The 288,358-nt window shown below is 39.0% G+C and overlaps 7 protein-coding genes across 21 annotated transcripts in view; 3 read left to right on the top strand and 4 right to left on the bottom strand.

Moving 5' to 3' along the window:
• oprd1b (opioid receptor, delta 1b) overlaps positions 1 to 1,109 on the top strand; it is a 17,842-nt gene extending 16,733 nt beyond the window's left edge. The window contains exon 3 of the mRNA XM_057835027.1: positions 1 to 1,109. This exon is cut by the window's left edge and continues 5,969 nt beyond it. The gene's annotated coding sequence lies outside the window, so the exon portion shown is untranslated.
• Positions 1,110 to 33,720: 32,611 nt separating this feature from the next.
• rcc1 (regulator of chromosome condensation 1) lies at positions 33,721 to 48,567 on the bottom strand. The gene is made up of 10 exons (XM_057833286.1): positions 48,454 to 48,567; positions 47,749 to 47,842; positions 45,507 to 45,694; positions 42,383 to 42,562; positions 36,165 to 36,261; positions 35,931 to 36,053; positions 35,706 to 35,846; positions 34,750 to 34,869; positions 34,525 to 34,677; positions 33,721 to 34,416 (listed from the first exon to the last, which is right to left on the bottom strand). The coding sequence occupies exons 2-10, from the start codon at positions 47,822 to 47,824 to the stop codon at positions 34,241 to 34,243; spliced, it is 1,254 nt and encodes a 417-aa protein (XP_057689269.1). The 5' UTR covers positions 47,825 to 47,842; positions 48,454 to 48,567; the 3' UTR covers positions 33,721 to 34,240.
• Positions 48,568 to 53,713: 5,146 nt separating this feature from the next.
• Positions 53,714 to 103,437, bottom strand: phactr4b (phosphatase and actin regulator 4b). 7 transcript variants are annotated; one of them, XM_057834319.1, is made up of 16 exons: positions 103,399 to 103,437; positions 84,555 to 84,661; positions 84,395 to 84,439; positions 73,303 to 73,473; positions 73,042 to 73,122; positions 68,391 to 68,888; positions 66,941 to 67,270; positions 63,629 to 63,760; positions 61,068 to 61,593; positions 60,308 to 60,603; positions 58,496 to 58,694; positions 58,263 to 58,318; positions 57,034 to 57,095; positions 56,809 to 56,946; positions 56,656 to 56,732; positions 53,719 to 55,288 (listed from the first exon to the last, which is right to left on the bottom strand). In XM_057834319.1, exons 3-16 carry the CDS (start codon positions 84,405 to 84,407, stop codon positions 55,273 to 55,275), a joined length of 2,595 nt encoding a protein of 864 aa, XP_057690302.1. In that variant the 5' UTR covers positions 84,408 to 84,439; positions 84,555 to 84,661; positions 103,399 to 103,437; the 3' UTR covers positions 53,719 to 55,272. The 7 variants fall into 7 exon arrangements, with proteins under 7 accessions (XP_057690297.1, XP_057690296.1, XP_057690302.1 ...); XM_057834316.1 differs by having other exon boundaries at positions 103,277 to 103,423; XM_057834318.1 differs by lacking the exon at positions 103,399 to 103,437 and adding an exon at positions 102,996 to 103,203.
• A 21,501-nt stretch (positions 103,438 to 124,938) lies between these two features.
• LOC130914404 (transcription factor HIVEP3) lies at positions 124,939 to 232,102 on the bottom strand. Of its 5 annotated transcripts, XM_057833562.1 has the most exons (10): positions 231,804 to 232,101; positions 178,789 to 178,834; positions 164,097 to 166,426; positions 162,781 to 163,070; positions 160,784 to 162,694; positions 159,295 to 159,434; positions 147,378 to 147,553; positions 147,103 to 147,204; positions 140,409 to 141,058; positions 124,939 to 128,461 (listed from the first exon to the last, which is right to left on the bottom strand). In XM_057833562.1, the coding sequence occupies exons 3-10, from the start codon at positions 166,084 to 166,086 to the stop codon at positions 127,835 to 127,837; spliced, it is 5,886 nt and encodes a 1,961-aa protein (XP_057689545.1). In that variant the 5' UTR covers positions 166,087 to 166,426; positions 178,789 to 178,834; positions 231,804 to 232,101; the 3' UTR covers positions 124,939 to 127,834. The 5 variants fall into 5 exon arrangements, with proteins under 5 accessions (XP_057689545.1, XP_057689544.1, XP_057689546.1 ...); XM_057833561.1 differs by lacking the exon at positions 178,789 to 178,834; XM_057833563.1 differs by lacking the exon at positions 178,789 to 178,834 and having other exon boundaries at positions 140,409 to 141,055.
• Positions 232,103 to 242,418: 10,316 nt separating this feature from the next.
• serinc2l (serine incorporator 2, like) lies at positions 242,419 to 270,419 on the bottom strand. 4 transcript variants are annotated; one of them, XM_057835090.1, is made up of 12 exons: positions 270,291 to 270,419; positions 269,321 to 269,429; positions 268,770 to 268,869; positions 250,389 to 250,550; positions 250,087 to 250,274; positions 249,829 to 249,908; positions 249,575 to 249,712; positions 249,311 to 249,480; positions 248,965 to 249,055; positions 248,020 to 248,170; positions 247,495 to 247,704; positions 242,419 to 244,155 (listed from the first exon to the last, which is right to left on the bottom strand). In XM_057835090.1, the coding sequence occupies exons 4-12, from the start codon at positions 250,422 to 250,424 to the stop codon at positions 244,017 to 244,019; spliced, it is 1,203 nt and encodes a 400-aa protein (XP_057691073.1). In that variant the 5' UTR covers positions 250,425 to 250,550; positions 268,770 to 268,869; positions 269,321 to 269,429; positions 270,291 to 270,419; the 3' UTR covers positions 242,419 to 244,016. The 4 variants fall into 4 exon arrangements, with proteins under 4 accessions (XP_057691073.1, XP_057691072.1, XP_057691074.1 ...); XM_057835089.1 differs by lacking the exon at positions 270,291 to 270,419 and having other exon boundaries at positions 269,321 to 269,450; XM_057835091.1 differs by lacking the exons at positions 268,770 to 268,869; positions 269,321 to 269,429; positions 270,291 to 270,419 and adding an exon at positions 261,722 to 261,858.
• Positions 262,524 to 266,958, top strand: stmn1b (stathmin 1b). Of its 2 annotated transcripts, none has more exons than XM_057835092.1 (5): positions 262,524 to 262,648; positions 263,359 to 263,398; positions 263,557 to 263,729; positions 266,306 to 266,497; positions 266,583 to 266,958. In XM_057835092.1, exons 2-5 carry the CDS (start codon positions 263,383 to 263,385, stop codon positions 266,619 to 266,621), a joined length of 420 nt encoding a protein of 139 aa, XP_057691075.1. In that variant the 5' UTR covers positions 262,524 to 262,648; positions 263,359 to 263,382; the 3' UTR covers positions 266,622 to 266,958. The 2 variants fall into 2 exon arrangements, with proteins under 2 accessions (XP_057691075.1, XP_057691076.1); XM_057835093.1 differs by having other exon boundaries at positions 262,526 to 262,648; positions 263,362 to 263,398.
• A 295-nt stretch (positions 270,420 to 270,714) lies between the features above and the next one.
• Positions 270,715 to 287,118, top strand: paqr7b (progestin and adipoQ receptor family member VII, b). The gene is made up of 2 exons (XM_057833114.1): positions 270,715 to 270,863; positions 283,838 to 287,118. The coding sequence occupies exon 2, from the start codon at positions 283,844 to 283,846 to the stop codon at positions 284,900 to 284,902; it is 1,059 nt and encodes a 352-aa protein (XP_057689097.1). The 5' UTR covers positions 270,715 to 270,863; positions 283,838 to 283,843; the 3' UTR covers positions 284,903 to 287,118.
• The last annotated feature ends 1,240 nt before the right edge of the window (positions 287,119 to 288,358 follow it).

Raw genomic sequence — 288,358 nt, 5'->3', positions numbered from 1 at the left:
CGGCTAGCCACTCACATTGTTTATTGCCACACCACAGGCTTAAGTCACATATGAAGTGCAGTGATAACACATAGGTCTTTTTTTTACGCATAGAGAATGGAGTCATGTTTCCATGCGTGACTTTAAGCGCAACACAATTAAAGGGAATGAGAGGAGTCGCTTTGAGTAGTGATGACTGACATCATCTGTAAACAGTCCCACAATGTCACAACACATTCCCCTCACAGATATGCCGGCCTGCGCCTGTCTTGAAAGTAAATTGGTTAGCCCTGCCTCTGGCACAGAGTTGAGCTACCCGTTATGTAGGATTTACACCGTTCACAAAAATAGAGCTGGAAGAGAAAATCTACAATTACTCATTGTTTCCACTCTTCTAGTGGTTGGGACACATTTGTCTTAGCATGACTTTAATATTCAGCCTACACTAAAACATGATGTTTTGAATGAGAAGGCGGCACAGTAAACTGAGTCATTGACTTCAAACTGTTTGGAGGAAAGTCATTAGCAAATCAAGGAGAGGCTTCCGATTCACATTACAATATGGAGAAATTATCCATTAGGGATGACTGGACATGGGCAAATGGACATTTTTCTCCAACATATTTTACATAAAAATGTGGAAATTATGCCAGTGATTGTGTCTATATTGGAAATGTAAATACAGCAACATATACAGTAGATATATTAGAGCAGAGGTGCCCAAGTTCGGTCCTTGAGAGTCCCTATCCAGCTTGTTTTCCATGTCTCCCTCCTTTAACACACCTGAAACAAACGATCAGCTCATCAGAAAACTCTGCAGGAGCCTGATAATGATCCTGATCAGAGGCGTAGCAAGGGTCCCCGGGGGCCCCAGGCAACAAGCAACACGGGGCCCTTCGAGCTTGTGCAAGTAAGGGGGACAGTTGGACTTGGAGCAATAGCATATTTAATAAAAGTATATGTCAAACGATTAAAATTTTTAATCGAGTTAATCACAATTTAAAAATTAATTAATAGTAATTATTCACAATTCAAACCATCTCTAAAATATGCCCTATTTTTTTGTAAATTATTGTTGGAATGGAAGGATAAGACAAGACGGATATATACAGTGCCTTGCAAAAGTATTCGGCCCCCTTGAACCTTGCAACCTTTCGCCACATTTCAGGCTTCAAACATAAAAATTTTAATTTTTGTCAAGAATCAACAACAAGTGGGACACAATCGTGAAGTGGAACAAAATTTATTGGATAATTTAAACTTTTTTAACAAATAAAAAACTGAAAAGTGGGGCGTGCAATATTATTCGGCCCCCTTGCGTTAATACTTTGTAGCGCCACCTTTTGCTCCAATTACAGCTGCAAGTCGCTTGGGGTATGTTTCTAGCAGTTTTGCACATCGAGAGACTGACATTCTTGCCCATTCTTCTTTGCAAAACAGCTCGAGCTCAGTGAGGTTGGATGGAGAGTGTTTGTGAACAGCAGTCTTCAGCTCTTTCCACAGATTCTCGATTGGATTCAGGTCTGGACTTTGACTTGGCCATTCTAACACCTGGATACGTTTATTTTTGAACCATTCCATTGTAGATTTGGCTTTATGTTTTGGATCATTGTCCTGTTGGAAGATAAATCTCCGTCCCAGTCTCAGGTCTTGTGCAGATACCAACAGGTTTTCTTCCAGAATGTTCCTGTATTTGGCTGCATCCATCTTCCCGTCAATTTTAACCATCTTCCCTGTCCCTGCTGAAGAAAAGCAGGCCCAAACCATGATGCTGCCACCACCATGTTTGACAGTGGGGATGGTGTGTTCAGGGTGATGAGCTGTGTTGCTTTTACGCCAAACATATCGTTTTGCATTGTGGCCCAAAAGTTCCATTTTGGTTTCATCTGACCAGAGCACCTTCTTCCACATGTTTGGTGTGTCTCCCAGGTGGCTTGTGGCAAACTTTAAACAAGACTTTTTATGGATATCTTTGAGAAATGGCTTTCTTCTTGCCACTCTTCCATAAAGGCCAGATTTGTGCAGTGTACGACTGATTGTTGTCCTATGGACAGACTCTCCCACCTCAGCTGTAGATCTCTGCAGTTCATCCAGAGTGATCATGGGCTTCTTGGCTGCATCTCTGATCAGTTTTCTCCTTGTTTGAGAAGAAAGTTTGGAAGGACGGCCGGGTCTTGGTAGATTTGCAGTGGTCTGATGCTCCTTCCATTTCAATATGATGGCTTGCACAGTTCTCCTTGAGATGTTTAAAGCTTGGGAAATCTTTTTGTATCCAAATCCGGCTTTAAACTTCTCCACAACAGTATCTCGGACCTGCCTGGTGTGTTCCTTGGTTTTCATAATGCTCTCTGCACTTTAAACGGAACCCTGAGACTATCACAGAGCAGGTGCATTTATATGGAGACTTGATTACACACAGGTGGATTCTATTTATCGTCATCGGTCATTTAGGACAACATTGGATCATTCAGAGATCCTCACTGAACTTCTGGAGTGAGTTTATAGTAATATTGCACGCCCCACTTTTCAGTTTTTTATTTGTTAAAAAAGTTTAAATTACCCAATAAATGTTGTTCCACTTCACGATTGTGTCCCACTTGTTGTTGATTCTAGACAAAAAAATTAAATTTCATATCTTTATGTTTGAGCCTGAAATGTGGCGAAAGGTTGCAAGATTCAAGGGGGCCGAATACTTTTGCAAGGCACTGTACGTTCAACATACTGTACATAAGTACTGTATTTTTTTATTATAACAATAAATCCACAAGATGGCATTAACATTATAAACATTCTTTCTGTGAAAGGGATCCACGGACAGAAAGACTTGTAATTCTTAAAAGATAAATGTGAGCACAAGTTATAGTAATTTTATATTAAAACCCCTCTGTATGTTTTTGTTTTAATAAAATTTGTGAAATTTTCAATCAAAAACTAAACTAATAGCTCACCATTGTGGAAGGTAGTGATTGAAATACACACCAAGGTGTCAAGGGCGAGTTTTAAATTAATTAGAGATCCAGCCAAGTTTTTCCCCTTCGACTGACGCCGTAGTTTCCGGGTTCATTATACCTTACGTTCATTTGAGTGTTGACTTTACAACGTACGAGACCTCTGATAGTTTGTATATTGTGACTAACTATTGCCATCTAGTGTATTTGTTGAGCTAAACGAAATGTTTGAATAGAGTTTGACCAAGGTCTGAGTAATATTTTGCATAGCTATTTTGATTGGGAATGCCAGTTCTCTTTGCATTGAGCGCTTTTCGTTTTGTGAACATTATTATTTTTTTGAGAGAGAGGAATATTATTTTTGTTGTGCTTTCAGTAAATGATACTGTAGCAACTTAACTGGTCCGCCCAAATGCATGATGGGAAGTTGGGCAGCCATGACTGTCAGTGGTGGTTGCAAATGGCATATCTTCTCTGCGTTGTGTTTAATACAGGGTGTTAAGAAGAGATTTTTGCCTGTCATCCAACCCCACGTCGCTCGCCACAATAGTTATAATTGTTGTGGAAGAGATGCCAAAGCTTATGCCAATAAATAGCGCGGCCCCAATAAATGCCTTGGTCCACTCCTCTCGCTTGTCACTGCCTCTTAGCTCTTAATATACATAAAATGGCGTCATTGTAGTCCGTTTGTGGTAATGCATGAGTGGGTCGTCCCGCGCATGCGTTAACTGCGTTAAATATTTTAACGTGATTAATTGTAAAAAATTAATTACTGCCCGTTAACGCGATAAATTTGACAGCCGTAATAATAACGCTTGTACTACATTAGGACATAAAACTACAGTAACATAGTACACTCACCGCTGTCTTGCTTGCTCTTCTGCTTTTTTTTTTCTTTCTTTTTTCACGTCCAGAAAGATAACTTCTCTTCATTTTGGATATACGCCAAAAAAAAAAAAAAAAAAAAAAGCCAAATCGCCGCTCACTCTTACTCTGAGTCACGCGAGGGGGGATGTAGAGCGAGTGAAGGGGCCCCTTCAGGGAACTCAGACACAAGGCTTTCACTGGCACTCGTTGCTGCGACAGTGCAGTAAAGCTGCGTGTGCTAAATCTGTTGGCCCTCTGGGGGCCCCTGCTGGCTGGGGGCCCTAGGCAATTGCCTGGTTTGCCTAGTGGGACGTGACGCCTCTGATCCTGATTATATGAGTCAGGTGGGTTAGGGGAGGAAGACATGGAAAACAAGCTGGATAAAGGCCCTCGACGACCGGACTTGGGTAACCCTGTGTTAGAGCATTAAATGATGACGCTTTTTTTTGTATTGTTTTATTTTTTGAACTAAACTGTTGTTGTTGTTGTAGAGGGCTTCAGCCAGCATATACACGTTATATTATAACTATGAAGATTTTCATAATCAGAATGTACCATCAGTATAAAACGAGGATTAGAGCCAAACTAGGCGGGAAAACAAATGTAAAATTCTGAAAATGGGAACGCCCCAAAAATGTGTTAGAAATAACCAAATGTTGATAAGATTCTCATTTGTAATAAAAATGTAATTATTTTTTAAAATATATTTCTAATCGCTTCAAATTATAGTTTTTTTTTCTCCTCTCAAAATACTGAGACTTTTTTCTTCTTAGAACAACTTTCCAACCATATATTGATATTGCAGTTTCTTTTGTAAAGCTGCAGTTGCAACTGCCATTTCTCCGAGTTATAGAACAAATCCTTTTCAGTGTGGCCCTAATACTCCTTCATAAATCAAAAGGAGGCTTATCGGGCCATAAATTTTCATTTAGTCCTCCTATTAAAGGATGCTTTCAATGTTTTCAGATCTGCAATGCTTTTAGCTTAATGGCAATGTGAACCATAATGCCTTAATCAGCATTAGGTTTTGTTCTTTGATATCAAGGCAAGTGTTTCGTGAGTGGGAGAGTGCTACACTTCATCATACACAGAGTACAGTGACCCTTTTTGTACAATCTCCTTTGGGAAGGATTAGCTTTATAGTCATTTGAGGCAGCATACATCGTCTTGTAAATTATCTTATTGACTTTTGTGAACTTTTTTTCTAGTGGTAGTTATCACAGATATTGTTGACAGGTATTCTTCTGTTTAAATGCCAGTTTGCATCACGGAGTAATGCATGTAATTAGTGAGTAGGAACTGGTATGCAAGCGAGGCTCTGTGACCTCAGAGGGCATCATAATGAACAAAAGAACTGTTGAGGCCTCTGTTGATTGCAGTGAATGTGTCACATCCAAAGAGGAAGTGTAAATATCACAAAACATTTGAAAGCACAATATGTCATTTGTCAGGGATACTTCTGGAGATGGCGGTGGCTGAATAGCCAATTAGTTTGGTTGATTTGTATTTTTTGAAGCCTGTTAACTGATCCTTAACATGTATAATTGTTTAGAGGATGCATGTTTGTTCATTTATTTACATAAATTGATCTGTTATTTTGCTCCAAACGAAGCAGGGAAGCAATTTTTATCATTTGTAGGTTGGCGGCGTTGACTCATAACCAACTATGGTTCCCATGGTAATAGCTAATAAAGGACAATTGAAATTGTGAGTGTCACTTGACATTTATTGAGATACACATCTTATTTTTGCAGACTCCCATTTAAATTGGATTGCAAGATTATTGAAGATACCATCTGGGCATTAGCCATTAATTCGACATGGCATTCATACCGTAGCTGCACAATCTTAGAACCGCATGCCCCAATGGGCTTGAATCTTTCCTATCCACACACGAGAGCTAAAAGATCAATCTGTTTAAAAAATGGGAATAACTACTCAGAGAATAATGAATTACCGCTCATCTGGATTGGTCTCGTGAATGTTTAAACTATTATTTCACTCCCGAATTTGAATGGAGGTGTCTGGCACAGAGAAAAAAAACTATACGGCATAATGTCACCATTATTCATTGGAGCTGAGGTTGGACCAGAGGTAATCATAAGGCTGAGGAGAAGGGGCGATTCCTTTTACCTGCCACAGTGGGGACGATAAATCAAGACTTTTAATGGATTATACAGTACATGGTTCAGTCTTGGCATTGTGAGCATAAGGAATAAAAATAATGCAGCCAAATTCATTATTCAATCAACATTTTTTCTTTGTGAAAATGGCAATGTGGTAATGTGTGTATGTAATTTTAAAACAATGTTTCACTTATTTCCACATAAGTGTTCAGGGAACCGCTTTTAACTCAAATCATCTTTCCAAATTAAAAAACTGCAAAAGCCATTCATATGCATAAGCCTTCCCCCAAAGAATGAGTCAAATGTTTGTACCGTAATTTTTACACTATAAGGCGCACCTGACTATAAGCCGCCACCCACCAAATTTGGCACAAAAACGGCATTTGTTCAACCATAAGCCGCACTGGAAGATAAGCCGCAGCTGTCCTCACTGTATTATTGGATATTTACACCAACAGATATTAACCGGTAACACTATTTGACAGCAGCATTTACAACTGTCATGAGAACAAATGAACCACCAAGAACACAGGTGTCAAACCGATTCCAGAAAGGGCCTAGTGGGTGCTGGATTTTGTTCCAACCGATAACGCGCAGAGGGTTTAACCAATGGACTTCCTGCTGAAACAAGCAGCACCTGACAAAGTTTAACTGATTACACATGTAAAAGATCTAATTGGTAAAAAGGTGTCCTCTTCATTGGTTGGAAAGCAAACCTGCACCCACTCGGCCCTTTCTGGAATCGGTTTGACACCTGTGACCAAGAAGCTTTGAACCAATGGCGTACCGCAAGAGACGCGTCACTTCCGCTCAATAATATTCATGAGGTTAGCTACTGTTGCTAAGGGGGGACACACGACCGTTTGTCCCCAATAGGAAATGAATGTAAATCGTGTAAGAAGGAGATGTTTACAGAGCTAAACCTACTAATTGTCTCTGAAAATGATGGCACTGGTGTCAAATTCACTGGCAAAGATGTGGAAAAACATAAAAATGTTCAGTTAAAGAGATGGCGTGAGTCTCGAGGGCTGAAAAAGACGGGAAAAAGAGCCGACCTGATCCAGAGGTAGCTTTTTTATAGACACCTTTTTCTGAAGCAACTGACAATGACATTCTCCTGTTTCAACAAGCTATCCTTTACCACCAGCCCTGTCTTTCTTAAATATTATATCCGCTGGTTGTCCTACGTCTCTGACTGTTCTTGAGGTAATTTATATTGTTTGTTTTGCTTAGCAATATCAAATGCTACTCAGTGACAGCCAATGAACACTTTTAATTTTTTCACCTTTTTCAACCTTTTTCAACCGTAATAACACATCTTAATTCTATAATTTATTTACACTTCCCCCTCCCTAAAGTTGTTTTTTTACAACAGAAAATGTAATAGTGGCAGTCAGATATCATTTTTAATTCTTTTCAGGTCATTCATTTTCAGACAGGAGCAGCACGGCACAACGTGACGCTAAAAAAAAAGTTAAAAATATCAAAATGGCCAACCCAACAAAATGTTTACTCCATAAATGTTTACTGCCGAGCTGGCGTTAAAAGTCCACGCAAGTTGATTATTTCTTCACATTTTTTCCTCCGAGTTTTTGGTTTCGGGAAGTATGAAGAAAACATCCTTCATATATCGTAATGTCTAGAGTCATTTCTTCAAGTTCCGAAAAAGCAATGTGTGATCGGCATGTTCGTTTTTGAAAGATTACCGGAGAAAAGTAGCATAATTAACATGATTTCTATGCGAGGGCGTGTCTATAATGTCCCACTTCTGTTTTACTTCCACTTTACCATGCGACGTCACTGTCTAAAAATAGCATTTGTGCAGTACGCCATAGGCTGCAAAGCTTAGTTGCTTCACGAAGCTTCATTTGGCCATCACTTTGGGGAAGACAGCCAACCTCTGCTGCCACCTGATGTTGTCCAACATGCCTCCTAGCATGCTTTGCAGTGCTCCAGATGTAAATAACAATCAAAATGTATGTTCTGTGCTAATTATTTCTTCAGTTACTGTTCGAGTTGTTTCATTAATTGCCAGTTATGGCTTTTGGTAACAATATATTTGACCGAGGTGTCAGAAGATTGTCATTAGACAATCATAATTATGACATGACACTGTCCACTCCTGAGCATTAATGAATGCTCATAACATATGTCATTTAGTGTTATCCGGCAAATTATCTCACTTGTGAATGGATAGAAAAGATCCAAAGATCCTGGACATAAATGGAGTTAGTGACATAATTTGCTGGACAACACTTAATGACATAAGCATTCAGTAATGCCCATGATAGTGTTTTATGGTGCTGCTGTCAAATAAACTGTTACCTATTTACCTAAATAAAATAATAAAAATAAGCCACACTGGACTATAGGCCGCAGGATTCAAAATGAAGGAAAAAAGTAGCAGTTTATGGTCCGAAAATTACGGTACTTCCAAGTTCTGTAACAATTGATGGGTCACCAAATGCAGACAACTTGTCTGCATTTGGTGACCCATCATTGCCTAGCTTGCTAGGCAGGAAAGTTAAAAGAAAACAACAACAACAAAAACCCTAACATGTTTATTTCCAAAAACACAAAAGGAAACAAGGAATAAGGGAAAGACAATGGCTACGTTTAGGTGGACACATTCATTCGGATTAAAAGCCTGATCGGACTCAAAATGTTTTATGTACACATCCCATTTGGAAAATTCTAACCCGATCAAGATTCTATTCCGAATGGGAGGGGTGGTTTATGTCGATTGATAATCCGATCGACGAGCATGAAAACTGTTCATTCCAAAATTTCAGAGCAATCCGTCTTTACCGCGCATATCTTTGACATCAGTATATGCGTTTCTGTTCTTCCTGGAAGCTAGTAGAATCAGAGCGAGTGGATTACAGGGCGGACGCATGACTAAACCGGCCTGCATACGAGATGAACATGTTGCTAGAGATATTAAAAGATTTTACAGTTTTTCTCAATTGGTTTTGTACATTTCTCAGATCAAAACATCTTCAATCCTCACAACATGTCGCACAAGTAGCAAAACATGGATTACCTGCAAAAGCCAGTTTTCTGGGCAAAATACTACGTCTATCGCTCAAACTTAAATTTCTGTGTCAATAAACATGTCAGTGCTGTCAGAATGACAGATCCTTGTTTCATTGTGTACAGACAAGACAGGCAAATTAATTAGTCATGCTCTCAATTGAACAGTTACTCTGGTGGAAGGCTCTGATGCTGAAGATGGTGTACGTAGATTTTGATGAAAATTGCAAGTTACACCTTTGTGCAGGGGTCGCGTTAACCGAATATTTTCCGTCATTGACCGTTTTTTTAAAACGGTGACGGAAAAAACTGAAGTCCATCTGTCATTTTGACAGGTTGCAATTCACACCCCAGACCACAGGGTGGCGAGTGAGCATATTAATTAGCTATTGTCTCTCTTGATGCATGACGTCGTTGGCCTTACTCAGAAAAATGTCAAGGCAACTGAGTGTCCGAAGTTTCTTCAAAAAGCCCCCAAAACGACGATGGTGTTGATAAAAGAGGTGAAAAAAGAGGGACTGGTGCAGTGGAGGATGAAGGATGACAACGAATCAAGTGAATCGCCGGTGTTCTGTCAAAATTTGCTCCCTTATAAAATTTTGCTCCCAAAGCTTTTGTGGCGCTGAAAAAAGCCCTCTTTTACATTCAATTGGACTGTCAATGTTATCCAAAGGTGCTAACTAAACTAGATACATCATAAACATACATGTGCAACACGAAAACGGCGTAAATTAATACTTAACGACGCGGCGAAGTCGTTAACAGTGAGAGCACGGGGTGCAGTTGCTGTGTGCAGCTAACATGGTAGGATGTGTTTGAGAACTTTTGTACATGTCTTTACATGATCAAACTTAAGTAAATATTCCTTTCTTTAAAGAAAGTTTGTAGTGTTTACTTTGGAATCGCTGCATTCGCGGCCATTTTTAACGTTACGCGCACGCGCAAAACCGCAACGTAGCAATTTTTGATGGGTTGCAAAATTTGTCAGAACACTTGTTCACTCCTCACTGCGGCGAGCAGTTGAAAACACCACCAATTTCTAAGAAGGGCAGAATTGGTAACACAGTGAAAGCGGCATAAAGCCAAAAAAGCGGACCAGACTAGCCAGAGCCTGAAATTATTTCAAGCAAAATATGGAGGGTGCCACCACTGTGTGTACTCTTTTTGCTAAGCTGAGCTCGCATACCACGGTAGCACGTCGGCTATGAACGAACACTTGACGCGCCGTCACCCAGGTGTATTTCGGAAGACAACAGGAAACAACAAGCTAACGGATTGTAAGTCCATACAACTTTCTAACGATTTAAAAAAAAAAATTGAAGTTGCCTTTATGTGCGTCGTATCAACATGCATTTTCATTTAGTAATCATAATACATTAAAATATATATATATAATGGAATTATATAATATTTTATTATTATTAAATGTATTAGGATCATGGAAGGTCCCACTTGGGGGGAAAAAATATATATATATATCCTGTATATACATAATATAATAAAAATATATATGGAAACACAGCACTGGCCTGCTTACTGTAATCCATGACTGCACTAATGTTAGTTACATTATATTATGCATCAAGATATAGTCATTTTAAAAATTTAAGTGACTGGTAAAAATAGATTATGACCAAATTTTTATGACCCTGTCAGTCAAAATGACAGACAACAAAAAAGTCTAGCACAACCTCTGCCTTTGTGTGTGGGAGATTGATTGCAAGAGACTGGACAAGATTCAGTTTACATTTTTACTGTTTTTACAACCTTCACAGACCATGTCAGTGCAATACAGAAAGCAAAAGACAGCACTGAGTATCACAAAGAAATATAACATAAAATCAAAATTAGAAATGTGAACATAAGATAAAAATCACTGACATTCACCCATCCCTGACTCACCACGGAGCTGCAGTTTCTGGGACTGACCCTGTTCCCTTTCATGTTCCTCTCATCAGCACCCTCTCCTCATTTACCCTTCCTTCAGTCCCGGCTATCTCTGACATCATCACCAAATCCAGACCCACTACCTGTCATCTTGATCCTCTTCCCACTGCCCTCATCAAAACCTGTCTTCCCTCAATTGTCCCCCTCATCACTACTATTATTCACTCCTCACTCACATACGGTACGGTTCCCCCATCTCTCAAAACTGCTTCCATCAGACCCATTCTGAAGAAACCCAACCTGGATCCCACCAATTTCAATAACCTCCGCCCCATCTCCAACCTACCTTTCATTTCCAAAATTCCTGAAAAAACCGTTGTATCCCAACTCCATAACCACCTAATTACCAATGACATTTATGAGCAGTTTCAATCCGGTTTTCGCCCCCTCCATAGCACTGCAACAGCCTTACTTAAAATTACAAACGACTTCCTCATAGCATCCGACTCTGGTTTATTATCAACGCTTGTCCTCCTCGATCTCACTGCCGCCTTCGACACCATTTCCCACATAATCCTTCTCGACCGACTCTCCTCCCTTGGTATTACCCACACACCCCTTTCCTGGTTCACTTCCTACCTGTCCGACCGCACACATTTTGTCAAATTCGGCCCCCATAAATCCAATAAACTCCTGTGTCCGCTTGCGGGCCCCAGGGTTCTGTCCTGGGGCAGCTCCTCTTTATCATTTACATTCTCCCCCTCGGTTCCATCTTCCGCAAACACAACATTCACGTCCACTGTTACGTGGATGACACCCAGCTCTACATCTCCTCAAAACCAACCGCCTCCCTCCCACCGTCCTCCCTCACCCTCTACTTAGATGACATTAACTCTTGGTTCTCCTTTAACTTCCTCCTACTCAACAGCTCAAAATCAGAAGTCCTCCTTTTTGGAACCACCGCAATGCTCTCTCATGTCCATAAATTCTCTATTACCATCAACAATGTATCGATCTCTCCTTCTACTCAGATTAAGAGTCAGGGTGTTATCCTCTACAGCACACTCTCCTTCCGGTCACATATCAACAGGATCACCAGATCAGCCTATTTCCACCCTCGCAACATTTCTCGTCTCTTCCCTTCTCTTACCCGCCATACCGCTTCCACCCTGGTCTGTAGTCTAATAACCTCACGGCTCGATTACTGCAACTCACTGCTCTTTGGTCTCCCTAACAAGTCCCTCCAAAAACTGCAGCTCCTCCAGAACTCAGCAGCACGCCTCATCACTCGGACCCTCGCCACACACCACATCACCCCCATCCGCCGTCAAATTCACTGGCTTCTTGTCAAACAAATAATCAATTACAAGATCCTGATCATCACCTTCAAAACACTCCATGGCCTAGCCACTCCCTACCTTTGCAATCTACTCTGTTTAAACAATCCACCCCATCCACTTCGCTCTTCCACTATCCGCCACCTTTCCGTCCCCTGTGTCCGCCTCTCCACCTTTGGTTCCAGAGCTTTAAGTCAGTGTGCCCCCCAGCTCTGGAACTCCCTACCCCCTGATCTTCGCAGTATATCTACCCTTTCACTTTTCAAATTCAGACTCAAAACACACCTGTTCACTCTTTCTTACCCACCATGAGCCTTAGCTCTGTTATAGCTTTACTTCTTTTTATTGCGATTTTAATCTTTTACCTTTTTAATCTTTTTATGATTGTTTTGATCGTACTGTGATTCCATCTCTCTTGTGAAGCGTCTTTGTGTGGCTTGAAAAGTGCTTTAGAAATAAAATGTATTATTATTATTATTATTGTTATTATTATAAGACAATCATCACAGCTAAACTTCAAATGCTGTCAGGATTATTCATCCATTCTTTCTACACATCTTGACGTTCCTCTCTGTTTGACCACAAATTTTCACCCACGTCACAACGTTCCTCTCTTGCAATACAGCGTGGAAAGAATCTTCTTGAATGCCTTACATGATGATGTCACTTCAAAAATGACCATAACAACGGAAAGGCATATAATGAATGTTTTAGGGGTATCATTTGATAACAGAATAGATGATAGCCCATGAGGGGATGTGGAAACATCATTATCCTATCCATGAACTGATCAAAATCTAAGATTTCAGGGAAGGTTAATTTCCTTACAATATTTTTTTATGATTTTGTAATCTGTTTCAGACAAAAATTTGACAACTGGAGTCCTAAAAATTCAATATTTTTTTATGTATATGCAGCAACACAAAATATATATTTGAGAATGTAAGTCAACAGAATTACATTTGACTTTTAACTTTTAATTTTTACGTGTATTGTTTAATCACAGTGATTTTTTTTTTTAATTTCAGTGTGGCAGGAAAAAGACTCAAGAGTTTGTATCGGTTGAACCTGTATGGATTGCAAAGATTTAAAAGTTCAGGTTTTGAAGCATTTCTAGTTCTTTTGACTTGGGTGAGTAGTCACTATTTACATCTGCCTGTAAATGTTCAGTTAAGCTTGTGTTGCATTCATGGCATCCAGGAAAGTTGTCACATTCTGCTGCTGGTTAGATTTTGTTTTGTTCCAGAGCCGGCTGTGTGGGCGTTCCTGACATCGCACTTGCAGCTAATTCAAGCTAATCACCATTAGTATATAACGCCGGCGATCCAAGACAACTGTGCCGAGATATGTGCTTGCTGATTGCCATTCGACTCATGTACTTTCAAGGCTCGTTGGGATTGCTAGTTTGTTCGTCAGCTGTTTTTTTATTTGGTGATTCCTCTACCTTGTGCAGGTATTGAGTGTGATTATTTTTGTTATCTTATTGGCTCGCTGCCCACCACCTAGTTTAGTGTTATTCGATCCCCGTCGACCTCTTGTCACTGACCCCTTTTGTTATTCTCCCTTTTTCCACGATTGCGTGTTTTTGTTTTGGTTGTATTAATAAACCCTTGTACTTTCCCCTCAGTTGTTGTCTGCACTCGGGTCCAATCTTGTATTCCACGTTCGCAGAGCGTGACAAAAGTCATCTGATTGTGAGTCTGGTGATCATACACTTGCCATCTCCATGTGGAGAAAAAATATTCTATGGGATTGAGGAATGGGTAGTATAGTGGTAGGAACTTCATTACCATTCCGTTGTTGGTTGCAAACCATTCCCTGATTAAGTTGGCGTGGTGGAAACTCACATTGTCCCAAACTATTACAAATTTTGGCAGGTTAAAATAAATTACGTAAAATAAGTAATGGAAATGCTCAGAAATAAGCACAAACATGTTTACATATTCTGACAACATGTTCATCCATTTTGCATGTAAAGACTTATGTAATGAAGTAATGACTAGATGTTGTGGGTGTCAAGACTATTCAATAGAGACCCATGATAATCCTTTTTGACGACCATCATGGCAGATGCAAATGATAATGTAGGAAATACCAGAGAATTGTGCAAAATCATTTGCATGGATGCACAAAAACTTCTGCAACTTGCTCAAAAGAATGAGAAACTGCATTTTTGATGTTCACTAGTGATGCGATGTTGTGAGGATTGAACAAGTGGTTTTGACAATTGCAAGTCTGATCTAAGAAACGTACCAAAGCAATTGAGAAAAACTAAAATTGTTGAAAGACCTGACGGTGGAAAAACAGGGAAAAAAGGGAAAATACGTAAAATAACGCTAACGTTTAAAGTATAAATGGAAGGAGCGATGCTTTGTTGACATAGAAGTCACTCGGCTTATTTTTCTAATTCCACTATTTCCAATATACTTGCTTATGACAAAAATGTATGGTCGAACGAAAGTGTGACACCTGAGTGCCAATGAAAGCAGTGCACCCGATCATAATTTTAATCCAAATTCCATGTATATGTAGACAGTGTGGAATACATGGGCAAGACACAGCTGGAGGAAACAGATTGGTAAACACAGGGGAAAAGCTGATAAGAACAGGCGAAAATGAAAACCTAATTGGGTTGTTTTTATTAAAGTCTCTGGATTGAAAGCTTATTTCCTGACTGGCCATTGAACATAAAGTATAAAGGAGTACACATGCACACAGCACATCAATGAGGCGCGTATAATTAATTGCATTTATAGTCGAACTTCGACTGCACTTGTTCCCTGGTGCTAATGAAGAGAAAGAGACTCTTGCTGATGCATTCTTAAAACTTTGTTCGCCTGTACTCTACTCATTTGTCAGGATCAAAAGCTCGCTCAAACCAACAGATGTGTGACGAGAATCTGCAAGACTCGTTAAGCGATTTGTAGAGCACAGCAGAAGAGATCAGTGAGTGAACTAAAGTACATGAGGTTCTTGTGAAAATCTGGCCTGATTAAACACATCTCTTTGAGTTCAGGATTAAACGGAGGCAGAGGTTGTACTCCAAAATGGTGCAGGAGCAAGGTGAAATAGTAATAATGCAGAGTTTTCTGGCAATGGATGTGACCTACTGTTTTGTGCATCTGCATGGCAGTTTGCATTAAACCAGAGAAGCAAATAGTTTCACTTTCATTGGGTTTAAACTCGAGTGGAGTCCCTGCTGGCTCAAAGCTTGAAAATGGGTGCTATTTGCCAGCTGGGAGCCACAAGAGCTTGCAAACTCACTTCTTTTAAAAAATCTAGTCAGCCTTTAGATATGGCTGGATGTTTACAACTTTGCTGCAGTTTTATTCATGTCACCACTCATTGTGAGCGAATGATCAAAGAATAAATATGACGGAGAAAGAGCTTATGCTAGCTAATTGAAGATTGCAGAGAGACAAACTAAATAGTATTCAAACGCACTCACCCACACACACTACTGTATAATTCAGCACAGACATGGAAATACCAGATGAGGACACTTGTCCATCTCACAAGCCTCTGCACAGCTGAGGGACTTGGCGGCAAGCCCCTTCGGTCCACATTATGAGGATCCCAATACATCGAGGACATCTGCAGTAATTACCAGTAGCCTATGGTCTGCAGGCGATTGGGAGCGAGCAGCTCAATACGCCGAGATATTTATTTGCTAATAATGCCCTCTTTAGTTTCCTTTGCACACACTCACGAAAGAACATGATGGCAGAGAGTTTAGCCTACACTCAACTTCACAAGCCATGGAAACAGACGAGCACTCAAAACATTTAGTACAAAACGTGTCATCTACTACACTGCTAACATGAATTTATTAATAGCCATAACTGCCACAACATCAATAGAGTCAACAGGAACAGTATGTCATCATATGAATCAGTTCTTTCTAAAATGCACAGTATTTACATACAGTGGAAGATAAGTTCATATGTATATATATTTCTCATCTTCGCCCTTCTCTCACCCCCCACACCACAGCCACTCTTGTCTACAGTCCAGTCACCTTCCGAATTGATTATTGTAATTCACTGCTCTTCGATCTCCCTATTAAATCCCTCTAGGAACTGCAGCTTCTCCAAAATTCAGCAGCACCTTTTATCACATGAACCCCCACCACATACCACATCACCCCCATCCTCTGTCAACTCCATTGGCTTTCGGTAAAACATAGACTTCATTACAAGATCCACCTCATCACCTTTAAAGCACTTCACGGCCTGGCCCCATCTTACATGGCTAACTTCTTTTTGATTAACAATCATCCCTGTCCACTTCTCTCCTCTTCTACCCTCCACCTTTCTGTCCCATGTTCCTGCCTTGCCACATTCGGTTCCAGAGCATTTAGTCACTCTGCCTCCCCAGCTCTGGAACTTCCTACCCCCTGACCTTTGCAATATAACTTCTTTCTAACCTTTCAAATACAGACTCAAAACACATCGAATCAAGGGCGTAAGTTTGGTCTCAATATTGGTAGGGACGTTATCACAGCACAACCTACATGTACACTTTTGCTGGGGACGGGACATTAATAAAACCAAACAGATTGGGTGAACGGGGGTCAGAACTACATTTCTCACGAATATGAATCTAATTGATAGGCTAAATGATCAATGCAAAATAAATATGTATCGTCTTTTACTAACCTTTACACTGCAAATTTATAACGTCTGAATCAGATTAGTTTACTTAAATGTAGTCGAGTACTTTACTCCATCTTGTTTTGAGTGTTAAAGACTAGGTAACAGAAGAATATGTCAGATTATTCCATTTAAGTAAATATTACATATTACTATTTTCTCTTATTAAGCCCATACATCTAAAAGTTGGTCATTTTTCACCTAAATCCTGAAAAAATACATTTGAAATAATGTTTTGAACAATAGCTATTCTTGAATTAAGAACATTTCTGACAAACAAGCTTTTTTAAAGATTAGACATACAAACATTTTGCTTAAAACGTCTGTTATTTTTAGCTAGCTATTTTTCAAGAACTCTGGGTAAAATTTACTTGAAGCACTGGCAGATCATTTGATACCCCGGAATAATCTACCCATCTCACTTATGGGCCGGGTAGCGAGAGTCAAGATGAAAATATTACCACAAATAAATCATTTGTTTTCAATGATCCCCTCTAAACTAGGGCTGTGAAACGATTAAAAATTTTAATCGAGTTAATCACAGCTTAAAAATTAATTAATCGTAATTAATCGCAATTCAAACCATCTATAAAATATGCCAGGGGTTCCCAACCTATTCCACTAAGGCACACTGTGGGTGCAGGATTTCATTCTTACCAAACAAGATGACAACACTTTTTCCCCAATCTGGTGTTTTACAAGTGCAATCAGTTGATTGCAGTCAGGTGTGGCTTGTTTTAGCAGAAGCCTCATTGGTTCAACTGTCTCTGCTGGATCGGCTGGAACAAAAACCAGGACCCACAGTGTGCCTTGAGGACTGGGTTGAAAACCCCTGAAATATGCCATATTTTTCTGTAAATTATTGTTGGAATGGAAAGATAAGACACAAGACGGAGATGTACATTCAACATACTGTACATACTGTAAGTACTGTATTTGTTTATTATAACAATAAATCAACAAGATGGCATTAACATTAACATTCTGTGAAAGCGATCCATGGATAGAAAGACTTGTTCTTATAAGATAAATGTTAGAACAAGTTATAGAAATTTTATATTAAAACCCCTCTTAATGTTTTCTTTTTAATAGAATTTGTAAAATTTTCAATAAAAAAATAAACTAGTAGCTCGCCATTGTTGTCAATAATTACACAAGTGCTGAAACCCATCAAATCAGCCGCAACCAAGCGCCAGCAGAGGGCGACAAAACAAGTGGACGTGACACTCACTGCTGTCATTTTAATCTGTTTGGGTGGGGCATGTGCGTTAATTGCGTCAAATATTTAACGTGATTAATTTTAAAAATTAATTACCGCCCGTTAACGCGATAATTTTGACAGCCCTACTTTAAACCCCCTCAAAAATGGTTTCAAGACCTAGACTCAGCTGTCACAAAATTCTACTTTAAGAACAAGAAAAACCGAATTAGCCTTGCCAACTTGCAAAGAAATAAACCAGAGGGGGGTTTAGGGGCTCCCAATTTCCAATACCATTATATAGCAAATCAAATACAATACCTTCTTAAGCGGTTACACCTTAACACTGAACAACAATCATGGCTAGAATTAGAGCAAACAGACTGCAATCAAATACAACTGGCAAACCTCTTCTTTATTAGTTCTAATATCTAGCACCATAACTGCTTCAAGAATCCAATGATAGCATGTACCTTGAAAGCCTGGTGGAGAGGAATGGAAATTACGCATTCACAATTAGCGCCGTGTAAATTTTCACCAATCTGGCTCAACCCAGACTTTGGAGTTGATAAAATTCCCATTTATTTTAGCACATGGGATGAAACGGGAATAAATTAGTTACAGCATTTGTTTAAAGATAATACATCCATATGAAAAAAATACTACAAGATTTCCAAATCAGAGGGGTCAATTTCCTTCAGTACAATAAAAGGGCAGCCATCAAAAGCCAATCACCATTACTAACGGGTACGTTAGATCCACCACCTTTCGTAAATAAAATAGTAAACATTCATCCTCAACAACAACACAAAAACACTTTCAAAAGTACATAAAGCCTTCTCATGTAACAACTCTACTTGTCTACCAATCGAAAAATGGAGTAACAACCTTACGGTAACATTAGATAAGAACTATTGGTCCCACATTTGTAAAAATGCATTCACAATGACAAAAAATAAGAACCTTCAACTTTTACAGTTCAGATGGCATATCACTCAATCTAAAATGCACAAAATGGGGTTCTCCAAATCTGATAAATGTACAAGCTGCAACGAAGACACTTCAGATACATACTTTCATGTTCTTTGGCAATGTAAACCAGTACAAGAGTTCTGGTCACAGGCAACGAAGAAACTATCTTCCCTTTTGAACTGCAGGATTCCATTGTCTCCAAATCTTGGTCTGCTTGGCGAGCTGAATACAGTGAATATCTCAAATCATCAAGCCCGTCCACTACTGGCAAGTTTAACGATAGCCTCCCCAAAAAAAACAATGTTGCTGAATTGGAAAAACAAACAAAATGTTAACATTAACCAATGGCTAAATCTAATCATTGAATATATAATATTAGAGAAATATCTGCCAAACAGACAAATAAAATGGAAAAATACGAACAACAGTGGGAAACAGTTGCTAGAATGATGAACATAGAATAAGAATTCTCTCTTGCCTGCGAAGTAATGCCACAACAATAATTAAAAATGTACACATAAATTGATACGTGGGGTCAGTGGTGCGTCCCCTATTCCCATCCCTGAAGACCGGTTGAGGGGGGCGCGGGTGGCCCGGGGGACAACCCTGGATCCCGGGGGGTGACGATGGCTCCTTTGCTGGGGTTCGGGAGGAGTGATGGGCTGCGCTTTCTGTTACTTTTATCCTGCTTTTAATCTGTGCTTATTAATTTTTCTTTGTATCTCTTGTACAGGGTTCTTTAGTTTTTAAAAGGTGCATCAAAATTAAAATGAATCAATTATTATTATTATTATTATTATTGTCATTAATACAGAATGAGACTCAGGTACAATTTTACGATTCTCCCTCCAGGGCCGGTTGTAGGCAGTCATGTAAGACAGGACAGTGAGAAATGTGTAGGGGCATTATATGTATGTACACATCATGCACCAGCACCCCACTTCCCCCAAGTGCTTATAGTAACAGCATTTCCCTCAATGAATTGGGTTGTTAGCGGTGCCCAACCCCATTTCACGGTTGTTGGGACTGAGAAAACGTAGCTGTTTCTTCAAAGTCTTCGCCCTCCGCGCCCGCGCTGAAATCTTACACCACATTGTCTGGTGATGTCTAGGCTCATTTACATACTAACAGTGATTGGATGTTAACTGGGGTTGTGTACTGTGCGCGCGCTGACCATCCTGTGATCAATACACACACAGCTGAGGGAAAGAGAGATGAGAGAGAACTGATACTATATCATCTTCGTGCCCCATTTTCGGTGGATTTTTTTCCACTGCCACAGATTAATCCGTCAACTTGTAATGTATTAATTTTGTGAGTGCATTACAAATGTGCTTTCTCAACTTCTAAAATTTTGGTGTGAGTGGGCACGACATCTATTTGAGGGAGCACTGCCCCGTCTTACCCATGCGTAGAGCTAGTGTCGCCTCCATCTCTTTTTCATCAACTTCAAGGATAGCTTCCAACTTGTCCTTCAAGGCAAGGTCTTCAATTTTGTCAGAAGGAAGTTTGCCAAATTATAAACTCGGCAAGCGCGACTCACCACACTGGTCTGAGTAGCCAACCAGTGTCGTTTTCAAGTAATAGTTTTCAAGTAGTGCATCAATTCCATTCAGTTTTTCTTGACAGTGACAATAATGTACTTGTAATTCTTGTTGGAATAAAATAATTGTTTTGTACAACAAAAGAAAAATGTGAGGTCTCACTTGGCTATAAGAGAGCAACAGCCTTGGAAATAGATGGTTCCCAACTCTTTTTGAGGGCTACAGCAAAAATAGAAAAAGGGCAGCTAAAGTGCTGAAGTGAGTACGTAGGTGGATTGAGTGATCAGCTACTGTTGGATCCACAGGAAAAATATCAGCATAAAAAGATGAAAGTGGCTCCAGGCACTCAGCCGTAAGCAAGGAGGATACATTGAAAAGCCTTTAGTACATAACAGTTAGCTACATGTTTTGAAATTAAAAAAAAAAAAAAAAAAAAAAAGGGTACCATGTCTTTGGCAATGTTCAGCACGACTGACTGTGATTGACCTTCATCCACAGAGCTTGTTTGCCATAAGGAAATCAATGTAAAAAATTTTTTACTCAAGTGTGTTGTATCAGATATTAAACTCGTGTATGGCTTTTGGGAAAAATATTCACTAAATATACTTTAATTTCTAAACTTCCTACTCTGTGTTTGCGGCCCTGTCAATGCAGGGTAGTTGGGGACAATGAATAAATCTGGTTGGGTTTCTTCCAATTTAACAAGTTTATCATCATATTGTTTCGGGGTGCAACATGGTTGTGGTACAGATTCTGACCAACGTGTTTTCTTTCGCTGTACGGTCCAAAAATGGGACCATAGCAGCATATTTTGGGTCCACTGTGTTTTATTTAGCACTTTTGTGTCTTGACCTGTCCTCAAATTACATGAGCATGAGTCGCGAACAAAGCCTTCAGCAGGCTGACCTCTGCTGGCTAATAATTCCATAGTTAATGACTCAACCATGATGCAAAAAATAAAAAATAATTGGGCTCAAGTATCAAAAGATACTGGCCCATGCCCAAAGGAGTAAAACTTCAAAGTTAGTGTTCACAAGAACAACAAAAACTTCAGCAGCTACTTGACAAGCCTTCAGTCTGTAATAAGAACAACAACCTGAGTGGCGACTTGACATGCCTTCAGCCTAAGAAAATGAATTTTTAACAGCAAAGAGATGCAACAATTGGTGAATTTTCTTAAGTTCTTACATCAGAATAAAATGCTGATAGAACACACAAAATAAAATACAAATAGCAAATAGAATACAATAGCACCGAATTTGATCTTGACTGAAAGTACTGTTACAGTTGATGTAATCAACATAGTAATCAGCATCAGCATCATAATAAATGTTTCATGCATCTTAATTACTCCTTTAAAAATTGTAGCAGGCGTGTCTGATTTCATAAATGTAGCTAGATTCACCAGAGGATTCAGACAGGTCATGACTCATGTGAAAACATGACCACCTAAGTTGCATAGCAACTGGAGGAGTAGAAGAAAAACACATCAAGTAGCAGTGACAATATAATAATAATGATAATTTTGCCTGTGCCATGTGTACAAAGAATCTACTTTGTCCACTGTACATTGTGTGAAACTAACAGCAGACTCAGTCATGCTCTACTGTGGCCTTATTAAATGTACCACAGAGCGTCTTTAACGTGCTTGTGTGAAATGGAATATCAAGAATATCCTGCAAATGGAAAATGAATGAATGAATGAATGAATGAATAGTTTACATAATTCTTTAGATCACAAGATTAAAACTATTCCTTATCTTTGCTGGCTAATTTCAGTACATCTTAATGATACTTCTGTCAGTTTCAAGTTAATTGAGTGATCAATTAGAATATTGTTGTCGTAGTTTAATTTTGACATCCACTTAATTGATAAGTCATAGACGATACAGTTGATCAGTTTGCTGGAATTATGTTGTTAAGTATTAATGTGAATGACTTATCTTAATAGTACTTCAAATATCCAAGTATGAGCAAAGCGGTCAAAGGATCCATTTATGATTTATTGCATTGTTTATTCAAAACACGCAACTCTGAATTGAACAGTGACCTTAGAGCTCTAGAACAAAACTGTAACGAAGTGTGCATAAAGAATTTAAAAATAGGATTTTTCTTTTTCAAAATAATGCGTCCCAGTAGCTTGAAATAAATGGAAAACAAAAACGCGTATCCCTCCTAACCTTTCCACCAGAAACTCTTGTGTTGTCGTGCATATGGTCCATCGCAGACAATACTCACTCACCCTCTGACTGACACACAATGCAATACCCTTTGGATAATGAACTATTCTTTTTTCTTGCTCAGATCAATCCACAGAATCCAATTGTACAACATTCTGCCAAAAGCTAATCCAGTTTTACTTTTTATGCTCTATATTAGACCCTTTGAAAGGAAACGTATTCCCCTGATTTTGTTGTTGCGCCTGATGTTAAGCCTAATTAATTTTGCTTTTCTCACTTACCTAGATGCCTGCTTGGACTATTAACAGCTAAATTCGTGCAACAATCAAATCAACTTATGATCTTTTGAATATTCATTGCTCGTCTTGCTAAATGCTAAAGAATGAGTATTTTTGTTGCTTAAAAATCCTACATTAAATATAAATGTAGTGTTTATATGAAAAAAAAAAAAAAAAACTCATCATACATAATAAACCCTACATTTAAGTTGAATGCCCTCCTAATGTCCTCACCACCGCCCCTTGGATGCCTCCCTGGTGAGGTGTTCCGGGCACGTCCCTCTGGGAGGAGGCCAGGGGGTCGACCCAAGACGCTAGGGATGGCTTGTCTGGGAACGCCTCAGGATCTCTTGCAGGAGCTGGATGAAGTTGCTGGGGTCAAGGTAGGTCTGGGCTTCTCTTCTGAAGCTGCTGCCCACTTGCCTGGCACGGCCAGACTGTTCTCCCTGTATTTTTCAAACACTGAAAGAAAAGTCTGGGAACCAGCCCATTAACGGCCTCTCGAGCAGGTACAAAATCAATCGACAAATCAGATTTGTTTATTTGCGTGACGTGTTCTTAACGAGCAACGCCACGCTTGCGCGTCGGAAGTCGTCTCCACAACAAGGCAAGGCAAGGCAAATTTATTTATATAGCACAATTCAACACAAGGCAATTCAAAGTGCTTTACATCACATGAAGATGATAAAAATCACATTTAAATCAATACAACTGTTACGGCAAGGTAGGCAAAGTTGATTTGGACCAAAATGCGAGCCGGAAACAGATGAAGTGTGAAGTGGTATTTATTGTACAAGGACAGAGTGTTGAGCAGCTGGTGGGTTGAATGGTCAATGGCTGTGGCTGCGAGGGCTTTGATGGGTGGGTGTCCTGATGACAAAAAACAGAATTAGTAAAAAGTTCAAAGACCAGAGTCACAAACTACAAGCTTAGTTGGCCGATGTACCAATGGTGACTGGCAGAATCATCTGGCACCTGCTTGCTGCCCAGGCCGCTCCTTAAAAGCAGAGTTGATTGTGATGAGCTGCAGGTGCACTCCCAGGTCTGCCAAGGTTGAGCTCATGCCACATAAAACAGGAAGTGTAACAACAATAAAAGCCAGTAGAGGGGAGTGTGGGCTAGGACCACCACAACAACGTAAAAACCAAGACAAAAGATCGCATTTAATCACAAATAGAATAAAAATAAATAAATAAAAAAATATATATATATATAACAAAAACTACTACTACTAATAATAATTGAAATCAGCAATGGAGATAAGCACAAGAGGAATAGAAAGCAGGTAGATTGAAATATATAGCCAGTTATGGATATGCAGTGCTAAACAAAAGCGTTTTTAGCCCTGATTTAAAAGAGCTAACAGTTAGAGCATACTTCAGACGTTCAGGTAACTTGTTCCAGAGGTGAGGAGCATAATAAATAAATGCTGCCTCACCCTGCTTGGTTCTTGTTCTTGGAATATGCAGAAGACCGGTTCCAGACGGCCTTAGGGGTCTAGATGTCTCATGGGAATCCAACAAGTCAAGCATGTATTTTGGTCCAAGGCCATTAAGTGTTTTGTAGACGAGCAGTAGTATTTTATAGTCTATCCTTTGACTCACTGGAAGCCAGTGTAGCGATTTCAAAACCGGTGTAATGTGGTCCAGCTTCCTTGTATTTGTGAGGACTCTGGCTGCAGCATTCTGTACTAGCTGCAGCTTCCTGACTGATTTTTTATCAAGACCCGTAAATATACCGTTGCAATAGTCCAATCTGCTGAAAATGAATGCATGCATAAGTTTTTCCATGTCTTGTTGAGTCAGAAGCCCCTTAATTCTGGTTATATTTTTTAGGTGGTAATAAGCGGATTTAGTGACGGACTTTAGATGGCTATCAAATTTTAGGTCTGAGTCAATAATTACGCCAAGGTTTATGACTTGATTTGTAGCTGTAAGTGACATTGTGCTAAGTTGCCTGCTTATCTTTGACCTTTCCTTTTTTGGCCCAAAAATGATCACCTCTGTCTTCTCCACATATAACTGGAGAAAATTCTGGCACATCCATTCATTGATTTGATGAATGCATTTACTCAGGGAGACTCAGGGACTATAATCATGTGGGGACACAGAAATGTACAGTTGTGTGTCATCTGCATAGGCGTGATAGGAGATGTCATACTGTTCCATTATCTGAGCTAACGGAAGCATATAGATGTTAAATAAGAGTGGTCGAAGAACAACACAGATGGTGAACAGGAGAGCCGAGAATACGTTCCAATCAGTTTTAAATGACCAAAAACACATCGACACGAGTCATTGACAACAATCTGTCTCGCGCTAGCCATGTTGAATAAACTCCGCCCTCCTCGTATGTTTACTTCCGCACGCAAGTCCCTCGTCCTGCCCTCGTCATTTTACTAACGTCACGTCTGACGTCTGCACGTTGCTGATTGGTCCACTCCGCTGTCTGTTTGCTGTGGCTTGCTCCACCCTGGAAATTGTATCCGCTGAGCGGTGGCCAGGCTCAACAGCTGCAACAGCGGTGAGTCTGGTGTACCAGGCAAGCTGCCCACATGATTCGACCAGATTAAGTGGTCGAAGATGCTATAGTAAATATATAGAATATCCCCCCCACCCCCATTTTTTTCCCTCTACAATGCATTGTTTCAATAATTACGGCCCCAAGATTATTACATCCTAGATAGAAGTAACATCTTTAAATATAACAAAAAAAACTGCTGTTCTTCAACATACGAACACATGAAAACAACAAATTATAAATAAACATATTGTTAAATTCAGTGTAAATACCACTCCGTATCAATCATTTGTCAATCATTTGAAAGTCAGAAAAGCTTAAATATTGGTTCATTTAAAAGGAAATTTTCCAGTAAAAAAAAAAAAAATGACAGTATGTTCATTAATTTTACTGCAACAATGAAGTGATGATGAAAGCAAAGCGCAACTCTCGTCGATTAACTTTAAATTTATTGATGTATGCATGCTTGCCAAAAGACACACGACGTAATTACAAGTCTAAAAAAAAAAAGTTAATTAAAATCACAGCAGGGTGTTTAAACTCGCACCTCAACTTGTCTTGTTAGGGAGGCCAAACTTGTAGAAACATTAATACTTGCAACCTGAAAAGCTCATTAAAGATGCACAGCGTAAAACAAAGACACAAGTCAACATGGTGCAAGTGAATGCATTTCAAAGGTTCAGTGAAGCAGCCAATTGCCGTAATTACTTTTTCTTGCTTTTATTATGTGACTGACAATGTGATTGTGCAGGTACATGAGACTTCCCACTGATTAAGGGAAGAAGATACATGAAAATCCACATGCGTTATGAAACCCTCTGTGTGAAACAACCTACTTGCGGCTGTTAATATACTGTACTAGTATATATTGATTCATCACAGCTTTGAAAGACTTACAAGAGAAAGGGAAGAAGACACTAGATGTTGAAAACAATTGCAACATCCAGGAAAGTGCCTGCAAGAAAATCAATGTTTTTAAATTCCTTTTCTAACATTTTCAATTCTCTGCAAGAGTCTAAGTAAGCCGTATAATCAATTTTTATATCCCGCTGCAGAACAAAACTTTAACTTCTGCAATTAATGTATCCTGCAGGAAATCCTCCAACTATAATTTTCTATGCCACACACCGCACAGAACGCACTGTAACGTGATTTCTGTTATATATTGCCACACTGTTGTTCCATTAACTCATTTGCTGCCATTGTCAGAGTTATGTGTCAATTCACTTGACAGTGATTGATCACTGCCAGAACTCTCAGTTTGAATGGATTTGATGTCTAGCACCGTTAAAGAAGCCTTTATGCAGCATAGTAAAGATATTAAAATTAAGGTAATTATAAATAGAGCATTTATTGGCACGTTACTATCGTGCCCAAAGCGCTTTACATGATTAAATACATTTAATAAACTAATGGTGTGGTGCTGTTGCCATGCCAGGCGCTGCCGAACCCACTGGGGGAAAATTAGGTTTTAGTGTCTTGCCCACTTTGACCATGAATAAATAGTTATCTGTTGAGAGGTTTTATGTAAACATAAATTAGATTAATTTGACCATGTCATTAAAATAATTACATTTACATGCGGCATTGCATTTACAATTACATTTTGAACATGGTACTGCCATTGACGGCAATAGACGTCCAATCCAGTTGAATTGAATTGGATGTCTATTGACACATACACTGTGAGTAATATATACACTTTATACCCACCCTGGCAGTGAATGAGTTAAGAGAATTCCCACAGATGAAAATTTTAGTTTACTTTTGAGTGATATTGTATCTAAATAAACAGACCAGTTCTTTGCGTACAAAATATTGATGTGGTTAATGTAAACTGTGAAATCAAAGGAGACAATCCATAGGTCTTAATATACTAATTCAAGAGCAGCTTAAATTTAAAAATGACACCAAATCTAACACATACAGTTGTATGAAAAAGTATCTGAACTGAACCTTTTGGAGTTTCTCACATTTCTGCATAAAATCACCATCAAATGTGATCTGATCTTTGTAAAAAATCACACAGATGAAAAAACACTGTCTGATTTAACGGAAAACCACCTAAATATTTATAGGTTTTCATATTTTAATGAGGATAGTATGCAAACAATGACAGAAGGGGGAAAAATAAGTAAAATATAAAATAAAACATTTTGCCAAAACTTCTGTGGAGTGTCCAAGTGCCTTTTTGCGAACATTAAACGAGCAACAATGTTTTTCTAGACAGCAGTGGCTTGCTCCGTTGAGTCCTACCATGAACACCATTCTCGGCCATGGTTTTTTTTTATATAGTTGATGCATGCACAGAGATATTGGACTGTGCCAGTGATTTCTGTAAGTCTTTAGCAGACATTCAAGGGTTGTTTTTTTTACCTCTCTGAGAATTCTGCGCTGAACTCTTGGCGTCTTCCTTGGTGGATTGCCACTCCTTGGGAGAGAAGCAACAGTGCCAAACTCTCTCCATTTGTAGACAACTTCTCTGACTCTTGATTGATGAACACCCTTACTTTTAGAGATGTTTTTTTATCCTTTCCCAGCTTTATACAAATCAACAATCCTTGATCGCATGTCTTCAGACAACTCTTTTGACCGAACCATGATGCACATCAGACAATGCTTGTCATCAAGACATCTCTTTCCAGGTGTGTGTTTTATAGTGGGCGGGGCAGCTTTAAAACACTCATCAGTGATTGGGCAAACACCTGACTTAAAGTGTTTGGTAAAAATTGGTTTCCATTGCTTTTGAAGTCTCCTTAGGAGGAGGGTTCACTTACTTATTTTTCACGTCTCTGTCAATGTGTGCATGCTATCCTCATTAAAATAAGAAAACCTTTAAATGTTTGGGTAGTTTTAGTTAAAGCAGACACTTTATTTTTCATCCGTTTGATTTTGACAAAGATCAGACCACAATTTATGGATATTTTGTGCAGAAATGTGAGAAATTCCAAAAGGTTCAGATACTTTTTCATACCACTGTATAAAATTCAAGCAAGCTTTAGTAACATCTTACTTTTATCAATTACAGTAAGCACTTTTTAAAATGCCTTTTTAATCTCTTGTTGATTCATTAGATTTCTAGAAGCCTTGTTCTTCAGGTCTAATTAGATAAGCAATGACCAAAACTTCAAATCCCCCCCCCCCACCCACAAAAAAAAAAAAAAAAAAAACATGCAGCTCAAATGTTTGTTTTTTGAGGCATCATTTGATTCACATTCGCTTAGAACATAATTTGCATTGATAGTAAGCAAATTTTAAAAGCAAACTGTAAAGCAAATGTTAAATCCAGCCTAACATTGTATCATGCACTAATAGTTTAATAGGACAGCACACAGAGATGATAACATCCAGCTATGGTAAACATTTAGATGGCTAACTAAATAAACAATGTTTTCTTCTTGTGCGCTAATTAGAAACCCAGATTAAAAAGAGCGAAGAGTTTCTCTCCCTCTTGGCGGAAACTGCAACGTAGCAAGAATAATCCACTCAACCGAGAAATGCGCTTAACAGTAAGAGGAAGGACCTTGAGTGAGGAACAAGATTTTACATGGATTCCACAACAGGTTTAAACCAAACTTTAAGGGCAATACGCCTATATTTCATATTTGTTATCATACTAATGCTGCAAATGATTTTTTAAACAAATTGATTAAATTCAATTAATTAAATTAAGTATTTTTTTCCGTAACATGATTATGTTTTGGTCCATAGCGTGTCAGAAAACGGGAAAATATTGAGAATGGTTTCCGAACCAAAGTTTGCAAATGTGATATTTTTCATTAATTACATATATAATCAATGGTTTCATAGAGGACTATAAAAATCAGATATATTTACTTATGTAAGGCTGAAGTAAAAGCATTTGCTCAGTTTTTCAGTTAGAAAATGATTTTAACTATGAATGGATTCATCATAACTGACTTTTTTTCCCATCGATTTGTTGTCAATATTCAATAAATTTTGACAGCCCACGTAGGAATGGAAACAAAGTTCTACACTGATGGTCTTTCTCTACTGTTTGTGAGATTTACAGCTCAAGTTATTTCTCTTCAACTGCATGAAACCTGGCTGGCAGTGATATAACTGTTGTTGCTATTCAACAGTAACAACTCAATTCCAATATTCAAAGTCCCATATTGAAAGTCCCATTAAAGCACAATTGCCAGCCTGTATTCATTTATACCTCAGAGTACGTTCCCCTTCAAACTGAACTGACACAGTACAATTTTTAAAATGTCACAAAAACATAGTCCCAGAATTGTGCTGGTCATTTTATTTCAGTAATAATAGCAGGGGTTAAATTCATTTTTGGAAACTTGGAAATTCATATGTGAAGATTTTGAGCAAGGTTGAGAAAAATGATAAAATAAATGGATAAAAAATTATGGAACAGTAGAGCACCAAAAAGAGCAATGTATTGTGTGTTGTGATAAGTGACATTGTTCCAGTTCGTAGCCGCAAACTCTACCTGTACTGTATTATTCCATGATTGTCATAGGAGTTACTTGAATTTCATTCTCAGAATCAGCAACTCCCAACTCCTTTGGCTGTAATGTGGCACTCTCCATTCAACAACATCTGTCTTTACGATACAGAAATAGGACGTAATGTCCTGTTTTCTTTTTGAATGCTGAGGCAATTGAGAGCTATACACAATGCAGCAACCCATTTTCAATACTAATAACCATCTATTACAACAGGCTGCTGGCTTGGTTTTGTGTTGTGGTAAGGTTAACAAACATTAGCTACAAGCAGATTGGAAATGCTGCAGCGACAGCCCCCGCCTATTTATAACTATTTATAAATGGTGTAGAACCACCACTGAATGTTCCCATGCTAGTCATGCAAAATGCTGTATAAAGATAATAAAAATATTGATAACACTTGATCAGAATACTTTGCATGTTCGTGCACTAGTTTGCAATCAGACAAATTAATGGACAGTCAAAAAGGAAGCTCCTTCCTTGATGTCAACATACTGTAATTTTCGGACTATAAGCCCCTACTTTTTTCATTCATTTTGAATCCTGCGGCTAATCGTCCAAATGCGGCTTATCTGTTGATTTGTTTGGGTTAATAGGTAACACTTTATTTGACAGCGGCATCATAAGACCGTCATAACTGTGACATGACACTATCATGGGCATTACTGAATGCTTATGACAGATGTCCTTAAGTGTCATCCGGCAAATTATGTCACTAAGTCCATTTATTTCCAGGTCAGATGTTTTACATCCATTCAAAAGTGAGATAATTTGCCGGATGACAAAAAATTACATCTGTCATGAGCGTTCATTAATGCTCATGGCAGTGTCATAATTATGATAGTCTTAGGGCGCCATCGTCAAATAAAGTGTTACCAAATACCATAACTAGCAATTAATGAAACAACTGTAACTGCTGTCTGGAATGTTATTTACATCAGTAGCGCTGCAATGCATGCTAGGAGGCATGTTGGACAACAACAGTGTTGACAGCAGGTGGCAGCAGAGGTTGGCTGTCTCCCCCAAGGTAGCAGTGACGGCCAAATGAAGCTTCTTGAAGCAATGAAGCTTTGCGGCCAATTGGTTCATGGTGGTTCATTTGGTATTATCTTATGACAGTCAAATGATGCCACTGTCAAATTAAGTGTTACCTGTTAATAGTATTTGGTATAAATTAGGGCTGTCAAAATTATCGCGTTAACGGGCGTTAATTAATTTTTTAAATTAATCCCGTTAAAATATTTGACGCAATTAACGCACTATGGCCGCTCAGACAGATTTAAATGTCAGTATAGTGAAAGGCCAACTTGTTAATTGTGTTTTATGGAGTTTTTCCGCCCTCTGCTGGCGCTTAGGTGTGACTTGCATATGTTATTTGGCGTAATGTCGCCCTCTGCTGGCGATTCAGTGCAGTGGATTATTTGGGTTTCGGCGCGCTTTTCTGACGTAATTATATGTCGACGTGAACTCACACTAATAGACAGTGCTATTCAGACCAGCTAACGTCCGCATCCAGTATTCAGTGGCAGTTCTCATAGCCCCATCACACTGTTTGTGTCTAATACATGCATCGCTTGTGAGTTATATTCCTCCTTTGTTTATATTCATGAGCATTAGATAGTTATTGATGATGTGTATTTGAATTTGTTCACATATATGGTGAAATGCAGTTACACTGTTAGATGCTTGTGAGCTAATTGGCTAGTGCTACTGCTCAAATGGACACGTGTGTGTACATTTTATGTTATTTTGTGATTTATGCAAGTTATTGACACATTGCCTTGTTATTTTCAGTTTTACAAAAATACAAGAAACGTGCTCCTGTCAAAAAGAGATGACTTCAGTAAAGCCCATGCAACTTTGCCACACCGTCTGATTTCTTTTTGGAACTTATGTTCGCTATCTGTCAATTTGTGTACTTACACACATTGAGGACAGAATAGGGCTACTAGTTTATTTTTTGATTGAAATTTTTACAAATTTTATTAAAACGAAAACATTAAGAGGCGTTTTAATGTAACATTTTATCCATGGATCACTTTAACAGAATGTTAATAATGTTAATGCCATCTTGTTGATTTATTATTATAATAAACAAATACAGTCCTTATGTACCGTATGTTGAAAATATATATCCATCTTGTCTTATCTTTCCATTCCAACAATAATTTACAGAAAAATATGGCATATTTTATAGATGGTTTGAATTGCGATTAATTGCGATTAATCACGATTAATTAATTTTTAAGCTGTAATTAACTCGATTAAAAATTTTAATCGTTTGACAGCCCTAGTATAAATATCCCATAATACAGTGAGGACAGCTGCGGCTTATAGTCCAGTGCGGCTTATCTGTGAACAAATGTCGATTTCGCGTCAAATTTGGTGGGTGGCGGCTTATGGTCAGGTGCGCCTTATCGTGCAAAAATTACGGTAGTTCCTTGGCAAGAAGAGGCCAAAAAACGGCGCCTAAGCAACACTTAGTAGACAGAGCTCAGGCCTGAGCACAGACGGTTAAATCGTGAGGGTTCAGAGATATACCATGATAGATTAACAAAAATAAATCCACAACAGGTGAAAGAGGGGTTCATCCAAAAACAGGTGAATTCACAAATAGTGTGGGATTCCTATACAGAGTTTACACGTTTACAGAATTCCATTCTCTTTTAAGTAACGACCTTTGTAACAGTACTTCTGTACATTATTTAGGGCACTATCAAATATGACATGACATCATGGCAGGTACTTGATGTCCCGCGGAGTGTTGGGAGAGCCCCATGGGCCTCGAACACACTTCAAAACACATTGGTCACGATAAGGTCTGTCAGAGCAGATGGTAGAACATAACGGCTCTTGGCACCAAAGCAAGTTGGCGCATACATTAGAGCCTGACTTTGAGGTTATCACCTGATCTGGAGTAATCATCTGTTGTACATGGGTGAGGGAAAGTCAATTGACCATCTGGCAGAGGACATGTCTGCCAAACAGTACCAGTTCAAGCAGACTGCAATCTGGAAACACATTTTCAAACTCATGATTCTCATAAATATTGAGCCTAATTGTGTAAAATGGAAGTGGAGTCTGATTGCATTTATTGGTGCCTGTTTAAGAAACTGGCCCCGGTCAAAGACAAGGAGCCAGCAGTACTATACTGTATGACAAGCTAGCAAATTTAGTGCAACATTAGTCCTGAAGTAGTTGACTTGACTTGGACATGGAAGTCTGAGCTAGAATGTTTAGAAGTGTTCTGACTCAACAGGTGAAAGACAACACATGGAGGGCATATCAGCACTGTAACATCCAGGAAAAAGGCAAACAAGAAAGTTAAGGTCAAACGCTTTGTTAAAATGTCATCTTAGCATCACTGATCCAAATTATGGGGACAAAGCTGCTCCTGTTAGACCAGGGTGCCCATTACGTTGATAGCAACGCTAGTGTGGGTATCTCGCAGCACGGGGATTAAAAAAAAAAATATATATATATATATATATATATATACATATATATAGAGAGAGAGAGAGATAGATAGACATTTTTTTGTAGATAGATAATTACGTTGCGTAACTCTTTTTTTGGTTTTGCACCACCCCCCGCTGTGAAGGTAGATCGCGGGAGGTTGTTTCCTTGAAAATAGCTCTTGGAGCAAAATAGTATAGGCAAAACTATGAAACAAAAGACATGAATTCAATATACAGGTATAAATATCAGAAAAACATGAAAAATGATGAAATTTATTTTCTTAAAGACTGGAACAGTAGCAAAATACAAAACAGTGATGCAAATGAAGTGAAAATACTTGAGTATTTTCTCTGGACAGCAGCTTGACAAAACATAATTGGTAGAAATCTCCTTTCCGAATCAAAAAGCCTGGTAATTAATGTTCTTAAGTGAAAATAAACATTTTTAAAAGTCCAGCCTGGGACAACTAATTAAAAACACCCTTATGTGCACACAAACAGTCAAACACCTCACAGTCATACAAATGACTTTTCACTGAAAACGCACCAAGGGCAAAATGAGGAATAGAATTTATTTTAAAAAATAATAATAAAATAAAAAAAAGTTTTGCATTCATCGTGATCTACTCAAAATGTCCATTACCATTATTTACCTCGCATCCCCACTTATACTTTGCCATTTTGAAGTCACAGTAAAACATCAATCACCCTCCTCCACTCTATTTTAGTTAGGCACAGTGAACACAGCTGCAGAATCATTACATGATGAGCAACCCATCAGCTTTCCTGATTGTCTTTAACCAAAAGGACTGTGTGCTGCCCTCCACTGGACACCATGAGTACTGTGGCGTTTTCCAGCTGTTTCCCAGTCATTTTCACAGGGCTCCATTCATCATCCTCCTGACCCGTGCCAAGTTGTAAATTTGTGCCCATTCCCCAAGCGTATACAGAGCCTAGAACAGATATAGTCAAGGCGTTTCAGATAAAACACAGAAACTGCAGCACTTCATTTGAGAATTAGGATTGCTGCTGCCATTCAACTGGTAGCGTTTTCCCCCCACCTTCTTTGGTGACAGCATAGCTGACTGATGCTCCACATGTCACTCTACTGGCTGATTCAAGTCCACTGATGGCTGTGGGCTCACTTATCTCTTGAGTTATTTCACCAAGGCCAAGGCGCCCATACTCTGCTCTGCCGAGGCTGTACACTTGTCCTGATAAAAGAGAAATTATTCAGACTGCGCACTGCACGAAATAAAAAAAAAAAAAGACATTCTTAAGTGTACCTGCAGAGTCAAGGCAGACCGTATGATGTTGTCCTCCAGAGAAGTCAACCCAGGACGTGGTAGAATTCTTGAAGGAGGTCAGTTTTACTGGTACAAAACACATCTTTGTGCTTTTGGTACCTGGATGCATGAATTAAATAAAATTATGTCAACTGGTCACATTACCAATAACAATACAGGGGTACCTCTACATACGAAGTTAATTAGTTCCAGGACCTTGTTTGTAGGTCGAAATGGTCATATGTTGAGCGGGATTTTCCCATAGGAATATATTATAATTCCATTAATTCGTTACACAGCCCAAAAACCTACACTAAATCCTTAATAATTACTGCTGTTACTATTGCAAATAACAATTACAAAGAGCAAACCAAATAAATTATGAATACAAATCAGAATAACAATAATAGTAATAATAATAATAATAATAATAATACCTGTAAGAATGTAACGAATTGGGTTCTAATGTGGCGGACTTTTTTACTGTACCTGAACGTGACTTTACTTTATGTTTTGATCCTGGCGTCAACGGCAGCGGACACTAGGTGAGTTAATGGAATAAATGGCGATTCAAATTTTATGTCAGATGTCAAAAAGATCGTGTGTCGAAGCGATCGTATGTCGTGGCACCACTGTATCTTGCTTTTTTTGGGGGGGGCGGCTTGAAGAAACAGGCAGGATGCAACATTTCACTACGCGCAGCAAACACAAGAAGGTGCCAAATAAATTGGGAGTTATATTAGGAGCATGATTATAGTGAACTTTCACTGGGCTGCTCTAACAAACTTAATATTGTTACAATTGGTGGATTTGAATGTGATATGGCAAAGGAAAATTCAATAATAATCTTGACCACTAATAAAGTATTTGTGTCCCTTTTACGGACACAAAAAAGTCATTATCTCTGTCATAGTTCGTAGCAGAAAGTGGAACATAAAAATTGATGGAACACTTGCCCAGCTGGTGGTAGTTTGAGAGGCCGAATCCATACACATGTCCTTCTTTGGTCACGGCAAATGTAAAGTACGCGCCACAGAACGCGTCTATGAAGTGAACTTTCCCTTTGACTTTTACCAACTGAGGAATCAACAATCGATCTGAAATCATAAGATTGGAAACTAGTACCTGGTAATAGCATATGTATTACAAATACAACAACAACTTCGGCGATTATGACTCACGAAGGCCTTTCCTGCCTCCTCTGTTTGAGAATTGTTCGGGCACCCGCCCTAGCTGCCCCTGTTCTGCAGTGCCTGAAGTGTAAAGATTTCCCCCCATCGTCACCATTACAAGGTGGTCATTACCTGGTGAAACATTACCCAACATTAGATAAACAATAAATAAATAAATAAATAGCATTTTCCCAGTCACTTAAACAGTTGGTGAAACAATGTGGTCACATGATCAATTGCTACCTGATGCAACTTTCACAACAGTTTCCATCAAGGATAGTTTTTGAGGAACTTGAGTTGGTTGGAAAGGATCCACAAGACCTATAACGCCATTATTATCCTGTGGGGGGAAAGATCAATATTAATGAGTTGGAAAAAGATATTAAAAAAACAAACAAGCAATATGGCAGTTGCTTTTGTAGTTATAAACCTATACAGAAAAAAATTATACATCAAGGCTTTACCTAGACAACCATGTAAACATAGATTCAATCCATGTTGTCTGCGTAGTTATGAATTTGTCTCAACCAATCAGATTGGATCCACTAATGCTGATTAAACATTTTCTATGATGGGTTTCAAACAATAGTGAGTGTGTTGCCCTCAGGGAAATCTGCTCTGGTCTTAATAAAGGGAGTTGTAATGCTGGTGGAAGGCAGAGATAATAGAGATGTAATTACCCGTGTGCCACTGAGTACCATATTAATGAAAACGCAATGACTACAAAAAATAAAAGAAAAAGAAGCAGCGACACGTTTAGGTGGAGAGGAATGAAAAATCCAGTGCAATTAAATTGGAGTTAAAACTGCCCTTTAACGTGATGATTTTCTGTCTCCTGGTCATTCAAATGCTTTAAAAGGGACATTTGTCAAATAAGTCCAGTAAGGATGAGAATTTGAAGCATCTTATTGAGGTGTGGGGCTTCTGTGAAACTGATAATCAGTCAATTATCAATTTAACTAATTCAATGCCAAAGAGGAACAAAAGTACAGTATGTTTATGTATAAATATGGATAAATACAACAGGTCTTAGAAATATGTCACAATTGAAAAAAACTGCCAGTATATAAGCAGGTGCCCCAACTAACTTGCCTTTAGGTGAATCACTGAGGGAGTATCGTTAAATGCATTATTTTGCAAACAAAAGTCATTTCAAAGTGTTGTTTTCTGTTCTATGAAATAAAACCACTGTTCAGAAGTAATTTTGTGCGATATGGAAGAAATCTCCAGCATGCAAATTTACCGTATTGGCCCGAATATAAGACGGCCCTGATTATAAGACGACCCCCTCTTTTTCAAGACTCAAGTTTGAAAAAAAAAGACTTTTTGAACACCAAATTAATTTTTATACAGAAAATAATTACAGTACATCCGAAATAAATGAGTATAACAATACACTTGAGAGAGAAAAAGCATGTTATTTTGCCTCATTCAAATCTTAATATCTGAACTTTTTTTTTTTTTCTTTTCTTCTTTTTACCTGTCCTGTTCAGCTGTTTGACACAGAGAATGGAAGTCTAAGTGCCCGGATAGTCTGAACAGTTTTAATGTTTCACATTGAGAGTCTGACATACTCCCATTGTGATCATTCAAAATACCTTTTTATTATGACAAAGCAGCAAACAGGAAGGGATTATGGGGGGACAGAAGAAAAGAAAAAGAAACACAAGAGAAGAAAGAAAAACACATACACAAACAACAACAAGAAATACATTCAACATCTAGACTAATTACTAATATGCTGGTGCCATCGTCAGCGAGATGTATTTCCGGTTTACACCATGTGGGGGCCTATTGGCCATTGAAAGAGGGGGACGGTCATGGGGGTGTCTATAAGCTAAGTGATTGAAAGGGGTAGAGTGTACACAAATCAGTTCTGTGATCTAGAACCCAGTAATCGTGTGAATCTCTTATGAATGTAAGCCCGTTGGCGACCAACCCTACGCCCCCCCATCGCCAATGCCGGCACCAGGACCCCCAACCCGAGCATGCCCTACCACATCCAGCAGCACGCGAGCCCCACCGGGCGCGCGACAGCCACCCAGACGGGTGGAGACGCCGCGCGGGCGCCATTCCAGGGTCACAGCCCCCACCCAGCCATGTCTGTTCTGACAGACATGACAGTGTCATGACAGAACATCGCTTCAATGATATCTGGCGCCATCTAGCGTCGTGAAAGGGGAGCGTAGCTGAGATCTGTCATGACAGAACATCGCTTCAATGATAACTGGCGCCATCTAGCGTCACGAATGGATATGACGTCTAGACCGCGAATATAAGAAGACCCCCTAGTTTTCATTCATTCTTATTTCAATGCAAAAAACACCGTCTTAAATTCGAGCCAATACTGTATATCACAATATTTTTATGCCACGAAATAATTCAAATTATTTCGTGAAAAATTATACAACAAACATTCCCCCCGACTGGCTTTATAATTGAATTTTAAACTGGCCTGTAAAATGTACTTGTCCTTCTCAAAAAATTAGCATATTGTGATAAAGTTCATTATTTTCTGTAATGTACTGATAAACATTAGACTTTCATATATTTTAGATTCTTTACACACTACTGAAGTAGTTCAAGCCTTTTATTGTTTTAATATTGATGATTTTGCCCCCCCCAAAAAAAGTCAAGAAAAACCAAAAATCCCCCTTTTTTTTTTTTTTTTTTTTTTTAAAACCTGTCCTTTTCAGCTGTTTGACACAGAGAATGGAAGTCTAAGTGCCCGGATTCTGAACAGTTTTAATGTTTCACATTGAGAGTCATGCGCAGCCCATCCCTCCTCCCGCCGCCCAGCAAAGGAGCCATCACCCCCCCCCCCCCCCGAGACCCAGGGTGGTCCCCCGGGCCACCCGCGTGCCCATCAACCGGCCTTCAGGGATGGCAGGAGGGGACGCATCACCAACCCCACGCCTACACCCACCCCCGCCCGCCCACCCGGACCACGAGCCACAGCCACAGCCCCCCAACCGGCACGGCACGCCACGGGACCCCCAGCGGTCCACCAAGCCCCAGGCAAGGCAGGGTCCCCCGCCGGTGCAGGCGACACCCCGCTGACACACCGGCGCCCAGCCAGCGACCCGCGACGGAGCGCAGGGCGGATGCCCAGCCAGAGAAGAGAGGGGAAGGCGGAGGCAGGAGAACGCCCAGGAACTGCCACGGGGCGATGCAAGATCGGAGACCCGACCCCCCAACCCACTCCCGCGGCCGGCAGCCGAGGCAGAGGGGAGGCCACACCCCGGGAGCCACGCCATATAGAAAAAGTGTGGGACCCACCTACCACCCTATTACTGTGGCTGCCAGGTTCCCGACTGGCAGCCATCACCCAGCACCGTGATGGGGGTGTGAGGGGAGGGTAGTGCAATGTATGCATTAAAATAGGAGAGCTTGGCTTGGGGCAGTGGGACCGCAGCATGGAGTTTCTGCCCAGCCGCCCGTCCCACCGCCCTTTGCCGGAGCTCTCCTGTGGAGTATGATGTGTGTGGTGCATTTAAAAAAGGTGCAGGGATGGCGGGGCCTGTGGTGAGGAGGCAGCCGTGAGACCCCCCCCCCCCCCAACAGGTCCCAGCCATCCCACAACCTTGGTGTGCGGTGCATTAAAAACAGGGGGGAGTCGGGCTGGGACTGTAAAGCCCCGTCCCAACTCTCCCCGGAGAAATGTATGAGCATGTAAGTGCCAGGGTGAAAAATATTTACAGTGCCGAAGTGCGTGAGTTAAGAGGCAGGCTCCCGCGGGCGTGGCCCCGTCCACCAGAACCACCGGCCCCAAAAATCCCTTTCTAAAAAATTAGCATATTTCATCCGACCAAAACAAAAAAAGTGTTTTTTAATACAAAAAAAGTCAACCTTCAATTAATTATATCAGCTATGCACTCAGTACTTGGTCAGGAATCCTTTTGCTGAAATGACAGCTTCAATGCGGCGTGGCATGGAGGCAATAAGCCTGTGGGACTGCTAAGGTGTTATGGAGGCCCAGGATGCTTCGATAGCGGCCTTAAGCTCATCCACAGTGTTGGGTCTGGTGTCTCTCAACTTCCTCTTCACAATATCCCACAGATTCTCTATGGGGTTCAGGTCAGGAAAGTTGGCAGGCCAATTGAGCACAGTAATTCCATGGTCAGTAATCCATTTACCAGTGGTTTTGGCACTGTGAGCAGGTGCCAGGTCGTGCTGAAAAATGAAATCTTCATCTCTATAAAGCTTTTCAGCAGATGGAAGCATGAAGTGCTCCAAAACCTCCTGATAGCTAGCTGCATTGACCCTGCCCTTGATAAAGCACAGTAGACAAACACCAGCACCTGACATGGCACCCCAGACCATCACTGACTGTGGGTACTTGACACTGGACTTCAGGCATTTTGGCATTTCCTTCTCCCCAGTCTTCCTCCAAACTCTGGCACCTTGATTTCCGAATGACATGCAAAATTTGCTTTCATCTGAAAAAAGTACTTTGGACCACTGAGCAACAGTCCAGTGCTGCTTCTCTGTAGCCCAGGTCAGGCTCTTCTGCCGCTGTTTCAGGTTCAAAAGTGGCTTGACCTGGGGAATGCGGCGCCTGTAGCTCATTTCCAGCATACGCCTGTGCACGGTGACTCTGGATGTTTCTACTCCAGACTCAGTCCACTGTTTCTGGAGGTCCCCCAAGGTCTAGAATCGGCCCTTCTGTACAATGTTTCTCAGGGTGCGGTCACCTCTTCTGGTTGTGCAGCGTTTCCTGCCACACTTTTTCCTTCCCACTGAGGTGCCTTGATACAGCACTCTGGGAACAGCCTATTCACTCGGAAACTTCTTTCTGTTTCTTAGCCTCTTGCTTGAGGGTGTCAATGATGGCCTTCTGGACAGCAGTCAGGTCGGCAGTATTGCCCATGATTGCGGTTTTGAGTAATGAACCAGGCTGGGAGTTTTTAAAAGCCTCGGGAATCTTTCGCAGGGGTTTTGAGTTAGTTCGTTGATTCAGATGATTAGGTTAGTAGCTTCTTAAAGTACCTTTTCATGATATGCTAATTTTTTTTAGCTCGGGATTTTTGTTTTTTCTTTACTTTTTTGCCAAAATAGTCAATATCAAAACCATAAAAGGCTTGAACTACTTCAGTTGTGTGTAATGAATCTAAAACATATGAAAGTCTAATGTTTATCAGTACATTACAGAAAATAATGAACTTTATCACAATACGCGAAGTTTTTGAGAAGGACCAGTATATGGCGGAAAACACGGACAAGCCTGAAAAAGCAGTTCCTGCTCTTGCACCCCTCTTTAAAATAAACTGCTGTATTTTAAGCCAAAATAGCTGTTGTGTTTGATAGAACAATATGTCTCTATGCTGCCATAGCAGATTCATGGCACATTAAGCCCCCGAACTATTTTTAATTTGTCCGTTTTACCCTGGAAACCCCCGTTTACAGACGTTGCGCAACCGCTTTTGTTTCAACCTAGCCATAGAAAGAAGGTAAGTAATCGTTTTTATTATTTGAAATGTCTGTCATTTTTAGCTTAGAATCATTAATTGAAGTCTGATATTTAAAAAAAAAAAAAAAACGACTAAAATATTATTCACTCGCATATTTTAAACTTTTAAACAAATTACGTCAGAATGAAAAAATTAGCGTTTGTAAAAAAGTCACGGATATCTACCAAATAACTATCCCCTAATTGTTTTATTCCGTTACTTTCGCATTTTCCCCAATATCTTAGATGATAAATAAAAATAAATAAATTAAAAAAAATTTCAAGGGATAATATATGAAAATCTCAACCACTGCTTGATGTCTGCGATTTCTGCATCGTGACCCTTGTTATATTACCATGTTTCACCCATAAAATCCCCCCAAAATCCGGCTGTAGCCATTCACAGCTGTGTCTTCACACTCTGTGATACTTGCTACATGGAGTTTTTGGATCAAAAAGAGGTAAGTACGCGTAATATCTCGTTAATATCATGGAGTCTTTAATTATGCTCTTGCGTGCTCTCACCTCCAGTTAGGGTTTTGCTGTTTAAAAAAAGAAATGCCCTCCTGTTAAATTTTTTCCCCCCAGAAAATTGAGATTTAAACTTTCCAATGATGTATCACATATAGGACAATTTTGAAATTTGGCCAAAGTGGGCATATCGGAGCGTCGCCATATACATTGCAGGAACAGGTCTATTCATGGCGATAATAATAAATGTGTAAAATGTTGATACAAAGATTTATATTGTCTTAGCGATAAATCTCACCAAATCATGCAGCACTCCTCAGAGGTAACAAATATTAGTGCCAAAGTCTCTGATCTGCTTGATGCTTTTTGGAGAAACGACATTTTATAAAACATGGCTTTTTTTTTTTACAGCTGACTACTAAAAGGAAAGGGGTAGAATTTTTGTTTCCTGGGAAATGGGAGACTCTTCTTAGCTTTTGAATAGATTGTTGCATATATGTAATCTTTGCACATAATATGGGGAAAAAGTAAGACGACTGACCCTGAAGGATCCCCACACATAGACGATTCCCTCCTCTGTTAGTGCGGCTGTGTGGCTGTCTCCTGCTGACACCTGGACAATCTTCTCTGGCAGCACTACTTTATCTGGAGACATCTCAGAACCTTCTTCTTTTGTGTCACGACCAAGGGCCCCTTCGTCATTGCAACCAAACGTATAGACCTAAGGAGGTATTCAAAATTTAGTGTGATCCTTCAGATTTAATCTCATTTTGTGAACAAGTCAAATGCATCCTTTGCTCCCTACGTGTCATCTTGTGTTGCTTATAGGGCACTACATATGATAGGTGTATGTCACACTGGTCTACAAGCAAAATGGTTCCTGGTTAAAAGTGAGACTTTAGTAAAGCGGAGTCGCTAAAAAAGAAAAATGAGGTCAAAAGTGTTAATTCGCTATACTTTTTGAGATACAGTATCTGGTTGAAATGTTAAAATACAAGCAATTTAGATGAAATATATTGCATTAATCCTGGTGTTTTGGAAGTGGACAAAACACATTAATGTAGAAATTAGAGCTGAAACGAATACTCGAGCAACTCGAGTTTAAAAACTGATCCGAGTAATTTTATTCACCTCGATGAATCGTTTAATTTTGCAAGCTCTAAGCATTATGTTTTGCCTGGACTACTTTTAATGCAGGACAACACGCTGACGTCACGTGCGTAGAGGAAGATTAAAAAAAAAAAAAAAAAAAAAAAACTTTACTGCAGCCGACAGCCGCTACAAACTGCGCTGACGTTGCTAAAATCTACACCCGCATGATGCTAGTGTGGTAGCAGGTAGTGTCCGATGCATCTCATAGATATCGCATGCATTTAGAACTAGATGCGAAATGACAGACTGTGCCGCGTCTGGGCAGCGTTAGTAAACAGCCGCCATCTTTAAGCAATAGAGCGCTAAGCGCTAATAAATATAACGTTACTGTCACTTGCTCACGTAACGTTTGCCCTTCGGAGGGATAGGTTTCTATTGATTATGACCACTGTCAATGCGTGGCTAACGGTTCTTACATACAGGCTTTATTTAATCTGTAAAAACAGCGCTGTAGAGTGATGAGGGTGTAAAATTAAAACATAATAAAGCTAACTGTCAGTTTTAGCTCAGTACTCATTGCTGAATAAAACGCCAAGTAGCACTGGTCCATAATGTGCTCCAATACAGCAGGTAGGCATGTGCCGGTATGATATTTTGACGGTCCGATAACCGTGAGCAAAAATACCGCGGTTTCACGGTATCACGGTATTGCAATTATAGCTCCAAAAAATTTTGAGATGCATGGGTTAAATTTTGTTTTTTTCCATTTAACAGGATTTTTTTTTTTTCAGACCATAGTTGCAAATTGGAACATGAATATATTGTTAAAATAAATTATCAATATATATATATATTTTTAAATAAAATTAAACTAAATATGACTTATAGACTATACTCACAGCCACAGCTGAAGTTGCTCAAGATTAGAGCAAGAACAAAATAATTTCTATAAAAAAGTAAAAACACTTCTGTATATATATATATTTTTTTTTTATTTATACTGCATGACTTTTTTTTTTGAGTGTGGAAAACCTTAAGTGTTGCCATTTTCAGCCACTGTGTCAACTCTAGTCTACATGATGTCATGCCTTTGTGTTAAAAAGAACAAAGAATTCATAAGTTAGTTAAAAATGTATAAGTTAGTTAAAATGTCAATATTGTGGAAAGGTTTCATCTAAAAAATAAAATAAAAAAAACATTGGGAGTGAGACCTCCTCTTGATCCAGCGAACGTGGATTTGTGCTTAGGGCAAGATCATCTTTCGCAATTAGCGATCTTTGATGCTTTCACTTTTTCCCCTTCATTCAATCGAATCAAGCTTGTTTTCTCACTCTGCGGCTGTCACACTCAACAAAGTTGCTCTCCCAGGTAAGCCTAGGCTAACAATCATCTTTGTAAGCTTTTAGTTAGTTTTTATATTGAATTTAAAAGGAAAATGTGTGTTTTGTTTTTGGCGAACTTTTTCCATGGTGCTAATCTGTTGAAGCTACTCACATGGAAATATCTAATTGTACAACATTTTAAATGTATTCATTTTGTATATTACACTTACCACGATTTGAGAGCTCAATAAATTGAAGAACAGTACGCCTTATGTTTGGAGTAATTGTTTTTGGGTTAGCTGGCTGGCTAGCCGATAGCGTCACTTTCACACACAGCAACAAACGGGAGGGGGGGAGCGCTGCTGCGCCAAGCCGCTTCTGGCTGCATTTTTGACACAAGAAAAATAGCGAATACCGAACTACGGTCTGACGGAAAATTTTAGTGGTTTTGAAACCGCGACGTTTTCACACCACGGTAAACCGTGAAACCGGTAATCGGCACATGCCTAACAGCAGGTATCATACATTTATTTTGAACACTGCAAAAACTCAAAATCCTATCAGTACTTATAGTTTAGACTAACTTAAAACTTAATTAGAACTTAAAAATAGCTTGACACAAATGGAAATTAAATTGAAACACATGGGAAAAACACATAGCTTTCAAGTGATGTGTGTTATCAAGCGTAATTACATTTTTAGGTAGGAATTATGTTTTTTTTAATAAGATCTAGAAGTTTTTGAGTGAAAGCAGTGAATTTGTTTTTTTTCTAGTCGCATCTGATATGTAATTGTTGGCTGTTTTCAACAATGTACATGGAAAATAAAGACTTTGATTGACTGAAAGTGGTTCAATATTGGATTAAATGTCTTTTTTTCTCATGTATATTTATAATTGCTCTTTCCCTAAAAAAATTTTTTTTATCCGACTACTCCATTAATCGATAGAATTTTCAGTCGATTATTCGATTACTAAATTATTCGATAGCTGCAGCCCTAGTAGAAATATTTCAAAGCGGTGGCATACACTGATATGTCCATCTCATGTCAAATGCAGCAACTTGTAAAATTGAATATCAAATAATTACACTATTTTTTGTAAAACCTAACATTAAATATCTTGAACACTTAATACCAGCACTAAAATCTTTTATTTTCCAATCCATGTCACCACAGCAAGTACGATTTAGCCAAATCTCTGAAGCAGATATTTCCCAAAATTTTTTAGACCAGTATTATAGTATTACTTACCACGCCAGTTTCGCTGAGGCAGACCGTGTGCATGCCCCCAGCTGTCACTTGTACAATTTTTTCCGGTAGCGTCAACAAAGCTGGCTTCTTCCTCTGAGAAATCTCCTCTCCTAAGCCCAGCTGTCCAACATCGCCTTGTCCCAGGACAAGAACATGACCCGCCTCCTTACCATGACTCCTGTGGTAAACTGTTGCAAATGCATAGACCAATGAGTTGACAATAACAAAGACACAAAACAAACTAGTTTTCCACTGAAATGTTATTGGTTTGGCTACAGCCAATTGCTTTTTATCCTTTCCTTTCTTGCAAAGTGACAACAAACCTTTAGAGAAGAATCAAAGAAAATGTAAAAATATTCTATCTATTGTAATCTATCTATTGTAACTTTATATTTTGAACATAACTGAATTAACCTTGCATTTTTAAAGTGAATCTCAGGGCAAGGATTAAGAAACTGAGGCCGATAATATGTAAAACTATGAAAAGAATACTGTTGGACATAAAAACGTGGGCACTGACCTAATCTTTTTAGTGCAAGATCAATAGCTTGCCGTCTTGTGAAATGAATGATCCAAGGTCATACAAGCGCAACCGTTAAGTTTTAACATTCTTAATTTTTGTAATATAAAAGAAAATAACAATGAAACAACCATCTCGGCATTTTCCCCTCGTTGACGAGGCAAAAAGATTGATTCGCACGACAGATTTGACGCACAAGTTCTAAGCCGGATGCCCTTCCGATGCAACCCACAAGCGGCAATTAAACCAGATTTTCCACAATGACAGCAGGGCACTTGGACGACTGTCGACTGAACCTCCATGTTTCGACTCGAAGTGTTGGAGCTTGTATCAAGCGACAAATGTCATTGGACTGATGACGTCCGAAGACACATTCGTCCCAAAAACTGCGTCAGACGTCATCAATTTTTCTTGGTGCTTTTGCAAAACATTTTGCAGCTAAAATTAGAGGCAGTGTGACTATTTTTTTTTCATCTACTCACACATGCGCTTCTAATCGTTCATGGTGCTAAAACAATCCCTCAGTGATTTGCAAGGCTTCATTCCCCCATCACCAAGAGCAACACATGTAGTGTTCCACCTAAAGTATTAAGCTTGTGAATAATGCTTATTAAATAGTAAGGCAGGTCTGACGTTGGCTGCTGATAAATATTTCACTCTGACATTGGCTTAGGAGTGGGAACCTGTTGGTACCTCACGATGCGATACGAATTGCGATACAAAGCTCACGATAACGATGATCAGACGATATGGCGATACAACGATTATCGATACATTTGTAGATTATCCTAGAATAATTTTCTGACCAACAATAAACAGAAAAACAAGCTTCTGCTGTGAATTGGAATGAGTTTATCACTAGTGGACGTCCAATCCATTTGAAATTGGAGTGTGGCAGCGAATGAACGAATTTCCCTCCCACTTCAAATGGATTGAACGTCTGTGGCCGTCAGTGGCAGCCAATGCCAGGAAATAAGGTAAGTTTGGGCCATTTAAGGTCATTTACCTGTTAATCTTCAGTTACTTCCTGTTGATTTTGGGGTATTTTATCGGCCACTTCCTGTTGATGTTGAGTTACAGAACAGGAAGTGACCTGGGACTTACCCAAATGACCAGGCAGCGACTCAAACTCAACAGGAAATGACCTATAAATGCCCTAAAATGAACCGCAAGTGAGCTGTAAATGCCCTGAAAACCCCCAGTATAAAAGGATTGGGCATCGTGCACAGTCAATGCAGCCTTAGAGTTAACTGAGACACTACTATGGTGGAAGGTTTTGGTAGCAACTTGTTGGTTCCTTTTTATTTTGAGACATTGACACCTTTTTAAAACGATATCTCGATTCTTGGCAGGACCATATCGATAACCTTTTGGGATACAAAGTATCACGATATATCACCATTTCGATATTTTGTCACACCCCTACATTGGCTGCTAATAAATATTTCACTCGAGGGGTCTTAAATATATCGATCACTGACACAATAGTCAAGGGTCATCACAACTAATTCATGGCATGCCCATAAATTAAAAAAATTGAGAAAACAGTAACAGCGGTACAAAGAGCTTTTTTTTTTTATTGCGTTAAGATTTATTCTCATGCTGCTCCATAAACAGTTCATTGGGTAACATTCATATCTAAACGAGTTGAGAATGACTATGCAGACTCTGATTAAATTAATGGAAATAAAGTGAGTTTAAGTGGCTCAAATAACACAATACCTTTTACTTTCTTAGAGTCGGTCGACTCTAAATCATCACCAGATTTCCTTTTCGAGCCCGCCGTTTTGGTAGACATGACTGCGACACTTTTGTCCTGTAAAGAATACATGAAATTATTATGGGACTTGTGAAATTGCGACGTGTGTTTTTCCACAGATAATTTCAAATCAGCAACGGCGTCTACTGTTACTTTAAGTGTATGCAGTACATCCCAGTGCGTGGATAAGTGAACAGTTGTGCCTAACGCCATTTGCACCACGTTCCTGTTCATTGGAAAGCCATGTACACGTTCAAAATGAACTGTAATAAGGGCGTAATCTAATTCCACGATAGTGTATACAGACTGTCAGCGTGGGAACGCGCTCATGCGCCAACATGATTGCTTCAGTTAGCAGAACTGTATAAAGTTGACAACATCCGCGTGCACGACCGAAGCTAGTGTCACCCACACCTAGCGTGCAATATATAGGATGCTAATCAACTATACAATAAAAACGAAAGTTGACCGCCAAAACGTCATTCCTCGCACGGATATACACAACACCGTACGTTTGCACCACTGCTAGCATTAGTTAGCAGCTTTAGCATTAGATTCCTGGACGGTCTAAACATATCTAGACAAAAGACACAGTCGCCATTGAACTATTGCTAAGCTCGTCGATTAAAAAAAATGTCTAAGACAATGTTATATGTTGTTAAAATTACCAGGCTGAGACTTGTGCAAGTGTGGTCTGTGGTGTGAAAAGAACCAACACGCAGACTTTTCGTATTCACGCCACGGGAGCCGGGTGACTGTTCTCGCGATGATTTGCTCGTGATTTTTGGGAGGGCCGCTCTGCCTCCTTAAAGCGACAGGAGCACTTGAAATTGATGACTTTTTGTTTAGGTCCGGTGTTCTGCCAAAATATTCTACATCGGCGAAACGTCTACATTAGTCGAATTTGAGACCTAAAGTACTACCGTGCGCTCTAAACTTGTTTTGTTTAGATGCATACAGGAATAAGGTACTAAAAAATGCCTGCAGAAAATACTTAAATGTAGTTATATCAAATAGGGAATGGGACGTACTACGTCATTGTTTGGACGCGCCTCCATGCTGGCAATATGATTCACTTCCGGGGCAGCAGACTCAATGCGGATTGTAACGTGTGGTCGTGCTAAGCTAACTCTTTCGGTGTTTTAGAAAGAAATTATGGGTGTGTATTGTTGTGTTACCGGGTGCAACAGCTTCTCCTACGACTAAAAAAAAGGGCGAGGAAAACTGGACTCACTTTTCACCGTTTTCCTGCATGGAGGACCAAATATCAGATCACAAAGGATGGCTGGGGCGCAGCGGTTCGTTGGAAAAGCATTTCTCTTGATCATATTTCTGCTGGAATGAGAGTGTATTCCCCTCATCTCTACTCTTGTAAGTTGAACGATTTATCCGTTTTGGTTTCAATACGTTTTTTTTTTGTTTTTTTTTTTACTGTTGTGTAAATCTGCCTCGGTAGCAATGCTAACCTTCTCCTCCTCCTCACCTACCTGTTGTGTTACTAGGAAAACCTGCATATGAAATGCTGACAACACATCCCGATTTGTCACCATATCTCTTCTTGGGTTATTCTGAGGTCAAGCGCACCACATCGGAGCGTTATGAGAGGTTGGAAAGGCGAAGAGTGCACGCTGAAACTTCAGTTTGCTCTCCTCTTACAAACACGATCCCAAGTGTTGTTGTGAAAAGTCAATAAAATATGAATACCAAAACATGACTTGAACAACTTCTTGACAAACTGTAACTGCTTGTTGTTTACTTCAGGTCTTCATAATAAACAGGTGTAATAATTACAAAGTCAGGTGACTTAATTTTGTTATTCTATTTGGAATATGCATTGACAATTTTTGGACAGTGTTGTAGACAAGAACTGGGACTGATAAGTTGCAATAGATTTATTTCAAGTAATGCAATTTCTCCAATACGATATTTGAATTGACAGTTTAAAATCTTTAAATTAGTGCAAACAAGGCCCACCCTCTGACGGTGGCAGCAAATATTATATAATTATAAGTGATACACAAATACAAGATCACAATAAACGTGTCTTTGTCAAAGCAGTTTAAAACACTATTTACTGGCCTTGGGTAAATTGCCAGACAGGATAAATATGTGCTTTAAAGTTCTTGCATTTCCATTTTAAGTATTGCAAGTACTAGTCTCCAACACAGTATTTGAACTGACAGTTTAAAATCCTTTTAGTACAAAATGGCCCACATTCTGGCAGGGGGCAGCAAATATTATAATACATAATACATTATAAAAAGCTATATACTATATAAATACAAGATCACAACAAAACCTGTATTTTTCAAAGCAGTTAAAAAACATCCAGTGGCCTTAGGTAAATAAAGGTGTATAAATATGTACTTTACAGTTCTTGCATTTCTATTTTAGGTATTGCAACTTTTCCAACACTATTTGAATTGACAGTCTAAAGTCTACATAAGTGCAAATAAGAATATTATAATTTAAAAATGATAATGGAATATATAAATTCAACATTACAATGAAACGTGTCTTTGTCAAAGTGGTTAAAAAAAAAAAAAAAAAAAAAAAAAAAAAAAAAAAAAAAACGTCACTGGCCATAGTTAAATAGCCAGGCAGAATAAATATGTGCATTAAAGTTCTTGCATTTTCACAAGTTAAAAGCCCGCAGTTCATCGACGAGAAGGGCAGACCCAGATGGCGTCTGCTGCAGGGGCTTGTTTGAGTCCGACACAGGACAAATGGAACCACTCCATTGAACAAATTTTCTTTGTCAAATGATCCAAGAAGAGAGATGGTGACCAATCGGGATGTCTTGTCAGCAGGTTTACCTAGGAACACAACAGGTAGGTGAGTCGTAGTAGGCGAGCATTCCTACCGAGGCAGATTTACACAACGGTGTAAAAAAACAAAAACGTATTGAAACCAAAAGTGGATAAAGCGTTCAACTTACAAGAGTAGAGATGACAGGAACACACTCTCATTCCAGCAGAAATATGATCATAAATGCTTTTCCGACGAACCGCTGCAATCCAGCCATCCGTCGTACCTTCGTGATCTGATATTTGGTCCTCCATGCAGGAAAACAGTGAAAAGTGAGTCCATTTTTCCTAGCCCCTTTTTTTGTCGTAGGAGACGCTGTTGCACCCGGTAACGCAACAATAAGCACCCATATTTTCTTTCTAAAACACCGAAAGAGTTAGCTTAGCACTACCACACGTTACAATCCGCATTGACTCTGCCGGCCCGGAAGTGAATCATATTGCCAGCATGGAGGCGCGTCCAAACAATGACGTAGTACGTCCCATTCCCTATAAGGACGGTTTAAACACGCTACGTGACTAATGTGGTCAACTGCTTCAAAGCTAACACAAAAAAACACAATGGTTAAAAGTATGAGAGGGTAATACATGCAAAAAGTATCTTTGAGGCTGTGAAAAGGTTCTAAATAACTAAATAAAAACAAAAATAGTGAGTAATCGCCGCCTCTAACAGATGTGCGCATGCGTGTGAATGCATGCGCAAGCGCCCTGAGCATTGTGTATGACGTTTCGCCGCGTAGTAAGGAATGGCCGAACACCTGTTCATGTTATATCCGACGGTTTTACTGTAAATGCACACGTTTATCTTGGCTTTTGGATACCTTTCTCATCCCGTCCATCGAGATGTTGTTTAGAGATGATGGAATAATTCTTCAAGATGATAATGCATCTTGCTATTGAACAAAAACCATGAAAATACAAGTAAGGTCAATGTCAAAGCATGCAAACAGTCTGGTTCTCAATCCTATTAAAATCTGTGGTGGAATTTGAAGAAAATGGTCCATGACAAGGCTCCAACATGTAAAACTGATCTGGAAAGAGCGATGACAGAATTTTGAAGTCAGACTGATTTTTGTCATTCATAATTCCATGCATCATAGTTCAGCCCTTGCAAGCTGTCGTAAAAAGCCAGACACGGTGCAACCAAATACTAGTTATGTTTGCTTCATCATTTAATTTTTATCCCTTTTCCCCTCCGTATGGTCTGAAAAAGTAATGTTTCTGACAACAATTGTTTCTCTTGCTTGCTTGTTGTTTCTTAAACCCAGGATGTTGCCATTTAAATGACTAATGCCTATGATTTTCTCCTTTTCTCCCTACACAATGAAACAACTGAGTGGACATCCACTGGACCACACATCTTGTGGCTTAGTCACAAAGCGCTTTTATAGACATCAAGAACAATACATTATATTTGTCTACTTTAATTTATACGGTCCGAAACGCAGTTCTGGTAAAAGATTTGGCGCCGGAACGGTGCTTTGATTCCGAAAAAATGACGGCATCTGTCAAAACCCCATACTAAAAACAACCTACCTGGCTCCCACACAAGAATTTCCAAGATAAAAACAATGTACTAACGTCAGATTTCATACAGTAACAGAAAAAAAAAAAAAAAAAAAAAGAAATCTGGCTCTGTGGCGACCTTTTTGTCAGGGAGTTCCGGCAAGAAATTCTAGCTACTTTCACCCCTGTGTAACTTTGGTTGTAAAGTTTCCTCGAGTGTCTTAAATAAAATGTATTATATGTATATATACCATAATTTTCAGACTATAAGCCGCTACTTTTTTCCTTTTTTTGAATCCTGCGGCTTATTTGATTTATTTGGGTTAATAGGTAACATTTTATTTGACAGTGGTGTCATAAGACTGGCATAAGACAGTCATAATTATGATATGACACTATTATGGGTATTACTGAATGCTTATGTCATTAAGTGTCATCCGGCAAATTATGTCACTAACTCTATTTACTGTATATCCAGCTTGGATCTTTCACATCCATTCAAAAGTGAGATAATTTGCCAGATAACACTAAAACACATCTGTTAAAAGGATTCATTAATGCTCATGGCAGTGTCATGTCATAACTATGATAGTCTTATGGCACCACTGTCAAATATAGTGTTACGAAATACCGTAACTAGCAATTAATAAAACAACTGGAACAGTAACTGAAGAAATAAAAAGCACAAACCATGAATTTTGATTGTTATTTACATCTGTAGCACTGCAATGCATGCTAGGAGGCATGTTGGACAACAGCAGTGTTGACTGCACGTGGCAGCAGAGGTTGACCGTCTCCCCCAAAGGAGCAGTGATGGCCAAATGAAGCTCCTTCAAGTAATGAAGCTTTGCAGCCAATGGGTTCAAAGCTTCATGGTGGTTCGTTTGGTCTTATGACAGTCTTATGATGCCGCTGTCAAATAAAGTGTCACCGGTTAATATCTTTTGGTGTAAATGTCCCATAACACAGTGACAACGGCTGCGGCTTATAGTCCAGTGCGGCTTATCTATGAATAAATGCCGTTTTCGTGCCAAATTTGGTGGGTGGCAGCTTATAGTCAGGTTCACCTTATAGTGTGAAAATTACGGTATATAAATGTGTGTGTCATGTAAAATACTTGATTTTGCATTTACCAATAGATCAGTATTAAAATACTGTAATCAAATTTGAACGTTGGTTTTCACTTCCTGCTTACTTATTGGATATTTGATTTTACCTTGTTCCCCTACAACCCCACAAAGGACACTTTACGCTACTTCTGTACTCCATTAATGTAGTTGAAAGGTGGAAAAGCGCTATACAAGTAAAACACCATTTACCATTTTCATGCACGCCTTACGTCACGACCATCTCACTCTCTGCTCGTCGTGCACTGAACAAAGCAAACGCTGCCGTATCTCTCTGTGGATGTGCTAGTTGGGCGATCCAAAGTAGCGTGATGGCTTGTAGATTAATTTTGAAAAATTTTGAACCTGTCCTGGAACTTTTGGACGGACCCCCCCCCCCCCCCCCCCCAAAAGTTCCACAAATCTTAGGACAAAAAAAAAAGTGCATGCAACTTGATCGCTCCTTCCTACTTGACGAAGCAAGCAATTAGTACATTTAACACAGAATTGCTCTTTGAACATCAACAAAAATTGTAATTTAAATTCCAAGTAGTGAATCATCATGCACAAACGGTTCAAGCAGTATTTTTTTTTTTTAATTAGATCCAGATGTCACTATGTACAATTAAAAGAAAAACAACTATCAGTCCATACATCTTCACATTCAATTAAAAATGAACTTAGCCTTTAGAGAGAGGGTACATAGCCATTCCCATTCTTGTAGCACTTAATCATAAACTAAGATTCTGTGCTTAAAATATCAACCTATAATACTTTATTTAAAATTTATTTTCAAATGAAAGGAAGACAAGATATACACAAGCATCAGTGAAACCTATAATCCACCTGTACACAGCAGGGAACCCTGTAAGCTACTGGCCAGACAACACTACAAAATAAAATAGTTGCAGATAAAAAGTTCCAGCCAAAATGATCCCCTGTTGACCGTTCATACATTTCCAGATTTTTTTTTTTTTTTTTTTTTTTTTTTTTGGATAAACCCCTGATCCATCACAGCGACTTGAATTCTTGGTCGACAGTACCAGCATGACCTTATACAAAATGGCTACAGAAATGCATTGCATGTGTGATTAAAGGGAAGTACAAAACTCATAGAAAAGTATAAATGAAGAGATTTTCCAGATCCAATGACAATGGGATCTTAGTTGGCTCATGCAGATTTCAGAAATAATTGATATGAATACCAATATCCTATTTTTTCTTAGGCATTGGGTACATTGGCACAAATATTCACCTACAGTATCCTGACCTGTACATCTCCTCTTCAATTTCTAAAGAGTCACGCTGAAATGACCACAACACAACTTTAAAGACAGGCAAGCCAAAGAGATTTCCAAAAACCAAGCGCCGTCACTACTCATGAACAAAATTATAAAATATCTTGTGCATTACACATTTTGTAATTAGATCTTTCTGAGTTTCATTCTAAGATATCATAATAGCAATCTGTACAGTTAATATAAAAACACACAATTTCCCAGAGATGTCCAATCCTAAAACAGAATATCCCAGTCTTCATTCTCCACTCCTCGCAAGCTATATCCATGTGTCTCCATTACTATTATGTGGAGAACTAGACATTATCATGTTTGTTAGCTATTATTACTTTACGTTGTCACATTAACAAGATGAATGAGTTAGCGTTTTCATATAAAGTAAAGAAAAAGGCAACACAGAATGAGGCCGCATTAAAGGTATTACTAGATCCAGGTCCCTGAGGACACCACATTACTGCGCAGGCGACAGAAGCCCTGCAAGGTCAGTCCTTTGCAAATGTCTCCATTTGGTTGGCACGTGGTTCCCCCTGTTGTCTGGGATGGATACTGCATCTTCTCCCAGCACCAACACAACCTCTATCCACTGAAATCAAGTTTGTGAGGGTGATTGGGGGGAGCGAGAAGCATTCTTGTCTATAGTCAGTTCCAGGCTGTCCCTGATTAATTTTACAGTACATTCAGGAAATGAGAAAGTGTTGGTCCGTCTGCATAGTCAGCAGCTGCTTGCAAGAGACGTTAAGTGCTTTTTTCACCAGCTGAATATGGTGGATTTAAGGCCGGTGAAACCTAAAAGGAAATGCACATCATCAGGTGTGAACAGGAAAAACATTTGAATTGAATGCATTTTATTAAAAATCCCATGAAGTAAAAAACTGATGTCTCTGAACACTCATGTTTTCAAGGGAACCTCGGACTTAAAGACTTTTAGGCTCTAATAAGCCACAATTGTTATCTAAAATAAATATCTATAATATTTAGTACATGTTTTGACCTACGGAGGGCGCCATGTTTTATGGATGCTCGAAGTGATGACGTAGATTGTCACTCGACGAATACTACCAGGCTACTGCAATTCCTTCTACACGGGGAGACGTCAAAGACATGCGCTCATCGGTTAAAAGTGGCGAGTACTTACTATATGTGTTTTTACTGAGTCTTTTGTTAACTTTTCATTGCCTAAAAATACTTTTTGCATGTGTTTCCCTCTCATAGTTTTAAGCATTGTGTTTTCTTGTGGTAGTTTTAAAGCAGATTGTTGATCTGTTGACCACATTAGTTAAGTAGCATATTTAAACCACCCTTATTTGATATTACTACGTTTAAGTATTTTCTTACGGCATCTTTAGTAAGTTCTGTCTGATTGCATCTAAACTAAACAAGCAAGTCAAATTCATCTCTTGTAGGAAGTTTTGCCGGTGGAGTACATTTTGGCAGAACACCGTTTTTTTTTTTAAACTACTCTCGTCTCGTCCCGTCTTTCCTGTTCATTGTGCCTTTGCTGCTCGTTTAGTAAAATATTGACAGAGTTGTCATGTTCATTAATGTTGTTCTTGGGTTCAAATTGAAAGGGTTGAACAGATCACATGTTTATGTCGCTAGAGTCACACTCTGGAAGCCCGGCAGCGTAACCATGTGACGTCAACAACAACCAATGCGACCTAATAATTAAACTACTTTGACAAATTGTTTAAAAACAAAAAAATTTAGAGGGGTTTCAATTTAAAATTTTGACTCATAATATTTTTTTTTTTTTTTTTAAGAACTACAAATCTTTCTAACCGTGGATCCTTTTAAAAATATAGAGTTATGCTCTTAATGTTTGGAGGTGCATAGAAAATGAATATAATAGTCCGACTACATGACAGGCATCAGGGTGGACAAGGACTCAACTCTGGCGTGATGGTTTTGTACTGTTACACTGTCGTGGTGTGAGAAAGCCCCACGACATCACATGTTTACATAATGTTCGTACATATTTTCATGGTTTAAAGGACATGTAGCTAAAAACAGTAGAATAAATTTTACAGCAAGACATAGTTGGACAGCGCAGACACAACAGACAATTTTTTCCCAATTACAAATATCATTTTTAACCTTCAAAATTTGGCATTTGCATTTGTAAAATTGACATGGACTTTAGGATCAGGGTGTACCTTGTGTAAATTCTGCTTTCTTCGTGAACCTCCATTTCAGTGCTTTTATAATCATTAAGCTCTTTCCGGATGGCTGCCTAAAAAGTAAGGAAAATTAAAACTTATTAGACATTGTGATTAGGCAAAAATGATAAATTAAGATTTGTGCATTACCTTGTCAGCAGGTGTCAGCTTGGTCCATGGCTTGTCCGCCCTACGATCGTAGTCTTGGGCATCAGTGACTTCAACGTACTCGTGGAATCGCAAGATTTTTCTGGCCTGGAGTTCTGCAACTGTTGGTCTTTGACTCAGCTATGAGAAATATGACCCAGAAGAGATTTAGTTCAATTTCCAGCCAAATATTAGACTGGACATTGTCAGTAAAATATAGGCACTCACCTTTCTGGTCAGTCTTCGCTTAATCTCTCTAACCTCTGCTTGTCTGTCAGCCTGATTTTTGGCTGTAGGAAGATGAGGAACAAAACAACAAAAGATCTTTATTTAGATACTGTATTCAAGTCTGGCTTGATGTGCAGGGAAAGGAGATGAAAGAGAACAAAAGATCAGAAAATTAGATTGCATTCAGTTATTGAAGTTTCAAACCTCATTCTTTTCCACTGAATGTAAAATATATAGTATATATGAGAAATACGTAAAAGTATGGAAATTCTTAAATGGGAAGTTCAGAATTTTTTCACCTAAATCTTAATCTTCCAGTTAGCAGGGGTTGAACTAGTTGGTGGAGCTGATTTTAACAAATTCCGTGCAGTTTGTTAGTTATGTGTTAGTTTCAGGGCTCAGGAGTGGCTAAGCTAGCGCGAGTCAATGGTGCCTGCTTAGCATACCAATAAAAAACAACATATGCACATATGAGAATCACTGATGACCCATTCAATCAAGAGTGTTGGCTGTGTTTCCAGGATAAAGTTATTAAAACTTACCATTGCATGTCAATAATTGTAGTATGAACAGCAACATTTGTAATCCAACAGCTCTGCAGGGAACAGGCTGTTTAGGCAAGCAAGGCATAATGATCTCACATCGTTTTTTTCCACAGCTGATTTATTTATTTTTTTGTGGGAACAAAAGGGACTCCCCGGCAGACTGAGCACAAGTGGCCGAATATAAATATATATATGCAAAATACCTGCTCTTTTCAAAGTGCAATCTTGGCAAGCCTTTGTTTTACATCTGCTAAGATTTTATTCTCCAACACAATAAATGTTCCCAATCAGATAACTCGATCACTCGAAGATTAATCGACTGCTAAAATAATCGATAGCTGCAGCCCTAGTTAGATCTGTTAATATCGTTTTTATCGGCATGCTAAACTCCGGAACCCTGAAACTAACAAATAACTGACAAACTGCACAGAATTTGTTGAAATCAACTCCACCGACTAATTAAACCCACGCCAACTCGAAGATTAAGCCTAATGTCATACCTTCTGAACTTCCCGTTTAAAGAACTTCAAATGATAGATATGACTAAGTGAATAGAAATATACATATTGAAATGGATGAAAGAATTTAAACCGCAATCATTTCTATGATTCATAGCATGTAGCGTCGACCTATAACTTGATCATCTTATGTTAGTGATACAAAAGGTAAAAAGTGTATACTAACGTTGAAGGATGTTTCGTTGCTCAAGCTCCTCAGCAGTGGGTCTCTGGCTAAGACGTCTGATGGCGAGAAAAGCGGGGAGCTCTATTTTTAAACAATTTCAATGCTTTGAAATTCAAGATGCAAATACAACAAAAGATTTTAGAACTTGTCCATGCATTTCAGGATGAGTTGCAAACTCACACATCATTTAGAATCACACAAGAGCAATGCAGTGTTATGATGTCTCTTTTTACCTTGTAAGCGCAGATCCAATCTGTGTGCGTATAGCCTCCCATTGCTCCCTGCTCTGCCAGGTGAGGCCAGCCTGTCCTAGTGGCTGGTCATCTCTGGTGCTCCGCTCCTGTACAAATCTGTCCCTGTCGGGTGCAGAGGGACGGCTGTTTAACTTTAGAGCCAGGGTGTCTTTCCTTTTCACTTTGCTGGCCAGGGCACCTAGATAACAGACAAGATAAATATGACAAATTATTTATGTGGAAGACAGATGAAGTGTTTATAATATTGTTGTACTGTTCTATAGAGCTGAAAAAGTCAATCTGTGAATGTTTTTGTTTTGTTTTGTTGAAGTTTATATTGTATTTAACCAAAATCCAGATGGTTATCTTCCATGACAGTGATTCATAATCAGAGTGCAGAGTGTGACTTAGTAACCACCAGGTAGGCAGTGACCTAATTTGATGCCATTGTGCACAGAAGATGAATGATTGAAGAATGGTTTAAAAACAGTATTATCGACTAAGAATTATAAATTTAATATAGATTACGTATGTTTCACAAATGATTTATTTTGTAGTTTTTCCCCCTGCTTTTTTTTTGGATGGGCATTAGATTACGGGATGCAATCAGAGATTTTTATTCCTAGTATTTACTTTTTAAAAACATTGTCATTGCTCTTTTTACATTTTAATGCCAACTCTGTGTCTGTCAAGCCCTTTGGAATCCTTTGGTGTTTTATGCTATATTGACAGGGGTGCACATAATTTTTTTGCCCAGGTTCTCAGAGGAGGACCTGGAGATGTGACTTGGTCCTCATTGAGCTTGAGAGCCGACCCGTCTGATGCGATAAATTTATGACAAGCTTTACTTAGAGCCAATTAACTTCAATTAATTATATTAACAATTAATGCTTGATTAACATCAACTGGTACAACAAAATTGCCATTACTGTGAAGTGAAATGTAAAGAAATAAACATAAAAGCACCACTTCAAAATAAAGGGCATTATGCGGCTCCCACATTAACGCCAAGCCTTTTTAGAAGTGGGATGTCCTCCTCATAAGACCTCATTGAACGTGCACGTTTAGCTTTGTAAAATGCGAGCAAAAACACGTTTGTCAGTGCATGTCACTGTTCATTACCTTTATTCTGCCCTATTCCGCCACTTGTCTGACATCGATAGTTTGCTTAATTGCCACATGCTCTGTTTTTTTCGTGCTTTTCAAAGTTTGGATGGCTGAAATTCTTTGACCCTACATAAAATGCGCTGCTCTTATCGGCGACATTGGGATTCTCACGGCACATTTTGTAACGCATTTCCGTGCGAGCATCATTTGCTTCTAGCCATGTACCTCCTGTAGCCACTTTTCAGCAAAAGTCCTTTTTTTCGGTAGCTCCGGTGACGTCTCTGTCGTCTGTCTGTCTTTTGACGGGGGTGGGGGAACACGGAGGTAATTACTCAGTGTGGCCTGCCTCTTCGACATTTTGAGAAGTTATTTTCTCGTGTCCGCCGCAAATACAGTGGTCAGCCATCGGTACGCAAAAGCGTATGGAAACCGTTGAGGGCCAGCGCGTTTGTCTACGTCCAGTATGCATGCGCGCATGCGGACCACTTATGTGCACCCCTGTATATTGACAAATGTATTATCATCGTTCATCTATGGAAGCAATTTAGAGAAAGGAAGCGCGTGTAAATATTCTTCCACTAGAGGGCAGAAGGGTCAATGTCACTATAGAATACCATTGTGAACTCATCAAAATACCAACATTTGTAATTTTCTGTAACAAACATACACAAATGCTTGTTTTAGTTATAACATGGTGTAGCTTACTCAGTGGGGGCTCTTCCTCCTCATCCTCATCTTCCTTTTTAAAAAGCACAGGACCATCAGAATCACTGTCTTCTCTGCATATTCCATGCTCCTCATCCTCGTCGTCATGCTCTTCCTCCTCCTCCTCACTGTTTTCTTCACTAGGAATGACGCAAATGCTAGCATCAACAACCAAGCCGCGGCGACTCCGTGGCTGTAGCTTTGGCTGGGGAATCTCTCCATCGTACTCCTCCTCTTCTTCATCATCATCGTCCTCTTCTTCTTCCTCCTCTTCTTCAGAGTAGTCATCTTCAGATCTAGCAGTGAAGAAAAGTGTTATAAAACCTTTCAAACCAACTCATAATGGTTTAAAATGGATTTTCCATGAACAAAATTTCATATAAATGATATCTATAAGCAATTACTGTATAACTCATTGGCTACAATTGATGGCGATGGATGTCCAATCCATTTGAACTGGGAGTTCTGGCAGTGAATGAATATGTTTCTGTGCCATTCATGAGTCTAAAGGGATTGGACTGCTAATGCTGTCAATGGCAGGCAATGTAGCAGTAACAAGTTACAACAGTAGGAAGGATGTTGATATTTTTTCTTAGTTGCAGTAATTTGTCACGTTTCTGTGGTGTGTGTGCAAAAGCAGGTTATTTTTAGAAAAGATCTGGTTTTGGTAATTTCCATCAATAGCAAGCCAATTAAAAAAAAAAAAAAAAAAGACTAATGTTCTTTTCAGGACTTCGGTTTCTATGCATTAAGAACTCACAGTTTTAGGGGTTGAATGCTGACAGGAAGGGGGCGACCTCGATCTGCTTGGTAGTCTGGAGGTGTTTCAAACAGCAATGTGTGAGCACGTTGTGACCCATCTGGGTTGGGTTGAATAGGGCCAGGACTGGACAGAGCTCGCTGGATCATGATGTGCAGTGGGACAGGAGCTGGGCGCTGGGGGGACTCACTGACAGGGCTTGGGGGATCAAACAAGATTGGGATAGGTTGCGGTAGTGGATGCGGGTAAGAGTGCTGATGGTGAAGGTGTTGGGGGTGTATTTGCTGTCGGGGTGGAGAAGGCGGAATATGTGAGGGAAGTGGAGGAGATGGGGGAGGAGGAGGCAGCTGAAAGCTCACAGAGCTGTGGTCCTCAAGTGAAAGTGGCGAAGGCGTCATAGGATGGCTTGAACCAGAGGAGTCTTCGGAGTTACGCTTGGTGACCGGGGTGGTTCTCTTTGGGGGCATTGGAGGAGAGGGTTTCGCTGGGACAAGACTAGCCCCCGCGGCAGTTTGGGTGAGGTCTCCTGAGGACAGAAGCACAGTTAATAACATCGAACGATTAAAAAAATAAAATAAAATAAAAAAATAAAAACTCTTAGGCCTTTAAGTCTTTGTTTTATGCTTCAGCTAATGTGAATTGAAAGCACATGCTTCTTCAGCTGTAAACATTATAGAGACATCCAGTTTGACAGAATACAGATTAACAACTGGAATTACATGTCTGACCGAGCGTGAATGCATACAGAGAATGACATCACATGACTGTCAACATGGATGCACACATTGATATAACACGCTAGTGTTCAACATGTGCCCCAGGTCACAGAGAGGAGACAAACACAGCCTGCATGCTCAACACAACCAGACGTGTTGTCTTGTCGTTAACGAAGTCTTGTGAACAAGCAGCTCAAATGCAGACTCATAAGTGACATGCAAAATTGTTTTTCTCTATAAATCCAAACATATGTATATAAAGATCTTAAAATCATGTTTAAGTAATGTAAGAGCCATGGTGAGTGGTGGCAGACCACAAGCATGCCAGAGCCAGGTAAGATCTTGAGTCAACCATTGTGTTATAGTCTTAATTGTCCATTCATTCATATCCATCCCATTCAGGCAGTAGAGTTGAGAGGATTACGTCCTTAAAATTCCATTGATGCAATGTAGGCAGGCTACAGACCACTGAAGGCTCACTCATTCACATGCCAAAAGGAGAACACCAAACTCAATATGTTCAACTGCTACAGCACTTGCCTCTTAAAGTATATACATGAAGCAAGCAGTGCAAAGATTTTCTGCTCATTATGGGCATGCAACTTATATACAGTGAGGAATGTAAGTATTTGAACACCCTGTGATTTGGCAAGTTGTCCCATAATGGAGTGGTCTGAAATTCACATCAAAGGTGCACATCCACTATAAGACAAAATTAAAAAGAAATTTTCAGAAAACCACTTCGTATAATGTTTATATAATTTATTTGTATTTCATTTCTGCACATAAGAATTTGAACACTTGAAGAAATCAGTGGTAATATTGGGTACAGAGGCTTCGTTTCCAATGACAGGTCAAATGTTTCCAGTAGTACGTACTAGATTTGCACACAGTGCAACAGGGATTTTGGCCCAGTCCTCCACACAGATCCTCTCCTGATCTATTAGGTTTCAGGGCTGTCGCGGAACAACACAACAGTTTAAGCTCCCACTTAAGATTTTCTTTTGGGTTTAGGTCTGAAGCCACTCCAGAACCTTGATAATTATGCGTTTTATGGAGCCACTCCTTGGTTATCATGGCTATGTGGTACGGGTCAATGCCAAGTTGGAAGACTAAGCCATGACCCATCTTCAATGCTCTGACTGAGGGAAGGAGGTTATTGCCCAAAATCAGGCAATACATGGCTCCATTAAAAAACACCCCCAAAAGAATAATGTCCCCCCTGTGTTGGGATGCTAGTATTCATCCCCTTTTTCCTCCAAACACGGCGAGCAGAGTTTAGAATTACAGTCATCGTCATCCTCTTCCCTTTTCTAACAATTGCCCCAATAGTTGACACATTTTCATTTTCATCCAGCAGCTTGGCATGGGCCCCGTAGCCCGTTCAAGCCATTTGTTTCTGGTGTCTTTTGACATCTCTTTGGCCAAGTGACAGATCTTGGAAAGCCAGAATTCTTGCTGATTGGGAGGTGTTCATATGCTTATGCACAGCAATGGACTACAAATAAATTATTTTTAAAAATCATACCAAGTGATTCCCTGAATTATTCTTTTTAACTTTGTCTCTCACACTGGAAATGCATCTATGATGTAAATTTCAAACATCTCCATAATGTCTAAGTGGGATAACTTGCCAAAATGCAGGGTGTTCAAATACTTACGTTCCTTGCTATATATCACACTGAAGGTGACGCAAACAAGTTCCATCAAGAGAAAAAGACAATAGGAAGTAAATGTGTGGACAGCTGAAAGGACGTCATATGATGGAGAATGCAAACTCTGAAGGGGTAGGAGGTGTTCAGACATGGGCACCCTGCCTACAGATACTAAAGCGCATCCTTTTACCTGAGCGCAGGCCTCCAGCCCGCCGGCACAGGTAGACAGGCAGTGACAGATAGACATCATACTCGCACTCTCGCTTCCAGCAGGACCAGTAGAGCGGAAGCTGTGCGTGCGCTCCACCCTGCAGGGCGGAGACTAACAAGGAGGAGATGGAGGCCTTCAGCTACAGATTTTTTTCATAACTGCAGGTACAGGGCAGCAGGGTGTATGTGCCAATGGATGTTTAGGAACTGAAAGTATCTACTCCAAAAATACTGTATGTCTTCTACATAACTGTTTTATAGTCTTTCAGTATGGTTAGAAAGTGAGAAAAAGTGTTCTCTATTTGTCCAGGTTGCCAATAAATAAGCACTGAACAACTGATAAGGTCCTAAAAACTAAGTCACTTTGTGGGGGGAAAAAAATTATCCAAGCCAACAATGCCCCAAAACATGTATAGTTGAATAATCATCATGATTCATCAGCGTGGATCAAAGTACAACTTCTCACTCGAATTGGAATTCGGTAATAATCCCTAATGAGAAAAACAATGGCTACTGAGCTACAGCTGTGTGAGCTGAAGCTCACACTCACAATTCCTTGCTATTTTCAGAGAAATTGATGACAAATCATTGCACCTACAACACCGTTTTGCAGTAAGAAATAACAGCATCTTCACCATTGCACTTGCGTACTGTGAAAGGTCCATGCGGCAATGAAATAGCTTCCTGAAACCAGCATGTCCTCGTTTGGAATTTTGCTAATATAGCAGCATATCAGAAAGAAATCAGCAAGGCTTTTCCTAGACAAGAAGCAGACCCAATCCCAACAAAATGTATTTTCATTCCTGCACTACAAAGCCAGGGCTTTGCTCATTTTAAAGAGGATGAGAAACATCGAAAATAGCCCTACTTGTTATGGCGTGAACTAATAGAGTTTAATCTTTTTTGTGAGCTACCATTCCACCAAAAAATGCTTCAAGAAATAGTCCAGAAGACTAAGCAGCAAGCCCAAAGCTCAGACTTTTTCACAAGATGGCAGAAGGTACCCCTAATAGGATCAAAATCTTGACAGTGATTGTTAAGAAAAAAACAAATGTGCTTGCAAAAATAATTTTTACTCTTGCAGAAATATTCTCTGCACTTAAAAAAATATTTTTTCTACTTGGAAAATTATGTTGTGAGTGTGCGATTTTTTTTATTTTTTTGATTGACAGCCTAAGACTGTCACAAACTAATCAGAACATAGCTTATTGGCTACCCAGTCAACCATTGACTGAGTTGTTCAATAGCGTACCTCAATGCCGCCCTATTGGTGACCGCTGACTACTGACTGGCCCAGTTCCTGCAGTAATTTGACCGTAAGAGATTTTGAACACGTTATGCATTAAAAGGATACGATATTCCTTTCCGGGCAAGGAGTGATTGGTATTCATTGCTATGAATTTCCATGCATTCCAGGTCGACACTGCGGTACAACAAAAGCATCCAGCTCTGTATTTGGCTTTTTAAGAGAGCATATTTCAAAATTCATGTTAAACAAATTAAAATCCTTATTTCTGCTTGATTTGTGTTCTACCATTGTGTCAGTTCCGCTTAATAAAGAGACTAGGTTCGGGAGCAACGCTCTACACAACTACAGTTTTAGACCACAAGCACTGGGCCCAACATTAGTGAGCGGTCAACAGTCTGGAGGGGTTGGGGTATGACTTCGAAAAAAAAAACACTACACAGTCATTTGTTGGTTGGGTAGCCAATAAGCCATGTTCTGATTAACTGTTTATGGCAGTGTTTATGACAGCGTGGACAAGAGGTGGGAATCTTTGGGCACTTAACGATTCGATTACGATTCAGAGGCTCAGATTCGATTATAAATCGATTATTGATGCACCACAAACCCCCCCGCTTTTAATTTTTTTGTACACTAGTTTTAAAATTGTTCAAAAATCCTCTCAGGCTAAACAAACTACTATTTCAGTATCATGTTAACAGTTAAAAACAGTAAATAGTTAATAGTTAAAAACAGTAAATAAAACTCAAGTCCCCATTCTGTATCGGCAGCTTTAAACTACATTCAATTAATTTAATGTTGTGAATCAATCATTAAAGTTGTTAAAATTGCTCCCGTTATTCCATAATTTCCCTTCTGTCTACTTTCGACGTGAAAGTAATAAAACTGTTTCATCATTTAGAGATAGATTCAAGTCAAGATTTTGCCGACTTTTTTTTTTTTTTTTTAAGATAAAAAAGTAATTAGGTTCGCTACTACAGAGCCTTCTCGAGAAGTCTACTGCTTTAAGATGGCGCCTGTTTACTAGCGCAGGAAAGTCTGTCATTTCACATCTAGTTCTTGGTATATGATCTAACATGGCTGTCGTTTGTCATTTTACATCTAGTTCTAGATATATGTGATATATACCATAGCCGTATGTTGCCGTATGTTTGTAGCAACTAGCAACTGGGCGCTGTTTGCAGCGGCTAACGGCCGCAGTCAGGTATTATTGTTTTTTTTTTGGGTGTTTTTTTTAATCTAGCAGCATGAGTTGAACATGATAGTTACTATCAGTCCGTTCCTCATTGCGTCATGAAGACCGCGCTGACTGTTTTATTTCCCCTTTACCTGGTATAATTCAATAATCGGAATTTGGATGTTTGTGAATCGTTCTCGAATCTTCCACGGCCGAATCACGAATAATCTAAGAATCGGAAATTTCGCACACCTCTAGTGTGGACCGCCCCAAAAATTTCACACAAAATTTTGTTGGCGTTAAAAAATAAAAAAATAAAAAAAAATTGCGAATATAAAAAAAGTTTTGCAGGGGCACAAAAGTGTTCACACAACATTATTGTGCAAGCGAAAGAAATATTTTTGAAAACGGGTAGCACAAATTATTTTTGTGAACAATGTAAAATACTCTACCATAGTCTTTAACATATATTTGATCTCATTCAACTAGCCTGTGTATCTATATTTCCAAATATATAATTGAGTAAAAAGCTTTACGTGTACAGAAAGTGAACCAGGTTTCGCTCCATGTACATTTTGTAGAAATTTTAGACAAGACTATATTCATACATCATTTATTGCTACATTTTTGTATCCTGGTGTGCCTGACATAAACCAACATAAAAGACATAAGACATAAACCTGCGTACCAACATAAAAGACATAACTTGTCTAAATAAAGTTTAAATCATTTGAGCACTGATAGTGTTCAACAGCAAAAATAGAAACTTTGCATTTGATGGTTCATCAGGCATATTTATAATTTTTTTGTCAACTTGATCAACTCATCACCTTTAAGTATTTGTCAAAGCAAAACACAGCAAACCTTACCTAGCATGCCGGGGTTGCCCCTGTTCACTGGCTTGGGCGGAGGAAGAGGTGGCTGCTTGTTAGCCTGAGTGACGGACGATGAAGCGGCAGATGAAGACTGCTGAGTGTTTGCACCAGCAGAGGAGACGTTCCTTGTAGGTTTCGGAGCAGTACTCGAGGAGGAAGGGAGGGACGGGTATTGGGCCGAGGCCTGGTTCAATGAGACGCTGCCTGGTTCAGGCGTAGAGCTTATCAACCATTTTGGAGGCATGACGGACTGTTTAGGCGGCAGAGGTTCACGAAGGGTGTCCTTCAGTGCTTCAGGGTCAGACACAAAATGGCTGTCCGACTCTATAAAAACAAGAGAGATTTATCAACTTCATTTTTTACCTCCAAGTCTAAATGTTTACTAGTTTACTACATTTAGCATATTCTTCTGTCAGATGTACACTGAGTTGGTTAAAAATAAATACATAAATAAAAAGATAATGGGCAGCGTTTGTATCAACGTTTGGATCCAATCAGTTTTTTTTTGTACTGGATGACGAAAAAAAAACGTATTTGTAGTTCCAGAAAGGTTTTGGGATCTCCGTTTGTACTTTTTTGAAATTTTAACATGGGAAGAAATGCTGAACAGCACAGTAGTGAGCCTTTTGCTGCTGTTTAATCACTCCAAACATGCATTCCGATAGCACTTGATTTAAACTTGCATTATCTCAGGATCAGCAACAACGAAAAACAGCGTAGGTGGTTGCAATTACCATACACTAACACACAACCCCAAGCCAGCCCCAAATATATCCGAGTCATCCCACATTCTTTTGCAACTCCCATGCCACATCTCATAGCTATAACTCAGAATATGATGATTACAGTACAGTATTTATTTTTAGCCCAGCATCTGTAGTTGGGACTTAAAGCATCTTTAAAAGAAGGTCAAAAGAGGTAAATGTCAGTCAAACTGGAGCCTGTTGCCCATTTACCTAATTACTTTTTCAGCAATCTAGATGCATTATTTTAGTAATTTACAGAAAATTCGCACTATTTATGATCATCAAAAATTCTAATGCATCTGCTCTGGAATTAATGTGTAAAACACATTCATTTTTTTTAAATAGACACCTCTTCAAATCAAATCACGTTTGACAAGCGACAACTTGAAGAGCACTTAGAACCACGATTTTACAAAGTGTAATGTTGCTAAAAGTGTCTGTTGTCACGAATTATCAGTGTTTAAATGTCTTTACAACGTTAGCATTAAAGGGCACTGAAGAGTAGAGTTGGTTGTTCCGAATTAATTAGGAGAGGAGATGAGAGAATGAGCTATTCCCCAATGTTCCTGAATAGAAGCTGGACCAGGACTACAGGGATTCAACAGGACTACATGCCTTTAAAATACGTGGATGATGTCACTGTGTAAAACTTTTACATTCCCTTTCAGGAAAGCGGGAGGATGCATGAAGTGACTCACCTCTCCGGGCCCTTCCCTCTTCAGCAGATGCATGACGGGGGAGTGTAGGTTTCCAATCCGCGTCAGACTGTCTACTTCTCCTAATATCCTCTGAGGGTGCTTTCTGGAGCCCGGGCCTCCTCTGTCCATCTTCAGGGTGAAACTGACCTCCACTTCTGCCTTCATCCATCTGATTGTGCCCATGCCACGATGTGTTAGTTTTCCACTCAGTCTCTCCATGCCCACGGGACACGATCACCCCACTTCCTCTCTGCTCTTCCTCCGGGGCTCCGGAACCCCTGGAGCCCGGAACTCTTCGACGTTCTCTATCTGAGGGAGATCGGCCCCTATGGTCGTCTGAATGGGCGAGCCAAGTAGGGTTTATCCTAAAGTCTGAATCAGAGGACGTTCTGCCCTGGTGGCTCCTTCCAGCACTGACCCCTCCTCCACCGCTCACAGGCAGAGTGTGCCCATTTTTCACATAGGGATGCTTCAGGCTGTGTGCAGCTCCATCTGCATCTAAAGCAGAACAAATTGTTATTCTTTTATATGAATTTAACCAAAAATATATGGATAAGCCACTAAAATAACGGACAGTAATTTGGTCGACAGTGTTGAAGTGATAGAACGTTCAAAAAGTGATAGAACGTTCAAACCATTAAAATGGAGGATGGACTATTTTATATACTATATTTACATATCTATAGTAGATTCAGTGTATAACAAAAGTGAGTACATTCCTCACATTTCTGCAGATATTCAAGAATATCTTTTCATGGGACAACACTGACAAAATGACACTTTGACACAATGAGAAGTAGTCTGTGTGCAGCTTATATAATAGAGTTAATTTATTTTCCCCTCAAAATAACTCAAAATATAGCCATTAATATCCAAACCCCTCGCAACAAAAGTGAGTACACCCCTTAGAAATTATGTACATCCCTAAATGTCCAAATTGAGTATTGCTTGTCATTTTCCCTCCAAAATGTCATGTGACTCATTACAAGAGTGCTGTCAGCATTGCTGCAGAGATTGAAGAGGTGGGGTGTCAGCCTGTTAGTGCTCAGACCATACGCCACACTCTACATCAAATTGGTGTGCATGGCTGTCACCCCAGGAGGAAGCCTCTTCTGGAGTTTTTGGAGTTTTTCCTTGCCAGCATGGAGGGTCTTAAGGATAGGGGATACCCAGGACTTGAATTGTATCTATTCATCTTTGTTGCTTCATTTCTAATTGTGTATCATATTGCCTCTGTAAAGACCTTTGAGACTTCTGTTGTGATTGAGGGCTATACAAATAAAATTGAATTGAATTGAATTGAATTGAATTGAAGACGGTACACAAGAAAGCCCGCCCGTCTTATCAGACCATAGGACATGGTTCCAGTAATCCATGTGCTTTGTTGACATGTCTTCAGCAAACTGTTTGCGGGCTTTCTTGTGTACCATCTTCAGAAAAGGTGTTTTCCTGTCAAAAAAAGATTACAATTAAACGACCAGGGCCGTCGCACCACTCAGAAGTGCAGTGAGCAGCGTGGGTAACGATTAAATGTAAACATGGAAAAAAAGCAGGTTGGCCCTCTGGGTGGGGAATTCAAACTAAAAAAAGAATATAGATGGAACAACTCTCAGAAAATGTAAATAAGTTGGTTTGCCTCAGCGACTGGCTAGAAGGATGAGTAGGGAAGAGGGCCACATTTATGTGTACACTACACACACTTTGCACACATTATAAATAATACTGTTTTTGTTACTGTTCTAAGGCTCTGTTGTGTGTTTGTTTTTGCAGAGAAAAAGAAAATGTCTTCAACAGAAAGAATGTTAATGTTAATGCCATCTTGTGGATTTATTGTTATAATCAACAAATAAAGTACTTATGTACAGTATGTTGAATGTATATATCCGTCTTTTGTCTTATATTTCCATTCCAAAAATAATTTATAAAAAATATGGCATATTTTAAAGATGGTTTGAATTGTGATTAATTACGATAATTTTTTAAGCTATGATTAACTCAATGAAAAATTTTAATCGTTTGACAGCCCTTTAACCCTTACTTTTCGAGGCTGTGGTCATAAAGTTAATATGAGAAACTGTTCAGTATTGCACCTGTTCAATTTTGCACATCAGATGTTTTTTTTAAAGAAAAAGTCTGAGCCAATGCTATTTATTTTTATTTTGTTTTTCAAAATATCTACATTTCAGAATATTGTATTTTCTATTTTTGAGCAGAATTGTAGCTTTGTATAGGCTATTGTTCCTATTGTTGAAAGCATAAAAGTGTGTAATAAACAACTAGCACATTTATATTTTGCATTTTGTTTTCTTACTGCACCGAAAATGAACTGAACTGTGACCTCAAAACTAAAGATGCACCGATACCGATACTAGTATCGGCAGGGGGCGCCGATCCGGCCCAAAATGGTGGTATCGGTATCGGTGAGTACCAACAAAGACTGCGCGCCGATACCATTTACCGGTCCATTATTATAACATTTGACCGCAGCCTTTTTTTTTCTCCTGGCGCTCACTACACTTTGTCTCTGTGTTGTGTGATGACACGTGAACACCAAGCAGCTATCGCTATTGGCCTGCTCCAGAACAATGAGAACGGGCCAATAGCCACTCCTGATCAATGACAAGGCCGCTATGTCAGCGCCGCCAACATGCGGAGGTCGGGGAATATTTCAAAATAGAAATCCCGTCAAATAAAATCAATGGCTGCATGCAAGATTTGCGGCCTGAAAGTTTCGAGATGTGGAGTTAAATCGGCTAGTTTCAATACCTCGAACCTGATAAAACATTTGAAGACGAAACATGAACGAACACAACGAGTTTGAGCCTGCAAGAGCCGGACTGCTCTCCAGAGCAAGGGCGCAGGACCGGAGCAACAATCTCTGGTCAGTTTACTACGTCTACTTTACTTTTATTGTCTTTTACTGAAAGAAATGCCGCAGTAATTTGGGACCTGTTTCCAAAGTAGGGTTGCCACCTTTTAGAAATAGAAATAAGGGACTTTTTCTCCTCCCCCCTCCCGAAAAAAGGAGGCTAATAGAGAGACGGGATGCTGTGGTCAATTATTATTACTTATAATTGTTAGCGTCCGCAAATGCGGAAACAAGGTTGGACCTCGAAGCGGACAACAAGCGGGGGATACGTACAAGGGTTTAATTGCAAACAAAAAAATTACACGCGATCGCGGGATAGTAGAAATAACAAAAGGAGTCCGTGACAGCAGGTCAACGGAGCTCAATACTACAAACTCGAAGGTTAACTAAGACGATAGGCAGCGAGCCAAAAAGCCAAAATAAAAACACTCAAATACCTGCACAGGGTAGAGGTTACAAACGAGTGCAGCACACTAACAGAAAAAAAACCCAATGCAGGGGCGTAACAAGCAAATGTAGCGAGACTATAGTGCGAGATGTCAAATGGCAATCAGCAAAGCAAATATCTCGGCAGCCTTCTCTGAGCTCACCCGTGCTTAAATGCTGCGTTGATGAGCCCGCATTGGATTCAGGTGCGACGTCAGAAACGCCCCCACTAACAGCCCAGCAACAAAACACAATCTAACCAGCAGTTGAATGTGACAATAATTTCATGAAAGTTGTACTGTTTGGCCTTTGAGAGGTTTAAAAAAGGTTTACTCAGTTCATTCAGAGTTTATTTTTATGAACTTATTTTTACTTTCTTACTGTTGGGCTAGTATTATACTTTGTACTAGTCTATTTCCTATTTTGCAAAGGTAAGCAACAGCCTGACAAAGACTTGATAGCAATGATTTTACATCCAATTATGTAGCTCTTGGGGGGGGGGGGGATTATATATATATATATAAACGGGGTGGTATCGGTATGGTATCGGTATCGGCCGATACTGCACAGCCAGGTATCGTATCGGGGCCAAAAGATGGTATCGGTGCAACACTACTCAAAACCGAGGTACGTCCCGAACCGAGATTTTTGTGTACCGTTACACCCCTAAACACTAGTGTGGACTATTTGACAGTAGCAGGCACAAAGTGATCCCTCATTTTTCGCGGTTAATGGGGACCGCCCCCATAGGTAGGTATTCACTGATTTTGAATATATAGAGTATATATGGAGGCTTTTTTGATAGGGTAATTCTTTTTTTTCTCAAATCACATTTCCTTGTGTTTAGTTCAGTTGTCTGACATGAAATTATGAATTACTTATACAGAAGAAAATCAACCATGGTTGCAGTTATATTCCCCAGTAATAATAACCAAGCCCTTTAGATATTATATGAGTAAGAATACAGTATATGTTGTTCTGAAGGAGCACCTGTAAATTTATTAAACAGGCTTCTAGGGGTTGGGGGGTGCATTATAACTTGTGTATAAACCTCTCAAAGCCACTTTGCTGCAGGGCACTATTTGTTTCACTTATTTTCACCTCGTGAGAGCTATATTAAAAATATTAAAACACATACTAAACTAGTTTTAAAAAGAAGGCGTGCTGCAAGTGCAAACAGAAATGATCTGACATTTTCTCATCATATCTCAGTCCCCTGCTGGATACGAGTGCAGTGTTCCTGCCATTATGTACTGATGACTTCACTTTGCCAACTGTGTGGGTGCGAACGCCTGAGCAGTGGTACAGTACATAGTTGATACAGACAAATCTAAGGATGAATCAGAGAACTTGTACCATTGTCTGGAACTTCTTTTAGCACTCCCTGGTCTATAAGCTCTTGCCGCGTACGCCTCGTTGACATCCTTCTCTCCAGTTCTGTTATATCAACAAAGATGCATGGCAGCAAATTACATACATTGTTGTAGTATTGATGCAGGTGTTGTATTGAAGTAGTTAATAATAAATAATAACATAATATATATAATAAAAATAATAATAATAATAAATGTGAGGAATAGTCGGGGGAGGGGATCTCTCCAAATAAATATCACAAACCTTCTGACGCTTCCTTGAACTTCTCACTGCTTTTCTTCTTCCGCCACTTCCACGGCTTGAAAATCTTGCCAAGACTAGAGAACTTGCCCTTACGTTTTGGGGGAGGGGTGCTGTCTCCAGTGCTGCTCGCCTCTCCCACACTCGTGCTGTGGTGCTGCTCACCTTCATCATCTGTATTACAAGCAACAATGTGAAACACGTTAGCATTCAGAAGACATAAGACAGGCAATAATGCTATTGAAAACCTTAAAAGTTTCTGTTTGATACATTTGTTGTGTGAAATCTGGCAACCTAATAAACACACACAACTTTAGTGTTTGTCAGTTTGGAAAATAAACATACATTTAAATGGAACTCTAAGGTCAAATATCCAGAAGTAACACCAATAGTTTAAATTTTACTTATGGGTTGTCTTCATCGTTTATATCTTGTTGAACCTGCAAATTAAGGCCTTAGCAAACCTCAGCAGCTCATCAAGCAAATGTTTCATTCCAAGCATCTTTTAATTTTTGTCAATCATGATCCAGGAATGGTGTTCTGCCAAAATATCCTACGCCTGCACAACATCCTACCAGAGGCGAATTTGACACCTTAAGTACTACCGTGCACTTTCAGCTAGTTTTGCTTCGATGCATACAAAAAGAACGAAACTAAAATAATGCCTCAAGAAAATACTTAAATGTAGTAGTATCAAATAAGGCTGGTTTCAATACACTATGTGACTAATGTGGTCAAAAAATCAACACTCTGCTTTAAAGCTACTACAATATAACCTAATGCTTGAACGCTATGGGAGGATATCACACCCCAAAACACAAAAGTATTTTGTGGCAATGAACAGTTACAAAAAGACTCACTAAAAACGAAAATAGTAAGTACTGGCTGCTTTTAACTGAAGTGCGCATGCGTGCTCAAGCGCACTGGACATTGGTGAAATGTCTCACTGGGTAAGAAAGAATTCCAGAACAATAGTTTGTGTAAAAGTTTAGAGGTTGCATTGTATTTTCACTGTGCTTGACACCCCCAGCTTAAATGAATAAGCTGTGGTCAGATAGAGCAGGGCGTCAGACTATAGGCTTGTGGACAACTGAATTTAATGAAGTAAGGTTAATAACACAGCTGTTTGGTTATTGACAGCATTTGCTCTTAATTTTTTGTGTGGAATGCACGTCAATATTTGGTGTTTGATAGAAACTTGTCACAGGATGAAAGCTATTTATTACCTCAGGGGTTTTCCAATGAATATTCTCATCTACGCAATTTTATTTTAAGGGAAGTTACTAGATTGCACGTGGACTTTTCTGGTTTGTGTGTCATATTTTACCTTCTTTACGAGCATGATTTATCAGTTCATGCAACAAGGTAAGAGCACTAGCATGGGTTTTGGTTTGGAAACTCACAGCGCCCCTGAAGAGGCCGCAATAATCGGAAGATTCCAAGCAAGGTCATTTGCTGCCTCTAAAAAGAATACTAACGGTATTCTTACGAAAACATTTATTATCTTTAGCTCAGTGGTCTTGAGAACTGAGTGTGCTTTGGCAGGGTGATGCTGAGAGCTCATGGACACTCATATCCACAGTTACCCGGAGAGTTTTAACTCTGATGTTCAGCAAGTGTTCACCAACATTCCTTGGCTTGGCGGAGGCTAGTACCTTATCAATGTTCCAGCCCTCACTGTCCCAATAGAGGGGGAAAAGTACACAAATAGATTCTGTCAGCACAAATGACTGTTAGTCATGCTGCACCCAGCATAATTTAGAGAGTTGGTAAAAATGATTTTGGTCAACAATCTTGATTACATACTCTGAATAGCGTACTGCACGAATGCTATTTTTAGACCGCAAGGCTGCGTGAAGTCACCATCGTAAACTGGAAGGGGGTCAACATAGAAGCGCCCCTCGCATACAACCCATGTTAGTACTGCTTGTTTTCTGCCAGTAATCTTTCAAAAAAGAACATGCCGAGTAAACACTGGTGCTATGGAACTTGTAGAAACGACTCTAGACATTACAACATATGAAGGATGTTTTCTTCATATGTTTTCCGAAGCCAAAATTCAGAGGAAAAAATGTGAACAATGGATCAACTTGTGCGGACGTCCAAAGACCAGTTTAATACCAGCAAGGTGAAGCCATTCACCTTCATATGCAGTAAAAATTTTGTTGGGGGCCATGCTCCTACCGATCGACAATCCTGATTCATTGCGTGCCCGAAGAGGTAAGCCATTTTGATATTTGAACTTATTTTTTATCATGGCGTTTTGCCGTGCTGCTTCTGTCTGTCATTAAATGACCAGAAAAAACATTAAAATTGTATCTTACTGCCACTGTTGTTACCTTTTCTGGTAACAACAGAAAAACAGAAAACAACTTTAGTAAGGGGAAACTGTAAATAAATTATAGAATTAAGATTTGTTATTAATGAAAAAAATTAAAAGTGTTCGTTGGCTGTCACTGAGAACCATTTGCGATCGCTACACAAAAATAGCAATATAAATTACCTCCAAGAAAGGTCAGAAACGCAAGACAACCAGAGATATAATATATAAGAAAGACAGGGCATATGGTAGTAAAGGATAGCTTGTTGAAACAGGAGAATGTCATTGTCAGTGGCGGAAGGTAATGCACACAAGAAAAAGGTGTCGATAAAAAAGCTACCTCTGGATCAGGTCGGCTCTTTTTCAGCCCTCGACACTTAACCCATCTCCTTATCGAACAGTTGTACTGTATGTTCTTCCCCATCTTTACCAGTGAATTTGGCTCCGGGGACATCATTTTCAGATAGAATTGGTAGCTTTACCTCAGTAAACATCTCGTTCATACACTATTTACATGCATCTAGCATGAGGGACAAACGCAAACTTGACCCCCCCGGCAACAGTTGCTAATGTCATGAATATTAAGGAGCAAACGTGACGTGTTACGTGCGGTACGCTATTAGTACTGCGCGACTTGGAAAAAAGAATATTATGACTTGGGCCATTTTATATCACGATATGCCCTGATATAGTATATTTTTATCCACGATATATTTTTAATTAACACGATGAGACATATACGATCAGGACAGCTTTAAACCTCACTCACTTCATTTTGATTTGACAAGGCCTGTCACAAACGAAATGCCTCAAGAAGTGCTTCAACATAAAAAGCACCTATTGTAAATACAAGCAACAAAGTGTATTTTTGCACAAATGTAAAGATATCTACTATGACGTGTGAGTGGTATGACGTACGTGTCAGCCATATATGTTCTGTATGTGCCACCCCTGGTGACCTGCTAACCCTTGTTATCGTGTGTCTACACTGTAGAGGATGACCAATAGTTGGACTACTTTATTTACAATAAATGGCGAGCTAGTATAATAATATTGGTAATTGTTTACCTTTACTAAGGACCCGTGGTCTGATTCAGAACATGCAATCCGTGGCACACACACACACACACACACACACACACACACACACACACACACACACACACACACACACACACACACACACACACACACACACACACACACCAGCATGTCTTTGCAGGACTAATGCCCCACAGTCTGATTCCAATGTAAATCTTGAAATGCTGATGTGGATTAGAGTACTCAGTATTCACATGGAAACGTTCAACTGCACACGGCTCAGGTCTGCTTTCTGACACAAGTTCAATTTTACAATTCAAAATAATAGAACAGCTTAAAAAAAAAATCATAAAAATCACGGGGCACAGAGTATATACAGCATGTTGAACCTACTACCAATTACAACCAAGAAGAGCGAAGCAAAGCGGTACATTTTTTTTCTTCAGCATTATGAATGACAGCCACATTAAGTTCCAGATAAGTGATGACATAATTTTGTAGTGCTCAGAGCTAAGGAGGGTCTGATATTAATGGTTTTTTGGGTGGTGGCCTGACAAAGCTAAATTTTGGTGGACACTGGGTCTGCATATCGCTGGTGTCAGGCCAGAACCTCTGATGTCACAATTTGGTCAATTTCATCTATTCAGAGCTAACCTATTTGTCAGTCCATCAAGCCACACATGCACTTGCATGTGTCATTTTTACAAATTAGTGTTCAAAACTAAAGTGTTGAAAATGGTTTGCTCTCTTTGAAGACGCAATGATAAACGATTAAAATTTTTGTTGTTGGTTTTTTTTTGGGTCACCTAAAATTTATTATTATCAGTTATTATCAGTGTTGTTAATCTTACTTTTAAAAAGTAATTAATTACAGTTACAAATTACTTCTCCCAAAAAGTTATTGCGTTAGTAACTCAGTTACCTGAATGTAAGAGTAATTAGTTACTTGCCAAAGTAACTGGTGATAATTTTCATGTTTTTTTTCCCCCTCAAAAAAAAAAAAAAAACAAGACACACAATGTGAAGTTTAAAGGGTTTTTGGGACAATTGGCCCTAGCCCAATTCTTTACCCTAAACTTAACTAGACACAGGGGTATTGCGGATATTGCGATAACTAGATTGTAACCTTTGCTATGTGTTAAGTCATTTAATGTTGTGAATCAACCGTTAAAGCTGTTCAAATTGCTCCTGTTTTTGCATTAGTTCCCTTTTGTCAATTTGACATGTGTAAGTTTTAAAACTGTTTCATCATTTAAAGATAGATTTAAGTTTTGCCGATTTAGGAGTATTTTAGATAAAAAGTTACTTAGGTTCGCTAAGAAGGTTCTCTACAACAGAGCTTTCTTGAGAAGTCTACTGCTTTAAGATGGCGGCTGTTTACTAACGCATCTAGTTCTTTATTATACTTGTTGCTAATGCCGCCGTGTCTGTCATTTGCATCTAGTTCTGTATATATGTGACATCTACCGAAGCACCATGTGGGCGTAGTTTGTAGGCTATCGGTTACAGTCAGGTATTATTGGAGTCACCTAGCATAGTAGCATCGCGTTTGCAACGGCGTCACACTCCCTTGCCTCCTCCCCACTCCTGCTCTGCTCTCTCGTCTCTGTGAGTCTGTCTTTTTCAGACTTTTATCGCGTCACTCAACCAACTGGCAACGCACGGTAACGCACGCCTTTCCTGCCTCAGTAACGGTAACGGCGTTGCCAAGATGAGAAAAGTAATTAATTGGATTACTCACTACTGAAGAAGATAATGCCGTTAGTAACGCTGTTATATTCTAACGCCGTTATATTCTAACGCCGTTATTAACAACACTGGTTATTATAAAGATGAAACAAATGATCAATAAATAGTTTTTTGTTTTTGTTTTTTTTTTTTAATCAAAAATGAAGGAAAAATGTTCAACTGTTCAGCATTTTAAAAGAGTTTTGTTGTAAAAATGCGGACAATATCTTAATGGTATTCAAAGGGAAGTCAATATTTTGTATCACTACAGATTTTCACAATAAATTCAGCATGTTATTTTCTTAGGACGGACACACAATGTGTAGAGGCCCTTATTTTTGAGTAAGTATCATGTTGTGGAAAACAGGCAAATGAGAGTTTTACACAAAGGGCACATTGAGTACACATAATACCATTCAAAACATCCTTAGAGGTCCCAAAATGGTTTGGGTTCAAACCATTACAGTCTAAAAAATGTATGCAATACTTTTACCTGGAAAGGAGAGGTTAAGTGTCCAGCTTCCATGGTGGCGGGTTTTAAAACAGCATGCCATGGGTATAAAGAGTTCTCAAATTTAAATAATACTGCAGCTTTACCCCAAGAGTTGAATCACTACAGAAGACAATACCGAGAAGAGAGGAAATTGTTGAATCTAAATCAGAGGAGGTCGGTGCTCCAAGGGTGTGTCTGCCCTGAGGAAATCCATTTTATATTTCCAAGGTACTGTTCAGAAGACCAGGACCATCTGCCATAATATCCCAACAAATCGCTGCAGTTACCCTGCGATCCAAATGTTTGTCACACAGCCGACTGCAGAGTCACAGTGGCTCAGCTGAAGCTAGTCAAGCAGGATAAAAGCAGGCTGTGCCAGGCCAGCACACACCGCAGCATTGCAGAGGTGATGATTGCTCAGCCTGTGTAGTAGTCATCCGTTTGAGAAATATGGGCAAAATGAAATCCTTTGAAGGCAAGCATTTTTGCGTGATTACGTTTTTGCTGGAAAGAAGTAGAAAAACATCCAAGTCCAACTTCTCAGTCAAGAGTATGGTGGATCACAGAGGTTTAGGTTTAGAGCTTTATTCTTTAATACTATCCCAAAATGTCAGGTGTTTCTTACCAAAGCAGGCCTAGCTTCAGTGAGCACGAGACCGAAAATGTGTGTAAAGGGGGAAAAGGCACACAAATGTAAAGGAGTGAAGGGGGCAGCCTGGAAACACAGGGAGGAAACGGCACTCCACCCTGATTCTGTGACAGAACAAAGACAACCTCTTCCCCTGGAAAAACACAACACAGTCGACTGTAAAGCCCAGTCACACCACTTTGCAAAGTCCAATACAGTGACAATCACTCAATGAAGCTCATTACCGACACCTGTTAACATGTTAACAGTGTCTTACCCGTGTATAATAATTTGGTGCAGAACTACACAGTAGTTCTTCTGGCTGTCATGCTGTGTAATCAGCAGCTGCAGAGATAAGGCACTGGAGTCAGGAAACATGGGGGCGTGTGACTATAGAAGGCCACACCTACCAGTCCCATAAACATGTGCCAGGCAGGTTCAATTTCCCCCTGACCTCATGATTCCATGAGTCATGACAGCTGTGTTCAGGTGAGCATGTGATCACATCAGATTGTGGATTGCGGGGAGTAAGACCTCCACTTTTAGCCAATCCTTATAAATCACTTACATAACAACCAAACACCTAACCATTGGCAAAGGAGATTATGTCACTTGACAATCAATTATTTCAAATCAATGTTATCCCAGAGGACAATGACGGTTATTCAAAAATATTATTCAAGTCATTCAACAAATTCCTAATTTAATGTACATAACCATATCCCAAAATTTACAGTACATTGCTTTCACTAGTTTAAAATTTAACAACTGCAATGACGATTGAACTTTGAAAAAAGAAAACAGACAATATTGTAATTGAGCCTCATTAAAAGATGTTTTTCATTAACTCACTTAAAAAGATGAATGTCATCTACCACACATGTGTACAACTCCTTGCAAACACAGCTGACATTCCTCCACGTGAACTCAGTGATTTAACATTCCTCACGGTGGTAATATGAAGGGGAAGGAGAGAAAGAGCGAGACGGTGAAGTACTTGTTGAAAAACTAATCTCTAACCTTGAATTTTCGCTTCTTGAAGCAGCTCCACTAAAAAAGTAAGTTAAGTTACTGTGTTCTGAAATTTTCTGAGAGTCCAGAAATGAGTGCAGAAACTCACCGCCATTGTTGTGTTGTTGTGGTTCCTGAACTGGGGTCTCCACACGGAGACTCTGTCCCATGATCTAGCCCCCTGTGGGGACTCTATCTGTCCTTGTTTTCAAATCTGTACAACCTTGACAAACATGGGGCTGCACCTGCCTTCCTCGCACTTTAACAAAGTCTCCCTAAGCTTAAATTCTTTCCTCTTCCCACTGTTCTTGTTGTCTCCCCTTCCCCAATTCCTTTCAGTACTTCCTTCGACCCCTCCCTCTTTCAATCTCCTTAAGTCCTCCCCTCCCCGTAGGAGCTGGACTCCCTCTCCAAGACTGACCCTCCCTCATTGGCTTATATCACAGGTCAGTATTCAGTAAAAGATGCCAACCATTCCTGGGTAAGCCGAGTAATGTTTTAAAGAGGGAGAGTATGTGACGATATATAGAGCAATGGATGCAACAAACATCAAACCACAAAAGATAACTTTTCCACATAACACACTTCAGTGTTTCTTTAGGCTTGTGAAATTGCTGTGGATAACCCTGGGAAGCAAAATAGATAAGAAGCAGCTTAAAAAAATACTGCAAGCACCCTAATTCACATCTAAAGGATAGACAGTAGACATGAGCAGTGTCAATGGACATGCATTCATGCGGACATCAACATCATGTATCTAGCAACTACCTGAGTGTTTACTGTTTACAACCCTGCTCAGCCTTCTCTTTTCGTCCAAAAACAGTTCATTATACATCAACAAGTCTCTCATGATGATTCCTAACAGAATTAGCTTAAGTTTACTTGTAATGTTTACCACGCAGACAAGGCTGCAAGACAGGAGTAGAGATGGGGGCAATGAAAACCTAGAATGTGGTTTAATTTCTTATGAGGTTGTAGCATCTTCATAAAATCTCATTCAAAATATGCCTCACAAGGACACCTATGCACCGAGCTATGTCATTATGCCTGGATGGAATTTTCTTAGTGATTGGCTGCATCTCAGCTGCTCTCAAAAGATGGTGAGCGAGTGTGCGTTCAACAGTGTTTCCTTTCTCTTTCTGTGCCCCACATACAGCCTCCACACTGGGCCAGCTTCCAGAAAGAGCTGAGCCAATCCACATGGGCCCAGAACCTGTTGGCCTGACCTGGTTAATAGGCTGGGCCAGATTTTAGCAAACTGGGATAGTGAAGGTTTGTGCTGTAATGTAGTTGTACACATACGGACTGACACACACCTATGGGTTCGCATTCTTTCTTACACAGAAAGGGTTGTATAGATTTTACATTGAGGTGGCAACAGGAAGTTATTCATCGTAAAACTAGCTGAAAATGTTTAGTTATCATATTTAAGCAGTGTTTGGCTCAGGTGTCTGAGCGCCTTTCTACCATTCAGGTAGCCCGGGTTTGATTCCTGCTTCTGGGTTGCATCAAGAAGGGCACCCAGCTAAATCTGTTTTGCTGTGGCGACCCCCAAAGGGGAAAAGCCGAAAGGGAGGGATGGATTTTTAATCAGTTACACAAATACCAAATGCTATCAGAACAAACCTATGTTTTCTAGCGGTGTGCCCAAAAAATCGATTATTAGATGCATCGAGATTTGACATGCGACGATTCAATTACGATTCATAAATGTTCAAAAACAATGATTTTCCCTAATAACTTTATGACAGCCGCTAGTATCGGAACGAAATTCAAGACACGTCTGCCGCCCGGACACCTTTAACGGACGCACAAAACGTTATGATGGATGCAGCTGAAGTTACCGAGCGAGAGATTTACGCCTGTTCAAAAGATTCAAAAAGAAATTTGTGTATAAGACAGGCAGGGACCCGGAGGTTGCGCTTTGGGTCTTCTTCTGTGCGCAAGTTATTCTTTTAGAGCGAGAGGGGAAGAGAGATAGTTCATTGTTCCTTGTCTTTCAGTTGTCCAGAAGTAGGTTCAAGTCTTGTTTATTGGAAAAAGTCCTTTGTGTTTTGCTAAGTCCTGTGTCCGTCTATCAGACACGAACCCTCTAGTACTGTTTAGCTTTTATTGTTGTCGTTTCTGAGATGTTACTAGTTAGCGCAGAGCGCTATGCTAATTACCGACTTCGCTAACATGTATTACCATGTCAATTTGTGCGTTGTTTGGTAGTGTACATAAATTACTCCAGATGTAGAACATTTAAAACCAGGATTAAGTACAGCGGTAACACTACAAACATGTGAAATAGTACAGAAATCTGTGAAAACAAAGTATATGGGTTAAAAGAAGTCTTATTTCTAAAGGCTCTTTGTTTGTTTCCAGAAAATGTGGAATTCATTCCACTAGTATAAATTTTATTGTTTTGTTGAGAGAAATAAGAACTGCCTTTGAAACTGCTGTTTTTGCATCTTCTTGTGAAAAAGAGCATCTCAAGGTCAGCTGTGTGTTGTAAAGGCATGTTGAGAAAATAAGTACTGCCTTTAAAATAGTTAGTTTTTGCACTTTCTTGTAAAAAAGAAAAAAAAAGCAGCTTAAGGGCAGCTTTTTGTTGTATGGGCACGTTTAATGAATCGTAGCACCCAGAATCGTAATCGCATCGAATCATGGGGTGCCTAAGATTGCACACCATTAATGTTTGCACTATGTACCTAACAGCCAAGGCAGCCTTACTTCCGGCAGCCGTGAACAAAACAGGTTAAATGTGAGATAAGGCAATGGGTGGTGGGAATTTGATTTTTTGGGCAATCCTGACAGTCTGTACTCCAGAACCGGGCATAACAACAGAGGGGCGGACCATAGTGTGATGAGATACAATATATTCCGCCAAATGCCACCATTGGGGTATGAATGTGTGCATGAACTGGAGAATGTGAGCTAATGTAAAGCGCTTTGGACACAGAAAAACATGTAGTAAATGAGCTATATATAAGTACTGTCCATGCACCATTTACCAAAAATTTTAAACCCCCTTAGTCACTGGTTTCAACTATTCTAAAGCTAAGCCGTGAGTTTAATATATGTTGTATACTTGCATAAAATGCGAGAGAACTCAAGAGAATGTATGCGTGTGTGTGTGTGAGAAAGAGAGAGAGTATGTCACTCATTGCCGCTTTTGCATGTTACGGTAAGAGACATGGATTAGTGAAGCATTGGTTTGCAGTAAACTACTATCATCAAACATTTATTGAGCAGCAATATTTGATCCCCTCACACTGACGCTGACTCTTGAGGATGGCAGGGGAGCTTTATTCAACTAGGCCAGGGCGCAAGTGTGCTCCCAAGCTGCCAGTCACCCATGTTTCATTTGTAGAAAACCCAAACAAAACATGAGAAACAGGGGTGTCCAAGTGACAGGTCAAGGGGGACGTAGAGGTATCCATGGTACATCGTGGCCCGAACCATATTTCTGTTTTGCGTATTTACTGTATATATCTCCTAAAATAAGGTATGTAAAAAGTACTGTAATTACACCCACAAAGACAAAATTCTTAAGAGTTTCTAGACTCCACCCTGGTTATCCACCTAAATGAGTTTCTGTACAAAGACAACAAACTAACATTCGATATTAATGAACTGCAACCAACACAGCCCTCCAGCTAGGCGGAATGCACATTTGACACTAGACTAATGTAGAGCAACAGAACAAATGGACCCACAGACTGAGCCCCTGAGGATGTGTGGCTGATTCCCTGAGTGGCTAATAAAGCGTCCACAAGCTGGACAGAGCTCATAAACACAGTAGATCTACACCAGAATGAGTGGCTCAACAGCTCTTTCTCCAGTATTAACACAGCACTTAACAATTCTCAACATCCATCTTTGTACTCACCACGATTTTCCATCACAGATTTTGAGGCACACCAATCAAACGTTCCTGATAAGCAAGAAACACAGTTAAATTAAAACAAGCGGAGGAATGTTTTATGTTGTTGCACAACAAATAGAAATTGATTGAAGAAATATATGTTAAAGAAAAATTGTAAACCTACACAGCAGAAAGTCATGAGTGAGAAGGGCAGCTTTCCTCAGCACCAGTTTGGAATTTCTTTTCCTTAGGTTGCCAATAAGGTAGATGCAGCTCCATCCATTTTATCCCCTTTAACAAAGAGAGAAGCAAAAGACATTAAAATGATGAAAGACTGCGAGGATGAAAATCTAATGGAAATCTACCAGAGAGCGACAAGGTGCCACAAAACAAATACAGTCTGTATTTTAATGTCCCAAGTTGAAAAAAAGGTATGAAGTGGAAACAAAAGCAGGGTTGCTTCTTTTGTCCATTTTACCGTCTATAAAGTACAGACGTCTCCAAGTTAATTGACAAGAAACAGACATAAGTAAGTACAAATGAAATGACCCATTTATCGACAAAACAAAATGGAAATTGGGATTATAACAACTATAAAGATTATAAGATTATAAAGAGTTTGACATATGCAAAGAACACATCCAGATAACGGGCTAATGCCAGGAGAACAACACAATTATTTTTTTTTTGTGACTATGCTGCTACCCTTATGGGAAACTTAACACATTTCAGGACTGTATATGCCCCCACCCCCGCAAAAAAAATCTTTTTTAAATACAGTGGTACCTCTACATACAAAGTTAATTCTTTCCAGGACTTTGTTTGCAAGTCGAAATAGTCGTATGTCGAACAGGATTTTCCCACAAGAATACATAATTCCATTACTTTGTTCCACAGCCCAAAAACCTACACCAAATCCTTAATAAATACTGCTGGTACTATTGCAAATAGCAATTAAACACAGAGCAAAACAAATAAGTTATGCATAAAAATAGGAATAATGATATAATAATAGTAGTAAGAATAATACCTGTTATAATGTAGCGAATCGGCAAATGTGGCAAATGTTTTTCTTGGTGTACCTGAACTACTGGTGCACCATAATTATTGGTCCGATAATTATTGGTCCGATAATAGGAATTATGACGTCATCCCGATAAATCCAATAACATTATTAATAGGACCGATAATATGTATGAAAGGTGGAAAAGCGCTATATAAGTATAACACCATTTACCATTTACCATTTGTGCTGGCTTTACAGTTTACAGTGACTTTACACACTAGTATAGGAAAGCAGTTGACCATTTGCGGGGCATTGCTCCCACCTGCTGGTCAGAATAATTCGTTGCATCTATTTTGTAGTCACAGTAGTTTTGTTCACATTACAAGCTCATTCACATACACATTGCGGTGTCTAGCAGTGTCGCATTGCCAATCTCGAATGCTTTGTTACGTTTCCGCCTCGGAAATATGTCTGTAAGTATTTTATGTGTACTATAACATATGGATGTGCACCATATGTTTACTTCTGTGGTGAAGGGTCAAATGTACCGAACTTAATAAGTTGTTGTGTTATAGAAGCCAGCTAATGCTTTAGTAGCTCAAGCTAGTGTGCTATGCTATACATATAATAGTTGTGTATATAAGTGTATTGTGCAGTTTGTTGTATATTGAGTATTGAATATGTGTATTTTTCTGTTGTACTTTCACATTATTAAGACGAGTGTCTTCCCATAAAAGCAAGAAAAGACCAAGCCTTGTGGTTTATGGAAGTGCATTCACTTTTAGCTGGCTGTCGGGCAGTGCAGAAGTGAAACGCACTGTTTTGTTCATGTGATTATGAAAAATCTGGTGAGATCAAAGGCAAATCTATGTTGAAACCTCCAAGTGTTCAAAAACTCAGGTTATACATTTAAAAAAATATATATTTATTATCAGTTATCAATATCGGCTTTAAGGAGCAGGAAGTTATCGATATCGGTTTCAAAAAATGGATATCGCGCACCCCTAACCTGAACGCATAGCTGATGTGCCAGATTGAGAAAGGACTTTTTACTTTCATTTTTCATGTTCAGCTGCGGCGGACAGTAGGCATGTTGTGTTGCACAAGTTCTGAAATAAATGATTAAAAACCTGACAAAGCTAGCGATTTTTTTAAATCTTATCATGTCACAATACTTATTATTGTCACTTCAACTTATAAAGACTGGCGAACGGAGGTCAGAGGAGGACCGTCGAGATCGTAGATGTTCTACGACCATATTGTCGAGTCAGTACGCAGACGTGCACACCATGCTCATATTTTTCTATCATTTCCATCTTCATTTCAATGGTAAGCCTCACCTTTTTCATTTTTTTTTTCACCACTTGCACTAACATTCTTGGAACCCATGTTGATTTCTCTCAAAAGAAAATCCGCTGTGCGACCGTCTAGCGGGAAAACAAAGAAACTACGGAGCTGTAATAAATCGTAATTCGAGCATTTCGTCGAACAAATGGCGAGTCAAATTTTACGTCGGACGTCGAAAAGGTCGTGTGTGGAAGCAATCATATGTCGAGGTACCACTGTATATATGGTTAAATATCGATTCTTTTCACAATTTTTTTTAAACTTTGTTTCTTGTTATTTTTTTAAAACAGTAGCTATAAGGAATCTGCAATGAAAACAAACTAAATTTAAACTAAATAAATACTAACATTTATTTAGCAGGACTACTCTGCCTCTAGCAAACATTGAGAAAAAAAACTGCCCCTTTAGGGATAATAAAGACATTTCTCATTCTTTGAAATGTGAATCTTGACTATAACTCTGTTTATACACAAAGTAATTATTAATTCTAAACAATGCAATAAATTAGGGGACACTACACCATAGTATAGTAGTAAAAAGTATAAATAGCAGTTTTTATCATTATCAATTGCTATGGTAACGAGAATTAACATTTTGCAAAGGAAAAATGTATGTTGAGTTGTATGCACCAACCAAAAAAAGAACAAAAAGCACCATAGTTTACAGCAGGACTAGGCAGTTTTGTGATAACCAATCAATTGCAGACATCTGGTTACAATTGTAATCACACATACTATACTAGTAATACATTACAATCTATACCATTGTATTGCTGAGATCTCTACCAACATGCCATGTGCGGTTTTATAAGGGTTAATCACACCCTGGGATTTCTTTTTGTGGTGTTTTCAGAAAGGTCTGGTCTATGTGCCTCCCCTTCCAAAAGTTGTAACTAGGGGTGGGAACATCTTGGTAACTCACGATTCGTTGCGATTTGCGATCCAAAGCTCACGATAACGATGATCTCACGATACCACGATTATCAATACATTGGTAACGAAATCATTTTCGGAACTTGAACAAATAATAAAAAGTAAAACAAGCAATTTTCATCCTTTTGATGTAAGTTATCTCTAGTCCAATCCATTTGAACTGGGAGGGTGGCAGCGAATGAACCCCTCCTACTTCAAACGGGCCCCTCCCATTTCTATGGCCATCAGTGACAGCCAATGACAGGCAACGAGCTCATTTTTGGGCCGTTCCTGATGATTTTCAGTCACTTCTTGTTGATAATGGGGCATATTATGGGTGACCTCCTGTTGATTTTGGGTTACTGAAAAGCAAGTGATTCAAATTAATATAGTAAGTGACTCAAAATCAACAAAGGTATCCTCTGAGTTCATTTGGGGGCATTTCTGTGTTCATTCATTTCCTGTTCATTTTTGGACACTTCCTTTTCCTTTAGGGGTATTTACCGGTCAATTCCTGTTGATTTTAGGGGCATTTAAGGGTCATTTCCTGTTGAATATGGGTTACAGAACAGGAGGTGACCCAGGAATCTCCCAAATAGAATAGGCAGTGACTCACACTCAACAGGAAGTGACCTGTAAATGCCCTAAAATGAACAGAAGTTTTTTGTTTGTTTCGTTCGTTTATTTTAGACATGACTCTTCTTCAAGACAGCAAATGTATACAACTCATAACAAAAAAAGAACAGCAAAACAAATTAAGCAATACTGCCACATCAACTACACGCCTGAAAAGGAGCGGGAAGAAGAACATTTATTTAATCCCACCCCTATTCTCATCTAATTAAGAACAAAAAAAAATTGCTACTTCCTTCCAGAAGGTAGGTAACTAAAAATTCAGTTCAAACAACTTAGTACATAGATATACATTTTACACACTAACCAAAAATAATTTCATACCAACATGGTAAATGAAAGTAAAATCATACCAACAATGGTAACGAATAATATACCAGCAATGGTAAGAAACAACCAGCACACATTACAATAGAGATTACTGATGTAATTACGAGTTTATATCAGTATACTGTGACCAGACTATAAGGTTTTATAACCATTTAATTTGTAGATAGTTTGGCATTGCTTGTGTTGCATTTCCAGGTTATTCCAAAGTTTCACCCCACAGACACACAAAAACTTTTACGAGTTGTTCGAATTTTCGGTATTGAAAAGTCTCCATATCCTCTTAAATTGTGAGTTCTCTCTTTAATTGTGAAAAAGTTTTGCAAAATAATTGGTAATAATTTGTTGAATGCTTTATATAGGATTATTGATGCATTATACTTAACAAGATCGTTAAATATTAGCAGCTTTAAGTGAATAACCAAATTGTGTGTGTGCTCCAGAAACCCGACCTGATGGATGATCCGCACGGCGCGTTTCTGTAACGTAACTAAAGGATTTATCGTGCTCCGATAGGCGTTTCCCCAGACTTCAACACAATATGAGACGTATGGGAGAACCAGAGAGCAGTATAAAGTGCGGCGTGCGTTCTCGTCAAGATATTGTTAACTTTATTTATAATTGAGAGACTCTTGGAAATTTTTGTTTTTATATGTCTGATGTGGGGTTTCCATGTCAGTTTACTGTCAGTTGTAACACCCAAAACATTCACATCTACGTATTCAATTTGGATACCATAAATAACTACAAGCAAATCATAATTAGTTTTAAAGCTACCAAACATCATTGCTCTGGTTTTACTTAAATTTAACGATAATTTATTTATATTCATTCATTTTTTAATTGCAATTAGCTCCTTGCTACAGTCTTTAACAACTCATTGTAATTCTTGCTACTATAGAATACATTGGTGTCATCTGCAAAAATAATAAATTTTATAGATTGAGATTTAAAAGTATCATTTACATATAGATTAAATTGTTTTTGCCCCAGCACAGACCCTTGAGGAACACCACAAGCAACACCAAGTTGTTTTGATGTATACTGTCCCATTTTGACATACTGAACCCTTCCGCTTGAAAAACCCTTTAACCAATCCCCTTTAAATTGAGCTGTAAATGCCCTGAAAATCAGAAAGTGACTCTGCTATGGTTTTGAATGAACAAACGTTCATTCGCCTTTCCTTGTCTTAATGGATTGGGCGTCAAGTGCCGTGAATGGCAGTCATAGTTAACTGAGACGCTTTTATGGTGGAAAATTTTGGTAGCAACTTGTTGATTCCTTTTTTTTTTGGTTTTGTTTTAAACATTGACACCTTTTTAAAAAAATATATCTTGATTCTTGGCATGAGCATATCGATAACCTTTTGGGATATCGATGTCACGATATATCACCATTTAGAAATTTTTCACACCCCGAGTTGCAACTATCGATAAACAATGCTGGAATGCAATTGGTATAGGAATTGGACTATCGGCTTGACATGTGCCGTATGGCCAACGGTGCTCACATTTAACATCTTTGAACATTCCATAACAAACTTGAGCTCGCAAGCTTTTTCATTATAGCTGATGCATTTTTATATCCTTAATAGTTTGAGATATTAAATGTCAAAATGTGCCCAAGACTTCTGGAACATCCTGTATTTCTTGTCAATGAATGTTCCTGAGGCATTATTGTGTGAATATTCATTGTTTCAGGAGGCTGCGCAATGTTAATTTTTGTTAGAGCTTGAACGACGTCTTCCGTTGAATACAATATTAGCATTAACCTAGCAGGCACTCTGTGTAATTTTTAAAATTATATTTACATAATGGTTTACCTACCTGGAGTGTAAGAAAACCGCTTGAATATCATCAGCATTGGACTATTTCTGATGGACCGTTCAAAATCTGCCAAACTAATCAGTTTGCATTTGAATATGCAAACTGTATGTTCGATAAAATATCTGAAAGCAAATCCCCGAAATCAAGTTTTTCAATCTTTGATCTCCAACTTAAAATCACTCCGCCTTAATCTTAGAATCAATATTAACTTGGACGTGTGAAGCGTGAACAAAGCAACGCAATTGAGAAGTCCCAATGAAAACTTTAAAAATGTTGAATTATATAAGTCCATCGGTTAATAAAACTTGCTGTAAATATTAATGAGCAAGTTGACTTTGACAAAATTTTCTCACACATTAACATAAAATATTTTAAAAGACGATGATTTAATGATCGCCATGAATTGCTATTTACATAACCATTTAACACAAGCACTGCACTACCAAATCATATTAAGTGAGAAAATATTTTTTTCTTAGTGGTACACAGGTCAGATTGACGGCAATAGTCTATGTCCATCATCACACCATGTTTCTATTTGCCATTGGCGAAGTACACACCACCAACATTGATTCGAAATGACATTGATACACAGCTACAAGCTTGAAATTCTCAGTTTTACTTTTTCTGTAGACTCTCTGTTTGTCAGCTCTGTTCAAAGATAAACTATTGAGTGGTAAGGTCAAATTTGAACTTTCCTGTCAGTCTGTTAAAAGAACTCAAATGCTGTACAATGTACTTAACTAAGCATGAAGTCTATCTCTATGATTGGAGTAAATCAGAGGCAGTCAGGGTGGCCGTGACGCACATACGAGCATTTTCCGCCACTTTAGATGCACATGTTATGTTTGCATGACATGTCAACGCCAGTGAAAACTATGTAGCTTGTGTAAATGTTACACATTCAAACACTTGCCGTTTCTGTCGCGCACACACAGCTAGCTTCAGACCTTGTCGGTGAAAATGGGATGTAGGTGGCCTACTTCCCTTGTAATGTAATTTCTTTAATATGATGCTATGAACATCCTCCCCTCTATCAAACTCGCAAATTAGTTCAAGAACATTAGATATCTGGAGTTTGCATAGTCTTGCTGTACTTGTGCTAGCTGCTTGCCACACTCCAAAACCATGCCTGTTACGTTCACAGACAACGCTAAATGGTCAATAGGTGTGAATTGACAAGCAGAGAATAGTTGTGTCCCTTGCCTTCCATGGAAAGTCTGTTGAGATACGTCCAGCTAGCCCATTATCATCAACAGGACAAGCAGAAAATGATTGGATGGATACTTGATATTTACCAAATAAATATTCTCGTACATCAACGGTGGTATAGATGTAATTTTGCATCGACTTTGGGATCAGTTCCCCCTTTGTAACACTGTGAATGACCGTGAGAATAACTGTCAGTTGCAAAATGTACATTGTGACTCACTTTGACTATATGTAAGAGTGTAGTGTGCCTTTTGCCCAGAATCAGTTGGGATAGGCTTGAGCACCCTGCTACCCAGAACAGCAAATAGGCAGTCAACAACAGGCAGGCAACACAATGTACATTTCAACTAAAAGCTGACTTAGGGCAACACTGTCAGTCCACCAATACGAATCCCTTTTCTTTAAATTGTTATTGCTGCTGTGCCTGCTGTATAAATGTTTCTATGCATTTGATTAACTTAGTCAATACATTAAGAGTTATGTATTGTTCTGGCTTCTTGAAAGCTTGGCAGTGAGGAAAAAACACTGAATGTGTGGACATAACACAATGAATACAGTAAACCACATTTAAGGCACCACACAGATGAGACAAGAAGGCATTTTATGTTGTGTTCAGCTCCTGCTCCACAAACACAAAAGAAGATAAAAGTCAATCAGGCGTGCGAACGCGTACATAGCAAACCAACCCCTAAAGCATTTGACTGTATAACAAGCCATCTGTGGAGTGAATAAACCCTCACCACAACACTTTACTTGGGTTAATTCAATTACGATGAGAAAGTGAATGGCAGCATCTGACTCGGCTATGCAACCTTAAAATAGCAGTCTGCGTCACACCCCCATTCCTAGATTTTGGGCGCAAAGGTCACAAACTCAGTGGAGGAAAATCATTAAGTGCACTCTGTTTAAGTACCACTCACAGAAGTGATGTACAACTGATTTGGTCCACTGAAAATAGAACATTTGTGAAGTTATTGTGCATATTGCGGTCTTTATACACCAGAGTCTTTAATAAGCAACACTCATGCAAAAGAATGGATGAGAATTCTATTTCTTATCAGGTTTAGGTGAGCGTCATCCCCCAATCCGTCTCAGAAAAGAACTGTGCACTGCAGGGACCAGCGGCCCACTTTCATCAAGAGCCCCCCCCCACAAATAAATACTCCTCTGCGATTTGTTCAACTTTTCTTCATCGGTGCGCTTCTTCTTCCTGAATTACAGTCTGGCCCCATTATCGCAGCATTGTATCCACTTATTCTGGCAACATTTATCCATGGTTTAGACTTACACTTCGTTTGTAGCAGCCTTACCACCCACCCACAAAAACTCAGATATGTCTGCGCTTAGTCAAGCCCAGTGAGACCAAAAAGTGGTTCACTTCAGGTTGTGTGTGTGCTTGCATAAAAGTATTTGCTTTCAACATGAAAGAAAAAAACATTAGGGGGAAATTTTAATATGTACACGATGAACGCACATAGTTTAGTTTTAACGCACTCATGCAATTTAGTTCCAAACATGATTAATTGTAAATGACCGATAGTGTTATATTTTTCAGGCATGAAAATCTCTCACCTTTCGGCGAAATTCGCTGTTTTGAAGTAAAAAAGGATGACCTACGTGAATCGTGTAGATCCGAGGAGAAATTTTTTAAGGGGGGGGGGGGGGGGGGTCGGGTGTAGGCATGTGCCGGTTACCTTCACGGTTTACCATGCTATTAAAACGTCGCGGTTACAAAACCACTAAAATTTTCCGTCATACAGTAGTACGTAATCGTTATTTTTCAAGTGTCAAAAATGCAGCCAGAAGTGGTTTGGCGTGGCAGCGCTTACCCTTTCCCCTGTTTGATGCTGCGTGTGCCATTGTATGGAGGTAGATTTGTGTCTTTATTATTCAATCAAAAAAAATGTTGCTTCAATCAAATAAAAAGTTGCTTCAATCAAAATATATATTTTCAATCGAAGAAAACGTCTCTTCAATCAAAAAAAATGTGTTTGAATGCAAAAATAAATTTGAAACTCAAAAAAATATACAGTGGTACCTCTACATACGAAGTTAATCCGTTCCAGGACCTTGTTTGTAAGTCGAAATGGTCGTATGTCGAGCAGGATTTTCCCATAGGAATACATTATAATTCCATTAATTCGTTCCACAGCCCAAAACCTTCACTAAATCCTTAAAAAATACTGCTGGTACTATTACAAATGGCAATTACACATAGCAAAACAAATAAATTATAAATCAAAATCGGAATAATAATAATAATAATAATAATTCCCGTATTAATGTAACGAATCGGGTTCTAATGTGGCGGACGTTTTTTGCTGACCCTGAACGCACCGCGGAGCTGACGTGCCAGAGAGACCGATGAGCTTGAGTTTCACTTTCACTTTGAATGCTTTCTTGAGAACACCGTCAATTGCGGCAGACAGAAGGTGTTTTTGTTTTGAATAAGTTGTGAAATAAATGATAAAAACGTGGCGAAGTTGGCGATTTCTCTGGAGATGTTACCACAATAAGAATTGTCAGCTTAACTTATAAAGACTGGCGAACGATGGTCGGAGGAGGACCGTGGAGATGTATTGTTGAGCCATTTCACGGATGCCCACCCTACGCTCATATTTTTCTGTCATTTGCATCTTCATTTAGAAGGTAAGCGTCAACTTTTTCCTTGTTTCACCACCTGTACCAACCTTTTCTGAAACCAGTGTTGATTTGTCACACAAGAAAATCCGCCGTGCATTCGTCTGCGGTGCTGCCATTGTCGTCGTATTTCGAACATGTCGTCGGATGTAGAAACAAATGGCGAGTCAAATTTTACATCGGATGTCGAAAAGTTCGTGTGTCGAAGCGATCGTATGTAGAGGTACAACTGTATTTGAAAACTATTTTTCTTTGATTGAAAATTTTTTTTTTGATTGAAGTCAAGTTTTTTTTAATTGAAACACCATTTTTGATTGAAGTCATGTCATTTTGCGTTTGGACCACATTTTGGCTAGGACATTTGTGTCTTTATTATTCAATCAAAAATTAAGTCGCTTCAAACAAAAAAAAAATATTTTCAAAAGAAAAATCACTTCAATCCAAAATTTTTAAAAATTCAATCGTAGAAAAAAAGGTTTGAATGCGAAAAAATATTTGAGACTCAGAAATTCGCATTTGAACACTTTATTTTTCATTCAAACCGTTTTCTTTGATTGAAGCAATCCTTTTTGTGTTCAAGCCATATTAGGGGTAGGACATTTGTGTCAAAATCATTCAATCGCAATAAAAGTTGCTTTAATCAAAAAACTATTTTTAATCAAAGAAAAAAATCTTTTGCAAAAATATATATTTTTTGAAAATATATTTTTTCATTTGAAATATATATATTTTTTTATTGAAGTATCACTTTTTTTGAAAAGCAAGAAGTTTTAAACTTTTTTTTTTTTCAAAGTGGAAAAAGTTTTATAACACACTTTTTTTTTGAAGTGGGAAAAGTTTTGAAGGCACTTTTTTTCGATTGAATCATTTTGACACAAAGATTCAACTTCAACGCTAGTTCCGGTGTGTTTGAGTGGCAGCTGATTGCGCCAATGACATAAAAGTATGACGTAGAGCTGTCCCGACTAGTCGACATAGTCGACGTCATCGATGACGTAAATCCGTCGACGAGCACAACATCCCGTCGACGGCTAATGAAGGGTTAAAAAAATATATGCGCGGAAAGTTCAGAATGTCGGATGCTCTGTATGCAAGCGGGGAAAGCGGCACAAAGCCAAAAAAGCGCACCAGAGTGTCCAAAACATTGACTTATTTCAAAGAAACAAAGGAGCGTACACTCTTCCTTCCTGTCTCTTCAATGCCAAGCTTGGCTGCACGTCGGCCGTGAATAAACACCTCAAGCGCCGTAACCCAGTTTGTAATTTTTTTTTTTGTTTTTTCATTTTTTGTACACCAGAAGGTGCTGTCGCCTTACTAAATAATAATGTTTCATTGACAATGGGCCTATAAGTGCTATTAGTATTGTTCTTAATGCTAACTGAAAGGTTTTTTCATGTTATGGTTTATTTTATGGTATAGAAAATTATATAAGGTTAAAAGGTCATAAATATATACAGTATATACAGTGATTGCACTTAAGGGTAGAGATTGTCAATGATAAGGTAATAAATTAAGGTAAAGGCAATTCATATAGGCTATTCATTGATATATAAATAAGGTTTCAAAGGAAAAAGGTGAAAAGTTTTCGTTAATTTCGTTCTAATTGTGTTGTTTTATTTGTGTGCACCGTAGCTTTTACAGTGTGATTACATCAAGGATGGAATAAAAGTTGTAAACCATCAGTTTAAGAGACCATCTTTTCAATCGGGATGCTACACTAGTTAATTCTATCAGCATTTGAACTCATTGTTTATTTGTGATTTATTATTGTTATTTACGTGTTTATTTGTACTTTAATAAATAATTTAAGTGTTCCAATGTGTTTTTTGTGAATTGATAAGCGTCAACAAAAATTTCATTGCTAAATTAGAAAGAAAAAAAAAATAAATAAAAATTTTTTTTTTAATTATTAGATTAGTCGACTAATCGTAAAAATAGTCGGCTGACTAATCGGGAGAAAATTAGTCGTTTGGGACAGCCCTAGTATGAAGCAAGAATAATGGCCATTGGCCACCAGGTCTCCATCCAGCCATCGGAGTCTCCTGGAGTCCAAGCCGAATATAGGGCACTGGTACAGGGGTAGAACATCGGCATGAGACACAAATGTCCTAGCCAAAATGTGGTCCAAACGCAAAATGACATGACTTTAATAAAAAATGGTGTTTCAATTAAAAAAAACTTGACTTCAATCAAAAAAAAAAAAATTCAATCAAAGAAAAATAGTTTTCAAATATATTTTTTTGAGTTTCAAATTTATTTTTGCATTCAAACACATTTTTTTTGATTGAAGAGACGTTTTCTTCGATTGAAAATATATATTTTGATTGAAGCAACTTTTTATTTGATTGAAGCAACATTTTTTTTGATTGAATAATAAAGACACAAATCTACCTCCATACCATTGACGCTATTCCAGCAAACCCAAAAACAAGCACTCCAAACGCAAGGCGTACTTTTCTGCAATTTATTGATCTCTCACATCGTGGCAACTGAAATATACCAAATGAATACATTTAAAACGTTGTACAATCGTATTTTTCCAAGTGTGAGTAGCTTCAACAGTTTAGCTTCATGAAAAAGTTCGCCAAAAAAAACCCCCACACATTTTCCTTTCAAATTCAATACACAAAGTTACTAAAAACTTACAAAGCAGAATGATAGGCAAGGCTTAGCAAGGAGAGCAACTTCATTGAGGTTAATCACAGCCGCTGAGAGAGAAACAAGTTTGAATGCAGGGGTGGAGAAAAGAGCGTCAAAGATCGTTAATTGCGACAGATGATCTTGTTCTAAGCACAAATTCACGTTCGCTGGAAGAGGAGAGGTCTCACTCCCAATTTTTTTTAGAGGAATGCATTTGCCAGCATATTGAATTTGGTGAGTAATGGTTTCAATCGTTTTCATATTTTGCGTTATGACAAGTTACTGCCGTTCGTTCCAGCTTGCATTGAACACTGCCAGAGCTAGCCAAATCTCTGGTGAAAAAAATAGCTCCCGTTAAGTTAGCGTCAAGCTTGTGTATTTAATGGTAATATAAAAGCAGTGTTGTCAGTAACGCGTTATGTGAGTAATGCGTAACAGTAGGAGCAATCTAACGCGTTCATTTTTCTAAATCCTTAATCTGATTAAAGTTACTTTCCTTGATGCCTGTGCGTTACTATTTTGTTATTGCCCCATAATGTATGTATAATGAGGAATACTGTAGTCATGGGAGTGACATCACGTGTCACATTTTCTAATCGGGGATGGGAAATAAACAGGTGACGTGTTTTACCATGATGCGTGAGCCGTGAGCGCTGGGAATTTGCGGTCAAAACAACATAGCCTTGCTATCTCGCCAGGATGCAATTAAATAGGCAGGAGATATACTACAAACGGCTGCATTTGTACACTGGAAACACAGCCATTACTTCACATTTTTGTCCAGTAAAGATGACAAAAATATCTCCTTGCGCTGGCTCTAAAAGACTGTTGACCGCTAAAGCATCCAATTCAAGCACCACCTGGAATTACAGCACAACAGGTAACAAGACAGCCAGGACTTTTTGATACTGCTCGTGCTCAATCCTCTGTTCAAGCTCAGTTGTTGTTGAGGGTTTTGAAAGCTTAGGTTTAAAGAAATTCTAAATATCCATCTTGCCTCCTCAGCTGTAGTTTTGGCCAAGCAAAGCAAACGGCTGTCTCTCAGGTGCTATAGTCACAGGATCTGTTCGAAAAATAGTTTGGACCCATTATGAAATACTTTGAAGGATTCTTATTCATTTCATTCATTTTTGTTGTTTTATTGCTCTAAAACTTTTATAGACAACATTTTAATGGTCATATTCAATGGTCTATACTTTAAAGGGGAAGTTCTGAATTTTTTACATTAGGCTTAATCTTTGAGTTACCCTGGGTTCAATTAGTCGCTGGAGTTGATTTGAACAAATTCTGTGCAGTTTGCCAGTTATTTGATAGTTTCAGGGCTTCGGAGTGAGAGCGCGAGTCAATGGTGGTTGAAATCAACTTCAACTAATTAAACCCCTGCTAATTTGAATATTAAGCCTTATGTGAAAAATTAAAAATTGTCAAATTCGCCTCATGTTTCGCTGACGGAGGACATTTTGGCAGAACGCCGGAACATATTTCCTCCACACCCTTCTCACCTTTTTAACTGACCCATTTTCATGCCTGATTTTTAAATGAATTGTGTATTTTTTCACAAAAAGCCAGTAAACGTTTTATTTCCCTGATACAAGATAGTTTGATCTTTTGGTAGTTTTAGAGTTTTTAAAGCCATAGAATCAATACACCGTGGTAGGGTTGGGGTTCTCTGGCAAGAGGCTGATTCGATATCAAGGCACAAGGGTTGCAATTCGATACAAAAATGATACCATTAAAGCCATAGAAGTTCCATTACGATATGGTTCAGTTTGGAAGTGATACGATTCGCTATGATAGAGGGGGGAAAAAAGTGATACAATTCGATACCACATTGAAAAAGCGGTAACAGGGTTTCAACAATATAAATGGCCTGGTGGCCCTGAAATGCTCCCACCACTGGCTCTGGCACTGTGCTCAACCTGATTATTGCTGCTGATTGATTGTCAGTATCTCAGTACCCACCTAACACGATACTACAAGATGACATGTTTCTGAAACCCCCAGCACCTAGCCTCGCACAGGGGGAAGACCACTCAAGAAACAATATGAAAAGAAAAGGGAGAAAAGTTTCAGCCCTAGTGGCAAGACCGCTTGGCTACGATGAGACAAAAACCGAGGTATACTGTAAAGTGTGTAAACAAATGCCTACATATGCAGACAAGTAAGTTCGAGTAAAGTTAACGAGTATGAAACCTTTGGTATGAAACTAACATGTGATAACTCATCCACGTGACTACGGAGAAAATAATATCGTCATTACGACGGTTTAGCTTGAAAACCGTTAGCCATAATTGCCTGAGTCATCTCTTTGACTTCTTAATTGTTGCCACGACATCCGAGTCGAGGGAGACTTCCAGAGATCGGTAAGGGGAAGACACGAAAGCTTCGCCCAGGTACGGGGCTCTCCCGTGGGACCGCCTCACCCTGGAGCTCCCAAGGAAAAAAAAAAGTTTTGGGAGTGTGTGTTTATTTCCAGAAAACATTAAAAAATGTGGTCAGTGTAGTCAATTTGGGTTTGTTCATGTTGGGTTATTGGTGTTCCGTGTTTGTGCGCCCCGTAATGTCGAAAACGGGTAAATGCTGACGCCACACACCAGTTTGTTACATGCTGATATTACGCAAAAATAATAAAAATTGTAAAAATCATTTTAGCGCAAAAACTCCCTGGTCATGTGACCAATGGATTCAAAATGACAGCACTCCACTGGGTGCAGGAGTTAGGCTAAGCCTCTTGTTTGTACGTATATGATCGTGGAATTGGAATAGGATTATTTGCACTAGATTCATGTTTTTGCGCCGTTTTGGTGCACTTTTCATTAAATCTAATGCAAAAGAATAAATTTTATTCATGTTATTCAAGCAAATTGTTCTTTCTCGTGGTTACTAAGATCAATAACTAGCGCGTTGACCTGGGCCAGAGGTTCTAATAGTGGGGGCAGTAGACTTTAAAAAATTCCATTTTTGTCTACCTAAGATTTTTTTTCTAGTCATCAATCATTAGGAAGCCAATTAAAAAAAACATTCTTAAACTATTTTCAAACTGAAGGCCATTGATTGTATCTTCATGACCCTGTAAGAAACAACAGAATCTTAAGTAATGAAAAAGCAATAAGTATAAATAAAGACACGGACATCAAAGTAAAGAAAAAAAGAATTGCAAGACATTTTTTCAAATGGATCAGAAAAATTTAAGAAATAAAATAAATAGTCATATTTAGTCGCTAACAAAAGTGCCTAAAAATAGCCTAGTGCTTTGCCAATTGGGGGAAAATGGGTTCAAAAGTTCAAAAAATGCAACATTTCAACCTGATTATGCCAAATTATCTTGGAATATCTACCCCACTAGTGTGCAGAGTTTCAAGCATAATGTCCAACGTAATCAGGAACACGCTGGGCAGCTTCAAAATAAAAGCCCAATAAATCATGCATAATATAAAGCAGTATTTGGTAAGGTTTCTATTTTGAAGTTAGTCCATGATGCCTGCAGTCATGCTACTACTTCTTCCTTGCCATTACTAGTTGCTCAGTGCTAACACCTGTTACAGTATGCAAGTGCTCACAGTTTCAAAATTAAACCCTTGGATAACCGATTCCTTGCCTTGTGGTAGCAGATGCACAGCTCAAGTGGCGGATTTTGTATTGATAAAGGAGCTTGCTATAGATACTATCTATTTCTTGTCTTAACAAACAGATATCTGTTGATTGTTTTTCGTTTTTAGGTCACAACTCTACACTGTGGTCTTTAAAATACAGGTAGGCCCCGGCTCACCACGTACCTGATTTACATTATTTCAACACTGGAGTCTCATCCGCCATTTTGCCTCCAGTCGTTTTTTTTTCCCCTCGCCATATTGTCAGCAGTCCCGAACCTGTTTTTTTGTTGTTGTTTTTTTTAATATGTAAAAATTTTATGTATACGTTTTTGAATAGTTATTTTGAGAAATTCGGGTTACGTTGCCAGCACAGGAAAGGAACTCATTCGTAATCCGGGGACTGTATCAGTGAAAATTCTCTAAAATAGCCAATACTGAGTTGGGTTGTCTTATGAAAAATGACTTAAATTGAATGAGTGTCACTGAAATAAGCCACCATGAGGCTCCAAAAAAGTTACAAATGCCTGCCTTATGATACAGAATACAAGAAACGCTTTATAACTTAAAAAGAAACTTGCAGCAAAGTACTAACAAAAGGCCCTCCTCCAGCTTCTTTTGCTGCCCCCTGAAATCCGCACCAAAACGAATCTGGGCCTTTTTAAATCATGGTTTTTTAAATCCCGCTTTTTTTAGACTCACTTTTTCTCCAGACTAGGGTAGCCTGGATTTTTTTCTTAAGGGTTTTAATGTTTTAGGATTTGATCTTTTTTTTTTTTTTTTTTTTGCCGTTTTGACTTTTATTGCGATGCGTTTTCTTCTTCTTCTAAATGTCATTGTATAGAACTTTTCTGCCTTTTATTTATCATGAATATGTCTGGCGTTGTTGTAAAGCACTTTGAGGACCTTTCGGGGTTTTGAAAAGGGCTATAGAAATAAATTTGATTTACTTTCATAGCATATCAAGATTCTTGAATCCTGTTATATTATGTTTAAAATTCACATATCCCGTTCAAGTCATTCGTATAATTCAGCATATTTCCGTATGTTAAACTATTGTTATTCTTTATCAAATGTATTTTGAGGATAATTAATTTAGGTGTGTGGTACAGATTACTTGAATTCATCTTATTTCCTTAGGGAAATATAGCTTCAGTTTTCATACGACTGTTAGTCAGGCCTTTTGGGAGGGATTTATCTAGAACCCGAGATCCCACTGTATTCTTATATCTATATTATATAGCATCTCCGGTAGGCCACCTGACTGGAGTTGAGAGGCGATCGACATGAGACCTATAGCTTTTTTAATTAGAAATCTCAGCTCAATCTTATCTGTTTGAGTCAATCAACCCAGGATGACAGCTCACCCATCATAGCTGCCTCTTAATGGCCCATTACAGAGGAACAACCAATTGGAAGTGGATGGAAAGAGCTGCAGTTTCATCAGACATTTTCTCTAAGGGGAAAATTGGCTTCAGATGCTATTAGGCCAGAACCACATTAAACCAGAGGAAGTGTTGCTATAAGAGTGAATGACATACAAGTTCAAGAAGAGGTGTAGCCACCAGATACAGAACAACATATGATGAATTCACAAAAAACTCAACCAAATTGCAAAACTCATTTGACACTCAAAACCTACAGTGCCGTTACCCTTACACTGCAGTTTTCGAACTGATAAACACTTACGCCTGCACTGCACATTGGCGTATGACAGACGGGACACACTGACGGACGGGCCCTAACACCTGATTAGCTCGAAATTGCGTGCTACTTTACAAACACAACGACGAGGCTAGTTGTCTAACAGTTAAGCGCTTTATTTCCGCAACAAGGTGAACAATTACCTGTTTGGATGACGAGACTTAAATCGATCTGACACTCGCGTGAAACAGCCGGTAAACGCCGGTTATGATGCGAAAGCTTCCGGTATCGACCTGCGCCTCTGAGCTCGAAAGGTACTCGCGTCAAGTGGGATCGAAATGCCACAAAGTGAATGAGAATGGCCGGTCAAGTTAGCGGAAGGGAGAAACAACAACATCCGGTTGTGCTTTTCTAAGTAAAACCCATGAGGCTAATTATTCAAGGAACGCGTTTCGAACAGCAATGACTTGACTCAACACGTCCGACACAACAGATGCATTTCAACTGAATTGTCAACAAAAAAAACACACGCACATTCCAGGATTACGTGCATTCCTCGAAGTAGGAACGAACACAAGGTTCCTATAAATTTCCTGCATTTTGACATTCAATTTGAGTCAGATACGTGTTATTTTGTTTTTTCACCCAAACTAATAAACGATCACGTCTGAAGGTGAAGCAAACAGGCGGCTATGTCGCCGTGACCCGAGGCCTTACGGTTAAAACATTCCCAATATGCAACACCGATCAGGAAAAAAGGCACTGAATTTAATTGTAACTTATTATAATTGAGTATAACATTAGAAAAAACTCCCTTATATCATCTACATACCACAGCTCATTGCATACCCTTTGTTGTGTGCGGTCGCCCTGTGCAGGGAATGAGTGCAAAAATGCATCCAAAATCAAGTCGAGTAGCAGTATTTGACCCAATAAAGTAGCAACTACACGAGTTTAACAACGGTTCCCATGAGAAAAAACACGCCACAGGTCTGCAAACAATGTCGCTCTGTGAATGTTTAATCGTGACAAGGGGTTGTCTCGTAGCCGATCCGCCAACTTGGGTTATTATCCTCCCTCCAAAAGCAAGGGTGTACACAAAGCACTCGCATTCCTCGCTCGTGACTCACCTTCTTTCTCCGCCTCCTTTTCTTTGCTCCAAAATTACAGCCAAAGTAGAAATATCAAGCAGGGCACTTTCACCCACTTCTAACAGTCCACAAACCCCAAAGTCCAAACACTTTGCACTTACCGGAAGCCATCCCGAGCTGGGCATGGCGGTACCGGTAGTCCTCGATGGAGGCTGCGGCTCCTCCGTGTGGTTGTGAAACACCTCGCCTCTGCGGCGAACACACTACATTACCCAAAAAGCATTGCGGTCAGCTTTTGATCCGGGTTGGGAAACGGGTGGAGGATTGTTAGCCAATTTGCGTTTCTAGCTTGCCAGTAACCGGAATGCCAAGGTGTATTTTTCAACTTACCTTTTATGTTTATGGAATGACTTAGCGTCAATTTAACCCCAAAATAGATCGACACGATATGACTCAAATTGGAGCCGTTTCAGAATGAAAAAACCGGCAAATGCAACCCTAATATCTTGTAATTACACCGATTTTGGTTTTTATACGTTACTTCCTCAAACAGATATGATAAATTCACAGGTGGATTTGCATTTGTATGTTTTTTTTTAATTTGGTTAATTCGCTAGTGTTACAGAAAACGAAGCAATTTAGTCGAGGTCAAACTACCTACTTATGTAAATGTCACAGCTCTTCCAAATTGAGGTTGCCATCTCGTGGAGAAATATCCTCATAGCAGGCCTCTTTGATGTTTCTTCATTGCAGGCCTACTTCTAAACGAATCTAACGCACAAAACTAAACAGTTTTTATTTAAACAGATTAATAACAACAGTAATAAAAATAAAGAAATAAATATTTTGACGATCATGATAACAGTGTGCTCTTAACATCCATTGTGAAATGCAGGCCTGTTCACCTTTTTTTTTTTTTTTTTTTTTTTTTTTACTATTGTATGTATGAAGAGTTATGCCCGTTGTCTTTTCTGTTATTACATGTAAGTTCTATCGGTAAATGAACAAATGGAAGATATATTTGTCATTCATGATTGTCATACATTCACTGCTGGCCAAAAGTATTGGAACCCCTGCAATTCTGTCAGATAATGCTCAATTTCTCACAGAAAATGATTGTAATTAACAAATGCTTTGGTAGTAGTATCTTCATTTATTTTGCTTGCAATGAAAAAAACACAAAAGAGAATGGGAAAAATAAGAAGAATCATTATCATTTTACACAAAACTCCAAAAATGGGCCGGACAAAAGTATTGGCACCCTTAGCCTAACTTTGAAGGCCTCGTTTTTTTTTTCTTCTGTAAACTCTATGTTGATGCCTTTTCCCGAAAAGCTCTACTTTTGTCTCATCTGACCAGAGAACATTCTTCCAAAACGTTTTTGGCTTTCTCAGGTAAGTTTAGGCAAACTGCAGCCTGCCTTTTTAGGTCTCTGGGTCAGAAGTGCGGTCTTCCTGGGTATCCTACCATAGAGTCCTTTTCATTCAGACGCCGATGGATAGTACAGGTTGACACTGTTGTACTCTCGGACTGCAGGGCAGCTTGAACTTGTTTGGATGTTAGACGAGGTTCTTTATCCACCATCCGCACTATCTTTCGTTGAAATCTCTCGTCAATTTTTCTTTTCCGTCCACATCTAGGGAGGTTAGCCACAGTGCCTATGAGCTTTACACTTATTGATGACACTGCCCACGGTAGACACAGGAACATTCAGGTCTTTGGAGATGGACTTGTAGCCTTGAGATTGCCCATGCTTCCTCACAATTTTGCTTTTCAAGTCCTCAGACAGTTCTTTGGTCGTCTTTCTTTTCTCCATGTTCAATGTGGTACACACAAGGACACAGGACAGAGGTTGAGTCAACTTTAATGCATTATAACTGGCTGCAAGTGTAATTTATATTTTGCCACCACCTGCCACCAGGTGCTGTTAATTACACAAATTAGAGAAGCATCACATGATTTTTCCAAGGGTGCCAATACCTTTGTCCGGCCCATTTTTGGAGTTTTGCGTAAAATGGTAATGATTTAATATTTTTTTCCATTCTCTTTTTTTTTTTAATTTTTTTTTTATTGCAAGCAAAAGAAATGAAGATATTACCACCAAAGCATTTGTAATTGCAATCATTTTAGTGAGAAATTGAGAATTATATGACAGAATTGCAGGGGTGCCAATACTTTTGGCCAGCAGTGTATCAAAGTGAAAGTTACTGATTTCCCATGAAACTCCCAATGATCTCCAGAGGTAGGTTGTAGCGTGTAACATGTACTCAATTACGTTTACTTGAGTAACTTTTTGAGAAAAATGTCCTTCTAAGAGTAGTGTTACCCATAGGCGGGTCAAAAGTGTTCATGACGCACCATCAGCAATAAAATTAACTTACACGTTATATGCTCGGATATTATCTTAGCCCATGCTCGTACATACAGGCATCCCAGCTGTGTGTGTGTGAGCGCGTGCGTTTTTCTGTTTTACCTAGTGGAGAAGTAGAAGCCGCATCGTTTTTGACAGAATATTCCGGCAATGAACATTTATAATAATACATTGAAAATGAGCGTTTTTTTGTTTCCCATTATTTATTAGGGTTCACGTCTTTAGTGGAGCAAACTAGTGCTGCGTCACCAGTAGGTGAATGGCGAGATAGTGTAAAGCGCTTTGAGCGCCTTGAAAGGTGGAAAAGCGCTATATAAGTATAACACCATTTACATTTAAACATCCACTCACCATTTTGGCGGTGCTCTCTGGCATTTCATGGTCCACATCTTCAATCCTTGGTTCTTGCTCAGTCGTTGTTTAGGTTTCAAGCTTAGGTTTGAAAAAAATCCATATATCCATCTTGCCTCTTCTGTCCTCAGGTGTTTTTTTTTTTTTTTTTTTTTTTTTTGGCTAAGCTAAGCAATTGCCCCTCGTTAATTATATTAAAAAAAAATAATAATAATTTAAAAAATTGTACATTTAATTTATTTTTTTGTTTGTTTTATTGCTTTACAATTTTTATAGACAACATTTCGCCAGCAAAGTTAATGTTAAATTCATATATTGGAAAGTATTATATTCAATGACATTTTCGGCCACCAGGGGAGGGGCTATGTCCCCTGAACCCCCTAAATTTCCACGTATGGTTTTACCAAGCCATACTTTGTACTTTTACTTTTGTAGATTTTTTTATTAAAAACGCTACTCTTACTCCACTACTTTGGGAAAACATTGCCACACACAAAGCAAATTCTATTTAATGGATTCATTCTTAGTTAATCCTCTAAATATGCATGCATAGTAATATGCATGCATAGTATGTTTGCAATGTTTTGAAATTGGATTAGATTTTAAGAAAATACATCACTTCCGCAAGCATCTGATGGGGCCCACATTTTCCAGTCAGTAAGGAAGTATGTGTGGCACACTACTTCCCTTTTCCCAATAGCAGCATGTTTATATACAGAGTTTGTACACGCCAGTCTGTTCGACAACTGATATGTGTATATTTCCAGTCAAATACAAACACAATATGAGTACACACTGTACTATATAGCTGCCTAAAGCTAAGCCATTGATTTAAATGAAATGTGACAGAAAAATGACATCAAAATTCACTGACAAGTAAAAGGAGCAAATATGTGTGGAAATATTTATTTAAGTCTGAACCACAAAAAGTGTATGTTTTGAACTCCATTATAGGTAATATTTATTTTTGTATTGTTTGTTATTGCCAGAGTAATATCGACTATAGAAAAAGTGCTTGCAGCCACGTTACCTAGCTCGAGACCTATTTAGTCAATGTTTGAATTGATAATGAAGTGTTTCTTGATTTAGAACAAAGTGGTGAAAAGTAGCCTACCATAATTTTTGAACTATAAGCTGCTACTTTTTTCCTTCATTTTGATACTTGTGGCTCACTGTCCAGTGCAGCTTCTTTGTTAATTGATTTGTGTTAATAGATAACACTTTATTTGACAGCGGCCTCTTAAGACAGTCATAATTATGGCTTGACAATATCAAGGGCATTGCTGAATGCTTATGTTGTTAAGTGTCATCCGGCAAATTATGTCACTCACTCCATTTATGTCCAGCTTGGATCTTTTACATCCATTCAAAAGTGAGATAATTTGCCGGATAACACTAAATTACATCTGTTATCAGCATTCATAATTGCTCATGAAAGTGTCTTGTCTTGTCATAATTATGATAATTATGATTGTCTAATGACAGTCTTATGGCCCCTCTGTCAAATAAAGTGTTACCAAATACCATAACTAGCAATTAATGAAACAACTGGAACAGTAACTGAATAAATAATTACCACAGAACATTAATTTTGATTGTTATTTATATCCGTAGCACTGCAATGCATGCTAGGAGGCATGTTGGACAACAACAGTGTTGACAGCAGGTGGCAGCAGAGGTTGACTGTCTCCCCCAAGGGAGCAGTGATAGCCAAATGAAGCTTCTTGAAGCAATGAATCAACCACCATGAAGCTTTGAGCCAATTAGCTGCAAAGCTTTATGGTGGTTGATTTGGTATTATGACAGTCGTATGATGCCGCTGTCAGATAAAGTGTTACCGGTTAATGTCTTTTGGTGTAAATATCCCATAATACAGTGAGGACAGCTGCGGCTTATAGTCCAGTGCGGCTTATCTATGAACAAATGCCGTTTTCGTGCCAAATTTGGTCGGTGGCGGCTTATAGTCAGGTGCGCCTTATAGTGGGAAAATTACGCTAATATTGAAAATAAAAATTCGAACCATAGTAAATTCTTCAGTGAAGTCTTATGCATACAAGATTTGAATTTTGTTGCCGATCAATCATTTTAAATGTTCATTACAAGAATGCTTGTTTCATTCGAAATTATAACTGTAATCACAATTTGATATACATATTTTGGGAGGAATTGCTGCAATTCTGAACACCAGTTTAATATACAAATGTCAAACAAATCAATTTACAGTGTTTAGTTTATCCTTGCAGCATTTTTGCCTCTGATGTACTCTCTTGTTCATGTGTTGTTCTTGAGCCAGCACCACTGACAGAGTTCTAATTAAGAAGAAACATATTTTTGTTTGTTTGTTTTTTTTTTTTTTCAACCCTGTTGCTGTTATGATCACATTATTTATTTACTTTTCACAATTCATGTTTCTCTTTTGTTCACTGACTCACGTGTGTTGGGCTGTTTGCGTCAAAGAAAAGCGAATAGAAAGGCCACTCAAAAGAGTGCAATGAAGCAGAGTAAACAACCGTATGAGTCAATATCGACTTCTGAGAGTGTTTGATCATACAAGTTATTTGGTCAAACAGCAAAAGCAGGTTAGCGCTCGTCTTCTTCAGTCATTAGATTGCAGGTCAATTATCTGTGAGTGTTTTTCAACCCGATCATGTGTGCACGCACGGTATGCGCAGTCCAAGCATATCACAGGAAAACATGGGGCGACAGGCCATTATGTACCTCCCTTTCAACCCCTTCAGCAATGTTACAAAACACTACATTCTTTGCTGGGATCCTTGCGATAACAACGGCCGCTGAATTGAGAGTCAACTTATTATTGATTCAGTGGAGAATTCCGGGATCATTCATCCATCCCGGGCCTCCTTTTGAAGTCACAGATGTGTTTGCTATCCCCCATATGCAGACTCATTGGGGTTGCCACCGCCCACCCCTTCCAAAAATGTTCTTAACACATAAAACCCTTTGAGTCAGTTGTCACGTAATACATTATACTAAAGCAAACAGGAAAGGTCAAAGTCGGATAAACAAGCAACCAAAACATACATTTAAGGGGTGTTACTTTTTTATGGGAAACAAAATACTGTAAATTAACTATGATGAATTCATATTGTAATCATAAATGGGAAATGTATAGGGACATTTAAAGAAATACTTTGTAATTTTTCAGTTTGGGTCGATTTTAGTGACGCCGGTGAACAAAAGCGGTAGTGTTTTGCGTTAAGGAAGACTGCGTTTTCCATGACTACCAGCGCCTGTGTTTCCCATGACGACAAGTGCACACCCGCAAAGTGTTGTAAAACCATCAATCGATCGATCAAAAATCAATCTCCAGGTCGCCTGCAGATGGATTAAACAACATTTCTATTTCCAGCGGCTGTGTGGAGGACAAATAGTAATAAGGTCATGTATCCAGTTGTGGCTAAACAATAGCATATGACGGTTAGCAACCATGTGGCTACCACACTCCACCCGAACTTGTCATTGCTGGCGAGTTTGGTTGACGGGTGCGTAAGCCGGGCTTTTTTTTTTGTTCCACCTCAGACAAAACTTTTGTCTCTTTTGTTCTCTTTCGTCTTTGCAGAATTCGCATCGACTCCCATCTTTGTAATGAATGGGGAAAGGGGGAAGTGACGCATGCCGTTATGCAGTCAGCACATTTGTAGTTTTATTTGTGTGGCAGGGTTCCTGCCACCCTCCTCAAAGTTAATTAGTGCCGGTGAAAGCGATACAGGCCCCCTCAAGATATAAAAGAAGTGTCATTCAACTAGTTGTCAGTCGACATATTATCACAAATGTTATGATAATATTTTATAAAGGTTGAAAAGCTACCTAGTGTTGCATTAAATAAATCTGTTCGATAACTTGCTAAGGAAGAACAACAAGCATTTGATGGGGAACTTATAAACTCAAAATAAACAAGACATAAACATTGCCACAATATACCATTCATACATTTTTATTATGGATCACAAGTCCCCTGATTAGGAAGCATAACTAATTTTACAATATAATAATAAAAAATTGTGTGACTGACAGGAACAACCTTATAAGCCAAAAAAAAATTTTGCCCGACTTCCATCTGCACAGGACAATCAAGACTTGATACCTGGAGGAAAAGTTCCTTCTATACTGTATCTGATACTTCTCATCTTCTGCATGGTGTGTTTGCAAAACATGTCATTTTGCAGATTCCTGGCCGGATATCTTATCGGTTTTTCTACCTTCACTCATCAGACTCATCTGTCAACTCCTTTCCTGCTTCGCCATCGCAGCAGCATCAAGCATTCAGGTACTGCCTGGCGGATGTTTAGCCTCACAGACTGTTGTTTCCCTCTCAGTCTGTTACACTGTGGACTTTCTTGGACCTGCTTTTTACACTTCTGTGGGAAAGACAGAATTATTACACAGGGTTGTATTTACAGGTGAATGACAATCAATTAGGTCAAATGGTTACTTTGAGAATTGTCTATACTGTGGGTAAAGGAATTAGGATTAATACATTCATATTACGTACATTTCGGAGGAAAGAAAATATTGTCAAATCAAACAAATCATTGATCCTGCTGGATATTGTCTAAACTCATAAACACTACACATCATATTCTTTCTTGGTGTTTTATATAGTAACTTTGCACTTCCTATCTTTACAGGCTCTATAAAGTGTTTATAATTAACCCCTTAAAGCCCACTACTCAGCAAAGTTAATCTTTTCAGAACATGAAATATAATAGACTCAGTCAGCTTAAAAAAAAAAAAGCCAACTTTTAGAAAATATTTCTTCCTCGCAAGATCATCAGGTTGATGATCATGAACTACTGTAAAGCATGTGTACATACATGCACAGGGCACTGCAAAAGTGACAATTATGAATAGACAAAAATAAAAATGATAACACACTACACTGTACCACTCCTAGTCAAAATAATGTTTGACTTTAAGGGCGTAGGTTTGGTCTCAACATTGGCAGGGACAATATAACAGCATAACCTGCATGTACACTTTTTGCTTAGGATGGCACATTAATAAGACCAAACAGATTGAGCGAACGGGACACATGACTACATTTATCACAAATATGAACCTAATTCATTGATAGGCTAAATGATCAATGCAAAATAAATTTGTATTTACTTGTATAGGGCTGCAGCTATCGATTATATAAATAATACTAGTTAGTTCGAATAAATGGTGTTATACTTGTATAGCGCTTTTCCACCTTTCAAGGTGCTCAAAGCGCTGTACGCTACATTGCCATCTACCTACTGGTGACGCAGCACTAGGAGCAATATGGGGTTCAGTATCTTGCTCAAGGATACTTAGGCAAGTTCATCAGGGCAGAGAATCACAACCTCTGGGTTGGGGGACAACTACTCTACCACTGAGCCACGCCATTCCCAATAATAAGAATAATCGAGTAATCGGATTACAAATATTTAATGCCTTGCAGAATAAATTTTAGATGTAAAACATAAGAAGCAAGTGTTTATGCTTGCAATAATATTTATTTTGGCTTGCTAAGATTGCACTTTCAAAAGAGCATTAAATGTATTTAAAATTAAATGAGATGAAAATACCCGAGCTTAGCCTCAAATAGTATAATAAAATATATAACTGAGGATGTAAGTACAACAAAAGAACAATTGGCTAACTTGCATAGCAAAAGTCAGCTATCTTAAATGTTATAAAATGCAAACTTTGCAAACTTTTTTTCTTCTTTTTACAAAGCTCTTAACAAACCATTTAAACACATATTCCCACAAAAGAAAACCTGCTAAATATTCTTCTAAACTAAATACCAAATGCAAAAACAAAAACAACAGCTCAAACAAAACTATACCTTATGTTGGTCTTAACAGGGAGCAGTTGGATTCAGCCATGTTAGACGAGTTATTGCATACAGTATTAACTGTTGCCACTAGAAGGCAGTGTAACCTAATACTTGAACATAACTTAAATTGTATTAACTTACAGAGTATTGAACTTCCCAGGAATGCAAAAAAAAAACATTTGTTTTAAGACCACACAACATTGTCTGTCTAAAAAAAAAAAAAAAATTAAATATAACTGAAAAAACTTCTTAGGGTATAGCAAGAATAAACAAAAACGGAGCCTTCCTTCAGGACTCAACAAAAGATTAAAACTTTTTACCACGACTATGATTATGTATGATTATCTGAAAAAAATCTGCATAGGCTGCAAATGAAAATATTTTAAAATAAATAATGTAGAAAATAATTAAATACATTTTAAATAAATGCAAGTCATCAGCCAATCAAATGTGCGTTTGAGGGGATAAAAATGAATCGGCAAATTTAGCAAGTGAAAAGTGGTAAATGGAAGTCTGAACATAATGAAAATAATTCATTTAATAATGGTAAGGTCAGTTTTATCATCAACACATATGGGAAAACAATCTAAATTACCTACAGTATATAACTGAAATCATTATATAATGCATGAAGGGTTGCTTAAACGTTGATAGTTTTATATCTCTACTGTCCCTATGCAAACCTACGCCCTTGTTTGACTTTCATTATATCACCATAACAAGCGATCTTATCCTCAACTTGTTGGTCCTGAGCCAGAATTGGCGCACAGAGCCATTTTGGTTGGGTTGCGGACAGGTAGGATGTCCTCAGTATTTTCAGACATTTCAAGGTTACAGACTGTAAGAATTTTTTCAAACAGACCAAGAAGGAACACTTGGTTACAGTTAATTTACCGTATATTTTGGATTATAAGTCACACCTGAGTATAAGCCGGAACAGCCAAAAAACTGCGCAATGAAGAGGAAAAAAACATACAGTATATACAACAAGTCACATTTTTTGGGGAAATTTTATTTGATAAAATCCAACACCAACAACAGACATGTCATCTTGAAAGGCAATTTAAAATACAAATAAAGAACAGTGTTGTTTTTGGCAGCCCTTTTAATTTTCGTCTTGGTCTTAGCCTTTTGCACAATAAGACTGAGTAGTCTTAGCCGTATTTTAATCATCTCAAAATGTATTTGTTTTCATTTAGTTTTTGTTGACAAAAACTCAAGACTAATTTCGTCTAGTTTTAGTTGACGTTTACAAAAAAAATTTTCGTCAGTAAAATAAAAAAAATTTACTCCAAAAATAAATCAGTAAATAAAGGTTTCCAACTATTTCGAATAACAATTGACAGACGAGCACATATTGTAGCGTCTACAAGGACAACGCCAACTTGTTGATAATGCACACTCACAAGAAATCAGTACATTATTTTCATTTAATCATATTGAACGAATACAAACTATAGGTAAAATTTTCTTTTAAAGTTGGCCAAAACTTTAAGAGGACGCTTGCTGTTAGCATTACCCTAATGCTTACTTGAACGTTATGCTTACGCTACATTTAGTGTGTGATGATCACTCAGCACAGCCCTTGAAAGGTTAAAGCAACATTGCATATTCTCTCTGGCCAAGATAAGAAAACAAATGTTACCTTGTTTGCAAGCCTTGAGACTGGTGAGGACACTGCACTGGTGAGTTAGGGGGTTGAAGCACGTCACATGCGTGACACAACCAGACACTGCTACGATGGCTAGCTAGCTAACTACACATAAATTGTCACATATTGTGAACATGTTACAGAAACTATGGTGAATTTTCGTCTCGTTCTCATCTCGTCATACGAAAACTGGCCTCAGGCTAACTATGTTTCAGTCTCCCTAAACACGTCGTTATTGTCTCGTCATCGACATGAAAAAAGTGTTCATTGACAAAATATTTTAGTTATTGCCATCGTTGACGAAAACAACACTGATAGAGAACAACAAGCTAAATAAAGCCTGAGTTATGCTTCTGCGTTGCGGTTATGGCGTAGAGACTACGGCCTCAGTGAGCATCAGATAGTTCTGCTGGAAGGGAACGCGTTGCTCTGTGATTCACCGCCAAGCCACTAGCGGGGTGTGGCGTTGTGTTTGTACGGTTTTGGGGGACTCTTGTCGACTTCTTCTAGTTTTTTTCCGGTTGCACAACAATGCCAACGGAAATGGAACGCTTGATGTGGATCATCAGCTCATCAACATTGAAAAACAAATGTTGATCATACAAATGTTGAGGTGCAGGCGATGCAAAAGACGGTTGCGGAGGTGGTCTTTAGCGCAAGAATGTTTGTAAATGGCGGTGGTTTCGCGCTGAACCGGAAACAACAGTTTAAGCGGACCAGTCACACAGTCCATTTGCGTCACGTCACCACGCGTTGACGCGACGCGTAGTCAGAATTTTGTTAAGCTGCACGTCAGGCTACGGCAGAGAGGCGTAAATCGGGTCTGCCTTGACGGCGTAGGTCTGCCGCAGAAGCATAACTCAGGCTTAAGTGTACAGTACTGGATGCAAGTTACGAGTTACAAGTTTGCGAATAACAGGTGATATAATATAAAAATGTGTTTATATTTTCAAACATAAGTCGCTCCAGGGTATAAGTCGCACCCCCATCCAAACTAAGAAAAAAAACTGCGAATTATAGTTAGAAAAATACGGTACGGTTTTTTCATAGACTTTTATATTTATCTCTATTAAAGTAAAGTATTATAAAGCAAATGCAGAGTGACAACACATATAAATGAATCATGCTTTAATCAATGTGTGACGCACTCACCTGTGATAGCAGAAACTAGTACAGATTAGGTCGTCGAGGTCAGCACAAGTGCACCTGCCTGCAGATCTTCGTTGTCGTGCCTTTGTGCCACCGAGGCCATAAAGTGTCGTCTTACTGCACAAACAGTCAAAGTGATCATTTACCGTTCGCAAAGATTTTGCTCTTTAAATTCTTTGCACACCCAACCTATTCAATCAAAAATGATAAAAGTAGATTTGGTTCCAAGTAACTAACATAAAAAAAAATCATTCACTTCCTCATATTCACCTGGGCGTATTGACCCATATAATGTCCAGGTGGCAGAAGTAATAGCACTCAGAGTCGTGCACACTGCTACACGCACAACGTTTGCTCCTTAACGTCACTGCTCGGACCTCATCACTGGCATGCACTTCTTGAGCCTTCATTAGTGGGCGTCCAGAGCCTGTCAGTAACCAAAAAAATAAACAATTTAGCAAAAAATAAAAAATAAAAAGATAAGTTTTCATTTTCAACATGAAGTCACTTGCCTTACTATTAGACAGTGATGCAAAGTGTAAAAATGATTTTAAAAGTATAATACAATATATTTTATATTTTAATATGCTGTAATTTTCAGACTGTAAGGCGCATCTGACTATAAGCCGCCACCCACCAAATTTGACACGAAAAAGACATTTGTTCATATATAAGCCGCACTGGACTATAAACTGCAGCTTTCCTCGTATTATGGGATATTTACACCTAAAGATATTAACCGGTAACGCTTTATTTGACAGCGGCATCATAAGACTGTCATAAGATCAAATGAACCACGATTGAAGCTTTGCACCAATTGGCTGCTGCAAAGCTTCATTGCTTCACCAAGCTTCATATGGCCATCATTACTCTGTTGGGGGAGACGGTCAACCTCTGCTGCCACCTGCTGTCAACACTGTTGTCGTCCAACATGCCTCCTATTATGCATTGCAGCGCTACAGATGTAAATAATCAAAATTCATGTTCTGTGCTATCTGTGCTAATTATTTCTTCAGTTACTGTACCAGTTGTTTTATTAATTGCTAGTTATGGTATTTGGTGACACTTTATTTGACAGTGTGTCACGACAGTGTCATAAGACAATTATAATAATGACATGACACTGTCATGAGCATTAATGAATGCTTATAACAGATGCCATTTAGTGTCATCCGGCAAATTATCTCACTTTTGAACGGATGTAAAAGTTAGTGACATAATTTGCCAGACGACACTTAATGACATCTGTCATAAGCATTCAGTAATGCCCATGATAGTGTCATAATTATGACGGTGTTTTGACAGTCGCCACTGTCAAATAAAGCGTTACCTATTAACACAAATAAATCAACAAATAAGTCGCACTTGACTATAAGCCACAGGATTCAAAATGAGGAAAAAATGTAGCGGCTCATAGTCCGAAAAATTACGATAAGTATAATGAACAGTGGGTTGATGTATTTGAATTCCCAAGTACGGTAAAACAAATTAAAGGAGCACATACTGACAAATAAATTTCGTCATGTTCACACACACCATCAACATAAAATATAATGAACTTCCAAAAGTGACCAAGAGTACTTAAATGAACATTGTAATCAGAGTATTATGGACGAGCTTGTTTTTTTAAAAAATCTTTCTTTTGCTACTTTCGCCTGCCATAACATGCACACTGTATGAGCGACATGGTTACATTAGTGAACTCACTGTACTATGCATACATTTTTCAAGTCACTATCATCCAACCACAATCCACAAGCTAAATTTGCTTCAAAACCACAACTGAGACACTCCCAAAGTCAATGCGGTGCAGGTGAAGTTTGTATTAAATATAGCACAACACTCAATAGCAAGAATGATAGTATTTATAGTAGTGGAGTACAGTATCGTAAACAAAACCATACAAAAATGATGAAAGTGCACTCACCATGCTGCAGAGATTCCCAAAGTGTGACTAGAAGTAAAATGCTGACATTAGAGGACATAATGGTTAAAGTTTCCCGCAGCTGTGTTGTCATTGCTGTTGTTTATCACTGTGCTGCTGTTGCATTGGTGTGACACTCTTATACCACTCCTCTCCCATTTTTCTGAAGTCATGGCAACGACTCCACCCACAGTCACCTGGAGGTGGCATGGAGCCACAATGCGTGACCCCCATCCAATACGTGTTCAAACCACTCATTTATTTCAAATTTGTTACATGGATGCTTTCTCTTAAGTAACCATTTGAAATATGTTCATTATTGTGGTTAAAAATTTGGAAGTTTTGTGTGTGTGTCTTGTGACGAAATTAATCTAAAAAAAATGTTAAACCACTCTCCTTTTTGTATTTAGTCAAACCTTGACCTGTACTACGACTGTATATCCTATCCATTGTTGGATCTATGGACATTACACGGTATTGCACATAATACCAATGTCTGCAGTCTGACACTGTGTATTAAATGATTGATGCTGAACTGTCTGTAACTATGTGATTCACCTTTTAAGACTCTTCCAGTAGACTTGAAAATTACTAGGAAATAGAGTCATATATGTGCTTTACGGATGTGGCAGCCATACGCGGAGATTAAGGGGTGTCCTGGGGGTGGGGGGGGGGGGGGCAGGCCCTCCTAGTGGCCGAAAAGTGTCATTGCAAGTAATTGACTTTCCTATATATGCTTTTAAAATTTAGAGTTTTCCGGTAAAATATAGTCCATAAAAGTTGTAAAACAATAAGACAAACAACAAAAATGAATGGAACAAAAAAAAGATATTTTTATAATGGGTCAAAATTATTATTTTTTTATTATTCTTGTAAGTTAATTTTATTGCTGACAGTGCCTTTCGGGGTCATCAGCATGTTGTGCTCCCCCGCCCCAAAAGTCAAACTTCGCCTATGCTGGCAGCACACATAAAACTGTTCCTTCGCTATAAACAATTGTGCTTATCTTGAAGTAAAAACTTTCCATCTCCTCCTAGTAATATCATGCCATTCGTACTCTTTAACCATTTTTCTTAACCTACAGCATAACCATTTTCTATGGAAGTTGTTCTATGTATATATATATAAAAAATAAAAAAAAAACTCATACACCAGTGACTAGTGAATATTATTCAATGAAGATGAAGATTTGTACTTCGAATCTTGGCTTCAGCTTTCTATTGTAGTGTTTGCAAGCTCTTTTTGTGCGTGATTGTTTTCTTTAGGTTCTGTCACATTTCGAACACGCATGATGGTTTCATTGAAGACTCTATTTGTCTTTTGCTGTGAACGGGTTTGAGAATGGTTATCTTTTGTGTGCATTGTTCGTTTATTGTTGACCAGTTCAAGCTGTATCTTGCAAGCACACTATAGAACAGGGGTCGGGAACCTGTGGCTCGCGAGCCAGATCTCGCCCCATTGAAGGCTGCATCCTGCTCGCAGACAAATCTTTCTTTATTAAAAAAAAAAAAAAAAAAAAGTTTCATTATTCTCCTTTGCGCTGCTACCGGCATCACCAAGGGGCCGCTGTCCTGTTTCAATATGTCCGGCATTGCCAATTTAGTGCAGAAGAAGTGGGCGAGTGTAAGTGGAGAGAGAGACAGGTGTAGAAAGAGAGTTGCGCGGGAGCGCTGTGTTGAGTGGCTGGGTGTCCCCCACTGGTTTTTATTTGTGTTAATTAAGTCTCCAATAAAAAGCCATCCGACACGTCCATGTGTTTTTATACACTACGCCACCTCCCCGAAGGAAGAACCGGACGTAAGAGCGGTGAGAGCACCACATCACCAAACAGTGCAGATTGGTAACAGCGCATTGTGTAAAACAGCGATGGTCACCGGTGACTAGAAAGCCGGTTCGCAGTAATTTTAGTGTGAAAGTGGCAAACATACATGTCGTTGTGTCTATATATTTATCTATCTATCACATAGGCAACGCAGATGAGGCAGAGATACTGTTCAAGTGGGGTTGCCGAATTTTGCTGTTGAAAATAGCGGCCAATGTGTGTGCATGAGATCAGGACGTAAACTTCCCTCGTTTTAATCGCGTTGTCAGCTGATTTTAGAAACCCTTTTGAGAAGATGACTATAAGAAAAAAGCATGAGAGGTATCGTACTTTTCAGCAGGACATAAGGACATACACTCACCGGCCACTTTATTAGGTATACCATGCTAGTAACGGGTTGGACCCCCTTTTGCCTTCAGAACTGCCTCAATTCTTCGTGGCATAGATTCAACAAGGTGTTGGAAGCATTCCTCAGAGAGTTTGGTCCATATTGACATGTTGGCATCACACAGTTGGTGCAGATTTGTCGGCTCCAAATCCATGATGCGAATCTCCCGTTCCACTACATCCCAAGATGCTCTATTGGATTGAGATCTGGTGACTGTGGAGGTCATTTGAGTACAGTGAACTCATTGTCATGTTAAAGAAACCAGTCTGAGATGATTCCAGCTTTATGACATGGCGCATTATCCTGCTGAAAATAGCCATCATAAGTTGGGTACATTGTGGTCATAAAGGGATGGACATGGTCAGCAACAATACTCAGGTAGGCTGTGGCGTTCCAACGATGCTCAATTGGTACCAAGGGGCCCAAAGAGTGTCGAGAAAATATTCCCCACACCATTACACCACCACCAGCCTGAACCGTTGATTCAAGGCAGGATGGATACATGCTTTCATGTTGTTGACGCCAAATTCTGACCCTACCATCCGAATGTCGCAGCAGAAATCGAGACTCATCAGACCAGGCAACGTTTTTCCAATCTTCTATTGTCCAATTTGGATGAGCTTGTGCAAATTGTAGCCTCAGTTTCCTGTTCTTAGCTGAAAGGAGTGGCACCCGGCGTGGTCTTCTGCTGCTGTAGCCCATCTGCCTCCAAGTTCGACGTACTGTGCGTGCAGAGATGCTCTTCTGCCTACCTTGGTTGTAACGGGTGGTCACTGTTGCCTTTCTATCAGCTCGAACCAGTCTGGCCATTCTCCTCTGACCTCTGGCATCAACAAGGCATTTCCGCCCACAGAACTGCCGCTCACTGGATATTTTTTCTTTTTCGGACCATTCTCTGTAAACCCTAGAGATGGTTGTGCGGGAAAATCCCAGTAGATCAGCGGTTTCTGAAATACTCAGACCAGCCCTTCTGGCACCAACAACCATGCCATGTTCAAAGTCACTCAAATCACCTTTCTTCCCCATACTGATGCTCGGTTTGAACTGCAGGAGATTGAGGAATGCTTCCAGCACCTTGTTGAATCTATGCCATGAAGAATTGAGGCAGTTCTGAAGGCAAAAGGGGGTCCAACCCGTTACTATCATGGTGTACCAAATAAAGTGGCCGGTGAGTGTAAATGCGGCACCATTTTTTTCTCTCGCTTTGGATGGGTCAACAGACGTAAGCAACTTATCTCAGTTTAGCATGATTGCAAGGTTTTGACTATGAAAGGGACAAAAATCCGAGTTCGCTAAAGAAAAAAAACAACCGATGGATAAACTTGTTTCGGTGTGCACTGATGGTGCGCCGTGCATGGTGGGGAAAAAATTGATTCGTAGTGCTTCTTCATGAACATGAAAAGAGACGCATCCTAAATTTCTCAATCTCAACGCCTGCATGAAGCTTAACTCCACCAAGTGTCACCCAGACTACGAAGCCATCAGCAAAACCATGCAGCACCAGAAGTCTCATTAATGGTAAGAAATACTCATTATTAATTAGCAACAGCATAACAATGTTATTAAAAAGATGACTCTCACGTAATTACATGGCTCTCTCAGCCAAAAAGGTTCCTGACCCCTGCTATAGAAGATGGATTAAAAAAAAAAAAATTATTATATACTACAGTGACTTTTTTTTCCCGCCAGATCGCAGTTCCGTCAAAACAAAATTCCTGTCATACGTGGAGAACATGTTGCTCTTCATGGATGTGAAGAATGTGTGACTTGGCCACACAGCATCATGAGTGAACAGATTTCACAAACATTCGTGCTCCACAGGTTACAAGTTCAGTTCCCTCAGGAGCGCAGATGTGCAGCTCTCCATAGGCATCCCATCACATTAAGGCCGCCCTCCGGCTCCAGATAGTGTGCAACAGTATGGATGTCCCCCCAAAAAGAGGGAAAAGAAGCAGGTGCTCAGTGTTCCTGAACTTGCTTAAGCGTGTTTTCAAAACTCTACCACGGAATGTTGTACCACAGCAAGAGTCAGACAAACCAGAAACACTGCTGCATGGATGTTTTATTGTACTGTATGTGTGAACTAGAGATACAGTGATATCAGCCAGCCGATATATCGGGCCGATATTTGGAAATTTGACGTATATCGATATCAGCCTTTTTTTCAAAAATTTAACAACTAGGGAAACTAGGACTAGGGATCGCACCATTTTTCTGAGGATCGGAATCGGGTGAAAAGGATCGTGTTTTTAATTTTTAAAAAATATTGTTTTTCTGATTCATGGTCGTACAGCCTGCACTCTCCCTCCTGCTGCTTTTCTTGGTCAGCTGTGCGCTGTGCACTGCGAGTTTTGCTTGTTAAAGTTAACGATGATTGACAGGTATTTAACCTTTGATCTCGCCGGAGAAGCTTGGCAGCGCTACCTTTAAAGACTCCGAATGTGTCAATCATCGTTTAGCTTGTTAAACAATAGTGTGCTGTGGCATCTCATTGTGTGTGCGCTGCTGTTCTCAGCAGTGAGCGGATATGCCTGGACTCACTCAATGAAGCCTTTAATAAAGACATGCATTTTTCTACGTTAATCTTGTTTAAAAATAATTAGCATTATGAAGACAGCACGGTGGGTCAGTAACGTAAACTTTTTTATTTAATCTTTTTTTGGAACGACACTTTTTTCCAGAAAGCTATTTTATCTAACCTTTTATTCAACTTTATAAGAGATTTCTCTGAGTCTAGGAAATTCAGGCACTTCTGGAGCTATTTTTTTTTTTTAATTTGTGTGATTCAATAAACATCCTTTAGGCATTTAAATGAAGCTCAGTGTTTGCATTATTCACTTTTTTAATGCCAATTTTTAAACTTTTGCTGTAAATGGAAATCTGCTCCAAAAATTGGTTATTGGCTCCTCTAACTACTAATAATCGGTATCGGTCGTGAAAAACTCATATTTGTCAATCTCTAGTGTGAACATACACTGTATTACAGTACTTTTCCAGTGTAGGGGACAGTGTGGTTTATTGTCCCATGGGTTGGCTGTCACACTTGCTGTAATGGTCGAGTTAAGAGTCGAGAGGGTGGTGTTGCACAATAGCTGTATTGAAATGCTCATAATTATAATTGTGCCCAGAAAAAAAATTTGACGTTGATGTTACTGTAGCCTTACATCACTTTGAGGTCATAAGCAATTACAGTACTTTTTATGGGGAGTTAATTTGAAAATGTTAAGGTATTCACTGTTCTTTTGATTGGCTTTTACGTAGTAGGTTTATAGTTATGAAAGCGTTACCGTTAAAGTAACAGGAGGACAAACAGTTCAAACAAAGTTGTACAGCAGATCTATTCTTTTTTTTTCCTCTGTAAAGCTGTTCTAATTTAATATTGTATTTTTCGGACTGTAAGCCGCTACTTTTTTTCCTTTATTTTGAATATGTGGCCTATAGTACAGCACGGCTTATTTGTTGATTCATTTGGTTTAATTAGTAACTATTTATATGACGGTGGCGTCATATGACTGTCATAAGATCGTCATAATAATGACATGACACTATCATTTGCATTACTGAATGCTTATGACAGATGTCATGATGTGTCATCCGGCAAATTATCACTAACGCCTTTTACATCCATTCAAAAGTGAGATAATTTGCCGGATGACACTAAATGACATCTGTTATACGCATGAATTAATGCTCATGACAGTTTCATAATTATGATTGTGTTATGACAGTCTTATGGTGCCACTGTCAAATAAAGTGTTACCAAATACAATAACTAGCAATTAATGGAACCACTTGAACAGTAATAATTAGCACAATCCATGACCATTTTGTCATTTACATCTGTAGCGCTACAAAGCATGCTAGGAGGCATGTTAGACAAAAGTGTTGACAGCAGGTGGCAGCAGAGGTTAAGTGTCTCGCCCAAGGGAGCAGTGTTGTCAAATGAAGCTTTTTGAAGCAATAAAGCTTTGCAGCCAATTGGTTCACGCTTCATGGTGGTTCATTTGGTCTATGATAGTCTTACGACACCAATGTCAAATAAAGTGTTACCGGTTATTATCTTTTGGTGTAAATATCCCATAATACGAGGAGAGCTGCGGCTTATAGTCCAGTGCGGCTTATCTATGAACAAATGTCGTTTTCGTGTCAAATTTGGTGGGTGGCGGCTTAAAGTCAGGTGCGCCTTATTGTCCAAAAATTACGGTAGTAACATCATAATGTAGTCTTGTTAATGTGCCATGATGACTAAATATTATTAATTAAAAAACATACCTAAATTTAATTGAGAAATCATCATTTTTAAAGAAAAAAAATCCTGATTTTTATTTTATTTAAATGTTTTTCATTTCAAATAATAGGGACCTCCAATTAGTTGTTGTCCTACTCTTTTCATCTTACTCACTTATTTCCATGAGGGTCATAGGGGTGCTGGCGCCAATCCCAGCCAACTATGGGCAGGGTAGTCTACCATACGTTTTGGGATGTAGGAGGACTAACCCTAATCCATGCAGGCACGGGGAGAACATACAAACTCCACACAGAAGGAAACTTTGATCCCCGAATTGTGAGAAATGCGTGCTAACCACACCCGTGCCCAGGTTTCATTAGCACGCAGCAAATTATAAAATCATAACAAAGGCCTGCACAAGAATCTTAAATTCAGCATTAATTCTGTTGCACTTTTCAGCTTCAACACTTGATGAGGCTAGTCACTTAAACTACATCTTTATTAGCTCAGGGATCAAAACCTGTTGAAATCAAGGTAGGAAACTGTGTAGAATTTCAGTGTTATAATATACTTTCCATGTGATTTGAGCCATCTTAGTTGTGGTTTTCTTGACTATTTTGCTGGCGCTGGCTATTCTTTGTTCTGCTGTTCAGTTTCAGTAGTGTAAATCAGTACTTCTCAATAGTGTTGTGTGTGGCAGTGGCGCTCTCATTTTCAGAGTGTGTGCAGTATTTTTGAACCAAACAAGAGCACACAGCAAAGATCATTGGAGATATGAAGACCTAAGATGAGGAAATATGACGAAGCGTATGTCGCTTTTGGCTTTGACTTTTAATACAGTGGGAGACGAGGAAAGACCAGTCTTTTTACTGTGTCTAAAAATGTTTGCAGCGGACAGCTGGAAGCCAAATCAATTAGGGCGTCACTTAAAGACATTAGACCCCAATCACATTGATAAGCCGCTTGGTTTGTTTTTTTCTGTGAAAATGTGCAAAATATTGCCAACAAACGTCCCGCTTTGTCATTGTCACATCAGTAAACCAGTGAGCACTGTTAGGTGTCATATAAGGTGGCATACCAAGCTGCTCAGTGCAAAATAACCTCACACCGTAGCAAAGGAGCTGATACTGCCTGCAGTGAAAATAAAAACTGTCACTCTGTCTAATGACACAGCCATATTTGGTCTATTAAGTTCTGTTTTTTCGGTCAAATTTTTTCAATATTATCCTCATGAGTTAATGTCGCTAATTGCAGGCAAGTTTGTGCACTTCAAGTCTTTTCTGTTAAAAAACAAAACAATGTTAATAAAATTGTACATAATTTAAGTTGATCTATATTACTTTTTCTCTTTTATATTAAAAAGGACACAATATTATGCAGAGGTGTACTTATAATAACAATTTTAGAGAAAAAAAATTACTATTTACAGAGTTGAGGGGCTTAACAGAAAATAACTGAGAAGCACTGGTGTGAATATAAATATATAGCAATATCCTTATACCCAGTGACGTGCGGTGAGGTTCATGGTTGGTGAGGCACTGACTCCTTTAGTGTCAGATTTCCAAATATATAAACCAAAAAGGGTAGCTTATTCAATTGGCAACTGGTTATTTCATATCTCATCAGCATTCTTCACAAAACACGCACACACGGTACATATTATCGATACGTAAAAGTAAGAAAATAACGTGCATTTGCTCTACACACTCAATGTGTTGGCCGTCGCAATTCTATAATTCATGCAACATAAATGAGAGTAAAGAGTGGTGTACAAAGCCACAGAATTCAATTATGACCTTTGGTGAAATATTCAGTTGTTTTTAAAACTTTTAATTCTGATACTTTAATCAATTTATTACAGAATGCTAAACAAAATGTGTGAAAAGAAAAACAAATAATATTTTATTTAAGGCCAAAATTTAGTTTTTAAATATTCTATTGTATTTTTCTTAGTCTAAGCTCTTTTTTTTTTCTTTTCTTTTTTTTTTATAAAGTTGAAATTAAAACTGTTTGTGGTCTTGCGCCTGTCCTTCACCACAAAAACCGGTGTTATTTTGGAAGGGCATAGGTTTGGTCTCAACATTCGTAGGGACGATATAACAGCATAACCTGCCTATAGGTACACTTTTTGCTGGGGACGGGACATTAATAAGACCAAACAGATTGGATGAAGGGGGCAAAGGGCCACATTTCTCATGTATAAGAACTTAATTAATTAATAGGCAAAATGATCAATGCAAAATAAATCCTTATCTACTGATAATAACTTTTACGTGCATTGGTTCAGATGATACACTGTTCGATTCAAACCTTTGTTTTCAAAAAATACTAAAGAAACATTTTGAAAACTTCCTGAATAAAGGTCTGGTTTTTATTAGCAAACATAAACATAATGAAAATAATTCACTTAATAATGGTAGGGTCAATTCTATCCTTACAACATATGGAACTATTGAAAAATCTAAATTCTCTGTATAACTGAACATTATATCATGCAAAAAAGGTAAGGTTGCTTAAAAGTTGGTGGAGACAATGTTAGCATCCTGAAAAGTTGGTAGTGTTACGTCCCTACTGTCCCTATGCAAACCTACGCCCTTTTTGTAAAAGTCCTCCTTATTTTCCTTTACTTTAAAAAAAAATCTCTCCGCCTCAATGGAGAGGATTGCTTCAATTAGATCGCTGTGTTCTATTTGACAAGCCAGAACACACAGTGGATGTGTCCAAATGCTCTGTCAAGCTAACCTTCCATCTTTCTCAGCAAAACCATGTAATCGTTCTACATATATGCCACGTTTAGAAGAGCTTGCACGCTCATTGTTACCACGAAATGTTAACTCCTGTTTAGCTAGGATGCAGGGTGCATTAATGAGGTCTTTCAAACTCTTTACCTTAGAATTCTGGATGCTACCGTTGAGCTTCCGCTGTTCGTCAAAGCCAAATCGATCCTTGAGCTTCCAAAAGTTTTTAAAGCAATCAGGCTTTGAATGTGAATGGTCGAGCTCTCGTGTTTGCTGAGGCTTTGTGGTAGTTTTTTAATGTCACAATATCTCGTGTTAGTCCAGACATTGGCACAAGTTGAGAAGAAAAGGCAGGGAAAGCAGCAAAGGCGATTTTTCGAAGGACAGCCACATAGCCAGTCTTTTCGGGTGTACCAGTCCGTTTGAAAAGCGCGAGTTATCTTCTGTCCCGCAGTTTGAAGCAAACCTTTTAGCTCCGGTGTGGTGTTAATCGCGTCCACTCTTGACGGAAAGTCCAGTTTCACGTACGCCCCCTTTCAGTGCGGCAGAGTACTATCTGCCGCAAGCTGTGCCTTTTCACTGTGGTTTCATTTCCCATCAGCAAAACTAAATATATCGCTAACAAACATTAAACTTTAAGGGTTAAAGACATTAGCCAGACTGTGGAAAATCAGGTCAAATAAACGTATCTGGAAACATTATAATGGCGACATGCAGATGTACGGCAACCAGCACGCTCCAATTCCATGTATCAACCCAGTTTGTTATGGATTGCGCAATCAGAGGTGAGGCTTTACTCGTTGCTGCCGCACCTCTCGTTTCATTTCTTTATTTGAACAGGAAATTGGCAAATTCAGCGATTTTGACTATAAAAAATGTTTGAAATGAGTTATACATAAAGAGCAATGGACAAATATTAATATAAATTTGATGCTATAATTATTTTTTTGTCATGATGACAGGTGAGGCTCTGCCTCACCTGCCTCCCCTGACCGCACGTCACTGCACCTCTGGTTTATTTTGTTGTCCTCCTGTGCTTCATATCATGACATGCTGCACACACGATGACGTTAACCTTTAAGTGGCTCAACATAGACTCCTGGTGGTCAAACTTGTTTTATCACATTAGGTTTGAAGGGAACATACTTCCACGTCTTCATCTCTCACCATCTTGAAAACACATTGTACATTATCTCAGGGGAAATTTTTGGAATGCCATACTTTTAAAAACATTGATTGCATAAAAAAGGTAAAACCCAGAGAGCACTTGGTGCAATATTTTTATTTTTTTCCCCAATGACTGCAAATTTTGTTGTGATGGAAATTTGCAGGGCACTTGATCCGCCGGTACCAGTCAAACTTCATCCCTCATCTTTGTCCCCAATTTAATTGCGTGGACATTATGAAAAAAAAAAAAAAGTAAGACAAAAAAACGTATATTTTTCTGTTTAACAAAGAGTACAAAATAAAACAATGACCATTGTCATCAAATAGCAATAAATAAGGAGCACTCTTGCCTGTAAAGAGATACCTCATCCAAAATCTCTTACAATAAAAAATAGAACTTCAGTGCATTTCCTTTGACTGGTTTCTGCTGCTCCTTCAATATACATCATCAACGTGACTCTTGGATACCCTGGAATTAAAGCAACAGTATTAAGAACATAACAGAACACCGAATATAAATCTTCCTTAATGACACAATAGTCCAATATAAAATTTCACAGCCTTCTCATTTTCTAACTGTACTATACACCTTTAAACACAAACCTGGACAGAAAAGGCACAAGTAACTATAATTGGGAGTAATACTGGAAAAACAAAACAAAAAAATCAAAAATGATTTCTTTTTAAGATTTTGGTCATTTACACATGTTCGTATTACTCTGACACATATTCAAACAGACGTTGGCTTACCGGTATCGATAGAGATACAGGAAGGGCATGATCATATATAATTCTTATATATACATTTACTGAAACATTATTTTCACAAAGAAAAAAAGTGCATCTTTTATGACAAACCTGAATATTGCCAAAGAACAAACATTTAAGTTAACAATAGTATTGAAAACTGTATAAAAAAGAAAGCAATTGGAAAACAAGACGAATGGAGCGACTCATAAAGCAAGTTGGAGATGCATCTAATTAGGTGCTCTGATCTTCTCCCGCTGCGTCCGCTGTCGCTCTGCCCTCATCCTCTGGCGGCTGTTCACTCAGGCCCATGGACGCAGGAGCTGTGAGACTAAAGGACGTCTCTTCGCAGACGTCTTCAAAGTGACGTTCGCTCGACTCAGTAGCACGCCTGCATGTGTGGGCGGAGCTTCGTGAGCTGCCATATTGCTTTGAGTCCGTGGTCTCCAACTCCAGTTTGGAACACATGATTTGTGCACTGGTGCACCTTCCTGACTGGCTGCCCTCAGCTGCTTGGGAGTCTGTCGACCACTTACTTCCAGGAGTCTGACTGCTGTGAGGTCCTGGGGTCCCGCCCCAGAATGAGTCAAACCTGGCCGGTGAGGGCCCCTCCGAGGAAGGAGACATTGGGGACAAAGGGGTGGAAGGATTGGACCTTGGCCTGGCCCGTACCATTTGAATCCCTCCGATGGGAATCATCAGATATGGGACATTGGCATGTTGGGAGTGCATGGGTAGATGGCTGAAGATGTTGTCTGCAGCTCTGTGGCCAGGATAACTCTCGCACGTGGAAAGGCGAAGAACAGGTGGGAACTCGGTTTCTGACGATGACCAAACGTCCCCTGCACTGCCACTTTTGTCCTGTAGATGGAGAACAGAAACAAGCAATCATGCTAATGTCTTTCAAACAAGGGTGTAGGTTTGGGCTCAATATTGGTCGTGACGATATAACAGCATAACATGCATGAACACTTTTTGCTGGGGACGGGCCATTAATAAGACCAAACAGATTGGGTGAGCGAGGGTCAGGGCTAAATTTTTCACGAATATGAACCTAATTAATTGATAGGCAAACTGATCATTGCAAAATAAATCTATATTGAGTTATACCAGTGCTTCTCAATTATTTTCTGTTACGCCACTCATAGGAAGACACTATGCGCTCATGCGCTGGTCCTAATGGGAAACGCAGTCTTCAAAAAACTACCGCTTTTGTCCACCAGCGTCGCTATAATCGACCAAAACTGAAAAGTTACCAAGTGTTGCTTCAAGACCACAAACAAAATAAAAATGAAAATTGGGTAAAAGGGGGTAAACCTCAGTTCACAACATTTCTCACTGCTTAATTATCGTTAACAGCAGAAAACACATACAAAAGCGGAGGACACTTCTCTCTAAGCAGCTTACTACTTGAGTTTTGCAGGTTAGCAAATTCACACAGTTTAATGTTATGCAAACTCTGATGCAGGTTGTAGCTAAATTTATGTAGCAAAATTAATGGTGTGTTCCCCACCTCCATAACATTGACGTATTTTTTTAGGGCTGTCAAACGATTAAAATTTTTAATCGAGTTAATTACAGCTTAAAAATTAATTAATCGTAATTAATCGCAATTAAAACAATCTATAAAATATGCCATATTTTTCTGTAAATTATTGTTGGAATGGAACGATAAGACACAAGATGGATATATACATTCAACATACGGTACATAAGGACTGTAGTTGTTTATTATAAAAATAAATCAACAAGATGGCATTAACATTATTAACATTCTGTTAAAGCGATCCATGGATAGAAAGACTTGTAGTTTTTAAAAGATAAATGTTTGTACAAGTTATAGAAATTTTATATTAAAACCCCTCTTAATGTTTTCGTTTTAATAAAATTTGTAAAATTTTCAATCAAAAAATAAACTAGCAGCCCGCCGTTGTTGATGTCAATAATTACTTACACAATGCTCATGGGTGCTGAAGCCAATAAAATCAGTCGCACCCAAGCGCCAGCAGAGGGCGGCAAAACTCCATGAAACACAATTAACAAGTGGGCATTTCGCTGTACTGTCATTTAAATCTGTTTGAGCGTGGCATGTGCGTTAATTGAGTCAAATATTTTAACATGATTAATTTAAAAAATTAATTACCACCCGTTAACGCGATAATTTTGACAGCCCTAGTATTTTTACAATACTTACAGTGGCTGCTGCTGGCTGAAAAAAAAACTTCTGATATCCCTCCTCTTTGAAGAGGCGGAGGAGGTGGCATGTTGGCGACATGTTGTATTTTTGTCGGGTCGGTGCGTGTGTGTGCGTGTGGAGGAGGGTCAAGTCATCAGCCAATCAAACGTGAGTTTGAGCGGGAAAAATGGACTAGCACATTGAGCAAGTGAAAAAGGGGTAAATATAAGTCTTAACATAATGAAAATAATTCCTTAATAATGGTAAGGTTAATTGTATCCTTACAACATATGGGAAGGCAACCTAAATTACCTATATAACTGAACTCATTATAAAATGAAAATAAGGTAGCTTAAAAGTTGGTGGGGACAATTTGAGCATCCTGAAAAGTTGCTAGTGTTTTGTCCCTACAGTCCCTATGCAAACCTACGCCTTTGCTTTCAAATACCGTTTTAACATCTTGACCTCACACAGAACACATTGACTGTAAATTATTGAATGTTTGGCATAAAACGAAAATACGTAGAGATGGCCATAAGAGAATGGAGGCGCAAATATGTTATAGCATCCCTTACTAGTCCGCGGCGCATCTGCTACCGGGCCGCAGAGAAATAAATAATTTATTAAGGACTACAATCTGGCCTGTGGCTCTTGACACATCAATATCCCTGTCTATTTTATAGACTAATCCGAGTAAAGATTTGTATAGGTCGCCATCTAGTGGTTGGCCGCAATTACTCGGGTGTTTGCACACAATGTAAACAGAAACTTTAGCTGCTTTTGGATGTGTGCTGCGGGCGGCGACGTCTTTGGACAGTTTTTTTACGGGGAAAAGGCCACCTGCTGAGGCAGAAGAGGAGCCTACAACCAAGTCCATTCTGCATAATATATGGCTAAAAGCTAGCAAACGAGGCAACAAAAGCGAATGCACTGAGAGCATCATACCTCATGGTGAACCTTTTTCACAATTGGAGAAGAACTCGTTATGAGTGCAACCACAGGTATTTGCCGACAAATTTTAGGAGAGGCCGCTGTTAAAAAAAGGTTGATTCAGTGTATGGTGACTGACATTTCCCCTGCACTTAATATTCATTTTATAGCCTCGATGTGTTATTCTACATTTACCGTCATTTTCTGCCATTTTCTGGAAAAAAAAAAAAAAAAAAAAAGCCCACATTACAGTGGTCCGTGGTGCAAAAAAGGTTGGGGAACACTGCCTTATATGGTGATATCTTGATGTACGAGTCCTTCTCCTTTAGAAATTTCAAATTCAGAAAACCAGTCTCTAACGCAAAGACTAGCCAGTCATGTTAGTTATTGACACTAATATCTAGCCGCACCCAAAAAGGTACACTCTATAGACAAGTTTCCTGAGCAAAACATGGGCGGCGCCACTTTCGACAATTTCTGCTCCGAACTTCTGGTTTAGACAGAACAACATGAACTGCGGTTAAAGTAAGCAGTGCATTGATAAAAGGTAAAACTGCTAAATCAAACCAGAGGAACCCACGGAATCTCTAAAAATGGATTCAGCACGACGTAGATGAGACTCCGAGACTTTTTGTGCTGTGCATTAACTCCTGGAAGCGCCTATATATATATATGGTTTCCTCCGGCTTCAAAGCGCCAGTGTGGATCTATCTCGCCATACGCCTTAAATCGAAACCAGCTGCAGACAAGAAGTTAAGGATGTGATTTAAACCTAACGATATACCTAAAAGAATGTATCATTGTTCTTATCACTTCGTTGATGATTCGTTGACAAAATTATAACAACCTGTCAGCCTGTGATGATGTGAGGTGTAGATTGATACGCCGGCCACTTGAGTGACCAAAACAAGATGAAATTACAAATAATATTACAGTTGCTGAAAGCAGAAGGGCTGACACGGATTTTGTTGTTACAAGGAAATACTAAAAGGTATGTACAGTACTTACAAACAAAAATAGTATGTCATTCATTTTTTATTGCAGATAGTGATCGCAATAAAACTTAAATAATCGCAATAAAAACGACATCATGATTCCATTGCTGGTTTTATTGAAAACTATTGGTGCATGTGCAAAACAGGTCAATAAATCAAAATTTATAAAATTAATAGAAAAATATTAACGGAGGTGGAGCATAAGTCCAGCCTTCCATCATCAAAGTAGAATGCACGCAGTCTCGATATACAGTGCCCTCCATAATTATTGGCACCCCTGGTTAAGATGTGTTTTTTAGCTTCTAATATATATATATATATATATATATATATATATATATAATTCAAATAATATGGGACATTAATGGAAAAAAAGAGAAAAATCCAAACTTCAATTCAAGTGCATTTATTCAGTGGGGAAAAAATCCCACATAAAGAAATAATTATTTGAAATCAAATAATGTGTGTCACAATTATTTGCACCCCTGGTGTTAATACTTTGTACAACCCCCTTTTGCCAACAAAACAGCACCTAATCTTCTCCTATAATGTTTCACAAGCTTGATTTTGTGTCTGGTGAACCATTTCTGTGTAGATTTGTCCATATGTTTAGGGTCATTGTCTTGCTGAAAGACCCAGTGATGACCCATCTTCAGCTTTCGGGCAGAGGGCAACAGATTTTGATTTAAAATGTCCCGGTATTTCAAAGCATTCATGATGCCATGCATCCTAACAAGGTTCTCAGGGCCTTTGGAAGCGAAACAGCCCCACAGCATCACTGATCGACCCCCATACTTCACAGCGGGTATGAGGTGCTTTTCAGCATGCGCATCTTTCGTGGCACGCCAGACCCACTTAGAGTGTTTGTTGCCAAAAAGGTCAATCTTGGTCTCATCTGACCAAAGCACACGGTCCCAGTTGAAGTCCCAATACCGCTTGGCGAACTCCAGACGTTTGCGTTTATGATTGTGAGTGAGGAAAGGTTTTCTCCGTGCATGCCTCCCAAACAGCTTGTTGGCGTGTAGACAGCACCTCATACCATACACGTTTTGTTGGCAAAAGGGGGTTGTACAAAGTATTAACACCAGGGGTGCTAATAATTGTGACACATATTATTTGATGTCAAATAATTATTTCTTTAAGTGGGATTTTTCCCCACTGAATAAATGCACTTGTATTGAAGGTTGGATTTTTCTCTTTTTTTCCATTAAGGTCCCATATTATTTGAATTAAAAAAAAATATTAAAAGCTAAAAAACACATCTTAACCAGGGGTGCCAATAATTATGGAGGGCACTGTATGTCAATCAATGTACAGTAAGTGTTGTTGTGAGGCATATCAACTTGTCTTCCCTTGCCTAACAGCATTTACCACCAGTAAACAAACGAACAAAAAACTTGTAACACTTGCATCGATGCGTTTACATAATTGTGCTATCTTACATGCACTGATTATCAACAGGGTAGCAGCAGATAGCAGGTGTTGCAACCACAGCAGTACAGTATTTAGGTAAATAATATTAAACATGATCATAATTGCTATCATCATCGTAATAAAAATATCAAAGATAACAAGTCGTTTCATTAGCAAGATTTTAGCTTTAGTATTTTTTGAGCACCGGACACATGAAAATGCAGGGATAGGAAGAACATATCTTCCATAACAACATGGCTACGTAAACACCCGGTCTTTGTGGTGGCACGGGCTTGGTTCCACATCTGCCTTCATGAACGTGTTGTCCTCCCATGTCGTGATGTTGGTAGCATGATGTTGCGGTATTTCCAAATTGTCTTTTTTGAGGGATTTTAATGAGTGATGCCACTCCAGATCCACTGTTATCTTGGATGGAGAAAGTGTAAAACAGAAGTCGCGAGCCAAAATGCAGAAGTAATGCGGAAGTACTTTGGAAACTTGTCTATTGTTCAGGTCTCACAAGGCGTAACATTTATCTTATCTGCAAGTAAACTGGGTTACAACCTTTGCTGCATAACAAATTAAACGCAATAGGCAATCTATCAATGTGCATCTTCACTATTACAACAGCTACAGGCGCTTTACCAAGCACATGACATAAAGAATTAGAACCACGGTAAAAGGAATCCTAACCATTGCACCATGCTAGACGTAGGCGAGTGAATGGAAATGGTCCAATTTCATTTAATTGTGCCAAAAACTATTATTTATGGTAAATAATTTCTCTTCTTTCATCTCTATTCTACAGAATGCAAGTGACATGTACTACTGACAGTAAAAAAATAATGAAATGCTCATCCACTAGATGGCAGAAGGTAATCTACTGTATGTAATTAACCTTTGCAGTCACCTGTTGCCATTCATAAAAAATAAATCATGCATGCAAAAAACCTTTAGTATATTTACACTGCGAATTTATAACATCTTAATCAGATTATTTTTCTTAAATCTACTCAAATAATTTTGTCCATCTTCTTTGGAGTGTTAAAGACTAGTTAACAGATTAATGTGTCAGATTATTCCATTTACTTGAAGTAAATGTTACTATTAGTTCTTAGTAAACCCACACTTTCAAAAATTTTCACCTAAATCAAGAACATTTCTGATAAACAAGCTTTTTTTAAGATTAAATATACTAATTGATTGCTTAAACAAAGTCTGTAAAGCTTATTTTCAACTAACTATGTTTCTTATTTCAAGAAATCTGATTAAAATTTACTTGATAATTTTACCTATTTCTAAGTAGATTTACACTGAAAACAAGGGTATTTAACTAGTTTTAAGGAGGTGTGTTTTTCCGGTGTAGGTGTCAACATGGATTGGATGATTATTATTTTGGTCTAAATTTTGTAACATTTTTTTATTTGGTGGTGAGATTTTCTAATGTAAAAAAAAAAAAATATATGACCTTTGACTGTGTTGACACACACTGCCTTACACTATTTACAATTACTATTTAGTTCACTAAATGTACAGTATCTTGTAAATGTAACTGTTAAGACTGTAAATGTAACTTACATTGCTTCTACAGATTGTTTCTACATTGTTTCGCCCCACGCACAACTGCTCAGCTAACATTAGTAAGCATCCAGTCATCCGTTTTCTACAACACTTAATTCTGCTCTTTGGTGAGCGAGAGCCTATCCAGAAGAGTATATTTATCAACAAACCACAATTCACACATCACACAGGGTTTTTACAGGTATCACAAAATCTCATTTAATGCTTTTTAATGCAACTTTAAAATAATTTAATGCCCATGCTCAACTGCAGATAGTTTTACCCACACACATTGTAAGTAGAGTTGTCCGATAATGACTTTTTAACCAATAGCCGATATCCCGATAATGTCAAACTCCCAAAATCCAATAATGATATCAAACCCATACCGGTATATGCGGTTGTGGACTTAACATACTATGGCTAATTATACTTTGATTCTCCACTAAATACATTAATAATGATAAATGTAACAACTTCAAGGTTTTCCAATAAGCATTCTGTGAAAAATAACAAAACAACTTCAACTGAAATTATGCAAAAAGTGCCTATATTGCACCACAATACTTGTAGTTGAAGATCAAGTGCAAGTTTAAAGTGCCGATAAGGCACTGCCATATCACATATGGCTCACACAGTGCTTCTGGAAAAAACAAGACATTTCATGTAATATTGAACCATATTCAGTCAATCAATGTCTTTATTTTCGATGTACATTGTTGAAAACAGCCAACAATTGCATCTCAAATGTGACTTAAAAAAAAGACTAATTCACTGCTTTCACTCCAAAAACTTTTAGATCTTATAAAAAAAAAAAAAAGTATATATATATATATATATATATTTCTTACCTAAAAATGTCATTACGCTTGATAACTCACATGACTTAAAAGTTAGGTGTTTTTCCTATGTGTTTCAATTGAATTTCCACTTGTGTCAAGCTAAAAGGTCTAGTTAAGTTTTAAATTAGTCTAAACTGTAAGTCCTGATAGGATTTTGAGTTTTTGCAGTGTTCAAAGTAAATGCTGTGCTGTATTGGAGCACATTAGGCACCAGTGCTACTTGGTGTTTTATCCAGCAATGACTACTGAGCTAAAATTGACTGTTAGCATTATTATGTTTTTATTTTACACCTTAATCACTCTACAGCGCTGTTTTCACAGATTAAATAAAGCCCGTATTTAAGAGTTAGCCACGCATCGACAGTGGTCATAATGAATAGAAACCTAGCCCTCCGCAGGGATAAAGTTACGTGAGCGAGTGAAAGTAACGTTAATCTTATTTATGAGCGCCGAGAAGTGTACTGCTTCAAGATGGTGACTGACGCCGCCGAGTTGGTCATTTCGCATCTAGTTCTACGTACATGTGATATCTATGACACGCATCAGACGCTACCTGCTAGGCTGCTACCACCGTAGCAACATGCGGGCGTAGTTTTTAGCAACGTCGGCACATTTTGTAACGGCTGTCGGCTGCAGTATGGTATTTTTTTATTGCTTCTTCCTCTACGCATGTGACGTCAGCGCGTTGTCCCGCATTAAAAGTAGTCCGGGCAAAACGTGATGCTTAGAACTGGCAAAATTAAACGATTCCTCGAGGTGAATAAAATTACTCAGATCAGTTTTTAAACTCGAGTTACTCGAGTTTCTCGAGTATTCGTTTCAGCTCTACAACCAACCCTATTCCCTCATCGAAGACATAGGATTAAGGCGGCTACTTCATCATTTGGAGCCCAGGTTCATCATCCCAAGCCGAATTTTAATCGGCAAAGTATGATGAGATTGCCACACTCTTCCATACTTCGATCGGCAACCATGTATGGCACTAAGTTTCACCACAGACATATGGACGTGTAATGTTAGTCCTGTCAGAAAGTGGCCGGACAAGGATTTCGTACTGTGCAGAGAAGAAACATCATGCTTTATTTAAAAATTGGTTACTCACTGGCGTTTGTATAGATTATTATAAGGCAATCCATTAATCCTTATTGTTCTACCATATTTTTGATAATGAGGAATGAGTGGTGAACATTACTATATAATGTTTGCATTTTACAGTGTTAGTTAAAAGTTAGTAAGTTATTGAGAGGCCTTTTGGTTATTGACAGGCTTGCTGTCCTATAATTAACAAGTTAAGAAAGTTGTTTCATGGACCAGGACCACAACAGTCTCCTCTCCTGTAGCACCAAATGTTTTTATCTGATGACAAAGCACAATACCTGTTGGGTTTATGTTTTAGTTCAGTGCTCATTGCTCAGAGAACACCTCTTCAATGACATTGACTAATTGATTGTGATTGACTCAAATTATATTTTATTGAAAAAAATAAATATTGGCACTTTATTTGAAGTCGAGACTGTTCTTGTCTTTGTTTTGTTCAATATAATAATGTTCATGTAATCATGAAAAATCTGGTTAGGTCAAAGGCAAATCTATGTTGAATCCACCATTTTATTAACTTCCAGGGGTTCAAAAACTGTGAATATACATTTAAAATCTATATATTTATTATCGGATATCGGTATCGGCTTTGAGGGGCAGGAAGTTCTCGATATCGGTTTCAAAAAAATGGATATCGTGCACCCCTATAAAAATGGTTATCATTCTCAATTTCTATAATTTTGGTATGCACCGGCACATAAAAAATTATTTCAGTTTTCTCCAAAAACAATGATTACTAGTTTTAAATTATTCATGAAGCCAGCACTGTGGGTCTTGTGGTTAGCACGTCAACCTCAAAATTCTGAGCTTCACGGTTTCTTTAAAGGGTTCTTTGGCTTCCACACCCACATTCCAAAAATATGACTATATTACAAGTAGCAGACTCCTCACTGCTCATGGATGTGAATGTGCTTGTTGATGGTTGTTTGTCTATATGTACTCATGACTTGGTTGGTGACCAGTCCAGGGTGTAGGTGGCATAGGCTCAAACTCACCACCCACAAGCTTAGGAAGGTTGAAACCGGCACAGAAACCGGATGGATGAATTTTACATGCTTTTTTTTCCACAGTGTAAATGCTGTATAGAAAGAAAACATAAGGGTTGGTGATGATAGGATATAATGTAAGCTACATTTTGGGGAGTTAAATTCACTGTAGTGAACCATGATTTATGGGAGATACATTCCAGTGAAAGTATTTTTTTCATCTACTTGCACTTATGTGAAATTCGATGATTTTTGTTGTTGATGCCGGTTTTTGAATATATTTCATTGCAGGAAAACTTCTGCTTCACCAGTCGTACTAGTTTCACAGTTCATATACAGTATATTTTTAAAAACAAATAAAACTCTCAGCATTACAGTGACAAATTTAGGACATATTAATGTTTACTCTGCATGCCATTTTAAACCTAAAAATTAGATTAGGGGCCAATGTGGTGCGAGCGAAAAACTTGGACCACTATAATATATTAAATCACTAATTGATTAACATGACCACAATAAGCTTATAATAAGCGGCAGGAGTAGAACTCAGAATGTTCCTCAAATGGATTTTTCAGGCATGAAAATGGGTCAGGGGTTAAAAAGGTGAGTGGGGTGTGGAGGAAATATGTTCCGGTGTTCTGCCAAAATGTCCTCCGTCGGCAAAATGTCCTACATGAGGCGAATTTGAAAATTTAAATTTTTCACATAAGGCTTATTATTCAAGTTAGCGGGGGTTTAATTAGTTGAAGGAGTTGATTTCAACCACCATTGACTCGCACTAGCTTAGCCACTCCGGAGCCGTGAAACTAAGAAAGAACATGCAAACTGCACAGAATTTGTTCAGATCAACTCCAACGACTAATTAAACCCCGGCTAACTCAAAGATTAAGCCTAATGTAAAAAATTCTGAACTTCCCCTATAAAATAAAGACCATTGAATATGGCCATTAAAATGTTGTCTATAAAAGTTTTAGAGCAATAAAACAAACAACAAAAATGAATGAAATGAACAAGAATCGTTCAAAGTATTTAATAATGGGTCCAAATTATTTTTCGAACCGATCATGTGACTATAGCACCTTAGAGACAGCCGTTTGCTTTGCTTAGCCAAAACTACAGCTGAGGAGGCAAGATGGATATTTAGAATTTCTTTCAACCTAAGCTTTCAAAACCTTCAACAACAACTGAGTTTGAACCGAGGATTGAGCACGAGCAGTATCAAAAAGTCCTGGCTGTCTTGTTACTTGTTGTGCTGCAATTCCAAGTGGTGCTTGAACTGGATGCTTTTAGCGGTTGACAGTCTTTTTGATCCAGCGCAAAGTTCGCAGCGCCCGGAGATATTTTTGTCATCTTTATTGGACAAAAATGTGAAGTACTGGCTGTTTTTCCAGTGTGCAAATGCAGCCGTTTGTAGTATATCTCCTGCCTATTTCATTGTATCCTGGCAAGGTAGCAAGGCAATGTTGTTTTGGCCGCATACTCCCAGCGCTCACGGCTCACGCATCATGGTAATACACGTGACCCGTTTTTTTCCATCCCCGATTAAAAAATGTGACATGTGATGTCAGTCCCATGACTACAGTATTCTTCTTTCTACATACATAATGGGGCAATAACAAAATAGTAACGCACAGGCATCAAGGAAAGTTACTTTAGATTACTGATTTAGAACAATGAACGCGTTACATTGCTCTTTACTGGAAGTAATCAGATTACAGTTACGCATTACTCACATAACGCATTACTGACAACACTGCTTTTATATTACCGTTAAATACACAAGCTTGACGCTAACTTAACGGGAGCTATTTTTTCACCGGAGATTTGGCTAGCTGTCATACCGCAAAATATGAAAAGGATTGAAACCATCACTCACAAAATTCAATATGCTGGCAAATGCATTCATCTAAAAAAAATTGGGAGTGAGACCTCTCCTCGTCCAGCGAACGTGAATTTGTGCTTAGGACAAGATCATCTGTCGCAATTAGCGATCTTTGACGCCCCCCCCCCCCTGCATTCAAACTTGTTTCTCTCTCAGCGGCTGTGATTAACCTCAATGAAGTTGCTCTCCTAGCCTTGCCTATCATTCGTCTTTGTAAGTTTTTAGTAACTTTGTGTATTGAATTTGAAAGGAAAATGTGTGTTTTGTTTTTGGCGAAAATTTTCATGAAGCTAAACTGTTGAAGCTACTCACACGTTGAAAGTACGATTGTACAACGTTTTAAATGTATTCATTAGGTATATTCCAGTTACCAAGATTTGAGAGCTCAATAAATTGAAGAAAAGTACGCCTTGTGTTTGGAGTGTTTGTTTTTGGGTTTGCTGGAATAGCGTCACTGACACACGCAGCATCAAACAGGGGAAGGAGTAAGCGCTGCCGCGCCAAGCCACTCCTGGCTGCATTTTTGACACATGAAAAATAACGATTACGTACTACTGTATGACAGAAAATTTTCGTGGTTTTGTAACCGCGACATTTTCATAGCATGGTAAACCGTGAAGGTAACTGGCACATGGCTACACCTGAACCCCCCCACCCCCACCCCCACCCCACCCACCTTAAAAAGTTTCTCCTCGGATCTACACGATTCACGTAGGTCATCCAATTTGACTTCAAAACGGCGAATTTCGCCGATGGGTGAGAGATTTTCATGCCTGATTTTTACCTGTGGGTGGGTGTGGAAGATAACCACAATAAAAGGGGCTTCACTTTGCATGAATGAAGGCATGATAGATGAAGAGTACTTTGAGGTAATAATCACAAACAGTTCATACAAATACTTAGAACAGGAAATTCAGGAGACTTACCACTTTCATATGATTTCCCTTTGCGCCACGGTGTTCCCAATGAAGGCATCCAAGGGTCCTCTGCTGAACTCCAACCTGCATGGATGGTTTACTAGCATGTGATAACCCATAGCAGTCTGGCAAGATGGGGTGAAGCGGCGAGGCGGGTCTGATGGGAGACGGTCCTCTGTCAGGGGATGGTGACACTTGCCGGATGGGTGAGGGGAGATCTGTTCTTGGGGACAGTCCATGCACGGTTGGGGAAAGCTCCAGGCGGGGGGAGAGGCTGTGGCTTGGGGAACAGCTCTCACTGCTGGGGGAGAAGGCTCTCGGTGATGCCTTCCAGCTCCGTCGAGAGAACAGAGCTCTCATGCTACCCGGCGAGGTGGCCCGTCTACTGTGCCAAGCCCCTCTTTGGGAGACATCCAGACTGGGACTGAGGCCCGCGGGCTCGGGTTCTGGAGTACACTGTTGAGAAATCCCGCTGCATTTGGAACGACCCGCGGTTGATGTGAGGGTATCTGACGAACAGGAAGAAGGAGGATCGTCGTGAGACTCTTCCTCCTCCTCCTCATTCTCGTCATCGTCGTCGTCATCCTCCGACTCCTCCACATTGGAAAACTGGTGTTCTTCCTGTTCCTCGGAGCAACACGCATGTTCATCACTTCCTGCTGAAAAACATAATCCTACTTTCAGTTACATTCCTCTCACGCTCATCCATCCAATTTTATTACATTTGATGAACATAAGTTGAGCCAGACAATATCGGCCGTGCAGTGTTATTTTCAAACAATTTTGTCATAACGATGACGTCACGATGACATGCTGAAAATGTGTCTTTGGGGACTAAAACATAACGAGATGGATGCCAGTTGTAGTCTGACGAAACAAGGACGAGATGAAAATTCGCCATAGTTTCCGTCATAAATTCACATTGTGTGATATTTTCTTATTGTATGTGCAGTTAGAACGCATTTAACATTGTTTGGTCATGTCACTTATGTGACATGCTGCGCCTCCCACCCCGACCACCACGCCCCACACACACGCTGACTCACCGCCCGGTGAGTACCCTGTGCCCATTCCAGGCTCATTTTGTGAAACATATGTGTCAGCTGCTGCTTGGTAAGTTTTGCTTTCTTATCTTGGGTAGATATGCCATGTTGCTTTAGCCTTTAAAGGTCTGTGCTGAGTGATCATCACACGCTAAACTAACTTATTGCGTTAGCATAGCTTTCGCGTTAGCGTTAGTATTTAGCGCAGTGACTCGGTGTCTTTTGAAACTCTTGGAAAACATTTTACATACAGTTCGTGGCGTCCAGTTGAGTTTAATTAATTGCAAATAATGTGCTGTTTCCATACAGTTCGTGGCGTCTATGGAGGTAGATTTGTGTCTTTATTATTCAATCCCCAAATAAAGTTGCTTCAATAAAAAAAAAAAAAAGTTGCTTCAATCAAAATATTTATTTTCAATCAAAGAAAAAGTCACTTGAATAAAAAAAAAAAAAAAAAGTGTTTGAATGCAATATAAATTTGAAACTCAAAAAAATGCATTTGGAACGTATTTTTCTTTGAATTTTTTAAATTAAAAAAAAAAATTATTTAAGTCAAGTTTTTTGGGGGGATTGAAACAACTTTTTTGATTGACGTAATGTAGTTTTGCGTTTGGACAACATTTTGGCTAGGACATTTGTGTCTTTATTATTAAAACAAAAATAAGTTGCTTCAAACAAAAAAAAAATTTTTCAAAAGCAAAATCACTTCAATCAAAAATTTTGAAAAAATCAATCGTAGAAAAAAAGTTTTTGAAAGTGAAAAATTATTTGAGACAGAAATTCTCAATTCAACACTTAATTTTTAATTGAAACTGTTTTCTTTGATTGAAGCAATCCTTTTTGTGTTTGAGCCATATTAAGGGTAGGACATTTGTGTCTAAATCATTCAATCCCAATAAAAGTTGCTTCAATCAAAAAAATATTTTTAATCAAAGAAAAAAATCACTAGCAAAAAAAAAATTTGCAAGGCGTCTAGGTGAGTTCAATTAATTGCAAATAATGTGCTGTTTTCCTACTGAGTGTTTAATATCATCATGAAAATGACGATGTCCTTGTAGACTCAACAGTTATGTGCTCGTCTGTCAAGTTCATTCAAAATTGTTGGAAACCTTTTAGTCATTTATTTATTCATGGACTAAAACTTTTGAAGTTTATAGACGAAAACATTTTGAGAATTGTCGACTTAAACTAGACAAAATTTGGCTGAGTTTTCGCTGATTAAAACTGGACGAAGACGAACACATTTTGAAATGACTGAGATATGACTAAGACTGATAAGTAACAAGAATAGATTCATTTCTGAAGGCATATGCCATGCACTATCAGACTCCTGGAGCATTCTATGTGCAAGCAATAATCAATTCAAATTCTGATAAAATTTTAATAAGCCTCTCCCTCCAGAAGCTTTTCTTTCTCACCAGGCAAATGCAGCTTGTTAAAGTTAACGACGAGCGACAAGGGAGCTACTTTGAACTAGCCAGAGAAGCTTGAGAGTACTACCTTTCAAAGGCGCCGACACGTTTAAAGGCTGAGTTATGCTTCTGCGGTGCGGTGATGGCGTAGCGACGATGTAGACCCAACGGTGTCAATGAGCATTCGAAGTTCTGCGGCAAGGGAGTGTGTTGCTCTATAATTCACTAAATCAGTGATGATGTATCAAGTGTGTAAACCAGGCATGAAAATGGGTCAGGGGTTAAAAAGGTGAGAAGGGTGTGGAGGAAATATGTTCCGGTACACTGTACAACCCAACAAAATATTGAGCTCTGTCGACCCACACTCTGTTTCAGCAGGGCCGTGCAGAGACCGACCGGTGGAGGGGCGGGTGCTCGTAGATCAAAAGGGGCACATGAACAAGTACTTAATACACCTTAAAACAACATAACTTCAATTTTAATCAGCTTTAGATAATAATTGGCTGCAACTGTGACATACTTTAATTGGGAGGGGCAACAGTGAATAGAAATCAACACTGTCATCAACACTTTCTGGCTGTGACTCAGTCAGTCTACCTCTTTTCTTCCTTCAACCTCTGCATCAAAACTTCCTTCCTCAACTTGTTCATTTGAGAACAAACCACAACAGATGGTCACTGAGCCACCAACAGCACAGTTTTCTCAAAACTATTATTTCATTATTATCCATACTTAACAACTCTAGCACCTAAAAATTAATAAAGCAATGACATAAAATCTTACAGAAAAATAACATTGTAATTGTGTTTATAATTGTATTTTATACCCGACTATCCTTGCAAACTTATTCTTACCAAGTCTGCCATTCACGCAGCTGATGAGGTATCCACTGCCTTTAGCAGCTTCATCCAACTTTTTTATCCCTCAATCTCCTTTCCTTACAAGGCATATCTATATAGTGAAATATAAATCTTAAAAAAAAATCTGACTCCCTGGTGGCTTTTATTTTTAAAGCTTTCTTAATTTCTTTCTCTCTCAATAACTATGGAGGTGGATTTGTGTCTTTATTATTCAATCAAAAAAAAAAAAAAGGTTATATATAATATATATTTTTAATCCCAAAAAAGTCACTTTAAAAAAAAAAAAAGTTTTTGATTGCAAAAATAAATTTGAGACAAAAAAAGCATTTGAAAACTTTTTCTTGATTGAAACAACTTTTTCCATTAAAGTAATGTTGTTTTGCGTTTGGGTCACATTTTGGCTAGGACTTTGTGTCTATTATTATTCAATCAAAAAAATAAGTTGCTTCAAAAAAAAAAAAAAAAAAAAAAAAAAAAAAAAAGAGAAAAAATCAATCATAGAAAAAGTTTGCACATGTGTCAATCATCGTTTAACAAAGTCAGCAGTCTCAGAGGGTTTGAGTAGCCTCACTATGAAGCATTTAATAAGGCCAAGCATTTTCTTACTACTTTATTCTTGTTTAAAAAGAATTCGGTGGGGCAGTAACATGCTTATAACTTATCATAATTCTTACATTTTGAAGTGCTTGAAAACCATTTATAAATGATACTTTGGGGGGAAAAAAAGTGGAAAAAAAAAACATGTCTTACATATGTATTTTTCTCCCAATGTAAAATCTGAATAAATACATTGAACACGCACAAAAAAATTGAGGGGGGCCGCTACTTCGCGGTTTTCACTTATTGCGGCGGGTTCTGGTCCCCATTAACCGCGAAAAACGAGGGACCACTGTATTTCTGAAAAGCTTTAAGAAGCAAGAATCATTCCCACCACTCGTCGGGCCGGTGTTGTGCCGACACCGGCCGTCAGCTCAAGTCCCAGCCGAAAATAACGCGTCTCAGGCGAACGACGGGAGCGATGCGAGGCGCACCCTCCATCCGAGAGCTTGCCGCTTAATTTGACTCAACAGTGGGTTCTTCGTTTATATTACCGCTAAATATATAAGCTTGACGCCAATTTAACGTAAGCTATTTTTTCACGGGAGATTTGGCTAGCTCTGGCAGTCTTCAACGCAAGCTGCAACGAATGGCAGTAACTTTATTTATATCGCAAAATATGAAAACGATTGAAACCATTACTCACCAAATTCAATCTGCTGGCAAATACAGGCAAAGTGTGTATGCTGCGCTCTGGTCTGCCCCGGTGTGGATAAGGCCTGCTTTTTGTTTTCGCAGCTTTGCAATGCAACGAAAGGCTCTCCAAGCACTCCACGTACACGTAAAGAGTGTGCGCGATTGGAATAACGGAACGCAGTTTGGGCCGATGATTGGTTCTCGTCAGTGAAGCATCTAGAAGGATTTGCCGACTGTCCAAGTGTCACTTTTGAAAAGGACCGATTTCTGAATTGCTCAGTTTACGTACTTAGTTAATCACATGATGATAATAATAATAATAATTAATTAAATAAAATCTCCCGAACCCCCCCCCCCCCCCCACCTCCCAAAAAGAATTTATCCTCGGATCTAAGCAATTCACGTAGGTCACCCTTTTTAACTTCAAAACGGCGAATTTCGCCGAAAGGTGAGAGATTTTCATGCCTGGTAAACTGTCAGTTGTTTAAATTAAACATCAAAACAACTCTTGACACCAAACCTGTGCTTTCTTCTTCATATACTTGAAGTTTAAATGTAAATAAAGTAGGGCTATCAAAATTATCGCGTTAACGGGCAGTAATTAATTTTTTAGTCAGGTTAAAATATTTGACGCAATTAATGCACATGCCCTGCTCAAGCAGACTAAAATGACTACAGTATAATGTCCGCTTGTTATTTGTTTTTTGGTGTTTGGTGCCCTCTGCTGGCGTTTGGGTCAAATTGATTTTATGGTTTAGTACCATGAGTGAGCCTGGTGTAATTATTGACATCAACAATGGCGAGCTACTAGTTTATTTTTTGATTGAAAATCTTACAAATTTTAATAAAACAAAAACATTAAGAGGGGTTTTAATATAAAATTTCTATAACTTGTACTAACATTCGTCTTTTAAGAACTACAAGTCTTTCTATCCATGAATCGCTTTAAGAGAATGTTAATAATGTTAATGCCATCTTGTTGATTTATTGTTATAATAAACAAATACAGTACTTATGTACCGTATGTTGAATGTATATATCCATCTTGTGTCTTATCTTTCCATTTCAACAATAATTTACAGAAAAATATGGCATATTTTATACATGGTTTGAATTGCGATTAATTACGTTTAATTAATTTTTAAGCTGTAATTTACTCAATTAAAAATTTTAATCATTTGACAGCCCTAGTAAATAAGCTACACCTCTTCTTCGCGGATTTCGATTATCGTGGGGAGTGAGGGGTGTGGGGGGGGGTGGTCCCTATTAACCGCGAAAAACGAGGGATCACTGTATTTCCGTACTGACAACAACAACAAAAAAAAACCCTGTCAATTATTTTTTCGCTTTTTTTGAAACATTAACCTTGGTGGTGGCAAGGAAATTGGAATACAGTTTGCACAGTATTTTGAAGTAAGAAAAGACTCAACCACACAATAAATTATCCTTGGTGTTGATATGAGTACAAAAACTTTTTTTTTTTTTTTGATCGCTTTTGTATCATTTTAATCTGACTATGATTTAACAATTCCAACCTGGTGGATGCATAAAAAATTACAATTAGTTTTTATTGAATTTTGATTAATTCATCTATGTCACGAATATGTATTACTTGTCGGATGTTGACAGTTATACACACACACACACACACACACACACACACAAAAAATCCCTTTTAAAAAAAAACTTTTACCTCTGGTGGTGCGTTAACTGAAAACCTACGCAGAGGAACATACAATTTGTAGGAAAGAAATGGCAGCAGGCAGACAAAAGTAACATGCTTTATCTTGCTGATAATCCAAAACGCATCGAAACCGTGTTATAAATAGGTTGAAAAGCAACACACTTGCATTCACAAACTATTTCGGGACTGAATGAATGAAATCAGGGTTTAAATGTGGGTCCTTGTATGTGAAGAGTGCAGACTGTCAGCAAAGAAGGCGACATGGAGGGAGGAAATTAACGAGGCTTTGCTGGTGAAGTAAATGCTATTGTGCAAATACAAGACCAGCATTGAAGGCTCTTCATTCTTCATTATTTATCTTGTGCTTTTTCCTTATGCAAGGGCGAAAGGTTGGGGAATAGTACATTGAGGTTGCATAACCTGTCAGTACAGAGGAGCTACACTGCTTCACATCTCTCTCTCATACCATACCTGTTTCCTCGCTCTCTGGCTCATCTGCAGAGGGTTCAGACACTCCCATTGCCTGGCACTTTTTCCCATGAGCTTTTGACTTCATGTGTTTGGTAAGGTTCCCTGTGAAGCAACATGAAAAGCACATTAAAACTTCCGCCGGGCCAAGAAAACTAGGGCATTTTTCGACAACAGAGATAAAATGCAGCACACTTTAAGTTGATGGATTTCATTTAACAGACAGAATAGTGGACAAACAGAACAGAACTGAAATATCTCGTTAACCGTCCCCTAACCTTTGGTTTTGAAGGCAAAGTTGCAGTGTTTGCAAATGTACGGACGGACATCAGTGTGTGTTCGGATGTGCTTCTTCAGCATGCTGGGCTTCTTACAGCGGATGCCGCACTCCCCACATATGTACTTTCCTCTGCCACGCCCTCGAACGTAAATATACTCTTCGTTAGACTTATACCTGACAGACAGACGGGATGGGCATGCGTTATTGATTCAGAAAAAAGAAGCAACATAAAGTTACAAAATCACAAATTAATGTTACTTTGATATTTATATAAATTGCTCATCTCGCTGCCTGGTAGGTAGGTAGATCATCGGGTGACAAATTTGTCTTTATTTCCACAACACAATAGTTATATTATTATTTCAGCCTCAAGACAGGCACAATTGAGTGGGTCAGGAAATATTTTAAAACAATAATAATTCTATTATTCAAATTTGGTGCAATTAGCAAATATGTTTAATTATTATACACCAAGCAGAAAGAGAGCATCATTTGGGTTTGTCAATGCAGTAACTCAATAAGCATAAATCAAGACAAAAATATCAATAACACCTCATCAGATACAATATTAGGTACACCAGAACAATTGATTGCGATTACAAATGAAGAATCAAAAATATCAGACAAATAACCATAATCATAAATATATTGAATAAGAATAATGACAATAACTAATAACAACAGTAAATACTAAACAATATTTTTAATACTGCTGTATCAAAATACCTTGGAAATTCTGCAACAACTAATAATAATAATAGCATATGATCATTTATTATTATAAGTTAATGAATGAATCCAATATACAGTGGTACCTCGACATACGAACGCTTCGACACACGATCTTTTCGACATCCCACGTAAAATTTGAATTGCCAATTGTGTCTACATCTGACAACATGCTCGAAATACAATGATTAATGACAGCGCCGCAGTTTCCTTGTTTTGTCGGAAGACAGACGCGCGGCGGATTTTCTTGTGAGACGAAAACGGGTTCCAAGGTTAGTGCAGGTGGTGAAAAAGGAAAAAGGGGACGCTTACCATTGAAATGAAGAGGGAAATGATAGAAAAATATGAGTGTGGTGTGCGCATCCGTGTCTACGATTTCGATGGTCCTCCTCTGACCTCCGTTTGGCAGTCTTTATAGGTTAAGCTGACAATTATTGTGGTAACATCGCCAAAAAAAGTGCCAGCTTCGTCAGGTGTCTAATCTTTTATTCCATCAACTTGTGCCACACAACAAGCTTACTGTCCGCTGCAGTTGACGCTAGCAACAAAACATTAAAAGGGAAAGTAAAACCTCTACCGCAATCTCTATCTCACTGTTGCGTCAGCTGCGCGGAGCGTTCAGGTACAGCACGCAAAAAACGTCCGCCACGTTACAACCCCATTCGTTGCATTTATTTCAGGAGTCATTATTATAATATTATTCTGATTTTTATTTATAATTTAATTGTTTTTCTATATGTAATAGCCATTTGTAATAGTACCAGCAGTATTTATTAAGGATTTAGTGCAGGTTTTTGGGCTGTGGAAGAAATTAATGGAATTGTATTCTTACACGAAAATCCTGTTCGAATTACGACCATTTTGACTTACAAACGAGGTCCTGGAACGGATTAACTTCATATGTAGAGGGGCAACTGTATTGGCTATTTAACTACATTACAGTGCAGCAGTGTTGTTTTCGTCAACAATGACGATAATGAAAATATTTCGTCAATGAACACTTTTTTTTTCATGACGATGACCAGACGATAACGAGCTAAAAACGTGTTTTGGGAGACTAAAACATACTTAGCCTAATGCCAATTTTCGTCTGATGAGACGAGAATGAGACGAAAATGTGCAATAGTTTCCATCCAGTGCTCAAAATGTTTGATATTTTATGTGTAGTTAGCCTGCATGTACCAGTGTCTGGTTTTGTCACTTGTGACATGCTGCCCCCCATCTTCACGACTCACCAGTGTGTCGTCTCCAGTCTCCATGCAAGCTTGCACACACGGTAAGATTTGTTTTCTTGTCCAGAGAGAATATGCAATGTTGCTTTAGCCTTTAAAAGTCTGTGCTGAGTGATCATCATACACTAAATGTAACTCATAACATTAGCATAGCATTCGCGTTCACGTTAGCATTAGCTTAATGCTAACGGCGAGTGCCCTCTAAACTCTCGGACAACTTATTTTTACATACAGTTTGTTCATTCGAAATAGTTGGAAACCTTTATTTATTTATTCTAATTTTACAGACGAAAACATTTTTAGTAAACGTTGACTTAAACTAGACGAAATTAGTCGAGTTTTCATCAACAAAAACTGCATGAGGACAATCACATTTTGAGATGACTAAAATATGACTAAGACTATAAGTATTATTGTCCAAAAGACTAAGACGACAATTAAAAGGGCTGCCAAAAACAACACAGTGCAGAGAGTATTAAACACATTGTCTGCCAGTCGGTCAGAGTTGTATTTTTTTACTGCATTATGCACATTATAAGAAATGACCCAAATATTTCATTTTATTTCATTGAGTTAAATCACTGGGACAACATATGAGACAATGTCAATCTAGCCTTTGGGATCTCAATGGATTGTGCAGGTGTACCTAACATTGTGGCCAACGGGTGTCTATTCCACAAATACACAGTCAAAAAAAAAGAACACACACACAACACAAAAACAAACAAAAAACATCAAAAGTGAAAACACACATTTAAAAAGCAATTGAGACCTCAGGTTGAGGGTTAAAAGAGTAAATAAGACTACTTAATGGGACAGCTGCAGAAACAGCTGCAGAGCTGATCACATTGCTGTTTGTTGCCCTCAGAAAACACTGTATGTTAATGAGGGACGTGCTCTTAAATACGAGTGTTGGCTAAAGCGCATGAGACACATTGCTCAAGTATTCAGTCATACGACAAGCACACACACACACACATACACACGAGACTTCTCGGGAAACAAGCGCATCTTCATAGCAGTTGATTGGGGATGCCTACCAAATCCCTTGCAGCACTCAGTCTCATGCTGCTCCCTCCGCTACACACGCAGAAACACACATACAAACAAACGCACGCATTATTAGCAGTTCGTCTGCTCGGGTGGCCCAGCTGACCGCTGAAGAGAGCAAGGGGAAGCCTAGTTATGGCCCTCAACCTAAAATAGACACTAATCATGAATCAAGCAACACATTTGGGTCTACTCTATATTGAGATATAGTATGTATACACAATCCAGATGTTTACCAAAAGGTTATTTGTGGTCCTCTGAATGAATTGTCCTCTATTAAAAATACTCTGACACTCCAAATCCATTCTGATTTTGTAAATACCCAATGTGTGCTAAGTGTGTTTAATTAATGGGCATGGGCCACATTTCCGAGAACCCAGCCTGTCAATGCTCACTGTTGTAAACCAGAAGCAGCAACAGCAAGTTATATATTCCCCCCCCCCCCCAAAAAAAAGCAGGATGGTCTCAACAGTGCCATTGTGTGTGCATGTGTTTTATTTATTTATTTATTTTTATTCACGGGCGGGTTACTGTTCACTGGCATGTATTTTCTAACCAAGTCTAAAAATATCCACCTACAGCTCCAGAAAAACAAGGAAGAAGCTGCTCGTTTTGTGTGGAGAACATCACACCCCTACAGCATAAGGAAAAGAACCCTTGTGTAAATCCTGGTTTTCCTAAATCATAGGAACAGTCAAAACAATAAATCCAATTGACACATTCGACACTAAAAAAGACATGCAAAAATGAATTAAATTTGATTGTGTTTACGGTTTGACCCTGAGAATCAATTGCATATTACAACACAATCAAAATGGAAATTGTCCGTGTCTGTTCCCATAGACCAGACATGTCCAAAGTCCGGCCCGGGGGCCATATGCGGCCCCTGGTCAAATTTCATCCGGCCCCCAGCCTCTGTCATGAAATCAATAACGTCTGGCCCGCACACAGATTTAATAAATTGGTCAGCAGTACTGCTACCATCATATGAAGTAGCTTACACACTAAATGCTGCTCCTCATTTACCCACTAAAAGGCAGCAGCACTCTAAGCAACATTGCCTCATGTGATCCTTAACACCCAATTTTCTAAAATGGGGAAAATTAACAAAAAGGAAGTCGACTGCGACGGCCAACGCTTCAGGGATAGGTTGAAATTGGACTATTTCTTCACTAAAATACGCAAAAACTGTGTCTGCCTTATTTGCAAAGAGACAGTCGCTGTTTTTAAAGAGTTCAATGTGAGACGATATTACCAAACAAGACATGCTGACACGTACGACAATATTACAGGGAAGATGCGTAGCGAGAAATTAGAGCAACTTGATGCTAGTTTAATTTCACAACAGCAGTATTTCGCAAGAACCCGCGAATCGAAAGAGAACGCCACAAAGGCTAGTTGCGAGATTGTTGATATTATTAATTATTATTAATTAAAAATAATAATAAAGCAAATGTGACACACAGAATGGCTTGCTAAAATTTGCTTAAATATATTGTTCTACGTAAAGGATGTCAACCAAGGTCGGCCCCCCATATTTTTACCACACCAAATCTGGCCCCCTTTGCAAAAAGTTTGGACACCCCTGCCATAGACAGATAATAGAACTAAACCATGTGTTTGCTGAGGATTGACACATGTGGCACCCTTTTACCATTTCTGAATTTTTAAAAGAAAAGTTTTGAATAAACATAAAGAGCAAAAACAAATACCGTATTGGCCCGAATATAAGACGGTGTTTTTTGCATTGAAATAAGGCCATGTCCACACGTAGCAGGGTATTTGGCAAAAAGAAGATATTTTTCTACGGTTTGACCTATCATCCACACGCGCACGCAGATTTTAACCAGGGCTCTTAAAAACGACGGGGAAGGTGAAGATTTGCGAATTCTGCGTTTGTGGCTCCATCATGTGGACACTGATAACCGAAGATTTACGTCACTGGCTGCGACAAATTTTGTCCTCACGTCACACATAAGACCAATTTTTACATTTGGAGTATATTAGATAGGCGCTTTTTTGCTTCCATTTTTTTTTTTACAAACTCTTGCTGTGCTTCTTATTGAATAATTGGTATTTTGGACAATTATTTTATTGTTTTGAATGTACTTAAAAATGAATGAAAGCGGTTGGCTGTGAAAGTTTTTTTTTTTTTCTAACACCAACCAACACCAACACAAACGTGCAGGTGTGGACACAATTATTTTTCCCCGACGTATTAGGGCAGATCCTTGTTTTTAAAAAACCCTGCTACGTGTGGACATGGCGTAGGACTGAAAAAGTGGGAGTCGTCTTATATTTGGGGTCTAGACATTGTACCCATTCACGACCCTAGATGGCGCCAGATATCATTGAAGCGAATGCTGAACTTGAGGAGTAATGTTCTGTCATGACAGATCTCAGCTACCCTCAAGTTTAACCAGTTTGCATTATTTTATTGCAGTGTTTTTCCTTATTCAGATTTGTTTCAAGACTACAGTTACAGTTAGACCTCACTTTCATTGGTAATGCAGTTATTGCAATTTTGTTGTTTTATCACAATAGATTGGTTTATTTACATTTAAAAAACCAGAAGCCATTCATTTACGAATGTAATTGCACTGAAGTTTACACATTTAAATGTTCAGATATTAAGATTTGAATGAGGCAAAATAACATGCTTTTTCTCTCAAATATATTGTTATAATCATTTGTTTCAGATATACTGTAATTATTTTCTGTATAAAAATTAATTTGGTGTTCAAAAAGTCTTTTTTCAAACTTGAGTCTTGAAAAAGTGGGGGTCGTCTCATAATCAGGGCCATCTTATATTCGGGCCAATACGGTACCATAAATGGTACATGCTGATAATTTTTGTTTTATTGTTTTTTAGCATCAACCAAATTAGCTAAAGACCACAAATTTAAACCATAGGCGGAGTTTGACTTTTGGGGCAGGGGGGGTCACAACATGTTGATGTCTCCAAAACGCAGTGTCAGCAATAAAATTAACTTACAAGAATATTTAATAATAATAAGTTGAAAATGAGCGTTTTTTTTTTGTTTGTTTGTTTGTTTCCTATCATTCTTGAGGGGAATTCTAAATCGGGATGCTTAGGACAGCTATACTTTTCGCCAAGATCGTCATCCATTGAATATGGTTTCGCCCGCAGGTGTCGTGCCAATGTAGTTACCCACTTCAAAAATTCTATCCCTTTGGCGGAGCCACTGCGATGCACTGATTTGCTTAATTTCCGTGTTTTGGGGATACGGTTATCTACGAGGCTTTAAAACATGGCCCATCCATCAAAAAAACAAACTTTTTTTTGCACATAAGTGGTCCGCATGTGCGCATGCGTACTGGACGTAGACAAACGCGCTGGCCCTCAACGGTTTCCATACGCATTTGCGTACCCATGGCTGACCACTGTATTTGCGGCGGACACGAGAAAATAACTTCTCAAAATGTCGAAGAGGCAGGCCCCACTGAGTAATTATTTCCGTGTTCCCCCACAACCGTCAAAAGACAGACAGACGACAGAGAAGTCACCGGAGCTACCGGAAAAAAAGGACTTTTGCTGAAAAGTGACTGCAGGAGGTACCATGGCTAGAAGTAAATGATGCTCGCGCGGAAATGCGGTTCAAAATGTTCCGCGAGAATCCCAATGTTGCTGATAAGAGCAGCGCATTTTATGTAGGGTCAAAGAATTTCAGCCATCCAAACTTTGAAAATCACGAAAAAAACAGAGCATGTGCCAATTAAGCAAACTATCGAAAATCGATGTCAGATAGCACCCCACTCGCCCTATGGACAAGTGGCGGAATAAAGGTAATGAAAACCGCCATGCAATGACAAACGTGTTTTTGTTCGCATTTTACAAAGCTTAACATGCACGTTCAGTGAGGTCTTATGAGGAGGACATCCCACTTTTACAAAGGCTTGGAGTTAATGTGGGAGCCGCATAATGCCCTTTATTTTAAATTGGTGCTTTTATGTTTACTTCTTTACATTTGACTTTAAAGTAATGGCAATTTTGTTGTGCCAGTTGATGTTAATCAAGCCTTAATTGTTAATGTAATTAGTTAAAGTTAATTGGCTCTAAGTTGTCATAATTTTATCGCATCAGGCAGGTCGGCTCTCAAGCTCAATGAGGACCAAGTCACATCTCCAGGTCCTCCTCTGAGAACCTGGGCAAAAAAAATATGTGCACCCCTGCCTATAACTGTTATTACTGTAATTCAAGTCCGGTATTGAGTTTCTCCAGTTTAATAAACATCGATGTACAAAATATATAACTGTGGGGTTTTTCTAGCTTCAATTAATTGTTTAAGTCGACATAACACATAACTAGTGTGTGTGTGCGCCCCGCGGCCAGGGAATATATTTTTTGACGGGGGTAACGACATTGGCAAGACACCGATGGTGGCTCTGTTGTACAATTAGCATCTTTAGTGGGGCAAATTGAAACTCCACTCACCATTTTGGCAGTGCTCTCTGGCGTTTCATGGTCCACATTTTCAATCCTTTGAAAGCTAAGGTTTAAAAAATTACGTTTTCCATCTTGCCTCTTTGGTCCTTGGGTGGTTTCGGCTAAGCAAAGCAAATGACCGTCTAAGATGCTAGTCACATGATCTGTTCGAAAAATAATTTTGACCCATTATACAAATATCTTTTGTTCATTTCATTCATTTTTGTTGTTTGTTTTATTGCTTTACAACTTTTATAGACAATATTTTACCGGAAAACGCTTAATTTCAAAATCATAAGTATAGGAAAGTCAATTACGTGCAATTACACTTTAAACTCCTCGTATGGTTTAAACTGTAATCTATCAAACATAGCCGAAACCTGATCTCCAGTTCTTCAGAATTATAAACCTTGCAATGAATTAAAATACTTGTACAATAGCATGTTTGCCGCCCGATCCTAAACTTTCCCATGAATTGTGACATAATGTTGTAATGACATCTCCAAACACTGTGGATCATCCTCAATTAGAAAGCCACTGAGGTCGTACAATTCAGAATTGAACCACATTTTGGAGTTCAAATAAAATGAACGATTTTGAGGTAGCATCCTCACTGCTCAGTACAATATGACAAGAGATGGAGATAACACAAGTTCAAACTAAACCACAACTACCTGGCTCCCTCTACTGGCTAACCCAGAACCTACAGGGAACAATAAGTCTGCAATTAATTTATGTAATTTACGAGCCCTGAGACAAAAAAACAAAACAAAAAAAACAACCAAACAAAACCCGAAATAGGGCTCAGAGGATCGATGAGTGTACAATACAGCTTCACGCCGGTACATCCACGAACGACGGGGGACTAGCAATTTTAAACTCGCAATAATTAATGTAATTAATAAGACCGGAAATCCGGATAAAAATCCGGATCTGAGGTTCGATGCATATACAATGCGAGAGTATACATAACAAATAACATTTTGATTTGTCCATGAAAAATGGAGAAGTGGCAGTTTTACTACTGGAATTAATTACTTGAAATAATAAATATTTTTTTAAAAAAGAAATATTTTTAAAAATCCAGCTATGAGGTGTTTTTGAAACCTCCATCCAGGCGGTCTGAAAATAATGAGACTAAAAACACAATGTACCATAATTTTCGGACTATAAGGCGCACCCGACTATAAACTACCACCCACCAAATTTGACACAAGAACAATATTTGATCATAAATAAGCCGCACCGGACTATAAGCCGCAGCTGTCCTCACTGTATTATGGGCTATTCATACCAAAAGATATTAACCGGTAACACTTTGACAACGACATTTTAAGACTGTCATAAGACTGATAATTACGACACGACACTGTCATGAGCATTAATGAATTAGTGTCGTCCGGCAAATTATCTCACTTTTGAATGGATGTAAAAGATCTGAGCTGGACATAAACAGGGTAATGACAAAATTTGCCGGATGACAGTTAATGACATTCATCATAAGCACAGTGACATTAATGCCCGTGACAGTGTAATGTCATAATTACGACGTTCTTATGACAGTCTTAAGTAACGTGTTACCTATTAACCCAAATAAATTATCAAATAAACTGCACTGGACTATAAACCGTAGTAGTAGCTGTCAGGTAGGGGATGCATAAAGGACCCAAATGCAGAGAAACAAATGGACGGGTGTGTGGGAACTCAAAAACGATTTAATAACAGTCAATAAAAGTCCAAAAAGGCCAAACCAAACTCAAGGAGTGATCAAGCAAAACCAGGAATCACAAACTTACTTTAGGAAGCATCAATATGAGGGCTTGGAAAATTGTATCAATACGCGGAAGGACATGAAAACGACAGGATAGACATGACATCGACAATGACGCAACAAGGAGTGAACAAACACTGGGAGCTTGAACACAGAGACAAGGGGTAAAGAGACAATGAAGCACAGGTGGGTGATACAAGACGCAGCAGATTGGTAGATATACAAGTGGCAGGCCACAACAGGTGAAATCAATGTATAACCAAGTGGACAAGAAACACTAGGGCAAAAACCAAACACAACTTAACTCAAGGCATGACAGCAGCTTAGGCTAGGTTCAGACCACAGGTCTTAATGCACAAATCCGATTTTTTCTTGTTTTTTCGACTCGAGTGAGGCATTAACTTGACGGTCTGGAAAAGTCGCATGGAAGTGGGGTATTTCACATCCAATCCGGGTCACTTTCGTATGTGGTTTAAATCCAATCTGGGCCACATTTTTCCAGAATGTGGCGGCGGTCTGAACTGTCAAGTCTCCCAAATCGGAATTCATGCAGCAATTACGTCAGCAAAGAGCTAAAGCAGCAGGCAAGACGGCAAGGATGTAGCTGTTCATTGGCGATAGCGCCTAGCTTGAACTCGGACTTTACCACGCAGGAGGCGGGCTTGACCACAGTCATAAAAAAATACAATGAAGAAAAGGATACGCCTGATGATGCTCGGTTTCTTACTGTGCGCCAAATGAGCAATATTTCAGTATTGCTTACATAGCCGAGTTGGGGCAAACTGACGCACCCACATAAGGCTTATGTGTGTGCGTCATGCAAGCGCAGTGCGTAGTTATTTGTTTTGATGCTTCTGTGCATGCGGATCAGTTTGCTCCGCGCGTGTCGGACTGCGAATTAGTATGCACGTGTAACACTTGAACAGGCTCAATGGACAAAGGCAGTCTGACCGGGCAAAAAAAATAAAATAACAGATATAAGAAAAAATTTGTTTGTGCATTAAGACCTGCAGTATGAACCTAGCTTGATTGTCTGAAAATTACGGTAGTCAAAGTTAACTGGTGCAAACAATAGAATGTTTTACTGTTAACACTATGATAATGGACAAAACAGAGCAATTGAATACATCAACCGGTTGGACTTAACTGAATAATAAAAATACATTAATCCATACAATGTACATGTTTTTCAAACTCATATATATTTTGATATTATTTCTGAAGCGATAGAAGGCTCTCTCTAAATGTTTTAACTAGGGCTGTCAAAATTATCGCGTTAACGGGCGGTAATTAATTTTTAAAATTAATCACATTAAAATATTTGACGCATTTAACGCACATGCCCCGCTCAAACAGATTAAAACGACAGCACAGTGCAATGTCCACTTGTTACTTGTGTTTTTTGGACTTTTGCCGCCCTCTGCTGGCGCTTGGGTGCGATTGATTTTATGGGCTTCAGCACCCATGAGCATTGTGTAATTATTGACATCAACAATGGCGAGCTACTAGTTTTTTTTTGATTGGAAATTTTACAAATTTTATTCAAACGAAAACATTAAGAGGAGTTTTACTATAAAATTTCTATAACTTGTACTAACATTTATCTTTTAAGAACTACAAGTCTTTCTATCCATGAATCGCTTTAACAGAATGTTAATAATGTTAATGCCATCTTGTTGATTTATTGTTATAATAAACAAATACAGGACTTATGTACCATATGTTGAATGTATATATCCGTCTTGTGTCCCATCTTTCCATTTCAACAATAATTTACAGAAAAATATGGCATATTTTGTAGATGGTTTGAATTGCGATTAATTACGATTAATTAATTTTTAAGCTGTAATTAACTCGATTAAAAATTTTAATAGTTTGACAGCTCTAGTTTTAACCTACCGGTAATGTTTCCAGCACAGCAAGTGACTGAAGATGGTTAGAAAAATGTTCTAATCCTTCAGATCAATAACTTCTTGTGACTATATCAACAGTGCCTCTACAGGTTCCAATCAATAGTGCATTCAATTTTCCTCCAATCCAGATTTGAGGTTCCACTCTGGGGGGAAAAGTGTTTGGAAAAATTCAACTTTTTTCATTAGTTCACCCTTTCCACTTGTTCTTCCTCTTCCTTTTGAATCTAGTCTATTTCTAGAGTGTCTTTGTTGTAAATAAATCTGCACCTTCTGGGCAAACCTTTGAGCTCCAACCAGAGCAAACCATGGGTAAGAATACGGGGCTCAACTGGGAAAAAGATCACTACGGCATTTATGGAAAGTACACACACAGAATGTGAACACAGTACAGTAAGCTGAGCAAACATTTGAGGTGTGAAAAAAAAACCAGACACAATCGCGCGTGCACGCACACACCCACATATACACCTAACCCTAGCATGATAATTGCATTATGTAACTAACTGGTGAATTCAGGTATTCATGAGATTGTCAAAGTGTACTCGGGATGCACAAGCATCAACATGCTGTTATCGCTCCAAACGAACCCTTCTAAATCTCAGAGGTTTGTGCCAGCAGGAAGCGGGGAAAAACTTGGCTGCAGCTACAGTTGCCTCTATTCCCACTCCTTATCCGTCACTGTGCACTATTTTTGCAGCAGAATTTTACACTTGATTTGCTTTTGACACTAAATGCAGCACTGAAATCATTGAATGAAAAGCAATAGCTCTTACCCGCCTTCAAAGATGCGAACATGAGATGTTTCACACTGTTTTGAGGTGGAAGGTCCCTCCTCGTCCCTCGTCTCTTTATCCTCCTCTTTTTCATGCTGGTGATCTGTTACATCAGTGGAGGAGGCCGTGATGGGATGTACCTACGCTCAAAACACAGTGGAAAAATAGGTATAAAGCACACTGATAGCCATTTTTATGTCAACCACATTTGTGACATTGTATTCTCCCTGCATGATATGGAGATTGTGAGTGCACTGAATTTTGTCTAGTCTTACAACTAAACTGTAGATAAATGAGCAAATAAAACATGTTTTAAAACATGATGTCTTTGACAAGTACTTCCATTAGCCACAAGAACTGCCTTTCAAACACCCACTTACTTTGTATTGAGGATGAGCAATGCCTAACAATGGAGTAATGAAAAATACTTGATCGCTATTCTTTATGTTCTTAACAATTCTTGAAGTTGTGTTGCTTTGAGCAGTTTATTGACAATATTAAACTTGTATACTAAAAGGCATGTGATTGCTGCACACAGCATGTATGAATCATAGTGTGAAATATCAAAGCATGGTTTTGATGAGCTTTGTGTAAAGCTGTGGTTTTACCTTCCTAAACAGCCAAGAACAAACTGCTGAGTTGTCATAGACTTATATGTCTTAATTTTCTGTTACTTTTATCTCGCTTTTAATCTGTGCTTTTATTTTTTTCATTTGTATCTATTGTAAAGTGTCTTTATTATAGGGCTGCAGCTATCGAATATTTTAGTAGTCGATTAATCGATGGACTAGTTCGTTCGAATCATCGAGTAATCGGATAAGGAACATGAAAAATTAAAACACCTGAGCTGAGCCTCAAACGGTACAATTTAAAAAAAAAATGAGGATCTATGCACAACGAAAGAACAATTGGCTAACTTACATAGAAAAAGTCTGCTAGCTTAAATGCAATAAGATGCTAAAGTTTTTTTTTACAATGCTCTTAACAAATGGTTCAGACGCATATTCCCACAAAAAAACAGCTAAATATACCTATAAACTAAATTATGAATGCATTAAAAAACATTAGCTCAAACAAAAACTTAGCTTATGTTGGTCTTAACAGGCAGCAGTTGGATTCAGCCATGTGAAAAGAGGCAGACCAAAGGGCAGTGTATGCACCCTAATCAATAAAACTAAATGCAAACACTTTCAAAATAAACCATTACAACGCTACTTTAATTAAACGAATACTCGAAGCAACAACATTTAATTCGAATATTTTTTTTCTAATTGAATACTCGAGTTAATCGATTATTCGCTGCAGCACTACTTTATATTATTATTATTATTATTATATATTATTATAGCAAGCAATTATCACACTGTACCCATACAATATGACCTCATTAGGACAAATATTCTTGTAAGGCTGAACAAGGTTGCCAACAGAGTGTGTTAATATTATGTACATACAAGACATTCCATAACATGTTAGTTGTTATTTTTACCTCTGACATTCGTGGGGTTCTGCTACTTGCAGGGGTATTTTCAATTTTGGCCGGATTTGGAGCCGTGGCAATGGTGTACGTCTCTGAACTATACTTCTGTTTGGAGCACAGCAGAGACAAGGCCACTTTAGTACTGACACCTGGCAAGTTTGGGTTGTGTCCGCTGACACTCCAGGTAGAATAAACTGAGTTACGAGGGTCCCTCTGTGCAGTTGGGTTGGGTTTAACATAGTTAAGGTAGCACCAGATGACAGAGGTTGACGTGTGAAGGCTTGGGTATGAATGGGTGTTTGCTCTCTCAGTCTTTTTCTCTAGAGGCACCTTTTCCTTTTGATTTCTTGCAACTGACTCTTCCCCCAGTTTTTCCTCCTTGTTCAGTTCCCTGTGTCTCTGATTCAGCTCCCCCTCCTCTTTTACGGGTGTTACCTCAAGCATTTCTTTTTTCTTCCCAACATCTTCCAGTTGTTCTCCACCTGTTTTACAGTCTCCCTCCTTATGTACCTTGTTGTCAAAATCCTCTACCTCTACTTCAGACTTGTGTATCTCGCCATCTGCTTCCTCTTTTACCCTTTTCTGGTGACGTTGAGCTTCGGTACTGAGCTCAAGACTAGCTGCAGGTGAGAGCATACGTTTACTCCCTCCTGCTCCAAGTGGACCATATTCCTCGATTGATGATGACTGCAGTTCCTCAGGATGGTGAATCCTGATGTCTGGTGAGGGGACCTTCAAATAAGACCTTTGTAACATGCGCCGTTCCACTTTGTCCATTATTGTCATGGTCTTGCACAATATGGGGTCCTGTGGACACGCAGATGTCAGGATCTGGGACAAGGTTGTGTACATGGCACGTGTATAGGTAGGTATATGGGTATGGAGGCGAACTGGCACCACAAGAGACACCGCTGGTGTAAACTGTGCCCCACAAGTGGAAATGAGAGGGCCTGGATAAGGGTATGAGGCACTTCCCTCAGTGGAAAGAGAGGATATAATCTGTGCGGAATGTAATGGTGTGGCAGGCGAGTACAGGGACTGACTCACACTGTAAGGAAATTGAACAGGGACTAAAGCAGGAAGTTGGTGGAATGGTATACCAATTTGTTCCGCCATTTGGATCTGCATTGGGTGTACCTGCAGAGGTTGAACAGTTTGTGAATGTAAAAAGGTTCTGTTAATGAACTGGGAGACCGTAGTGACTGGGAGTAGCTGAGACAGAGGTGCTGGAGGTATCGTTTGTTGGATGCTTTCATGCGAAGGAATCATATTTCGAGGAAGGATCTGTGGCTGTAACAACTGCAAGACATTCCCTGTGTTCTTCAGGTTTAAATGGGCGTTTGAATAGAAAAGAGGTTGGACTGAGTGGGAAGGCCCAGGTTTCGGACTTTCTACTCTGGATAATTGACTTATGCTGCCCCCCTCCTCTTGCTCAGGTTCCCCTAAGGTTGCGTGCTTTACAAGGAGACACTTTCGCCGTTCTTTCCAGGCTGATGCTGACTGCTGAGAGGACAAAGATCCCAAGTCGAAAGATTTACTTCTGGTGTCTGACACCTGCTCTACTTTCTGAGGGGCCTGCTCTGAAGCTGAACGCCTCATCTCCTTGTGGCTTTGGCTCTGTTGTTGGCAAGTTGATGGCACAGTCAACATTTGGGTACTTTGGCTACTGCTGCCCCAGACTGCAGGCTCTGACCTTGTTGCATCCTCGAAAGACGCAGAAAGACTTGACGTGTGGGACATGCTGCTCTCCTGGCTGGGGCTCCGGGGTAGTGACACGGACTCAAAGCTAGACTCCCCAGAGGATTGTGCTGCCTCTGCTAAGCGGAGTCTTTTCTTCTTTGGGGGCAGTTTCTCTGCAGGGAGCTGAGCCAAAGTCTGACTACGTTGAGGCCACTGAAACTCTTCCACTCTGTCTGCTTCCTAGGATGGATAAATGGTTGAAGCAAGGAGATCAGATTACACAAAGGTCTACATTATTTTGATCATGTTAAATGCAGTCACTATACCTTAGATGAACATGAAGTTACTGGTGGAGACATGGATGGCATGTCAGCATCAGGCTCCACTGTAACAAGGATCTCTGGCACTTGGATGTTGGGCTGGCGAATGAGGCGAGATGTAGAAGGTGATGGTTTTGGAAGAGGTGGTTGTGCTTGGTGAACCTCTTTGACATTAGTTTCCTCACTTTCCATGGAAAGAGTCTCCTGTGTTTCAAAGGAGCTTGTGTGCTGAATTACAGACACACCCTTCCTATCTCGATGTTGCTGTTGTTCCGGCTCCACCTGGACAGTACCACCTACATGTATCATGATTAGAGAAAACCCAAGTACATCTTTAAATTAGCTCAAGGAGCGGCTTTTCAAACAAAAGATGTGTGTGCACATATTACATATTGTATAGCATATTTCAATACTCATCAGAATAACAGTAAAAGTGCAAGCAAGTCTGGTAGCCGTAAACATTCGTGTAAATGTTACTAAAAGCAGGTATTCTTCCAAATAATTGTATTTGTAAAAAATAAAAGTACAGCACACTTATTTCATACTTCCAAACTGTCTTTAATATATCACGATGTAACAGTTCTTTCTGCGTTGATCAGTGAAAAAACATTTTATTTGAACCAAGTAATCACTTGGGACTTGCCTGAGACTTGGAGGTCATGACTTGAGAATTACTACATGCACGTACTGTATGTGAATAATTCGAAATGTGTCCACAGAACAGTGGTACCTCTACATACGAATTTAATTTGTTCCAGGACCTGGTTTGTAAGTCAAAATGGTCGTATGTCGAGCGAGATTTTTAAATAAGAATACATTATAATTTGTATGACGATGCGATTGCATGTTGAGGTACCACTTTAACTTTAACACTTTAACAGGAAGTGGCACGACTAATAGAAATGATCAACAATATATTCTATTTTAAGTTTTCTAAATTTTCTTTAGTCTTTATTGTTGAACTGTTTTATCAAATGTGGAATTTGGTGTGTAGCACTTATCTATTAACCAACAAAAATAAAAAAGTCGCTACTTTGAATGCCCTGTGGCTGGTAACTCTGGGAAACCACTAGCCAGTAATAGTTGGGCAAGGCTTTCAGATCAAATTTTTACCGCTGTAGTTACTTTATTATTTTAAACAGTTTTTGCAGTCCAGAAGAATGCTTCACTTTTCATACATTTTACAACTTCTTCAGAGAACAACCTTTATCTTTACTTTCTCTTGTATCGATATAGAATGCTACTTTGAAGGAAAAACTGGGATCACTCGCAGAGGATAATATTTTACTTGAATCTGCTACAATAGCAATATGCTTCCGAACCTGAGAGTGCCTGGCTGTGTCCTGGTGGTCCTGCCGCTGCAATGATGCTCGTAGAACTTCCTGACATGGTTCCGGACCCAGGACTTGGAAGATCCTCTTCTATGCTCTCCTCTTTCCTCCTCTTCCTTACAGCCATAGCCATTGCCCTGAACTTATAGTGCATCATCATTGGAGGGCGATCCTCTCTGCAGGTCTTACTTGTGCCGCTACTCTCCTGTTCCAGTGTTTGCTGCGCTTTGCACACACCTTTGTGGGCTGTGTAGTTTTGTAAATGCTGAAAAGATCTTCTACATACTTTGCATTCAAATGTGTTCAAAGTACTGTGCGGTGCTTGTTGCTCTGGATATCTGGATGTGTCAGTGCCAGTGGTTGAAGAGGATGAGTTGGGGGGTGTCTCTTCTGGCATAAGTTCAGATCCCAAGGGAACCTCTATGGCTGGTTGTCGCCTAAGCATACGGTGGGTATGACCAATATTAATCTCGGTTGTCATGGCCTGCTGCTCATCAAATGACTGACAGAGACGATAGCCTCTGTTGGACCTAATTCCAGATGAAGAGGACTCTAACTGACTGGTCGTTGATGGCATTGAGTGGCTTCTGAGAAGAGGCACTGCTGACAATACCGGGGTGATTGGTGGATCTGTCTCTGGATTTTGAAGGTGCCTTAAACCGCTGGGACCGGGGGCTTCTCCTTTGGGATCAAACGTGTAGGGGTCTTTTGAGGCTGTCATTTTGGGAGACTCAAAGCTACTTTTCCTTGACAGAGAAGACCGCCTGGGCTTTACACTGTCAATCTCACTGGTGTCTACCACTGCTTCATTGATGGTTATAAGTTTTGTAATATGTTCTATTACTTGGGTTTTGGGTACAGCAAAGGAAATACTTTTATCCTCCGTTCCAGACAGTGGGGAGAGGGGTGACTGAGAATGATGTGGATGCGGACTACGCTGCTGCCCTCCCAACCTTCCATATTTCCCAAGAATGATTTCTGCGTAGGATTTGGCACTGGCACTGGGAGGGCTAACATGGGATAAGTCAGTACTGCCTGATCCGGAACAGTAACCAGACTCTGTGCTGCCTTTACTTCCAGGGCCAAGAGAAGATGAGGTTGAAAGAGAAGAAGGAGGATCATCTGGTGAAGCCATTGGGCCGCGTTTTCTTTCACTAAGCCTCAGTGCGAGCCTTTGCTTGACAGCTTGAGTATCATCGGGTCTCTGGCTCTCAACTGATCCTCCTTGTAGCTCCTTACCAACATTCTTCTGCCGAGCCAAAGTCTCATGAGAGGATTTTTTGTGCTGACCCGTCTCATCTTCAGACTCTGTGCTTTCTCCCTCGGTATGCTCCTCGGCATCTTCTGCCACACCACTGCAGTCTGGCCCACTCAAACTGGGCTCATCATGACTGGATGCAAGGCCTGCCTTAATACGGTGAGCATGGGACTTTCGATGCTTATACAGATTACTCTTGGTCTTGAAAGAAAATCCACAAGGGGCACAAGGATAAGGTCTTTCTCCTGTATGAGAGCGAATGTGTTTCTGAAGAACACTTGGCTTGGCACATGGACGACCGCAGTAAGTGCAGACATACTTCCCTGGTTTGGGGGGTTTCTTCTCACCTTTCCTGGGAGAGCTAACCCCTTCTTTTGTTTCTTGGCTGGATTGAGATGAGCTCTTGGGACCATGTTCACCCTGGGTGGAGGGCGACGAGTGATGAGATGAGGTTGATGTGGAACCTGGAGAGAAAAAGCTGCCTCCTGAAGGACCTGGGGTTTCCGTATGCTGCCATGCTACTGCTTGCTGTTGTAACCGAAGAAGATCAGAACGTTTGGGTTGGCGGTTTTGCAGTCGACACAAAGCTCTGTGTACTGGACGAGGATTAGAAGGCTGCTGGGGCTGTGGACAAGACCCAAAAGAGGATCCGGCTGTCACATGCTGCTGCTCTTGTGTTTCAGAGCGATCCCCATCAGCCGAATGGCTGGGCTCAGCCTCCATAGAGTGAGGAGGGAGCCTCACAGACACATACACAAGGGCTCTTGGAGCCTCAGGGAGCTAACCACATGGCAGCAGGGAGGTCAGAGACAAGGGGTTGTGGACGGTGATTGTAAATCACACCAAAGTGCCTCTATCAATGTGGGCCTGAAGTTATTCAAGAGGACCAAGTGAGGCATTGTTAGAATGTGCCCTGTAGCAGCAGTGAAAAAGGTAAACATAGATCATCTTTTGGCATATAGCAGCTCTTCTTCTGTCCAGCCGCAGCCATCCTAACAGCCCATTCAATATCTTCTTTGCATGTCCTTTGGTTGTGATCATTAGTCTTGATGGGTGATCAGTTCTACAAAAAAAAAAAAAAAAACAAACAGAAAAAGAGGTATGAGTGTGTAAAATTAATAATAAGGCTACCTAAATGTTGTGGGGGAAAAAATTCGGTGATGGGATATACAGGGGTTGGACAAAATAATGGAAACAGCTTTAAAAAAAATCAACAAAACTAATTTCATATGGTGTAGGTTTGCCTTTTCCAGTAATTACAGCCTCATTTCTCTGAGGTATTGATTGATTCATACAACTTTCCATTCCACCATTTTTCAGCCAGAATACCCCCTAACTCATTTAGAGATGATGGCGGTGGAAATCGATGTCTTAATTGAATCTCTAAACCTGACCATAAATGCTCAACAATGTTGAGGTCTGGGGATTGTGCTGGCCATACAAGATGCTCAACTAAATTAGAATGTTGCTCATGCCATTCTTCACCATTTATGTTCAAATGATGACGATGCCAAAATGTTAGGTGTTTCCATTTTATTGTCAAACCCCTGGAGAACTACTCACTTGTTATAGTTACAGCAAACATTTAAAAATAAGTTGTACATTTCAATGCATTTCAAACCAAAATGATTCTCTCTTACAACTATATTAATTGGCTATTGAGGTGCATAGTCAGAAAAGTCAGAGACACATAAAACATCCACACCAAAAGTAGATGAGACCACAGGTTCAGGGCAGTAAACCTAGCAAGTAAGGTTAAGTAATTGCTATTGAAATATACATTTTTTTAAATTATCTTTTTTGTTTAAAGCAGGGGTCTCCAAACTATTTCACATAGGGCCGCAGATGGGTGCTGGATTTCATTCCAACCAAACAAGACAACACCTTTTCACTAATTTGGTGTTTTTCAGCCGTTGCTTGTTTTAGCAGAAACCTTACAGGTTCTATTGTCTGTACTGGATCTATGACAGACACAGATCCTTGGGGACCAGTTTGGAGACCCCTGGTTTAAAAGGAAAGACACCAGTTTTATCCAGGGGTGAAAGTGGGCGGGAACGGTCAGGAACGCAGTTCCGGTATAAGATTCAGGGCCGGAACGCTGTGCTTTGATTCCGAAAATATGACGGCAACTGTCAAAACGCTATGTAAGAAAACAAAAAATACAAAGCTGCCACACATGCATTTCATCTCCAAGAAGAAAACAATCTACGAACATCAGATTTACATACACAAGTGTTAACAACAAGCATAATAAAGTGCTTGTGTAGCGTAATTCGTTTCCACCGATATTTATCATTTTATTCAACGGACGGTATGGAGGTTTCCCCAGCTGCTGCAGTTATCTGAGTCTGACGATGACTCAATGTACGAATGCACGCAACAAAGCAAAACGCCTGGACTCATTTATCCGTTCAATTGGCTGACATACTGACATGTGATATATGTGAGATGTTTAGCTCTGATTGGTTCAAATGTGCATGTTTTCTGAAACAGCAAAAAAAAAAAAAAGGGGGGGGGGGCAATGCCACAGAAAATGGATCAAATCTTTAGGAGCAAGGAAAGAGTTAAGGTGGCTTATTTATCATATTTAGTTTCATTTGCTCTGATGGGGAGGTTCAGAACATCTTAGCTGTCAATGTGCACTTTGGACTTTGGATATTTGTTCATTTATACTACTACTACTACTTACCGTAATTTCCGGACTACAAGCGGCTACTTTTTTCCCTTATTTTGGGTCCTGCGGCGTGTGCAATGATGCGGCCAATTTGTGTATTTTTCTGACGGCCACCAGGGGCGCTCAAGCATGGAATGTGGGAGTGAGACACGTGGAATATATGTGTGGAGGAAGACGCTAGTTTGCACTATTACCGGTAGTTTAACTTTGTGCGTTGTGCATCCGCCTTTGTGCACGAGTAGAATTGGCATACCTGCATCATGGAAGATGCTCGAAGAAATTAAATTGGCCATCCGAGTTGTATGGGAAGCTTTGATGACGAGCGGCGAGAGATCGTTTGCCAAGACTCGCCGCATGCAAAGAGCAGCTTTTGCACAGGTTTGCCGAGGGAGCCTGGCAGCGTGAAGCGCTGTGAAAGAGTCCGCCATCACCAACGGGTTTCGAAAGGGCCATTCTGCTGCGTGACGAGGACAGCACGGGCTAGGAGTGAATTTGCCTCATTATGGGAGACATTGAAGGCGACAGCGAAGGAGAGACTGAGTTATGGAGATACCATACTGAGTAGGTGCGTGGCGAAGTGCATCTGAGCGTTTCCATATCCGACACTGAGGGTGAAGACTTCCATGGTTTGAATGCACAGGAGGAAGATGAAGATTGCTAACAAAGACTTTTATGTTTTTATTAACCAGTACAAATAGTGCTGCACTGCCATGCTGATTCTATGTAACTTCCGTGCCGCTGCTATATAACTGCCGTGTTTGCCGGCGCTGTTTGGAACGAAAAGTTAAGGTGTGTTATTAAAATTTTGAAAACTGTATATTTCTTTGTCAATGTCTCTTGTTACTAAGAGGGCACACGCGGCTTATGGGCAGGAGAGGCTTATGTATGTACAAAATGGTTTTTCCTTTAAAAATGTACTGGGTGAGGCTTGTAATCAGGGGCGCCCAATAGTCCAGAAATTACGGTATTCATTTCCATATGATTTAAAAATAGGTCAATGTTTGCACGATCATTTCACTCTGCATAATATGTCATTTGTACTTATTTTTCTGAATGTGCAGTATGTTACTTATATCTTTATTATTAAAAAACACAACAAAAAGTAAATGTTTACATGTTCTTCAATTTCAATATACATCCTATGTTCTTAAGTAGTTAAAATTGAGATTTGGCATTTAGTATGTGAGGAAATGAGGGAAAATAAAAATTAGGAGATAGAGGTTGGGGTTATAGCTGTTTTTGTTAACTTTTATTTTGCAAATCATTGAAAAAATACAATTTTGAATGAAAATCACTTTTTGTATGTGTTATGGAAATAATTGACCAAAACAGTTTTCTTTGCATTTCAGTAGTTTTGACCCCCCCCAAAAAAAAAAAAAAAAAATTTTTTTAAATTAATTAATATAAAATTAAAATTTCTGGCTCCGTGGCGACATTCACGTTGGGGAGTTCCGGCAAGAAATTCTAACCACTTTCACCCCTGGTTTTATCATGTTAATCTTGGCGGAAAGAATATTGTTTAATAAATTAAAAAAACAGATTTTAATGTTTCTGGTGTGAAACGGTGGAGAAAATGCAAATTAAAGCCAGTATTTCAATGAAATAGTCGCTCAGCATGGGTGAAGACATTTCCCCAATGAAGGTACTATTTAAACCAATAAAATGTCAGTATCCCTAATTGTTCGTCCATCCTCATTATGTCATCAATACTCATTGTCACATGCACCTTAGCTTGAGTCAATTGGTATGTATTCACGTGGAGTCAAAGATTAAATGTAATCATCATTCATATAACTGTTGATGTAGCTGTTCATACAGCCCAATGTCTTAGGGTTTTGAAAGGTTGGGAGAGCCTTGCATCCATTATTAATTGAAGTCTCGTCCATTGGCTCTGAATGGGGGGAACACACTGAGGATTTTGCCAGAGATGAGGGGAAGGAATGGCAGAGTAGAAACTCCATGATGCCAAAATATACATTTGCGTGAAAACACACACAGCCTCCATTCAGTGAAAACCCCACAAGACCGGATCCTACTTCCAGAATGTATGCCCTTAATTGCCTTTGGCAACCAATCAACTGCAGTGTCCTGAGGTGACCAGAGATTGCTTCTTAATCCGGGAAGGTATACTGAGTCATCATATTTGATTCCAAATAGTGGGCTCTCCACCTCAAAATTAGGCTTTTTATATTGAACATTATTTAAATAAATACAGTATATGACTCATAACATCTTCCAAACTGAATCCAACTTGATAATTGGGTTTTATTCATTCTTTTGTCTTCTGAAAATGAAATAATTATTGTGTTTTTTTTGTTTTGTTTTTTTTAATCTGATCCAGATTGCGCACACTATAATCCATTCCATACATTTAAACACCTTGAGACACTGATGACAGTCTGTGAAACATTGGTTCAGTGGGTATTTGTCGTGTTCATCTTATTAGGGCTCGAGCGCACTTAGTGCGAAGGCCCATTATTTTTTTTTCATGGCAAATGAAAATGGCCAATTTGAAGGCCTGAACATGCTCAAAAACTCACCAAATTTTGCACATACATGCGGCTTCGCGTAAATTTGGATAATTTAGCAACGTTACGAAAAAATGTCACAAAATGGCTCAGTGGCGCCCCCTTTAAATTTTAAAAATTCCATTTCCTTTGATGTTTTTCAACGTAGAGCGATGAAATTTGGGGAGTCGATAGGTTGTCTAAAACTGCCTCAAAAAGTTTGTAGCACCCATATTCCAAACCCAACAGGAAATCGGGTTTTAGGATTGAATGTTGAAAAACATGCCATTTTACCCGAAAACCAGGGTGCACGTTTGAAACCATTATGCCGAGGCAGTTAGTTGGACCCTCCTCAAAATTGGTCAGACTGTTAAAGACACATATCAGATGTTAGGTTATGAAAATGGTGAGTTTTCATTCACGGACCTGACCTGGGTGGGGTACCAAAGTCGGGCGTTTTTTTTGGCAACACGCCAATTAAGTAAATGACTAATTACTTCTTGATACAAGGTGCAATCCTTTTCATATCTGGCATGCATGTGAGGTGTCCCAGCCTAAACACAACTACATTGAAATATTACGCATTAGGCCTGGCGCCCCCTAGTGTGAACAGGAAACACCTTTTTTTACGAGCAAGGCTCCTCCTCCTCGGGAAAGTAATCAATTGACCTTAACCCTGCATCAGGGGAGCCTTAAGATATGTGTTCAGGTATCTGATGAAAAATATTGAGTTTTCATTGAAGCGGCGGTGTCCAAACAGGAACGTGAAAAGACCCTCGACATTTTTTCTCAAAATGGCCAATTTGAAGGTCTTAACATGCTCGAAAACTCACCAAAATTTGCATTTACATGCGGCTTCACGTACATTTCGAAGATTTAGCAGCGTTGCGAAAATATGTACTAAAATGGCTAAGTGGCGCCCCCTTGAATTTTTCAAAATGGCCTCACCTATTAGTTTTTTTCAGCGTAGAATTATGACATTTGGGGAGTCGATACATTGTGCAAAACTGCTCCAAAAAGTCTCTTGCACTCATATTCCAAACCCAAGAAGAAATCGGGTATTTTGGATTGAATGTTGCAAAACATGCCATTTTTGTCACAAACCAACGTGCACGTTTGAGATCATTACGCCCAGGCAGTTAGTTGGACCCTCCTCAAAATTGGTCAGACTGTTGATGACACATATGAGATGTTAGGTTATGAAAATGCTGAGTTTTCATTTTCGGGCCTGACCTGGGCGGGTCACCAAAGTCGAGCGTTTTTTTGGCAACACGCCAATTCAGTAAATGACTAATAACTTCCTAATACAAGTTGCAATCTATCTTTCATATCTGCCATGCATGTGAGGTATCCCAGCATGAACATGACCTTATTGACATATTACCCATTATGCCTGGCGCCCCCTAGTGGGAACAAGATACACACTTTTTTTTAACGAAAAAGGCTCCTCCTTCTCGGGGAAAAAAATCTATTGACCTCGAACCTGCATCAGGGGAGCCTTAAGACATGTGTTCAGGTGCCTTTTGAAAAATGTTGTTTCGTCGACGCAGAGGGGTCCAATTGGAAAGTCTAAATGACCGTCATCATTTTGTCTCGCCACAAATTCTGAACATTCAGACATCCAATATGTATCTGCGCCAACCTTCCCCTGCTTGGTGAGAGTCTCACCCTCATGAGTCCTGTAGTGTTCATTTGTATCAAGCCTACAGCGCCAACTACTGGCAACAGAGAGTCACTCATTTTACTTATACATGTCCACTTCTTTTCAGGTTAACCATTGTACTTTCAAGACCCTTTTAAATACTACATTTTAAGGCCCATGTCCACATTTCTGTGTCTGTTGTCATGACCATTCTTTCTTCGCCATTAAGGGAAAGTATACTTTTTCCCGGACTTGGCCAGATTAGGGGGGACTATCTGCCACCGCCCCAACCTGCATACGTCCGAGTTGCGCCATACCGCGAGGGCCCGTTCAGTCCTGCTTGCAGGGCTGGTTACATATTGTTCCCTAAATTAAATATCAGTCTCTCATACTATAAAATCTGTAAATGTATTGTAGGATTCGCCTCATTGATTTTACAGGTGACAAACATTTAAGACTTTATTTTGTATCCATACTCATTTGGGGGCCGTTTACATGGTGACTCTCCGAGAAGACGAAAAATTTCATGTTTGCATTTATATGGGCCCGTCTCCATTCGAACAATGTTGCAATTCCGCATGAAAATAATGTAGTATTCATGCCAGGCCCCAGGGGGCAGTGCAGATTTACAAGGCGACGGCGAATGATGCACTTTGACTCCACCAAAGTTCCTAAGCCCGGAAAAAAATATGCCCGCCCACTCGAAGCGATGGCATTTTTCTTTTGTTCAAAAAGGCAAAAAAATTGAGACATTCAACATATTTAATTTAAAAACTATTATTAAACAGTAAATTAAAGCCGACATTCCGCCATATTTGCTGTTTTTAATGTTTAGTAGCACCGCTGCGCATGCCCAATGTGACGTGCATGAGTGCTAACGTTATCGACGCGGTGTCGCGCCGCGGGTGCCTTTGATATGCATGCGGAGATAACCCCCTTCAATCCCCCGCAATCGAATTCTTCCACTTTGGAGGCGGGATTCAGAAATTTTCGTCTTCGCCGACACTATATGCACGCGAGGCAACTCCGCAACACAGTCATTGCGTCTTCGTGTCGCAGAGTCGCCATGTAAACTGCCCCTTAGTTAAAGCTCACGGTAAAGTTCCTTGAAATCTGCAGTCACTCATTTCTGGTTAAGAATTTAGAAGACTGTGCAGTTGATCGTTGATTACAGTAATTACCCAAATATAACGCGCACCCGTGTATGACGCGCACCCGAAATTTACCTGTAAAATCTAGGGAAAATTCTTGTACTCCTGCATGAAGCGCACCCTAATTTTAGCACCAATAAATATGAGTTTCGTGCCTCGAACTTTTATAAAGTAAGCAGTTGTAGCAAGTTTTAACAGATTTCACCTGCGGAATTAATGTTGGCAAGTTGTGTAGTTTCCGGGGGGAAGAGTTTAGTTAAATGAACAGCCGGAAGTAAACAAACATCTCCCGCCGCAGCAAGCAAAACGCACGCTGTTACTTTGTGAGCTTCAATGTCAATAAAACAACGCAGCTTGGCTCCGTGGCAACACTCCTTAGACATCTGTTCTAGCTCGCCACACGGTCAACATTTATACGAAACGGATCGCCGTATATGTTCTCTTCAAGACAACATGGCCGTGTCAAGCCGGCATGTTGCGACAACAAGGTAAGAAAAATGTACCGGTAAATACGAGTGGGAACCTTTTGGTACCTCACGATACGATACACTTTGCGATACAAAGCTCACGATAACGATGATCTGACGATATGGTGATACAACGATTATCGATACATATGTAGATAGACATGTGCCGGTTACCGGTTTCAAGGTTTACCGTGGTATTAAAACGGCACGGTTTTAAAACCACTGAAATTTTCCGTCACACCGTAGTACGGTATTAGCTATTTTTCATGTCCCAAAAATGCAGCGAGAAATGGAGCAGGAGCGCGCACCGCTTCCCCTCCGGTTGTTGCTATGTACGTCAGTGACGCTACTCTGTGCTATAGACTAGAGTTGAAACAATGGCTGAAGGTGGCGAGCTTTTTCCTCTGTCAAAAAAACCCCAAAATCGCTTGTATGGGAGTATTTTCGTTACCGAAAAGAAGCATACGGCCACGGATTAGAGGAGGAAGGCAAGGCTTGCTTGCGGAGGGTGGCTGCAAAGGGGGGCGGCACCTCAAACTAGATTTCACATTTACGTGACCATCATCTGTCACTTTATACAAAATTGAAGGTAAGTAAATGCTGTCGTTTACGTTTCCTGTAATTTATGTTTCCCACCAGCTCCGAGTTTTCTCCAGCGTGTTTAGTGATAGTTAAACAAATACTTTCACGTCACGTAACTAGCTTGTTAACGAGGCAGATAATGTGGCTAGTTAGCATGTCAAGACGACTAATCGGGTTCCTCTCTACCATTGGCCAACGTTCCTAAAGTCTTCCGCGCTAGGGTACTTGCCAGCAGTCCCGGATTGTGCAGGACAACCTGGAATATAGGAAGTTCCGATTGTTACCGCCACTGCCGACGCCGACGGGTCCAATCAGAATCTCCTATATAGCGGGCTTTCGCAGACAATACAAGATTGTTGGCAACCTTAATTCTTTCGCCATTGTAAACATCTGTTCAAAATAACAGTTTCATAATACAGCTTGTGGTGTTTTTTTCTCTCTAGTGACTCTCTGTGTTGAGAGGGTGTGTATAATGTGTAAATATGATACGAGTCACACTCTTGCTTTCCATTAATATTCAACTAATTAACTATCAACAGTAGTAGTGGACACATCCTCTCACCTCACCGCTCCAAACCTAACCCAGAAAAGGTGAACACGCTCACATTCCTGCATCATAACTTGGACTGAGTGAGAAGTATGGAGAAAATGAGTATGTCTCTAAAATGTTGAAGTGCCTGCAAAATATATGTATATATTTTTTAAATTTTATTTAGAAGTGTTTACTTTTTTATGGAAAATAATAATTTTTGTTCTTGTTCTAAATAATGTTGAGCTACTTGATCTGGGGCTGCAAGTTTAAGTTCTCGTTATGTTAATTTTATTTAAAATATTTGTTATTTTTGTTATTTTATTTATTTTAACATTATAGTCATGTTGATGGTCCAATTTGCAAATATATATTTAGAAAAATAAAATTCCGTTCAATGGAAAAAAGTTTTTTTTTTTACATCTCAAAATAACACATTTTAGAGCTATAATTGCAATACCGTGGATACCGTGAAACCGTGGTATTTTTGCTGACTGTTATCTTACCGTCAAAATCTCATACCGGCACATGCCTATTTGTAGAATATCCTAGAATGCTTTTCTGAACAACAACTAATAAACAGAAAAACACGCTTCTGCTGTGAATTGGAATGAGTTTATCACTGGTAGACGTCCAATCCATTTGAAATGGGAGGGTGGCAGCGAATGAACATTCGTTCATTCGCTGCCATCCCTCCCACTTCAAACGGATTGAACGTCTATGGCCGTCAGTGGCAGCCAATGCCAGGCAATGAGGTAATTTTGGGCCATTTAAGGTCATTTAACTGTTGATGTTCAATTACTTCCTGTTGATTTTGGGGTATTTTATGGGTCATTTCCTGTTGATTTTGAGTTACAGAACAGGAAGTGACCTGGAAATCACCCAAATGAATAGGCGGTGACTCAAACTCAACAGGAAATGACCTATAAATGCCCTAAAATGAACCGCAAGTGACCTGTAAATGCCTTGAAAACCCAGTCTAAATGGATTGGGCGTCGTGCACCGTCAATGCAGCCTTAGAGTTAACTGAGATTTTGGTAGCAACTTGTTGGTTCCTTTTTCTTTTCTTTTATTTATTTATCTATTTTTAGATATTGACACCTTTTTAAAACGATATCTCGATTCTTGGCAGGAGCATATCGCTAACCTTTTGGGATCCAAAGTGTCACGATATATCACCATTTCGATATTTTGTCACATCCTTTCCGGTAATAGACAATTAGTACACTAAAAGCATTTTAATTTTATTAGACGTGAAAAATATCATCATGGAAACAATTATTTACAACATGAAATTTGATTATTATATCACTGTCATTTGGATCAGGTAATATTGTGCTGGTCCATGCTGACACTGGAACATGATTCATGATGAATCTTTCTGTCTCTCTCCCTGTATCTGTGTATAACAAGCACCCATGATTTTACAAGTGCATTTTTGGGAAGAAAAAAAAAGTGCACCTTATATCCGGGAAATTACGGTAATAACGTCTTGAGGAAAAAATGGTGTGTACTATTTGGCTGGAACCAGCAAAGGCACTGTTGAGTGAATTATTTCAAATTTTTCATTAAAAAAAAAAAACATGCCATTGATGCTGTTTGTTATCCAGCCATGGAAGCAACTTCTGAGAAAACTCATTTTGGAAGCATCATTCATGAATCTTTAATTGATCAGCGAAATGTAGTCAAATTGCCATCTCTTGTGATTAACATTTGGTCCCTCTGAGAGAAAGAGTGAATTAGTGAGAAATTTACAGTATGTGAGATTCAGATAATCAGGGGGGCCTTGGCACACTGATATTCTCATTGCACACACATCAACACATACTGTACGTGCATGTCTCTTTATCAAGTCTAGGCTTTATACTTCCAGAGCTGCGTATCAATAAAACAAAACACTTAGCTCAGTGCACGATCATTTCCTTATCAATACCCACATGTATTTACGCAGCTGGTAATGATGGATACCAAAATGGGCTAAACAATAAATTATGTTGCACCCCGAGGACAGATAAAGTCACTTAAGTGCTTTTTAAAAAGCTGTTGTCACCCCTTCTACAGCCACGCACACGCATACACACCTCTCTCTTTCTCCCTGTTCTCTCTCACTGACGGTAGCCTGGTGCTGGTTCCCATGGAAACAAACCTACTCTGAGCATCGGCAGATGGAGAGGGAACTGGAGGTCTAAATTTATCTCCCAGCATCCTCTCTGACTACAAACACACACTGGCAGCAGGAAGTGAAGGAGGGGGGAATGTGTGCCCTCTGCTTGAATCGACAAGCTGGCATGACCTTTGACATCCATCCAGTTTTTGAGTGACAGCTGGTTTATGTCAACGAAAAACATTATGCATAGTGGCGTCTTGAGAAATCCAAAACTGGATTTGAGATCTGAAGTGTTCAAAGACCAGCCCTAGATCTTAGCCAGAAACTCAAGATCACCATGGTTGGGTTAAAGAAAAAAAAATATATACGACTGAAGCAGATGTTGGACCCAAGCTTAAAGCCCCTCACTTGCTCTGAGTTGCCACTTAAGTCAGAACGTCTCGGCAGACACCAGCTGAGGAAACAACATACCTGAGTCCTCAATCAGTCTATATATGCTCAGCACAGGACATGATGGGATTATAGACGCATTATAGTAGGATTTCCCAATGCTTTGATAAGAAAGCTCAACTTTATAACACTGATCACCTTGATAGTTTTTACAATATTCCTAAAGGTCGACATAATGCTACTTTGGTGTCATTATCAATTGTCAAACAACATGGAAACAAAAATACATTAGTATTATTTAATACTTTGTTTGAAAAAAAAAAAAGATGTTTTTCATATTTAATAGTTGATTTTTTTCAATTTCTATATTGTAGTCTTTAGGTGGTAGACAATTAATGAAGACAAGAGGACAAAATAGTCTCTTTAACTCATAAACTGTTATGAATTAAAAGATTGTGAGTGTATATGACTCAATTCTTTCATGCACCCAATTTATTAAAACTAAGCCTAAGCATGGCCATGCCAATAATGTCAAATAGTGGTAGTCCTCTTAGATAACTTTAGCAGTGGTTCCCAACCTTTATTGAGCGAAGGCACATATTTTACATGATAAAATCTAACAAACAAAATAAGCAAACATCGGATAATCAATTATGTATTGTAACTGTTGACATCCAATGAAAGAGCATTTCATTCTTCTGCCTGTCACTATGCATTATTGGCATAGATAGACAAACAAAGACAGCATTATTTATAAATAAATAAAGATTTACACGCCAAATATAAATTTCCTATGTTACATCTGCTAATCTTGAATGGTCCACCAGTTAGGAATCGCTGACCTAGTGGTTACTGTAATATATGAGAGAGAAAGAGGTGCAATACTTTTGAAAATAGCCAGGTCTTCAGTTTTGGTTGAGGCTATTCCTCTCCAGTGCTGTTGGTGGCAGCAATGCACATTCCAAGAGCTAAATCAACAAAGGCAAAAAACATCATCGTAAGATGGGAATGTCAACTATCATTTAATTCTTTTAACATGTGTATCAAAACTTGATGGGATCGCCCCAAGTCAATATCACATCCTGCAGCTAAGTTTCATGAAATTCGGTTCAGGGGTGTTTTTGCGTAACACACACACAAAACAAACAAAAAAATCTCTTCAGAAGGGACTTTAAAAATATTATTTACACCATTTCCAACACTTCCAATCCACTTGTGAAAATTACCCACTGAAGTTATCTGACAGATAGTGACGAAGAAAAAAAGAAAACAAGTGGAGTGAGTCTGAGCAATCTGAGGCAGACAAAGATGGATTTAAATGAGACAGAGATAAATGGGAGGGCGTCTCAAAGACAGACAGACAGAGTTGAGATTACCTGACAGAGCAGTCTGGTCTTCCCCCTCAGAGACGCTTCACAGGCTCTGTGAGACAAGCATGGAGAGCCAGAGAGTGAGAGCGGATATGACTGCTTGAGTGGGTGTGTTGCCGAGAGAGGCAGAGAGGGAGGGGGCGAGGTAAAAACAGAATGATGGAGAGAGGGGACCGGGGGGGAACACCAAATGAATGTTTCCACTGTACTGTATAAACGCTAGGAGAAAAGGGGGAAAGGCGCAGTAGGAAATCGCAAGCAATTGATATTATGGTCAAACGAATAAAAATCCTCCTAATCGTCATTATCACTTCAAAACACATTTTATTGTATGGCATACCAGGAAAGTGAAACGAAAAGTAAACGCCACAATAAGATGAATGTCTGTTGTTCTTTCTTAAACTTGCACAAACATTAGGTTGTCCCATAGCAGAGATTATAAAAAGCCGTGTTTTACAAAGCTGAGGTCTGTTGTATTTTGCTACGTACAGGACGCATCTGTTTGTGTTTCCACTGTAAAGGTTCCAAAATATGCAATCTGGTTTGTTGACATACAATAGGGCGGGGGTCGGCAAAGTTGTGCCCGCAGGCAGCAGGTAGCCCCCAAGGACCAAATGAGTAACCCGCAGCCCTGTACTAAGAATAGCCACATAACCCTGTGATGGAAGACTTTTTAGAAATGTTGGTGAAGTGATCATTTAAATCAGGGCTGTCAAACCGGTCCCCAAAGGTTCCACAGTGGGTGCTGGATTTCATTCCAACCAAACGAGATGCATACCTTTTCACCAATCTGGTGTCTTACAAGTGTAATCCGTTGATTGCAGTCAAGTGCTGCTTGCTTTAGCAGAAATCTCATTGGTTGACCTGTCTGTGCTGGATCTGTTGGAACAAAGACCAGGACGCACTGCGGCCCTTTAAGGAATCGGTTTGACACCCCTGATTTAAATTAATATGATTCAAAATATAAAAAACAAAATATAGCATATTAATAATAGCAATAAAATAAAAATAAACTTGAAATTTTCTAAATGTGTATCAAAGCGGAGATCCTTCCTGTTAATCATTACCCAAGAGGTAGAACTCAATTTCCAAAAGGTCAGTGAACACCTACAACAGGTTATGCTTTTAACTTCAACAAAATTATATTTGATAGAATCAGTTTTGTTTTCGTCAACGATGACGATAACGAAAATATTTTGTCAATTAACAATTTTTTTTCATGACGATGACATCACGATGACGAGCTAAAAACGTGTCTTGGGAGACTAAAACATAATTAGATGGATGCCAATTGTCTTCTGACAAGACGAGAACGAGATGAAAATTCGCCAAAGTTTCCGTCATAAGTTCACAATGTGTGATATTTTCTTATTGTATGTGTAGTTAGCACGCATCTTAGCAGTGTTTGGCCATGTCACTCATGTGACGTACTGTGCCTTTCCTTTTGTGAAACACGTGTGAAGTGCTGCTTGGCAAGTTTTGTTTTCTTATCTTGGCTATGCCATGTTGATTTAGCCTTTAAAGGCCTGTGCTGAGTGACCATCACACACTAAACTAACCTGTAGCGTTAGCATAGCGTTTGCAATTGCATTAGCATTTAGCGCAGTGACTTTGTGTCTTCTTAAAGTCTTGGAAAACTTTTTACGTACAGTTAGTGGCGTCCAGGTCAGTAATGAATTGCAAATAATGTGCTGAGTGTATTATCATCATGAAGATGTTGATGTCCTTGTAGACTGTACAATTGTGTGCTCGTCTGTCAATGTTCATTGAAAATTGTTGGAAACCTTTATATATATATACAGTATATTTATTCCATTTTGACATTTTGAGAATTGTCAACTAAAACGACAAAATTTGTCTGAGTTTTCCTTGACTAAAACTGGATGAACATGAACACATTTTGAAATGACTAAAATATGACAAAGACTACTAAGTATTTTTGTCCAAAAGAATAAGACAAAGACAAAACTCTAAAGGGCTGCTAAAAACAACACTGGATAGAATCCAGACTTGAAAAAAATGCAGGTACATGCCCATCTGATATTAAAGTCGGATTACCACACCTAGACTACCTCTGGAAAAAAATTCCTTTGCCGTCACATCTGATAAGGGGTGCCGACTTTGTAGTGCATGCTCCTCTCCCAGTGGATGACCGCAACATCAAGCCCCATATGATGTAGTCCAGTAATGTTCAAGTATTTACCTGGGTCACGCTCATGTCTGAAAGCAATTACTCGGGTCGTTTGACCTGGATATTACATGGACATTTACCACCTCATGACCTAGTCAAATATTCGGAACATTTCTAGTTTTCCTAGAGTAGCGTTATGTCTAAATGGAGTTGATTATGTTCCGCTTCACAACACAGAGGCTGAAGATTTGATTTTGACAATGTTATGTTAATGCAATAGGCTTCTTGACTATGAGGCTCCTTGCCATATGTTAAACAATACGAAATACTTCCGCTTTTGTGGGAGCAGACACTTTGGCTACGTTCATACTACAGGTCTTAACGCACGAATCCGATTTTTTCGTGTTTTTCCGACTCGAGTGAGGCATTAACTTGACGGTCTGAACGTGACAAGTCGCATATAACGGGACCATTTCAAATCCGATCTGGGTCACTTTCGTATGTGGTCTAAATCCGATCTGGGCCACATTTTTCCAGACTGTCTCGGCGGTCTGTACTGTCCAGTCCCGCAAATCGGATTTAATGCAGCAATTACGTCATCAAATAGCGAGAGAGTCGTTACCGTAGTGATGCACCTGTGCGTTATTAGCGCCTAGCTTGCAGTGAACACGGCTTTTGGGGAAGGGCTGCGCTTGACAACAGTCATAAAAAATAAAAATGGGTTGAGGATAAGCCTGAGAATGCTCAGTTTTCTCTCTGTTCCAAGTGAGCAATATTTCAACATTGCCTCCATGGCCGAGAGTCGGGACAAACTGCCTGTATGTGTGTGTGACGTGCACGGACAGTGCGTGCATGCTATCGATCCATATAAACTTTGAATATAAGCCTAAACGGGGATTATTTAGGTCTGTTATTTGTGTCCACCTTTTGAAAAGCAAAATATGATATCCCTGGAATGACGGATGACGTCTGTCATTTGTTTTGATGCTTCTGCGCATGCGTGTCTTCTTGCGTAGCGCGTGTCTGACTGCGAATTAGTGCGCATGCGTAATACTTGAACGGTCTCAATGGATAAAGGCAGTCTGAACGGGCACGCCAAAAAAACGGATATGACAAAAAATCGGATTCGTGCATTAAGACCTGTAGTATGAACGTAGCCTTTTTCACTGCTTAAAAAGCCGAGCAAGCTTGCTGCCACGCGTCAATTTTAAACCGGGATTTTTCAGCCATGCTCCTTGCTTTAGTTTAAACAGCCTTTAAACATACTCTGGCGCAAACTGTTGCTCATTTTCTAATGTTGCAACTGCAAAACAATAAAAGTAAAATGGCCTATCCTCCATAGCCTGCTCAACCATGAATGGAAGTCATTGTCAATGTCTCAAACCGTCTTGTTTTAAGTTACCAGAAGATGTGAATATTTGGTTTGAAACTGTGCCCCAATTCTATTGTCTCACATCACGAGACAGGATAGTGACACTGAGTATCGCGATTTCGATACGCGTTTCGGTACTGCCTTAGTGTGTTGTAGGTGGTGAGTTTGACACTGTTGTGTATGTGATGCCTTTATGCAGAAACTATTGACATAAAAGTCCATAAATACCGGGATATCTTCACAATTCACATATTGTCGGATCCAAACACTATCATATGAGATATATTTTGATCCAAATCAAGTTTACAGTGTAGGAATTCACTGGTGATAGACATGTGCCGGTTACCGGTTTCACAGTTTACCGTGGTGTGAAAACGTCGCGGTTTCAAAACCACTAAAATTTTCCGTCATACCTTAGTACGGTATTCGCTATTTTTCATGTGCCAAAATGCAGCCGAAGTGGCTTGGTGCGGCAGCGCTCACCCTTCCCCTGTTTGTTGCCGTGAGTGTCAGTGACGCTATTCTGCTAAACAGCCAGCAAACCCAAAAACAAACCCTCCAAACACAAGGCGTACTTTTCTTCAATTTATTGAGCTTTCAAATCGTGGTGAAATATACAAATGAATACATTTAAAACGTTATACAATTGTATTTTTCCACATGTCAGTAGGTTCAACAGGATAGCAGTAGCACCATGAAAAAGGTCGCCAAAAACAAAACACACATTTTCCTTTCAAATTCAATATACAAACTAACTAAAACTTACAAAGACGAATGTTAGCCTAGGCTAAGCTGGGAGAGCAGCTTTGTCGACGTTTTATGTCTCACAGCCGCTGAGTGAGAAACAAGCTTAAATGAAGGAGGGAGGGGAAAAAAAAGGATCGCGTCAAAGATCGCTAATTGCGAAAGGAGGTCTCACTCCTCACTTTTTGTTTTAGATGAAACCTTTCCTCAACAATATTTACATTTTAACTAACTTACAAAACTACCTTATACATCTTTAACCAACTTATTAACTTATGAATTCTTTGTTCTTTTTAACACAAAGGCATGACATCATGTAGAAGAGAGTTGACACAGTGGCTGAAAATGGCGAAACTTCAGCTTCTCCCCCTCAAAAAAAGTCATACAGTATATATTTTTAATTTTATTTAGAAGTGTTTTTACTTTTTTATAGCAATTACTTTGTTCTTGCTCTAATATTGAGCAACTTGAGCTGTGGCTGTGGGTATAGTCTAGGTTCTATTTCTTTTAATTTTATATAAAATATTTGTTATTTTTTGTTAATTTATTTCTTTTCACATTAATTTGTTTTCACATTATATTCATGTTCCAATTTGCAAATATGTTCTGAAAAAAAAAAAAAAAAAAAACAGTTCAATGGAAAACAGTTTTGTTTTAAAAAAAAAAAAAAAAAAAAAAAAAAAAAAAACCATACATCTCAAAAATTTGGAGGTATAATTGCAATACCGTGATACCGTGAAACCGCGGTATTTTTGCTCACGGTTATCGTACCGTCAAAATCTCATACCGGCACATGCCTAACTGGCGATATAACTGTTTGCCTTGAAATAAACTGTATTGAAGATATGACTGCTAACCAAAGCAGCAGGATGCATTTTGAAGTGTTTTGGACAGTATAATATTCATTTGATCAATTAATCATTTGCTTGCTTTCTTCAGATAAATTTATAACTCTTTGGACGGCGTGCCACAGTGCCGACGGACAACAATCCAAAATATACTGTGAAAGCAAGCAAATACTTTTTTTAAGGCAAAAGAATACAATGTTATGTAATGGCTACATCAATAACCTGACTTGAATACGGTCAAGTATGAATTTCACTCCCTGAAAACGAACCAGAAGGGAAACTGCCCCCAAAACAAGCAAGAGTTGAAGGCAGTTGCAGAGGCCTGGTGGCCAATCGGCAGGAATGAAATCCTGCATTGAAGTAAAAAGGTTTGATTCATGATTGTTAATTTGTCACATAACTGATAGTCTCTTAAAGGGATCCTCTATTTTTAAGACAAGTAATTCTTAAAAGATAAATGTTAGTATGAGTTATAATAATTTGATATTAAAACCCCTCTTAATGTTTTTGTTTTAATAAAGTTTGTAAAATTATTTTAAGTGATAGGTCGCCATTCTTGTTACATCGCAGTGCGTGACGTCACTGGTCCCATTTTCCGAAATTCCAGCGTGTCACTTGTTAGCTTTCCCAACATGTCGTCAGTTCTACCCTTCCTATTTGAACCAGATCTGAAAAGTGACGAGCAGAACAGCACTGTCGGTTGTTCACAAGACAAGCTTCAGGGAAAAATGCGTGCAGCAAATACCTGATAGGACAAAAGTTGGGCAAAACTGGTGATGCGAGAGTGTATGCTGTTTGGAACTCCGGTTGGGAGCGAGAGTGTATGCTGTTTGGAACTCTGGTTTTATTAGCAGATATTCAAGGTAAGCATATTGCGTTTTCAAACTTATCCCAATATAATTATGTAGATTGTTAGCATCCAGAGCTGTCGTGTGCTTTACATACAGTACAGGCCAAAGAGCACACCTTGTGTAATCCATGTCTTGTACATCGTAACGCGTGGTAGCTAGGATACGTGTATAAAAGTACCAAAAAGGGGAGAAGCTTCCACTATGCATTTATTCACAAAAAAATTATATTTCCACCTTGACCACTCTTCACTCGGGAGCTCAGCAGTAAGCAAACACGCGTTCCCTGACGAACTCCAAGATTGTTGTGAGGTCCATGTCAGAGTCACTGTCGTCATTGTAGCGTGCCATAGTGCTTTAATTATTTAGTATGATTTGGGGAAAACTCCCACGAAGAATAGTCAACATAAAAGATAGCAATAGTAATCCAAATCCGCGTTTTTTACTCACTCGAAGATCCAGGAATTAAACCGATCCCATGGCAATGTCGCAGCCGTCGATTCCACAAAATAGACTGATCCGAAAAGCCGCTGTGGGACCGACAAATCAAAAAAATGGACAAATCCGAAACCATTATTGCAGACGTGGTGGGACCGTTGGATCCAGAAAATAGACGGATCCCCTACTTGACTGAGGATCCAGGAAACATTTTCGGGCGCCAGTTGTAACGCGTGGTGGGTGGGGTATGTGCATACAGGGACCAAAAAGGGGAAGAAGCTTCCACTTATGCACATTTATTCACTTGACCACTCACTTCACTCCCCTTGTTTCCATTTGACTGGAAATTGCATCCAAAAGCAGCACATTGTGGCATTTTACTTCGCGAGTTTAGGCAGCAATAAGCAATTGTTTAACACGCTACACATTTGGAAAGATACCAATTACGTCATCACTGCGAGCCCGCAAACCATGGCGCAAACTAACGGTCAAAATATGGACTAAATATTATAAAATATTGCCATTGATTTAACATTTTATGTGTTTCAAACAATATATTTTACTTCAAGAGAACAATTGTGGTTTATTAGAGCCTACATGTAATTAAGTTAGAGGATCACTTTAAAATGTGGGATCCACGCCAGAAGTCTTCAGTGACAGCAGATTATTTTATTTCATTTCAAATCAATTGTGGTAACGTTTTAAGAATGAAGAGAATTGTAAATATCCCAAAACTTATGGACTTGACTGTAGCTGTCACAACTATCACCATCCCACCTAGGGTAAATTCAAGTCACTTTTGGGTCTCCGGTTACGAATAGTGTTTGAAATTTGGTGCTACATCTTATCATACAGTAGAGGTCAACGGGAAAAAAAAGTCAGAAAGATTGATAGATGTTGTGCCTAGATGTGTCATTTACATATATCTTCAAGTTCCTGTCGGAGCACAGCATCTGTAAATGAATTCCACAGTGTCATCCATTCAAGTAAGCCCCCGCATTACGCAGCAACAAGGCTGGACCTATCAACTTTGCCGCACGAGAAAAAGCGAGAGGGAAAGGCACTGACAGAGAAAGCAAGAATTGAGAATGAACGCAGCTCCTGCTGTTCCATAGAGCGTTGCCTCACTAGCAGAGTACAGGAAGTGTGACTCACACGCTCTAAAATAAACACGCTTACAGAGCGACGAGCCGCCACATAGAACGGGCTTATCAGAAAGAAGGCGGGAGGGAACACAGAGGCACACTACACAGGCTAACAACGCATGGTTGCCTGGTGGGATGACGGGATGAGTCACAAGGAGGAGCTGCTTAGTGACAGTTCTTTTGCCTGCTTGCTTCATCAGAATTAAAGAGGTCAGCGATCAGATCACGTGATCGGAAATCGGGCCGGGTCATTTTTCAGAAGATCGGAATCGGGTGAAACACATTCAGTTTTAAAAATGTATTTACAGTTCTCAACTTTTGAAAATTGTTTCGAGTGAGATGTGTGCATTTGTGTATGTACGGTATGTCTGTGTATACATATACAGTATAAACATACAGTAGAGGCCAAACGTTAAGACACACATCATTCAACGCAACACAAATGAAGACCCCAACTGCATTGATAAAGCAATTAATTCCACTAATCAACCCCGAAAAGGCATACCTGTGAAGTCAAAAACCATTTTAGGTACTCCGTCTTGAAGTTCATCAAGAGAATAGCATGAGTGTACAAAAAAGTAATCAGAGCATAGGGTGGCTTAAAGATACTAGAATATTATACATGGTTTTAGTTATTTCACCTTTTTTTGCTAAGTACATAATTCCATACGTGTTCATTCATAGTTTTATTACCTTCAGTGAGAATTTACACAGTAAATACTAGAGCTGGGAATCTTTGGGCACCTTACGATTCGATTACGATTACGATTCAGAGGCTCCGATTCGATTATAAAACGATTATTGATGCACCCTCCTCCTTTTTTTTTTGTACATTAGTTCCAAAATTGTTCAAAAATCCTCTCAGGCTAAACCAAACTACTATTTCAGTATCAAGTTAACATATAACAGTAAACAAATATACAAAAACAACAGTAAATAAAAAACTCCAGTCCCCATTCTGAATCAGCAGCTTTAAACTACATTCAATTAATTTAATGTTGTGAATCAACTGTTACAGTTGTTAAAATTGCTCCCGTTATTCCATAATTTCCCTTCTGTCTACTTTTGTCAAAGTTTTAAAACTATTTCATCATTTAAAGATAGATTCAGGACAAGATTCTGCCGATTTAGGAGTATTTTAGATAAAAAGTTAATTAAGTTCGCTACAACAGAGCCTTCTAGAGAGGTCTACTGCTTTAAGATGGCGGCTGTTTACTTATGCCGGAAAGGCTGTCATTTCGCATCTCTGTTCAATAATACATCTTCTAACACTGACGTCGTCTGTCAGATTGCATCTAGTTCTACATGTAGATGATATATGTTTGTAGCAACGAGCAACTGGGCGTTGTTTGTAGCAGCTGTCGGCCGCAGTCAGGTATGATGTTTTTTTATCTAGTGGCATGAGTTGAACATGATATTTACTCTCGGTCCGTTCCTCATTGCGTCCCAAAGACCGCGCTGACTGTGTTTTACTTCCGCTTTACCTGGTATAATTCAATAATCGGAATTAAGATATTTGTGAATCGTTCTTGAATCTTCCACGGCCGAATTGCGAACAATCGAAGAATCGGAAATTTTGCACGCCTCTAGTAAATACTAATATTGGGAGCTAATGATGGTTATATGACAGCAATTGCTTGCTGGCACGAAGTGTCCGAGGTACTTCCGCTTTACTTCCACCATTTCTGCTCGCGACTTCCATTTTCCACATTCTCTAACCAAAAAACATTGGAGCTGGAGTGGCATCACTTATCAAAATCCCTCAAAAAAGACAATATGGAAATACCGCATCCAGCTACCATCATCATGACATGGGAGAACAACATGAAGAAATGGCTAAGAGTCACCACAACCAACATATTTTTGTATTTTATTGATTTAATGGCAGTGGATGGACATGGAATCGCAAGCTCCGAGGCATCCAGTACCTACCTGCACAGCGACAAAGTTGAAAAAGTCGTAATACATGAATAAAGGAATTTTGTGTTCATGAAGGCGGATGTAGAACCAAGACAGTGCCACTACAAAGCAATAACAGCTACAATTATGTTCAATTTGACTAGAATTCTGTGTGTTGCGTCACAGCTGAGACATCATTAGCTTTGCATTAGCTTCAACGATAAAGAAATGGAAAACAAACACTCATCTACTACAAGTCATACACGGGCTTTTTAGCTGTTAGGCAAGGGAAGACAACTTGATGTGCCTCACAACAACACTTATGTTGATCGACATATCGAGACTATGTGCATTCTACCTTGATGATGAAAGGCTCGATTAATGCTCCACCTTCGTTAATATTTTTCTAATGATTATATAAATTGTGCTTTATTGACCTATTTTGCACATGCACCAATTGTTTTAAATAAAACAAGAAATGGAAATGTTACCCAATTTTTTTTTTTTTGCAATCAATATCTGCAATTAAAAGAATGACATACTATTTGTGTTTATATGTACATGTGTGATTAGCTCATAATACCATAACTATAACCAAATGAAAAATACCTTGTAGTATTTCCTTGTAACAACAAAATCAGTGTCAGCCCTTCTGCATTCGGCAGCTGTAATATTTATATTGGGAATTTTGCCTCATTTTGCTCACTGAAGTGGCCGGCGTATCAATCTACACCTCATGTTAACACAGGCTGCACAGATTGTTAGAATTTTGTCCACCAACTATCAATGAAGTGATGAGAACAAAAATACAATCTTTCAGGTGGAATCTTTAGCTTTAAAGCACATCCTTAACTTATTGTCTGCTGCTGGTTTCGATTTAAGGCGTATGGGCGAGGTAGATCCACACTGGCTCTTTGTAGCTGCTAGCTAGTCGCTGATCAAAACAATCCACTTCCAACCACATAGGCGCTTCCTAGAGTTCACGCACAGCACAGAAAGTCCCAGAGCCTCATCTACGTTGTGCTGAATCCTATTTTTGGAGATTCTGTGGGTTCCTCTGGTTTGATATTGCAGTTTTAAGTTGTCTAGACACTGCTTACTTCAAACGCACTTCATGTTGTTCTGTCTAAACCGAAAATCCGTAGCAGAAAATGTCAAAGATGGCGCCACCCATGTTTCGCCCAGGAAACTTGTCAATAGAATTATATAGTCGATCTGATTAGTCAACGTTATTAAAAAAATTGTGGTAGTAGTCGCCTGTCAAAATATGTGTTTGTCGTAGCCCAAGTCCAAAGAGGAGACTGTGCTGAGTATTTGATGTGGCGGAAAGGATAAAAGTGCATTCATCACAGTCAGTTCAATACACTACAACATAGCTCCAGAAAGAATATTCATGATATGTAAGATGACTTGGACGGACTCAGGTGCAAAAATATGTGATCGGAACATCCCTTATCAAAAATGTATGGCTCTAAGTTACTTTCTCTTGTGATGGTCCCCATTATTGCTCCCTCCCTTTAGCGTATTTTCATTTGATACGGGTCATGTCAGAAGCAGGGTCATTACGGTCTTACGGTTGCCCTAGTGATACTTTGCTGGACGAGGCATTCCATTGTATCAGCGGGAATGTGCTCAGTGTCATTGTTTTAGAGAACCACATTTCCTTGAATACACCACTACTAAGCAGTGATGTCAGAAGCTGCCAGTTCACCTGCGTGTAGGAATCTGAGATCGAGTCACTTCACGTAGAGCAACCTACGAGTGTTCTCATTCCATAAATGCCTGTTTGAGTCAATGAAATAGCAGAAATTGCACATGTAGGAGAATTACAATATCTTAATTACTTAATTCAGCAGTGTATCTAATCAAATTTTCCAACTGTGGTTACATCAACCAAGCGGACAAACTCAAATTGGGCCACTTGTAATTCATATATCAGCGTACCACTGTAACTGTTGTATGTAAACAAGGATAGAATAAATAATATTTAAAATTATTTTTAAAATATTATTTAGTGATATATTTTGAATAATATTTACTATTTTCACATTTATTTTTGGGGGAAATAAAGGATGCAGACAAGTGCAATTGTAACAGTTAAACCAGTTTGAATTATTGTAATATAAAACACAAATAATTGCATTTCTACGTGTTGTTGCCTTAGCTTCAGCCCAAGAGCCCAGACGGCTGCAAGTTTTAGTGGCTGCAGAAGGCTTGGAGGTGTTGAAACAGAGAGAAAGAGAGAGAAAAAAGGTTATACTATTTATAACAAAGTCTTGAATCTTCCACTACAGGAGAACAACATACCTCTTCCAAGGAATCATTTAATGTTGTTTTGGTGAGACCACAAGGTGTCATTTTTGAAACAATGAGTGGTTAGCACATTACAGGCAGTCACTTAAGTGATATATTTTGGGACTTTGTGCCATAAATTGCAGGCACAGGCAGCAAAATGTGCAAATATGGAAGGGCTGACAGAGGGGTGCCTCTGTTCGGTTCTTAGGACAGATTATTTCAGTTGTGCGGTATTCCAGTAAATTGACATGCTGTGTCCATATGCGCTGGTGTTGTGACAGAAACACAATCTATTTAAAGAAATAGCCCACCTAGTGTACAAAACTCAGTGTGGCCCGCTTTTGCTAAAACTGCATGCATTTCGAAAATAACAGGAAGAAGAGGACATTTGTGTACATAAAACAGGCTGCCTGGTCTTGAAACATCGACTTTCTAGTTTTAATATATCAACTTCATTCTTGAACTATGATGACATTAGTTTTCTACTTCAGTTTGATTTGTGTTTTACTGCAACTAAAATGAAACATTAATATATAATATGTAATATTTTAGGATGCTTAAAATACTTAAGATAGCGTGTTTTTATGAACACACTAAAATGTTGAGCTTAATCTATGGAGTTAGAATCTGAAGCTGTGAAGCTGCACGAATGAAAGAAAAGTAAGCCGCGTCGTAACCAGTGATAAATAAAGAAGCTGATTCTGAACAAAGGTTAAGCACGTTGTAGCGCATATTTCACGTTTCTACACACAACAGTATGCATTTGATCACTTATTTTCTGACATTTTAGGGGAAGCTGAGCTTCCCTTGCAGTCTTAGAGCAATTGCCTCTGGTTCACTTCACTACAAAATAGTTCAGCTTGGTAAACTTTGATTTGTGATTCCATCATCTGTCATCAAATTTACGTCAGCCAGTAGGTGAAACCAATGTACAGTGGTATAAAAAAGTGTCTGAACCTTTTGGAATTTGTTACATTTCTGCGTAAAATCACCATCAAATGTGATTTGATCTTTGTCAAAATCATACAGATGAAAAAAAAAATGTTTTTAACTAAAACCACCCAAACATTTGTTGGTTTTCATATTTTAATGAGGATAGCGTGCAAACAATGACAGAAGAGGGAAAAATAAGTAAGTGAACCCTCTACCTATGGTGACTTAAAGAGCAACTGAAACCAATTTTTACCAAACAATTTAAGTCAGGCGTATGCCTCATCACTGATGAGTGGTTTAAAGCTGCCCTGCCCACTATAATACACACCTGGTAAGAATTGTCTTGATGAGAAGCTTTGTCTGATGTGCATCATGGATCGGTCAAAAGAGCTGTCTGAAAACCTGCGATCAAGGATCATTTGTGAATAAAACTGGGAAAGGATACAAAACCATCTTTAAAAGTCTGGATGTTAATCAATCCACAGTTAGAGAAGTTGCCTACAAATGGAGAGAGTTTGGCACTGTTGCTTCTCTCCCATGGAGTGACTTTCAACCAAAGATAACGCCAAGAGTTCAGCGAAGAATACTCAGAGAGGTAAAAAAGTGCCCTAGAGTGTCTGCTAAAGACTTACAGAAATCACTGGCACAGTCCAATATCCCTGTGCACACATCAACTATGGGTAAAACTATGGCCAAGAATGGTATTCATGGGAGGACTCCACGGAAGAAGCTACTGCTGTCTAAAAAAAACATTGTTGCTCGTTTAATGTCCTTGGACACTCCACAGACGTTTTGGCAAAATATTTTGTGTACTGATGGAACCAAAGTTGAATTGTTTGGGAGTAACACACAACATCATGTGTGGAGGAAAAATGGAACAGCTCACCAACATCAACACCCCACTGTGAAGCATGATGATCTTTGCATCATGATTTGGGGCTGTTGTCCTACCTCAGGGCCTGGACAACTTGCAATCATTAATGGAAGAATGAATTAAAAGTTCATCAGGATGTTTTTCAGGAAAACCTGAGGCCGTCTGTCAGACAGTTGAAGCCAAAAAGAGGATGGATACTGCAACAACAATGATCCAAAACACAGAAGTAAATCAACTTCAGAATGGTTTTAGAAAAACAAAATGCATGTTCTGGAGTGGCCAAGTAAAAGTCCAGAATTGAACCCCATTGAGATGCTGTGGCATGACCTAAATACAGTGATTCATGCCAGACATCCCAGTAATCTGACTGAACTACACCAGTTTTGTCGAGAGGAATGGGCCAAGATTAGTCCTGATCGATGTGCCAGACTGATCTGCAGCTACAGGAAGTGTCTGGTTGAACTTAGTGCCGCCAAAGCGGGCCACAAAATATTAAACGCGTTGGTTCACTTACTTATTTTCCCCTTTCTTCATTGTTTGCATACTATCCTCATTAAAATATGAAAACCTATAAATGTTTGGGCAGTTTTAGTTAAAGCAGACAGTTTTTTTCATCTGTGTGATTTTGACTTGAAAGATCATGATTTGAAAGATCAGTTCACATTTAATGGGGATTTTATTCAGAAATGTGACAAATTCCAAAAGGTTCAGATACGCTTTCATACCACTGTATGTTTGTGTTCAAGATAATACGGGAACGTATAAAGGAATTATCAAATTTGCAGGAAATGTTTGTAGTATGAAACAAAAGACATGATTAAATCGGTGGTTACAATCTAAATCTGAATACAACAAGGATCAATCCTTATCCGTGAACAAATTCAGAGAAAAGAATCTCAAAAATTACAAACTGCAACAGAATGAAGTGAGCTGTAGTGCTTGGTGGGGCTTGAAAAAAGAGGCCTTGCAAATGCAACCAAGCTGCTAGCTAATGGAGTGGAGTCCGGTCCTCTTTTGTTAATGCAGATCGATTTGTGTCCTCAGCAGATGTGATATTTGATATTGCAAAACACTGAGAGAGTGGCCACCCTCTGTTTCACTAACTATTCTTTTTTCCCCCGACTCCCTTTTACTATTTCAGCCACTTCTACTCATTTATAGTACGTGATTACTGACCGTGTCACTCAAAATTGTTTTTACTGATGCACTGAAAGCTATGCAGTGCATTCTTTACTTGCAGACGTTAATACAAGTAAACCATGTGGTCAATTTGTTACAGTTCTTTATTGGCTAGAGACAATTAAAGGAACACCAATTTGGATTGATGATGAAACCCTGAATTAGATCATTTCTAAAGAGATATTGTCATAAGTTGTCCAATTGCGCCCACAAGTCTCACAGCAGGACGTGAATGTGAAGCTTAAAGAGCATCGTCACCCACACAGTTCACTGTGGCCCACAGCCGGCTGTTTTAAATTCAATCTCTCAGTCATGATATGCTGGTGGTGATAATGATAGTCTGAATTTATATAACACAATAAAGGGGGTAAAAATCAACTCCCTGCCATTTATTGGGGGGAAAATACCTTCTGAAACTCAATTGTTTGTTTGTGGTCATGCAGATTACCTTCACCAGTTTTTGTTGATAGTTTTATTTTATTTGGTGTAGTTTATTGTTCATATGATATTTCACAGAGAACTAGTCAATACAATGTATTGTATTGTAAACAAAGACAAAATGGTTCCATGGCTTCTATTATCTACCTTTTAACAAAATTACCTTCTGGTCTTGGCAAAGGCCAAAGATCATCTAAGTACCATTCTATTTCAATAATGAAAACAATTGATTTAAAATAAATGACTTTTTCCTCAGTGCTACTTGCTCCTTTGTGCAGCTGTGTCAAGATACAGGAGGAAACCAAGAACTGCTGCAGCACTTTGCATGACCCTTCTCCTTACCTTATCCACAGATCTCAGTAACCTATGACCATGTTAATCAGACCTGTCCATTCAGACCTGCTGGTGCTTTTAGCAGCACCCACACAAAGATAAGACAAATAAAGATGCAACAGGTGGAAACTCAACCAAATTACATTCAGATACATGAACCAAGCCACAGAATGTATGAACGCTACCGACTCTACACTTCCCTCACCCTGGTTTGAAAAGGAGGGGCTCCCGTCAGATTTTCTCGAGGCCAAGTCGATCTGAGTAATGGCTTACCCTCGGTGACAAACCACTCCATTCAGCCTGCATGTCAGTTTACAGTTTACACTCACGTCGCCTACGTATGCCCCCACTGGCCTTTTAGCTCGTTGCCACCCTGTACCAGACACTCACAGGACACTGCACAGTCAGCCCCTCTTCAACCTCTATACGCATATACCGACACTGTGGCCAAACTTCCACAGTTTATGTGTCCTAATAAAATGTGGAGGTGTGTGTGAATATTTGAGATTTGGAAAGCATGCTTGAAAATTACAGAACGGAGAAAGATAGTGCATGAGGTCAGAAAACAGTCAAAACTGTATTTAATCCCTGTTTTGCCATTAGTACATTCTACATATTGTAGAAGTGAATAGGTATTGGCAGATAGTGTAAATGAAGTGACTTGAAAAAAAAATTACAAACTTGTAAAGAAATGTGATTACGACATCCCTACTATCCCAACTCTCCCTCTTCAAGTCCATGCAAGGCTGCAAAAACTTGTACTTGAGTCCAAGTCACCTGATTTTAAGAATCAGCCGATACAGAGTCCCTGATCCGAAACTGGAAAAAAAAAAACCCTTTTTTTTTTTTTCTTTTTTTGGAACAAAATTTCCAAACGTTACAGTACTGTACTGTTTATAATACCTCCTCTTTTGCTTTTTCCAGGATTGTTGCAAAGTATAAAACCTATATATTTTTATTTCTTTTTGCAATGCCATTGCATTTCTGGATTATTTTGTTACTTTTTAGCCCTTTAAAAAAGATCCCCAATACATACGTACAGTTGTGGTCAAAAGTTTACATACACTTGTGAAGAACATAATGTCATGGCTCTCTTGAGTTTCCAGTTATTTCTACAACTCTGATTTTTATCTGATAGAATGATTGGAACAGATACTTCTTTGTCACAAAAAACATTCATGAAGTTTGGTTCTTTTATGACTTTATTATGGGTGACCAGAAAAAAGTGATCAAATCTGCTGGGTCAGAAATATACATACAGCAGCGCTAATATTTGGTAACATGTCCCTTGGCCATTTTCACTTCAATTAGGCGCTAGCCATCCACAAGCTTCTGGCAAGCTTCTGGTTGAATCTTTGACCACTCCTCTTGATAGAATTGGTGCAGTTCAGTTAAATTTGATGGCTTTCTGACATGGACTTGTTTCTTCAGCATTGTCCACAAGTTCTCAATGGGGTTTAAGTCAGGACTTTGGGAAGGCCATTCGAAAACCTTAATTCTAGCATGATTTAGCCATTCCATTACCACTTTTGATGTGTGTTTGGGGTCATTGTCCTGTTGGAACACCCAACTGCGCCCAAGACCCAATCTTTGGGCTGATGACGTTAGGTTATCTTGAAGAATTTGAAGGTAATCCTCCTTCTTCATTATCCCATTTACTCTCTGTAAAGCACCAGTTCCATTGGCAGCAAAACAGCCCCACAGCATAATACTACAACCACCGTGCTTGACGGTAGGCATGGTGTACTTGGGGTTAAAGGCCTCACCTTTTCTCCTCCAAACATATTGCTGGGCATTGTGGCCAAACAGCTCGATTTGTGTTTCGTCTGACCACAGATCTTTCCTCCAGAAGGTCTTATCTTTGTCCATGTGATCAGCAGCAAACTTCAGTCGAGCCTTAAGGTGCCGCTTTTGGAGCAAGGGCTTCCTTCTTGCACGGTAGCCTCTCAGTCCATGGAGATGCAAAACACGCTTGACTGTGGACACTGACACCTGTGTTCCAGCAGCTTCTAATTCTTGGCAGATCTGCTTTTTGGTGATTCTTGGTTGAATCTTCACCCTCCTGACCAATTTTCTCTCAGCAGCAGGTGATAGCTTGCGTTTTCTTCCTGATCGTTGCAGTGACAAAACAGTGCCATGCACTTTATACTTACAAACAATTGTTTGCACTGTTGCTCTTGGGACCTGCAGCTGCTTTGAAATGGCTCCAAGTGACTTTCCTGACTTGTTCAAGTCATTGATTCGCTTTTTCAGATCCATGTATGTATATTTTTGACCCAGCAGATTTGATCACTTTTTCCGTTAACCCATAATAAAGTTATAAAAGAACCAAACTTCATGAATGTTTTTTGTGACAAAGAAGTATCTGTTCCAATCACTCTATCGGAGAAAAATCAGAGTTGTAGAAATAACTGGAAACTCAAGAGAGCCATGACATTATGTTCTTCACAAGTGTATGTAAACTTTTGACCACAACTGTATATTTTCGTCACCATAGGGCACATCACAATAAAAGGCGCAGGCTCAATTTCAGTTTTTGTATTTAACACACACTCAAGGAGTCCGCGCTAGCATGAGCGTTAGCGTATTTCTATTTTTTTTTTTTTTTTTTTAAGGTAGTGGGAGCAGAACTGCATTAAATTGTACTTTATTAAAGAATTCATCAAAGTACCCACATCATTAGTCAATCCACAAATCCAACAAATCTTCATCTTCTAAACCCAAATTGAACAGCTGGGCTAGGTCTCCATTAAACACGGCAAGTTCCTTCTCGTTGTGTGTCTCCTCCTTTTCAGAAATGATGCCGGCTTTGGCGAAAGCACGAACAACAGTGCAAACAGATACCTTAGCCCATGCATCAACAATCTGTTAAAAAATTGTAGCGCAACTCGCCCGGTGCTGCCTCCCAGTCTTCGTAAAGATGTGTTTGCCATTCTTCATCCATTGCTCCTGCACCGCTTGCTCCTGCACCGCTCGCAACTTGACTTTTTAACACGGATGTCCAGTGGTTGGAGTTCCTTCGTCAAGCCTCCCGCATGGCAAGCTCTGAGTTCATCAGATGCACTTGGTTTTTTCACAGCAGGTGTGAGATGGGCGCACATGAAGTCACCGATCAACAAGGATTGTGGTGCGTGCAAAAAAAAACATCTGGTCGCTTGACGTACACCTCCCTCAGCCACTCTCTCATGTTCTCCTGGTCTATCCTTGGCGAAGCACGTTTTCCTGCTTGCGCCACTTGCGAACTATAAACTCATTTACTTCCAATTCTCTCACAGCAGCTCGATTCCCATGTTGCTTCACGTAGGTGATAGCCGGAAGTTTGAACTAGAATTTGTAAATGTGTCTTTTGCAGTAGATCTCATTTTGGGGGTCCTTCACCAAACCGATGTTGTTTTTGGCCAATGCACAAACTCAACCTAAATATCTAATCGGGGCACGCCTCCTATTACGCGTAACCTTCTCCCTTTGAGGATGGCATGTGGCTCTCACTTACATCCGCTGTGGTACTTGGTCCACACAATAGGTGCACCATATTATTAGGCGCCCCATCCATTTTGGACATTTTTTTTTTTTTTTTTACTTTAAGGTGCGCCTTATGGTCATGAAAATACGGTACATCTACATCCCTAATTGTACAAACAGTATCAAAAAATAGTAACAAATGCAACACACGCCCCCACACACACCCACACAATGCTAAATACTGGGACTGTAAAACTGCACCACGATACAGCGAGGCTTTATGAGCTAAGTCACAAATGTTTTAATATTCAATGACTAGATGTGACGTGTGTATAAGATTTTAACTCACCTAAGGCTCTTAAAAGTACAAGCAGTGAATGGATTATTTTCAAATCTGCCATATGAATACATTTGGATTCAATGTAAATAATGGCGTACCGCATGCATGCTATTTTTAGACCGTGACGTCGCCTCGTAAAGCGGAAGTAAAGCTGAAGTTGGACATTGTAGACTCGCCCTCGCATAGAAACAACGTAATTTGTGCTACTTTTCGCCGGTAATCTTTCTAAAACGAACATGCCGATCACGCATTGCTTTTTTGGAACTTGTAGAAACGACTCTAGACATTCCGACACATGAAGGATGTTTTCTTCATACATTTCCGGAAACCAAAAACTCGGGAGGAAAAAATGTGAAGACCGAAGCAACTTGCGCGGACTTAACACCAGCTAGGTGAATCCATTCACATTTCATATGAAGTAAACATTTTGTTGGGTTGGCATGGTCTTTCAGAGGACAAAGAGGTAAGCCATTTTTATATTTTTAACTTATTTTTTTAGCGTAACGTTGTGCCGTACTGCTACTTTCTGACAATGAATGACCTGAAAAGAATTACAATGGTATCTGACTGCCACTGTTACCGTTTCTGTTGATATATATATATATTAGGGCTGTCAAAATCATCGCGTTAACGGGCGGTAATTAATTTTTAAAATTAATCACGTTAAAATATTTGACGCAATTAACGCACATGCCCCGCTCAGACAGATTTAAATGACAGTACAGTGAAATGCCCACTTGTTAATTGTGTTTTATGGAGTTTTGCCGCCCTCTGCTGGCGCTTGGGTGCGACTGATTTTAAAGGCTTCAGCAGCCATGAGCATTGTGTAAGTAATTATTGACATCAACAATGGCGGGCTACTAGTTAATTTTTTAATTGAAAATTTTACTAATTTTATTAAAACGAAAACATTAAGAGGGGTTTTAATATAAAATTTCTATAACTTGTACTAACATTTTCCTTATAAGAACTACAAGTCTTTCTATCCATGGATCGCTTTAACAGAATATTAATGTTAATGCCATCTTGTTGATTTATTGTTATAATAAACAAATACAGTCCTTATGTACCGTATGTTGAATGTATATATCCATCTTGTGTCTTATCTTTCCATTCCAACAATAATTTACAGAAGAATATGGCATATTTTATAGATGGTTTGAATTGCGATTAATTGCGATTATTCATTCATTTTCCATGCCGCTTCTTCCTCACGAGGGTCGCGGAGGTGCTGGAGCCTATCCCAGCGAATTAATTTTTGAGCTGTAATTAACTCGATTAAAAATTTTAATCGTTTGACAGCCCTAGTTTTAATATTCAATGGCTTGATGTGACGTGTGTATAAGATTTTAACTCACCTAAGGCTCTGAAAAGTACAAGCAGTGAATGGATTATTTGCAAATCTGCTATATGAATACATTTGGATTCAATGTAAATAATCGAATAAATTCTTTCCTGTTTGTGTGTGCCCTACTACACGAGAAGGGTCAGCTTGTCAGGATTGCGAGCAGGCAGGTGTGTGGACCCAAATGCAGGGAAAAGTAAGCAGGGAGGCAGACCGGCAGTGCAAAATGATTTAATTAAGGCTAACAAAAACAAAGTATCAACCAATATTGTGGGGATCGAAAAAACACAGAAACAAACAAAACTCAGGTCACTAACAAAAGGCTTGATATCAAAACTTACGTCGAGGAACACAAGGACTTGGACGGAGAAAACTTGAGAACACTCACGAGCACGTGGGCATTGACATAGACTTTGACGGAGACTCTGACATTGACAATGACGCAACAAGGAGTGAAAAGAAACTGGGTGCTTATATACACACATGCAGACAAGGGGTAACGAGACAACGAGGAACAGCTGGGTAATACAGGAGGATGCACTAGGAGCAGGCACACCAGGTGAAATCAATGGGTAATCACAGGGACAAGTCACACTACGAAAAAAACACAAAACCTAACACAGCTGAGCTGAGCTGAGCTGCGGCCTGCAGTACTCCCCAACCGCGCCCCCTGCTTTCAATGACCAATCAGATCAAGCGTTCATCTTTCGCCAACTACGCACCCTGTTTTCAATGACCTTACCTTAATCCTAACCTTATACCCCTTTTCTGCATCATGGGATGATGAAGGCACCAAAAACCCTAACTCCTAACTTCTTCCTAACGCGGAAGGAACCAAAAAGGGGTGTGAAAGGATGGGTGAGTACTGCGCCCCGTAGCTGGACCTACTTCCACTACACTACAATGTGGTCTGTGAAAAATATGAGTTTTACTTCAAAGATTACATTTCTTTATATTTCGCCCCCTCAGTTCACTCATAAATCCACTAAAGAAAATATGAGAATGTACATACAAACACACGTTGCTATTCTTTACATCCTACATTCTTTACATACTAATCATGATTATAATCTAGGTCAACCTTGTTTCTACTGTGTGATTTTTGTGGTTTTTAGTTGATAATGTAAAGCAGGGGTGCTCAAGTCCAGTCCTCGAGAGCCCCTATCTAGCTTGTTTTCCATTTCTCCCTCCTCCAACACACCTGACTCAAATAATCAGGATCATTATCAGGCTCCTGCAGAGCTTGCTGATGAGCTGATCATTTGATTCAGGTGTGTTCAAGGAGGGAGACATGGAAAACAAGCTGGATAGGGGCTCTCGAGGACCGGACTTGGGCACCCCTGCTTTACATTATCAACACAAAACACAAAAATCACACTGTAGAAACAAGGTTGACATAGATTATAATCAGGGGTGCACATAAGTGGTCCGCATGCGCGCATGCGTACTGGACGTAGACAAACGCGCTGGCCTTCAACGGGTTCCATACGCTTTTGCGTACCGATGGCTGACCACTGTATTTGCGGCGGACACGAGAAAATAACTTCTCAAAATGTCGAAGAGGCAGGCCACACTGAGTAATTACTTCCGTGTTCCTCAACCCCCGTCGAAAGACAGACAGGCGACAGAGACGTCACCGGAGCTACCGAAAAAAGGACTTTTGCTGAAAAGTGGCTGCAGCAGGTACCGTGGCTAGAAGTAAATGATGCTCGCACGGAAATGCGGTACAAAATGTGCCGTGAGAATCCCAATGTCGCCGATAAGAGCAGCGCATTTTATGTAGGGTCAAAGAATTTCAGCCATCCAAACTTTGAAAAGCACGAAAAAACAGAGAGCATGTGGCAATTAAGCAAACTATCAATGTCAGACAGCACCGTACTCGCCCTATGGACAAGTGGCGGAATAAAGGTAATGAAAACGGCGCCATGCACTGACAAACGTGTTTTTGCTCGCATTTTACAAAGCTAAACATGCACGTTCAATGAGGTCTTATGAGGAGGACATCCCACTTTTAAAAAGGCTTGGAGTTAATGTGGGAGCCGCATAATGCCCTTTATTTTGAATTGGTGCGTTTATGTTTATTTCTTTACATTTCACTTCAAAGTAATGGCAATTTTGTTGTGCCAGTTGATGTTAACCAGGCATTAATTGTTAATATAATTAATTAAAGTTAATTGGCTCTAAGTAAAGCTTGTCATAAATTTATCCCATTAGGCGGGTCGGCTCTCAAGCTCAATGAGGACCAAGTCACATCTCCAGGTCCTCCTCTGAGAACCTGGGCAAAAAAATTATGTGCACCCCTGATTATAATCATGATTAGTAAGTACCCCTAGATAACAATGGTAAATGAAAAAAAATCATACCGATCAACCACCTATTTATTGGGCAACTTAATTCTTCAATGTCCTAAAATAGTGATAACTAAAATAACAGATACATGACTTCTGAATACATTTTTTTAAAATAACCTACTCTACTACCAACTTTTGGTTTACGAGAGAGAGAGGTAGAAATACACCACTGGCTCTGCTTTTTAGTGGTAGTTACAGATGACTCACCGCTTGGGAAGACACCGCCATAAAAAAAAAAAAAAAAAAGAAAAAAAGACTTTGCCACAATCCCATTGTGTATAAACATGAATGACACAATAACTACACATTGTTGTAACTTCCCGTGGTGATCATCAAGCAAAAAGGGCCACATGACCCCAGTAAGGGGAATTAGCGGTGCATTCCTGCAGCTGTCGTCACAACATGAACCGACAGTGAGGAGAAACCCGACTCTCCTCCCGACCCGCTACAGCTCTTCCCTGCCAGCACACCTCATCTGAAGAGGAGTATGATCCAGCCAGTGCCGCCTTATGATTTCTAAGAAAAAAGCCCTTTAAATAGGGGTGGTGTTAAAAGAAGGAAGTTGCAGGGATTCAGTGAGAAGACAAGAGACTGTGAAAACCATACAGTAAAGAATGTGAGACAGTGCATTGATGTACTATAGGTGACGAGGGCCATTGATTTCCTTTTACACCTTGCATGGCTATGGATGCCTTATGTCTGAAGTGCACCATCACAAATTTTACTTTAAGAGAACACACATTAACATAATCATTGCATCTGAGCAATTGGTTATTTGATAGTCCAGCAGTTGCATTGTTCACTCTGATAAGCAATTTGCTTCCTCGTGCATAGCAGGACGATGTAAACTGACCTCCATACAGTAGAGCCCCAAATGATCAACAGACATAAAAACTTTCATTTAACACTACCTCGTGATTTCCAATGACCTGATCTTACTACATCTCTGCTATACAAGGAGCCAAATTCCAAGTCCAATAGGTTCCCTTCTAAAGAAATCAATAAAATCCAAAATATATTTCATTTTCCTAACGTGAGAACTAGCATAATGCAAACATACTTTGTGATACGCCATCCGGCACTGATGAAAATTCATCTATTTGCCTTATTTAACTCTCAAAATAATAAATATTAACACACATAAACATAAACACCATCACATTTCTTTTCATACACAAAAAATATAACAAAACTGACAGGCATATGGGCTTTGTACATTGGCAAAAAAAAGTTATTTCGATTTTGACGGGGGCGGGGGGTTCTATGAAGAAAGCTTTCACATAGAAAGCCGCTGGCACACAATAGTAATACTTGCAATACCACCTTTCTTTTTGTCTCTGTGCAAAAAGTTGTCTCTTAAGGGTTTGTTTACTCTCTTCATATCATTTCCTTGGTGAAAAATAGTCCTGAAGTAGTCCTGCACCACAGCAACAACGAATTCCACTGCCACCTACAGTAGTGGATGTGCATTTACACTTAATTGTAGTTCGGCCAACGAAAAAAAGCACGTTCCCAAGGGTCCCTATCATCACACCATGAACCCCCTGCCTCCAGTACTGGCTTAAAGTGATAAGTTATAACAAAACAGAAACACAAACAGTCCAATATACAGGACAAGCAAATAAACATTTTTTATTCCTGCCAGCAGTTTTAACGTTGCTCATTGTGGTCTGTCAAATGTCAACAGGTTGCCATAAAATCACATCAACCATTTGCTGTCCATGGAAGGAGATGTCCTCGTACCCGTCAAAAGGCCTAAATCTAGAGCAAACAAAGCAGGCATATGGAAGATTTGTGAGAGTAACTGATCTCGTAAACACAGAAAAATTTTATGTGCAGACATTTTTTTTCCAAATCGTCAAAAAAAACCTCCATTCAAGGACTGCCACTAACAAATCTTTATGGAAAAGACTGGGAATAATTTTGTGTTTGATTGCGCAGTTATAGCAGTAAATTCTATTTCACCTCCTCAGAAGGCAGGACTTTTTGATGGCCTAAATTATGGATTTAGAAACATACTAAGTGAACATAACTTGCCTATATTACTCTCAACTTGTAACAAAATGCAGCAAGCTAATACAACATTCTTACAAAAAATAAATCACAATGTCTTTGAAAATTTGCATTTCTAATTAGCATTAAAAATTTTGACAATTTAATTATTCCAATTTTGAACGACCGGTACTTGTATCAGTCCTCCTTCTGCAACATGATCTTTTTTAGCAAATTATTTGCTTCAAACTGTATGTCCAATATTAAAGGCAAAGTTCGGAATTTTTGACATCAGGCTTAATCTTCAAATTAGCGAGGGTTTAATTAGTCGGTGGAGTTGATGTCAACAAATTCCGTGTAGTTTGTTGGTCATTTGTTGATTCAGGGTTTTGGAGTGAAAAAGCTAGCGTGAGTCAATTGGGCCGACTTAGCATGCCAATAAAAAAACAACATACTGTACGCACACATGAAAATCATCGATGAACCATACAATCAATAGTGTTGGCTAGATTAAGTTATTAAAATTTACCATGTCAACATGCATGTCAATAATTGCAGTATGAACAGCAACATTTGTAATCCAGAAGCTCTGAAGAGGAGCAGGGCTGGAGTGATATTACATTGTTTTTTTTTCATTGCTGATTTTTTATGTCATAGCAAGCAGCAAGCAAGTAAACAGTTTATATCGTTCCTCGTTCTTCATCGGGAATTTGTGGAAACTTTCCATTACCCATTTCTTCTGTCTGTTTCCACAACCTCTAAATGCACACTTCACCACGTTGCCGGCCGTCAGTTAACTCAGCAGACTGATGCTGCATACGAGGAAGGTGGGAAGTCAAGAGTTTCCAACCTCCGATCTGGAAAAATATCGTTGGAACGCCTCCACTATATGATCGCTTAAGACAAGGCAGGTTTGCTGGAGGTCAAAATGTGTTTTGATAGTCAAAATAAAAAACAACTTGTTGCGATCAGCCATCTTTGCTGTTTACATTCACTTGGAACGCTTTGAGGCCGCAACTGGTACCCTCCGAGCTGGATAAGTCTAACTTCCCACCTCAAATGTAGCGTGAGCACGAGTGGCCGAAGCACTCCTTTCTATTGTTGTCGTATTACACAACTATAAAAAAATATTCCTGCGGAATGAAATGAATCACGACAGGTTTTGTGACATTGTTTTGGCCGCATGGGTGTTTTGGAACAATGATCTGCATTTTGAATTTATTTGACTATGTTGGCTCTGTTTGTAGATCTTTATCGTTTTTTGTTGACATGTTAAGTTGACCCATTGTATCCCCTGGGCGGAGCCATATGGAGGTAGATTTGTGTCTTCATTATTCGATCAAAAAAAATGTGTTTGAATGCAAAAATAAATTTGAAACTAAAAAATTAATTTGAAAGCTATTTTTCTTGGAATTTTTGGGGGGATTGAAGTCAATTTTTTTTTTTATTGAAGCAACTGATTGAAGTAATGTTGTTTTGCGTTTGGGCCTTATTTTGGCTAGGACATTTGTGTCTTTATTATTAAATCCAAAAATAAGTTGCTTCAAACAAAAAAAATATAAAAAATATATATATTATATAAAAAAAATTCAATCATAGAAAAAACGTTTTTGAATGCGAAAAAATATTTGAGACTCAAATATTTGCATTTGAACACATTTAATTTGTAATTTAAAAAGTTTTCTTTGATTTTAGCAATCATTTTTGTGTAGGGGCCATATTATGGGTAGGACATTGGTGTCTAAGTCATTAAATCCCCCAAGAAGTTGCTTCAATCAAAAAAAAAACAAAAAAAACAACAACAACAAAATTCAAACAAAGGTAAAAATCATTTAAAAAATAAAATTGCCCTCCCCAAATATTTTTCTTTTTTTAAATAATATGCAAAGGTGCTAGTCACATGATCTGTTCGAAAAATTATTTTGACCCATTATAAAAGTATCTTTTTTGTTCATTTACTAATTTTTGTTGTTTCCTTTAATGCTTTACAACTTATATATATATATATAGGAAAGTCAATTACATGCAATGACACTTTTCGGCCATTAGGGGGGCCCTGCCCCCCTTAAACTCCGCTTATGACGACACCAACTAATTAAACCCCCACTAAACCGAAGATTAAGCCTAATTAAAAAAATTCTGAACTTCCGCTTTAAGCTTACAACAAGAGAATCTCATGAGTTTAAAAATGTGTCTATTGATACTGTGAATGTATAATATGCTGCATTTTTTTCCCTTTTTGTTTTGCTTTTTTATTATCTTTTTTTTTTTTTTTTTTTTTTTAAACTTAAAGGGTGCAGTGTTGTTGTTTTGGGTTACTCACTATCATATGCGCCAATGCAAAACACTTGTCATACACTACATGCATTTTCATTGCATGCACGGAAATAATAACTGCCATTTTTAAAGCAGCCTCTTTGAGGCCCATTTTAAAAAATACAGTTATGTGGAGCAATAAGTTGTCCAATTTCAATTGAGAAACTGACTTACTGTAAGTGCCTACTTAGAAAAACAGCTTATTTAAATGTTCAGCTTTCCTAAATTACTATACAGTAGAACAATAAACATACTGTAAGTTACCAATGATTCAATATTTAAGTCTTCATTTTTGAACAATAAAATATCATGCACGAGTCCTCTTCTTAATATGTAGCTACCCTCTTTAATGATATAATAGAGGATTCAAATCTCAAAGGACCATTCAGACATCTATCAATGCTAATAGCTTGAATGCGAAGCTCGAGTCATACTTGTTGGTATTAAGTATTAATGTGTGAACGCCAACTAGCATGCAGATGTCTTTCCCATTGGAAGGACCACCTAATAGAATAATTGCTAAATATTTCCTATAGTACGTCACTGAAAACCTAACAAAACACACTGAAATCATTTGGAGGCAGCCACAGCTGAAAATGAATGACAGTCAAAGTGGGAATACTTAAAAGATGATTGGTTTTGGATACATAAATAGCTGCCCTCTTACTCGAATTCCGCTGTCGCCTCACAGGAGAGACATAAGTATTTAAAAGGCATGTTTGACAACACCTTCTCAACAACGCAGAAAGCAAAGCAACACAATACACGCAGTCAAGAAAAACACACTCCAAGGATAATCTGATCACAATGTTGTTGCACAGAAAAGCAATAAAGTGTGAATTACAAGGGTACGCGGGAGGGAACATTATCACAAGATATTTTCAGCACAGAATAGTGCAGCTTCTGATATAACTGTGGCTGCACTTGTGAAACAAAAATGATACAATGTTCACTGGCTTCTTGTCTAAGAAATTCCCAACCAGATTGGCACAAACATCGATGGCGAGAAAAAACAAGGCAACAATGAAAGTACAGCTACAGGATGATGCTAAACACTCAATTCGACCATAAAAAATATCTATATCTAGCCTGACCTTTGCAGGTTGATAGGAAAGCAAGAGCATACACCTGCTGACTTCTTACTGGAAAATAGCTATTTAGCTTTATTAGGCACCTTATTTGGTTATTGCTCGACCACCCCGGAGGGAGGTCTCAAAAAAATCACTTTGTTCTCCTTTTTGGGGATGACACTAAGGCTACGTCTACACTAGGACAGATAATTTTCTCCAGAGTATTTTGCCGACTATTTGTATACCTGTTCACACTTACGTTTAAGGTGCGTTTAAGGCCCCGCTTCTGCAAGGTACGCCTGCATTTGCGCAAACTACATATGCGTAGGAAGGAGCAGCCTCATATGTTATGTCATCACCTGCGCGGTTTACCTCTGAACCGGAAACTCACTACTAGCCGGCGGCAAATTTTGAATTTACTACGCCTTCTAGACTGTCATTATTTTGTAATCACTGTTATTTTCGTGAACGCAATTGAACACATCACGCGGGAGCGAGAGTATAAGCCTGACATCGTTATTTGGGATGTTACAATCGATGCTCAGTTGCACTCTCACCACTTGGAAAATAACAAATAGAAGCGTATGGTGTGGCGCTGCAAATGTATCCTGGAAGCCGTAACCAGGAGTGCTTGTGCATAACAGTGCCAATCCTGGAAGTGGTGACAGTTTTGACAGGCAGAAATGTCATGGAAAAAATTGATCATGCGCCTCTTTGACTGGGGGTACCAGCAGGTCGCTTTTTGGGGTTTAATTTTCCTCTACGCATTTTTTTATACTCATGTTCGGTCGGCATTGAGTTAGGAGGGGCCAGCCCCGCAGCTGGCTGATCAGAGACAACACGGGAGACGAGCTCTGTAAAAAAACGCTCATCTCCGTGTCATTTGCGATGGGAGGACCACAAATGGGCACTGAATTGAAGCATACTATTGCGACGTAGTTTGAAGGTTCAAGCAAAACGTGTGGAAAAGAAAAGAGGAGCGGGAATATCATGTCGTGATCGTCCGCCTCCCTTGTACATGCTGTCATGCCGCACTAAAAATGGCGACGGCATGACAACACATCCTTAGTGTCTAATTGTTGTATGTAGACAGAAGTCCATATTAAGCGGTGTGTAATATTACCCACCTACACTATCCGTCTAACAACTAATCCGGATAATAGGCATACTAGTGTAGCCGACATGCCGTATACTCCAACTAATTACATGTTTAAGGCCATTATCCGTCCTAGTGTAGACGTAGCCAAACTAAAATTGCTGTTCCTCTGCTATTTGTGGACGGATCACCATGAAATTTGGTAGGTATATTTTAGAGGTGTGCATCGGCACTGCCCTCACGATTCGATTCGATTACGATTTGGAGGGCCACGATTCAATTCGATTCGATTCGATTCAGAGGGTCACGATTTGATTCGGTTCGATTCGGCAATGCATTGCGATGCATTAAAGCCTGGGATGCACTGAAATTCTAAAGCAAAGCATATTTTTCGTGAATCATGAGCCAACACAAGCGGACAAACATTACACAACTTTTTATTGGCTCTTGTGTCACTCCTGGTTGAAGTCAAATGAAAATAGTATACTTTCATATATATATATTTTTTTTAAAAATCAGATCACAGCATTTAATTAGTGCTTTGAATGAGACCAGGGCTTTCTCTTTTTTTTTTTTTTTACACACAGTAGCAGCCTTTCACACAGTGCAACATCTGAACTCCTGTGCAAAATCAGTAATAACAGTCACTGTATTTTAGTCACAACGACCCATCAATAGAAATATTCAAGTAAATATTAAGGAAAACGACAAAGAAAATATTGTAGTGCAGCAGCATCTTTATCGCAATATCAATCCAGGGATCAGTTCAGTTGCAAACAAAACATCAACTAAATTGCAATGTAGAACAAAAGTAAAATGTAGGGCTAGCCTATCTTATATCGGTTACCGGTTTCACGGTTTACCGTGGTGTGAAAACGTCGCGGTTTCAAAACCACTAAAATTTTCCGTCAGACCGTAGTACGGTATTCGCTATTTTTCATGTGTCAAAAATGCAGCCAGAAGTGGCTTGTCGCGGCAGTGCTCACCCCCTCCCGTTTGTTGCTGTGTGTGAAAGTGACGCTATCAGCTAGACAGCCACTGAACCCTAAAACAAATACTCCAAACATAAGGCGTACTTTTCTTCAATTTATTAAGCTCTCAAATCGTGGTAAGTGGAATATACACAATGAATACATTTAAAACGTTGTACAATTGTATTTTTCCATGTGTGAGTAGCTTCAACAGATTAGCACCATGAAAAGTTCGCCAAAAACAAAACACACATTTTCCTTTCAAATTCAATATACAAACTAACTAAAAGTTTACAAAGACGAATGTTGGCCTAGGCTTAGCTGGGAGAACAACTTTGTCGAGTGTTACAGCCGCACAGTGAGAAAAGAAGCTTGATTTGCTTGAATGAAGGGGAAAAGGGGATGCCATCAAAGATCGCTAATTGCGAAAGATGCTCTTGCCCCAAGCACAAATCCACATTCGCTGGATCAAGTATGGTCTCACTCCCAATGTTGTTTTTTTGTTTGTTTGTTTGTTTAGATGAAACCTTTCCACAATAATGTTTACACTTTAAACTAACTTATACGTTTTTAACTAACTTATTAACTTATGAATTCTTTGTTTTTTAACACATAGGCATGACATCATGCAGACTAGAGCTGACACGGTGGCCGAAAATGGTGAAACTTCACTTGAGCTTTTCCACCCTAAAAAAAAAGTCATGCAGTAGAATTTTTAAATTTTTTAATTCAGAAGTGCTTTTACTTTTTTATAGAAATGATTTTGTTCTTGCTCTAATCTTGAGCAACTTGAGCTGTGGCTGTGGCTATAATCTATAAGTTATATTTATTTTAATTTTATTTAAAATATTTGGTTTTTTTATTGATAATTTATTTTAACAATATATTCATGTTCCAATTTGCAACTATATTCTAAAAAAAAAAAAAAAAAAAAAAAAAACTGTTCAGTGGGGAAAAAAATTTTTTTTTAACGCATACATCTCAAAATAACACATTTTGGAGCTATAATTGCAATACCGTGAAACCGCTGTATTTTTGCCCACAGTTATCGTACTGTCAAAATCTCATAACGGCAAACGCCTAGATATGAGTCATACAAACGTGCTTTTGATGAAAAATAATTATTTTTGTTCTGATGGGAATAATGTTAATAAACTGTGGCTGTCAGTTTAGGTTCACCAAGAGGACTACATTAATTTTAATTTTATTTAGAATAATTCAGTTTTTTAAAAAATTTATTTTAACTTAACATTATTTTGTTAATTTGATAATATGTTTAAAAAATAAAAATCCTGTTCAATGGAAAAAAGTTTTTTTTATTTTAACACAGCTATCTCAAAGTAACACATTTTTGAGCTATAATTGCAATACCATGTTACCGTGAAACCATTATATTTTTGGCTTAAGGTTATCAAACCGTCAGAATCTCATACAGGTACATGCCTAATCCCAAGATTATACAAAATGGAGCCAAAGCTCTGGCCAATGTGAAAGTGCTATGTTGGAAACTCTAATATGCTTATAGAGAACATTTAGACACCATCTAATCCTCAACCAACCTCTTTTAACTAACTAGCTTTCACTAGTATTTATCTTGGTCTCCATCTCCTGTGTAATTTAGGCACTCACACAGTAATGGACACCTACTCAGCGGCAGTGAGTGGGAAACCATCCCTGCTGCTGAAGCTCGTGTATTCCCCGAGAATGCCTATTAGCCACAAAGATAGCACCTGGTTAGGAGGGTGTTAGGCAGAAACAGATACCAAGAGCACAATGAGAAGAGGAGTCAAGGGAGCTGAAGTCTCCACATGCTAACAGTCAAGGAGCTCCTAATTTCCCCGAGGATACTTTTGTCCAAGTCAAATTAATCTAAAGATAAAACCAAAAGGCCTTTACCTCTTCTCAAGGGCAAAGACCAGGGAAAAACATTTCCTCACAGTACAAACATGGCACAATCACAACTGATGAATATTCAGGCTCTGCGGTGACCTAGCTGGGGTTGCTCCTTGTTGTTGCTGACAGTGCAAAAATCTGGGACTACCTGGATGCAAACAACAGGACTGCTGACTGCTGGTGGTTAAAGACAGCGGGCTTACATAATTGAAAACACCATCGATCGAAGTACAGCTTCCTTCAGTATTCTTGGTCCTTTTCACACAGGTGTACAAGACTACTCTCACAATGTTTTTCAGTTACCTTACATAACATAAAATAACAGGAGTTTAGTTAACTCATATCATTGATTAATATTATCTTTCTTAAAAGAAGCAGGGTACCTTGTGGCAACCCACAAGAAACGTACAACCTTTGTCACTCATATTAGGACAAATGGCTATTTGGGAAGATATATACGTTTGGAATGTTGGAAGAAATCAGAAGTCCAGAACTGAGATTTAAATAAAAAACAATTAACTGTGGGGCAGGTTTGATGGCCTCATGCTGCGCTGTACCAGAATCAATATTGGATTTTAAGGGCCAGATTATTTAGGAATAAGAAACTAATTTACATTTTTATGAATGCATGAATAATTTGCGGCATTTGAACAAATACGAAAACAAAATAAAATAAAAATGAAACAAGACATCATTGAAACATTAGCTCCAGAAGCTACCTAAATTGCCAGAATTTGTACATGAGCCCATTTAGGCTTAATGAGAATTTGTTACACCCTGTCATGGCTGCTTCTGAAAAGCACAATTTACTAACACCAAGCCTTTATTCAAACAAACTGTGCAAAAGATATAAAAAAAGACTGCAGAATAATTTGGAATATGTCTCAACTATTTGCCTACATTGACTCTTCAGCCACCCACTCACTTACAAACTGTCCCACCTCATCCATATTTGCTCTCCAAACTAGTAAGAGAACTGACTTCGATGCCCCACAGCTATGGATAAACATGAAGTCCTATGACAGCCACCAAATGCCCCTCATCACCCCCATTCATGTTTATTTTCTCAATCACACAATGTGCGAGTCTGTGTCAGCTCCAGCAAGAAAGAAGAGTATAAGTGTTTAGAGGGGGTGCAATATTACCTTCATGCCACTGAAAATAGTCGCTGCAATCATCACGGTAGCGAGGGCGATGTATGGTTGACAAGCAGACTGCTCCCAAAGAAACTCATACTCGGACGGAGATGCACCTGATTCATCTTCAGAGGTTATTCCACCAGAAGAGAGTGACCAATATGACAAAGGGTAGCTCAATCATGTTATAGTGATTCACTGCTGCGTGCTGTTGTTTAGCTCAGAGTATGAGCACAAACTTGTGACATTGACACAGACGGTAAATCAGCCTCAACTGTTTACCTAACAATTAGCACATATTGCAGAACAAAAATCCCACAAATTTTTTTTGAAATAGTGTCCAATACAGAAAAAGTACCACTGTGATCCTCCGGGGCTATAGTTAGGTGTCTGGGTAAAATGATGCAATATTGAAAGCAAAACAGAAACCAATCTTGTTATTCTATCAGGTTTGGAAGACAACATATGTTGAAAATTCCTAGAATTTTGTTTTCAAGCTTTAGGTGGTTCTTTTTGCTTGGTTTGCAGACAGACAGATTCTCATTAATACAGTGCTGCTCGAAAGTTTGTGAACCCCACAGCGATGGTCAGATTTTTTGTAAAAAAAACTAAAATAACCTTATTAAATGTTAAGTTATACCCAAATCCACAATACTGACATTCCAAATAATGGACTGAAACAAAAGAAATAGTTATATTGTCATTCTTTATTTAACAAAAGTGGTTGATTTAAGAAAAACTCAGATATCATGTGTGCAAAAGTATGTGAACCCCTTCAGTTAATAGGATATTGCGCCTCCTTTTGCAGAGATTACCTCAACCAAACGGTTTCTGTAGTGACTAATCAGCCTCTCACATCTACTTTGGGGGATTTTTGCCCATTCTTCCTTGCAGAACGCAGTCAGTTGAGAGAGGTTTGATGGGCGTCTGGCATGAACTGCTCGCTTCAGGTCCCGCCACAGCATTTCAATGGGATTTAGGTCAGGACTTTGACTGGGCCAGTCCAGAACACGATTCTTCTTCTTTTTCAGCCATTCCTTGGTTGTATTGCTGGAATGCTTTGGATCATTATCATGTTGCATGATCCACCTTCTGCCAAGCTTTAACTTCAAAACAGATGGCGTCAGGTTATGTTCTAGGATTTGACAATATTCCTCAGAATTCATGATTCCCTGGACTATGTGGAGTTGTCCAGGTCCTGAGGATGAAAAGCAAGCCCAGATCTTGACATTCCCACCTCCATGCTTCACTGTTGGGAGAAGGTTCTTTTGGTGGTATGCAGTGTTGACTTTTCGCCAGACATGGCGGTTTTGGTTGTGACCAAACAGTTCAATTTTGCACCTACATCAGTTGATGAAAACTCTTTTTAATTTAGTCTCGACAACACAACTGTTAAAAAAACAAAAAAAAAAACTACTGAATTGATTGATTAGGAAATCAGGTTGAAATAATAGAAAATTCCAAAATGTTGAGGGGGTTCACAAACTTTTGAGCAGCACTGTATGTTGCTGACTGAATTCAATTTGAATGTTTAATGTATACATTAAAAGCCACGCTTAATAACTTTTCCACCTTCAATAAACATTCTTAAGTTTTGTGATCAAACATCAACTTACAAGTAGTTGAATGATACCTATGTGACGGCCCTAGGGGGTATGTATCACTTACTAGCACTAAACAACTTGAGGATGATGGGAACCCTGCCACAGAAAAAACATAAAATGCGCTGCCTGCTTAACGGCAAATCCCTTTTCTCATTGGTTACATGGAATTATGATGTTGTTTAGCCTCAACTAGATTCATTACCTCATCGTTTTTCATTCTTCGCACAGCTATTGAAAACACAAATGTAGTTCAGTCCACTGCAAGCGACCGGAATATCAGAACTTTATGACACTTACGCAGGTCCTCAATAGAAATGTGGTCTGCCATTAGGTAAAACACTACCACTTTTGTCCAATGGTGTCACCAAAATTACCAAAAACGGAAAGTTAAGTGATGCTTGAAAGTATTTTCTCTAATTGGCCAGTGGGGAGTGGATGTGTCGGTGGGCAAGTGGTTATATTAAAATAAAAGTCAGCACTTTTATCATATCCACCGCAGCGGAAAGAATCTTGTCAGCAGCAGTCAGGTATTCTTGTGTTTTTTATCCAGCGGCATGAGTTGAGCTAAAGCCGTGAGTTGAGCATTGGCATTACCCGGGTCTAAGACAAGTTATGTTTACTTTCGGGACGCAATGCGGTCAGTTTCTCATTGCGTACCGAAGACCGCGCTGTGTATTAGTTCCGCTTTACATGACATATTTCAATAATCGGAATTGGGATGTTTGTGAATCGTTCTCGAATCTTCCACGGCCGAATCGCGTGTTGGATGGTGCGTCTTTACTCACGTGAGATAATGGCTCGTCATCCAGAATGAATTCTTCGGCAATGACTCTTGTTATTCCCTGGGCTTTGGGACTGTCGAGTGCCAGTTTGTCACGCATAGCAAAAGTTTCTGCCAGTGTTAGTTGCGTAGGACCTTTCTTTTTGTCTTCGGTTTTCTTAACATACTCCTCATATTGTTTGTGGTGGTATTTCGCTAAATGCTTGATTAGGTTGGTTGTATTAAAACTTCTTACAGCTTTACCACTACGCTTGACTTTATTGTGGCATATGTTGCTCTCTGCCTCTTCGTCTTTGTCGTCCTTTAAGGTGAAATGATCCCACACAGCTGACATTTTTACCGATAAAGTCTCTCGGTAAATTGGGAGACGCTAATGTAAATGTAGTGAGTTGAAGGTGTGCCGTAAAATGCGGACCGGATTTTAGGGAAACCGAAGCAAAAACTGGAATGGATTATGTAAATCGGTGCGCTGGAAAACCAGGCCAAGCTCTGGTATTTTATATTTAAATGAAAGTGCAATTCCGCATAGTTTGAAGTAACACTTGGGAATTTTATTTTATATTTGCATTAAATGCTCTTTTGAAAGTGCAATCTTAGCTTTTGTTTTACATCTCCAAAAATTTATTCTGCGACGCGCTAAATGCTCCTAATCCCATTACTCGTTTATCCGAACTAACTAGTTGACAGATTAATGGACTACTAAAATAATCGATAGCTTCAGCCCTAATACAATATAATACATATTTTAGCCAATCAAATGTGAGTATCATACATTACCTCCCTTATGTCATTAATACCCATTATCACATGCACCTGTGCTCAAGTGTATTATAGTCAGGGGTGCACATAAGTGGTCCGCATGCGCGCATGCGTACCGGACGTAGACAAACGCGCTGGCCCTCAACGACTTCCATACGCTTTTGCGTACCGATGGCTGACCACCGTATTTGCGGCGGACACGAGAAAATCACTTCTCAAAATGTCAAAGAGGCAGGCCACACTGAGTAATTACTTCCGTGTTCACCCACCCCCGTCAAAAGACAGACGACAGAGACGTCACCGGAGCTACCGAAAAAAAGGACTTTTGCTGAAAAGTGGCTACAGGATGTACCATGGCTAGAAGCAAATGATGCTCGCACGGAAATGCGGTACAAAATGTGCCGTGAGAATCCCAATGTCGCCGATAAGAGCAGCGCATTTTATGTAGGGTCAAAGAATTTCAGCCATCCAAACTTTGAAAAGCACAAAAAAAACAGAGAGCATGTGGCAATTAAGCAAACTATCGATGTCAAACAGGACCCCGCTCGCCCTATGGACAAGTGGCGGAATAAAGGTAATGAACAGCGACATGCACTGACAAACGTGTTTTTGCTCGCATTTTACAAAGCTAAACATGCACGTTCAATGAGGTCTTGTGAGGAGGACATCCCACTTTTAAAAAGGCTTAGAGTTAATGTGGGAGCCGCATAATGCCCTTTATTTTGAATTGGTGCTTTTTATTTCTTTACATTTCACTTCAAAGTAATGGCAATTTTGTTGCCTTGGGCAAGAAACTGCATGATAAGTGAAGCAATAAAGCAAATGAACACAAGCACAAGTCCACATTATAAAAATAAAATGACATGACTGACAAAGACCCCTTCTTGTGGGCTACTGGGTTCTGCATCTTCCTTTACCAACTAATACATCCTAAAAATCCTAATACCAAAGGAACGGAAAACCGCTAGACCAGCTGAATTTAATTAACCACATACACAGATTCCAAAAGGGTTCTGATGGGGGTTTGTATACTAAAATCCCTGGCGAATCCATCAAAAAAAAAAAAAAAAAAAAAAGGGAGTTTCCCTATCTCTCGGAAAAAAACACTATATTTTCATGGTGTAAACTTAGGGAAGTCAGATTAGTCTGGCAATACGAGACCAAGAATATGACAGGCCCTCTGATTCTACTGAAGCACAGAGAACAGTCTATGTTCTGTCTAGACCAAGCCAGGAAAGTTGTCTGAGGGAACACTAGGGCAAATATTGACCTTCAATTAGTTGAAACGGTTGCCCTCACTTTGGGGGCACCAATATGGATGCATCAGCAAAAACATCATAAGCATTTAATGTATATAAACATGTAGGAGCATACATGTGCAGTGTACATAAACAGATGTCTTAAATAAACCTCATGGTGTGAAATGACATCAAATGGAAAAGAACAGCATGTCTCTTTAAAGGGCTTACTGTATATCTGCGAAAATCAGCCTAGTGTCACAAGAATTCCTCTTCCCCAAGAAAAAGAAAAATATTTGACAAAAATCTGTTGGGTTTTAACATTAAATAAGGTGAAGAGCAAACAACCTTACCAAGTGATGACAGTCAGCCACACTCGTGCATAATTAACAGCTTCTAAAGTGAGGTGTTCTTTAAATGACCTTACCTGACAAAGTAAGGTGCAGCTTGCCAACAGAGACACTGTCATGACAAATGCATGCGTCGCACCCACACTCAGACCGGCGTCCTTCTAGATTTCATAACAACTTTTGAACATTCTGTATTTGGATTATTTAATTTTGTGCATTACACAACATATGTGACCAAGACAATAACCTAACCTTTCCTTTTATACCACATCAGGTGACAGAGAAAGACTGGAGACAAAAAGCACGGCTCGAAGTTGACTCCATTTTTACTTGCTTGCCCTGTTACAGTAGGGTATGCCAACCAATAAACTAGTTCTAGAAAGGTAAAATACATTTATTAGAGGTGTGACAGTTCACGATGTGTTGTATTGTATTATGTATTGGATGTAATGAAACAGTTTGGTTTTGCACGTTCAGTTTGGTTCACTTGCATACCGTTTTATTTTATGCACTTTTTCCTTGAACAAGGATATAATTAGTACAATCTAAGTGATGTGTGAGGAATCGTGGTCCTGTAAGAGTTTCTGCACGGACGCCTAAAGTATTGGACAGTACAGTGGTACCTCTACCTTCTCTGGAATGCTGTGATTCATTGCCAAGCCTATGATGATTTTCTAATTGCCCGGGGCAATTGAGAAGCAGCTAACTTCAAGCCCTGCAAAGGTAGGGATTGGTTTTAAATTATGTCATTTTTTAGTATTAATAGTTGGTTGAAGCAAAATATGCAGTTGATTCAGTCTTAACTAGTTTGCTGTTTAATGAGTAACAATAGCTATCAGCTATATGAAGTTGAGCTACATACACGCAGGCCATCTTTAGGAAACGAAAGACGTTACATTGCGAGTGATTAATAATAATATGACATATAATGTTCACCATATTTTAACAGGGAAATGTCCATCACATTGACTAATAAAATCTGCAAAGAAAAAAATTACTGGATCCTGCTAAATATTGTTCCGATGTCCCAAAGCTAAGAAAGGAATGTAAAAAACACTCTGTACTTAAGTCACAAGCTAAGAGGGGAATTTTTGGGGACATCAGTGATATGTGCTCATCAGAAGTAGAGCAGGCCTGGGAGGACTTTCCCAAAAGCCCCCTCTTAGACTCCCGCATCGAAGAAATCCCCATGCAATCCTTAAGGCCTTGTTCCTGCAGGGGAACCTTAAAGTATATGCTGAGACAAGGAAAGCTGTAAGGGCGGGTGCGGCGTCTCCCCAGCTCACTCATCCATATGCATGGTCACAGTTTGCCATACAATTGCCATGGATCTATTCTACACTCAATAACCCATTGTGGGCAGATGCAATTAGTAAAAGTATAGCTGCCAGGCTGATGTAACAACCCAGAAAACAGTGCATATTTGAAGAAATTAATCAAGATAGTGGTGAAATACAATCCCTCTGCTGCATAACTGATCAATACGCACAAAAATAAACACACACACATAAGCATGTATGTTCATTATTCATCAAAGACCCTCCATGGGAGACTACCTCCTTAATGTTTACTCATCTTTTCACATTGCAGCATTATTAAGCTTCAAAACGTTGACTTAAATTTGTGCTGCAACTATTAATCGATGAATTCGATTAAAAAAAAAAAAAAGCTTTGAATCAAATTTTGCTGCTTCGAGAATTCGTTTAATTAGAGCGACATAATGGTTTGTTTTGAAAGTGCTGCATTTAGTTCTTTTTTTTTTTTTTGTTTTTTTTTTTGATCAATACCCTGCCCTCTAGTGGAAACAGTGAATATGCCATAACTTGTCTAATGGCTGAATCCAGCTGCTCCCTGTTAAGATCAACATGACGTATGGTTTTCTTTGAGCTAATACGTTTTTTATGCATTTGTTATTTAGTTTAGAAGTATGTTTAGCAGTTTTTTGTGGGGAGATATGTTTAAAAATTTGTTAAGAGCATTTTAAGGACTTTTGCTACGCATGTTAGCCAATCAATCTTTTGTTGTACAGTGGTACCTCTACATACGAAGTTAATTCGTTCCAGGACCTTGTTTGTAAGTCGAAATGGTCATATGTCGAGCAGGATTTTCCAATAAAAATATATTTTAACTCCATTAATTTGTTCCACAGTCCTAGAAACCTACACTACAGTAAATCCTTGAAAAAATACTGCTGGCACTATTAAAAATGGCAAATACATGTCATAGCAAAAAAAAAAAAAAAATTATAAATAAAAATCGGAACAATAATACAGTATACCGTAATAGTAATAATAATAATTCCTGTAATAATGTAACAAATCGGGTTCTAATGTGGCAGATGTGATTTGCGTGCTGTACCTGAATGCACTGCGTGGTTGACGTGACAGTGTGAGATAGGTGCGGTAGAGATTTTGCTTTCTTAAACTTTTAATGCATCAACTGCAGCGGACAGCAGACGTGTTGTGTTGCACAAGTTGAGGAAGCTGGCGATTTCTTTGGCGATTTTACCACAATAATAATTGTCGCCTTAACTTATAAGACTACCGAACGGAGGAGGACCGTCGAGATTGTAGACATTCTACGGCCATATTGTCGAGGTAGTTCACGGACGCGCACACACAACGCTCATATTTTTCTATCATTTCCTTCTTCATTTTAATGGTAAGCGTCACCAATTTCCTTTTTTCATCACCTGCACTAACCTTCTTGAAACTCATGTTGATTTCTCTGACAAGAAAATCCGCCGTGCATCCGTCTTGAGGGAAAACAAACAAACTGCGGCGCTGTCATAAATCGTTGTATTTCGAGCAAGTCGTCGGATATAGAAACAAATGGCGAGTCAAGTTTTACGTCAGATGTCAAAAAGATCGTGGGTCGAAGCGATTGTATGTCGAGGTACCACTGTACCTAAAGCCTCTTTTTTTTTTTTTTTTTTTAATACAGTTTGAGTTTTATTTCTAAATGCATTTACTGCCCTTGTAAAATGAAACTGTAATTCTGCATAGTATGAAGAAATACTACTCAGGTATTCTACTTTGCATTCTCATTTAATGGCTCTTTTAAAAGTACAAATTTTGCAAGCCTAAATAAATGCTACTGCAAGCATAAACACTTTTTTCTTTGTTTTACACCTCCAAAAATGTATTCTGCAACGCATTAAATGTTGGTAATCTGATTACTTGATTTTTCGAACTAACTAATCGATAGATTAATCGATTACCTAAATCAGGGGTGCCCAAGTCCGGTCCTCGAGAGCCCTTATCCAGCTTGTTTTCCATGTCTCCATCCTTTTAACACACCTGAATCAGATGATCAGCTCATCAGCAAGCTCCGCAGGAGCCTGATAACTATGCGGATTATTTGATTCAGGTGTGTTCGAGGAGGGAGACACAGAAAACAAGCTGGATAGGGGCTCTCGTGGACCGGACTTGGGCAGCCATGATTTAGGTAATCAATTAATCTATCGATTAGTTAATTAGAATAATCAAGTAATAATCGATAGTTGCAGCCCTAACTTAAATATTCCGGTAAAATAAAGGATGGATCTCTAATTAGAATTGTAAAATGACGGAAGCATTTCAACATTCCTGTAGTGTAGGTGTACGTACAGGCCAGGTCTTCCAGTATACATATTTTGGGGGGAAATGTGTCTTACAGTACATGATCATTACCCTGCATGATCATGGCTTACTCACTTACAACAATCACATTCTGACCAAGCCCTTCTCTTACATACCTGTGGTCTAGCACAAAAGCTTACAATCACACGATTACACAACTCTCACCACTATGGAAGTCAACACATCCACAAAAAAAGCCCACAGTTGATACCCAGGGGAGATTATAATTTAAAGTCTATAGAGGAAAAGCCAGACACATTGTGTGCAAGAAAAATACCAGAAGACTCAGAACCATAACAACATTACAGTGTCTAAGCAACTTATTTGGCGTAGTGAACAAAACCAAACCTTAAAATTTGCAAAAGCACAGATGCAGGTAATGATTAACCCTTGTGAAACGACGTTTTCAATGAGTCACTGCTGCCAATCCTCTTTCAGCAGAACCAGTGCTGCCTGTCTGCTTGTCCTCATAACATTACATAACTGAGATTGGCACGAATGAGGAACGGCCGAGCAGCCGCTCTAGCATACTGTATATTGCTGACATGGGAACAACACACACTGACCCTAATTATTTAAATGTAGGACTAACGTATATGTGGGCCAGAATGAATAATCCTTACTGTTTAAAATGTGATTCATAACAATGGGCATGCTTCGAGTTCTCACTTTCACAATTCTAACAAGCAAATGCAATCTGCTCAACAAAACCCTGGCACAGAAACATCAGTTCAGAACATGAGGACAACATTCCGAAATTTCTGAGATCTAGGTTTAAATCCCCCGCTCCGGCCTTCCTTTGTGGTATTTACATGTTTTCCCCGTGCCTGCATGGGGGTCTCTGACATGTTTGGTAAAACCAATGGAAATTCCAAATTCTCCATAGGGGTATCCTGAGATTGTTTGGCCACCAGTTCAGGGTGTACCCTGCCTCCTGCCCATAAATAGCTGGGATAGGGTCCAGCACCCTTGCAAACCCTCGTGAGGATAGGCAGTACAGATAATGACTGAATGGATAATCACACACAATGATGAGGTAGATGAGAGCCTGGCAAATTTAGCATGTCTAGTGAGCTAGTTAGAATCTCAGAATCCTCCAATGTCTACTGTCTTATGTTTCTAGTGTCATTAAGCTGTGTTGATGTTGATATACTGATAATATATCAAATATAAGGCATCCGTTTATTTAATTTCAACCAAGACGGGAGCAGGCATTCACATCTATCGGAAACGTCCCCCAAAATCATCTATGAAAAGTTTTTTTTTAGTTTGTTTTTAACTCATGTATTACACACTCTTTCAGTTTTCTGAGATCCGTGCTCAAAGATTGAAGTACAGTGATCCCTCACGAATTTGCGGTTCACGCTTAGCGTATTCAGTAAGGGTGCACGATATCCATTTTTTGAAACCGATACCGATATCGATAACTTCCTGCTCTTCAAGGCAGATACCAATACGACAACAGATAATATATATATATATATATATAATTTTTTATGTATATTGAAAAATGCAATTTCCGAATGTGATTATTTTGAATAAATGGAAATGTATTTCTACAATATCAATCAATCAATATCATTGATGATGCGTCCCCTGAACAGTGAGCACTGATCTAAAACAAACATAAACCCAACAGGTATTGTGCTTTGTCAGTAGATAAAACATTTGGTGCAACAGGAGAGACTTTTGTCGTCTTGGTCCATGAAACAACTTTCTTAACCTGGCAATTATAGAACAGCAAGCCTATCAATAACCAAAAGGCCTCTCAATAACTTGTAAACATAACACCGTAAAATACAAACATAACTCAGTGAAGGAAAAATATGGCCTCTAGAACAGTAACAAGCCTTTGCATACTGGCAAAACAGGAGTGGAAACAAACGCACACATCCCAATCCGACACCAAAAATATTATTAATAGGCCCAATAACATATATTGTTATTGGATTTATTGGGATGACGTCATAATTCCTATTATCGGACCGAAAATTATCGTACCGATAATTATTGTGCACCTCTACAGGGTGACCCAAAAAAAACGTTTACACTGCCATAATACAACTTAAATGCCATGTTTATTCCGCTTAGAATTAGAATTTAATCACAAATTATACATTATTGTAAAGAACATGTACAGTACACTCTATTTTTCAATGTGTCCTCCCTTAAGTGTCACAACAGCCTCCAGGCGCCTGCGGAACGCTTCTTTATGTAGGATGCTGTCATCTTTTCCCAAGATCTAACAATGGACCTCTCCAAGGCTGCCACAGAAGCTTGTGGCTTCTTACAGGCACTGTCCTCCACAGTTGCCCATATGCTATAACCCAGGGGATTGAGATCTGGACTCTGGGGTGGCCACATATCACCTTGTCAATCAACTTTTTGGTCCGTACAGATCGGCACTTCCAGACCCAGGTTTTCGTGAGGCTGTTCCAGTATCTTTCAGCTTCTTTTTAACTTTGTAGACTGCACATCTGGATATTCTCAGATTTGCTGCAATCTCAGTCGGTGTCAGACCGGCACGCAACAATTGAGGTACAGCTAAAGTTTTCTTCATTTTCAGCAGAAGCACAGGAATTGTAGAGACGAGAGATTACCAGCTGCATTAAGTGACCTTAATGCATCACTTAAGCATGACAATCTATTTAGATATGTTTCAATGGCTTTTAAACAAGCAGTCAACTGAGTGTAAACTTTTTTTAGGGTCACCCTGTAGTATTCAGTGCATCACAGTTTGTTTTTTTGTTTTTTTTGTATTCATAATAACATAAACATAGGCATTGTATTGCAGCAAGGCAGACATGACTCAGGGGCTTTGTACATACCCACAGGGACTCATACAAGGTTTGTGATTGGTTTCTGCTCCTAGATTGACACATTAGAGCACCTTGGCAGCCTCTCCAACCGATGAGACTGCTAATAAGAGTGGTTTCATTTCATCCCGTGAGCTGATTGGCTGTGCACTATCGTAGCCTCCTCCATTATGATCGACAGACGAGTTCACCAATAAAAGTGGCCTTATTTCATGAGCTGATTGGCTGCTTACCATACCAGCCTCCCCTATGCTGATTGAAAAACCATAGAACAAATTGGAATGGATTTATCTCGTGAGCTGATTGGCGGCACACATCGCCAGCCTCTTTCCTTGTTATATCTCCAGTCTCGGGGGGGAATTTCAATAAGAGGACCTCCTGGGTCACTTTCAGTTGTACTTTTATCCTCTTTGAGAGCACCCGCTACAAACCTCCAAAAACTCTGGGGGAATTTGAAACTTTTTTACCTTTTTTTAACCCGAAAATGGAGCACTCTATCCATGCCAAACACCAAACAGAGAGTGACTAGAAATATCTAGCAATACCAGCTACCGCCAACATCAGGAAGCAGAACCACACGAGAAGGTGGAAAAGTACTAAGGACTGAAAGAGCAGTTGGAAAGGATGTGGAAGGTGAAGGCTAACCGGGTTCCTGTGGTAGTGGGAGCACTCGGGGCAGTAACCCCCAAGCTGGGACAATGGCTCCAGCAGATCCCAGGAACAACAACTGAATCTAAGATAAGCTAAGATATTGTGCAGAACCCTCAAACTCCCAGACCTCTGGTAGAGAACCCGAACTTGAGGATGACACCGATACCACCCCACGACGGGTGAGAGGGAATTTTTATTTTTTTAATACACAGCATATAAGCTGTTTTACTCATACACACATTCTTAACATTAAACATTACTTAGACTGGAATTAAAGTATATTTTTCACAAGCCTTTGGTATCGGTAAACTAGAATACGAGGGATTTCACTTATGAATTATGGCCCTACACCCCAATCTATGAGTTTTTTTTTTTTTTACTTGACTTTTATTTTTCTTGTAGCAGACCAGTGACTTAGTTGTTGCATGTTGTGTAAAAGAAAACAAAAACGTCTAGCATGCTCACACACGCTAGCACATTCAGTGCTTTGAGTAATCACTCAGGCAGGCCAGACCGTCACCAAACACTCATGCTCACTTTTTTTTTCAGTATTACAGACACGCCATCTGTTTAACACCTAAATGATATTAAATCAAACCGTCTCTGTGTCTAAAATAATAAAAAAAATAGCACTTAACCTTTCCCTGAGCTTGCCATCAGTGGTTATCACAGCCTGTTATCGGTACGAAAAGGGTAGGTCTGCACCAACTCCACACAACCTCTCTACCGTTGGCATTGAGTGTACTCATATCAACACGTTGCCACCTGCAAGGCTGAGTCAGCGTGCTGGAGGGGTGAGCGGATGCCAGGTGAAAGAGGGAATTGAGTGTACAAACTGTTGCTGTGTTAATTGGCAAAAAAGTGTTCTTTTCCATCTTAAGTGTTGCACCAGTGGGAGGCATGGAAGAACACACACACAGGCTGGTTGCACACTGACTCAAGTCTCCTGCAATCGGAGCGAGGTGCAGTTCACTTTTATTGCGTCTGAACAAACTCATTGCGCAAGTCTACTAGATACTTAACTCTCCATTTGAACCTGGAATTATCACTGCCACACCTCCTAGTTCAAATGGACTGGGCATAATTCAGCCATCAATGGCAGCCAATTAGTTAATAACAATACTTAATTTTATGAATGGAAAAAGTGGAATGATTGTAAAAATGTTCTACACCTATAAAATACATCATTGTTATCATTCTTAAAATACATTTATGTACATTTCTTGTGTATAACACAAAAAGCTTATCTCACCCGAAGGTTTTTATTATAACTCCACCAAGAACATATTTATATTTTTCCCCTCTCCAGGGCTAAAAAAATAATTGCCACGTTGATGGCAATTTAAACAAATGTCTGGACCACATGAGTATACTTTTATAGGCTGAAAAGTGCTATTTTCGCCTGCTGGCCAACCTGTTTCTTTAATTAAGCGAAAAACGCTCAAACTGGTAAAATACAGTATTGCCACTGCCATAGATAAATTGCCTGCTGTAAAGTTATGTTGATATATAAAGAAAAAAAAACAAGGCACTTGATAGCAAGGATTACAGTGGAATCCGTACTCCAACTGTACTTTTACTGGCATGTCTACAATTCTTCAAAAGCACTGTGTGAGAGTACTTTTGCCACATGTGTACTATTCTGTTTTAATTCCAACAGTTTTTTATTTTCTTACACAACTGTGGATTATGAAGTTTTCATGTTGCACACACTACTCCACACAGAGGACCAAGTCAAACCTTACATGAAGGCAAGTGATAACGAGTGAAGGGGAGCGTCAAACTTGTCCAGCTCCTAAAGTGACTTGGAGGACGTGGTGCCTACAAAAGTGCACCTGGAGAGTACTCAGGAAGGAGACTAGCAACCATTTGTCATTTCCATAAGTCAGACCTCTGAGACACCAACACATTGCGCAATACCTCAGGTTACCTCACGTGTACTCAGCGCCGGAAGCATCACAGAATCAACTCGTGCATGAGTGCTTTTTCTTTGCCTTTTTTTGTAGCATCTGGCAGATGTTGTTCACTAATTCTCAAATTAATTTATTCTCAACTCTGTTAAAAAAAAAAGGTTCAACTCTAATATATAATTATGATTAATTCTAATTCAACCAATTTCCTAAAATGACTTACAGGATCATTCAAAATGTGAAAAAATGAGGTCGTCCGACATCCTGAAAGGGAATGTGTCGCACTTTTCGTGTCCTGTCCACAGCTAACATTAATTGTATGAGGAAAACGCAACTGTGGTATACTCAATTTTAAAATTTACCCTCCTCTTGACCATGATTAAATCACAAATAACAATAACAGCTACAGCCATGTGAAAAAATTATGACACCCTATGGAAGCCTGTGTGTTTTCTAACATACTTGGTCATATGGACATTTAATATCAATTTTAACAATCTTGAGAGATTCAAGTAATAGAACTAAACAATTAAAACTGAAAAAAAAGGGATTTTTTAAAAACTTTCTGTAAAATGAAATTTTAAATAAATGCAATTTCTGCTGAGGAATAAATTAGGACACCCCCAAATTCAATCCACCTTAAAATGGCTAAAATCGCACACAAGTGTATCATATCAGGTGCACATAATTAGAACATTATTACCCATTGTTTTGAAGGAGGCTTTCCTTATTTAAACCTCACATTTAGTTTGGTGTGCCCCCGACTGTTAAAGTGAGAGAAAACACCATGGTGAGATCAAACGAGCTGTCTGAGGCCTTCAGAAAGAAGATTGTAGCCACTTATGAGTCTGGTAAGGGATTTCAAAAGATCTCAAAACAATATAAAATCAGCCATTTCACTGTCCGGAAAATAGTCTACAAGTGCAAGACATTCAAAACAACTGCCAACATGCCCAGGTCTGGCCGTCCAAGCAAGTTCACACCGAGAACAGACCACAAGATGGTAAAAGAAGTTTCCAAAAACCTTAAATTGTCCTCACCTGACCTACAGTAGGCTTTTGCTACTGTTGATGTGAAAGTGCATGCCTCTACAATCAGAAAGAGACTTCACAAGTTTAACCTTCATGGGAGGTGTGCAAGGAGGAAACCTTTGCTCTCCAAGAAGAACATGAAGGCCAGACTGAAGTTCATCAGAGTGAATGTAGACAAAGACCAGGACATCTGGAATAATGTTCTTTGGACAGATGAATCTAAAATTGATTTATTTGGACACCAGAGCAGAGGTGTTTGGCGTAAACCCAATACAGCATTCCAGGAAAAGAACCTCATACCATCTGTGAAACATGGAGGTGGAAGTGTCATGGTTTGGGGGTGCTTTGCTTCAGCAGGACCTGGCCAGTTTACCATCATCGAATCCACCATGGATTCTATCATGTAAAAGAGGGTGCTTGAGGAACATGTGAGATCATCCGTGAAAAAATTAAAGCTGAAGCTAAGCTGGACCCTGCAATATGACAATGGCCCAAAACATACCGGTAAATCCACCAAGGACTGGCTGAAAAGGAAGAAATGGAGAGTCCTGGAATGGCCGAGTCAAAGCCCAGAGCTTAATCCCATTGCGAGGCTGTGGGGTTACATGAAACAGGCGGTGCATGCAAGAAACCCCTCAAACATCTCACAGCTGAAAGTATTCTGCATTGAGGAGTGGGGCAAACTGTCTTCAGAACAATGTCAATAACTGGTAGATGGCTACAAAAAGCGTCTCATTGAAGTTATTTCAGCCAAAGGGGGTAACACTAGCTATTAGGTGGTAGGGTGTCCTAACTTTTTCCTCAGTCAGAATATGCATTTTTTTTGTTGATATATTTGGTTTAATGACTTAAACAATGCTATTTTTTTGTTGTTTACCTGCAATTAAATCACTTTCTTTTCCAGAGATAAAGAAAAACAAGATCAGACATTGATATGTGAACATTTCTTAATAAAGAACTAATTATTTCATGGGGTATCCTAATTTTTTCACATGACTGTACATTACATCATCAATGTTTCAATGCTCTACTGCATTATGAAGTAAGTCCCCTGGATGGACACATGGAGCAGTGCACTCTATGAGCACCTGCTGAGTTAGCGCCTTTTTTCAGCCGGCACCACAAGTGGTCTCCATCCAGACAAGCGCGACACACCGTGAGCCTGCCGCTTTGTGCTGATTCAATAAGAAATAATTGCATATTGGCCTTTCTCCACTCATCCCCCTTCACCGCTGTGGCCTGATACTGTGCTGTATTTCTGTGCAGTCATTTACAGACCAGAGCTGAGGAGGTATGCCACTGCGGTGCCCCGAGGACTGGCTTTTATACAAAAATGCTTGGGACTGCATGTGTAAGCTGCCTATACAATGTGGAAACATTTTTGGTTTGCTTCTATTAAAGAAAAAAAATGACAATGGCCAAAGCTTAAAACAGAAAAAGTAGGAAATTATTGAAGATTAATGAACTTTATGTTTGGGTGTACAACTTTTTGAGGCAACCATTGCAACCAATGACGACTGCCCCTGTCCACAGGTACTCTGTATGCCATCTGCTCAAGCTGTCACAACTTTCTGAAAGGTGTCTCATCCTGAATGCATGTTTCAGTTCCTTCCATAACTCTTCATGCAGATCGAGGCTATTTCTGACTTCTTAAGATTCCATCGTATTGTTCTTCACCATTCTTGAAGTTTTATAGCTCTTCTTGTGTTTTGAGATTTAAACCTTTTTGGAGGAGCTGACCTACGTACGGCCTTGTCCAAGCTTTCTAACACTGGGCATCGAATTTTGTTTTAGAAGTGTCTTGATAATCACAACTAAAGATTGAAGACACTCTGTGCCAGATGTTGCAAAGCAGCCACAGAACATGACCAGCCTCCTTCATTTTTCTCAGTAGGTAGTGTTCTTATCTTTGCATACTTCATTTGTTTCTGCAAGCATGGAACTGATGTGACTTGCCAAAATGCTACAGTCTTGACTTATCTGTCTGAAGGACATTCTCCCTAAAGTTCTGTTTTTGACTTGTCAATATGGAATTAGGCCTTTCTATGAAGCTTTCCCATACAAGTAGTTGCTTCCTGTTCAATCCTCACAGTATTTACATGATATACATATACTGTAGGTATAACATATTTGACACCAGTGTGATAGCGAGGTAGTCTGCTCTCAAGTTATGTATAAGCCAATCAAAAGGAATAAAAGCCGTTTATGTCTTTTCAGTATGTTAAACAATATCTAACTAGTCACAAGTCCTCTTTCTCACAAGTGTAAAATCTTTAGCTGGGCTGTGTGACTTAACTTCTAACATTGCATAAATAACTCACTTGTGAACTATTAAAAAATGACAAATTAATTGGATAATAGATTCATTATGTGGATTTTAAATAGATAGCGGACCATATAATACAGTTTCATGATTTTTCTGCTTGTAGAAAACAGTAAATTGGAACTTAAACATCCAGTGTTGGATTTGGAAATTATTATTTTAGAATTCCTTATTTCAGAAATGTTGACATCACCAAAAATGTTTTAGCCTTCTTAAAACATTGCTAATGAAAGTAATTAAAGCAATGAAGTGCCTCAGTACATTTTAACAATTGAAGTTGTGAAAAAAAAAATCCCTCTTTGAACTACTCCAACAATTGTGAGTGGCACATACTGTAGTACAATTCGTTAATATAGTTGGTTTTGAATTTTCTTGTAAGTAGAAACCATGTGATATCAAATAAACTGTAGTAAATGAGTTTGATATTGGATCTTGGATGCATAGGTGATTCTAAAAAGCATAGTAAATATATGCTATGTGATTTGAATACATTTTCAGCATTTATAAAGATATTCATTGCTAGTTGGTTCCAATTCATAAATTAGACTCTGGAGGTTTGCACATTAAAGTCATTAAAATGTAAAATAACCGTGATAACACAAGCTGTATCCTGGTTGGCCCACAAATTTTATAGGCCACAATTGGTTGCAAGGCCTGCAATTGGCTGGCAACATGTTCAGGGTGTACTCTACCTACTGCTCATAGTTAGCTGAGATAGACTGCAGCACCCCCATGACCCGACTGAGAATAAGCGCTGCAGAGGTGTAATGTGAGGGAAATGACAGTGACCTCCTCTTATCCAAAGCCAGTCAGCTGATTTTTTTTTTTTTTTTTTGAAGTTATTTGATGATAAGATGAATACTTTATTTCATTAAACTGTGGAAGGAGGTGTTTGGACAGAGATTACAAGACATTTATTAGACACTAATTTCTTTTTTGGGTATTTTTACAATATGAATGGAATGTGTTACTGACAATTCTAGTAGTGTGTCCTTTAATTGTGAGTCCTAATAAAAATAAAGCGTGTAAGGGCAAGCATTTATGTTTTAGTTTGCAAATTATGAGGCTGAAGTTGTGTAAACTCTCCAGGTATGCTACGGAAAATTATTTAATTTCACCACAGCTATTACATAAAATTACTTAATACCTATAACATGTATCTTTCTCTCATTCTATCTACACCATCAGCATATATTGACAGGCATCCTCTTCCATGAACAGGTCATGTAACTTTTCAAATGTATAAACATTTTGTGACATTTTTCTTTGGGTTTGTTTTCTGATTATGCAAAATATGTTACATGGTTCATTTAGGACAGTAATTTAAAATACACATCCCAGGTAGCAGACCGACATTGAATAAACGTTGATTTTCCATCAAAATCATCAGTATGGTTGACATCGAAATTTTTGACGTCAAGTGACGTTGAAACCACATTGTTCTATGGTATATCAGGCGATTGTTAAGTTAACATTGTTTTATTATTGATGAACTAATGTTGGCAAATAGTTGATTTATGATTGACCGGGAAATATGATTGAAAAGTCATTGAATTATGGATGAGCGGGCATTTTAGTCGAAAACATAACATTGATTCAGCATTGTTCCAATATTATCAATAATCGAAATAACGTCTAGGTTTTGTAAGGATTTCAACGTTGAAACAACATTAATTGAGGGTGCAAAAGTGATGTTGATTCAACAATAGCGGGAATGTTGATCCAACATCTTTTTAACGTCGGTCTGCTATCTGGGATTCCAAAGTGGCACCTGAACAACGTTATTATTGGAGGACAAATTTGCTTATACAAAATCAATATTGTCACCTGAGTAGTTGTAACAAATACATAAAAACTGATATGGCCTGAGGAGACCCCATCTGTAATCCAACTGCTCTGTGGACAGATGTTCCTCACAAATATGAGCTCATGTTTAAGGCAAACCCCTCACATGGCACACATCTCAGTAAAGTCTATTAACATAATCCAGCGAGAATAAGCCTTTAGCACTGAGTAAAGGCTAGCACAAAATAAAATGGGCAGCAAAGTATGATGTCATACAGTAGAACTGTGCCATGTGTAGGTGTAGCCAACAACAAATAAGTTCACAGGTTTACATTATAACCCTCTTCCACGCACGGTCGCTCCCTGGTCAAATGAGGTTATTCTATTGCACGGGTGTTTCACTAGTGAAACAGCAATTTGAATCATCTCGCCAAAATCTTAAATCGACTGTTCTGCGGTACCCATCTTGCCTGCTCGACTCGTTGAAAAATAAATAAATATATATAAAAAAAAACTATCATAATTTCATATTTCTAACACCGCGTTTCGTGTACAAGACAACGAATGAGCCAACTTCACGTCACTGTCCGCATGTGGAAACGTCAACGCCATTCTGACACCAACTTCACACCCACCGTGACAACCCGCTGCCATAATAACGACAAAAGCTACACATGAAACCGTGTTAAGGGGTTCATATTTACCAGTTTGCTACTGTACGAGCGGTGCAGCCATTTATCCGGTGGCGAACGGGCCAGCAGTCCGCATTTCCTGGATTGTGATGCGCCGGATGGAGTCGCTCTCCGAGCCCGCAGGTCCTTGGGAGGCAGGGAAGGAGGGTCGAGGGGGGTCAGGGGACTTCCCGCCGTGGTGTCAGAACGGACAGCGGGTCCACATTCAGCTGACGGCCACAACAAAACAACATTACGCAGAATACACTCGGTGGCTCCGCACCACCCCGCGCGGCAGGTCCGGTGGGCACCGCCCCCCTCTCAGCCTCCTCCAGTGGGCTGGCCCGGTCCCACCCACCTTATGAATAGACATGAGCATGAAGGAGTAGCTACTGGTGGGCGGATACACCAATAGTATGGATCTCATCTGAAGTGTTAATAAAATACAATATAATTCACTGACGCAAAGCTGTATTGACTTACAACCAGTTTGACTTTTGGGGCAGGGTGGGCACAACATGTTGATGACCCCAAAACGCAGTGTCAGCAATAAAATTAACTTACAAAAATAATTGAGGGGAATTCTAAATCAGGCTGCTTAGGGCAGCTATACGTTTCGCCAAGATCGTCATCCATTGAATATGGTACGCCCGCCTGTGTCGTGCCAATGTAGTTACCTCAGTCAAAAATTATATTGATTTGTGTCTTCACTATTCAATCCAAAAAAAAAAAAAAAAATTGCTTTAATAAAAATTTAAAAAGTTGCTTCAATCAAAAAATATATTTTCAATTACAAAAAGTCACTTCAATCAAAAAAAAAAAAAGAGTTTGAATGCAAAAATAAATTTAAAACTCAAAAAAATGCATTTGAAAGCAATTTTTTTTTCTTTTTTTGATTGAAGTCAATTTTTTGGGGTTAAAGCAAATTTTTTGATTGAAGTAATGTTGTTTTGCGTTTGGGCCACATTTTGTCTATGACGTTTGTGTCTATCATTCAAACAAAAATAAGTTGCTTCAAACAAAAAATATATATCTTCAAAAGAAAAATCACTTGAATATTTGCATTTGAACACTTAATTTTTCATTAAAGTTTTCTTTGATTTTAGCAATCCTTTTTGTGTGACATTTGTGTCCAAATCATTCAATTCCCATAAAAGTTGCTTCAATAGAAAAAAAATTTCAAAGAAAAAAATCGTTTGAAAAATAAAATGGCCCTCCCCTAATTTTTTTTTTTTTAATAATATGCAAAGCATATGACTGTCTAAGGTGCTCGTTACATGATCTGTTTGATAAATCATTTTGACCCATTATGAAAATCTTTTTTTGTTCATTTCATTCATTTTTGTTGTTTTATTGCTTTACAACTTATATATATATATACATACAGTGCCTTGCAAAAGTATTCGGCCCCCTTGAATCTTGCAACCTTTCGCCACATTTCAGGCTTCAAACATAAAGATGTGAAATTTAATTTTTTTGTCAAGAATCAACAACAAGTGGGACACAATCGTGAAGTGGAACAACATTTATTGGATAATTTAAACTTTTTTAACAAATAAAAAACTGAAAAGTGGGGCGTGCAATATTATTCGGCCCCTTTACTTTCAGTGCAGCAAACTCACTCCAGAAGTTCAGTGAGGATCTCTGAATGATCCAGTGTTGTCCTAAATGACCGATGATGATAAATAGAATCCACCTGTGTGTAATCAAGTCTCCGTATAAATGCACCTGCTCTGTGATAGTCTCAGGGTTCTGTTTAAAGTGCAGAGAGCATTATGAAAACCAAGGAACACACCAGGCAGGTCCGAGATACTGTTGTGGAGAAGTTTAAAGCCGGATTTGGATACAAAAAGATTTCCCAGGCTTTAAACATCTCAAGGAGCACTGTGCAAGCCATCATATTGAAATGGAAGGAGCATCAGACCACAGCAAATCTACCAAGACCCGGCCATCCTTCCAAACTTTCTTCTCAAACAAGGAGAAAACTGATCAGAGATGCAGCCAAGAGGCCCATGATCACTCTGGATGAACTGCAGAGATCTACAGCTGAGGTGAGAGAGTCTGTCCATAGGACAAAAATCAGTCATACACTGCACAAATCTGGCCTTAATGGAAGAGTGGCAAGAAGAAAGCCATTTCTCAAAGATATCCATAAAAAGTCTTGTTTAAAGTTTGCCACAAGCCACCTGGGAGACACACCAAACATGTGGAAGAAGGTGCTCTGGTCAGATGAAACCAAAATTGAACTTTTTGGCCACAATGCAAAACAATATGTTTGGCGTAAAAGCAACACAGCTCATCACCCTGAACACACCATCCCCACTGTCAAACATGGTGGTGGCAGCATCATGGTTTGGGCCTGCTTTTCTTCAGCAGGGACAGGGAAGATGGTTAAAATTGACGGGAAGATGGATGCAGCCAAATACAGGAACATTCTGGAAGAAAAACTGTTGGTGTCTGCACAAGACCTGAGACTGGGACGGAGATTTATCTTCCAACAGGACAATGATCCAAAACATAAAGCCAAATCTACAATGGAATGGTTAAAAAAATAAACGTATCCAGGTGTTAGAATGGCCAAGTCAAAGTCCAGACCTGAATCCAATCGAGAATCTGTGGAAAGAGCTGAAGACTGCTGTTCACAAACACTCTCCATCCAACCTCACTGAGCTCGAGCTGTTTTGCAAGGAAGAATGGGCAAGAATGTCAGTCTCTCGATGTGCAAAACTGATAGAAACATACCCCAAGCGACTTGCAGCTGTAATTGGAGCAAAAGGTGGCGCTACAAAGTATTAACGCAAGGGGGCCGAATAATATTGCACGCCCCACTTTTCAGTTTTTTGTTAAAAAAGTTTAAATTATGCAATAAATTTTGTTCCACTTCACGATTGTGTCCCACTTGTTGATTCTTGACATAAAAATTAAAATTTTATATCTTTATGTTTGAAGCTTGAAATGTGGCGAAAGGTTGCAAGGTTCAAGGGGGCCGAATACTTTTGCAAGGCACTGTATATAGGAAAGTTCAATTACATGCAATAAGACTTTTCGGCCACGAGGGGGGCCTGGACGCCCTGCCCCTCCCTTAAACTCCGCCAATGCTGACAACCATTTAACCCCTCAAATGAAGACAACTATTATATATAAGATGTTGAAAAGTACTGTACACTGCTAAACTATGAGCCCCATAAGCTTCTAATATAACTACTACAGTACATCTTTCTGAACAGTTCTTTCAACCCCTTTATAACACCTTTGGTTGGCATTTTTGCAAAACATGGTGGTGTGATAAAAAATAAACTTCCTTTTAAGATAGTGGAAAAGAAATTAGGAAAGGAAATTAATTCAATTCCACCATTCTCAACAGACGTCATCGTGCAATGGTAAATGCCGATATTTGTCTCTTGAACGTAAGACTGCAGTGACCTAAAGCCAATTATTATAATTACTATGGACAGCATTCCAACTTTATTCAGGCCTGGACTTTGACCAGGCCAATCCAAAAGCATCATTTTGTCTTCTAAAGCCATTTAGAATCAAGTAGATTGTTGTCTGTCCATCCATCCACCCACCTATCATCTGCTGCTTAATACGGGGTCAGGTTGCAGGGGCAGCAGCTTTAGCAGGGAAGCCCAGACTTTCCGCTCCCCAGCCACTTCAAACAGCTCCTTCGGCGGGATCCCAAGGGTTTCCCAGGCCAGCCGAAAGCCATGGTCTCTCCAGCGTTTCCAGGGTCGTCCCCGAGGCCTCCCGCCGGTAGAACACGCCCGGAACACCTCTCCAGAGAGGCGTCCAGGAGGCATCCGAACCAGATGCCCGAGCCACCTCAACCGGCTCCTCTAAACTAGGAGGAGTAGCGGCTCGACACAGAGTCCCTCCCGGATGACCGAGCTTCTCACCCTATCTCTTAGGGAGAGCCTGGACACCTTGCGGAGGAAACTAATTTCGGCCGCTAGTATCCGGGCTCTTGTTCTTTCGGCCTTCATGACCCACGGCTCGTGACCATAGGTGAGGGTAGGAATGTAGATTGTTGTCGTGCTGAAAAACCCAAGTGAACTTCCGCTTGAGGTCACTAACTAAAAGCCAAACATTCTCCTTCAGTATTTTCTGAAAAAAAGAATTCAAAATTATGTCAACAGGTTACCCATGTCCTGAAGTAGTCAAGCAACCCCGCACCATCAGACTACCACAACCCTGCTTAACTGTTCATATGATGTTCTTTTTCTTAGGCACTGTTTTACATTGACATCAGTTGTAATGAAACATACTGTATACTTTCCAAAAAGTCCAACTTCTGTCTTGTCAGTCCATATAATGTAATTCCAAAGGTATTATGAATCATTTGGATTTTTTCTAAAGTAATACAATCCTTTGTTCCTCTTGGCCAGTGGTGCTTGCAACTACCATGTATCTACAGTAATTCTAGCCCAGTCTCTTCCATATTGTTGAGTCATTAACTCTGACCTTAAATTATTTATTTTTATTTATTTATTAAAAAGGGCTAGGTAGTGTTGAATATAGTTTTCACTTTGATGAATAAAACCATAACTTAAAAACTGCACACTATATTTAATTGGGTTTATCTTTGTCTGATATTTGATTGGTGATATACATCAGTCAGGGAACCATGCAAGATAAGAAGCAGGCTAATACTTTTACAAATTCTTCATGGGTGACTAAAATAGGAAAACACAGACATTAGCTGTACTAACATTATTTCTTGTTGGTGAAAAAGAGGTGATAAAAGTTTAGAAGGAATGCGTGTTTTTGAGACATATTGTTGCTCTTTGTGGTGTGGAGCCCCCATGTCAGATTTTGGAGAACTGCATTTAGTTTAACTTTACCTCAGACAACCCCTGAAAGGCTTGAAATTTAAACCTAGATTTAACGAATGATTATCCTATTTCCCCGCCCAAATATAATGATATTCCGTTGAAAATATAAATCCTTGTATTTCAATAGCCCATACTATTAACTTCTATTGTTTTTACTTGAGTCTCACAGATCTGCGTTCACATACTGAGTGTACATTTTCACAACCACTTAAATGACCAAGTGTTGCACCTTGTCCAAAAATGGGTTCACAGCCAAATAAAAGGCATTTAGTGGTATGAAAAAAAATTGGATACCACTGATAATTATATAGGTTTTCCCTTGTATATCATCGGTAGTATGGCTCAGCAATTTCAGTTAATTGTATCATAAAGGAGAAAATCTGTGATATTAGAGAAGTGGAAAGTATTTTTTATTGGAGTTATGGAAAATGAAATATTAAAAAAAAAAAAAAAAGCCAGGTGCATAAATTTGGGCACACTAGTTTCTTGATTTGATTGCCTTTATTACTCATAATTGGAACACACATTTTGTTTGGTAAGCTTTTTGACCCTTGACCTACATACACAGATGAAGCCAAAGATGTGAAAGGGTATTTAATGTGGCCATTTGCAAATGTTTCTGCTTGTTTCATTTTCTCTGAATAATTAAATCATGCGAGCTTCAAAGCAACTCATATGTCCTGAAAACAAATATTGTTCAACATCGTGGTTTAGGAAAAAAGTACAAAAAATTCTAGCTCAGTGATTTCAGCTGTCAGTTTCCACTGTGCGGAACATAACGAAGAAATGGAGAGGCACAATTCTAGGCCAAGAAAAATCTCGGACATGCAGACACAGAATATGGTGACAACAGTCAAATTCACAAACCTGCTCCAAAGATTTAAAACAAAACATTGCTGCACGTGTCACATTGTGCATCATTCACCTACTCAGCAAACTTTGCACAAGGAGATGCTGTTTGAGAGAGTAATTGGAAAAAAAGCCGTTTCTGTGCACATGCGACAAACAAAGTTGCTTGAGGTATGCTCAAGCACATTTGGACAAGCCAGATTCATTTGATTTATGATTATTATTATTATTATTTTGGAATAAGGTACTGTGGGCTGATAAAACTAAAATTGAGATATTTGGACATTAGGTTAGGGGTGGTATGCATGGAGGATGACAAACAGAGCACTCCAAGAAAAACACTTATTATCCACAGTAAAATGTGGTGGTGGTTCCAACATGCTGTGGCTAGTGCAGGTATTAGCAATCTCGTTAAAGTTGAGGGTCCAATGGATTCCAGCCAATATCTTCTTGAGAACAAGATTAACAAAGATGAAGTTGCACCACTGCATACTTCAACAAGACAGCGACTCTAAACGCCACTCAAATTCTACAAAGGCATTAATGCAGAGGGAAAGGTACAACGTTCTGGAATGGCAATCTCAGTCCCCAGACCTGAATATCATTGAAAGCATGTTATGTGATTTAAAGCGGACTGTCCATGTTTAAGAAAGAAAAAAACAACAACAACAACAACGTAAACTGGAGAGGGGTACAAAGAAGAATGGTCCAAAATATCTTCAACCATAATCCGGACCCTCATTGGAAGCTATAGGTGTTAAGAGATTACTAGTCTTGCAAAGCAAAAGGAGGACCTAGTAAATATTGATGCAATTTTCCTGCTGGTTTGCCCAAATTTATGCACCTCGTTTCTTTTGTTTGGAATAATTATTGCAAACGTTCCATAAATTCAGTAAACCTTTCCTAAATTCTCAAATATTACTTTGTCTGCTGTACAATGCTTAACCAAAGTTGCTGATGCATACAACCATTTATTTCGAAAGCGAAATCTTATATTATCATGGGTGCCCTAACTTTTTCATACCACTGTATCCGTATATTGTTTACAATGTAAATATCAAAAGTCTCATATTCAGTGACATCTCGCCAGCTGGTCTCTTTATTCCCGGTGCTAAGAGCAAGGTGGTAAGGCAGGAAAGCAAAAGTGTGAGGGTTGGAGAGGGGTGTATTGTTTAGAAAAATAGGAGAGAAAAAAGGAAAGATGTGTGGGAGGAAGTGAGAGACAAGAGGAGGCGATGGGAGGCGTGCAGGAAGACGCAGCAGCGTGAGCGTTCCCTACTGCATGCTACAATATGACTCTGACAGACTTATGTAACCAGACTGGCCTGGCTTTTGGCTCACAGCAGACGCCGGCTGCACTGACTTATATAACTGCATCAGCTGCGCCTCAGAGCTGTGGAGGGGGGTTTGGCTGAGGTGTGTTTGTGCGTGTGGTGGTGGTGAAATGGGGGGGCCTAGCATGCATACTGGAGTCATACAAGCACAGAGCACTTCCACTGCAGTCAGGGAATGCCAAGTTGAACCAAAACGACAAACGGGCTTTAAGTTGAGAGGAGGTAATTTCAGTTATTTACGTTTCACTCATTGGAGGGTAACCGGTCAGTGCAGATTCACCAGTGCATAATTTTAAGCATTAACAAATTCACAGTACACCCTATGTTTGTATCTATCTGTTAAACTTTTTGTAAAACCTTTCAGGACATTTGTCCAGAGTCAGGCATTCATCAGTCTGCCGTTGTTTTGGTCATTAGCCTCCAACTTTTTTTGACAGAACCTTAAACTCACTACATTTAAAATGAAACACAAAACATACCATAAATAATGGGACATTGAGAACAATTAGTTGGATCCATGGCTGTATGGTAAAGCAAGATTCAATTCATTAGGGTTAGAGATGAGTTAAGAGTCATAGTACTCTGTGGGCAAGAGGATTGGACTTTTTACCAGCCCATTGTAGGGAACATTGTTTTCAACCATAAGATCCATGTTTTGGAAAGAATAAAAATATGGATACGACACAAACACAACACGAACGTGGGTGGGCACCTAACCTTAAGATGAATTTTCTAACTGTGAACCTGAAGGGGTTCTGCTTTGATGAATACAAATCAGTGCAGGCCGATTACCATAGTTCATTCAGGTTTGTCCTTTTGAGTTACTGGCATAGGTCAGACAGTATCTTGAGTTATCCATGTCCACTTGTGCTTCAGATCCTTGCAAACAATTTAGTTTGTGCTGTAGCATACTGTCGACGATGTTATAGTTTTGGTCATAGAATGAATTTTGAAATATCGTGCAATGATAGTGTCAACCATTACAGAAAACATACCGGCGTACACATCATTCAATTCAGTTCAATTCACTTTTATTTGTATAGCCCTATATCACAACAAGGTACAACAGTTTGAAAGAGCAATGAGATAGGGGTGCACTGAAAACCTTCAGCCTAGAATTTATGATTGTGTCCAGGGCCTGGGGACATGCATAGCGGACTTGATGGCCAATGATGTGTGTGCATAAAGCATGATGAGAGTATAGGTTAAAGAAAAATGGGGTAAAATGTCTGGACATAGTTCGTGGTGCACCCCTTAATGCATTCGTGTTGCTTGTAAGGGGTAATGTTATTGTACTTTAAAATCGTTGGCCAACTAGCTGCCGCTCACTGCTTGTTGTCAACACAGACATGTAGACCTTTATGTAGACACCTCGTTGAATTGGGCTGTTAGTCTGTATCCTTTTGAGGTTAACATTACAACAAACAATATTTTTTGTTTCCATTTCAAGTTGTGTCACTTTTCCATCGCACTACATTGCAGTGTAATTGGGGAAGACAAAGCTACCTTAATTATTGTGTGCAATAAAAACGCCCTTAATCTGAAACATCAATTACATATTTTCCCACCATTTTTATTTGCATATCATGATAAATATAGTCATTGTAAATTTTCTGTAAATATTGCAATAGAATTTTGAGGCAGTATTGCCTCACCCCACTTGCATCTTTGTCCCTCTAGCTTTTAATTTTTAATATAATTTATTTTGTCTGGGAAAGGTGAATTCCATTCAAGTGCAAACACGGCTTAGGCCAGATTTCCTTCTGAGGTCAAAAATAAATATCTTGAAGTGTACTATGTCCGTAAACCAGTTGGAAGACTGTCCGACCACGCGTCAGATACAATGCCTGCACGCAGCATAAAAATTTAAAGTAATGGGGGTCACTATTATCCATTTACTTGTCTTATGCACTTGTACAGTCTTACATCATGGTCATGCTCTGCACTTTTTATGAAGAAATATTGTAAAATCACATAAAAAACAGTACTGCCTGATGGTTGCATTGTGGTATAATCTGTGAAGATTGAGGCCAGGGTAAACCTGAGCATAAAGTGGATCCATGAGTAAAAATCCCCAGACACCAAACCAACTATTGCTACACTAAGTGGTCCATAAACACCACATTGCAGCTTCTGATCTCATATTACAGCAACAAATTGTGTCAGATGATAACAGAGGAAATGAAGGTGGGATTTATGACAGCAGTCCGCCAAAGCAAATGACTTCAATTTTTCCTGTGAGAATGACTGAGCTTAAAATTGTAGATGTGGCGGTAACAGTGGAAATAAGTGTTATTTACGACGTTGAGCTTTTTAATCCCAAATACCATTGGCAGTGTGATGAGACCCTTGCATTTCTACAGTGCAAAGAATTGCTGAAAGTTGCTGGGGGAAAAAAAAAAAAAAAAAAAGAACAGAAATGAAACAAATGTGTTAAGATTAGACCCTATATATTTAATTTAAAAACCAGGGTTTTGTTTTCTGTGTTGATGTTCTTTGTTTGGTTTGTTTACTACAATGTCTACGATTTTGTACATGATGACTGCGCATGAGTTGACAGAGCTTCTGACCCACAGTCTCAGAGCTGCGTGTCATGCCAATTTGAATGAAGCGCATTGTTGAAAGCGGACAAGACAGGATTTCCAGTCTGGAAAACACTGAGCATTCCTCCTTCACAGCTAGCTGATGCAAGGACATGGAGGGGTTGAAGATTTCAAACACAATGACCAGACTACTCACCTTTATATAAATAATTGATATAAATCAGTAGTTGAAATGATGGGTTTCACCATTTCAGTGCTTCAGAGACAGCTCGTGATAACTGCATAATTTAAAATCGCTCAGTGTTTCTTGTCTAAATTTTGAATTGTGAATGCTCACTCATTCACTGCCATTGATGGCCGTCGGTGCCATGACCCTCAATAATTTAGTGATGGAATAATACCTCTGATAATGTCTTTTAGGATTCTCTTTGTCAAGGTGGAACTCTTTATACAAAGCTGCCTTCCAGAAGTTGTACTCTTTACTTATCAGGAGGAAATTCACTATTCAGAACATATGTGGATTAGAATGAGCTGTGGGTGGTGCTGCTAAGAGTTGCTGGGAAGTCAGCCTGCAAAAGGGAGTGTGTCATGTTCAGTTTCAGACATTGCCAAGTGCACCACTATTACGGCAGCCAGAGCCAACAGGAACCTTCCTCCCGGCCAGGCAGGATGGAAATATCACCATGGAATCCGAAACATTGTCTTCACATTTGAAGCGCCCAAGATTAACGCTTTGATATACAATAACATGAACTGTTTTCTGCTGAAAAATGTAGTGTTTAACAAACTAAAGAGTTGCAAAGTAAGACATTTCACAGGGCTCAAACGTTAACACCATCAAATTTGCTCGAAGCCAGCAAAAACATGCAAGTCATGTGTAAACCACCAATGCTCCCCAAACCTTGTTACTGCATCATCATGACCTTAATGTAAATCTAAAAGCAAACACATTTGCATCTACTTGAAAGCATAGATAAGGGGACTTTCAGTAGAATCAGTTGCAGCCATGGGTGAATCACTGGCAGACCAGAGCTGGTGGTAAACAAAAAGGCTTACCCTACAGTGTATCATTAATGAAACACATCAAAACTGAGTGAGTTAGGGTTTAATTCGTAATAAAACCAACACATACAATCCATAAGCTTTAGTGTTCTGTCTGACAGCACACAATCACAAATCAGTGTTCACAATTCTTAATGAAATGAGAACTAGAAGGCACTTAATACAGCACTTGGACACCGGCAATTTGTTAATATCCTTAAGTCAGAAGATGATTAAAACAATAAAAATTTACAAATAAAAAGTTTGAAAAGAAAAAAATTTGAAAATGATTGATACAAAAGAACTTCAATATAAAGATGATTTTGTGCAACTTTTTTTTTTTTTAACAAGACACTTGATTGTTTTGCATTGTGGCTGAAATAACTGATAGCATCACATTCAGGAGACATGCGATTCCGAACTAGTGTTACGTGGGAAGACTGGTATGAAATTGATTAATTTAGAATATACAATCTTCTATAGAGGCCAGCACTATACAGAGCTTGACAAAACATAACTGCTCTAACACTGGGTAGAAAGTGCTATTTAAATGCTAACTTTGGCATTTCAGTTTAGAGGTGTACCGTCAGATTGTTCAAATGTAAAATATGCGTCTTGACTTAATAAAGGTCGGGAAACACTGCACTAACCTACATAGTCAGGATTGGGGTAAAATATTAATGTTACATAATACTAATTTCATTCATATTGAAATGTGGCTAACCACAAAATATTGAAAACAACGTTAGTCACCAGCAAAACAGATTACAGCAAGAGCAGGTTTTAAAACTGGTTTGATTGATTTGCATAGTGCAGAGTAAATTATGAATTTGTTGAAAATGATGACATATGCGCCAACACGGGGAGTTCCGTGTGCATCAAATGAGGAAGGCATTCTGCCAAAGATCAATACGTTTCCCTGGTTGTTGCTATACAAGTACAGATGGTTGAGCATGGTTGACAAGGCCAAACACAGTCAGACACAGGGAAGGTGTTACATCATGGATATATAACCTTGACTGGACTAGGAAGATCTGAGATTAAATGAGTGCTATGTTAGCTTTCTGGCTACGTAATGATGTTCTTTCAAATACAGTCGTGTTGCAATTGGGAACCCTCGTCATGATCTGCGGGGTGTGCCATTTTATTCTTATCTCACTTTTACACTCTTTTCTCGCTGGGGCTCAAAAGGAGGTTTCCCCACGTGGCCCCCAGGACTGAAATAGTCCTTGAAATAATCAAAGAAGAGAGGAATCCAGATGTGGCTAATTGGAAGTCAAGTGGTTCTGTTCTTCAGCATGACATTCAAGAAACAAAACAATATCGGTATTGCAAAACTGCCTTGTCTCTGAGCCTGTGATAGTCAGGTAACTAAAGTTCAGCATAAAAGAAACAGCTCACATGGTCACGCCCTATCAGGTGGCAGGAATTGGCCCAGTGAGGTGAGTCATGGGTAAACAGAACTTCTTGTGGCTTAAGCACTCATTAACCTGACCCAATAATATCTGCAGTTGATTATGACAATGGCAAAGGCAAAAACAAAATCTAAATGAATTTCCAATATGTTTCCATCCAATTTATGACCCTTTAAATCTATAAAGCACGCCATGAAAGCATAAAACCAACTGAAAAAAAAGGACCTGCAGCTCAGCTGAAATCTCTGTCAGTGAAGATGAGTGGGGCGATGAGCGTCCACAGATACAGGCTGAGACCGAGCCAGCTGGAGCACACCTTCACCCAGACGGCGGGCATGCTGCTCTGCAAGACTTTGGTGTCGGTGTTGGGTCTGTGAGAGGCAAACACACCGTTAATCCCCAAATTGATGCATAAGCGTACCTATTATATATGGGTAGTCTCAGAAGTGCCCATCATTTTAAATTTAAATGAGTTTGAAGAAAAAAAAAGAAAAAAAAACACCTTGTGCGCCCTCTGGTGGACAAATTTTAGGTACCGTAACTCACTTACGCAGTTTTGATATCAGTAGTCAACAAAACAATTTTTGCATAAATACAACACTTGTTCTGAAATAATTTGGGGTGCTGAATCAAAATCTGGCCAGTGTTTTTCCGTAAGCTCTAGTTTTTTTTTTTTGCAAATCAAGATTTTTGTCCAATGCAAAATTGCATTTTTTATTTCAATAAAGTGACTATACAGCTGGCACTTGAAAAATAGTCCAGAAGTAACAATATGTAACAAAATAACTCCTGTTCTGCCATGTTTTAGACAACTGCAGACACAGGAGAGTAGGAGACCAATAATAAGGACAATGTGACTGCACTGCTGCTAAAGTGCTCAGATATGTGAAAATCAGTCAACTATAACATGCTAATACCATTAACAAAGATATAGAGAAACGTATTTAAAGGACTGAAAAGTTGTACTGGTAGTACTTGAAAATATACAGGGAGTCCTTGAGTTTGAGTTCTGCTCCTACGCTGGCCTGGTGAGTCGGTGCCGACATTAACCCTCATTTCCACGTCAATCGGATTTCACTGTTAAAGTCGAAATTTACGTCAAACTACTTAGTATAAAAAAGTAAAATACATTAAAATAAAAAGAATAAGATGTTGTACTTACTTACTATTGTTTCTGAGAGGTGCACTGAGAGTTACGGGTTTACAATGGTTTATTTGCAACCGAAAGCAAAGAACACGACTATGAAAGCACTCGCCAACTCAGGCACAGCCCAAAAAACACAATACTCCTCACATCAACATTGCAACCTTAATCATACATCAACACCACTCGTTAGATTACGGTCCTTATTTTTCAGTTACGTGAACCCGAACTTGTTTTGACTTTGACTGTAGACGACATAACGTCTATGTGAACACAAAACTGCATCGGGCGACGAGCAAGGCGGTTTAACTTTCCCCTGACCGCAGCATATATTTACCGATGTGCGTTGGTGTCTGTCTTTTCTTTTTAAGATGTTAAGCTTCGTTTCCATAGTAATTGCTATTCTATTGGCTGAACCTATAAGACCCAGATTTCTTCTTTGGGGCCTTACCGTAAAAAAAGGAGGGTGAAAAAGGCAAAGATACTCCTGTGCACAAAGACAGACAAGCACTATGCACTAGTTAAACATAAATTATGGTGCGTGGGACTTAATTGCAAACGAGGCAAAGGCGTCGTAACGTCATACGTTGAGGACATTGTAACCCAAGGACTACCTGTATGTAGAATCTGTCTACTAATATAAGAAGATCAATAATGCCAGTTGCATGAAAACCAAAGGACACGAAAGAAAACTGATGGCAGACTTGAAATCGGGGATCGCAAACTGTATAAAATTAGCCAAAAAATATTTTTTAACTCATTCAACAAGAAATTTAAAAAAAATTTGGCCAGTGTACCTTCATTTTTTTTCAAACAAGAGAAGAATACACAGCTCAATGATAATATGGAATATACTAGTCCTTCTCAAAAAAAATTTGCATATTGTGATAAAGTTCATTATTTTCTGTCATGTACTGATAAACATTAGACTTTCATATATTTTAGATTCATTACACACAACTGAAGCAGTTCAAGCCTTTTATTGTTTCAATATTGATGATTTCGGCAAAAAAGTCAAGAAAACCCAAAAATCCCTATCTTAAAAATTTTGCATATTTCATCCGACCAATTCAAAAAAGTGTTTTTAATACAAAAAAAATCAAACCTTCAATTAATTATATCAGCTATGCACTCAATACTTGGTCAGGAATCCTTTTGCAGAAATGACTGCTTCAATGCGGCGTGGCATGGATGTAATCAGCCTGTGGCACTGCTGAGGTGTTATGGAGGCCCAGGATGCTTCGATAGCGGCCTTAAGCTCATCCACAGTGTTGGCTCTGGTGTCTTTCAACTTCCTCTTCACAATATCCCACAGATTCTCTATGGGGTTCAAGTCAGGAGAGTTGGCAGGCCAATTGAGCGCAGTAATGCCATGGTCAGTAAACCATTTACCAGTGGTTTTGGCACTGTGAGCAGGTGCCAGGTCATGCTGAAAAATGAAATCTTCCTCTCCATAAAGCTTTTTTGCAGATCGAAGCATGAAGTGCTCCAAAATCTGATAGCTAATTGCATTGACCCTGCCCTTGATAAAACACAGTAGACCAACACCAGCAGCTCACATGGCACCCCAGACCATCACTGACTGTGGGTACCCGACAGTGTACTTCAGGCATTTTGGCATATCCTTCTCCCCAGTCTTCCTCCAAACTCTGGTACCTTGATTTCCGAATGACATGCAAAATTTGCTTTCATCTGAAAAAAGTACTTTGGACCACTGAGCAACAGTCCAGTGCTGCTTCTGTGTAGCACAGGTCAGGCCCTTTTGCCACTGTTTCACACACGCCTGTGCACGGTGGCTCTGGATGTTTCTACTCCAGACTCAGTCCACTGTTTCTGCAGGTCCCCAAAGGTCTGAAATCGGCCCTTCTCCACAATCTTTCTCAGGGTGCAGTCACCTCTTCTGGTTGTGAAGCGTTTCCTGCCACACTTTTTCCTTCCCACAGACTTCCCACTGAGGTGCCTTGATACAGCACTCAGGGAACAGCCTATTCGCTCAGAAATTTCTTTCTGTGTCATAGCCTCTTGCTTGAGGGTGTCAATGATCGCCTTCTGGACAGCAGTCAGGTCGTCAGTCTTGTCCATGATTGCGGTTTTGAGTAATGAACCAGGCTGGGAGTTTTTAAAAGCCTAAGGAATCTTTCGCAGGGGTTTTGAGTTGATTCAGATTATTGGGTTAGTAGTTTCTTTTATGCTAATTTTTCGGGCTTTTTGTTTTTTTCTTGACTTTTTTGCCAAAATCATCAATATTAAAACAATAAAAGGCTTGAACTACTTCAGTTGTGTGTAATGAATCTAAAATATATGAAAGTGTAATGTTTATCAGTACATTACTGAAAATAATGAACTTTATCACAATATGCTATTTTTTTTTAGAAGGACCAATAGTACTGTAATACTGTACGGCGCTTTTCTTGGTCACTGAGTTTCAATGTTTTAGAAAATCCATTATAACTTGTTGGAATCATAGTTCGTTACTGATATAGGCACCTGTATGCACAGTTTGGGGGGGGGGGGGGGGGGGGGCATCAATTACTTGTGCAGCTATGTGTTGGTGAGTCGTACTTACAGATACCAGTTGGTGAGGGTCATCATGATATACAGCGAGGCTAGAGCCAAGTGAAAGTGGAAGGCCGAGTAGTTATAAACGACCCCGTCCTCTTCATTGTCCACAGCCCTGCGTACGCCATTCTCTTCCACAACACCCCCTCCACTATCTCCGCTGCCCTCCTCCGTTTGCAGCAGCTTGTTGACCTGAGTGTTACTTGATGAACGAATGCTGAGCCACAAGGAAAAATAAACAAACAGAAATCATTCATCTCCCGTGGCTTATTATCAGATCTTGATGTGATATCTGAATCTTATTTTTTATGCTCATCTATGTACGTATTTGTATCATGTTTTTTCTATTTTGATCTGACAAATACTATTAACGGAAATTGTACCTACGGAATTCAATACAATTATTCATAAAATTTAAAAGAAATCAAAATTGGTTCTGATTTCAGGTCAGATGAAACCCTTGTCTTCTCATACAGAGTATAAACACTCTGTTTTCAACTGTATGTGGCGGCTCCACACTCTTAAAACTCACCTAGCGTAGAGGGTGCAGAGGAAGAAGATGATCAAACCAACAATGCTCTGAGCATCCCATAACTGCAAATGTTTCGCCGTGGGTTCCAAGGACGGTGTGGAGCTGCTGACATTCGTCAGTAGACTCAACAGGCTGGGGTTACACTTGCGATCTAAGACATTCGCCCACACAAAAATACACATTCAGTACAAATAATGAATTAAGAGCATTGTGACAAACCTTCAGGGTGCAACTTTATGATTCTGCAGTACTCCATTTATGGACTTCATAATAACATCCCCTTATAGTAGAGCTATCAAGCATCTGCAGTAGCATGACGTCAAAATATGCGATGAACAGCTGAATGACTTTAAATGGTACAAAAGGGTAAGTATGAAAAGCCACTTGGCTTTTCTGGTCAGTAAGTCTAGGGGATGTTAAACGCTCAGACAACTTTAAAAAAAAATTTTTTTTTTTTTTTTTTCATACAGTTCGTGGCTTCCAGGAATGTTTAATTGGAAAATAACGTAATGCTTTTCCTGCGGAGTGTGTATTATCATCACAAAGTTGCCGTTGTCCTTTTAGACGCTACATAATGTGCTAGTCTGTCTATGATTATTTGAAATTGTTGAAAACCTTTATTTTTGGAATAAAATATAGAATTTGAATTTTAAAAGCGGAAAATATTTTGAGTGTCAACCAAAACCAAACTAAATTTGTATGAGATTAAAGACTAAAGACTAAAACTAGATGAAGACAAAAACATTTTGAAATTACTAAAACATGACTAAGACTAATAAGTATTTTCGTCCAAAAGACTAAGACAAAATTAAAAGGGATGCCAAAAACAACACTGTCTTGGGGGAATATCTGCACCTGAACTGAACACAGCACAATGGAAATTGATGGAATAATAATATTCACAAATTAAAGTTGCAACTGTGAAACAGACACTGCAAGACTCACTTGGATTGTTGGTCATAGCCGACCAAGTGACATACATGGTGTAGAGAGAGATGATAGAAGCCTGTAGCAGGCCAGAGTAAGGCTGGGCATCCTGTAAGCAACACAGTGAACACATTCATCAGGATTCAGGACTATTTCAAGAGGCGCTATAACATTCATTAATTTACCAATTTTTCTTGGATGTGTGTACACAAACAGGCAAAACAATAATAACTGTGGATTCTACTTTTTAATCTTTTCCGATTAACAATGATACAAATATTTTAAGTTGCGTATTTGAAGACAAGGATTTATCTAGACGGGAACACAACTGAGACATTGAGATGCATTTTAAGAAGATAGTTACCTGGACTTTGGGCAGGATAGAGACAATAGAGACGATGATACAGAAGATAAGGTTGAGGCTGATGACAACCTTGTGCTCTGTGCAGTCATCTGGCTGCGTGTAGTACACATAAAACAGCACGACAGCAGTGAAAGCCAAGGCATAATTGAGGGTGGTGAAAGTAAGCAGGCCTGTGAAACACATTAAGATGTATGTCAATAACTGTTTACAGACACATTTACGTAACTGGATTCAACTTATCGAAGAAATATTAAATTGAGATACCTGCATACCAGCACTTGTTGTCATTATTTTCAGCATTTTCTACCCACGCTTTGTTCCAGGAGTGTGCAAAGTCAATGAGGAGAATGAGTTGGATGATAATGAAGAGGACGGAGCCCACTATTCCAAAATAGTACCACACTGTGAAGATAAAAGTAAATGTGAACGGTTCACAGCACATTTAATTAAAAAAATTAAAAAGGAAAAAGCAACCTTGTGAAAATAAACGGTAAATTAAAAATACATTGTGTCCGCACCAGTATTGAACATTGGATCAGAGATGAAAAATGCTCCCACGGTAATTCCAACGAGGATTAGAAATTTAAAGAACCAGAATCTGAAAAGTAGATAGTGAAAGATAAGCATTCAATAGTACACCTGATAAAAGCGAATCACGCAAACACATATTTTAAAACTTTGCAAGTCTATTGAAAATAGACAAAAAATGTCTTTAAAAAAATGACACACACAATTAAAGCTATGTCAGACGAGTGAAATACACCTACAACTTTTACCCATTTTGAAGAGCTGCACGAGGGTCTTTGCTGCTCCTAACACGAATCATGATAATGAAGAAGAGGAAGAAGAAGCAAGTCATGGCAAAGCACATTCGATACACAGATTTGTAGCCCAAGATGGAATCACAGTCGAACTGATTTTCCAAGCCAGGTATAGTACTTCCACCTTGGCAGAATCCTGGAATCTGAAAGATCCAAAAATGAATCAAAACATTCAACCTCGATATGCAAACCACCCAAATCTTTTTAGAATCATCTTTTTGAGAGTAAAAAACAAATTGTATTACAACAGATCTCACCTTGCGCAGCTGAGTTTCCATTCCAGGTAGGATCATGATGACTGACACCAAGGTCCCCAAAAGCAAAAAGAAGCTGAAAACCAGTCGTGTAACAGTGGAGTTATTGGAAGAGGGACAGCATCCACACAGCAAACATGAGGCTGAACCACAAAGGCAGGAAGCCTGCAGGGATTGGACACGCAAAGCGGGAGACATCAAAAGTTTAACTTTTGACAGTTCAGTTCAATTACATCCATTGAGTTGGGATTAAAGGTGTTGAAATATCTATAAAACCATCACGTAACCTTAAGGATAATTTCAGTGGCTATTGAATTTAAGTGTTGTGATGAATCATTCCATGACTATCAATAGGACTTAAGTGTTCAACCTGAAAGATCGCCTTCTTGTGGTCGTCAGACAGTAGTGCGTTTCCCAAACATTTTCCAGGTATTTTGACCATTTACACAAAGGAAGTTGGTTTACAACCGTAAACGAACGACGAAGCAGGATGCATTAACTTAAATGTTGAATAATGCAGTTCGTCAAAACAATTATTAGAAGCTGCAGGAATTTTAAATGGGCACAAAAGCTACAAAAATAAATAAATAAATCAGTGTATGCTAGCTTGCTAAGCTAACTTCCTGGAAAGCACGTCGTTAGATGGGTATTATAAGTATAAACAGCACCAAAACAACCACAGAAATTGTTTTAACAGCACACATACGTCCTGATATTGTACTACGTCGCGAAGTTGTTATTCGGTGGCGTCACCAACTTACCTGCTGGTCATGTGTTTTTCAGACGTTTAGTCTATAATATTACAAAAAAAAAAGTCTAAAAAATTGAGACGATATACTTACACAGCTGGCTAAAGAACACAGTGCCAAACATGCCCCCATGCTGACATCAAAATGTTGAATTTAGATGAACGTTCTTCCTTGCCTTCTTCCGTATGAAACTGTCAGCTGACACAAACAGGGTAAATGTCGTTTTTTGTTCCTGCTAGAACACGACAGTGTTCAACTAAACGTCGCCACCTAGCGACGTGGAATTAGAAAACTGACAGTAAACCAGTAATGTAATTTTTTAAATTCAGCAGTGTTGTGACTAAGCCTGTCGCGATATTAAATTTTAGTGGGCGATAAATTATCCCATAAATGCGATATTATTGTTAATTAATAACGATTGAATTATTTATTTATATATGTGTATACTGGACTGTCTCAGGAAATTAGAATATTGTGTATTCTAATTTTATGAGACAGTCCTGTATGTTGGTGCTATCGTCAACTGGATGTACAGTATATCGTCAACTGGATGTACAGTATATATATATATATATATATATATATATATATATATATATATATATATATATATATATATATATATATATATATATATATATATATATACTGTATATATATATATATATACAGGACTGTCTCATAAAATTAGAATACACAATATTCTAATTTCCTGAGACAGTCCAGTATATATATATATATATACACATATAACGGGCGGTAATTAATTTTTTAAATTAATCACGTTAAAATATTTGACGCAATTAACGCACATGTCCCGCTCAGACAGTATTCTGCCTTTTGGTAAGTTTTACAGCAAGGCTTTTTGTGCTGTCTAACAGCGAACTCTTGTGGTCGCTTTGCGACATGGTTTATTGTTTTCTTGCCAGTTCAATATGTCTGCACGACGTCTCGGGCTGACGCCTACGTTGTAATGTTGTGCTTATATGATCCTTGGACAAGATTTGTCAGTAAGTATGGTTGTTGTATAGAATGTACATATTATGTTAGTAAGCGAAATGTTATATTTTTTGTACGCTTTTTGTTTATGTTTAGTGAACCTGTATAGCGCGCTAAGCTAACGTTGTTGCTAATGCAATGCTTGTGTACTTTTTTTTGTAGTTTTACGACGGTCTAAAGAGGAGAATGGTTTGAGGCCATTTTATTAATAAATCAGATGAAAAAGGAAGAAGTCTGATTATTAAGGCGTTGTTCACTAGCTGTCTAGCTTTGGAAAAAGTAGACGCTTCGGAGTGAGGACAGCATAGACAGATTTAAATGACAGTACAGTGAAATGCCCACTACAGTCCTTATGTACCGTATGTTGAATGTATATATCCATCTTGTGTCTTATCTTTCCATTCCAACAATTTATTTTACAGAATATATATATAATTTACAGAAAAAGATGGCATATTTTATTGATGGTTTGAATTGCAATTAATTACGATTAATTAATTTTTAAGCTGTAATTAACTCGATTAGAAATTTTAATCGTTTGACAGCCCTAATACATATATATATATATAAATATATATATAAATATATATATATATATATATATATATATATATATATATATATATATATATATATATATATATATATATATATAACCAATTATTTTAACCAATTTACAATAACACAGTGAGAATACAGTATAAATTAACTCATTCACTCCCAGCCACAGTGAGAATACAGTATAAATTAACTCACTCACTCCCAGCCATTTTCACCAGAGCAAGGCCCTTCGCTTCCGGCCATTTTACTGAATTTTGACTGATTTTGCAAGGCCCACAGAAAATTCTGTTCTATTGCTATATAAACATGGAACCCACCAAAAGAAAGATTAGACTCTCTTCTTTCAGCAGAAAAAAAAGTTAATATTTTTTTCCATTTTTTAGAAATCAGCATTAGAAAATAGCTTAGTTTGAGCAATTTTCCAATTTCTGATGAAAAAAACGGGGAAAATTAGCTTTTTGCAAACGCATATTTTAAACATAACTTTGACTTTAACACAGCTATTTTTTGCATTAGTTACATCCCAAACATCTGAATAATGTTTTCCGTTTACAAAATATCATATAGAACGAGACAAATAGAGCTTTTGATAGCAAAGCAACAATTTATCTACACATTACTACTGAGAGATGACGCTGGTGTCGCCGTGATGACGCCGTTGTCGCCGCGTCAGCCGCGTAAGCTTTTCCCTCATCTTTGTCTTTCTCACAAAGATGGATTATTTTTGAGTCTGCGGGGTCTGTTTGACGAGCCCGCTGGACAGTGGTCCCAGTCGTTTTGCTCGGTCGTCCGCCGCCTGGCATCATGCCATGAGCACTCCGACCGTGCTGCTCGGCCTTTCACTGCTGTTGAATCGGGTTGCGGGTCTTACAAAATGTGCTACTGCCCACCAGTGGCCAGTTTTTTTGCTTTAAAATGGGTTTGGAGCTTTGTTTTTTGTTTCTCAGATAGAGCGGAAGCTATAAATGCTTCTTGTAAAAAAAAAAAATTTTTTTTTAATGCAAAGACGTATAAATACGTTTTTGGGACAATGAAGCATTTAAAAATAGAACGTATTTATACGTTTTGGGAGCAAATGAGTTAATAGATCAAGTACACCCATTTAAACTCAATAAATGTTTACTCTTAAATTCAAAGATACTTTTTAAGGAATCAAAACTAAAAACAATAGCCCGTCTTTTAAGTAAAAGACAACAATATTAATACCGCACAGAAACACAGAATAAAATGTCTTTTTCAAGAAAATTGCACTTAACTCATTTGCTCCCTAAAATGTATAAATACGTTCTATTTCTAATTGTTTCAGTGTCCCAAAGATGTATATATACGTCTTTTACATTTTTTTTTTCCACAATCAACATCTCTAGGTTGATTCAACTTAGCTCCAAAGCACAATGCTGAAAATCCATTTTAAAGCAATAAAACTGGCTACTGGAGGGCAGTAGCGCATTTGGTAAGACCCGCAACCCAATTCAACGGAATGACCGGCCGGGCTGCACGGCCAGGGCGCTGGCGGAAGACGACGGAATGGACGTCCAGGATGCCAGGCGGTGGACGACCGACCAGAACAACCGGGAGGATTCCTGGGATGCCAGGCGCTGGACTACCGAGCAGAACAACCGGGACCACCAGTGCAGCGGACGATGCCGTTGAGTCCGTGCTGCTCGCCTAGCAGAGCCCGCGCCGCCGTGCTCGGCCGCTCGCGCCCCCTGCACCCTCCAGTGTCCCGCAACTCAGCCGGAAACGCGCACCGCCAAACCAGTTCCCCCCAGGAACACAAGTTCCCAAGGTGAACTCCGCGACGAGGCAGTGGTCACCACAAAAGACTCAAAAAAATCCATCTTTATGAGACAGGCGGTGATGAGGGAAAAGTTTACCCCCGGCTGTCGCGGCCACAACAGCGTCATCTATCAGTTAGTTATGTGTAAATAAATTGTTACTTTGCTATCATAAGCTCTATTTATCTTGTTGTTTATGTTATTTTGTAAAAGGAAAACATTATTCAGATGTTTGGGATGTAACTAAAGCAAAAAATAGCTGTGTTAAAGTCAAAGTTATGTTTGAAATGTATGCATTTACAAAAAGCTCAATTTCTTCAGAAAATTCATCAGAAATTGGAAAATTGCTCAAACTAAGCTATTTTCTAATTCTGATTTCTAAAGAATGGAAAAAGATATGAACTAACTTTTTTTCCTGCTGAAAGAAGAGAGTCTAATCTTTTTTTGGTGGGTTCCATGTGTTTATAGCAATAGAACAGAATTTTCTGTGGGCCTTTGATGGGGAAAATATTATGTGACCCGATGTGAATTAACACATAACGCCTTTGTGATGTATTATTGCCTCTGTGACCTTGATTGTAACAACTTCTCCTTGTTTACTCCGCCACTTTGACACCTGTGATTGTTCTTCACACCATCCTGGCGTCTGGGTTCCAGTTGGGAGGGAATCTCACGAGATAACGTGTTTTGCACTCACGACATACTGGCGCCTCTGTAACAATCTCATACCATAGCGGGGAGGGAATATGGGCAAAATGGTTCATCTTCTGAGCTTACAGGCTGGCCACCTTCGTGCTCACAACATGTACTGTTATAAAGCCAGGAGCATTCTCCACCCCTTTAGAGTCCGCCAACGAATGACGTATGAATCGCTTGGCTTTATTCCTCTTCTGACTCTGATCGGGGCGTTGGCTCTCCGCCCTTTTGTCACGGTAAGAGTTCTTTTTATTCTTAGAGGAATATTTGTGCTTAGACGGTAGCGCAGGGATATTAGAAGTGACAATCTAGATCTAGCGTTATGGTTACCACTTGTTATGCTTGTTTTGACATTTGTTTGCTTGCCTTTGTGTGGGATTGTACTCAATAATCATTTTGAACTCTGGAATAATCATCAATAAACATTGTCTTTTGAGCAAAAATGTGCTTGTTGCTGACTCACCGCGAACCCGTAACTTTTCGTAAAACAGCCTTGCAAAATCAGTCAAAATCCAGTAAAACGGCCGAGAGCGAAGGGGGTTGCACCGGCGAAAATGGCTGGGAGTGAATGAGTTAATAAGTTGGGCATTTAGGCACAGAGGTATAAAGTGGTAGTGACACAAACAATTGCACTTCAACAACAACAGAGAAAAGTAGAGTAATTAAGTAGCAATAACAAAAATTTGGCTTCAAAAAGTATCAAACAACATCAAACAGAGGTAAAAAGGTCTTATTTCTTCAGCAATGTAGCAGACTACATTTTCCGTGAGGGAACGCCATTTTGCGCAGTCTCGTTTGTATTTCTCAGATCAAGCGACCATTTCTGTAATTGTCGATTGACGTGACGAGGAGGGCTTCGCTTGTTGCGATGCAGTTTTCATAACAAGCAGTGAAAACGAAATAGGGTGATAGTGTTTCAAATGAGCACGTAGATTTGTTCTGTTGGCCCTCTTTGTTGAAACAACCTCCAAACACATTTTGCAGACTGGTTCATCCTTTTTGGTTGCCTCACCATTTTCATTTGGTTTAAAATCAAAATATTCCCACACCAGAGCTCTGGTGTTTGGCTTGGAAATCAGGATTTTCCGTCCATTTTCGTCTTCCTCACTCTGCTCGCTCATTGCTGTGCGCCTACAGTGCACTCGGCCCCGCGTCCCTCCATTGAATGATAGACACTCAAACTCAAATGTATAAAACAGGCCCAGGCCAGAAGTCAATCGAACAGAGTAAGTCCTCGTCACAGCATATTGCGTAGTTGGTAACAAGGAAGCCGAACTTTTAACAGCTTGTATGTGCACGCGAGGCGATAAATCGCAGCGGGACAATTACCGCCTTCATTTCTATTTACCGTGCGATAAATGGAATTACTGTGTATCGCGACAGGCTTAGTTGTGACCAAAACCAGGGGCGTACAACCAACATTCTGGGTCCTGTATATTGGCAGTGTCAATGGGCCTCTCTCCCTGCCAGAGCATGAGAAACTTGAGCAAGTATAAATAATAATAATAAAAAAATAATAATAATTATTATTATTATTATAATAATAATGAAAAGGATGAGACGGTCTGGGTTAATTATTATTGCTTAAAAGCCATTTTCAGCCGGATTGCTGCTGCAACTCTAGCACCACGGGACAATTAATCCCAAAATAATTAATGTAATTAATCATCCCTGAGTCAAAATATTTGAAATGGTGCTCTGAGAATGCACGCGTATGCATCCCTGGAAGATACCTATATCAAATTTAATTCCTATCCATCTACAAACAACCAAGGAGTAGGACTTTTAATTCCACACAATTAATTAATTTAATCAATTAGCCTAGGGGGAATCTGGCTTTTGGAATATGAGTGTACTTCAATAGAATACACCTTTTAAATTTCATTCTAATCCATCTATGAATAGCGAAGTGGCAAATTACACATGCAGCGATCCAACTCTGGATTTAGGTTGGACAAGTATGAAAGCTGTACTGCATACAAACAGGAAGGATTGTCTAAGGATTGATTTGTTCGGGGAGTCAAGGTAATTATTATATTTTTTGTACCATGCATGCATTTTGAAACAATGTGAAAAAAATCAATGGGAGAAATTAACCGCTACAGACTAGCATCATTCTTTGACATATTTACATAAAATAAATGCTAACTGTCCGTTTTTTTGCTCTTTCAACAAAGAACTGAGACTGTTTAACGTTCATATCTATAAAGAATTTTTTGGGGATTTAAGCATTTATTCACAGGAATTTTCAACGGAAAACTCTGTTAACATATGGCGGCCACCGCATTGACTAACAGACTAGCATCGTACTTCGACATTTACGTATAATAAATGCTAATTGCACTTTTTGCTTTCTTCTTCTGCTTTTAACCAAGAATCGAGACAGTTTTATGTCCATATCCAAGGGCGTAGGTTTGCATAGGGGCGGTAGGGACATAACACTACCAACTTTTTAGGATGCTAAAATTGCCCCCCCCCCCACCCCCCCTCCAACTTTTAAAACCTTATTTGCTTTATATATTGAGTTCAGTTACATAGGGAATTTAGATTGTCTTCCCATATGTTGTAAGGATAGAATTGACCCTACGATTATTAAGTGAATTATTTTCATTATGTTTGTTTGCTAATAAAAAACACATTTATTCAGAAAGTTTTCAAAATGTTTCTTATGTAGTTTTTGAAAACAAAAACAAAAAACACGTAAAAGTTATTTATCATTCGATACAGATTTATTTTACATGAAACATTTAACCTATCAATTAATTGGGTTCATATTCATGAGAAATGTGGCCCTTTGCCCCGTTCATCCAATCTGTTTGGTCTAATTAATGTCCTGTCCCCAACAAAAAGTGTACATGCAGCTTATGCTGTTATATCGTCCTTACCAATGTTGAGACCAAACCCACACTCTTGTACATGTCTATATAGAATTCAGGGATTTAAGCATTTATTCACAAGAATTTTCAACGAAAAAAGCGCTTTGTCTGTGATTCCACTCGGTCATCTTTGGTGGCCACGCCAACAATGCAGGACCCCTTTTAATCAGCCCCGCGCCCCGTCAATATCATTATGAACTATATGGTTTAGTAACCCTGTATAAAAGTTCATATCTAATCTTGAGTAAGTGTAGTGAACTTGAGTCAATGTGTTATGGCTTGCTTTTAAAGGGGAAGTTCAGAATTTTTGAGCTAAAGCTTAATCTTAGAGTCACCGGGGTTTAATTAGTCAGTGGTTAGTCAGTGGAGTTGACTTCAACAAATTCCATGCAGTTTGTTAGTTATGTGTTAGTTTCAGGGCTCCAGTGTGGCTTAGCTAGCGCGAGTCAACGGTGCCTGCTTAGCATAGGCTACCAATAAAAAACAACATATGCACATATGAGAATCACCGATGACCCATGCAATCAACAGTGTTGGCTATGTTTTAAGGTTGAAGGTATTAAAACTTACCATTGCATGACAATAATTGTAGTATGAACAGCAACATTTGTAATCCAGCAGCTCTGCAGGGAACAGACTGTTTAGGCAGGCAAGGAAGAGTGATATCACATCAATTTTTTTCACAGCTGATTTTCTTTTGTGGTAATGAAAGGGGCAGACTGAGCACAAGTAGCCGAAGCATTCCTCTCTATTGTGTTCGCATTTTTTTATCTAAAAAAATATATATTTAGGTATGCAAAATGCAAATGCTCTTTTGAAAGTGCAATCTTGGTAAGTCTTTGTTTTACATCTCCTAAAATTTATTCTGCAATGCATTAAATGTTCCTAATCAGATTACTCGATTAGAGCTGTCCCGACTAGTCGACGTCATCTATGACGTAAATGCGTCGACGGGCAAAACATACCGTCGACGGGTAATGACGGGTTAAAAAAATAATAACATGCGGATAAAGTATAGAATGGCGGGTGCTCGCGATGCAAGCGGTTGTTAACGGCATCCCCAAGGCGGCCGCCGTTATTCTCAATGTGACTGGCATTGTCAGATTGAGCGGAGACGAAGAAAGTGAGCGAGCGACAGAGGGAGTGAGATAGGTGAGAGTTGGGAAAGTGCGCGGGTAGCGCGGAGTTAAGTGGCTGCATCCCCCATGTTTTTGTTTTGGTCAATAAAAGTATCCATCAAAAGCCATCCTCATCCAGCCGTTTGGTGTTTTTATGCGCGCTGCCGCCTTCCTGAGGAGGAAATCAGACGAACCGACGACAACGAGCCAAGTGAATCGCCGGTTCACTCCTCACTACGGCGAGGAGTTGAAAACACCGCCAATTACCAAGAAGGGCAGAATTGGTAACACGGTGAAAGTGGCATAAAGCCAAAAAAGCGGACCAGAAGAGCCAGAGCCTGAAATTATTTCAAGGAAAATATGGAGGGTGCCACTGTGTGTACTCTTTGCTAAGCTGAGCTCGCATACCACGATAGCACGTCGGCTATGAACGGACACTTGAAGCGCCGTCACCCAAATGTAATTTTGGAAAACAACAAGAAACAACAAGCTAGCAGATTGTAAGTCCATACAACTTTCTAACGATTTTTTTTTAAATTGAAGTTGCCTTTATGTGCATCGTATCAACGTGCATTTTTATTTAATAAAATAATTAATAAATAATATATATACATATATGTGTGTATGTATATATATATATATATATACAGTATATATATATATATATATACTGTATATATATATACATACTGTATATATACTATGTGTGTGTATATATATATATATATATATATATATATATATATATATATAATATTTTATTTAATTATTATTAAATTTATTAGGATCATGGAAGCTCCCACTTGTGGAAAGATGTATATATATATCCTGTATATACATAATATAATAAAAATATATATGGAAACACAGCACTGGCCTTCTTACTGTAATCCATGACTGCACTAATGTTAGTTACTTTATATTATAAAGTGTTATTGTGTATGTATATATACTATAAAATTAATACTATAATTTTTGTTTCGATGACTATGTGTGCCTTTCATTCAAAATAATTGTAATATTTCAGTGTACTCTCTGCTTTATCTATTTTTTTTTCAGGTTAAAACAAACAAAAGTTGAACAGTTTTTCACGTCCCCAAAAAATGCGGAACGCACACTAGAAAGAGCATCTGAACTCACACAAAGTATTCTGAAAATGTTCGGGACATAGCAATTTATTTTTTTAACATTTAAACAATTTATACAATGACATACGACAAAAAAAGTAATAATTGTTTTGACTCCTGTTAAAAAGGTGAAGTCACAGGGTTTCCGTTTACATTTTTTGCCCTAGTTAATGCCACCAGCATTTGACCTCATTGTTTGAGATTTATTATTGATATTTATATCATTTATTTATATGCCAATAAAGAATTTAGGTATTCCAAAATGTTTTTTGTGAATTAATAAGCTTCAATAAAAATTTCATTATTAAATTATTTATATATATATATGTATACATATATATATATATATATATATATATATATATATATATATATATATATATATATATATATATATATATGTATTAGATTAGTCGACTAATCGTAAAAATAGTCGGCTGACTAATCAGGAGGATATTAGTCGGTTGGGACAGCCCTATACTCGATTATTCGAACTAACTATATGATGAATTAATCGACTACTAAAACAATTGATAGCTGCAGCAACTAGTTAGATCTGTTAATATTGTTTTTAATTGGCAGGCTAAGCAGGCACCATTGACTCGCGCTAGCTTAGCCACCCCAGAGCCCTGAAACTAACAAATAACTAATCACTGTACAGAATTAGTTGAAATCAACTCCAGTGACTAATTAAAACCCCCGCCAACTCGAAGATTATGCCTAATGTCAAAAATTCTGAACCACCCTTTGAGGTGACTGTACTAACATATCTTCAAAGGGTTCTTTGATTTCTTTTTTCCGGTAAGCGAGTGTTGTTTTGGTGTGGAGTTTGCATGTTATGCCCGTGCCTGCGTGGGTTTTCTCTGGGTACTGTGGTTTCCTTCCGCATCCCAAAACGATGCATGTTAGCCTGATTGAGCAAATCAGGCAACCAAATTGTCCGTAGGTGAGTGTGTGTACGAATGGTTGTTTACAGGATGGTTGTTTATCTCTGTGTACCCTGCGACTGGCTGGCAACCAGCTCACATTGAACCCTGCATGTTGTTATCTGTGATAGGCTTCTGCACCCCCGTGACCCTGGTGAAGGTGAATGAATGAATAAACGCAAGTGCCATTGAAAGACATACCTAGGCCTTGCCACACTGGTCTAAGTTACATTTTTTTGTGTTCATCATGGTGTTCTTGTATTGCAAAAGGCTATCCTTAGTTGACAGCAAAAAGAACATACACTGTACTTGAGTATAGAATAAAAAAAGTGCACTTTTTAAAAATGTCATATTAGATTTTTGCCTACAGTAAACATACCATACCGCGGACATATCTATTTCACCAGCAGTGTTTAGCTAATGTTTGCTGAACACAACGTCAGTGAAAATACCGTATATGTTTTCTTACTTTTAACTTCTATTCTCAGGTAAATTTATGTACTTACTTCACACGAATGCAGTGGCTCTTTACAATAACGCAGTTAAAATAGTGGCCTTTTGCCTCTGACTGGATGGCCAGTCCTGCAGACACTGAAACTGATTAAACACAGACACACACATAACACAATCTAACATCAACGAGTACTATGCATATCAACAACCCGCCCCCCCAAAAAATCAACTAATCAAACGATTAGTTGCTCCTATTGTAAATCAGAAAGCATGCCTATGTGGAATTGAAACAATAAAGTACTGTGCGCAACCATTTAGAGTAATTTTCGTTGCCTTTTTAACAAAGTATTATTACAACTCGTGATGTCATATCTGTGCAAAATGAAGCGTTTTGTGTTCAAAAGTTTAGAAGTGAGGTTTTTCCACTGACGTCTCCTTTCCGACATTTTTCATTGCAACGTCACTGATTTTACTCCCCAATGCATACATAGATGTCACACATAAGGGTAGATAAAACGGAGTCGGCGGCGTAAGGTCATCTTTCGTCGGTGGACTGCGTAGTTCATGACAAACCGTTTTAATATGGCTATGATTCAGGCTTGATGTTTAAATTGGGGGAAAAAAAAAAAAAACAGCAAAACCAACCGTTTGAAAATCAGCTCAAATTGGAGCAGTCCTTCATTGACTATGTTATGTTCCTTGAATGGCCCCGACACAAAATGGCCGACAAGTGACGACGCCCATCCCGTTGGCTCACAGCGCTAATATGACATCTAACCTTTATATATTCGATATCTATTGACGCTCTACCCTCCCCCAGAAATATCAAAGCCCCCTCTGATTGGTGGATTTCGACCAATAAAAAAGAAAGAGCTGGAATAACGTCAGAGGTCTGATTTTGTGCGCGAGGCTGCTCATTTGGCGGGTTACTTGGTGTAACAACAACTTGGGAATTTGAGACCAGTTTCTGACAATCAAAGGTGAGAACAATACCTTACGTTACCGTTTAAATATAAGCTGTTGGACTATTCGCGAGTTGTGTATTCTTGCAAAATTAGTGACATTTGAAATAGTTTCAAACAGTACAAGAAGTCAGCTTTGGGTGATGGACCCTTGCCATGGCCGCTTTACACGCGACACGACAACAATAGGAGCTTACACCTGGAGCAAACCTCTACTTTTGAAATGACCAGCTAACAATATATACTGTATATATGTTGTTTCTAACCTCACATATATTACTTGTCACTTACCTACAGTATATTAATCATACATGTTTGTGAAAATAAGTATTTAAATCTGCTGCCTCGGTCGTGTTTGTAAGTGCGCTCCCAAATACTTAAAACATGGCGTTTGTCCGAGCCTGTTAACAAGTTGAGGCCTCGTCGAGCAGAAAAGTAGTTTTTACTTGTTTCAAATATTATTCCATGGCAGTTATGATTATATAGTCTTTTTCACAACACTCTTGTTTGCACGTTTCACGTGTCGTCGCGGTAATACCGTTAATTTACTCGACTATATTGACACCATGCGTGGATTTAGTAGGCCACGACTGAGGTTCTTTTAAGGATTACTCAGCCTTAACCAATGTTCTTTTATCCTTGCTGCTAGTTTAAGCATTTCACTGCACTGCTACTTGTGTAGAAATCTAAATAATAACTGCACACTGTGTTTTTGTTTGAATATAAAGCAGGTAGGCTACCTCTCAGCTGAAATGGCACACGCTGCAGGTGAGTGGACAACAATAGTTTGTACTGTGCTGCGATGTAAAAACGTTTTTTATTGGCGGGTGGGGGGGGGGGGGGGGTTATAACCTTGATTGAAACGTAAAAGTCACGATGTTCGATTTCCTTAACTTGTCCGTGCCAACACATGTATCATTCTGCAGATATACACATTAAGGAGTTGAGCAGGCGTGCTTCAGGTCAAGCATTTGAGCTCATCCTGAGCCCCACCTCCCCTGATGCAAAAGTGCAATTTCCACTTAGCCCTGTCATGAAGAAGGAAACCTCGCTGGATGAGATTATCAAGAAGCTGGATGCTGCTGATGAGAGACGCAAGGTGTCTTTAATATGAGTTGTTAGAAGAGCTATGGAAGGAATGGACATTTCACCAACTTTCCTTATATCAACCATGACAAAAATCATAAATTATTTTGCTTCTAATTAGTTACCTTAAATATAATTTCTACATTGATTGTAGATAATGCAGTACGGTAAGAAAATGTTTATTTGCACATTTCTTTAGAACCCCACTACCATACTTTTTTCAATACATAAATTACCAATTAACAAAAAAAAAAAAGTCAAGCATGTAGCCCAACAACTCAAGTCAACATAAGCACTGTATAAAGAAAATCAGTCCGGGAGTTTTAAAACCAGATAAAGTGCTGTAATGCAGATATGCTATATCTGTTAGCGCCATACCAAGGCTTGTGTTTAGAATGCAGCTTAAAGAGATCCAAATCAGATATATTTTCCTTTAACTTACTGGAGTTAAATTCTTTAATGACAGAAAGGCCAAATCAAATCTAATATTTTCAAATCGGATCCAGGCCACTTTTGTATGTAGGGTTATATCTGACATGGGATTGATTTTTTGCAATGTGACAGAAGTTTGCACAGTAAACCACAATTGGAATTCACGTGTGACTGGCATCTTAAGTTCACATGATCAGCGACAGGTGAAATGCTTAGTTCGGAAACAAACACGGAGGGTGAGGGTGGAGAGCTTAAAGAATTCAAAGGTGACTTGAAGGGACTCTACCGTAAACAGTCAGTGTTTGAAATTCTCTTCAACTTTTGAATCATCCATCTGTTTCCATTGAGAACGACTTCAAAGGCCTTCATGTTACACATACAGTAGAGTAGACGGTCTATTTAGGCTGCTTATGACATCTTATTTTTCCTCTGCGCATGCAGGTCACTTTTGCTCAGAGCATGGTGACATGTCTTGTAATTGATCTTCAATGCATGTGTGTCACTTTAGGGTTGTTATATACAGAAAATGATACCAGCAGTCAGAGCAGCTGCACTAAAAAATAAAAAATGAGAAGAAGAAAAAACTTACAGTAATTGTCCATTTGTAGCTTAACTTGATTAGCTATGGTAAACTATTCTTTATAGGATTTCGGCAAGGAGTTTCTTGTTCTCAAATCTGCATTGATACCTGCCTGAATTGACATTCTTCTTCACGCGACATTATTTGAGAAAAAGTTTCAATTGCTACACGATGCACATAATTGAAAAAAAATTTTGGAGATTCTGGCCATTCTTGAATTTAACAATAGAAAAAAAAATGAATGCTCACATACTGTGTATATATATATATATATATATATATATATATATATATATATATATATATATACTTTTAAACCAAGTTAAAATATTTTATTAATCATATGAATTCACTATATTCAACCTTGTATAATCCTAAAACCTCAAGGATTTAAAATTGATGCATTCTTTGCTGTGTTTTCAAAGTCCTTTACAAAATGCTGTTTTCTGTAGATATTTCCTATATTTATCAAAGAAGGTATACATTTTACTCGCGCTTTCATCTGTTTTTTTGTTGAACACATGTATAATAAGTTTTTTTGGCAAAGCCTGGCATCCCCGACTATCTCTGGAACATTGCCATATTGAATAAAATGAACTCCAACTCTCACGTAGGCTGAGCCGCAGGAATTGCGTATAAAGGCGGAAACATTCTTTAGTATTTTTGGTTGCACGTCTGGCGAGTCTTTTTGAAGACTTATAACTGAAGTCTACTGCTTTAGCCTCTCGCATGGCTTAGCGTCGACGATGGCTCTGCATGCTCGTTCCCCACCGCCGTGCCCAATGTTTGGTAATTAAATAAGTTTGAGGAAGTGGTAACGCACAATGTGGTTGATTTGCCAACTACCATTGACCCCTAAGAAGAAGAATAAATAATTGCCAAATGATTCAACCAATCAGAAGAAAGCCACTGCCGCCAAAGTTAAACATGGCTGTAGGGTAGGGGTGGGCAAACCGGTCCTCGAGGGCCGCAGTGGGTCCTGGTCTTTGTTCAAACTTATTCAGCACAGACAGTTTAGCCAATGAGGTATCAGTGGAAACAAGAAGCACCTGACTGAAATTTACTGATTGCACTTGTAAGAAACCGGATTAGTGAAAGGCTGTCCTCATGATGGGTATGAACAAAAACCTGCACTCACTGCGGCCCTTTGTGGAATAGTTTGCCCACCCTTGCTGTAGGGGGTTGGAGCTAAGTGTTGGTGACGTAGAAGGCACGGGGGTGACGTAGAAAAGACTGAAATTCGCAACCGCTCGTTTTAACTTCTGGTTTTGTATAAAGCAAACCAATAAAATTACTGGACCATTTTCTTGGTTTTAATTTGCTTCAAAACTGTTCCCCTTTGACAACAAGGCCATATACGTATTTAGGTCATATTGTGTCAAATACTGTAAGTGGGCTTGAAGCAAGAGATCTCCGTAGTAGGATTGATTGGGTGATTTGAAATTGTCCGAGCTCGATTATTTTATAGGTTAAAAAACAAACACACAATAATTCCATTGGGGTTTTTAACTGATACAAAAAAAAAAAAAACTGTTTCAAAAATAAAAAGTAAAACACTGACATTTTATCTTTTTCAGAACCACGAGGCTGAGGTGCTGAAACAATTGGCTGAGAAACGAGAGCATGAGCGAGAAGTGCTTCAAAGGGCCTTAGATGACTGTAGCAACTTAAGCAAGACCACTCAAGAGAAGATAAATCAGAAGATGGAGGCATACAAAGACAACCGCGAAGCGCGATTGGCTGCTCTTGATAAGAAATTCAAAGATAAGGTAGGGTGCTGGAGTTGGTCTTTAAAACTGGACATTAGTGGTCCCATTATAACACAACTTTGTTATTCCCTTGTTTTTTTAACAGGACAAGAAGATTGAAGAATTGAAGAAGACAAGGTCCTAACTAAAGATGGAGAGGCGAACAATGTGTTCATAAAACATCAAGAATAAGCTTTGCATTACAGTTATTGTAATAGTTCCAGTTTAAAATTTAGTGCCTTTTTTGCCTGTTTAGTTCTTTTTGGCAGCTGTTTACACTGTAGTATTTGTAGTGGTATGCTTTTCTATTGTTGGGCATTCTGGTTAGTATACTAGTACATATACGAAGCACTTCTGACATAGTTTGTGGATTAAGTTACTGCTAAGGTACTGTTCATTCTCTTGCCATTTTTTTTTTTTTTACCTATGTGACCCTGTATTCATGCACTATTAAACAAAATAAACTTCAGATAAATTGATAATACTGTGGCACATTTGAATTCCTAACAATGTTTTCCTGTTAATGGTTTCACACTGCTGACACCTAGTGGACGTAACAGTCGAGCGAGAGTTTTCACCTCCCAGAAAAGGAATGCGTTGGGTCAAATAATTTTGCGACTCATACCAGTACTTTCCATTCTCTTTGAACGATGGTTCATTTAATTCTGATTAAGACTACAACAAATCATTAGATTGTCAAAGATGAGGGAAGGAGGAATGAAGAAGAGGCTAAAAGTATTTGTGCTAAAAAGATAACATCAAAATTAAAGTCTATATTTTAAGAGTTAGTGGGCAACGTGCATAAATAATCCTCGTTCCCACTGTGACCATTTCATTGGTTTGGCAGATGCACTTTAAGAAATATAGCAGATATTAACTGGACGGTTGACACGTCAAGTTTTATACTTTAGCTACTCAACTTTTTCTTGACAAGTGCAAACAAGTTTAAAGTATGTAGAGCTTTCATGTTATTGTCTTTGGGTAACTGTGGCTATGTATTATGTGAAATATCTGTGATTCAGCCATCCCTTTTCTGTAAAGATTGGCCATAGGGATAGACTCTAGAATGGTCTAGTCCATGGGTCCCCAAACTACGGCCCGTGGGCCGTTCGGCCCACCTCCACATTTGGTCCAGGCCCCCTGAACAATACCAGAGAGCATTTTGAAAAAAATTTTTTTCTCAATAGTGTTATTTATTTCCTGGCCTTTTCCTGTGAAGAACTTAGAGAGGGTTATTTGGTTATTATCTAATTAATAGTGTTATTTTTATTTATTATTATATATGTATATATTTTTAATTCTATTTACTTTTGTTCCGTGAAGAATCCAGAAATGGTTAGTTGATTGTGGCTTTCTAAAAAACAATATTTTTTTACATTTCGGCACTCCTGCAATCGTCACACTTTTTCTGTTACAAACTGACCCCGGCCCCTCATCAGTTATTTGGCCCTCACAGGAAAAAGTTTGGGGACCCCTGGGACTCTAGTCTAATTTTCTGGTTGGGAGTAAATTACATAATCAACTTCCACTCACCCTCTTGGACACCAGTCACACTACATTCATTATTTTGTTAAGTCACCACAAAATGTTTAGAAATCCAGTCAACCAATTGAACAGTTTTCCTGACTTGAGCGAGGACAATGTAGGGACTGACTGACACAAACAAAGGACACTTTGTTACTGAGGACCCAACACAAGAATGACTGATTGATTGGATGACAAAACAAAATGGTGTTGGCATCCATGGTCACCACAGCAAGCGTGTTGGTTACATGCTTGTTATTTATCTTGTTTTGTAAATAACTTTATGGCTTCCCTGACGAACGAAGTTACGGTTTCTTGAAAGGTTTTCCAAATTTATTTATTTTTTAATATGCAAATATTTCTTCTTGAACTTTACTACTTGAATAGTTGGTAGAAATCCTACCTGTAATAAATTTGCAAATAATTTTGTTGGCCGACAGAAGACCCTGATAGTATTTTATAGGGGCCTTGGAACTTGAGGCTAAAATTGTCCAGTTAAGTAAGCTTCAACCAATTGGGCTGTCATCAGAGGTGGGTAGAGTAGCCAAAAATTGTACTCAAGTAAGAGTAATCTTACTTCAAAATATTACTTAAAAGTCATCCTCCAAAAAATGTACTCAAGTACAAGTAAAAAAGTTTTAAAAAGTCCGTTTATTAATATTCATGACGTTACCTACTGTTGCTCAGGGGGGGACACACGACTGTTTGTCCCCGACAGGAAATGAATGGAAATTGTGTACGAAGGAGATGTTTACAGAGCTAAACCTACCAATTCTCTCCGAAAATGATGTCCTGGAGCCAAATTCACTGGCAAAGATGTGGAAGAACATAAAAATGTTCAGTTAAAGAGATGGCTTGAGTGTCGAGGGCTGAAAGAGATGGAAAAAAAAACAAGCCGACCGAAGCATAGCCTTAGCTTTTTTATTGACACCTTTTTCTTACGCGACTGACAATGACATTCTCCTGTTTCAACAAGCTATCCTTTACCACTATCCCCATCTTTCTTATATATGATATCCTCTGGTTGTCCTATGTCTCTGACCGTTCTTGGGAGTAATTTATATTGTTTTGTGTAGTGATCACAAATGCTACTCAGGGACAGCCAACGAACACTTATACATTTTTCATTGATAACACATCTTAATTCTATAATTTATTTACACTTCCCCCTTACTAAAGTTTTTTTTTTTTTTTTTTTACAACAAAAACTAACAGCGGCAGTCAGATACCATTTTAATTCTTTTCATGTCATTCATTGTCAGAAGCAGCACGGCACAACGTCACGCTAAAAAATAAGTTAAAAATATCAAAATGGCTTACCTCTTTGTCTTCTGAAAGACAATGCCAACCCAACAAAATGTTTACTGCAGAGCTGGCGTTAAAAGTCCGCACAAGTTGACTCATTCTTCACATTTTTTCCTCCGAGTTTCTGGTTTTGGGAAACGTATGAAGAAAACATCCTTCATATGTCGTAATGTCTAGAGTCGTTTCTACAAGTTCCAAGAAAGCAATGTGTGATCGGCATATTCGTTTATTAAAGATTACCGGAGAAAAGTAGCAGAATTAACATGGTTTCTATGCGAGGGCGGGTCTATAATGTCCCATTTCTGCTTTACTTCCACTTTACGATGCATCGTCACGGTCTAAAAATAGCATGCGTGGGGTACGCAATTCCAGCGAGAGAGAAAATGAAAGACTGAAATGATGCATTATTCGTCCAAAGAGCATGCGTGCCCTCTAGTGGAGAAAATCATTCCTAGTTTGAATAGTTACTATATGAAATAAAAACAATCATATCTCCGGTTTTCCATGGTCAACCGATGCCAAATAAAAACTGGGAGAGTTTTAAATCTGTGCTTTCGAGTCATGTTGAGGGCAACGCTCTATGTCAAATACTGTACTACTTTTTAAACAGTGCTTTTAAGATGCCACGTGATTTAACAGGCTGGTGTGATCATAGAACGGCAAGCTTGAGTGATTGGTTTAATGGAGTCATGTGGTTATTGTTGCGACGTCTCATTGGTGAAATTAGTCGAGCCACTCTTGGCATCGCTGGCAAAAAAATAATAAATCTAATATGTAGAATAAAGTGGAAAAACGTAATGACACTTGAGTAACCCAAAGTAGCAGAGTAAGAGTAGCGTTTTTTTCTTCACAAATCTACTCAAGTAAAAGTAAAAAGTATGGCTTTGTAAAACTACTCTTAGAAGTACATTTTCCCCAGAAAGTTACTGAAGTAAATGTAAAGGAGTACGTGTAACGCATTACTACCCATCTCTGGCTGTCTTACCTGTTGGACTTCTACACTCGACTGTGTAGAATCTTTTTTTGGAAACGTGCCTCGGTGGGTGTCCACAATTGGGCGTTATTGTTTTTGCCCTGCATGACATGCACGGCACGGACGCAAGGATGATGTCCTCCCCTAAATGTCACCATAAAAATGATATTTTACATAAAATGTGATTAGGGAGTTATAATATTACGTTGGATGAAGTTGAGTGATGACTTCTGTCATACTGTGGAAAAGTGACAGGAGTACAAATAATTTTTTGAATGTGAAATGTGAATGTCCCGGTGGTGTGGGTGGGTTGGTAAACTCATACGACAGCTCTAATTGGCTGATATGTAGGGGCTCCGGTCCGGTCGTGTCTTCTGATTGGTTGTAACAGCCGTCTCTCAGAAAACCTTGACATTCTCTTGGAGTCTGCGCCCTAGAACCAAGCAAGCAAAGCAAGCACTGTTCCAGCCACGGTTGTCCTCCATCCGTGTCACTCGTCGCACAATGTTTTTAATAATTTATCAGGCTTTCAGTCCATCGTCGTCGGCTAATTCTAAGACATTGGATTGATTCCCCCATCTGCAGGTATGTGGATCTTTGTGGGTTGCTTGTACCTTTTCAAATGATAAAAAGGGAGGTTTTCCGCCTCGAGCACTACCAAATGTGAGGGGTTATCTCAGTCATTACACGTTAAACGCCCCGTTGCCGGTGCGTGATGCGCGCACACACAGTGGAATAAAGACTTCCCAGCTCTCAAAAAATGTAGATTTAAAGATAAAAAAGGATTTTGAATTTACAAACGCGCGTATCAGGTGCATGATTAGACTGATAGAATTGAGAACGAATGCAACAGGCCCGTCGCGTTTAGTTCAACCCTGATGTTCGCGTAATTACTGACCAAGTCCACCTTATTAATTTTCTTTTTCAAAGAATTCAAAGTCGTGCACGTACACAACCTTTGTGGGGGGAAAAGGGTGTGGACGTCGGATGCTTATTGTTACGTAATCTCGTGCCATTCACTACTGTGCGGGCTTCCCACATAAACGCACCCACACAAACACACAGATATTCACAAGTCATTGTCTGTTTCACGGGTCCGCTATTTATGAAATTGCCCTTTATTTAACGGGATCCAATTTGCAAGCTGTATCATGAAAATTGGAGCAATTCAATTTGGATCCGATCCAAATTCTGATTCTAAATTCTATATAGATGCCCACAGTGGCGCTGGAAGTCACTCACAGCAGGGGATGCTGAGGATCTTAGTTTGTTTTTCCGATCCATAAACAGCTGTTTCGGTCCAAATTTGTCATGCTCCTATTTTTTCTCCGTACAAGGCATGCACACACATGCTGAATAGTTTACGTACTACTACTAGGCTACTACAAAGACAGTGTACTATTTCAGTGTCTGTTGGGAGTTTTTGTATTGGAAAGAATAGCGCCCGTCTATTAGAATGCAAATCCCCGCAGCTAGGCGGCGCAATTATAAACACATTTGAAAACTAAGGGACCGTTTTACGGTGACCGAGACGTGTCAGGTGAAATGCAAAGTCCAAACACTTTGCAAATAGAAAAATGCACCAACCCCAATTGCAAACGCTTTGCAAAAGAAAGAAGAAAAAGCATGACTGCAAACTGCCACAACATGATCCCCAATTCCTAAAGCGCGATTACAAATTGGCAAAAGCACGAACCCCAATTGCCACAACACGACAGCAAATGGCTCACAGCACGAATGCAAAAAGCTCGCAAGACGAATGCAAAGACAACAGCAAAATCCCGCAGCACAACAGCAAGAGGATGACCCGGAAGTAAAAAAAATTTTTTAAAAAGACGACACTTTGTAAATTGCTATATGTGCTTTGTGACCATTTCTACGGACCTCTGTGAAGTTGCCCCCCAGCCCCATCAGACGCAAATTTATATAAAAATGATGTCAATCGTTTGCGCTGTAAAAGTTTTGTTTGTGCTGCTTTCGTTTTAGACATATTTACAATTCTTTTATAAGTAAATCTGAGGTCAATTAGCCCCCCATTTCAATTAAGAATTGTGTCAATGGTTTGTGCTGGTTTGTGCTGCAACGGTTTTGTAGATACAGTATTATGCTTTTATTGAGATATTAATTTTGAGTGGTGACGTCACTTGTAGCTTTTCCTTGGCTTAACTCCCGCGGCTAATGAAGCGTACCAAATCAATCAATAATAGAGGGGTGTCCCGACAACTAGCACGATCATAACACAAATTCAGGTCCATTTTACAGTCAATTGGGGGGCTTGAGATATTAATTTCAAGTGATGACGTCAGTCTAAGCCCGTCATTTACTGCAAAATGGTCCCGAAGTAGTGCCCTTTGTTTGTGCTACGTTTTTCTATTTGCAGAGTGTTTGGACTTTGCATTTCGCCTGACACCTCTTGGCCACCGTACCGTTTACACGGTGATGCTGTGACACCAAGACGCAACAATTGGGTAGCGGAATGGCCTTGACTTTATATGGTGACAGCGAAGACGCGAACTATTTGATTCCGGGCTCCAAAGTGGAAGGATTGGATTGCGGGGCTTGCTCCACAACCATTTAAAAGAAAAGCTCTCGTGCCAATGACGTCCTGCACACGTCACTTTGGGCGTGCGCAGCACTGCCACCAAACATTAAAAACGGCAAACATGGCAGAACGTTTGCTTAAATTGACTGTTTTTATAATATTTTTAATTCAAATTTGTTTAATGTTTCTGTTTTGGAGTATCAAATGATTACTGGTGATTCTATTTGATAATCGCAGTATGTACATCCATTAGAATGTAATATTAGCCTCGTATTCCCCCAAGAGTTCAGGGTTAAATGAAGACAATGTAGGAGTTGCGAATCACTAGTTTACTTGAATTACATCCACGTTAATACAGGTGTGTGTTCTGAAGGATTAACATAACACATTGCCACTATGAGTTAGAGCAGATGTCTAGCAAACACAACACAAGGTCAAAGACAATATAAGAATTGCAATAATACTATCAATAAGGTTCACTTAACTGAAGTATAAAAATGAATTCACAAGTATTAAGATGCTAATAGGCACTCACTTGGTGTTGGAGAGACACAAAAATTTGGGATTGAACAAGGAATTATTACTAGTTCGGATGGAATGAGCAGAGAGCAACCTCCTCTCTTTGCAATAACGTTTTTTAAAACAGGAAAAAAACAACTTCAGTTCCTCTGCTCTCATGAGATTATAAGGGAATCCTATTCTGCCTTCTGGTGGGCGAGCGAATTAATAAAAAGGGGAACTAGTCTTCAGAATTCTTTCTGGTCTTTGTGCCTTTTGGAGCAAAAGAAAAATGCCATTGCTTGGAGTGGGCGAGTTTGTTGTCTTCCAGGCTGAGGAGGTTGTTAGTGTCGAGGAAGTGCTTTGGGTCTCGCCTTGTAAATCTGCACTGCCCCCAGAATTGCGACATCGTTCGAATGGAGACGGAACTATATAAATGCAAATATAAAATTTGTCGTATTCTTGGAGCGTCACAATGTAAACTGCCCCTAAAAGGTCCCATGAGCCTCGGTTTAACACCCACTTTTTACGATACACAAATAAATTGCATACGAATATCCAAAAGAGCTCTGCACGGCGGCAGCTCAACAGCAACAACAACAATAATATGGCTACAATGCAAGCTATTTGAAGTTCTCAATGGTCTAAATCTGCAGCTAACTTGTCCTCGCTGGGCACTATTATAAACTATCATAATTATCCTCATTTTCGACCTGAATTTGAGAAGATTTAGCTGTTTTTTAAAGGAAAAAAATCCCTAATTCGTTTTTTCGCCATATTAACGCCTCCTCTGTCAACAGTTAACTTTTCCGTTCGAGTAGCCTTATTCAACGTGACCTGGTAGCAAGCAAGGTGTCAGGTGCTGACCATGTTATTAACAAAAAAAAACAACCCCTTTTTCAACATATATGTTTAATCCCAAAAATGAAATACGCTATTGTTTCAATGTTTTATTTATTTATTAATCCCCTCCCCCCAAAAATAACCCTTTTTTCCCCTCCCCAACACAAGGGGGTGCTGCAGCACCCTCAGTGCTCCACTTCCCGCGCCACTGGATGCCCACCGTCTCCAGTTTAATTGTTCTTAAAGTTTACGTTTTTTTAGTAAAATCAAAGGTGTGTTTTGTAATACATTGTAAGCTTAGAAGTAGGGACGTCCCCGATCCGATCACGTGATTGGAAATCGGGCCGATCGCGCCGTTTCTCAGAAGATCGGAATCAAGTGAAAAGGGTTGTGTTTTATTATTATTTTTTTTTTTTTACCGCTAGCCTTAAAGTAGCAAAATAATACATAAATACAATGGCATTGCCAAAAGAAACAAAAATATATATGTTTTATACTCCGCAACACTCCCAGAAAAAGCAGAAGAGGAAGTACTTTAAGAGTACAGTACTATAACATATTTGTTCAAATAAATAAAAATAAAAATACTTTTTTTTCTGAATCAAATCAGGACTCTGCAGATTCTCAAAATCAAGTGACTCTGACTCAGGTGCAAAAAGATGTGATTGAGACATCCCTAGTCAGAAGATATTTAGAGAAAATGTAAAATAGACTGAAGAGAGCTGTTATGTAGGCCTAGGCCGGGGTTCAGCAACCCGTAGCTCTTAGCGTTGTCCTAGTAGCTTCGTGGAGTTTTTTCAAAAATGCTTGAAAATTGAAAATATGGGGGAGGGAAATATATTTTGTGTTTGAATATGGTTTGTGTTGAAGGACAAACACGACACAAACGTTCAAATTTATTAATATTGTAATGAAGCTGATTGTAATGAAGTTCAACTTGAGCCGGCATCGTGCAACAGAGTAGTCATGTGGTTTGTCATTATAGGATGCACTGCAGGGAAAATAAACATTTATTCTAGAAGGCTCATTATGTCTTTGTAGCCAACTTATTCATTTTGATTGTAGGCTAATATAGATACATGCACCATGTGTTGCTTTGATTATAAGGCTTTAAAGTTTTCGTGGCTCCAGACTTTTTTTGTCCACTATGGCCCTTTCAACATTTTGGGTTGCCGACCCCTGGCCTAGGCCGATAAACTAGTTTTCACCACATCTGTGTTTAGTTTTTTTTTTTTTTTTTTTTTTTTTTGGAGTGGGGGGAGGCACGTCTGAAACGGCTTCCAAATGGAATGGAATGCTAGGCACCATTACCTCCACCGACTAAGAACTTGAGAAAACTATCTGCTAAAGTGACATAGGGTGTGGAATGTTTATTGAGTCCACAGTTTTAGGTGTTTTATGGGTAACTAATGTTTGGGTAACTTATAAATGTGGGGGAAAAACATTACAATTCTGTTGTAGACTAAGAGGTTTTTTAGGTGGTTGTGTGTCATCTTACTCAGAATGTGTTTCTGGCATAAAATATCCTTTCTTTCTAAAGAAGTATTTCATTTTCAGGTCACAGCAGTGTTTTTTGATAGACAGTTGATACTTGAGCAGGGCGTGGTTCTTAACACATCTAGCAGACCAGCCCACTGTTCTTGAGAGCGAAGATAATGGCATAATTTTTCATTATTTGGAAAACGATTTGGCAGTTTTTTTTTTTTTTTTTTAATTATTACATTTTGGCAGGTTTCTGAACAACAATCTCATGTGGTATATCAAATTTAGAAGACCTGTCCTGTACATGCAATGAAGGATTAATGCATTATTTATCATGGGGTGAAAATTTCCATTTGAAATGTACAGTTGAACAGAAGTCAGTTACGTGATTTACACCACAAGGTTTAATAACCCAAGTCTTGCTCACAAACAGCAATAACATGACACCATGACACCCTTGCTAGAGGAAGTGTTGTAGTATGGTTTGCCAATTCTTGGGGTGAATTCCTTTTTGTAGCCACCTCTAAATATGGTTTGCTCCCACCAGCTCAGTATTGATCCTTTTGATGCTTTATAGGCGTGCTGTACCCACTTACCATAATATTTGTTTAAAGGAGTCATACTATACATTTCAAACAACACATTTCCCAGAAGTCTTCGTATACAGGTCTCAGACATTCTCTTTCAAAAAAAAAACCCCAAAACAAAACAAAACAGAAAGGTTAAAAAAAATAACAGCACATTGAATTCATGCTTGACATGACTCATTTTGAGGAGGCAGTTACTTTCAGCAGTTATTTGTTCAATCCATTTTTGAAGGACATATTCTCAAACGCTTATCTCTATTATTCATTTTTTCAACGTTGTTTCAATTGCATGTGAAATACTTCTTACAAACTTGCATTCTGGTTGTGGTTTCTTTGGAGGGCCATTATGTCTGCCAAATTGAGTCGCCACGAATGACTAATTGATTATCAAATGGATTGGTAACTATTTTGATACTGGTTTAATTGTGGAGGAACAATGCTGACTGAAAATTGTCAATTTTATTCTTTTATGTACATTAATAAAATAAGGGGGTAGTGGATTCTTTTTAAATGTAGTTTTATTAAAAAAAAAACATTAATTGTTTTTTATTTTATTTTAAATTTTAAAAAGAGGGGAAAAAATATAATCATTCTCAGATCTTTGTCGTCCTCGAGCTTTTATTGAGGATTAAATTGTATTTTTCGGCGAAACGTGAAGCCACTGCACATGATTTACTTGCACGGGCCACACAAAATGATGTATTGGTTGGATCGGGCCCCTGGACCTCGAGTTTAACACCTGTGACCTAGTGGGTAAGTGGCTGCACAGAACAGAGTGCTATGTATCTATGTGTCATGGCTCGAGTCCCGCTGTTTCCATGTTACTTTTTTTATAATGAGATTAGGGCTGTCAAAATTATCGCGTTAATTTTTTAAATTAATCACGTTAAAATATTTGACGCATTTGACGCACATGCCCCGCTCAAACAGATGAAAATGACAGCAAAGTGTCATTTCCACTTGTTACTTGTGTTTTTTGGTGTTTTGCCACCCTCTGCTGGCGCTTGACTCATGGCTCGAGTCCCGCTGTTTCCACGTTACTTTTTTTAATAATGGAATTAGGGCTGTCAAAATTATCGCGTTAATTTTTAAAATTAATCACGTCAAAATATTTGATGCATTTAACGCACATGCCCCGCTCAGATAAAAATGACAGCAAAGTGTCATTTCCACTTGTTATTTGTGTTTTTGGTGTTTTGCCGCCCTCTGTTGGTGCTTGGGTGTGACTGATTTTATGGCTTTCAGCACCATAATTATTATTGACATCAACAATGGCGAGCTACTAGTTTATTTTTTGATTGAAAATTTTACAAACTTTACAATTCTTTCTATCCATGGATCGCTTTAACAGAATGTTAATAATGTTAATGCCATCTTGTTGATTTATTGTTATAATAAACAAATGCAGTACTTATGTACAGTATGTTGAATGTACTGTATATGTCCGTCTTGTATCTTATCTTTCCATTCCAACAATAATTTACAGAAAAATATGGCATATTTGAGACATGGTTTGAATTGCGATTAATTACGATAAATACATTTTTAAGCTGTGATTAACTCGATTAAAAATTTTAATCGTTTGACAGCCCTAAATGAAATCAGTTTTAAAAATTTCTTGCAGCCGATCAAAGTAGCAAATGAGCCGGTGTGTTTATTCAAAATTGGGACTTAAGGGTTCAAGCTGCAGATCAATTCCGATTTTTTTGCCCACACGCAACATTCATCTGATTTTTTGGTGAACTAGGCCTGCACAATATATCGTTTGAACATCGCCACCGCAATGTGCACATGCGCAATAGTCCTATTGCAGGACGTGCGGTTGCTTTTTTTTTTTTTTTTTAATGTAAACTTTAGTTTTTCTTCATAAAAGCAGCAATTGTGCAGTAACATGGCTTCCTGGATCCCTTTTACACCAATCTTCATCATACACAAATAAACCACCTTAGCCTGGATTAAACTGTATTATATGAATACGAGATATGTCCCGATCGCATATTTTTGCACCCAAATCCAAGTAATCTGATTTTGAGAATATGCCGTTACAGTCCCGATCTGATACCGAAAACCTTTTTTTTTTCCTTTGACGCTCACGCTGCCGAGAACAGCCTCTCACTTACACAATGAATGAGTTGGCACAGCACACTTCAGACCATGCAAAAAGCTTAACAATGATTAACACATTCGTGCCTTTGATCGTAGAGCTACCGAGGCGTCTCTGGCCAGAGCAAAGTTACAAACCTGTCAATCATTGTTAAATTTAAGTACCAAACGCCAGCTGCACTGGTGGTCAAGAAAAACAGTTTGGTCGCAGTGCTTAGCAGGACTGAGGGTGAGAGTCTGTTCGTTTATGAAACAGAAAATCATGTTTTTTAAAAATTGAAAACCCAATCCTTTTCACCTGACTCTGATCCGCCGAAAAATGGTGCAATCGGCCCAATTTCCGACCATGTGATCGGATCGGGACATTTCTAATGAATACAATGAGGTCATAGTGATCCACGAAAGTTTTCCCAAACAGAGCTAGTGAAGTCAACTGGTGAAAATTCTTTTAGTTTTAATATCCCGGAGAGTCGCAATATCAGCTTTTTTCCAATATCGTTCAGCCCTAGTGTGAACTGTCTAGAATGTGCTATCTTAGACACCCTACGATTCGATAACAATTCAGGGTGCTATGATTTGATTCTTGAACGATGATCACGGTATTGACGATGATCATGGTTATCAAGATTATCACGATTATCGATGCATCGTACATTACTAATTAATCAAGTACACAAACAAATTTTTGTCCATTTATTTAAAATATCCTAATGATTCAACAGGAACGATGGAAGCATGCCCATACAACAAAAAGCTGCCCTTAAGCTTTTTTATTTATTAATTTTTACAAGAAAGGGCAAAAACATTAACCATTTTAAAGGGAGTACTTATTTCTCTCAACAATACAATAAAATTTACACAGGTGGAATGAGTTCCACATTTTCTGGAAACAAAGTGTCTTTTAGAAATAAGCCTTCTTTTAACCAATATACTTTGTTTTCACATATTTATGTACTATTTCGCATGTTTGTAGTGTTACCGCTGTAATTAATCATGGTTTTACACGTTCTGCATATGAAATACACGTTAGCGAACTACCTAATTAGCTTAGTGCTCCGCACTAACTATTAACACCTCAAAAACAACAACAATAAAGGCTAAACAGTCCAAGAGGTTTCGTGTACTCACCTCTTGTAGACGCACACGGGTCTTAGCAACACACTCAGGACATTTTTCAATTGACATGACTTGAAACTACAGCTGGAAATCTGAAAGACGAGGAGCGACGAACTATCTCTCTTCCTCTCTTGCTCTAAAAAATAACGTGCGCACAGAAGTGTGCCGGGTCGCGCTTCTTTTCCCTGCCTGTCTCATACACAAATTTATTTTCCAATCTTTTGAAAAAGAGTAAATCTCTCACTCAGTTCCAAGCAGCATCCATTATTACGTGCGTGCGTCTGTTAAAGGTGTCCGGGCGACAGACGTGTCTTGAATTTCGCTCCGCTGTCATAAAGTTATGAGGGAAAATCATCGTTTTTGAGCCTTTATGAATCGTAATCGAATCGTCACGTGTCGAATCGCGATGCATGTAATAATCGATTTTTTGGAACTCCTCTAGAACTGTCTAATTCAGATTAGAGATATCCCGATCCGATATCTGGATCGGATCGGACGCCGATATGGGCAAAAAATGCATATCGGTATTGGATCGGCCGACACGGAAAAATTCCGATCCAGACTTCCGATCCAGTTTTTTTTAAAGTCCGGTCCGGGTTTTCCAGTGCACCGACTTACATAATCCATTCCAGTTTTTGCTTCGGTTTCCCTAAAATCCGGTCCGCATTTTATGCACACCTTCAACACACTACATTACCGTCTCCCAATTTACTGAGAGACTATCGGTAAAAATGTCAGCTGTGTGGGATTATTTCACTTTAAAGGACGACAAAGACGAAGAGGCAGACTGCAACATATGCCATAATAAAGTCAAGCGTGGTGGTAAAGCTGTAAGAAGTTTTAATACAACCAAACTAATTAAGCATTTATCGAAATACCACCACAAACAATACAAGGAGTATAAGGAGAAAACCAAAGACAGAAAGAAAGGTCATACGCAACGAACACTGGCAGAAACTTTTGCTATGCGTGACAAACTGGAACTTGACAGTCCCAAAGCCCAGGGAAGAGTCATTGCCGAAGAAATCATTCTGGATGACGAGCCATTATCTCTCGTGAGTAAAGTGGGATTTAGACGCATCGGGCAGACTTTTTTCAAAAAATATACTATATTCATATATTTATACTAAAACGATGTATGTATGTATGTACTTTTCCAGCGTTATTTCGCTGTGTAAATGCATTTATAATGATAAAAATATGTAGAGTATTTAAACATTGAGAAAACTTTTTTTTCTGCCAACTCGAGGAGATTAAAATAAATGTCAAATCCACTATCCACCTGTTAGAACAACACATGCAAATATAAAATATCTAAATGTTTATTGAATATCCATCTTACGGTCTTGTTTCACTGGGAGAATTTGTTACAAAAGACAGGCTATAATTTGTTATCATTATGCATATATGCACTGGCGTCATCAAACGTGATCACACAAAACGTAACCACGCATCGCTCATGAGTCCTCACACATAAAGCATAAAATTTAGTTTTTTTCGGGCTCGTGCCTACAAATAAAACTAGGGCTGTCAAACGATTAAAATTTTTAATCGAGTTAATTACGGCTTAAAAATTAATTAATCGTAATTAATCGCAATTAATCGCAATTCAAACCATCTATAAAATATGCCATATTTTTCTGTAAATTATTGTTGGAATGGAAATATAAGACAAGATGGATATATACATTCAACATACGGTACATAAGGACTGTATTTGTTTATTATAACAATAAATCAACAAGATGGCATGAACGTTATTAACATTCTGTTAAAGTGATCCATGGATAGAAAGACTTGTAGTTCTTAAAAGATGAATATTAGTACAAGTTATAGAAATGTTATATTAAAACGCCTCTTAATGTTTTCGTTTTAATAAAATTTATAAAATTTTCAATCAAAAAATAAACTAATGGCCCTATTCTGTCCTCAATGTGTGTGAGTACACAAACTGACAGATAGCGAACATAAGTTCCAAAAAGAAATCAGACGGTGTGGCAATGTTGCATGGGCTTTACTGAAGTCATCTCTTTTTGACAGGAGCACGTTTCTTGTATTTTTGTAAAACTGAAAATAACAAGGCAATGTGTCAATAACTTGCATAAATCACAAAATAACATAAAATGTACACACACGTGTCCATTTGAGCAGTAGCACTAGCCAATTAGCTCACAAGCATCTAACAATGTAACTGCATTTCACCACATATGTGAACAAATTCAAATACACATCATCAATAACTATCTAATGCTCATGAATATAAACAAAGGAGGAATATAACTCACAAGCGATGCATGTATTAGACACAAACAGTGTGATGGGGCTATGAGAACTGTCACTGAATACTGGATGCGGACGTTAGCTGGTCTGAATAGCACTGTCTATTAGTGTGAGTTCGCGTCGACATATAATCACGTCAAAAAAAAGCGCCGAAACCCAAATAATCAGCTGCACTGAATTGCCAGCAGAGGGCGACATTACGCCACATAACATATGCAAGTCACACACAAGCACCAGCAGAGGGCGAAAAAATTCCATAAAACACAATTAACAAGTTGGCCTTTCACTGTACTGACATTTAAATCTGTCTGAGCGGGCCTAGTGCGTTAATTGCGTCAAATATTTTAACGTGATTAATTAAAAAAAAATTAATTACCGCGCGTTAACGCGATAATTTTGACAGCCCTAAATAAAACATAAAATTTTGGGTTTTTTCGGGCTGGGCAAGCAAATCAAAGGGAGTGTGTAATAGTTAATACCGTATTGGCCCGAATATAAGACGACCCCGATTATAAGACGACCCCCTCTTTTTCAAGACTTAAGTTTGAAAAAAGACTTTTTGAACACCAAATTAATTTTTATACAGAAACGACCACGGAAAGCTTTTCTCTGACTGAGCATTTTTTAGGCGATCTTTTTGAGCTCTCCATCTCCGTACATTACACTCTGTGACACCATATTTCACAGCCGCTTTGCAGTTGTTTGAAGACACCGCCTCATTTATCACCATCAACTTGAAGTTTGCGTCATAACTTCTCCTCAGCTGCCGGTGTTCTGCCAAAATGTCCTACATCGGCGAAACGTCCTACATTAGTCGAATTTGACACCTAAATTACTACCGTGCGCTCTAAACTTGTTTTGTTTAGATGCATACAGGAATAACGTACTAAAGAAATGCCTGCAGAAAATACTTAAATGTAGTTATGTCAAATAAGGACGATTTAAATACGCTACGTGACTAATGTGGTCAACTGCTTCAAAGCTAACACAAAAAAACACAATGGTTAAAAGTATGAGAGGGTAATACATGCAAAAAGTATCTTTGAGGCTGTGAAAAGGTTCTAAATAACTAAATAAAAACAAAAATAGTGAGTACTCGCCGCTTCCAACCGATGTGCGCATGCGTGTGAATGCATATGCAAGCGCCCTGAGCATTGTGTAGGACGTTTCGCCGCGTAGTAAGGAATGGCCAAACACCGGTTAACCTGGCCAATCTTCGACCCACTTTTCTCCAAATTGTCGCGAAGTTTCTCCATTTTCGGTTATCTCTTCTATTACCGGTATTTTCTTCTCTTTTCCTTCTTACCACTTTCTTCTTCGTGTCAGGGGTTCCCTTTGGCCGCCCGAGTCGCGTTCAGCATTCGATTCATTGATGACTGGCGCCATCAAGCGTCGTGAATGGGTATATGTCTAGGCCGCAGTTTTTTTTTTTTTTTTTTTTTTTAAGACCGCAGTTATAAGACGACCTCCTCTTTTTCAATCTTATTTCAGTGCAAAAAACATCGTCTTATATTCGGGCCAATACGGTAGTTTGAGGTTGTTTGTGTGTTTTACTTTTTTAAGACAGTTTACAATATTATTAGCATGTTTTACTGTCTGAATATGTCATTTCTGTTTGTTATTTATAATGTTTTGTGTTTATCATTTAATAAACAGGTCAGTTTCTTGTTACCAACCATTATGTGTTATTCCAACTCACCTAATTCAGCTGACAAATTGTTATCAAGACTACTAAAACCCTTTTCAACATGAGTCTGACAACTAAGTAAGGAGGCTAAATAACTTTAAACTTTAATACATGCTCAGATAGGCCGGTATCGGTATCGGCCAGTATCGGTATCAGATCGGAAGTGCAAAACAGTATCGGGATCGGATCGGAAGTGCAAAAACCTGGACCGGGACATCCCTAATTCAGATTTTTTAAAAATGCGACCCAGGCTCATTCGTATTGGTGAGAAGGTTGGGGAAAGAAAAGGCAGACGGCCCGCCGGGCTTATAACACACTGGGGCAAACCCTGTATAAATATGTGGTCCGTGATGAAATAGTTTGACACCTCTGCAATGCCATAAACCACTGTGCCCTTTGCCTCTCCCCTCTTTGCTTGTAGTTTGCCATGGCGACAGTGGTGATGGAGCAGATTGGCCGCCTTTTTATCAACGCCCAGCAGCTGCGTCAGATCCCTCAGCTACTAGAGTCGGCCTTTCCCACACTACCTTGCACCGTCAAGGTGTCGGACGTTCCCTGGGTGTTCCAAGAGCGTCACATCCTCACTGGCTACAGACAGCCGGACCATAGCTGGCGCTACTACTTTCTCACCCTTTTCCAAAGGCACAATGAGACGATTAACGTATGGACCCATCTGCTGGCCGCACTCATCATCTTAGTGAAGTGGCAGGAAATCTCACAGACTGTTGATTTTTTGCGAGACCCTCACGCTCAGCCCCTCTTCATCATTCTCCTGTCTGCTTTCACCTACCTCTCCTTCAGCGCGCTCGCTCATCTCTTGTCTGCCAAATCCGAGCTTTCGCATTACACTTTCTACTTCCTCGACTACGTGGGTGTGGCCGTCTACCAGTACGGAAGTGCGTTGACACACTACTACTACGCCATTGAGGAGTCTTGGCACGCCAGAGTCCAAGGGCTCTTTTTACCTGCCGCTGCTTTCTTGGCATGGCTCACATGCTTTGGCTGCTGCTATGGCAAATATGCCAGTCCCACGCTGCCCAAGCTTACCCACAAGCTTTTCCAAGTGGTGCCCTCGGCCTTGGCCTACTGTTTGGACATCAGTCCCGTGCTTCACCGCATCTACACATGCTACCAGGAAGGCTGCTCCGACCTGGTTGCAGTGTATCACCTCTACCAAGTGCTCTTTTTTCTTATCGGCGCCTACTTTTTTTCCTGCCCCCACCCAGAGAGCTGGTTCCCGGGGAAGTGTGACTTCATTGGGCAGGGCCACCAGATCTTTCACGTGTTCGTCATGGTCAGCACCCTACTGCAGATCGAAGGACTGCGAATAGATTTCACTGAGCGGCGGCGCCTCTACGAGCGACTTCACGGCGATCTCGCTCATGACGCTGTCGCACTCTTTATCTTCACCACCTGCTGCAGTGCACTCACTGCTTTTTACGTGCGCAAACGTGTGCACACTTCTCTCCATCAAAAATACAATTGAATGCAATGTTCTATTTCAGGTTGCTCCACAGTGACAGTTTTTTTTTTTTTGTTTTATTATTTTTTAACATTGATTTCCTCGTTGTGTAATCTGCCAAACCACGGTGTAAAATTCCAACAGATTTATTAAAGTGGGGAGATAGTTGAATCAACACGGGGACATACTTTAGCATTCCATTTATTTGAATCATGTTCACTTTTTGTGCGCTTGTGTGACACATTTTTTCTTTCATGCATTCAATGTCATCAGGCAAGAGAAAAATGAATGGAACTTGATTTTTCTTAAGTCTTGAGGGCCCTATAATTTGTCATAAACTATTGTTTTTTTTTTTTTAATCCTTCAACTAAAAAAAAAAAAAAAAAAGTTGAAATGAACTACGACGGCTCCTCAAACACGTAATGAGCCCGGACACAAAAATACACCTGTTATTGTGCATGCCTTTGAATCAGAATCTACAGGAAATGATAAATTCGCAATTAATGTGCCCAGAGGGAAAAAAAAAAAAAAAAAATCAAGCTCTTAAGGATCGATGTGTATACATCCCTAGAATACATGTACTAAATTTAATTCTGATCCATCCACAAATAACAGTGGAGTAACCTTTTTAATTAGTGGCCTCACCGAGAAAAAGAACAGTGGAGTAACCTTTCTAATTAGTGGCCTCACCGAGAAAAAGAACAAATTCAATGAAATTTGGACCCTTTCCAGCAGGCGGTCTAAAAGGAAAAAATACTTTTCCTTCCAGTAATGTTCTGTTAACTTAACAGAAGAAACAGAACAGACAGAACAGAAAAAAGACTGAAATATTGCAGGCAAATCAACTTTTAAGTCAACACAGTAAATGTTTTATTGTTTAACTGGTCTTATTTCAATTGTTTTCTTGATATGTAATAATTTCTATATTTTTTATTTTATCTGGCCAAACAAAAGAACAAATATACTTGAGGAAAGTTGAATTTTGTTTTTATGAAAAGAAATATATCTTTCAAAAGTATATTTCAAGTGACAATGTTTGGGTTGTGAGATTACTGACCTTCTTGTTCCAACAATACTGATTTATACTCAAAGGGCTGGAAGTTCAGCTTTTGCCTTTTCACATCCCGTGGTGTCAAAGCTTGTACGTGCACTATGCTCTACTTTTGCTATGATTTCTTTTTTTTGTATGATAAAATTGTACGTGCCTCTAAGCATGTCTATCTCTATATATTGCAGATGTTATGGTGTGACAGCTTTCCCTATTCTTCCGGAAAACCTGCCATTAATCACTATGCTCACCATCTAAAAAGCACTTAGGGATGAATGCAAATTTTTCTGAAGGGATACTGCACCTTTCTATTTTGCTGTGTGCTTTCAAACCTTTCATATTTCAATGTTTTCATGCTTACCAGATTACGAAGCGATTGCTATGAATACATATTGGTGCAGCGTTGCATCCATTTTTTTAGGCTCTCACCACATAATGGTTCACTCATGGGTTCACTGATAATGTTTTAGCTTACAAAATGTGAAACGCAACCTCAAAAATTAGTTTTAAGCATTATTGCACTCTCTGTTCTTGATGGTGTTAAATGAATGTGTTTTTTTCCCCAACACTGATGGCACTATTGAAAGATAATTTCAGAGAGGACTCAAAATGATGTCTTGAGAGTAGCCCTAATTGGGGTTTAACTGAGAATCAGATGAATGGTCGTGCACTGCCCGAATCAACAATGTACATACTGTGGCTGACCACATTAACAATGTTTACACGCATGTCTTTTTATTTTTTTATTACATTTTTTTTTTTTCATATATATAAATACTGTTATTGTGGGTATTATATTGTGTTGACATTTTATCACGGAGGTTCAGAAGAAAAGTACCAAATATTACTCCTTTGGCACATAAATCAAATTTGGGAATATTTTATATGTTTGGATCTAATTCAAGTTGTGATGTTCTATCCACAAATGATCAAATTACCACTAAGAAAAAAAGTTTTGTACCATTTTTCTTTCCTTTTGGGGTGTATGTGACACACTGTCACGTGTTGCATTAATTGCATGTTGGAAAATAAGAACTGGAACATGTGTTTAAGTGAATGTGATAACAAAAGCCTCTAATGATGCCACCCAGGTTTGCCTTCATTGTAGAAAGCAGGGTGAGAGGGACCAGAATGTCTTTTGCCTCCTGACTGTGTGTGATTGACTGTACTAATGTTAAAAATAAGTAAAAAGTGTTGCATTAACTTATCATGTGTGTGAGTCTTGTTTTCTTTTGCCTCGCAAGATAACACACACAGAAGGCCAAAGAAAATGTAATAAAGTAAGTGTGAAATAAGCGAACATTGTGATTTTTCAAAAGGAGAAAGACTCAAATAAAAATGCGAAAATAATCAATAGCTTAGTAGAATGTGAGCAGAAGAAACAAGCCGATTGACTGAAATATAAGGCTTCGGCCATGACTAAATATGGAAAGAAAAAACACATTATTATGCTTGCCTTTTCAGGTAAGCAGCTCCATTTACTAACAGCAATTTAATAGACTTTGCAATCCGAACCACTCAAGTTATTTCAACAACACAGTATCTTGAGTTTGGATAGGTATATGATGTTTTTCCCCCCTCACCTCAACCAGATTGTTCACGAATTTAATAGGCAAGCACATTGAAAAGCCATTCGCATTACTACCACCAGAGAGCAGCCTTGTAATTTGGTAAAAGGAGCTATACTGGTGGGAAAACATTTTATACATTTTCCCTTTAAATATTGCTTATGGGTAATTGTAGTCATCCCTTATTTTGAAAGAAAAGATCATTTAACCAATGATACCACATGATTATTATTTGTAACTGAGTATGACCTGAAGCATTAGAGTTATAAAGACAAATGCAATGATGGTACTCATCTTGACTCACAAACAATATCAAATCAAAACAACAGATGTTTATTAATTTCCCAGATGCGATGAAACAAAATTTAAGCTTTCCTTAAAAAGCTCTACCAAGCCACCTGATTATCCTCTCTAAAGCAGGCTAATTTAGCACTGTCATATCAACACATTTAATTACTCCTGGGTTACGCACATTGACCATGTTGACACAATGTATACAGACAAAATACATCAGTGTGAATGTGTCTCCAGTAGATGTTTGCAAAGGGGAAAAATTCCAGATATTGCTATGAAACGTGGTTTATATGCTGCACAGTTCTTTGCGTTCTGATGTGTAGGTTTGGGTGGGCTTACAATTCACCATTTCTCTTTATATGGAAGGGTCTTTTTCTAGGGTACAATATGCACATCTACATGCGTACGGAGCCATTAAATGAGATATGACGTTTGCAATGTAAACCGGTACAAAATATTGGCTGGATCTCGCCTCCCTGTACCATCTCTGACCCTCAGTAAGTGCTCAATAATATACTATGCAAATATGAACATCTGAAAACTACATTTTCTCACGATTAAGATTCACTG

Source organism: Corythoichthys intestinalis, chromosome 4 (assembly GCF_030265065.1).
Source record: "Corythoichthys intestinalis isolate RoL2023-P3 chromosome 4, ASM3026506v1, whole genome shotgun sequence".
Classification (NCBI taxonomy): Eukaryota; Metazoa; Chordata; class Actinopteri; order Syngnathiformes; family Syngnathidae; genus Corythoichthys; species Corythoichthys intestinalis.
The sequence above is the reverse complement of the archived record's forward strand: the minus strand, read 5'-3'. Positions and strand labels throughout refer to the sequence as shown.

Excerpts from the sequence above, each read along its gene's own strand:
- rcc1 (XM_057833286.1), bottom strand. The coding sequence starts at position 47,824 with ATGTCTACCAAAACGGCGGGCTCGAAAAGGAAATCTGGTGATGATTTA. Across the intron at positions 34,870-35,705 it reads CTCAAACTACCACCAGCTGG|GTACCAAAAGCACAAAGATG; the intron begins GCAAGTGTTCCA and ends TCATGCATCCAG. Across the intron at positions 34,417-34,524 it reads CTATGCTGTCACCAAAGAAG|GCTCTGTATACGCTTGGGGA; the intron begins GTGGGGGGAAAA and ends TATCTGTTCTAG.
- phactr4b (XM_057834313.1), bottom strand. The coding sequence starts at position 80,690 with ATGGGACAGAGTCTCCGTGTGGAGACCCCAGTTCAGGAACCACAACAA. Across the intron at positions 67,271-68,390 it reads AGAGGGAAGGGCCCGGAGAG|AGTCGGACAGCCATTTTGTG; the intron begins GTGAGTCACTTC and ends TTGTTTTTATAG. Across the intron at positions 58,695-60,307 it reads GGAGGAAGAGCCCCCACTGA|GTGCCCTGGCCAGCAAAGTG; the intron begins GTAAGCTACACC and ends TCTGTTATCTAG.
- LOC130914404 (XM_057833562.1), bottom strand. The coding sequence starts at position 166,086 with ATGGAGGCTGAGCCCAGCCATTCGGCTGATGGGGATCGCTCTGAAACA. Across the intron at positions 163,071-164,096 it reads ACACAGCCAGGCACTCTCAG|GTGGTACTGTCCAGGTGGAG; the intron begins GTTCGGAAGCAT and ends TGATACATGTAG. Across the intron at positions 159,435-160,783 it reads GAACCCCACGAATGTCAGAG|GTACATCCCATCACGGCCTC; the intron begins GTAAAAATAACA and ends TTTTGAGCGTAG.
- serinc2l (XM_057835088.1), bottom strand. The coding sequence starts at position 251,266 with ATGGGGGCATGTTTGGCACTGTGTTCTTTAGCCAGCTGT. Across the intron at positions 249,481-249,574 it reads CAACAAGTGCTGGTATGCAG|GCCTGCTTACTTTCACCACC; the intron begins GTATCTCAATTT and ends TGTGTTTCACAG. Across the intron at positions 249,056-249,310 it reads CTATCCTGCCCAAAGTCCAG|GATGCCCAGCCTTACTCTGG; the intron begins GTAACTATCTTC and ends TGTTGCTTACAG.
- stmn1b (XM_057835092.1), top strand. Across the intron at positions 263,730-266,305 it reads CTGCTGATGAGAGACGCAAG|AACCACGAGGCTGAGGTGCT; the intron begins GTGTCTTTAATA and ends TATCTTTTTCAG. Across the intron at positions 266,498-266,582 it reads ATAAGAAATTCAAAGATAAG|GACAAGAAGATTGAAGAATT; the intron begins GTAGGGTGCTGG and ends TTTTTTTAACAG.
- paqr7b (XM_057833114.1), top strand. The coding sequence starts at position 283,844 with ATGGCGACAGTGGTGATGGAGCAGATTGGCCGCCTTTTTATCAACGCC.